The sequence below is a fragment of the Dasypus novemcinctus genome, chromosome 9 (assembly GCF_030445035.2).
Source record: "Dasypus novemcinctus isolate mDasNov1 chromosome 9, mDasNov1.1.hap2, whole genome shotgun sequence".
NCBI lineage: Eukaryota > Metazoa > Chordata > Mammalia > Cingulata > Dasypodidae > Dasypus > Dasypus novemcinctus.
The window spans coordinates 120,028-408,385 of NC_080681.1; the positions used below are offsets into that span (position 1 = coordinate 120,028).

Consider the following 288,358-nt stretch of genomic DNA (forward strand, 5'->3'; position numbering starts at 1 on the left):
TTTTATTATTTAATCCACTTGGTTTTCATTTTGCATATATTGTAGCATATGAATATAACTTAATTTTTTCTCAACATATATACCATGTTTGGTAATATTTACTGAAATATACATATATTCCCACCATGGTATCATGTTATATGTTTTTTAAATTATTATTATTCCTATGAGGTTTCTATTCTGTTGCATTTTTTACTTGTCTATTTTTGCTCTATGCCATAATATGTACTTACTAATATTTTATAGCAAGACTTAATATCTTTATAGAAATCCTTCTAAAGATTTTCTAAGAATTGTTTATGCTGTTTGGGTCTCACATGAATTTTAGGGCAAACTTTTCAATTTGTACAGTATTTTTATTCATCTTTCATTTAGTAAATGTATATAATTGATACATTTTAATTTTGAGTTTAAGTTCCATAAATATGATCTAATAACTAATAGAGTAATTTAATATATTAAGTTTATTTATTATTGGTGGGAATGTAAAATTGTGTAGTCATCATGGAAAATATTGGCATTTTCACAGAAAGTTAAGTATAATATTACCATAAGATCTCACAATCACACTTGTAGGCTTATACTCATAATCATGGAATGCACAGAATTAGTTATTTGCACACCAATATTAATAGTGCCTTTATTCACAATTTTCAAAAATTGAAAGGAGTCAATGTGGAATATAAAGGGATAAAGTATTGATGCATGCTGTTGAATGAATGTAAATTGAAGACATCATGTTTTGTGAAATAAGCCAGAAACAAAAGTATAAATATTGTATAAGCACCCCATTATGAAATAATTAGAATATGAGAACTCAGAAAAGTCAGAAATTAAAATACAGTTTCACAGTGTCAAGGGTGGCTTATGGAATGAGGGATTAATGAATACTTGGTAAAAGTTTTCTGTTTGGGGTGATAGAAAATTTCTTTAATGGATGATGATGAAGGTATTACAACATTGTGAATTTAATTAACACCACTGTAATGTATAGTTGGTAGTGTTTAAAATCAGAAATTTTAGTTAGTATATATATAAAAAGAATAGTTTTTTAAAACTGTAGATCATAAAAGAATGAACCCTAAGTTCAACTATGGACTATTGATCATAATAAAATTAAAATAATATTTTTCATCAATTGTAACAAAGGGACAACAGTAATGCAAAATGTTAATAATAGGGAAAACTGTTGGGGTGTGTTGCAGTTTGATATGGTTATGAATTCCAAAAATAGACATTGGATTATATTTGTAATCTGGTCTGTACCTGGGTGTGATTGAGTTATGATTAAGGCTTTGTGTCACATCATTAGGGCTTTGAGTCCCCATCCACCAAAGATGGGGACTCACAGATAGAAGGCATGGCAAAAGACAGAGTTGAGTGTTTCTGATGTTGGAGTTTTGATGTTGGAGTTTGATGCTGAAGTCTTAAGCTAGAACCCCAGGAAGACAACACACAGAGGAAAGAGAAGCAAGCCCCGGGAAGAGAGGACCTGAGCCAGGAGAACACAGAGGAATAGAGATGGCTCCTTAGACACGGCAGAAACTCCAGCAAGGGAAATGGAGCCATTCACCTGATAGTCTACAGCTGACCTTGTGAAAAGAGGCAAAGTCTGGAGAGCTTCATACTCTACGACTGACCTTGTGGAGAAAACAGAAGAACTGAGCCCAGAGGAACCCAGGAAGCCTGAACCCTCACAGACATTGGCAGCCATCTTGCTCCAACATGTGGAAATAGACTTTGGTGAGGGAAGTAATTTATGCTTTATGTCCTGCTAACTATAATCCCCTACCCCAAATAAATACCCTTTACAAAAGCCAACAGATTTCTGGTATTTTGCATCAGCACCCCTTTGGCTGACTAATACAGGGGGTGTGTTTCTAGGAACTTTGTTCTTTCAACATGAATTTTTTTCTGTTAATCAACAACTGTTTAATGGGTGTTCCATTTTCCACACATTTTACTTCTTTTCTCTAATCTTCCAAACTGCATACTTTTATTTTTGAGTCTTCATTCCCAAGGTTTTCTGGGGAACTTTTTAACCTTTCCCACATTCTGAAACTCTGGATTGATGTCTATTAATAAGAATTTTCAGAAAATGGCATGTGGGCTACAATCCTCAGAACTTCCTTTGAAATGTCTTTGAAAATAAAAAACAACAAACCAAATTAATTTGTGGCTTCCTTCATTAATTTTAAATTGACAATTTAAAAATTTGTTGATAATTTTAATCCTCATTTCAAATTATAAGGCTGTGTAAAGAAAATGACCAAGACTCAGTTCTCCTTCATCTCATTGCACATCATTCCACAGGGTATAATTTGATTTTTCTCAGTTTTTTTAACTTGATTTACAACTCATGTGAGTGAAATAATGAGGTGTGTGGAGGGTGTGGATTTGGAATTAGGATGCTCTTGGGAAGTCAACTGTGTACTTGAGTTGCATAGAGAGAAGGGGGGGGAACAGATCCAAGTTCATGGAAAAGATGTAGATTTCCATTTTGCCAGGACAGTTCGGAATAACAGCCTGGCTAATCTTCTTAAAGATTATTGCAATCACAAATGGTGATGTGAAGTGAATGACAATGATACTCTTCCAGTATACATATTTCTTCCACAAAAGTCAAGTGAATAGGACAATCAGAAATGCCAAGATGAGGTGGGGCAAGATGGCATCTGAGTAAGTACACCATCATCATTTCTCTTACAAAAGACTGGCTGTGTGGTGATGGAGTCCTGCAGGAGCAGGCTCTTTCAGGAACCTGCAGGGTGGGAGGTATCTGGACATCAGTCTGGCAAGACTGCTGCAGAACTGGTGTTTGCTCAAGGTAGAACTGCGGGTTTCTAACACTGAACTTGGAAACCATGAGAAGGTAAATCCCTTTCTCCTAGGGCTAAGAGCCATGGCATTCCCTGAGAAGTGCCAGTTGTGGGGTAGAGTTTCCAAGCCCTGTGTTCCCCAAATGCATGAGTCTCAAGACTGTGTCCCCTGAGCCCTCGTGGCCCATGTTTCACAGACCTACAAACCCCAGGTCCACATTCTCCTGGCCTCTGTTTCCCTAACCCAGCACTCCTGGAAATCCAGCATTGCCCTATCCCTCCAGTAGCGGACTAATTCTGGGAGTGGGAGGGTTTAGGTGGGAGATGCAGAGAGGCCAAGGAGTACAGGTTCAATTTTCTGGTCCCCCCCTTTTATTGAGTTTGGAGGAGCATATTATCTGATGTGGAGAGAGCCTAGGAAGAGAGAAGAGGCGAATCTGGTGAGAGAGCCCAATTTACCTAAACACCCTGGAATAGGAAACTTGGTCTGGGAGAAGATGGAGTCAGAAAATTAACCAGCCCCCTTGTAGCACACCTAAGGGAGAGGGACAGTAGGACGTGCTTTACAGTCTTCCAATAGCATATTTAAGGTTCTTGGCAAGGGGTGGGTATTCTCTCAAGAAATTAAAAGTCATTATTTTCTCAGGTGAGTTGGTTCACCAGGGACCCACTTGAATTTCCTACAGGAGCCCTCATGCAGTCTTCCTGCTGCCTTGGGAGAGAGGGAAGTGAGGAAGGGAGAAAGGGGAAAGGTCAGACTCCTAAGCAGTTTATTCAGTTGCAAAGAGGATTCTTTGCCTGAGGCCTTGTCTGGTCTTTTGTTGCTTTGTTTTCTTGTTTTTTCTTCCTCTTTATCCCCCCCACCACCCTTTTTTCTTTCCCTTTTTTCTCCCTTCTCTTTTTCTTGCTCTGCTTTTTTCTTCTCTCTTTCTTTCTCCTTTTTTCCCCCTTTTTTCTTTTTTATATTAGTGCTGCAGGCAACATTTCTTATTTGCTGTGCTTCTTCATACTCAATTTCCCCTTTTCTATGTGCACTGATTTTGGCTACCAATGCTATCCTCTTTCCTTTACATCATTCTATCCTCCATCATTTATTGTTTCTCTTACATTCCACCTCTCTCTGTTTAGCTCCCAATATTTCTGACTTTTTATCTCTAATACCTCTAATCTGTTTTCTATCATTTATTAACTCTTTATATTATTGTCCTCTCTTTTCTTTTTCCCTCTCTCCTGAACACACTGGCCTTTTAATTAAAGTATATTCCTCCCCATATTCAGTTTAATATCTCATTATAGGCACTCCACTTTTTTTTATAGTTATAACTATACACAGCTTCCATGAGGTCTATATCCATTCTCCTAGATCTCACATGGTTCTTCTGCTAACATTCACTATCAATACTACTATTATATTTTTCTTTTCTTACCCCTTTTGCTTTCTCTATACCTAATATTTTCCTTCAAGGGAACTTAGCCAACAACAAGGAAATAGAATAAGAAAAAAAAAAGTGACAAAGAGAAGACTTAATATGCACACAAAAACAACTAACTAAACCCCAAGACTAGAATAAGAAGATAATCAACAGAATAAACCCAACGAGATAAAATGATGACCAGACAGCAACAAAAAAACTACAGATCATACCAATAATCAGGAAAATATGGCCCAATACAATGAACAAACTAAAAACCAGGAAGAGAACTGGAACATCGAACAAGTAATTAAAGCTCTCAAAACAAGTATCATGGACTAATTCAATAAAGTGAAGGAAGAGATTAAGCATATTAAGAAAACACTTGGAGAGCATACAGAAGAAATTGTGATCATGCACAAAAACATCACAGAGATGATGGGGATCAATAGCACAATCCAAAAAATAAAAAATACATTCTCAGCAAATAACAGCACACTCGAAGAGACAGAGGAAAGAATTAGTGATGTGGAGGACAGTACATCTGATATCAAACAGATAGTAGAATTAATCAATAAAAAGATAGAAAAAATCCAGCAGGGACTTAGGGACCTGAATGACAATGAAAAATGAACAAACATACACATTATAGGCATCCCAGAAGGAGAAGAGAAGGGAAAGGGGACAGAACAGGTGTTGGAGGAAATAATGGTTGAAAACTTCCCAAACCTATTGAGGGAGATGGATGTACATGTCCAGGAAGCACAATGCACCCTGAACAGCATAAATCCCAACAGGCCTACACCAAGACATACACTTGTCAAATTATCCAATGCACAAGACAAAGAGGAAATACTAAATGCAGCAAGAGAAAAGAGAACCATCACAAACAGGGATGCTCCATAAGATTAAGTGCTGATCTCTCATCTGAAACCACGGAGGCAAGAAGGCAGTGGTGTGACATAGTCAAGGTACAAAGAAAAGAATTTCCAACCAGGAATATGCTATCCAGCAAAGCTGGCATTCAAAAATGATGAAGAGTTCAAAATATTCACATAGAAACAGAAACTAAGAGAGTATGCCAACAAGAAACCTGCCCTTCAAGAAATACTAAAGGGAGTTCTGCATGAGGAAAGAAGAAAACAGGAGAGCCAGAGTTGGAGGAGAGTGTAAGAACAGCTAAAACTACAAAAAGAGAAAAAAAAATCAAACAACACAAGACAAACACAAATCCAAAGAAAATATGGCTAATATAAATAATTCCTTGAAAGTAATAACACTAGATGTCAATGGATTAAACTCACCTATTAAGAGACACAGATTGAAGACCAGATAAGGAAATAGGACCCATCTGTTTGTTGTCTACAAGAAACTCATCTTAGACCCATGGATTCAGGGAGATTGAAAGTGAATGGCTGGAAAACAATCTTACAGGCAGACAATAATCAAAAAAGTGCAGGTGTAGCTATATTAATATCAGACAAAATAGATTTTAAATGCAAAACTGTTGTGAGAGACAAAGATGGACACTACATATAGGTGAAAGGGATAATCTTTCAAGAAGAAAGAACAATAATAAATACTTATGCTCCTAACAAGGGCACCTCCAGATACGTGAAGCAAACAAAGAATGTGAACAATATATTAGAGGATCTGGACCTAATAGACATATACAGAGCACACCCAAATACAGCAGGATATATATTTTTCTCAAGTGCACATGGATCATTCTCCAAGATAGGCCATATGCTAGGCCACAAAGAAAGTCTCAAGGAATTCAGAAAGATCAAAATCATACAAAATAATTTCTCTGACCACAGTGGAGTGAAGCTGGAAACCTGCAAGGACCAGAGGCCCAGATTTGGCACCAAGATATGGAAATTAAACAACACACTCTTATAAAAACAGTGGGTCAAGGAAGAAATCTCAACAGAAATCAATAACTACCTTGAAACTAATGAAAATGATAACACCACATATCAAAAATTAAGGGATACAGCAAAAGCTGTACTAAGAGGGAAATTCATAGTCATAAATTTATATTTCAAAAAAGAAAGAACTAAATTTGAAGAATTAACTTCACACATGGAGGAATTTGTTAAAAAACAATAACAAACTAACTCCAAAGAAAGAAGAAAGAAATAACAAAGATCATCACAGAACTAAATGAAATAGAAAATAAGAAAGCACTTGAAAAAAATAAATAAAACCAAGAGGTGGTTCTTTGAGAAGGTCAATAAAATTGACAAACCCTTAGTTAGACTAACAAAGAAAAAAGAGAGAAGATGCAAATACACAAAATAAGAAATGAGAAGTGATTGACAGGGAGTTCTCAGGGTACATAAAAATGTTTGGATATTTTCATGGTGGTTACCATTAAAAATTACAACTGAGGGAGTGCTGAGTTCCTAGCCAGGGGAGCTCTATCACATTCCCTAATGGAACAGCAACAATCCCCCCAAGTGCAATGGCAAAGACCAAAAAAGAAGGAAGTTCTAAAAATGAGCCCTTGATACTTATGACTATGCTTGTGAGTCTGTACACCTAAAGTAAGAACTAGGTCTAGAGCTGCAGGATGCCTAAGAGTTACCTCCTGAGCCTCCATGTTGCTCAAATGTGGCCAATCTCAAAGCCAAACTCAGCATGTAAACGCATTGCCTTGCCCCCCAGCATAGGACATGACTCCTGGGAATGGCCTCCCTGGTGCCAAGGAATTACTACCAAGGACCAGTTGATGATGTAACTAGAAAATGACCTTCAATAAAAGGGTCAACTCAGACCAGCAGAATATCTCAATGTACATATAATATCAGGAGATAAAAATGTTTTTTGACCTTGAATAAAAGGGGGAAATGGAAAGGACAAATAAGTTTATGTGACTATGAGTCTCTAAAAAAGAGCTGGGAGGTTATCAGAGGGGTTGCCCTTATGCACACCTCAGCAGAGTCCCAGAGACAGATAAAGTAGTTACAATCCCAGGTATTGGTACTTCTGAGGGCTACAGAGACCCACAGGTTCTATGGTCATGGCAGATGGAGTTCAGTGCCATGTCAGTTGGCCCTACTTTAGAGTTTGTGCTCCTGCATGAAGGAGTTGGACTCAGATGTGATCTTTGTTCACAAGCCTCTCCTGTTACTTTTACCGGACCTGTGGTTGGTGCTGGGGTTTAGTGTATACTCAGGGGACCTGAATCTCTGGACTGTCCATGTGATAGCCAGGCCCTGAGCCTCAACAGACTTGCAACTCCTACATTCTGGTTTATTGGACTTACCCCACTCAGCTAACATGGAGGTGAAGAAGGTCAACAATAACACCAGGGAGCCAAGAGTGCCTACAATTGAGAGCAGGAGAATTGTATCCATCTTCCATGTGGAGTCTAAGTCCCCTCTTGATATAGATGTGGAGTTGACACAACCATTCCAGGGTTCAGAGGATGGAGAAATAGAGTATGGATTAGAGTGGACTTACTGATATTCTATTCATGAACTATTGTGATTAGTAATCAAGAATATGTAGCTTTGATGTGGAGAAAGTGGCCATGGCAGCTGCTGAGGGTAGGGAGTGGGAAGAAGAGATGTGATGTGGGGACATTTTCAGGACTTGGAGTTGTCCTGGGTGGTACTGCGGGGACAGTTACTGGACATTGTATGTCCTCCCATGGCCCACTAGGTGGACTCGGGGAGAGTGTAAACTATAATGTGGACCACTGACCATGTGGTGCAGCAGTGCTCAGAGATGTATTCACCAAGTGCAATGAATGTCCCGTGATGATGGAGGAGGTTGTTATGGGAGGAGTGGGTTGAGGGGGTGGGGGGTGTATGGGGACCTCATATTTTTTTAATGTAACATTAGAAAATAAAGACAAAAAAGTGAAGGCAATATTGGAATAGAGTGGAATACAGAGATTTGGGATGGAGACATCTGGGATAATGATGACATTGATGGAGACACTGGAACCCTGAATTCTACTGAGACTTTTCCAGATAAGTCCGCCATGTCCTGCTCTGTCCAGGTCACACTTTGTCAACTTTGTATCATCCAGCCCTCCAGCCTTCCCCAGAGAGAGTGAAACTTTCAGCCCTGAGATGGGTAACAGCCAAACTGGAGCCTGCCCTGCCCAGCCTTTGGCCTGCCCCAGCGAGTCCAGACCTCCTCCCAGCCCTGAGGCACCTACCGGCCAAACCCCCACATGCACTGCCAAGCCTCCATTCTGTCCTGAGAAAACTGCCTTCCAACCCATGCCTGAAGAGATTAATTCGGTCTGACAAGAAGAAAATGCAAGGGAATGCCTTGAGGTCAGTAGATTGCAAGGCATTTCTAATCCTTCTCCTTTCCCACTCCCACTACCTCTCTTGTCTTTGAGGCTTATTAGTAGACAAAAATCACAACAATCCCCCAAATGTGAAATACAAAGTGTGACCCATGAGGAAGTAAGGTACACTCTGAAAGAACTGCATGAGTTTTCCAACTTATATCAACAGAAATCAGGGGAATATGTGTGGGAATGGATACTAAAGGTATAAGATATGGTGGAAGGAATATAAAGTTGGGTCAGGCTGAATTTATGGACACAGGCCCACTAAGCAGAAATTCTGGATTCAACACTGTAGCTCAGGGGGTTAGAAAGGGCTCTAACAGTTTGTTTGGGTGGCTGATTGAAACATGGGTTAAAAGATAGTCTAGCATGAGTGAGGTTGAGACAGCTGATTTGCCCTGGTACACAGTAGAAGAGGGAATTCAAAGTTTAAGGAGATTGGAATGCTAGAATGGATTTACCATTAGAGATGCCTACCTATCCCAGGAATGTCCAGAGGACACAACTTTAACCAGGATTTTGAGGAATTAATTTGTATGAGTAACTCCATCTTCCCTGAAGAGCTCTGTGGTTGTTCTTCTCTGTAGTCCAGAAATTACTGTAGGGAGGGTTGTGGTGGAATTAGAATCCATAAACATAGGGATTATTGGATGTCAATCTGGTAAAAGTCAAGTATCAGCAGTTAATCCCCAAAATCAAGGTGGGTGTGGCTACCTCAATGAAAGGAAGATTCAGAAAAGCACTCAAAATAGTCTGAGTCATATAGAGTTATGGCATTGGCTAATACATCATGGGGTTCCTAGCAGTGAAATAGATGGGCAGTCTATTAAATTTCTTCAGGATCTGTATAAATGGAAGAGTTCTGGGTTGAGTGAACAAAACTCTAATTCAAATTACAGATGCAGAGAACCAAGGCCCCTTTATCAGCTCCCAGACTTGAGAAAGTTTACAGACCCAGAGCCCCTTGAATGAGGAGAAGGTCGGGTTTCCTTGGGGAAGGATCCTGTTAAACTGCCCAAAATTTATACTCTTAATCTTCCTCCTACATTTCCCCAAGGAGATCTATAGCCTTTTACCAGAGTAACTGTGCACTAGGGAAAAGGAAATGATCAGACATTTCAGGGATTATTAGACACTGGCTCAGAAGTGACATTAATTCCAGGAGACCCAAAATGTCACTGTGGTCCACCAGTAGAGTAGGGGCTTATGGAGCTCAGGTGATTAATGGAGTTTTAGCTCAAGTCACAGTTGGTCCAGTGGATCCCTGGACCCATTCTGTGGTTATTTCCCCCATTCCAGAATGCACAATTGGAATAGACAAACTCAGTAACTGGCAGAATCCCCCCACTTTGGATCCCTGACTTGTGGAGTGAGGGCTATTATGGTTGGAAAAGCCAAGTGGAAGCCACTAGAACTGCCCCTGCCTGGCAAAATAGTAAACCAAAAGCAATACCAGAATCCTGGAGGGACTGCAGAAATTAGTGCCACCATCAAGGATTTGAAGGATTCAGGGGTGGTGATTCCCACCACATCCCCATTCAATTCTCCTATTTGGCCTGTACAGAAAAAGGTGGATCTTGTAGGATGACAGTAGATTATTGTACACTTAACCAGGTGGTGACTCCAATTGCAGCTACAGTCCCAGATGTAGTATCATTGATTGAGCAAATCAACACATTCCCTGGTACCTGGTATGCAGCTATTGATTTGGCAAATGCTTTTTTTCTCAATTGCTATTAATAAGGACCACCAGAGACAGTTTGCTTTCAACTGGCAAGGCCAGCAGTATACATTCACTGTGCTGCCTCAGGGATATATCAACTCTCCAGCCCTATGTCATAATATTGTCCACAGGGATCTTGATTGTCTCTCCCTCCCACAAGCCATCACATTTGCCCATTATATTGATATCATGTTGATAGGATCTAGTGAGCAAGAAGTAGCAAAGACTCTAGACTTATTAGTAAGGCATTTGCATGAGACAGGATGGGAGATAAATCCAACTAAAATATAAGGTCCTTCCACCTCAGTGAAATTTCTAGGTGTCCAGTGGTGTGGGGCATGTCAAGATAGTCCTTCTAAAGTGAAGGATAAGCTGTTGCATCTGGCTCCCCCTATGACCAAAAAAGAGGCACAACGCTTAGTTGGTCTCTTTGGATTTTGGAGACAACACATTCCTCATTTGGATGTCCTACTCAGACCCATTTACCAGGTGACCAGAAAAGCTGCTACTTTCGATTGGAGACTGGAACAAGAAGAGGCTCTGCGTCAGGTCCAGGCTGCTGTGCAAGCTGCACTACCACTTGTGCCATATGATCCAGCAGATGCAATGGTGCTGGAAGCGTCAGTGATAAATAAGATGCTGTCTGGAGCCTTTGGCCGGTCCCTATAGGAGAATCACAATGAAGACCTTTAGGATTTTGGAGCTAAGCCATGCCATTCTCTGCAGATAACTACTTTCCTTTTGAGAAACAGCTTTTGGTCTGCTACTGGGCCTTAGTAGAGACTGAATGCTTAACCACGGGCCATCAAGTTACCATGAGACCTGAGTTGCCTATCATGAGCTGGGTATTGTGTGATCCACCAAACCATAAAGTTGGGCATGCACAACAGCACTCCAAAATAAAGTGGCTCAAGCAGGTCCTGCAGGCAGTAGTAAGTTACACGAGGAAGTCACCACCCCTGCCATGTTACCTTCTCTTTCCCAGCCCACAGCTTTGGCCTCTTGTGGAGTCTCTTACAATCAGTTGACTGAGGAAGAGAAAACTTAGGCCTGGTTTACAGATGATTCTGCTTGGTATACAGGTACCATCCAAAGTGGACAGCTGCAGCACTGCAGGCCCATTCTGGGACATCCCTGAAGGATAGTGGTGAGGGCAAATCCTCCCAGTGGGCAGAGCTTCAAGCAGTGTACCTGGTTGTTCATTTTGCTTGGAGGAAGAAATGGCCAGAGGTGCATTTGTACACTGATTCATGTACTGTTGCCAACAGTCTGGCTGGATGGTCAGGGATTTGGTAGGAATATGATTGGAAAACGGTGACAAGGAGGTCTGGGGAAGAGGTATGTGGATTGACCTTTTTGAGTGGGCAAAAAACATGAAAATTTTTATGTCCCACATGAATGCTCACCAGAGGGTAAAAACAGCAAAGATTTTAATAAGCGAATAAGGTGACCCACTCTGTAGCTAATGCTCAGCCTCTTTCCCCAGTCACTCCTGTCATTGCTCAGTGGGTTCATGAACAAAGTGGCTGTGGAAGTAGAGATGGGCTCAGCAGCATGGACTTCCCCTTACCAAGGCTGACTTGGCTACAGCCACTGCTGAGTGCTCAATCTGCCAACAGCAGAGACCCACACTCAGCCCCTAATATGGCGCCATTCCTTGAGGTGACCAGCCTGCTACCTGGTGGCAGATTGACTACATTGGACCACTTCCACCATGGAAGGGGCAGAAATTTGTTTTAACTGGAAAAGACACATACTCTGGATATGGGTTTGCATTTCCTGCATGCAATGCTTCTTCCAAAACTACCATCCATGGACTTACCAAATGTCTTATCTATTGCCATGGCATTCCACACAGCATTGCTTCCAATCAAGGAACCCATTTCACAGCAAATAATGTGTGGGAATGGGCACATGCCCATGGAATTCACTGGTCTTATCATATTCCTCATCACCCTGAAGCAGCTGGATTGATAGAATGGTGGAATGGCCTTTTGAAGACTCAATTATGGTGCTAACTAGGTGGCAATACCTTGCAGGGCTGGGGCAATGTTCTCCAGGAGACTGTGTATGCTTTAAATCAGTGTCCACTCCACAGTGTTATTTCTCCCATAACCAGGATCTATGGGCCCAGGAATCAAGGGGTGGAAATGGGAGTGGTACCACTCACTATTACCCCTAGTGACCCACTAGGAAAATTTTTGCTTTCTGTCCCTGCAACCTCAGACTCTGCTGGTCTATGAGTTTTACTCCCAAAAGGAGGAGTGCTGCACCAGAGAACACAACAATGATTCCACTGAACTGGAAGTTAAAATTGCCACCTGACCACTTTGGGCTCCTCTTATCTCTGAATCAACAGTCAAATAAGGGAATTACTGTACTGGCTGGGATGATTGATCCTGACTATCAAGGGGAAATAGGACTGCATCTACATAATGGGGGTAAAGAAGAGTTTGCCTGGAATACAGGAGATCCTCTAGGGCATCTCCTAGTCCTGCCATGTCTATGATTAAAGCCAATGGAAAACTGCAATGACCCAATCCAAGCAGGACTAACAATGGCCCACAATCTTCAGAATGCAAGGTTGGGTCACCCCACGAGGCAAAGAACCACAGCCAGCTGAAGTGCTTGCTGAGGGTAATGGAAACATGGAAGGGGTGGTGAAAGAAGGTAGTGATAAATATGAACTTCAGCCACATGACCGGTTTCAGAAATGAGGACTATAATGGTCATGAATCTTTCTTCCTTGTTTCATTATGATGATAGTGTATGTACACAAAGTGAATTTCTTTGTCTTCTTCCCCAAAATTTCCCCTTATCATATAACAAGTTGTATCCATTTCATTTGAGGATGTCAAGAACTTGCAACCTATTCTGTATGGAGTTAATGCATTTCTGGTTGTACACAGGAGAGTTGAACATTGTTAGGCAGAAATCTATATATAAATATATATATGCATGTCTGTTATTGTTTTTACATAGAGACTAAGTATAGTTTTAAGGTAATGTGTATGGTTGCCGAGTTGACAAGGGGTGGGCTGTGATAGTTAGGCTATTGTGTCAACCTGGCCAGGTAATTGTGCCCAGTTGTTTGGTCAGAGGAGCACGGGGTTGACTGTAGTGCAGGGACATCTGTGAACGTTAGTCACCATTGACTTTACTGCAGTGGTAAATCCTAGATAGCTGGTTATAATTACATCAATAAGGGAGATTGCCATCAGCAGTGTGTGACACTTAACCCAATCAGTTGAATCCCTTAAAAAGAGAAGAGATTCCAGCATTGAGAGAGAATTTCCCAGCTTGTCTTTGGACAGCCAACATCTCCCGGAACTCATCAAGTACCTTCACTGGACTTTCATCAAAGCTCCTGGCTGCAGTCTGCCTGTGGAACCTGGACTTGTGCATCCCCATGGCTGCGTGAGAGACTCTGATAAATTTTGTACTATCAACAGATATCCCTTGCTGATTCTGTTTCCCTAGAGGACCCAGACTCATACAGCTAGTAAATGTATGGAAATAAGCTAATATGACATTTACAATTACAGGTAAAACTGCTATAGTCAGCTGCTAGAATCCTATGGGAAGTAGAGTCCTTTTCCAAGGACACAAGGGAGGGTTCTTAAGAGGGAGTGGGCTGAGTAGGAAAGGTCTCATTGTCTAGTGGTGTATGTGCCATTTTTATAGATATAACTACCAGTCATTTGTTGATGAATGAATCTATCAGTGTTTGATTAACCATTAAGGAATTCCACAATATATATATGTGCTATACTTAGGTAGGTAGATCAATAGAGATAGATAAACATAAATGGAGATGTATATATTGATATTGCATGCAGACAATGCGTTTCTTTTTAATAGATATTATATGCCTTCATTTCTAAATTCCTAGCAATTTAAAGAAAATTATTGATTTACTAAAAGCTTTTTAGTAAAAATATAAATGATATATCTTTACGATACTTTTACCTTTTAAAAACGTAAAAATTTGACAATTCAGTTAGCAGAAGATGAACATTATATTATCATTCTCTAGACAAATAATTAGTACAGTTAGGTGGAATTTTATTCTACTGCAAACAATCTAACCTGGGGTACATTTGTCCTATTGCTGATTTGGCCAGGGAGGGTGTGTGACCTGCTCATTTCTTTAGAGAGCTGTTACAAGTTCTGGTTTTTTGGTTGCCATCTTTTGAAATCAGACCATGAAAACATGCATTTCACTGCTTATTTTATTAAATTCTATTAAATAATAAAAATGGAACATAAAAATTCATTTTTTAAAATTTTCATTACTAAAACATGTTATAATGAATATAAAAAATGTGCAGCAAGTAATAGCAGATATTTTAAAAACACCTGTCTGCCCTAACAATTTAAATACTTCCTAAGATTCTTAATGGTTTTATTAGGTGGGAGGTCTTATTGGACACATAATGCCAAAGACTGTTTCTCCTACTGAATTTTAAAGGTAATTTAAAGAGTAAGATTCAATTCATAGCACACAAACAAATTCCAGTATTGCCTTTGACACCCAATACAGGCAATATTGACAATATTCAAACAAATATGAAGGATCTCAAATCCGTAGAAATTTAGATGATAATGTAATTCAAATTTTATAACTAGTATTAAATCTTATAACTTATTTTCTCCCTTTCTGTAAGATTCCTGATCCATTTGGTAAGAAATAATATTTTCTTCTCTGTGCAAAAAAAAAAAAAAAAACCAAATGTGATTTTATGACATTTATTTCTGATTCCCATATTTGATTTCGTTCCAGGTATCTGAAAGAACTTCAGGAGGTAATAAAACACAAATTTTCAGAGCAGTTTATTAACTGCTCTATCTTTACTAGCATGTTTTAAATGAACTCCCAGTAGGCGCTGTCTTTTTATCTACTCCTTTCACTTCGAAGGGACCACTTTTCCCTAGTGTTACAAAATCTTCACGTAACTTCAAGTATTTGGATAAGCAACTTCACATTTACCGCGCTATGCCAGAGATTTATTCATAGAGATTTTCTGTTCTGTTTTTTTTGCTTTTTGTTTTAATTAACCATTGCTCTGCGGGCCAGAGAGCAGCTGAGCAGCCGCCCGCCAGGGGCGGCGGTAGTGAGGCCGCGCTGCGCTCCAGCCGCTCCTCCCGCCGAGGTTCCTCTGCTCCCGAGGACCGTGGCTCCCGGGACTCTGCCCGCCCGCCGCCGCGCAGGTGCGCGCCCCAGCCGCCTTTGCCAAACTAGGACAGTGACCTCCCAGCGATTTCCAAAGCATCTGGCCATTTTATTAAGTATGAGCCCCAATTTGGGCCTTGTTCTAATGATCTCAATGGAAAGTTGACAAAACACTCCCATCGCCGCCATCGATTTCTTTTTTTATCAGTTGATTAGATCTGGTCAGTTATTTTGATCCTTTATTTTATTTTGGTTCCTTTCTCGAAGTGAGATTCTGTACGTGGCTGTTATATCTCTTTTAAGACCCTTGGAGTGGGGTTACAACGGAATAAATAAAGGATAAAACGTAAAATATTAGCATTGTAGGAGAAACAATAAGCATCAAACTTATTCAAGCTAAAAACGTTCATAAAATTAAAAGTGAAGGATGGAGATGTGCTTCAAGTAGATGGGCACTGGACTCCCACATGGGAGGTCCTGGGTTCCATCCTGGTGCTTCCTAAAAAAAAGAAGGTGAGCAGGCAGAAGAGGGAGCCATGGGGGGGGGGGGGGAATCTGAATGCAGTATCTTTAATGTGATAGGAAGCATCTCCAAAACAAAACAAAAACAACCATTCTATTTCTGGAGGCTGGTATATTACTACAGAACCAACTCTCATTCATATGATCACTATAAACTCTAGAAAATATGAATGCCTAACTGAGGGCAGTGCAGAGCAATGATCAGATAAGTAGATTATTGAAAGCGTGGACGCTTGGAGGGATGAGATATCAATAAAGATTCTCCCAGCTTTCAATCTTGCATTCTGATGGCAGAGTTGAACCTACACCATGTGAAGAAACTGCATTGAAGGTATTGATATCATTTCACATTATTTACCAATATAAGACAAAGTATACACAGGACCTTTCTGTGGATAAGAAGGACTATTTGAAATGTATTCAAACTGTTTGCCTTGATAATAAATTTAAATAATATGTATATAGATATAGATATATGATATATATGATAGAGATAGAGCTATAAATATAGGTATAGATATAGGTATATAGATATAAATAAAACACAAACCAAAACCTGCTGTGGCTATACTGCTGCATTTTAGTTTGCTAAACTGCTCAGGCAGATACCATAAAATGGGGTTGGCCATTAAAAATAGAAATTTATTAGTTCACAAGCTTGCAGTTTTGAGGCTGAGAAAAATGTCCAAATCAAGGTATTGAGAGATATTTTCTCCGGGAAGCCAGGCTGCCTGCAGTCCTAGACACTGTCGTGAACAAGACACATGCTAGCAGCCGCTGGTCTCCCCCTTCTCTTCCAGGTTTAATTCCTTCCAGTTTTTTTTTTTTTATTTTTTTAAAAGATTTATTTATTTAATTTCCCCCCCTCCCCTGGTTGTCTGTTCTTGGTGTCTATTTGCTGCGTCTTGTTTCTTTGTCCGCTTCTGTTGTTGTCAGCGGCAGGGGAAGTGTGGGCGGCGCCATTCCTGGGCAGGCTGCTCTTTCTTTTCACGCTGGGCGGCTTTCCTCACGGGCGCACTCCATGCGCGTGGGGCTCCCCCACGTGGGGGACACCCTTGCGTGGCAGGGCACTCCTTGCACGCATCAGCACTGCACATGGCCAGCTCCACACGGGTCAAGGAGGCCCGGGGTTTGAACCACGGACCTCCCATATGGTATACGGACGCCCTAACCACTGGGCCAAAGTCCGTTTCCCTCCTTCCAGTTTTTTTATTCTGTTGTTTTTCTCCTTTAATTCCATATTCATCCTGTTTATAAAGGTTTCCTTTAAAAGGATTAAGACTCACATTGGACCATGCCCGAACTGAAGCAATCTAATCAAAATATCCTATTTACAGCAGGTTTACACACCGAGGAATGGATTAGCTTTAAGAACATGATTTTCTGGGGTACAGACAATTTGAAAATGTCAAAGGCCACATTCTTTTTAAACAGTGTACACCTGAAGGCAATATGTATGGCTCAATATTAAGGTTATTTTGCATCATGATATACAAACAATGCTAAATTTTTATTCACCTATTGTCATGGCTTCCAAATATATAATGCCTAACATGTTATATCATAAAGTATAACACAATGTAACCAAAATTATACCTGGATATGTAGAAACAATTCAGCCAATGTAATCATCATGAGATAGTCATCAGCAAAGGTATAAAAGTTTTGAACAGTATAGGTGACTAAATCCTAATGGTATAGAAAGTGCATTCAAGTGTGTTGAGTAGTTTGAAATAAAAAAAAGGGTGTGTTATCTAATTACAGTTGAATTAAACTGGAAATCAATAACAGAATGGTACATAGCACCTCTAAGAAACATATTGAGCCTTTTTGCTTTCCTAACACAATAAAAATGAACCACCTATACCATAATTGTGAAGACTGAATAGCTATTGTAGTGCTTCCTAATACGTATGCACTTTGTGCTTGGTACTAGTCCGAATGGTTACACATTCCAGTTAGTCCTACCTTCAAATGGCACATGAGGGTGGACACTGTCGTTAATGTGCTAACCTGTTGAGCTACTGAGTCATCAGAGATAAAGCAACGTGATGAGGATCATCCAGCTCACAGGTCACTGGACTCAGCTTTGGCACCAGGCTCATAGCTTTGGATAATTTCAGAAAGACTGTCATTCCTTACAATACCATGAGTTGTTTTGACTAATGAATATCACTCCATTCCTGAGAGGAAAACCCTCTGGATGAACAGGAAACCTCAGTCCTGGGACTGGGCTGAGGCCAGGGTCTGGGTCTTCTCTGTTCCTTGGTCAATAAGATCCACAGGCATTTCACCCTAAGAGCACTGGGAATATTAGGGGAGCTGTGATTTTCTGATTATCCATTTAATCTACACAATTTTCTATGTTAAATACACTGATATATCTTATAGACAAGCACTGTTCATGGACAGATATTAATTGGGCCCTGTTCCCTAACCATCTAGAGCCAATTATCTCTTTGAAATTACATGTGGGCACTGGCTACTACTGGTGCCAAAGCCTGGGCTCTCGGGGTTTTCTATGATGCCAATGGAGACTCCCATATGGATATAAAACTTAACATGAAAGCTCTTGGTACAATAGAAAGCTTCCAGACAGGACATCGGTCGTCTCTACCAACTATGCCTGCTCATCCTTGCTCCCAGGTAAAGCATCAGTGGACCCTTATCAGAAATCTTGATGTGTCCATCCAGTGTCAGTAATAAAATTAACTTTTGAGACTTTGTTGTTATTAACTTTTTTTCTCTCTTCCTTCCCTTCCTTCCAAGAATCACCTGCACTTCACTGCTTAGTTGATTTTTGAGAGAAACTGTCAAGAGGACTATGACAAAAAAATATATGTATAAATATAAAGGCTCTCAGTCAATGAGACAAATCTCTTCTTTTGCATTCATTGAAATAAACTCAGTTCAAGCAGTTTTAGCAGAATTCAGAGTTGTTCATGGAAGCAAAGAGTGAGCTGGTTGCAGCACCAGATGGAGTAGGGGCAGGAGCAGCTGTGTACACTGACCAGAGTTTCAGTAAGCAGAATGCTAATGTAAATTTATACTTAAACAGATCTAATTCTGATGGGGTGTGTTTTACATAAAAAGACTATAAACAATGGTTTATGTGTATTATTACAAATTAATTAATTTTAATAATTATTTCATATTATTTTCTCTTTACTGAGCACTCTACTAGATGCAGTCAGTAGTATGTAGTGAATAAGTGTCATAAAAATAAATTGAGCAAATGACCCCTTATACTTCAGGTGTAATTCTAGGACTTTCTCATAGCATATCATGAAAATCATATAAGCATTGTTTGTAATTGAGTTCCACAGCTTCCAGACAACTGCTTGCACATAATTCACCCTAAAATATCTTTTAAGTTAGATATTATAAATAAATATTACAAGGATGTCTCAACCAATAGATAAATTAATATAATAATTTTCAAAATATATCTTCAAAGTCTTTAAGACTTTGTAGAAAAGATTAAAAAATCATTTTGTTTTTACAATTTGATATATAGGAACACTTGTACAATAATCCAGTTAGCCCAGAACAGAGTTATCCTCCTGTAACCTGCATACTATTTAAGAAAAGTCTTAGTTAAGAACCTGTATTTACATGTGTATAATCTTTTATGACGTCATACTTCTTTTAAAAGAAAATTGTGTTATCAAATTCAGAGTGCTGCCTTTCCTATACTTCTCTGTTTGCTTCTGAACAAAATAAGAGTAATATGAATTTGAGATGGGAGATATGTAGTGCCCAACCTCCCCCTTTTAACAATTTATTACTTATTGGTTTATTTTTTATTAACATTGCTACCATTATGAGAATATCTAATTACTTCCACAAATATTTAATTCATGAATTAGGTATTTTTACAACTTCTATAGAAAAGGAAATTGAGAGTCAAAAATATATATGAAGCTCTCATACACAGTAAATAAATGGCCAAGTCAAGATACAAAATATATCTTCTCCTGTAGTCTGCAAACATTTGACTCTGCTCTGCTGACACATAAATTCAAGCTAGAAATGTACAACTGATTGGTGACTGTGAAATAATAAAATATGTTCCCTCTGTGTTCCAACTGTGAAATCTTGTTGAATTTTTGCAATACAGTAGAAGAAGCCTAGTAAGTAATTTAGTAAGGAAAAAAATTAAGCAATTATTTTTAAGATCTCAACTTCTATGTGAAGCTGACTTAAATCGGTTAGAACTTCTTATAAATAGTGAAGTTAGCTATTTTTAATCAGAGGCATCATACAATGCTTTCAGTAAGTTTTCAGTAAACTTGGTATAAAGCAAGAACAACTCCTTATTGAAGTAGTATTTTGAAGAATTCTGAAATAAAGATGAGCAGAGACAGAAAGCTTTTATTCTTGAGCTCAGGAGGTCAGTCTGAAAGTGGCAGGTGTGCTGCCTTCTTACAGTGAGCAGAGCTTCTCTAGAAGTAGTTACATTTGTCAGGAGAAAAAGGGTCACAGAGCAGGAAGGTGAAGTGCATTAGCCCTGAGGGTTAGAGAGGCTGGGTAAGCAAGTCTGAAAGGCACATTCTGCGGGTTCAAGGCAGCAAGGAAAGCCATTCCCATTTCAATGGCATGAGTTAAAATATGACTCAAAGCTGAAGGAAACATTCAGCACTTGAGGGTTAAGCAAGGGTTTCACTAAGGGTGATTGTAAAAAGAAAGTTTATGAAGGACTCAGGTGTGAGTGTAACATCCATTAAAGACCTACACATCAAGCAATGTCTCTATATCAGCTATTTCAAGTTCTGAAATATGTTCAGGCTTTATAGGAAAAGATAATAGTATGTGACACAAAACAAGAATAAAAATACTAAATTTAGTGACTCTGATATTATTAATAAATAAATAATTTTCCTTACAGGTAATATCACCTATCGAAAGTAACAAGTGATTATTTTGAACAGAGAACACTAAGTACCTACATACATTCAAGGAATACATGGAGAAGCATGAGAAATGTATGGTGGTATTTAATGGAAGCAGTTTAGTGGTCATGGAATGGATTATAATTGATTATAATGTTTTGATAAGCCCTGAATAAATAGTACCCTTTGATCTCTACTCAGATTCTACAAGGTCATTATATTATCGTAAATATTAACATTCCTGGAACACAACTAATGACAGAGCAATGCATAGAAATTACCTATATTAAATCTTTCAATCTTCCAGGCAAACCTTTAACTTCAAGTGGATCCATTTTATAACTAGAAAGTGATAGAAATATATGTAAACATAGGCACAATTCTTAAATATTATATTTTACTCATACTCCTATTCTGGAAACAAGGACGAAAAGCAGGGAAGCCAAAAGGAGCAAGAGGAAACATTGTTATATCCTATTAACCAAAATGAAATAGAGAAAATAAAAGAGTTTTAATGTGAGGCAATATATGAACTTAGATTAATTCCTTCTACATGGGCTCCTGCATGTTTCTTAGGGATTATTTACTTGACTCTTCATGGCCAAGGGAAATGTTCCTAAGATGCCCAACTCCAGCACAGTGACTGAATTCCTGCTTACAAGGTTTTCTGATGTGTGGGAGCTCAGGGCCGTACATGCCATGCTATTCCTACTGATGTACTTGGCAACTCTGATGGGGAATCTTCTCATTGTCATAATAATCACCTTCAATTGGAAACTTCACACCCCCATGTATTTCTTCATTAGGAATCTGTCTGTCTTAGACATGTGCTACATTTCTGTCACGGTCCCCAAAGCATGTATCATCTTCCTGCTTGACGACAGGACAATCTCCATGGCTGGATGTGCAGCTCAGATCTTCCTCGTGCTTGCATTTGCTACAGTAGAGCTGCTGTTCCTCACCATCATGGCCCGTGACCGCTATGTGGCCATCTGCCGGCCCCTCCACTACACTGTGATCATGAACCCTCAGGTCTGTGTGCAGATGACTCTGGCCTCTGTACTCAGTGGTCTGGTCCACTCTGGATTCCACACTGGCAACACATTCCAACTGCCCTTCTGTCGGTCCAACGTGGTGCATCAGTTCTTCTGTGACGTTCCCTCTCTTCTCAAGCTTTCCTGCTCTGAGACCTTAAACAATGAAATTTTAATTTTCATCTCTGCAGTGGTGATTGCTGGTGGCTGCTTTGTCTTCATCATCATGTCTTATATTCACATATTTTCTACTGTGCTTAAGTTTCCAACCAGGGGTGAGCGTGGAAAGGCCTTTTCCACCTGTGTCCCTCACATCCTCGTGGTGAGCATCTTTCTCAGCTCAGGTGCTGCTGTGAATGTGAAGCCAACCTCCAGCTCACCCACAATTCAGGACATGATCACCTCTGTGTTCTATTCTATAGTCCCTCCTTTCTTGAATCCTATAATCTATAGTCTTAGAAACAAACAGATAAAGGAGGCTATAGAGAGAGTCATGAGGAGAAAGCTTTGTTTAGGGAAAAGATAGCATAGTTGTTTGAAGATGAAATTTTCAATCATGAAAAAATATCAAATTTTGGACTAGTGTTTTAGGGAATTCCTGTTTACCTGTGATTCATTAGTGCTCTCCTTGATCACAAAGAGCGACTTACTTGCAACTGTATTTTGGTCTTGATTAGCTCCTGCACTTACTTTATATTGACTTTGCAAAAGATCTAGGCACTGACCAAGCACAGCAGATTGCGGTTTCCAGGTTCACTCCCAAGTGGCCCCAAAGAGGTGGGGCACCTTTCAGGAAGTTTCCTACCCGTGGTATGTGTTTTAAAATTGGCAGTGCTGTTTAGACAATGTAACACTCTTTGGCTGTGTACAAAAACAAGCTGATTTTAAGAAACCAATGTTTCAGAGAAGAGGGGAGACCTGCTATGGCATCCTCTTCTGGAGAGTTTACTCGAATGTACTGCATATTGGAGAGTGTCTTGATCCAAAGAACACTAATTGCTGTGTGTCCCTTAATGCCCTCCTGTTTTAATTTCATTTTAAAATCTCCATAGCATTGGGCCTTGGACTGATTATTGTTGCTGTTTTTCCAGCAGAATTAACAGTATGTAGGAGAAGAGCAAAATTTCACAGTGGCCTAATATTTTGTGAATCTTGAAGGTATATGATGGTGTGCAGGAGGAAGACAAGAGGAAGACGAGGAAGTCAGGTTTTTGCTTTTAAAAACAATATATACATATTTTTATTAGAGAAGTGGCCTTACAAAACAATCATGCACAATGCCAAGATCTGGGTTCTGCATCTGCATCTGGGTTCTGCAGGCAGTAAATACTGCAGCAGTGACAATGCTTTGTCTCTCAGATACAGGTGACAGTAGGAGACAAGTGTGGAAACACTGAAGCAGAGGGGAGTATTACTAATGACAACAGCTGGCTTGATATTTGGATTCTGTTTATATTTGTTTCTCTACCCGAGTGCCGAGTGATAAAATAGGGAACTTGATCAGGGCATAAAATTATGCCAGGAAGCAAGCAGCTCCCTGTTTATGGACATACCTTAAAATTTCCTGGTTTGTACTTTTTTTTGCCAGTTGTATCAAGGAGCAATGTATAATAAATTCTAAAGGACTTTCTTTAAAAGGACTTTAAGAAGAGTAGATCTTTACCTCCCAGTCGTTGTGCCTTCCTGTTTATCTTTGACCTTTTTCAAAAAACTTTTAAAAAATCAATCTTAATTCTAACCTAATCCAGGTTATACCACTGTTGATGGGAAATCAGAAAAGGACCTAATAGATAATGTGGGTAGTCAGGTAAAGAAAACCATGTGATGTTTTGAAATGGAATCAGTCACTGAAGAACTGTGTGAGCTGTGTGACAACCAGAGGAATAAAAACATGATAGTGGGTGATCTCAGAGACACTTACATTGCCTTGCAAATACATTTCACATCTGTTTTCTGTGTTTGATGTATATTGGGCTTCAGTGTAAGGCTTTTAATATGCATCATTAATCAAAAATATTATCAATGAAATTGAATCATGTGAGAATTGGCAAGTGCATGCAAATCAAGTCTGCTTGGAGTTCAATCTCTTCTTTCTTTCAATGTAACTTTTATATGAAATAGAGTAACCAGTAGACAGTTCTCAAGAAGACCTTTTTTCTTAAGTTTCAAGAATGTTTTGAATGCTATTATTGTAGCTTCATTTTTGTCCACGTATGAAAATATGTTTCTATAATAAATTATTTGATAGAAATTTATAAAGTAGATTTTACATATTTGTAACTACCAACAATTAGCTTTACCAATGTGCTGACAAATTTGTACTCCTGCCAACAGCATTCTATTTACACACCTACTTGCCTGTAAATGAAATGGTCATTTACTAATTCTTATTAAACTTATGGGCAAAACAACTAATTGTTGATGCAATTTGTAGCGCCATTAATCCTAGCGAAGTAGAAAATTAGTTCACAACATATAGAATTAAAATATATGTTGTGACAATATCAGGAGGTAGGAACAAAGCTACAAAGCTGTAATTAAAAAATGATAATGAATGGAAACAGAAATTCACAGGAACCAATGAAGTTAATCAGAAATGTTAAATAAGAAGGTTAATAAAAGAAACACCATATATATATATATATATATATATATATATCTTTTTATGAAACATTGTCTGAAAGAAAGATAGCACAAGTCTGTGATGAAAAGAGAGCCACTGAGCAAACATTTTTGATGGATTATACAAGGCACGGAACTATATAACGCAGTGAATCGTGTAGTCAGTGATAGACTGTGGTTACCAGTACACAATGAGCATTCTTTCCTGAACTACAACAAATGTATAATACTAATACATGGTGCTAAAAATAGGGAAGTTTATGGAAAAAATATTATCCAAAAGTAAGCTCTGGACCATAGTTAGAAGTAATATTTAGATGATGTTCTTTCATAATCTGTAACAAAATTTCTACAACAATGCAGAGTGGAGGTGAAGGGGTGATGTATGGGAGTTCTGCATATTATGCATGATTGTTTTGTAATCTCACAACTTTTTTATTAAAATTTTAAAAAATTCCTACAATTCAACAATAGGACAAAGCATGAGATTAAAATATGGGCAAAGGACTTTAGCAAACTTTTCTCCAAAGAACATATAACAATGGTCAATAAACACAGGAGAATATGTTCAATATAATTAGCCATTTAAGAACTGCAAATCAGAATCACAGTGAGATTCCCCTTTACACCAATGGAGATGACCATTATTAAAAAATTCCAAACAACAAGTTTTGATGAGGATATTGAGAAATTGGAATACTTGTACATTGTTGGTCGTAATGCAAAAATGGTGTTAAGTACTGAGGAAAACACTTCAGCATTTTCTTAACAAGCTAAACAAAGAATTACCTTATGAGTTGACACTTCCACTTCTAGATAAAAACCCCAAAATTTGAAAACAGGAATCATATAGTTGTATTTATTATCAAATTTTATAGAAGCATTATTTGCAATAGCCAAAAGTTAAAAATAACTCATGTCCCTCAACAGAAAATTAGATAAACAAAACATGCTGTAGACATAAAATAGAATATTATTCCTCAGTAAAAAGGAATGAAATTTGATAAATGGTTAATAGGAAGGGATCTTGAAAACATTATGCTAAGCAAAATAATTGAGACAAAAATCACAATTATAGAATTATTCCATTTATATGAAATATGTAAAATAAGATTGTTCATAGAGATAGAAAGTAGATTTGAGATTACCAAAGGGTGGCAGGAGGGGTGGTGATGGGATTTATTGCTTAATGGGAACAGAGGTTTATTTAGAATGATGAAAAATGTTGGTAATATATACTGGTTATGGTAGCACACATTTTATATGCAGTTAATGTCTTAACTGTAATACTTAAAAACGTATAAATGGCAAATAAAATTAAGTTAAAATAATGAAATTGAGAATAAAGTTCCACTTATTTTAGCATTAAAGGGAATTGATAATTCAGAAATAATCATATACATTTATGCACAATTATTATCCACAATGGGCCCAAGGCAAATCAGTTGGTAAAATAATAGTCTTTCAACAAACAGAGCTGGAACACCTGGCTATCTAAAGGCAAGCAAAACAATTTGGTCTTTGTTATCACATCATACAGGAAAATCAACTGAAAATGTATTATATCCATATATATAAGGGATACAACTATAACAATCCTAGAAAAAATTGTAAGCAATACCTCATGACCATATATTAAGCATGAGATTTTTAGATATAACAACATAAGCAGAAGAAACAAAAACAAGATTAGAAATTTTACAGTCCAACAAAAATAAAACTTTCATTTCAAAGGACATTACTAGGAATGTGACAAAACACCTTATCAAATGGTAGAACGTATTGCAAGTCCTATCTAGAATACAGTTCAATCTGAAATACACAGGTATGGAGTTTACAGATATATCAAAATCTCTCACAACTCAATGATTTTTTTTAAACTTAGTTGCTTGTAGGAATTTGGTATTATTTATGAATTCCAAAATTAGATATTGGATTATGTGTGTGAACTGGTCTTTTCCTCGGGGTATATCAGATTATATTAGATTCAGAGGTTTCACTTGTACTTGATTAGATAAATGATTCAGGCTTTGATTGGGCCTCATCAGTAGGACATTGAGTCCCCACCCCCTTGGTGGGCAGGGACTCACAGAAAAACTACTTGTCAGAGAAGGGATGTTGGAGGTTTTGAGCTGGAGTCCAGGAAGTAAACACAAGATATTCAGGTATGGGGAAGGCCCTGGAAAGAGAGATGAGCCATTCACCTGATAATCTTCAGCTTGTCTTGTGGAGAGAGCAGATGAACTGAACCCAGAGAGAAACAAGCCCCTGGAAGAGAGGAATCTAGGAAGCCTGAACCATGGCAGACATTGGCAGCCATCTTGCTCCAATACTTAGCATCAGACTTTGGTGAGGAAGTAAATTATGCTTTATGGCCTGGTAAATGTAAGCTTCTACCCCAAATAAAAACCCTTTAAAAAGCCAACACTGGGGCGGTGGACTTGGCCCAGTGGTTACTGCATCCGTCTACCACATGGGAGGTCCGCGGTTCAAACCCTGGGCCTCCTTGACTCATGTGGAGCTGGCCCATGTGCAGTGCTGATGTGTGCCAGGAGTGCCCTGCCATGCAGGGGTGTCCCCTGTGTAGGGGAGCCCCATGTGCAAGGAGTGCACCCCATAAGGAGAGCCACCCAGGGCGAAAGAAAGTGCAGCCTGCCCAGGAGTGGTGCTGCAGCCTGCCAGGAATGGTGCCTCACAAATGGAGAGCTGACACAACAAGATGATGCAACAAAAAGAAACACAGATTCCCATGCCACTCACAACAACAGAAGCGGACAAAGACGATGCAGCAAATAGACAGAGAACAGACAACTGGGGTTGGGGGAGGAAGGGGAGAGAAATAAATAAATAAATAAATAAATAAATAAATCCTTTTTTTTTAAGTTTAAAAAAAAAGCCAACACCATCAGCACCCCTTTGGCTGACAAATACACTGCTATTCTGTGTCTTATCCATCCCTAGTTTATTTGTATTTGTATCTTGTAAAAACAGCCTTAGGTATGAGGTTTCACTATGTTATATAGTACCAAATTAGATTTTTTAGCTTGCCTTCTAGTAATATATCTGTACTTAGACTTTCACTTTCAACCACTATCATACCCATAGAACAGTTCTGCTAGTTCAAGCAGCATGATGTGCTCTCAACATTTCCATTCATTTCCAAATATTTACAATCTTTGAACCAATTCTGCACAGAATAAGCCCCAGCTTTCCATCTGCTACTCACCTTCTATTTTCTGTTGACCTACATTCTAATTATTAATTCCATGAGCTTACATTATACATTTAGTTCATAATAGCACCCTCATACAGTATTTGTCCTTTTGTGTCTGGCTTGCTTCACTCAACAAACGTCCCCTAGGTTAATACATGTTGTCATATGCCTCACGACTTCATTTCTTCTTACTGGTATATAATATTCCATTACGTGTATATACCACAACTTGCTTATCCATTCATCAATTGATGGAAATTAGGATTATTTCCAACTTCTGACTATAGTAAATAACACTGCTATGAACATTGGTGTGCAGATGTCTATTTGTGTCACTGTTCTCAGTTCTTCTGGTTATATACCTAGCAATGATATATCTGCATCACATGGTAAATCTATATTCAACTTGCTTAGGAATATCAAACAGTGCTCCACAGTAGTTGTATGCTTCTACCTTCCCACAACAGTGAATAAGCATTCCTATCTCTCCACATCCTCTCTAATATTCATACTTTCTTACTTTTTAACAGTGGCCAGTAGCAATGGGTGGAAATGATATCTCATTGTAGTTTTGATTTGCATTTTCCTAATCACAAGTGACAGTAGAACATTTTTTCATGTGTTTCTTCACCATTTGTATTTCCTCCTTGGACAACCATCTTTTCAAGTATTTTGCCCATTTTTTAACCAGGTAGTTTGTCTTTTTATTGTTGAGTTGTATGCTCTCTTTATATATCATGGATTTTAAACACTTATGGAATATGAGATTGGCAAATGTTTTCTCCCATTGAGTCAGCTACCTTTACCCCTCTTGGCAGAGTCCTTTGAGGTAAAAAAAAAAACTTTAATTTTGAAAAGTCCCATTTATCTCTTTTATCTTTTGTTGCTCATGATTTGTGTGTAAATTTTAAGAAACTACTGCTAACCATAAGATTTAAAGAGGTTTGTCTACATTTTTTTCTAGGAGTTTTATTATTGTTGCTTTATATTTAGGTCCTTGATCCATTTTTAGTTAATTTTTGTATAAGGTATGAGATCGGGTTCCTCTTTCTTGATGGATATGGCTATCTGTTTCTATCAGCACCATCTGTTGAATAGACTGTTCTGGCTCCTCTGGGAGGGCTTGAGAGCCTTGTCAAAAATCACTTGGCTGTAGATGTGAGGGTCTGTTTCAGAGTTCTTGATTATCTTGCTTTGGTTAATATGTCTGTCTTTATGCTAGTACTATGATTTTTTTTTTTAACCACTGTAGTTAAGTAATCTGCTTTAAAGTCAGGAAGTGAGAGTCCTCCAACTTCACTCTTCTTTTTTAAGAACTTTTGCCTATTCAGGGCCCCTCAGTCTTTCAAATAAATTTGGTAATTGGTTTTACATTTCTGCAAAAAAGGCTGTTGGGATTTTTATTAGGATTGTGTTGAATCTGTAAGTCAGTGGGTAGAAGTGACATCTTAATTATATTCAGACTTCCAATCCATGAACACAGAATGTCCTTCCATTTATTTAAATCTTCTTTGGTTTCTTTTAGCAATAGTTTGCAGTTTTCTAATGTTCCTTTATGTCTTTGGTTAATTTTTTTCCCAAATATTTGATTTTTTAAGTTGCTATTATAAATGGATTTTTTTTCTGATTTCCTCCTCAGATTGCATACCGGTATTGTATGATATTGTATTGAATAGTGGATATTAATCTTGTATCCCATTACTTTGCAGAACATGTCTACTAGTTCTAACAGCTTTGTTGTGTACATCTCAGGGCTTTCTAGATAAAGGATCATATATTATCAGCAAGTACTGCAAATTTTTCTTCTTCCTTTCCTTTTTGGGTGACTTTTATTTCTTTATCTAGCCTAATTGCTCTAGCTAGAACTTCCTGCACAATATTGAAGAACAGTGATAAATGTGGGCAGCATTTTCTTGTTCCTGATCTCGGCAGGAATGCTTTCATTCTTTGACCATTGAGTATAATTCTAGCTATAGTTTTCTCATGTATACCCTTTACATTATTGAGAAAGCTTCCTTCTACTCCTATATTTTGGAATGTTTTTATCAAGAAAGGATGCTTTATTTTGTCAAATGTCTTTTCTTGGGGCAGAAATGAGGGCATCATTTAATTTTTCTCCTTCAATTTAACAATGTGGTTAATTATACTTATTGATTTTCTTATTTTGACCCACCCTTGTATACCTGTGATAACAAAGTCAAACCTGGTGTATAATTCTTTTAATGTGCTTTGTGATTCAGTTTGCAAGTATTTTGTTGAGGACTTTTGCTTCTATATTCATTAAGGATATTGGCCTGTAATTTTCTGTTTTCATAGTATCTTTATCTGGTTTTGGTATTGGAGTGATATTAGCTTCATAGAATGAGTTTGTTAGCCTTCATTCCTGTTGAGTTTTTTAAAAGAGCTTCAGCTCTGCACTAATGGGGTGCAAATTTTCTTCCATGGCAGAGTACAGAGAGTACCAACAGTAGTTTTTGTCCATGCAATTTCCAGAATGGCCAGCAGATGGTGCTTACTGGTCTACAACAGAGATGTCTCTCTGTTTTCCTGTGTCTGGTCTGGCCAGAGCTGAGATTCAAAGTGGGCTTTACTGGCTGAATTCACTGAAGCAACCCCCCCCCCCCCCCCCCCGATTCACCTTCCTTTTTCCTTTGTCACAGCTGTCAGTGAGGAAGATGCCTGTTCCTTTTTCATGAGCCAGGGGTTTTACCCCAGCTTAATATATTGGGGTTGGGGGAGGGAAGACCTTCTGGGCTGCTTCAGGGGTTTGGTAACTTATATTTGTTGTTTTAGGTTCTTCATTCCTCCCTCTTTTCCTCGCCCTCTGGGAGTTGTTCAGCCCTCTTCTTGTCTGCTGATCCCCAAGGCACGGCCCTCAGCTAGCTTTTGGTTCTTTCTCCATTGTTTTTTGACAGAGTTGAGCTCTGCCTATCTAACCAACTGACATCTTCCCACAATTCCTGATAAAATGTTAATAATCCAAATTAAATTGGGCAAACAATTGAAAATGGAATATTAAAAGAATAAATTACCAACAAGAACATCAAAAATTCTCAGCATCATTATTCATTAGAGAAAGGCAAATCAAATGCACAAGAAGGAATCACTGTGCATCTACTGTGGTGGCTTTAATAAAAAAGAATATCAAGTGGCAGTGAGCATGTTCAGAAATTAGATCTTCACTCACAGATGGTAGTGATAACATGACAGAGCAACTTTTTAAAATAGTTTTGTGTTAACTGTTCTGATATGATCCAGGAATTCATGTCTAGGTACATACCAAAGGCAATAAAGATACAAGTCCACCCAGTAAAAGATGCAGGAATATTCAAAGTAATTTTCATAATAAATAAAAATTAGCAATACTCATATGTCTACTGACTTATGAATGGTGAATATAATTTGAAACATCTACACAATGGCAATAAAAAGCAACAAAATCCTAAAATATATTACAACATGTTGAATCTTGAAAACATTATGTGTAGTAAAAGAAAAGTCTCAAATTAATGCAACATTCAATTTTCTTGAAATATCCTGAGTAGGCAAGGGACAGAAATTAGATTACTGGTAATTAAGGAGGTGAAGTGGTTTCAGTTGGGGGCAGTAGGAGTGACTGCTAACAGAAATGGAGTTTCTTTTTGTAATGAGGAGGAAGTTCTCAATTTGAATACTAATGATGGTTGCAGAAATCTGTGGATAAATAAACACTGTCACACAGTACATTTTAAATGGATGAATTCTATGGTATGGGCATGATATCTTGACAAATATGATAAGAAAAAGCAGAGAATAAAATTGAAGGACACAGAAAACATATACAGAATAAAATGAGAAATATTTGAAACTGCTGCAATCATCTTTTCTCCAAATAGCCATTTGTCCATGTTGTTTATAACACTTTCCTAGACTCTTCCATTTGTTCATACACAGACAGGCATCTGTTGTTTGGGGGAAACTTTATTTGTAGAACAATACAAGCTCTCCTAACAAAGGTGTCTTAATCTTTAATAGTATTTTCTGTGTAGGATTATCACAGCTTTCTGTTCATTTTTTCATGCTACATGTTAATAACGGGAGGTGCTTCAGAGGATCTTCCTAAGATATTCATACACCTGACTCCATTGTCTACCAATACTTCTATTTTCACTTGATTGTTGGAAACAATCATTAAAAAGAGCATATGTTAAAACGTTACTTTGGTTCAGAAGTATGGCACTCAGGCTGAGAAAATGGCATCCTAATTTATACTTCAACTCTACTATAAATATTCTCTTTGTGAAATAATTCCTATAAGTATGAAAGCTCTATTAAAGCAGTATCAAAGGTTACAAATTTGAGAGGCAAAATATACATCTCTGAATTTGCCAAAATGAAAAGCAAAATCAATTACCCACATAAACATGAATTAATGTAAACACCATGGCTAGATGAAAAATAAAGAGATATATACTTTGCCATATACATGGATTTTTCATGGATTAGTGTGGACTACAAACATTGGAAAATGCATAAAATAAGGCAAAATATAACTTAAAGATGTATAATAGGTTGAAGACACTGAGGAAATATTAAGAGAAAAAAGACTAACAAAAATATTGAGGAAAACAATAGTTGCTTTTAAATATAATGCAAAAATCAACAATTTCACACTTAACAAAATCACCAGATTCTTATATATTTTAACTTAACATCAATTAAGGGGGGGAGGGGAGAGGGAGGGAGGGAGAGAAATAAATAAATAAATAAATCTTTTAAAAAATTGCAATGAACTAACAAACTAATGAAAGAAATTGTTAATGTGGAGAAAAGTGGGAGGTGTGGGAGTAGGGCATAGGGGAATCCTTTATATTTTTTAATATGATTTTTATGTGATCTAAGTATCTTTAAAAACACAAAAAATGTATTTAAAAAAAGAAAACAAGGGATAGAAATGTTTAAAGTACCTCAGAAAGAAACTTTTAACCTAGAATAATTTATGGAATATAATTTTCCTTAATACCAGAGGTGATTTTAAAAATTTTGCTTAGACTTTAAAAAACTAAGAAAATCTGTGTCTAGCTCACCTTCAGTACAAGAAATGTTGAAGCTCTTCAGATAGAATGGAAATGACACAAAATGCAGTCAGATCTATTAAAATATGAATATAATGAAATGGTAATTATTTGGAAAATCACTAAGGATTTTTCAATTTGCTTTTTCATTCTTTTAAAACATTTAACTTAAGGAAAAGTTAATATAGTGTTTGATTTATAGCAAGAAAAGTAAAAATGCATGACAATATCAAAATGACTTTGAATGAAAATATAATGCAATATTTTTACATTAAATATAAGATGTCACAATATTACTTTAGGGTAGACAGTGATGTTAGGTAAGCATGTTGTAAAACAGAACAAGCATTTAAAATGAAATAAATAGGTATAGATAAAAAGCCAGTTGTGGAAAAAATGAGATATTAAAAAATTTTCAGTTAGAGAAACTGGTGTAGCTCTGGTTGAGTGTCTGCTTCACACGTACAAGGTCTTGGGTTCATTCCCCAGAGCTGCCTAAAAAATTTTTTTTAATTAATGCAAAAGACAAGAAAGAAGGAAATATTTCAAACCACATTTGAAAACATGTGCACTAGGATATAGGTAAAATACACCTCAATTTGAAAGCATGCCAATATGATCATATTCTTCTTTTGTTCAATAATTCTCCAATAGCTTCTCTTCAACATTAGAAAATTAAAAAATTTTAAAAAAAATAAAGGAATCTCTCCATATCACCCCATGCAGGAATTATCACTGGACTAACACTTCTGGTCTGTTGTTGAATAGTCTGCTTACTCATTTGTGTAAAAATGACAGGAATTTCATAAGTAATTGTAGCAGTTTGATATTGTTTATGAATTCCAAAAATAGATATTGGATTATATTTGTAAAATGATTTGTTCCTCTGGGTGTATTAGATCATATTGGATTCAGATATTTCACTTTTACTTGATTAAATAATGATTGGGGCTTTGGTTGCACCATGTCAGTAGGACTTTGGGTCCCAGGCCACCTGGTGGGTGGGGACTCATGGAGTAACCACACCACAGAGAAGGGAGGTTTGGAGTTTTGATCCTGGATCCTGGGAAGTACATAGAGAAGCACATATGTGAGGAAGGAGAGAAGGCTCAATTGGACACAGCAGAGGCCCTAGGAAGAGGGATGAGCCATTTGGCTGATGCTCTACAGCTGGCCTTGTGAGAGAGGAGAGGTGCTGAGCCCAGAGAAAAATGAGGCTTGGGAAGAGAGGAATCCAAGAACCCTGAACCCTTGCAGACTTAGGCAGCCATCTTGCTCCAACATGCGGCCACAGGCTTCGGTGAGGGAAGTAACCTGTGCTTTATGGCTTGATAACTGTGGGCTTTTATCCCAAATAAATACCTTTTATAAAAGCCAACATATTTCTGGTATTTTTCATCATCACATTGGATTTAGGCAATCTATTAAAAAAAAAACAAGAAACTATATACCCTGGAAAAAAAAAGTCTATGAATCCTTAATTATTATGAGTTATCCTTTCCAGCACAGGAGAACAAAAAAATGGGCAGCATTTAAATTCAGAATTAAGTGGCTGGAATAATCTTCACTGTTTATCAGGCTTCCAGTTAGGTATGGAATGGGGATTAATGTATTAGTCATTGTTTGTTGGAGTTATTTGAATGACAAATTTTCAGGGCACTCAAGGAACATGTATTTTTCAGTGGTGGGTTTGTGTACCAGTCTGGCTTTGCTTCATATGGAATTGTGCGTGGATATGCACCTCTTGCCTCATATGGGATGATGACTGGAAGGGCAAACACTCCCTGGAGTAGGTTTTTTTCCATAAAGGTGTTTGGAAATTACCTAAGAGGCAAATGCAAAACACACACTTCCAGTCTCCCATCTCCAGCTGAGTTTGACAGCCTGTAAAACAGGGGCTCCTAACTACTTTTGTTCCACAGACCCCTCTGCCAGTCAGGAAAAACCATGGACCCCTCCCCAGAATGTAGCAGCACATAGTTTTAAGACACTCAAAACTGACATATCTTTAAATTAAATTTTAGGATTATTCAAAATTACATTTACAACTTTCTAATAATTTTAATAGCTGATAACCTAACATGGTTCAACATCTGTTCAAACAGGTTTTTTTGGCAAACATTTAGAAAATTGAGTTTCCCACCATGTCATAAAACCATCTCCACCACAATCACCAACTTTTTGTAGGCAGTTAATCACTGCACTCAAAACATGGGACATCAAAATAAAAATTATACTAGCTCCACACTATAATGTAAATTATTTAATAAATATGTCACACCTGCACCAATATGTTCCCACAAGAATAATGTTTTTTATTTTTTTAATTTCAATTCAAACTCACGGAACTCCTGAAGTCTTTCCAGGACACCTAGTTAAGAGCCCCTGCTGTAAAACAAGTTCAGGAAGAATTTTAGTTATGGGTAAGGAAGAAATCCTGGTAAGCTGGTATTGGTCTGAATTTTTATTTTTATTTATGACTCCTGGCTCTCTCATGTTTTCTGATAGAAATAACTGAAATGTCCACTGACAAATGATTTCAAAATAAAATGTGGTACATAAACAGAACAGACTATTATTCTGCCACAAGAAACAATGAAATTCTGAGACATGTTGCAACATGGAAGTAATTTGAAAACATTATTCTAGTGAAATAAGTGACACACCTTAAGACAAATAATGTGTGATTACACTTAGATGTCTAGAAATAGCAGCAAAATCTCAGAAACAGAAAGTTAATTAAAGGTCACCAAGAGATGGGGTTGGGGAAAATGGGGAGAGTATGGGGGAAAAATACCAAAGAATATCTTTTGCTGAGTAGTTTAAAGTTACTCTGGGCTGTCTTTACTCACAAAGTGAGCGTAAATTTTATTTAGGTCATTTATAAAATTAATTATTGACTTCCATACAGACAATGTATCACCTTTTTAAAACAAAATATCAAGTATAATAATAAAGTTATTGAAAACCCATAGTTATAAACCAACGGTTAAGAAGGCATGTGCTAGGAAATCCATGTTCCTCAGAATTCAATTTACTGATGAAACCAAGGAACACATATAGTGGTTTGAAACTGTGCTTTGATTATTTTTCTTTAAATTGGAGAAGGGTTTACAGAATATCAGAAGGGTTTACAGAAAAATCATGCATAAAATGATACCCATATATGATTCTATTATTACCATTTTACATTGGTGTGGTTCATTTGCTACAATTGAAAAAGGCACATTTTTATAATTATTATTAAAAACCATCCATGGTTTAAGTTAGGGTTCATTTATATTTTATGCTTTGACTTTTCTATCAGAATAAAAAAGGAAAGGAAGACAGAGCTATTAAGATAAGCAAGTAGATATTATATTTTAAAGGAAAGTTTGGGACCTTAAAGGACAGATGGGATGATGCAAAATACAAAATGAGATCTCCATGAACATGGTAAATATATATAAAAGTTGTAAGGGCAGGTAAGTCTAAAATTTCTCAAAGACATGAGAAAAGGTAGAGGTGAAAACTCAATAATTAGATGTATTGATTAGGTCAACATATCTAAAATGAAGAGTCAATATTGCAAAATATCAACTTTATTACCTTCCCCATGTTTAGAAGTTTGGAGGAGGGAATTGAGAAGCACCTGCTAAGGAAAGCCTGATGGGAACCTCTCTAGAGACTGCAAGCAGAAAGCTGACAGTTTACAGAAAAACAGGCAGTTTTGATTCAGTTTAAAATGTTCAGTGACCAACTGTAGTAATTTCAAGTAGAAGTAGAAATCGTAGTTTGACAAGGTATCACCTGAATGCCAAGAAAATCAACCTAAACTGAATGGATTAATATCTTTTATGAGAAGAACAGGTCATGACACCTAGAAACACATCATCATGGTAAAGCAATAATGTAGAAGAATTTCTCAATTTACTTTCCTTCCTTTAGACACAATCTTTGGTAACTTTATTGTGTATAAAGCATATAAATTTCCCTTTGTCCATAGTCAGTTATGTGTTCTTCATTTGGTGTGTAGGAGACAATGCTGTGGTGGTTTGCGTGACTGGAAATTGTTGTGGTTAACGAGTTATTTAGCAGTACATGTACTGGAGAATTCCTGAAAGAATTGTTGCTATTCCACACAAGAAGCCTCGCAGGCAGTAGAAACTGAGAGCATCCAACAAATTCAAAAGCACAAAAAAATCTGTCACATCAACCATGACACACATTAGATTTCTTTAATGATTACCTGAAGGAGGAGTCTACCCTTGTTCTTAATTCCCCTTCTGAGTAATTGATAAGGAAAACTGACAATGAATCACATCTCTTCTGTGAGTTTCAGTGGAACTTTTTCAAGGCATGTGATCTCATAGAAATATATTATGGTTCATCTGGTTTATGCTGCTGGACAATTTTAAGGAATTCAATGCAATACTGAGTGGACTTTCACCTTTTCATGCACTGAGGCATTGAAGCTAATCTAAGTGGAACACTCTGTTCCATTTGAGTTTCCTCTGGCTTAAATTGACAGGGTTAGGGCATTCTCTTAGAAGGACAGTCAGAAGAGCAGCAGTAATAGAGAGGAGCAGCCACCTGATGGGAGTGTGGGCATGGGGCATTGATCCTGCATTTTCTGTTTCAGTGGGGAGGAATTACCCCTTAATAATAACTTTGGCAATTTGCTTCATGCTGTATTCATTCTCCCCTAAAAAGAGAAGTGCAATGCCTTATAAGGGCTTTATTTTTATGCATCTTAATTAAAAGAGAAAATGTGTAGAATAAAGGAGTGCTATGGATTGATTTATAGGCCCTCAAAAAATATAACATCTTAAACCCAGTATATATAAGGTGTGACTTTGTTTGGAAATAAGGTCTTTGCAGATGTAATCAAGCTAAGACAAAGTCATGATGGATTAGGGATGAACTTAACACAAAGCCCCTTGTCTGGAGCTTTTTTGGGGGCAGAAGGGGTGGCTTTAATACTGATTCAATTTATTTAACCATTATGGTTATGTTGAGATCTATTTCTTCTTAAGTCAGTGAAGGTAATTTGGTGTTCAGACAAATTGTCCATTTCATCTAGGTTCTCTAATTTTTTGGCATACAAGTTCTTATAGAATCATTTCAAGAACATTTTTTATTTCTCTGGAGTCAGCACTGCCCCCCCACCATTCATTTCTTATTTTAGTTATTTGTTCCCTATCTCTTTTTTTTTTCTTTGTCAGCCTAGTGAAAGATTTGTCAATTTTATCAATGATTCAAAGAAGCATCTTCTGCGTTTTTATTCTCCTTGTGAAGGCAGGCTTGTCTGCACACTGCAGAGAGCCACTGGTCCAGGCAATGCAGAGTGCCACCAGCCTACAAGTGCTGCAGAGAGCTGACTCAGCAAGGTGATGCAACAAAAAGGGAGATAAGCAAAAACAGAAGAGTGAGCAGCAAATGGATACAGAGAGCAGACAGCAAGCAAGCTGCAAGGGGGGGATAAAATAAAAATAAATACAGACACAGAAGAACACTCAGTGAATGTACACAGAGAGTAGACAGCAAGCAAAAAAAAAAAAAGCTGCAAGAGGGGATAAGAAAAAGAATCAGCAATCCTTTAAAAAAAAAACCAAAAAAATATATGGGACACTGCAAAGGCAATGCCGAGAAGGGAATTTATAGCTCTCGATGCTTACATTAAAAAAGAAGAAAGAGCTAAAATTCAAGATTGAAATGCACACCTGGAGGAAATAAAAAGAACATCAAAGTAATCCCAAAGGAAAAATTTGTAAAGATCAGAGCAGAAGTAAATGAAATTGAGAACAAAAAATAAAAAACAAAATCAAGAGAATCAACAAAACCAAAAGTTAGTTCTTTGAGAATATCAACAAAATCTACAAACCTTAGCTAAACTTAATAAAGAAAAAAAAGAGAGAAGATGCAAATAAATAAAATCAGAAATTAGAGGGAAATATTACCACTGAACTCATAAAAATAAGAGAGATCATAAAGGGATACTATGAATGACTGTATGCCAAAAAATTAGACAATGTAGAGACAATGGACAAATAGCTAGAAACACACAACCCACTTACATTGACCTTAGAAGAAACAGAACACCTCAACAAACAATTCACAAGTAAAGAGATTGAAACAGTCATCTAAAAGTCCAGGACCAGATGGCTTCACAGGTGAATTCTGCCACTCATTCAAAGACGAACTCATACCAATCTTGCTCAAGCTCTTCCAAAACATTGAACAGAAAAGAATGCTACAAACTTCATTTTATGAAGCCAACACCACCCTAATACCAAAACCAGATAAGGATACTACAAAAAAAGAAAAAAAAAGAAGAAAATTACAGAACTATATCTCTAACAAATATAGATGCAAAAGTCCTTAAAAAATACTTGCAAACAGAATCCAAAAGCACCATAAAAAGAATTACACAATGATAATGTGTTTATCCCAGGTGTCCAAGGGTAGTTCAACACAAGCAAATGAATTACTGCAAAAATTCACATTGATAAGTCAATGGAGAAAAATCACCTGATCTTCTCAATTGATACAGAAAAAGCACTTAACAAAATATAGCACCCTTTCTTGACAAAAATTCACCAAAAGATAGGAATAGAAGGACATTTTCTCAATATGGTAAAGGGCATATATGAAAACCCTGCAGCTAGCATTGTACTCAAAGGTAAAAATCTAAAATTTTTCCCTCTGAGTTCAGAAACAGGACAAGGATGTCCACTCTCAATATTGTTATTCAATATTATGCTATAGGTCGAGCTAGAGCAATTAGGCTAGATAAAGAACTAAAAGACACCCAAATAGGAAAGATAAAACTTTCACTATTCACTGGTGATTTGAATCAGTGGAATCAAATCAACCCCTGGAATCTCCTGAAAACTTCACAACAAAGTCACAAGAACTAATAGTGGAGTTCATCAAAGTGGCAGAATACAAGATTAACACAGATAAATCAATAGCATTTCTATACACTTCTGATGTGCAATCTGAGGAGGAAATCAGGAAAAAATTCCATTTGTAATATCAACTAAAACAATAAAATATTTAGGAATAATTTAAACAAGGATATAAAAGACCTGTATTCAGAACACTACCAAAAAATGCTAAAAGGAACTGGAGACTTGAATAAATGGATGAACATTTTTTGTTCATGGATTGGAAGGCTAAATATTGACATTAAAATGTCAATTCTACCCAAACTGATTGAGATTCAACACAATTCCAGCAATTAATCAAAACAGCCTTTTTTTTTTTTTTTTTAGAAATGGAAAAACCAATTGTCAAATTTATTTGGAAGGTAAGGGACCTCAAATAGCCAAAAATACCTTAAAATAGAAGAATGAAGTTGGTGGACTCTCACTTCTGGACTTTAAGGCATATTACTTAGCTATATGGTATAAACAGCATGGTTACTGGCATAAATACAAATACAATGACCAATGGAACAAACTTGAAAACTCTGAAATAGACCTTCCCGTCTAAGGTCAAGTGATTTTTGATGAGAAGATCAAGTCTTCCCACATGGGCAAGAAAAGTCTACTCAACAAATGGTGCTGGGAGAACTGGATATCCATAACCAAAAGAAAGAAAGAGGACCCCTATCTCACACCTTATACAAGAATTAACTCAAAATAAATCAATGACATAAATATAAAACTAAGAACCAGAAAGTATTTGGCAATCATATTTCTGATAATGGTTTGATATCCATGATAAATAAGGAGATCACACAACTCAATAATAAAAAGATAAACCATCTGATTTAATCAAATGGGCTAGACTTGAAAAGACAGTTGTTCAAAGAAGAAATGCAAATGGTGAAGAAATACATGAAAAAATGTTCAACATTCACTAGTGACTAGGGAAATGCGAATCAAAACTACAATGAGATATCATTTCACACCTATTTGACTGCTATTAAAAAGTAGGAAAACTGTAAATGTTGGGGAGGATGTGGAGAGATAGGAACACTTATTCACTATTGGTGGGAATGTAGAATGGTAAAGCCACTGTGGAGGGCTATTGGCAGCTCCTATGGAAGTTTTTTTTTTTAAGATTTATTTTTTAAATTTATTTCTCTCCCCTTCCCCTGCTCCCCATCCCCCATCCCCAGGTGTCTGTTCTCTATGTCCATTTGCTGTGTGTTCTTTGTCCACTTCTGTTGTCAGCAGCACAGGAATCTTTCTTTTTGTTGCGTCATCTTGCTGCATCACCACTCTGTGTGTGCGGCGCCATTCCTGGGCAGGCTGAACTTTCTTTCACGCTGGGCGGCTTTCCTTGCGGGGTGCACTCCTTGCGCATGAGGCTCCCCTACGCGGGGGACACCCCTGTGTGGCACGGCACTCCTTGCGCGCACAGCTCCACACGGATCAAGGAGGCCCGGGGTTTGAACCATGGACCTCCCATGTGGTAGACGGATGCCCAATCCACTGGGCCAAGTCTGCTTCCCCCTATGGGAGTTGAATATAGATTTGCCATGGGTCCTGGCAATACCATTACTAGGTATATATCCAGAAGCACTGAGTGCAGAACCAAGAACAGACATCTACTAACTGATGTTCATAGTGCTATTACTCACAATTTCCAAAAGTTGGAAAAAACCCAGGTGTCTATCAACTGAGAAAAGGATAAAAAAATTGTGGTGTATATACATGATGGAATATTATGCAGCAGTAAGAAGAATGAAGTTGTGAAGCATATGACAACATGGATGAACTTGGAGGATATTATGTTGAATGAGGCAAGCCAGACACAAAAGGACAAACACTTTATTACTGCACTACTATGAACTAAATATATTGTGTCAATTCATGGAGTTAATACTTAGAATGTAGTTTACCAGAAAATAAAGTGAAGGTAGAAAACAGAAAGCTGAGGGTTAATCTGTGCAGGATTGGTAAAAAGTTTGTTTGTTAATCTTTGAAAATGAATACAAATGGTGAAAGCATATCATGGTGTTTACAACTAGCAGAGCTATTATATGGGCATGACAGTGGTTCAAAGGAAAACTTTAAGGTCAGATATATTACTAAAAGAAAGCTAAAATCTATACATGAGACTGTTTGAGATAGTAAAACTTCATATGAAACATGAATATAGGTGTTATGGGTTCAGAGAGCAATCAAGGTGTTATAAATATGCATATTTTATATAAAATACCAAAATAAACCACGTTCATTGATATCAACAATCCTACCAAACATGCCTTAAATATTCAGAACTCAAGTTAATGTGGAGTAGAGTAGTTTTTCTAAAATTCTATTTTTCTCTTGAAACAGAATTTTTACCACAATCAATGAATTTTGATTATTATTAACAATTTGCACTAATGTATTGTCCATGATTTAATTTTTTTATTAACTATCCATCTTGATGAACTGTCCCTGACTTGCCTGTTCCTTCAGTTTATATTCAGGTAGAGAAATGAAACAGCACCTTTCACAGTATAAGCTGGAGCTCTCTTTCAGGGTTTAGCTCGCCTACCAGGAATGTTGCAAAATGTTGGACTTCTCTCAGTCTTTTCTAACCCTGTGTCCTGTCCTTGAAACGGGATGCTGGCTTTTGGAATTGCCCCATTCACAGGAATATAAATGCTCCCTTTACTACTGATTGAATAAAGTTAATCCCACTCCTTCCTACTCTATTTTGCATCTTGAAATGGTAGTTTTTTGCCTCAAGCCATGTCATGTGTAGATTTCTCTGGGTGTAAGCTGTTTCTGCCTGCAGGGTAATTTCTGAGAACGCAGTTCAGATATAAGTGTCCTGATTGAGACCTTCAAGATGCCAGAAAACAGACTGGCAGCACCATACAAGAAACTCATTGTGCACATCAGGGCTAATTTATTCAGTACTGGGCAAGGCCAGGGATCCACAGTGGGAGCACAGGCCAGCTCCACACCACAAAGGGATGGGGAAAACTGTGAGGTCAGAAATTACGGTAGAACCTTCTCCCATTCTTTTCCATTTTTCAAATTGGAGAATTTGTAGGTATACCAGAAAAATCATGCATATAATGCAGATATCCAATATACCACCTATTATGAAAATGAATTAGTGAGGTACATTCGTTAGAATTAATGAAAAAACAATTTTAGAACTGTGCTATGAACAATAGCCCATTGTATACAATAGGAGTCACTGTGTTGTAGTCATATATTTGATTTTTTCAAAAATTATTTTATAATAGTAATTCAGTGCTGTTAATTACATTCACAATGTTGTACAGCCATCACCACCATACATTACCAAAACATAATCAACCAAAATAGAAACTAATTACAATTTATTATTTACCTCCATTCCTTACCTCCACCTGGGGCCCTGATAAACTAAATTCTAGTTTCTGATTCAATGTATTTTCTTGTAATTATTTCATATCAGTGAGATCATCTCTTTTATGTCTGTCTTATTTCACACAATATGATTTCTTCAAGGTTCATCCATGTTGTTGCATATATCAGAACTTCATACATTGTACAGAGGAAAAATATTCCAATTTGTGTTTATATAATATTGTATTTGCCCATTCATTTGTTCATGGGTATTTGGGTTGTATCCATCTTTAAGCATTTGTGAATAATGTTGCATGAACATTGGTGTAAAAATAACTATTTGAGACCCTGTGTTTTAGTTTACCCAGGGCTGCCAATGCAGTATTACCAGAAATGGTTTGTCTTTTATAAAGAGACTTTATTAGGGGGAAATCTTTTTTTCTTTTTTAAAGATACTTAGATTTTACAAATGTCACATAAAATGTGATTACAATTTTACAATTCCCACATATGGAAATCCCCTATGCCCCACTCCCCACACCTCCCACATTTTCCCACATTAACAACATCTTTCTTTAGTAAGGTACATTCATTGCAATTGATGACTACATTTTGGAGCATTGCCACTAAGCATGGATTATAGTTTACATGGTAGTTTACACTCTCACACTCAATTCTTCAGGTTATGGCAGATATAGAAGGGCCTGTATATGCCATTACAATGTCAATCAGGACAATTCCAAATCCTGAAAATGCTCCCATATTACACCTCTTCTTCCCTCTCCCAGCTGAAACATTTTACATTCCCAGAAGGCAAGGGATGAGTGTCCAAATTTGCTACATCCCATACAACACTTGTAATTTCCTGTTGCTTATTCTTTTAATTAAGTAGCCAATGATATCTCATAGTGGTTTTTGTTTGCATTTCCCAAATAGCTGACGATGTTGATCATCATTTCATGGGCTTTTTGGCCATTTGAAAATCATTTTTGGAGACATGGCTATTCAATATTTTGCCCATTTTTAAAATTGCTTGTTTGTCTTTTTATTATTGAGATGAAGGATTTCTTTACATATTGTGGGTATTAAACTCATATCAGATGTATGTGTGGCTTCCAAATATTTCTCCCATTGAGCAGGTCGTCTTTACACTGTCATGAAAAATATCCTTTGATGCACAAAAGTTTTCATTTTGATGAAGTCTGATTTAACTAGTTTTTCCTTTGTTGTTTATGTATTGACTGTAAAGTTTAAGGAACCATTGCCTAACACAAGGTCATGAAGATGTTGCCCTGTGTTTTCTTTCTAGGAGTTTGATAATTCAAGCTCTAATGTTTAGGTCTTTGATGAATTTAAGTTGATTTTTGTATGTGGTGTGAAATAGGGGTCCCCATTCATGTTTTTCATATGGAGATCCAGTTTTCCCAGATGAATTTGTTGAAGAGACTATTCTTTTCCAATTGAGTGGACCCTTGTCAAACATCAGTTCTTCATAAACATGAGGGTTGATTTTTAACTCTCAATTTTATTTCAGTGGTCTCTGTGGTAGTTTGCAAATATATGTAGGCTAGAGAATCATAATCTTAAATGTAATCATTGACAGTTTCCCTACATATGGCTCTTCTGCCTCGTTTATTTCAACCTATAATTTCCACTATACTTGTTAAATATAAATCTTTGCTCTGTCCATGTGCCAAGTGAGCCCACATCTCAGCAGAGTTGCAACACCTACTCTCACCCAGGATGATTAACAAGGAGTTGATGGACAATGACCTTCCCAAGGAACAGAAACTGTTTGCAAATGCAAGCAAGGTAGTTCCATCCATCTGACTCATGGTATCTAAGCCCCGTCTTAAGTAGAAACAGAGTGGGCATCATTATTCCCAAATCCTCAAGACTGGGAAATGAACAAGGAGCTAAAGGAAACTTAGTATTATTCTATTGTAGACTTATTATTATTCTAGCAATGGAAGAACTTTTATCATTGATATAAAGGCAGTCGCCACCAGTGGATCTGAGAGAAGGGAGAGGGAAGAACAGGTGTAACATGGGGGCATTTTGGGGACATTGTTCCATGACATTGTAATGATGGACTCAGGCTATATTTTGTCATAACCTACAAAATTGCATGGGACAAAGTATAAACTATAATGTAAACTGTAGTCCACAGTTAGTAGCAATGCTTCAATATGAGTTCATCAATTGCAACAAATGTACTACACTAATGAAGGATGTTGCTAATGTGGGAAAGCGGAGTGAGAGGAAGTGGGACATATGGGAATCCCCTATATTTTTTATGTAGCATTTATGTAATCCAAAACTTCTTTAAAAATTAAAATTAAAAAATTTAATGTTGCTTTCTTGTATTTTCATGTAGACATTCATTTTATATTTATAGTGATTATGTATTTTAGCATTGATCCTAGAGTAATATACTCAGACTCCAGAAATAGAGTGCTTGTTTTTTGTTTGCTTGGGTTTAGCTATATGCTTCCTATCAGATTATAGACATTCCCTTCACTTTTTTGGAAGATTCATTAATTTTATTTTTTATTTTTATTTTTTAAGAAGTTTTTATTTATATACCATACAATCCATTGAAGATGTACAATCAATGGCTCTTGGTATAATTACAGAGTTGTGCATTCTTTACCACAGTTAATATATAGATTTTAGGCAAAGTACCACATGAATACAATTCCCCACTGCTGGCTAGATAGCTCACTCATTAGGCAAAATCCCCTTCTCTCCATGTCAAAATATCAGTTTTCCTCAAAATTCAATCTTCTGTGGGTCTGTGAATCTCCTAAAATTGTGTGCAAAATGTAGTGTTTGTGTATTTTTCTAGAGGCAGTTTGTAGTTTTAATTATATGATCTATGTCTTTTTCCAAATTAAAACCCTAGGACGTTCCCATGCTAATTCCATTTTACACTACGTGGTTCTCAGCTATTTAAAAAAAAATTATTTATTTAAAGATACGTAGATCATACAAAATGCTACACTAAAAAATATGAGGATCCCATATACCCCCACTACCCTGACTCCTCCCACATCACCAAACTCTTTCATCAGTGCTGCACATTCATTGCATTTGATGAACACATTTTGGTGCACTGCTACACAGCATGGATTATACTTTACATTGTAGTTTACATTCTTTCTCAGTCCATTCCATGGGTTATGGCAAGATGTGTAATGTTGTGCATCTGGCAAGGCACCAAACTCCAGAGTCATCTGTCATAAGCATAAGACCTGGGTGTCTCTGTAGCCCTCAGGAGCACCACTACTTGGAGTTGTATTTACTTTGGCTGTCTCTGAGATTCTGGTGAGATTTGCATAAGCGTGACCCCTCTGATGACCTCCTGACTCACTTTGAAGTCTCTTAGCCATATGAATTCATTTGTCTTTACTGTTTCTCCTTTTTCAAGTTGCATTGCCAGCTTGTGCTTGGTAGTAATCCCTCAGCTCTAAGGAGGCTCCTCCCCGGGGGGCATGTCCCATGCTGGGGGGAAGGTAATGCATTTATATGCTGCATTTGGCTTAGAGATGGCCACAATTGAGCAACATGGAGGCTCTCAGGATGTAACTCTTAGGCACCCTGCAGCTCTAGGCCTAGTTGAAATTTCAAGCACACAGGCTCATAAGTATCATCGTCAGTATCAAGGACCCATCATTGGACCATCCTTCTTTACTGGTCTTTGCCCTTGCACTTGGGGGATTGTTGCTGCTCCACTGGGGAGTGCAACAGAGTTCCCTCGAATGGGAACTCAGCCCTCGCTTAGGTGTCATGTGAAACTCTACCCACTATGTCAATAACCAATGAACATCTGAACATCTCTATATACTCTTAAAACATGCCCTGGAGAACTCCCTCTCACCCATACATCCCCCATGAATGACACCCCATCACTGCTCCGCTCCTGCCACAGTTGAACCCCTCTGTGATTAAAAACTTCTTCAAAAGTGAAGTCTACTATATTGCCAAATTCAATTAATAAGGAAAATGAAATAGAAATGATAGGTTTAAAGATTAGAAATAGAATACATAATAATTTAGAAAAACTAAAATAAAGTAAAAAATGAATTTATTAAAAAAAGAAAAATACCATAAAAATTTTTTTTGGTGTTTTGTTTTCTATGAGTCTAATAGACGTTGCCCTGTATGTACAGTGGCAAGGGAAACTCTTCCATTTATTCCTCTGTGTCTACATTCTTTTTTTTTTTATGTCTTCAAAAAAGTTTTAGGTTACAGTAAATTCACATTTAGAATATAGGGGACTCTCATAAAACCAACATCAAACCCTTTTCCCCCTTCCCCAGCAATGATCTTTTAAAATGTGGATGTTACATTAGGTGCAATTGATAGACAGATATTTAAACATAGCTACCAACAATGATTCCATTATGGTTTACATTATGGTTTACATTTTAGACTGTACACTTTTATAAAATTTTAGTTACATTATACTTTACATTTTAGAATATACACGTTTATAAATTTTGGGGGAATTTTAACATGGCCTATATCCATCATTGTAGGATCACTTAGAACACCTCAATTGCCCTGCAGTTACCCCCTCTTCCATCTCTTCTATTCGTATCACCCCCTTCCCTCTGGGCCCACAGTGTCAAACATGCTTCACTGCTTAAAGGACAAGATTCCTAGATACTTGCAACAATGCCGAGGGCTTAACACACTAGTGTTTTCTTCCCGCATTGGGAGCCCTCTGAGAACATTAGACCTCCCCAGGATGGGGGTATAATATAACACCTTCCCGCTCACTGTATGGGTCTCCACCCACTGATATAACACACTATGACATGATGAGCATTCACACACTCCCCAGAAGTCTGCCCCATGTACACCCTCTGCCAGATGCCCCCCGTCAAACACCTTAAACCAGTAACCTTTCTTTATTATATTTTCTAAAGAGTTTTCTCAACATTATAGTTTCAACCACATACCCAGTAATCTCCCATTTCACCTGCTTTCCTCAAACCTTCCCTTAATAAATTGCACCATCTGACCCATCCTCCCAAACTTAGCCACCTCAAGCATGCAAAGGATACCAAATAGTATCCTTATGCTCCCATCTTATCCCTTCAGTGCACAACTACTTACCTCCAAATTACCATAAATTTAACCTGTGTGCGCATTACCTCACATCCTTCCTCTTTCCCCCCTCTCCCATTTCCTGTAAGCCTATCTTCCAATCTCTGGCCCTCTGAGAGAGCTTGATTTACCTAATTTACATCAGAGAGGTCATGTAATATTTGTCCTTCAATGCATGGCTTACTTTGCTCCAACATAAGGTCCTCAAGAATCATCTGTGTTATCCCATGTGTTAGTACTGTATTCCTTCTTACAACTGCATAGTATTCCATTGTATACACCACATTTCGTTTATCCATTCATCTGTTGATGGGCATTTAGGTTGATTTTAACTTTTGGCAATAGCAAATAATTCTGCTATAAACATTGGTGTGCATATATCGATTTGTGTCCTTGTTCTCAGTTCTTCTGGGTATATACCCAGCAGTAGATTTACTGGGTCATATGGCAAATCTACAGGTAGTATTTGAGGACCACCAAACTGTCCTCCAGAATGGCTGGATCCTTCTACATTCCCACCAGCAGTGGATGAGGGTTCCCATTCCTCTACATCCATTCCAAAACTTGTAGTCCTCTGTTTTTTTAATAGCCACCAGTTCAATGGGTGTAAAATGGTATTTCATTGTAGTTTTGATTTGCATTTCCCTAAAGGCTAGTGATATTTAGCATCCTTCCATGTGCTTTTTAGCCATTTGTATTTCTTCTTTGGAGAAGCATCTGTTCAAATCTCTTACCCATTTTGGAAATGGGTTGTCTTTTTATTTTTGAGATATAGGATTTCTTTATCTATGCTGAGTATTAGGCTATCAGATATATGTGTACCAAATATTTTCTCCCATTGTATAGGTTGTCTTTTCATTTTCTTGATAAACTCCATTGAGGTGCAAAAGGCTTTAATTTTGAGGTCACATTTATCAATTTTTTCTTTTGCTGCTCATGGTTTGGGTGTGAAGTTCATGAAGCCATTTCCTATTACAAGGTCCTGTAGATGCTTTCCTACATTATCTTCCAAGGTCTTTATGGTCTTGGCCCTTATATTTAGATCTTTGATCCATCTTGAGTTGATTGTTGTATAAGGTGTGTGATGGTAATCTTCTCTTATTCTTTTGCATATGGATATTCAGTTCTTCAAACACCATTTGTTGAAGAGGCCATTCTCTCCAAGTTGTGTGGGGTTGGTGGCCTTGTTGAATATCAGATGACTGCATAAGTGAGGATCTATATTAGAACTTTCAATTCAGTTCCATTGGTTAGTATGTCTATCCTTGTGTCAATACCTTACTGTTTTGACCACTATAGCTTTGTAGTATGTTTTAAAGCCAGGTGGTATGAGTCCTCTGATTTCTTTTTTTTTTTTCAAATATGTCTTTGGCTATTCAGGGCCTCTTTCCCTTCCAAATAAATTTCATAGTTTTTTGACTTCAGTAAAAAATGTTGTGTTGATTTTTATTGGGATTGCATTAAATTTGTAGATCAGTTTGGGTAGGATAGACATCTTAATGATATTTAGTCTTCCTATCCATGTACAGGGAATATTCATCCATTTAGTAAATCTTCTCTGATTTCCTTTAACAACATTGTGTAGATTTCTGTGTATAAGTCTTTTACATCTTTAGTTAAATTTATCCCTAGTTATTTGATTTTTTAACTTACTATTGTAAGTGGTATTTTTTTCTTGATTTCCTCCTTGGATTGCTCATCATTGGTGTACAGAAATGCTACTGATTGTCGCACAAATACCATATAACCTGTGACTTTACTGAAGTCACTCAATATCTAGAAGCTTTGTTGCATATTTCTCAGGGCTTTCTATGTATAGGATCATGTAATCTGCAAACAGTGAAATTTTTATTTCTTCCTTTCTGATTTGGATGCCTTTTATATATTTCTCGCCTCAGTGCTTGAGCAAGTACTTCTAACACAATGTCAAATAGAAGGGGTGATAGCACACATCCTTGTCTTGTTCCTGATCTTAGAGGGAAAGATATTAGGATTTCACCATTGTAAATGACATTAGCTGTGGGTTTTTTCATATATACCCTTGATCATGTTCAGAAAGTTTCCTTCTATTCCCATCTTTTGCAGTGTTTTTATCTAGGAAGGGTGCAGTATTTTGTCAAATGCTTTTTCTGCATCTATAGATACATGATCATGTGATTTCTTTCCTTTGACATCCATCTCCCTCAATAGTTTTGGGAACTTTTCAGCCATTATTTCCTCCAACCTCTTCTGTCCCCTTTTCCTTCTGTTCTCCTTCTTGGATGCCTATAATGTGTATATTTGTGCATTTTGTGATGTCATTCAAATCCTTTTGTAGCTGCTGGATTTTTTTCTATCTTTTTTTTTTTTTTTTTTCCAGTTATTCTTTTTTTTTTTTTTTTTTTAATTTTTTTATTTTTTATTGACTTTGTAATAATATTACATTAAAAATATATATGTGAGGTCCCATTCAACCCCACCCCCCCACCCCCCCTCTCCCCCCCCCCAACAACACTCGTTCCCATCATCATGACACATCCATTGGATTTGGTAAGTACATCTTTGGGCACCTCTGCACCTCATATACATTGGTTCACATCATGGCCCATACTCTCCTCTATTCCATCATGTAGGCCCTGTGAGGATTTACAATGTCCGGTGATTACCTCTGAAGCACCATCCAGGGCAGCTCCATGTCCCGAAGACGCCTCCACCTCTCATCTCTTCCTGCCTTTCCCCATACCCTTTGTCCATTATGTCCACTTTTCCCAATCCAATGCCACCTCTTCTATGTGGACACTGGATTGGTTGTGTCCATTGCACCTTTATGTCAAGAGGAGGCTCAGATTCCACCTGGATGCTGGATGCAATCCTCCCATTTTCAGTTGTAATCACTCTAGGCTCCATGGTGTGGTGGTTGTCCTTCTTCACCTCCATCTTAGCTGAGTGTGGTAAGTCCAATAAATCAGATTGTAGGTGCTGGAGTCTGTTGAGGCTCAGGATCTGGCTATCACATTGTCAGTCCAGAGATTCAAATCCCCTAAATATATCTTAAACCCCAACATTAACTGCACCTCCAGCACATTAGCATGAAAGTCTTATGAAGGGAGATCCCATCTGAGTCCAGATTCATCACACATAAACACCATTTCCAAAGAGGGGCCATCTGCCCTGGTAGTTAACCCCATCGGCCATGACCATAACTCCCATGGGTCTCTTTAGCCCTCAAAGGAACCAATATCTGGGGGTTGTATCTGCTTTATCTGTCTCTCTGACTCTGCTCAGTTGTGCATGAGGGCAAACCTTCTGCCAGCCTCCAGACTCTTTTTTAGAAACTCGTAGCCATATAAACTCATTTCTCCTTTCCATTTCCCCCTTACTTTAGGTCAGACAGCATTTTAAAGTCATGGTATTTTATGTAGACATGGATATTCTGCTGATCCGCATTGAACCTTCCGTATAAGGTCATTTTCCAGTTGCATCATCAGTTGGTAGTTGATAGTGGTCCCTCGTTGCCAGGGAGGCTCATCCCCGGGTGTCATGTCCCACGCTGGGGGGAAGGCATTGCATTTACATGCTGAGTTTGGCTTCGAGACTGGCCACATTTGAGTAACATGAAGGCTGACAGAAGGAAATTCCCAGGCACAAAGTTGCTCTAGGCCTTGTTATTATTTTGGGTTTATCAGCTCACAAGCATAGTCATTAGTATCAGGGGCTCACTGTTGAACCCTCACTCCCTCCCGGTCCCCACCACTGTACCTGGGAGACTGTCGCTGCTCCCCTAGGGACCACGACAGAGCACCACTGGCCAGGAATCCAGTACCCCCCCTACTGTGGTTTTTAATTGTTGCCACTATGAGTATATCCAAACATTACCATGCACCCTGGACATATGTTCTGTACAGCTCCCTGTCAGTCATATATCATGTGTCATTGGTATCCCATACCAGTATCCCTCCATTGCCATTGTTGAAACACTCTGTGATCCAGAACTCCCCGAAATTTGAAGCCCAATATAATGTCATGGTCCCTTACTAGGGAATGGCATATAGCGATGGGTTTAAAGGATAGATAAAGAACTTGGATAAAGTTAGATAAAGAACTTAGATAAAGAATGTTGACTTGAAAAAATTCCACATCCTATTTTTTTCTTTCCCCCCCCCCCCCTAATTATTCAGCTTTTCTTCACAGGAGTCCTAGACCACAGCAATGTATATATATAATATACAGCACTCCCACACATCCACCAGAAAACCTTTTCCCTTCCACAGTGATACTCTTACGCCCTATTCATATCATATTTACTTAAAGTGATGTACAGAGTCTGAGACATTAGCTTTCTAACAAGGTGACATCTGTGTTTACATTATGGTGCATACTTTAGGATACACAGTTCTTTACATTTTTAGTTATCCTATGTTTTACATTATGGTTTACATTATCAGTCTGTCATCTCCTATATGTTATGGTGTAATATTACATGTTTTATATCCATCCTTGTGTACTCTCAAGAAACTCCTCTCTTACCCCCCCCCCATTTACTTTGGTTCCACACATTTAACGTCCATTTTCCCTTCCACCTTGGTGCCCTCAGTGATAGCCAACCTCCGTTTCCTGAGGAGCCACTTCCAGAGATAGATGGAATAGTGTTCAGGGCCTAACTTGCTCAACTGCCCCAATGCCCTGGGAGCCACCCTTTCTCTCGAGGGATACAGTTCCCTCTATTGGATGGCATTAGTCCTCCCCAGGATGTGGGTCCACCCCCACTCTCACTACTTGGGTTTCTACCCCATGGTGTCACCCACTCTGGCAGAATGAGCATTTAGACATTCCCCAGGAGCCCGTCCTGCATCAGACCCTCCCCTCCGAGCATTCTAAACAGGTAACCCTCTTTATTATATTTTGATATGATTTTCTCGGCATTTTACTCTCCACCAACACCTGACCCTCTCCTGGTTCGTATGCTACCCCTCCCTCCCCCCACTTTTGGGCAACGTTACCCACCCGTCCCTCCCCAGCCACCCTCAAACCCGCAAAGCCCCAAGCAAAGGCAACCCCTTGCCCCCCTTTTATCTCTTCTTTGTGTTCATACTTACCACCATCTCGTCTTAAATTCCACCCCTGCAGACATCGGCTCATATCCTTCCTCCACCCTCCGATTTCCTGCAAGCCTATCGTTCAGTCTCTTGCTATCTAGGGCAGCTTGTTTATTTCATATCATTGAGGTCATGTAGTATTTGTCCTTCAATGTCTGGGTTGCTTCACTCAACATAAGGTTCTCAAGATTCATCCATGTTATCACATGTGTTTGTAGTGTGTTTGTTCTTACAGCCGAGTAGTATTCCATTGTGTGTATATACCACATTTTATTGATCCACTCGTCTGTTGATGGGCATTTGGGTTGATTCCAACTTTTGGCAATAGTGAACAATGCTGCTATGAACATTGGTGTACATATATTGGTTTGTGTTCTTGTTTTCAGTTCTGCTGGGTATATTCCCAGCAGTGGTATTGCTGGGTCATATGGCAAATCTATGGCTAGTTTTTTGAGAAACCGCCATACTGTTCTCCAGAATGGTTGGATCCTTCTGCATTCCCACCAGCAGTGGATGAGTGTTCCCCTTCCTTCACATCCTCTCCAGCACTTGTATTCTTCTGTTTTTTTCATAGCTGCCAATCTTATGGGTGTAAGATGGTATCTCATTGTGGTTTTGATTTGCATTTCCCTGATAGCTAGAGATTCGGAACATTTTTTCATGTGCTTTCTTGCCATTTGTATTTCTTCTTCGGAGAAGTGTCTGTTTAAGTCTTTTTCCCATTTTTTAAATGGATTGTTTATCTTTTTATTTTCAAGATGTAGGAGTTCTTTATATATGCAAGTTATAAGTTTCTTATCAGATATATGATTGCCAAATATTTTCTCCCACTGTGTGGGCTCCCTTTTTACTTTCTTGACAAACTCCTTTGAGGTGCAGAAGGCTTTAATTTTGAGGAAGTCCCATTTATCTATTAGTTCTTTTGCTGCTCGTGCTTTTGGTGAGATATTCATAAATCCATTACCTATTACAAGGTCCTGTAGATGTTTCCCTACACTGCTTTCTAAGGTTTTTATGGTCTTGGCTCTTATATTTAGGTCTTTGATCCATCTTGAGTTGATCTTTGTATAAGGTGTGAGATGGTAATCCTCTTTCATTCTTCTACATATGGCTATCCAGTTCTCCAGACACCATTTGTTGAATAGGCCACTCTCTCCCAGTTGAGAGGGTTTGGTGGCTTTATCGAATATTATGTGGTTGTATATGTGAGGTTCTATATCAGAGCTTTCAATTCGATTCCATTGGTCTATATGTCTCTCCTTATGCCAATACCATGCTGTTTTCACCACCGTAGCTTTATAGTATGTTTTGAAGTCAGGTAGTGTGATTCCTCCAATTTCGTTTTTCTTTTTCAGTATGTCTTTGGCTATTCGGGGTCTCTTTCCTTTCCAAATAAATTTCATAGTTAGTTTTTCTAGTTCCTTAAAGAAGGCTGCATTGATTTTTATTGGGATTGCATTGAATGTGTAGATCAATTTTGGTAGGATAGACATCTTAATAATGTTCAGTCTTCCTATCCATGAACAAGGAATAGTCTTCCATTTATTTAGGTCTTCTTTGATTTCCTTGAACAATCTTGTATAGTTCTCAGTGTATAAGTTCTTTACCTCTTTAGTTAAATTTATTCCTAAGTATTTGATTTTTTTATTTACTATTGTGAATGGTATTTGTTTCTTGATTTCCTCCTGATCTTGCTCATTATTGGTGTATAGAAATGCTACTGATTTTTGCGCATTGATCTTATAACCTGCGACTTTACTAAACTCATTTATGAGTTCTAGAATCTTCGTTGTAGATCTCTCAGGGTTTTCTATGTATAGGATCATGTCATCTGCAAATAATGAAATTTTGACTTCTTCCTTTCCAATTTGAATGCCTTTTATTTCTGGTTCTTGCCTCAGTGCTCGAGCAAGTACTTCTAAGACAATGTTAAATAGGAGCGGCGACAGTGGGCATCCTTGTCTTGTTCCTGAGTTTAGAGGGAAGGAGTCTAGGATTTCTCCATTGTAAACAATATTGGCTTTAGGTTTTTCATATATACTCTTTATCATGTTCAAAAAATTTCCTTGTATTCCAATCATTTGGAGTGTTTTTATCAAGAAAGGGTGCTGTATTTTGTCAAATGCTTTTTCTGCATCAATAGATATAATCATGTGATTTTTTTCCTTCAATCTGTTTATATGGTGTATTACGTTGATTGATTTTCTTATGTTGAACCATCCTTGCATACCTGGGATGAATCCCACTTGGTCGTGGTGTATAATTCGTTTAATGTGTTGTTGAATACGATTAGCAAGTATTTTGTTAAGTATTTTTGCGTCTAGGTTCATTAGAGAAATTGGTCTGTAATTTTCCTTTCTTGTGATGTCTTTGTTTGGCTTTGGTACTAGGGTAATGTTGGCATCATAGAAGGAGTTGGGTAATGTTCTTTCTGTTTCGATGGTTTGGAATAGTTTCAGCAGGATTGGTGTCAGTTCTTTCCGGAATGTTTTATAGAATTCACCTGTGAAGCCATCTGGCCCTGGGCTCTTCTTAGTTGGGAGATTTTTAATAACTGATTCTATCTCTCTGCTTGTGATTGGTTTGTTAAGATCATCAATTTCTTCTTTTGTCAATATGGGCTGTTTATGTGTTTCTAGGAATTTGTCCATTTCCTCTAGATTGTCGTTTTTGTTGGAATATAGTTTTTCAAAATATCCTCTTATGATAGTCTTTATTTCTGTGGGGTCAGTGGTGATATCGCCTTTCTCATTTCTTATTTTGTGTATTTGCATCTTCTCTCTTTTTTTCTTTGTTAGTGTTGCTAAAGGTTTGTCAATTTTGTTAATCTTCTCAAAAAACCAGCTCTTGGTCTTGTTTATCTGTTCAAGTGCTTTCTTATTTTCTATTTCATTTAGTTCTGCTCTTATCTTTGTTATTTCCTTCCTTCTTCTTCCTGTTGGGTTACTTTGTTGTTGTTTTTCTAATTCCTTCAAATGTGCAGTTAGTTCTTCAATTTTTGCTCTTTCTGCTTTTTTGATATATGAATTTATGGCTATAAACTTCCCTCTCAGTACTGCTTTTGCTGCATCCCATAAATTTTGGTATGTTGTGTTATCATTATCATTTGTTTCAAGGTAGTCATTGATTTCTTTTGAGATTTCCTCTTTGACCCACTGTTTTTCTAAGAGTGTGTTGTTTAATTTCCAAATCGTGGTGTGAAATCTGGGCTTCTTTCCCTTTTCTATCTTTTTATCAATCAATTCTACACATCTGTTTGATTTCAGATGTACTGTCTTCCACATCACTTTTTCTTCTGTTTCTTCAAATCTGCTATTTGCTAAGAATGTATATTTGATTTCTTGAATTTTGCCATTCATCACCATCATATCCATGATCTTTTTGTGTATGTTTACAATGTCTTCAGTATGCACTCCAAGTGTTTTCTTAATACCCTTAATCTCTTCTTTCACTTCATTAAGTTGATCCATGATTTTTTGGGGAAGATCTTTGATTAGTTTTTCGATGTTCTGCTCCTCTTCCTCATTTTTAATTTGTTCATTGGATTTGCCATGTCTTCTTGTTTATTCATATAGTTTGTAATTTTTTGTTGCTGTCTGGTCATCATTTTATCTTTGTGGGTTTGTTCAGTTGAGTACCTTCTCCCCGTAGTTTCAGGTTTTATTTAGGTGCTGTTTTTGTGTGTCTGTTAAGTTTTCTCTTTGACACTTTGTTCTTCCTATTCTATTTCCTTGTTGTTGTCTAAGTTTCCTTGAAGGAAAAATATTACGGCCAGGAAAGACAAAGAGGTAAGAAAAGAAAAAGTATAAGAGTAGTATTGATAGTAAATGTTAACAGAAGTACCCTGTAAGACCTAGCAGAATTATTAAACTAATGTAAGCAGTGTAGAGTTATAGGAATAAGAAAGTGGAGTGCCTACAATGAAATGGGAAACTGAATATGGAGAATACAGTATGACGAAAGAGGTTGTTGATGTGGGGGGTATATGGGGACCTCTTATATTTTTTTAGTGTAACATTTTAAAAAACAGAGGAAAAACAGGCTAGCATGATCTGGACAGAGAGGGAAAAAGACAAGAAAGGACAATAAGACGAAGAGTTGATAAAAGATACAAAATGAATGGAAGTGTTAGAAATAAAAAGCCGGAAAAATTGGGGGCGAAAGAAAGGGAGGTGGAATGTAAGAGCAACAGCAGAAGGTGGTAGAAAGATTTACAAAGGAAAGGAGATAGCATTGGTAGCCAAAATCAGTACACACAGAAAAGAGGAATTTGAGGACAAGGAATCACAGCAAACAAATAAGCCAGCAGCGCCTAACTGAAAAAAAAGAAAAGAAAAGAAAAAAAAAAAGGGTGGGGGGAAAAGAGGAAGGATATACAAGAAAACAAGAAAAAAAAACCACAAACAAGGCTTCAAGCAAGGAGACAACCAAACAATAAAAAAAAAAAAAAAGACTTCCCTCTTAATATCTTACTTAGGAAAAATAAGAAACGCAAGGGAAGCTAATACAAGGATAATATCTTATGTTTTCCCTGTCTCAAAGTACCAACTAGTATCCCAGTGGGTCACTACTCTAAGAGGAGCTGGGAACTGAAGCAGAGACCTTTCACATTCAAGGCGGAAACTCCTCCACTGAGCTAAACCCTCCTACAGGGCCAAACTGCTTCTCAAAGAGTCCCCTTTCAGGGGCAGGATAGACTCTTTTCAATTGAGTAAAATGATTATCAATCTGTCCTTCCTAACCCTTTCTCCCTTTCTCACTTCTCTCCCTCTCAGGGCAGCAGGAAGCCTGTGTGAGAGCTCCCCTCTGAAATTCAAATGGGACCCTGGTGAACCAAATCACCACAGAAAATAATGACTCTCAATCTCTGAGAGAGAGCACCCACATCTTGCTGGGAACCCTAGATATGCACTTGGAAGCCTACCAAGCACTTCCTACTGTCCCCCTGCCCCCCCTTAGGTGTATTGCACAGGAATAATTAATTGCCTGGCTCTACCTTCTCCCAGAAGTAACCCACAGAGGTTAGGTAAATTGTGCTACCTCAGATTTGCCTCTCCCTTCTTCCTAGTTCTCCTCAAGTGAGCTGGTATGTTTCTCAAAGCTCAAAAAGGGGATCCAGACAATTGAATCCACACTCATAGGACCCCTCTCCATCCTTCACCAGAAACCTCCCACTCTCAGTTTTTCTCCTGCTGCGTGACCAGCATGGTTTGGGGAAAGCCTTGGCTTCTTGTCTTGGTGGAGGGGCAGAAACCTGTGGTTTCACCTCGAGCTATCACACTGCTGGTCACGCTCTCTCCAGATCAATGTCCAGCTGCCTCCTACTTTATGGGTTCTCAAAACAGCTCGCTCAGGCAGGATTCTGTCCCCACTCAGCCGTGATGTGGGTGTACTTACTCTGATGCCATCTTGTCCCAACTATCTCCGTTCACTTTTAATGTGATTAAATTTTAGCTTTAGTAATTTATTTTTTCATTTTAAAAAATATATATATATATTTTTTTAGATTTATTTATTTATTTAATTTCCCCCCCTCCCCTGGTTGTCTGTTCTTGGTGTCTATTTGCTGCGTCTTGTTTCTTTGTCCGCTTCTGTTGTCGTCAGCGGCATGGGAAGTGTGGGCGGCGCCATTCCTGGGCAGGCTGCTCTTTCTTTTCACGCTGGGCGGCTCTCCTCACGGGCGCACTCCTTGCGCGTGGGGCTTCCCCATGCGGGGGACACCCTTGCGTGGCACGGCACTCCTTGCGCGCATCAGCACTGCGCATGGCCAGCTCCACACGGGTCAAGGAGGCCCGGGGTTTGAACCGCGGACCTCCCATATGGTAGACGGACGCCCTAACCACTGGGCCAAAGTCCGTTTCCCCATTTTAAAAAATATTGAGGTATATCATTCATAAATGAACATACATGGATAGATAAATGTATACTAAAAAAAAGGTGTGAACTTACAAAATTAATAGGCATAATGTCTTATAGGGTTCCCATACATCATCCCACCACAAACAATTTGCATTTTTGTGAAGCAGTTGTTATATACTATGAAAGAACATCATCAAAATATTACTACAGCTATACCCAATATCTTACATTTGGTATGTTTTCTCACAACCCACTGTATAATTAAGACCCTGTATTGTTTTATATATTTGTTATAGTTCATGAGAGAATGTTCTCACTTTTGTCCTGTTAACCACAGTCCATCTTCCACCACAGGATTTCACTTTGTTATAGTCATTCTTTGTACAAGCCATTCAAAGTGTACACTCATTGGCTACCATTTTCAACACACAGATGTGCTTCCATAACCTCAGTCAATTTTAGAATGTTTTCATTATTTCCAAAGGAAAATTCCCATACTGCCTTATAACCCCTATTGGTAATGGTTAGAATTTATATATTATCTTCTTTGCCATTGCCACAGAAATACCACAATATTTCAGGTAACTATCATCCACAAGATGAATTAGTTGTAATTTTCCTGTGTATCACCATATTCTTAACACCTTGTAATAAAAGAGCATTCTTATATTTATAATATTAACAACAGTCATCATCTATCACTGAAATCACTATACTATACATTCACATTATCCTGTATCTTCCTTACAATTGACATTTATGTCCCTTGACTACCGCTTTCAGCTACAGTCACATTTACAAATGAGCAGTGTTAGTTATACTCATTATTATGCATTATAATCAACTCTATTATTTCCACATTTTCACAATAAACTTTATCAAAAATTCTGCATACATTAAGCATCATCTCTCTTTCCCAACTAACATTGTCTCTCCTAGTAACCTATACTCCAGAGTTTACCTACATGAGTTTACTCATCATATTTCATTCATATTAGTGAAACCATTCAATATTTGTCCTTTTCTGCCTGGCTTATTTCACTTAAAGTACTTTCATGTTGTCAAAAGCATCCCAATAAAATTTCTTCATAAAGCTGAACAGTATTCAATTGTTTGCACGTACTACATTTTATCCTTTCACCGGTTGATGGATACCTAGGTTGTTTTCTGTATTTTAGCAAATATGAATAATGTTGCTATGAACATGGATGTGCAAATGTCAGTTTGCATCCTTGCTTTCATTTCCTCTAAATATATTCCTAATAAAGGGATTGATGGATTATAAAGAAGTTCTATATTTGCTTCTTGAGATACCAGCAAACTCTCTTCCAGAGGCTGCACTATCCTATATTTCCACCAGCAGTGCAGGAGTGTTACTGTTTCTCCACATCGTCACCTGTACTTGTACTTTTCTGTTTGTTTTTTAAATAATAGCATTCTATAAGGTGTGAAATGATATTTCACTGTAGGTTTGCTCTGCATATTCTTAATTCCTAGAGATGTTGAACATTTTTTCATGTGCTTTTTGGCAATTTGTATTTCCTCTTTGGAAAAATTTCCCTGAAGATTTTTGCCTAATTTTAATTGAGTTGCCTGTCCATTTATAGTTGAATTGTATAATCTCTTTATGTAACATGGATTTAAAAATCCTTTTCAGATATGTGGTTTCTAAATATTTCTCCTCTCTAGTAGGCTGCCTTCTTATTTTTTTTGACAAAATCTTTGGAAGCACAAAAATGTTTAATTTTAAGGAGGTCCTATTTACATATATATTTACTTTTATTTTTCATGCTTTGGGTATAAAGTTTAAGAAACCAGCACCTAAATGCAATATCTTGAAGATATTTCCCAACATTTTCTTCTGGGAGTTTTATGATTGTAGTTTTTATATTTATGTCCTTGATCCATTTTGAGTTAATTTTTGTATAAGGTATGAGATAGGCATGCTCTTTCTTTCTTTTGGACATGGATATACAGTTCTCCCAGTCAGAATCTCCAACCGTGTTCTTTTTATTTATTTATTTTTATGTTTTTTCATGATCAAACTAGATTCATTTATTGAGGGAGATAAGTTACTTAGAGGTGCATTGGCTACAAACAAAGGTAAGGAACATGTTAGAAATTGAGTCTGTTAGTAGGAGAGAGAGATACCACTACTTTTACAGGCAAGTGTAGGGTCCCATATTATTCCACGGTTCAAAAATGGGTCTCACTGTCTAGTCAAAGGATCTCAGAGATCTACTAGGATTTTTCGGCTATCAACCAAGAATCTTTAGGTCTTCCTTCAGGCAAGGCATCCAGTGAAAATATAATTTATTTTTCAGATTCCTCTGGAGAATTAAGTCTCTGTGGCATTGCATCGCCATGCTCCATGCTCTTGGTTCTCTTTGCCAGGTACTCATTCTTTAAGCATTTTCTCATGTCCTGATCAAGATCATTGCAATGACCAAAAAACATGAGAATGCTGTAATTTTTGTGACATTCCTTTAGCAAGTTAATCAAGATGTTGCATTCTTCATTGTGCAAGAGCAGAGATAAGTCAGGATGCATCTTTAGGAAGTGATGAATCACAGCAGAGCAACCCGACTCACGGCCACACTGGGAAGGCTGAAGCGCTAGGCACTTACAGAAACTTGGAACCCCACTCTAGCCATGGGGGAACCCAGAGCCCCGTCGGCTCTGCTTGGGGCAAAGGCTCCTGCAACCTCCACAGCCAGCCCGGACCTGTGTTCTTTTTAAAGGTATTTTTTGGCTATTCAGGCTCCTTACCCTTTCAAAGAAATTTAAATATTGGCTTTTCCAATTCTACAAAGAAGGCTTTTGGAATTTATTGGGATTGCACTGAATCTGTAGATAAACTTGAGTAGGACTGACATCTTAATGATAGTAGTTTTCCAATCCATGAACGTGGAATGTCCTTCCTTTTATTTAGGTCTTCTTTGGTTTCTTTTAGCAATGTTTGTAGTTTTTCAAATACAAATCCTTTATATCATTGGTTAAGTTTATTCCTAAACATTCTATTCTTTTAGTTGCTATTAGAAATTGAATTTTTCCTGACTTCCTCCTCAGACTGCTCATTAGTAGTGTATAGAAGCAATAATGATTTTTGCATAGTAATCTTGTATCCTGTCATTTTATTAAACTTGTGTATTGATTCTAGGAGCTTTTATGTGGATTTTTTAAAAGGATTTTCTAGTTATAGGGTCATATCATCAGAGATTAGTGAAAGTTTTGCTTCTTCCTTTCCTGTTTCAATGCTTTTCGTTTCTTTTTCTCATCTGATCGCTCTAGCTGGAACTTATAAGATGATATTGAATAACAGTGCGGTCCGTGGTTTTCCTTGTCTTTTTCTAGATCCAACAGGAAAGTTTTCAGGCTTTCACCACTGAATAAAATGAGAGCCGTAGATTTTTCATATATGCACTTTACATGTTGAAAAAGTTTCCTTCTATTCCTATCTTTTAGAGTGTTTTTATAAAGGAAGAATGTTGGGTATTGTCAAATGCCTTTTCTGCACCAATTAAGATGATTATCCAATTTTTCCTCCTAGAATTAGTAACACGATTTATTCTTCTGATTGATTTTCTTGTGTTGAAACATCCTTGCATACTGGTATAAAATCCACTTGTATATGTGATGTATGATTCTTTTAATATGTAGTTAGATTCAATCTGCAAGTACTTTGTTAAGGATTTTTAAATCTATATTCATTAGAGAACTTAAGTCTATAATTTTCTTTTTTGTGGTATCTTCATCTGGCTTTGGTATTATTAGTGTGACACTGGCTTCAAAGTGTGAGTTTGGTAGTGTTCCCTCCTGTTCAATTTTTTGGAAGTCTTTGAGCAAGACTGGTATTTATTTTTAATGGAATGACTGGTAGTATTCACCTGTGAAGTCTTCTGGTCCTGGGATTTTAATTTTGTGAGGATTTTTGATGACTGTTTCAATCTCTTGGTTAATTGAAGTCTTCTGTTTCTTCTACGGATATAACAAGTTATTTATGTGTTTCTAGGAATTTGTCCATTTTTATCTCCATTGTCTAATTTGTTGTTGTACAGTTGTTCAAAGTATCCTCTTATGATACTCTTTAATTTTAATGGGTCAGTAGAAATGTCCCCACTCTCATTTCTGATTTTATTTATTTGTATTATCTTTCTGTTTTTCTCTGTCAGTCTAAGGGTTTGTCAATTTTGTTCATTTTCTTAAAGAACCAACTTTTGGTTTTGCTGATTCTATTTTTTTTTCTCAATTTTATTTATTTCTGTTCTGATATTTGCTACTTGTTTCCTTCTACTTATTTTGGGATTATTTGCTGTTCTTTTTCTATTTCCTCCAATTGTTTAGTTTGGTCTTTGATTCTGGCTCTTTCTTATTTTTTAATTTAATCATTTAGGCTATATGTTTTCCTCTCAGCACTGCCTTCATTGCATCTCATAGGTTTTGATATGTTGTGTTCTTGTCATTTGTCTTAAGATATTTACTCCTTTCTCTTGTAACTTCTTCTTTGATCCACTGATTGTAAAAAGGTGTGCTCTTTAACCTCCATATATTTGTGACATTTCCCTTTCTCCACCTGAAGCTGATTTCTGGTTTAATTCCATTATTATCAGAGAAGGTGCTTTGGATGATTCCAATATTTTCAAGTTTATTGAGTCATTCTTGTGACCTAATATGTGCTCTTTCCTGTTGAATGATCCATGAGCACTTGAGAAGAATGTATATCATGCTGTTTGTGTGTGCAATTCTCTACACATGTCTTTTAGGTCTCATTAGATTGAATAAATTTTTATATTTATTACGTTTTTCCTATAGTTAATGTATTATATAAGTTTTCTCCATTGTTTAGTCAGTTGTAACCCCACTCCAAGGCTCTAAAATATGATCTAACAGCCACATACAGAACTTCACTTTAATCACAAAGGGAAACATACAAAATCAAAACAAAAATGTAAAAGGAATCAAAATTACTGACCATGCTTCAGAGGTAATCACCGGACATTGTAAATCCTCACAGGGCCTACATGATGGAATAGAGGAGAGTATGGGCCATGATGTGAACCAATGTATATGAGGTGCAGAGGTGCCCAAAGATGTACTTACCAAATCCAATGGATGTGTCATGATGATGGGAACGAGTGTTGTTGGGGGGGGGGAGAGGGGGGGTGGGGGGGTGGGGTTGAATGGGACCTCACATATATATTTTTAATGTAATATTATTACAAAGTCAATAAAAAATAAAAAAATTAAAAAAAAAAAAAAATTACTGACCATGACTACTCAACTCTTTGACCAGAACATAAATCAATGGTGGTGATGGGAGTGCTTTGGTCATCTTTCCACGGAGAGCACTGGAACAATGCTCAAATGGGTGGACACTGTTAAGTTAAACAGAATGACCAGCTGCTTTGGGCACTGGCTGGAGAAACCACTTCCTGATAAGGGCTTTTCTAGAGACTTAAACAATGAATCTGCAGGGGATTTCAAAGAAAATGGAAAAATTGGAATGCACTCTATAGAACTTAATATAAGTAATTATTGTTGACAAACCAGTTTTGGTTCAGGAGAGACAATTTCTCAGATTGACCCTATATGAGCTTTTTACTCCCTTATTAGAACACTATCATTTTCTGAGGGAAGTGCTGCCAAATTACTGAATTGTTCAATAAACTGTGAGATTCTAAATTTAAACTTGTTGAATTAAACTAAATTAAAATTTCTTTTATTATATTTTTAATGTTTTATTATCTTTTTCAAAGATACATAAATCACATAAAATGTTACAATAAAAAATATGAGGTTCCAATATATCCCACTCCCACAGCCCCCACTACTCCCACATCCACAACTTTCCTCATTAGTGTGGTACATTCATTGCATCTGATGAGTACATTCTGGAGCATTGCCACACAGCATGGATTATAATTTATGTTGTAGTTTACACTCTCTCCTACTCCATTCAGTGGTTTATGACGGGATATATAATGTCCTTCATTTGTCCCTGCAGTATCATTCAAGACAATGCCAAGTCCTGAAAAAGCCCCAATATCACACCTCTTTTTCCCTTATCTTAACACAACATACAAAGAGTACTCTGGTGACTGCTACATTATACTAGACTAAAAGAGCATTGCCTTCTTAAGTGAAGGGACCTGATTTGTGATCTCTTCAAAGTATGAAATTAATTCCACTTGTCCACAAGGATTGTTGCCCAAGGCTCACAGTTACCCTCATTAAAAAAAAAAGATTCTATCAAAAATAAATTTTAATTCTGGTAAGCAAGAACAACCCTATAGTATTCCACTCTTTTGTTCCCTGTAGACACTATGTTTATCAATAACAATGTCAGAAGAGAGGGGGTCCACTCCTATGAGAAGCTCTCTTTCTGCAAGATACCAATGCAATTGGAAATATCTTGGGTTTCCTATTCAAATCTATTGTAATATATATTCTCATCTCAGCACCTCTCAAGCATACAATGCAGTGAGATTAAGCACATTCACAGTAATGTGCTACCCTCACCACCATCCACTGCCAGAATTGTCCTGGACCCACAAATGAACTCAGAAAGGAAGCAGAACATCTGAGAGTGAGACTGAAAAGAGGAGGCCTGGAAGGAGATAAGGTCTGGTTGCCCACAGCTAAGTTCCAGGAGACAGTAGATTTTAGAGGGGAAGGCAGGGACCTCAGAGATCGGTGGCCATCTTGCTTTTCCACATGGCAGGACATCAGGATCACCACTAGCTGACTTTGGTGAGAAAACATGTCTGATGGTGTTTGCTTTTGACATTTAGGGCCTAGGAACTGATAATTTTTGCCCCAAATAAAATTTCAATTATCAAAGCTAACCCATTTCTGTTACTTTGCATAGGCAGCTCTGGGGCAAACTAAGACAACTTCCCACTGCATTTTTGCATAAACAATCTTCCCCTTCAGCATTTTCTAAACTACGTTTCCTGATAATGCTCTTTCTACATATTTTGTTAAAGTTTGCCATTTCCAATCTTTGAGTAAGTAGCGTTATTTATTATCTCTAACAGTATTTTTACCTTTCTCTGAGAGTTTATATTCAAACTCTGAAGTAGACATGTATAAAAACTTACTGATTTTACTGGGGCCTGTATGTATCACATTTATTTGAGCACACAGGTTTTTCTTCAAGAAATACCCATTCATATCTCCAGGCAACTCATTTTGTAGGATATAAATGAGGAAATCCTTTCTCAGCATGCATGTGAATGGAGCCAACTCTTCAGAATCTAACTGAGGCACACAGACCATTTGGAGGGCAGGGAGGCAAGATTTCCTGGATAGAATATTATTCAATATAAGTGACTACTCCTGTTGTCCTATGAACTACACACTCTTAAAAACCTGAGAGATGCTTTCTGGGATTCACCTGATTACTAAGGTGATCCATAACACACAAAAAAATTTGTCTTTCTCATTAGTTTCAGCAAATTAGGTCCTAATACCAAAAGGCCTCCATTGTGTATTATGAGTTAAACATCATTATATATAAAATGGTACTAGTTATGTAGCACTATTTCCATTAATAGAATTGAGAAAATAATAAATCATTTTCTGTGCCTTGTTGAGATGTTCTCACCCAGATGTTCTAAAATTTTATAGATCTTATTTAATCAAGGTGAAGATTATAACCCCATTTTTTCTCAAACTCTTTGCAGTTTGTAAACATGAAGAATTCAAATTGATAAACCAAGAGAGTTATTGGTTAATTAATGTCCATACAATAATTTAGATTCATGAAATTCCACCAAAATAAGCATGTAATTTTGACCTATGGGGTTACACAATATTTAGTTGAAAAAAAGAATTTCATAATGTCTTTCCTTTTCCTCAGTTAAGGGAGGGGAATGTCATGGACAATCTCACTATGTTGATAACTGAATTTGTTCCATTGGATTTTTAGATATCTGGGAGAAATAAGTCCTCCACTATGTGTTCTCACTCATCTACCTGGAAGCTCTGGTTGGCAACCACCTCAGTGTTATCCTTACCACGTTGGACCAGAATCTCCATCACCCCATGTGCATTTCACCAAGGATCCTATCATTATTTGATCTGTTCTTTATCTCCATCACAGTTCCCAATGCCATTATTCATTGACCCAAAATAGTTTCATACCTTTCATGGTGTGTGAGACCCAAGTCTTTTTTGGTTGTTTTGTTTGCTTGTGCATAGCTGGCCTTCCTCACGGTGATACCTCGTGATAGATATGATGCCATTTGTTGCCCCCTCCATTATCAGGTCATCATGAAAAGAGTATCTTGTGAGCAGATGCTGGATGCTTCATTGCTTAGTGAGGTTGTCTTTAGGTTCCTTCTTATTACCATTATATAGGTCATATTTTGTCCATCATTTCTTCTGTTAGGTTCTTCCATCACTCATACTCTCCCACTCAGAGAAGTACCTTGCTGAGATTGGAGCCATAACTGCCACAACATCTTGGTCTTCTCTGCTTGTTTTTAATATATATATTTTATTTTCATAATGTGTTCCTATATCCAAATCTCCATGGGGCTAAGGATCCCATTGGTGGAAGGCAAATCAAAAGCCTTCTATTCATGCATTCTTTACCTTGGTTTTGTCACTGTTTCCCTCATACAGGGTCCATTACCTACCTAAAGCCAACGTCAATGTCCCCTTTTGTTTGAGATCTGCAAGTAACTCTCTTCTAAATTGAGGGGCCAGTCACCCTGAATCCCAACTTCTATAGCCTGAAGTACAAGGAAAAGAAAGTTGCCTTCTGTAAAATTGTAAGGAACACAGTTTAAAGAAAATCAAAGACATTTCATTCAGTTCAGACAAGCAAATATGCAATTCAGTTAACAGAAACAAACTTTCAAATGGTTACATGAGATGAGAAAAATACACTTTTATGCAGCCCTAGAATTCATGATTTTTCAATATTTATCTAAATTAAAAATCAATGTAAAACAGAATTTTCCACCAAAAATTTAGAGAACAGAAAGTATCACTGGGGAATCTGTGACATTCTTTTACGTGTATGCTTTAAATGTATGTGAAAGTTGTTATTGTATAGTTATGTTGCTTAAATTCAGTCATTTTTTAAAAAAAAGATTTATTTATTTATTTACTTCTCTCCCCTTCCCCACCCCCACCCAGGTTGTCTGTTCTCTGTGACTATTTGCTGTGTCTTTGTTCGCTTCTGTTGTTGTCAGCGGCACAGAAATCTGTGTTTCTTTTTGTTGCGTCATCTTGTGTCAGCTCTCTGTGTGTGCGGCGCCATTCCTGGGCAGGCTGCACTTTCTTTTCACGCTGGGCAGCTCTCCTTACAGGGCACACTCCTTGCACGTAGGTCTCCCCTACGCGGGGGACACCCTTGCGTGGCACGGCACTCCTTGCGCGCATCAGCACTGCGCATGGGCCAGCTCCACACGGGTCAGGGAGGCCCGGGGTTTGAACCGCAGACCTCCCGTGTGGTAGCCGGAAGCCCTAACCACTGGGCCAGGTCCTCTGCCTAAATTCAGTCTTTAACTCCACATTATACTGCTGAGAATTATATTTATTTAGTGATTGTGGCAGTTTGAAGCTTTTGCAGACCCCAGAAAATCCTGTTATTGAAGTTAATCAATTTCTGTGCTTGTAAACCCATCCAAGATAAGACCTTTTCATTAAATTACTTCAGCTAAGATCAGATGTTTTGATTGCAAGACCAAGGGTTGATTATAATTCTTTTACTGGAGTCCTTTATAAATGGAGGAGTTAAAAGCTGCATACACAGAAAAAAGCTGCAGAGACAGAGAAGAATCCAGAAGAGAGAAGGTCCTGGGAACCAGAAGCTGGAATCAGTTGCACACAGGGGTGAGAGGACACCACTTTAGCCAGTAGCTGAAAGCAAGTAGGCCCAGAAAAGAGAGGAGAGGCAAGCAGGAACCGTCTTGTGCCAGATCACCCAGAGCTGCAGTCCAGGAAGAAAACATCTTCTGATGATGCCTTTCTGTGTCAGAAGTAAATCCTGATGCTAAAACCGAACCCATTTCTGTGATATTGCTTTGGTAGCCTTTAACAAACTAAAGCAGTGATTAATATCACAATGTTTCCTAGTTTCAGTTTTATAAAATGCAAATTATTGTAATGACTATTCTGATTTTCTCCTTGTGCAAAAAGACAAAAAACAAAAGCAGCTAAATGACACTAGCCATTTTCAATTTTCTAAGATATTCAAATTGCTCTTCAAGGCTAAGGTACTGGGCGGCAGACTTGGCCCAGTGGTTAGGGTGTCCGCCTACCACACGGGAGGTCCATGGTTCAAACCCCGGGCCTCCTTGACCCGTGTGGAGCTGGCCCATGTGCAGTGCTGATGTGCGCAAGGAGTGCCCTGCCACGCAGGGGTGTCCCCCGTGTAGGGAAGCCCCATGCGCAAGGAGTGCGCCCCGTAAGGAGAGCCGCCCAGCGCAAAAGAAAGTGCAGCCTGCCCAGGGGTGGCACTGCACACACGGAGAGCTGACACAACAAGATGATGCAACCAAAAGAAACACAGATTCCCATGCCGCAGATGACAACAGAAGCGGACAAAGAAGATGCAGCAAATAGACACAGAGAACAGACAACTGGGGTGGGGATGGGGGAAGGAGAGATAAAGAAATAAATAAATAAATCTTTTTTTAAAAAAAGGCTGAGGTAGTGTTTTTTTTCCTTAAAAGGAGTGGATAAAAATATATTAATATATTGGGAATATTTTAAATTATGTGTCTTTAAATGGTAAAATGTTTACTTGTAATTTTAATTTATATTTTTCAGATTTCTAATTAAAATAAACCTCTCATCAGTTTTTCACTTTGGTTAGTTTCAATATTGTTTTATATATAGTAAGCATTTATACTTCTTTTTTTTTTTCCTCTTTATTTTTTTAAAATGTTACATTAAAAAAATACAAGCAGTCCCCATATACCCCCACCCCCCTCACCCCACTCCTTCCACATCAACCTCTTTCATCATCTTGGGACATTCATTGCATGTGGTGCACTGCTGCACCACATGGATAATGGTTTACATTGTAGTTTACACTCTCCTCCAGTCCAGTGGGCCGTGGCAGGACATACAACGCCCAGCATCTGTCCCTGCAGCACCACCCAGGACAACTCCAAGTCCTGAAAATGCCCCCACGTCATATCTCTTCTTCCCTCTCCCTACCCTCAGCAGCTACTGTGGCCAGTTTATTCACATCAATGCTACAATTTCTTCCATTACAAGAGTTCCATAGCACAATATCAGTAAATCTACTCTAGTCCATACTCTACTCCTCCATCCTGTTGACCCTGGGATGGTTAGGTCCCCTCCACCTCTATATCAGGAGGGGGCTTAGATTCCATATGGATGCTGGATGCAATTCTCCTGTTTTCAGGTGTAGGCACTCTTGGCTCCCTGGTGTGGTGGTTGATCTTCTTCATCTCCCTGTTGGCTGGCCAGGGTAAGTCCAATAAACCAGAGGGTAAGAGTTGCAAGTCTGCTGAGGCTCAGGGCCTGGCTGTCACATGGACAGTCCAGAGATTCAGGTCTCCTGAGTATACACCAACCCAAACGCCAGTCACAGGTCCGGTAAAACTGACAGAAGAGGCATGTGTAGAAAGATCATATCTGAATCCAACTCCATGACACTCAGGAACACAAATTCCAAAGTAGGGCCAACTGACTTGGCACTGGACTCCAGAGCCATCTGCCATGACCATAGAGCTTGTGGGTCTCTGTAGTCCTCAGGAGAACCAGTCCCTGGGTTCGTATCTACTTTGGCTGTCTCTGGGACCCTGCTGAGGCGTCCATAAGTGCAACCCTTGTGATGACCTCCCAACTCTTTTTGGGGACTCATAGCCATATAAACTCATTTGTCCTTTCCATTTCCTAGTTGATTGGGATTTCATGTAAAGATTTTTCAAAGGTTTTTTTTTTATGGTATATTTTATAAATTCAGGAATATTTAACTTGATCTATTTAAATGTAATCATGTTTCTTTATATGGCTTGTTCACCAAACCATTAAAATAATCTCCAATAAAACCTTTTATCAATGTTGGAATTCTTTTTATATATTGTCCTATTCTTAGAACTTTTCCAAAATTACCTATTATTCTAATTTGACTTAGAACTCTTTACCTTTAAATCTGCAAATCATTTCATGGTAAAGAAAATTATGAATTGTTAATTAAAAAAATAATTTGTAACCCCAGGAAAAAGTGATGCCTTGCAAAGTGAAAGGAGTAGATATAAAAACAGTGTTCTTATTGCAAGTTTATTTGAAGCATAAGTGAGCAAAGATAGACTCAATTTACTAACTGCTTTGAAAATGTGTGCTTTATTACTTCCTGCAGTACTCTCACTAACCTGGAACCAAATCAAATTTGGGAATCAGAAAGTATATTTTATAAATTAGACAATTATTTTCTACAGAGCAGAAAAGTTATTTATTTCTCACCATGTATCTCAAGGAATTTATAGTGGAACTGTAGTAATTATAGAATAGAGAAAATGCAAAATAAACTTGACTTAGCATATCAAATGAAGATATTTGGAAAACATATTGGGAGAAAAGAAAGAATAATATATTAAGTGTTAAAACTCAGTACTGATTATAAACAATTTTGTATTGTATTATTCTCTAACTTTCTACAGATTTTAGATATTTGATATTTTTTAATGTTATCTGTATTGGATCTCAAAGAAAAGACTGGAATATTTTTGTGTACTATGAACTGAATGCTATTTTATTAAATTATCTTCAAAATTCAGAAAGTGAAATGATTATTACCATTTTGTAGCCAATAAGACATCCCTCTTATTAACCTCATTAAGAATCTTAGAAAATATTTAATTTGTTTGGATTTAATAGAAGAAGTTGCTGGGTACCCAGGCATTGATATAATATTCACTATTACTTTGTGCACATTTTTGATGTTTACCATAATATGTTTTAGCAATGCATATTGATTTTTGCATGGAGTGAATTTTTATGTTGCCTTTTATCATTAATAGAATTTGATAAAATAAGTAGTAGAATGCATGTTTTTGTGGTTTGATTTCAAAATAGTCCAGCTACTCAACCAGGACTTGTAGCACCTCCATAAACCAGTACACACTTCAGAAACATACAGGGCTTTCCCACTAACCTGGGTCTATGTTCCTTCTTCACTCCATGAAATCCTACGACACAACTGACTTCATAAGAATATCCTACTTCCAAATCCACCCCCTCATACACTTCATTATTTCACTCAAATCAGTTGTAAGTCAAGTTCAAAGAAATTTAAAAAAATATATTCCCTATGGAATGATGGATAATGGGATGAAGGAGACATGAGTCCTAGTCATGTTCTGGCATAGTTCTACTATTGGAAATGGGGAAACTATAGACGAATTTGAGTTCCATTTTCCCAAACATAAACTGAAACTCAATGACGTGACCTCTGCTGCCCTAACATCTCTGACAGCATTTAAACATCATCTACAGAGAAACCCCCTTAGACTAGCATTGCATTGTGTCTGGACGATCCTGACTCCTGCACAGAGCTACCTCTCCTCCACTCATAGCCGGGAAGGGAGTCCAGTCCTGCCGTCAAAATCCAGGATTTGAATCTCTGGACTGACAATGTGATAGCCAGGTCCTGAGCCTCAACAGACTCCAGCACCTACAATCTGACTTATTGGGCTCACCACACTCAGCTAAGATGGAGTTGAAGAAGGACAACCACCACACCATGGAGCCTAGAGTGATTACAACTGAAAGTGGGAGGATTGCATCCAGCATCCATGTGGAATCTGAGCCTCCTCTTGACATAGAGGTGCAATGGACATAACCAATCCAATGTCCACATAGAAAAGGTGGCATTGGATTGAGAAAAGAGGACATGATGGCTGATGGGTATGGGGAAAGGCAGGAAGAGATGAGAGGTGGAGGCGTCTTTGGGACATGGAGCTGCCCTGGATGGTGCTTCAGGGGCAATCACCAGAGATTGTAAATCCTCACAGGGCCCACTGGATGGAATGGGGGAGAGTGTGGGCCATGGTGTGGACCGTTGACCATGGGGTGCGGGGGTGCCCAGAGATGTACTTGCCAAATGCAATGGATGTGTCATGATGATGGGAGGGAGTGTTGCTGGGGGGGGAGAGGTGGGGTGGGGGTGGTAGGGTTCAATGGGACCTCATATATATATATTTTTAATGTAATATTATTACAAAGTCAATAAAAAAAAATCTCTTCACACACACACACACACACACACACACACACAAAATCCAACATATCAATGAACTGCTTTTTCAATCCCACACTGATCTTAGGCACATCCAAAACTCATTAAAATATTAAAAATCAGTACAAACTGTGCTAGATAATTTTGCTTGCCTGTTTCTCTTTGACAAAATATTTATAAAGAATAGTTACAAATAGAACAATCAAATCTATTTAATCAAATATTTGTGTTGATTTTCTCACAAATACAACCACTGGCTGAAATAACTGGTTACATTAATCTCATGCAAATAAATCCATTTACTGTAGTGTTTAAAAATTTCAGTAATGCAAGAGCAGTAATTAGGATACCTGCCTGTGTTTATCAATAGAGGAAATTACCTATTTAAATGTATAAACACAGTGGAGAGATGATGTACAAAATATCAAGGAAAGAATCTTCTAGACTACTTGCCCATAGAGAGTAGACTCATTGTGTCTAGAGTGGATTGGCTTTCAGAGAAAAGCTCGGAAATGCTTGTCTCATGTGGATCAGAACTTTCTCCATCTCAAATGTCATGATACCTGCTGAAGAGAATCGAGAATGTTGTATGAATGATAATAGGAATCAAAATCCATGGAAAATTGTGAGCATGAGCAATATATAGATTATAATTAAAACAATAAGGAAAAGTTCGCAGTGAACAGGCAAAAAATTCAAAAGATTTGAAAGTTCACATTTCAAAAAACAACCTTTGATAAGCTCCAAACGCCAGATATTTAAGGAGACACAGGAAATAATGATAGCACTATTCATTGCTTTACTTCATGACTAGGAATTTACTAAGCTTAGTTATTTTGCAACCCCAACAAATAGGCCTATATCAAATTTGTTTCACAGTAGTAGCAGCCTATTTTCACACTGAACCAAGCTATCCGAAAACAACAGGCTTAATACAGACAATCGGTATGTTTCATAGCGTCATAACTATCAAAATTATTTGTATGTTACCTCAGAATCCACTTCACTTTGGCCAAGCCTCTTGCCTCAACACTATCCTTTGGCCAGTTAATTAGCAGTTTTCCAGCCCTGAGGTGTAAATTTCCCCAGAAGGCAAAGGCTGCACCTGCAACCTCCAGTCTCACCACCCACGTATCTCACCGTAAACCCAGCTGTTCCACATGATAAGCTCACCACCCCCACCACCTTCAGACCCCAGGCCCTTCACCTTTTCACTAAATGCTTGCTGTAAACTATCCAATCCTTGACTCCTGTGGGAAACCTCCTAACCTCCACCTTGAACCCCAGTAAAGGCACAGACTCAGGGATCCCTCTTGTCCTACATCTAGCTCCCCCCCTGGTGGCTGAGCCACCTGACTCTATCACACTTCCTGTCAACTGCTCCTGCCTCCCTACTCCCTGGGACCTCTGAGTAACAGATCTTTCCTTATGCATTTTGGCCTCAGTTTCCCTTTACATTGTACCTGATTTCCATCCACCAGGAACCCAGTTTAAAATCCATTTTAACCAATTTGTAACAAGTGGTACAGCAAGCATGATATGCTGAAGCAGGAGTCCTTTGGGCTGCACTTGACTTACTAACTGGCTCCCTCAGATGGATAATCTTATCTGGGAAGGGTTCGTGTCTTGCTGTCATACATCTGTGCTGCTTTGTGCCACTGCCTGCTGCCTCTGCTGGATGTTGCCTAAGTTTCTGACACCAAATTTGTGGTCCCATAGATCAGAGACTTCCCCAGGATCCATAGAAGGCCAGCCCTACTATGGCAAGAGGGGAAACCCTGTGGTTTCTGGCATTACCCCAAACAGTCACACTAGTGTCAGGTGAGACAGGCACTGGGCAACAGTGGTTCCATGACAAGTCTTGCAGTTCTCACTGTAGGAATTTGCAAGGTGGGAGACAGGGGTCCAAGCCTGCGCTGTGACTAGAGAGTGAGGCCACTAGGGCTAAACACATGGGTCAAAAGGGTGAGGATAGGCCTCCTGGTACCTGGACCACAGCAGTGGGGAGACTGCTGTGGGAGACCCAAACCCCTGTGTCTGTGGACCTTGCCACCAGGTCTGAAGCCCACCCCTGGGGTGAGGGGCACCCTCCACGGGAAGCACAATGGCACACTGAATATCAATAGTGCTGCAAGGGTCTGCCAACTGCCATCCTTACTTTGCTACTTCTGCTTTCTCTGCTGCTGTCACTGTTCATCCCCCATCCTCATGGGATACAGAGGTTCCAATCTGATGCAAGGCAGCTAAGGAACTACTGGGCAAGAAAAATAAAGGGGACTGAGCACAGTGTGCCAGTACCCCTAAGACACCAGGGCAAGTTTCTAAACTGTTTAAGAAATGTAAAACTCCTGAAGTACTGATGCATGTGACAACATGGATGAGCCTTGAAGACATTATGTTGAGTAAAATAAGCCAGACACAATAGAAAAATATTGTATGGCCTCACTAATATGAACTAAGTATAGTGCAGACCGATGGAGGTATAAAAGGGAAGATAGTTACCAGGAGAGAGAATGTGAGTAGAGAAGGGTGAGCCAATTCTTACTCTGCACTGAATGTATAATTACATTGATTGTAATCATTAAGAAATGGATAAAGGTGATGGCGGAGCAGTTACGTGGTTATAATTTATAGCACTTACGTGTGTGTGTGTAAACAGGGTTGAAAGGGGAGTTTGAGGCCATATGTGTTGCTAGAAGGAAAGTCAGAAGATAAAACAGGAAACTGTATGACACAATAAACTCTGAGGTGGCTGAGGATTGTGGGCAATAATACAAATATAAGAAAGTTCTTTCAGGAGCTACAATAAAGTTGCATCACAAGTATAGGGTATTGATAGTAGGGTGGTTTGGATATTATTTATGACTTGCCAAAAGAACAAGATTGTAAACTGGTCTGTTCTTCTGGGTGTGATACCCTTTGAATGCATTAGGGTCAGCTCACATGTCTTGATTAAATTACCTTTCAAGATTAGGGCTTTGATTTGACCATGTCAGTAGGGTGTGACTCAGGGTTGAGTCCTTGCCACCTTGGGCCTATATAAGTGGACCCCCACTCAAGAAGACATACAGGAAGAGAGAGTGCTCCATAGACATGGAAGAGCGGAGAACTTTGTCCATTGTGATCCTGGAGCCTGGATAGAGATGAGCCGTTTGTCTGATAGTTTGCAGCTGAAGACAACAGAGCAGCTGAGAACCTGGTAAGGCCTGGAAGGAAACAAGCCCTATGCCAGACTGATATAGAAAGCCCGGGAGACAAGCCCTATGCCAGCTGACAGCTGAGATCAGAAAAAGCTGTGACCATGGAACCTTAAGAGGGACAAGGCCCGAGAGATGAGACAGAGATGGCCGCCATCTTGCTTCAACACATGGCAACAGACTTTGGTGAGAAAGCTGCCTTGAGTTGACTCTAGGGCCTTGTAACTGTAAGCTTCTGTCCCAAAAAAATACCGTTTATAAAAGCTAACAGATTTCTGGTACTTTGCATCAGCACCCCTTTGGCTGACTGATAATTGTGGTATATGGGAGAAATGCATCTAAAACATACTTGTATTTGATATAAATGTATTATTGTTACCATTGGTATGTTTTCTGGAGAGATAGAGGAAAGTCCTGGCATTTTCTCCAATAAAATGGCAAAAATCTGGAAAATATAAGCCTTGTCGAATGAAAAAAAAGCAGGCCAATACACCAAGCCCTAGATCTTAATGCTTGCACTTATGATCCTTATTCCTGAAATAATGAAATTAAACCTAATAATAATTAATAAACACTTCCTTGTTACTCATTTGTTGTTTTTCTCTAAGCAAAATCTGCAAATGAAGTCACTACCTTCCCCCAAACATGGGGCATGGTTCCCAGGGATGAGCCTCCCTGTCACGGAGTGAGTATTACCAAGCATTAATCACCGATGCATTTGGGGAAAATACCTTGACCAAAAAGGGGAAATATTAAATAAAACAGTATTTTATGGCTAAAAATTTTCAAAGTGAGTTGGAAAGTCATTACAAAGGTTACACATATGCAGGTCTCAGACAGATTTCACAAACTGCCATAGTAAACAAAGCCTCAAACAAAGGTGATCCTGAGGGCTCTATGGTTCATGCTATCTTAAGGCTATGGATGGGGAGGAGCTATTGGCAAGATATGAGAGCTCTCACATCAGTCACAAATCCTGACGTATCCTACAGGCCACGGACAGCTATGACAAATGGGCTCCTGTGGGATTGTTCTTGCCAGTCAAGGTAATGAACACCACAATATCACCTGAAATAAGGCACTATGGAGATCCTGCCTATAATCCAACAACTCCCCAAAGAGAGAGAATTTATGCCCATATTTCTCCATATAATAGCCCTATTTGGCCAGTCCTTCAAGACTTCACCAATGAAGGGTGATCAGCCATCAATTATGTCAACATTAAGGCAAAAGTTCAGTCCATCAGAGTTTCTATTCTTAACACCATCTGTAGCAGTTTGGTATTTATTTTTGAATTTCAAAAATAGATGTTGGATTATGTTTGTAATCTTGTCTGTTCCACTGGGTGAATTAGATTGTATTAACTTCAGAGTTCTCACTTTTACTTGATTGAATTATAATTAGGGTTTTGGTTTGACCACAACAATAGGACTTTGGGCCCCTGCCCCATTGGTGGGCAACGACTCACAGAGATAACTACAGGGCAGAGAAGGGAATTGGAGTTTTGGATGCTGGAACCCCAGGAAGTAAAGACAAAGGAGACGAACACAGAGGAATAGAGATGGCTCCACAGACATGGCATAGGCCCCAGGAAGAGAGAAAGCCTGACAGTCCACAGCTGACCTTGTGGAGAGACCAGAGCAGCTGAACCCAGAGAAGAATGAACCCCAGGAGAGAGACGAGACTTATCATAGCCTACAGGTAATACTGGAAGAAGCTGGGGCCATGCAGACTCAAGAAGAGGGAAGCTGAACCCTTGCAGATGTAGGTGGCCATCTTGCTCTAATACACGGCAACAGACTTTGGTGAAGGAAGTAATTTACACTTTACTGGCCTGGTTACTATAAGCTTCTACCCCAAATAAATACCCTTTATAAGAGCCAAAAGATTTTTGGTATTTTGCACAGCACCCCTTTGGCTGACTAATACACTTACATTTAAAAGAAGGAAGATCTCAAATAATAGCACTAACATAAAAATTGTAAGATCAAGAAGATTAACAGCAAAATAAACACAATCAAGCAGAAAGAAATGCACCCCAAACAGTATAAATCATAAAAGGTGTGTACCAAGACAAATACTTACCAAATGGTTCATTGTTCAAGATGAAGAGAGGGTACTGAAAGCAGCAAGAGAAAAGAGAACCATCACATACATAGGAAACTCAATAAGATTAAATGTTGATTTCTCATCTGGGGGTAAGAAGGCAGTGGTATGACTTAGTTAAGGTACTAAACGAAAAAAAACTCTCAGCCAAGAATTCTCTACCCAGCAAAGCTGGCAATCAGAAATGAAGGAGAGTAAAAAATATTCACAGAAAAGCAGAAATTAAGGGAGTTTGACAACAATAAACCTACCCTTCAATAATCCTGATGGTTGAAAGTAAAAAAAAAAAAAAAAAAAAGGATAGAGAGGATTGAAGGAGAGTGTAGGAATAGAGATTATTTGTAAGAATAACTAAAAAATAAAAAGAGAAAAAAACACGTGAGATATATATAAACTTAAAGAAAATACGGCTAATATAAATAATGCCTTAAAAGTAGTAACATTGAATGCTAATGTATTAAACTCTCCAACCAAAGAAACAAATTGGCAGAATGGATAAGGATACATGGCCCATCTATATGCTGTCAACAAGAAACTCACCTTAGACTCCGGGAAACAAGGAGCTTGCAAGTGAACGATTGGAGAACAATTTTACAAGTAAACAATAAACAAAAAAGGTTGGGAGTAGTTATACTAGTATCAGAAAAATAGACTTTAAAAGCAAAACTATTGTAAGAGATAAAAATGGACACAATATATTAATAAAGGGGTAATCTATCAAGATGAAAGTACAATCATAAACATTTGTGTGCCAAACCAGAGCACCTCAAAATATATGAGGCAAACATTGTTGAAACCTAAATGGAGAAATATATGCCTCTATAATTACAGTGGAGGACTTTAAGACATCATTATTACAATTACACAGAATATCTTAACAGAGGGACAATAAAGAAACAGAGAGCTTGAATAATACATTAGAGGATCTGGACCTAATACACATATACAGAACATTATACCCTAATAAAGCAGGATATACATTCTTCTCAAGCACACATGGATCATTCTCCAGGATAGACTACATGCTAGGCTACAGAACTATGCTCAACAAATTCAGAAAGATTTAAAGTATACAAAGTAATTTTTCTGACCAAAATGGAAAGAAGCTGGTAATCAGCATGGGCCAGAGAAGCAGATTAGGCACAAAGATATGGAAGTTAAACAACACACTCTTGAACAAACAGTGGGTCAAGGAAGAAATTGCAAAAGAAATGAGCATCTACCTTGAAAGAAATAAAAATAACAGTATAGCATATCAAAAACCTAAGGGGTACTGCAAAAGTAGTGCTGAGAGTAAGATTTATAGCCATAAATGCCTATATTACATAAAAGGGAAGAGCTAAAAACAAAAACCTAAATGCACACCTTGAAGGATTAGAAAAAGAACAACAAACTAATCCCAAAGCAAGTGGAAAGAATGAATTAACAAAGATTAGAGCAGAGCTAAATAAAATTGAAAATAAGAAAGCACTAGAAAAAGCTAATAAAACCAAAAGCCAGTTCTTTGAGAAGATTAATAAAATTGACAAACCTTTGGCTAGACTAAGAAAGAGAGAAAACATGTAAATGCATAAAATAAGAAACAAGCAAGGCAATAGCACAACTGACCCCAGTGAAATAAAGAATATCATAAAAGGATACTTTGAAAAGTTGTGTGCCAATGAGATGGATAACTTAGACCAAATGGACAAATTTCTATAAACACACAAGCAGCCTACACTGACAAAAGAAGAAATTGATGAGCTCAACAGACCAATCACAAGTAATGAGATTGAATCAGTTATCAAAAACCTCCCAACTAAGAAGAGTACAGGACCAGATGGTTTCAAAGGTGAATTTATCCAATCCCTCTGGAAAGAACTAACACCAATCCTCTTAAACTCTTTCAAAAAAACAGAAGTGGAGGGAACACTGCCTAGCCCATTCTATGATGCTAACATCACCCCAATATTAAAGCAACACAGTCACAAGTAATGAAAGCTGTGGACCAATCTCTCTAATGAACTAAGGTGCTAAAATCCTCAAAAAAACATTGGCTCCTTGTATTCAACAATACATCAAACAAATTACATATCATGACAAAGTGGGTTTCATCCATGGTATGCAAGGAGGGTTTACCATAATAAAAATCAATCAATGTACTATACCACATGAGCAGATCAAAAGAAAAAAAACCACATGATCATCTCATCAGGTCCATTGATTCAGAGAAAGCTTTTGATAAAGTACAACATCCTTTCCTGATATAAAAACACTTCAAAAAATAGGAATAGAAGGAAACTTCATCAACATGGTAAAGGTTATATATGGAAAACCAATAGGAAACATTATATTCAATGGTGAAATGCTAAAAGCTTTCCCTCTAAGATCTGGAACAAGACAAGAATGTCCGCTTTCACCATTCTTATGTAACATTGTGTTAGAAATATTTGCTCAAATTCTTAGGGAAGAAAAAGATATAAAAGTCATCCAAGTTGGAAAGGAAGAAGTAAAATTTCACTATTTGCAGATGACCTGACCTGTATGTAGAAAGCCCTAAGAAATCTACAACAAAACTTACAGAGCTGATAAAGGAGTTCAGTAAAGTGGCAGGATATAAGGTCAGCATGCAAAAATAAGTAGCATTTCTGTACACCAATAATGAGCAATCTGAGAAGGATATCAAGAAAAAATTCTATTTATAATAGCAAATAAAAGAATGAAATATATAGGAATAAACTTAACTAAAGATGTAAAGGAATCGTGTGCAGAACACTAATCAACATTGTTAAAGGAAATCTAAAGGCCTAAAAAGTGGAAGACTATTACCTGTTCATGGTTAGGAAGACTAATCATCATTAAGATATTTATTCTACCCAAAGTGATTTAGAAATTTAATGCAATCCCAATAAAAATTACAACATCATTTTTTATTGAATTAGAAAAGCTAACTTTGACATTAATTTGGAAGGGCAAGGGTCCCTGAATATTCAAAGAAAAAGTACAATGAAATTGGAGGAAACACACTACCTGACTTTAAAACATACTGCACAGCTACAATTGTCAAAGCTACATTATATTGGCACAAGGACAGACACACTAACCATTGAAGCAGTAATGAGAGTCTGATATAAGTCCTTGCATAAACCATCAACTGATATTAGACAAGGCCACTAAGTCCACTCAACTATGAAGAAATGGCCTCTTCAACAAATGATGCTTGGAGAACTGGATATCCATTTCCACAAGAATTAGAAGGATCACCATCTCACATGCTATAAAAAAATTAACACAAGATGGATAAAAGATCTAAATATAAGAACCAAGATGAGAAAGCTCCTGGAAGATAATGTGGAGAAGCAGCCATCAGATCTTATAGTAGGAAATGGTTTCATAAAATTTATATCCAGAGCATGAGCAATGAAAGAAAAAAATAGATAAATGGGGCCTCCTCAAAATTAAAAAGTTTTGTGCTTCAAAGGGTTTTGTCAAGAAAGTGGAAAGGCAGCCTACTCAATGGAAGAATATATTCGGGAAAAATCTATCCAATAGGGACCTAATATTCAGCATATATAATAAAATCCTACATCTTGAAAATAAAGACAAATAACCCATTTAAAAATATGCAACAGATTTTAATAGTCACTTCTCCCATAAAATGGCTGAAAAGCACATGAAAAGACGCTCAACATCACTACCATTACGGAAATGCAAATCAAAACCACAATGAGATATCAAGTTACGTCTATTAGACTGGTGGTTATTAAAAAAAACAACAACAGAGGACTACAAGTGTTAGGATGTGGAAAAAAGAGAACAGTTATCCAAGACTGCTGGGATGTAGCAATTGTGGAGAACAGTTTGGTGGTTCCTCAGAAAGCTAAATATAAACCTTCCATTATGATCTTGCAATCCCACTGCTGGGTATATGCCCAGAAGAAATGAAATCAGCAATACAAACAGATCTATGAACACCAATGTTCATAGCAGCATTATTCACTATTGCCAAAAGAATCCAAATGCCTATCAATGGATGAATGGATATGCAAACTGTGGTATGTACAGACAATAAGATATTACTCAGCTGTAAGAAGGAATGAAGTATTAACAGATGGGATAACATGGATGAATTATGAAGACCTTATGTATAGTGAAGCAAGCCAGGCACTGAAGGACAAATATCACCTGCCCTCACTGATATGAATTGAGCAAATTGAGCTGATTCATGGAGCTTAAGTCTGGCAGATAGGTTTGCAGTAGACAGAAAAGGAGTAGAGGTTGGTGAGGAAATGCCCATATGGGCAAATACTATGACAAAGTGGAAAAGTATAGTTGTATAGTGGATGAGCATGACAGTGTTGCAGTGATGTGACTGGGTAAGGAGGTGCTGGACTGTGGGTAAGAGTTTGGGGGGCTGGGTTGTACTATCCATGGAACTGGGGGAAGGAACAGGTGAACTCTGGGGATTTGTAGGTCTGTGGTTAAAACTACAACTTTGGGAATGTTATTTTGGCAAATATGGTGGGAAACGTTTACTGGTGTAGAGTTTAGGATGTGGGGTATATATGGGACAGGGCACACCTGGGCTTCTTTGGAATATATAAGTGTTCATCTTGTCATAATGTGTTTTATCAGTGGGTGGAGACCCACACAACAAACAAGAAATTATTAAACTCCCATCCTGGGGAGTCCTGCTGTGTTCTCAATATAATATACAGGGACAAAAATCCCTTGAGAACATAGACAGTTCCTAATAAAAGAAAGCAGACCAATATGTCAAGCCCTCAATATCATTACCAGTAACCATGAATTTTATTCTTCAAAAAGTGAAACTCTTGAACTGGTTACCACAGGTTCCAAAGAGAAGGGGAGGAGAAAATAGATGAAACATTGGCATTTTTAGGGAATTAGAATTGTTCAGCACGATTTTGCAATTACAGATACAGGCCATGTATTAGTCAGCCAATGGGGTGCTGATGCAAAGTACCAGAAATCTGTTTGCTTTTATAAAGGGTATTTATTTGTGGTAGAAGCATATAGTTAAATGTCCCTAAGGAGTCCAACTCAATACCAATGACCCAAAGTCACTGGCCAAGTACCGCGACCTGTGCGGGTGAACTGAGAACCCGAGGGGAGGTGACAGGAGCTGAAGAAAAAAAAGACACACAGAGACAAAGACAAGATTAGAGAGGGCCAGGTGGGCCAGGGCTAGTTGATGGCAAAGCCAAGGACCCAAGCTGGCACCACAAGCTTATTTAAAGCAGTTAACGACGTCATCATTCTCAGAGCAGGGGCCTTCAGGCATGAAGTTCTTTGATAAGGGTTTTCTTCGAGTTTCTTCTTATCAGGACATCAGCTCCCTTCTGCTTACTTGCAGGTGCAAACATGGCTGACCACACCCTCACCTCTCTGTGCACATTGATCCTCCCCAGCAATGTGGCTTGAGCCCCGCACATTACTTCAGGGACCCCTACACCAAGTGTTGAAGCAAGATGGCAGGCAATGTATGCAAGGTTTCAGCTTTCCTCTTTCCTCTTAAGGTCTCATGGTCCCGGCTCCTTCTGATCTCAGCTGTAGGCTGTAGCACTCATTTCTTTCCAGGCTTTCTTAGCTGCTCGGGGCTCTGGTCACTACAGCTTCAAAAAATCAGGCAAATTGCTCAGCTCTCTCTGGGCCTCCACGATTAATGTTCTCTCCTCTGCCATTTCTATGGAGCTCTCTCTTTCTACTATGTATCTTCTCTTGTCTGCATTGTTGAGTGTGTGTTCAATCCTGCATACCCTAATGATATGGTTGAATCAAAGTCCTAATCTTGATTTAAGCAAGTAAATATAAAACCTTTGGATTTAAGTCAATCAAAGGGTATCATACCCAGAGGAATAGACAAGTTTACAAACATAATATCTCTTTTTGGAATTCATAAATAATATGAAACTGTCACAGGCCACTTCAAATTTTGTCAATACTGATATAAGTGTATGATTCAAAATGTAAACCATAATATAAGTATTGACCATGGTTAGTAGCAATACTTCAATATTAGTACATCAATTGTAACAAATGTACAAAGTGCATGTAAACTTATTAACAGAAGAGAGGGAAAGGGGGAGGGCATTGGGTATATGGGAATCCTCTATATTCCTTATTTGACTTTTCGGTATCTTAAAGCTTCTTTAAAGGTAAAATAAAAAATAACACATGGAGGGAACATATGGAGGAATATGTCATTGTACATATAAGACAGCAAATCTTACAGTGATGAAAGACAAAATGTCTAATTTTATTTCAATTTTTAATTTTTTGTATTTTATTGATTATTTTCTAAATTATTTTTTCATTTTCTTATTACTTTTATTTCGCTATATTGTTGGCTTCTGTTTTGGATTGGTTTTGAATCATGGAAGCATCACAACAGTCATGGGGAGAATGTCTTTAATGGGGGATGCATGGAAAGGGGTTCTCATGAGGCATGTCTCTTAGGCATAAGAATATGTGAATGTGTTCATGGGACATTGTCTCTGTGGGTGGATATTCACACAATACCTGAAAGAATATTGAATTCCTATCCTGGGGAATTCTGCTACATTCTCCAATAAGACACCAAGAATCCCTCAAGTGCAAGGGAAGTGCCTAGTAAAGGAACACAGACCATTAGGCCAGGCCCTGGATATTGAGGAACCTTCTCTTGTGAAACTGAAACTTACCTTAGTATTATATACTGCATAAGTTACCTTCTGAAAACCTCCTTGTTGTTCAAATGTGACCCCTCTATAAACAAAACACAGTATATAAATGCACTACTTTCCCCCAGCATGGGACATGACTCCTTGGATAAGCCTCCCTGGCATTGAGGGATTATTATCAAACACGAACTAACAGTGCATCTGGAAAAAGACCTTGACCAAATGGGAGATGCTGTAATTACAAATGAGATTTTTATGGCTAAGTGATTTCAAAGTAATTCAGTAGGTCATTCCAGAGGTTACATTTATGCACATTTCAGCAGGATATAACTGACTGCCACAGTAACCAGTGCCTCAAATAGCAGGACCCCTGAGGGCTCTAGAGACATATAGAAACTACAGGCAGGGCATATGGCTCTAGAATTTGGCACCCTGTCAGTGGCCCTTACTTTGTTATTTATGCTCCCCAGCATCATGGAGTTTGACTCATTTATAAGTTCTCCACACATGCCTCTTCTGCCCCTTTTATTTGAACCTGTAATTAACACCATACTTGTTAAATAAATGTCTCAAGAGACATAAATCTTTCGTCTGTCCCTCTGCCAGTTGAGCCCTGAATTTCAGCAGAGTTGCAACTGGACTCACTCAGGACAACTAACAAGAAGATAATGATAGATAGCACTCATCCCAAGGATCAGAGAGTATCTGCAACTGGAAGTAAGATAGTTCCATTCATCTGCCCCAAGGGATCTAAGCACTCTCTCAGTTAGAAACTAGTAGACATCACTATCCCAAAATCCTCAAGATTGGGAAATGAACAATGGACTAAAGTAGATTTTTATTACTCTACTATAAATATATTATTATTATGGCAATGGAAGAGCTATTATCATTGATATAAATACAATGCCACCAGAAGTTCTGAGGGATGGCAAAGGGAAGAATAGGTGTAATATGGAGGCATTTTGGGACACTGGAGTTGCCCTGCAAGACATTGCAGTGATGGATACAAATCATTATGTATTTTACTATAACCTACAAAATAGTGCAGGACAGAGTGTAAGGTATAATATAATCTGGTTAGTAGCAATGCTTTAATATGTATTACTCAATTGTAACAAATGTTGATAATGTGGGAAAGTGTATATGGGGGGAAAGTGTGGGGCAAAAGGGAATCCCTCATATTTTTTATGTAGCATTTATATAATCTAAAGCTTCTTTAAAAATAAAAAATATTAATTAAGAGTGTATAATGAACAATTATATGAAAACAAATTAGAACACTTTGTTGAAATTAACAACTTGTAGATGCAAACAAAAGGTCCACTAAAGAAGAAACAGCAATCTCAGAACAAAAATTACTAGTAAAGAGAATAAATTAGAAATAAAAAAACCTCCCAAAACAGAAAAGTTCAGGACAAAATTTTCTTCACAGGAAAATTTTACAAAACATTCCAAGCAGAATTAACACCAGTCCTGCTCAGACACTAGCAAAAAACTGAAGAGAAGGGAACCTTCCCTAATTAATTTTATGAAGCCAATATCCCTCTCATACCAAAGTCAAATAAGGATACCATAGGTAAAGAAAATTGCAGATCAATATTTCTTGTGGACATATATGCAAAGATCCTCAACAAAATGCCAGCAACTGAATCCAATAGCACAGCAAATGAATTACACACAATGTTCAACTGAGATTGATTCCAGGTATGTAAGAGTGGTTCAACATAAGAAAATTAAATAATATAATAGATCACATTAAGAGAAGGAACAAAAAGCAAAAACATGATCATCTCAATTGATGCCAAAGAGGCATTTGAACAAAATCTGGCATCCTTTCATGATAAAAACATTAGACAACTAGGAATAGGACATTTCCTCAACATGAAAAAGAGCATGTATGAAAGTCCCATAGTTATCTTCATATTTACTGGTCAAAGACTGCAAGATTTTTCTCTAAGATCAGGAAAAAGAAAAGGATATCCACTGTGACCACTGCTAATCCACATTATATTGGAGGTTCTACCTACAGCAATTAGGTAAGAGAAAAAAAACACATCTTAATTGGAAAGGAAGAAATAAAATTTTCTCTATTTACAGATGACATGATCCTATAGATCAAAAGTCTTGAATATCCACACCAAAGCATCTAGAATAAATGAATTCAGGAAATTGATGGGATATAAGATCAACATGCAAAATCATTAATATTTCTATACACCTGTAATGAATGATGGAAGAAAAATAAAGAAAAATCCATTTCCAATAGCAACTTAAAGAATTAAACACCTCGAAATAAATCTAACAATGGTTTGAGGGACTTAACACATAGAAAACTACAAAATATTGCTAAGAGAAATAAAGACAAAATAAATGGAAAAACACACCATGTTCATGGATTAAAGTCTAAATTGTGTTAACAAGTTCATTCTACCCAAAATACTTTATCAATGCAACCACCAGAAAAGTTCCAACAGCTTGCTTGCAGAAACAGAAAAACCAATTGTCAAATTTCTATGGAAGGGTCCCCAAATAGTCAAAACCTTTTTGAAAAAGAAATTGCTGGACCCACACTTGCAAATATTAAAACTTATTATAAATTCACAGTAATCAAAACAGTATGGTACTGGCAAAAGGACTGACACACAAACCAATGGAATTAAAATTTTAAATTAAGAAATCAACCCTCACACATATGGATGGCTGATTTTGGCCAAGTTTGCCAAGTTTACTCAATAAGGAAATTTTTAAAATGTTCAGAATACTTGATGTGCACATTGAAAAGGATGGAGGTAGACACATATCACACAACATATGCAAAAATCATCTAAAAATGGATCAAAGACCTAAATGTAAGAAGCAGAAATGTAAAAGTACTGTAAGAAAATAAAAGGAAGCATCTTTTGGACATTGCATTAGGCAATGGTTTCTAGGACTTTACACCCAAAATCCAAGCAACAAAATGAAAAAAAACCTTGTACCTCATCAATAATAAACAATTTTGTGCATCAAGGACTTTGTCATGAAAGTAAAATGAAAACCTAAGCAATGTCAGAAAATATTTGAAAATCACATATCTAATACCGCAAATAGAAAGAAACCCTTCAACTCAACCACAGACTAATAATCCTTTAAAAAAAAATGGGCAAAAGACTTAAATAGACATTTCTCCAAAGAAGATATACAAAAGATAAAAAGAAAAGAAAAACAAAACAAAAAGTCCTTAACATTTGTGGTGGCTTGGAGCTATGTAAAACACCAGTAAAACACCAACTTAATCCAATCCTGTGGCTGTGAACCCTTGTAAATAGGACCTATTGATGAGGTTACTTCTGTTAAGGCATGGACCAGCTGAACTAGGATGGCCTTGTCGGGAATGTGGCAAAGAGAGGGAGAAAGTCAGAGTGAGCAGTCAGAAACTTTAAGTCTGGGAAGCAGACTTGGCGCAGTGTTTAGGGCGTCCGTCTACCACATGGGAGGTCCGCGGTTCAAACCCCGGGCCTCCTTGACCCGTGTGGAGCTGGCCCATGCGCAGTGCTGATGTGCGCAAGGAGTGCCCTGCCACGCAGGGGTGTCCCCCGCGTAAGACGCAGCAAATAAACACAGAGAATAGACAACCGGGGCGGGGAGGGGAGAGAAATAATTAAATAAATCTTTAAAAAAAATAAAAGAAGCTTTAAGTCAATGGAATGAATAAACCAGGAGAGGCTGCCATGGGGATTGTGCAGAAAAGCACAAGGATTTGCTGGCAACCAGCCCCAAAAAGCCACAGTCTTCTGGGATAAACATCACATCGGTGGCACCTTGATTTTGGACTTCTAGCCTCAAAACTATGAACGACTGTGTATGGTAAATGTTTTATTAATTATGAAATTAATATCACAGGAATTCCAAATGACAAGCACAATGATACCATTTCATATCCACTGAATGGCTACTATTAAAAAATGCAATGTTACCAATGTTGAAGAGAATGTGAAATAGGAACCCTCATTCATGGTTGGTAGGGACGTAAAATGGTGCAGACACTCTTCAGAAAGTTAAGTAAGTACCATCTGACTAGCAATTACAATTCTAGGTATATGCAGTGTGGTTGTTGTTGGCTGCTTTGCCTTCATTGCCACGTCATATACTCGCATATTTGCAGTGCTTAAGTTTCCAACCAGGAGATGGCAAGGAACGGTTTTTCCATCTGCGTCCCTCACATCATTTGTGGGAATCCTCTTTGTAAGCTCAGTTGCTTCTGTGTTTACGAAGCCAAACTCCAACTCACCCATAATTCAGGACCTGATCACCTCTGTGCTCTATTCTATAGTCCTTCCATTCTTGAATACTATTATCTATATTTTTAGAAACAAGAAAATAAAACAGGCTGCAAAGAGAATTATGAGCAAAAAGTTTATTCAGGAAAGTGATAGGTTACTTATTAAAAGATATTACCATGTTGATAAGGTGGGTTGCAAAATGTTTAAAATTAACTACATTGCCTATTTTTAATTTGAGGGCACTAACCTGAGTTCTATGTTGTAGTCACTATATTTCATTCTGAGGCTTCCCATCCAAAAAATGCATGTATGATGATTCCTGAAAGATACTGCTAAAGGGTATTTGCTTAAAACTATATTCTAAACAGGTGAACTATTTCTTTGTATGTCTTGTAAACTTTTGCTGATATCTGGTTATTGATTAGGTGAAGCATTGTTTGGGCTTGAGGGACTCTAACTGGAATGTGTGCAGACCACACAGCCATCTCCATGATTCGGTCTGCCTTCAGGGACCCATATTGTATGTGCAGGTCCCCAAACTGCCACCACGGCTCAATCAGGTCTTGGAGACCTGCCTTTAACACACTTGGGCCACGAAACCACTGCTGTATATTCCACAAACTAACTTCTAAAGTTAGTAGAGGGTCTCAGAGGGGTGAATTTTTCCTGACATTCTCAAAACAATTTTAGATTTTTTTTTCTAAATCAGCATCTGTTGAGTTGTTCTCTAAGTTCTATCATCTTCCAGTGTTTTGATAAACTTTATCCTGACTTTTTTTCACTTTTTCTAAGGTGAGACTTTCAGCAGGGCATCTTTCAGGGCAACTTGATGACATCTCCTTCCTATGTATCTTTTTTTAGAAAAGGTATAAGTTTATAGAAAAATCATGCTGAAAATTAAGAGATTTCTTTTATCCCCTTCTGCCCATGCTGTTTTCCCTGTAGTTAACATTTTGCATTACTGTGGTATCTGTGATGTAATTGATGGAATGATATTATTACAAGTGTATCATTAATTACAGTCCAAAGTTTACATTAGAGTTCACTGTTTTCGCTGTCCTGTCCTTTGATTCTTTGTGGGTCTTTGAAATCTCTTTTCCTTTAATCTGTGGTAGTAACATGATGGAGAGATTCCATTAAACAACTGGAGCCAGGGGAAAGAGAAGAGAAAAAGAGCAACATCTTTTCTTTTCAAACTCGTTCTAGGTTGGGGCTGTCCTGAAATTCTTAGCCAAGCTCCTTAAAACTCTGCTGTAGCTATTACTAAAATTTATATAGGAAAACCAATGATCAAAAAATCTACGACAATTTTGAAGAACATAAAGTTAGATATATTACACTGACAGAATTCATGATTTCTGAGCAACAGTAATTAATCCATATGCTATTGGTGAAAAGACTGATAAATAAGCCAATGGAACAGAATAGAGAATGCATACATAGACTGACATATTTACAGCTAAATATGATCCTTTCAATAAAAATTGCTGGAAAATTTTAATACATATATTGAAAAAATAAATTTTTCCACACATCTCAAATTCCTAAATATTAATATGATTTAAAAGGCTGGAGGAGGGGGCAAGATGGCGGCTGAGTGAACATCCCTGTTAGAGTCTTCTGCAGGGAATCGGCTGGGCGGCGTTGGAGACTCTTTGGGACCGGATTGTTTCGGGATTTTTGCTGGTCCGGAGGTGTCTGGACATCGATTTGGAGGGAATGGAGGGAAGTTTTTTTTTTTTGTTTTTTTTGTTTTTTTTTTTTTCGGTTTTCTCTTTCCCTCTTGTCCCTCATCTTCCACTTATTTTTACTTTAATTCAAGTATACAATAGGTGCTACAGGGAACACCTCACATTTGCTGGGTTTTCCCATCCTCCACTGCCTCATTTCTGTGTGAACTGATTTAGGCTACCTACACTATCCCCCTTCCCCTGCATCTTGATATCCACTATCATCTACTGTCTCTCCTATATTCCACCCCCCACCTCCCGTTCTTTGATCCACAAAGTGTCTAACTCTTAATTTCTAATACCTTTGTTCTGTTTTCTGTCTATTATCCACTCTTGAAACTATTACCTTTCTTTTCTTTTTCCCTCTCTCATGAAAACAATAGCTGTGTAGTTCATACCATATTCCTCCCAAATTCAGTCATCAACTTCATAAAAGGTACTCTACCTACAGCTATAACTCTATACAATCTACATGAATCTAACCTCCATCCTTCCAGATCTCATATTCCTGCTATATTAACATACATCACCAATACAACTTTACACTTTTCCCTTGCTTACACAATTGCCTTTCCCCAACACTAATACTTTCCTCTAAAGTGAACTTAACCAACAACAAGTAACTAGAATAAGAAGAAAAAAGTGACAAAGAGAAGATATAACACCTGTGCAAAAATAACAACTAATTAACCTCCAAGAGCAGACAAAGAAGCTAAGGAACTGATTAAATTCGTCAAAATAAAGAGATGACCAGGAAGCAACAAAAATCTACGAACCAAACCAATAATCAGGAAAACATGGCTGAATCCAATCAACAAACCAATAATCACGAAGGGGAGCAAAACTTGGCACAAGCAATGAAAGATCTCAGAACATTTATCACCGACAAATTTGATGCAGTAATGAAAGAGGTTAACAACATGAAGACATCACTTGGAGGGGAAATTGCAGACATACGCAAAAACATAACAGATATGATGGGAATGAACACCACAGTTCAAGAAATCAAAAATACACTTGCAGCAAATATCAGCAGACTAGAAGAGACAGAGCAGAGAATTAGTGATGTGGAAGACAGTACATCAGAAATCAAACAGATAGTAGAAGGGGTCAATAAGAAGATAGAAAAAATCCAATTAGGATTTAGGGACCTGAATGACAATGCAAAACGCTCAAACATACGTATTATAGGCATTCCAGAAGGTGAAGAGAAGGGAAAGGGGTCAGAAAGAGTGTTGCAGGAAATAATGGCTGAAAACTTCCCAAATCTACTGAAAGAGACAGATGTACATATCCAAGAAGCACAGCGCACTCCACAAGTCATAAACCCCAACAGGCCCACCCCAAGACATATACTTGTCAAATTATCCAATGCTCAAGACAAAGAGAAAATCCTAAAAGCAGCAAGAGAAAAGAAAACCATCACATACAAGGGAAGCTCAATTAGATTAAGTGCTGATTTCTCTTCTGAAACCATGGAGGCAAGAAGACAGTGGTATGATATAGTCAAGGTACTAAAGGAAAAAAATTTCCAACCAAGAATACTCTATCCAGCTAAACTAGCATTCAAACATGATGGAGAGTTCAAAATATTCGCAGACAAACAGAAACTGAAAGAGTATACCAACAAGAAACCTCCCCTTCAAGAAATTCTAAAGGGAGTTCTGCAGGAAGAAAGGAAAAAACAGGAAAGGCAAAGTTGGAGGAGAGTATAAGACCAACAACAACAACAAAAAAGACAAAAAAAAATATACAAACAAACTATGACAAACACAAATCCAATCAAAATATGGCTAACACAAATAATTCCTTGATAGTAATAACACTGAATGTCAATGGATTAAACTCACCTATCAAAAGATTCAGACTGGGACACTGGATAAGGAAATATGACCCATCCATATGCTGTCTACAAGAGACACATCTTAGACCCAGAGACGCATGGAGATTGAAAGTGAAAGGCTGGAAAACAATCATACAAGCTAACAATAACCAAAAAAAGGCAGGAGTAGCTATATTAATATCAGACAAAATAGACTTTAAATGTGAAACAATTGTGAGAGACAAAGAAGGATACTACATTTTAGTCAAAGGGAAAATCTGTCAAGAAGATCGAACAATCATAAATATCTATGCCCCTAACAAGGGTGCCTCTAAATACGTCAGGCAAACGCTGGAAAAACTAAGTGAAAGAATAGATACATCTACAATTATAGTGGGGGATTTTAATACACCACTATCAACTCTGGACAGAACATCTCAAAAGAGAATCACCAAAGAAACAAAACATCTGAATAGTATATTAGAGGAGCTCGATCTAATAGACATATATAGATCGCTACACCCAAACACAGCAGGATATACATTTTTCTCAAGCGCACATGGATCATTCTCCAAGATAGATCATATGCTAGGCCACAAAGAAAGGCTGAACGAATTCAGAAAGATTGAAATCATACAAAACATTATCTCTGACCACAGTGGAGTCAAGCTGGAGATTTGCAAGGGAAAGAAGCCCAGATTTCACACCACGATTTGGAAATTAAACAACACACTCTTAGAAAAACAGTGGGTCAAAGAGGAAATCTCAAAAGAAATCAATGACTACCTTGAAACAAATGATAATGATAACACAACATACCAAAATTTATGGGATGCAGCAAAAGCAGTACTGAGAGGGAAGTTTATAGCCATAAATTCATATATCAAAAAAGCAGAAAGAGCAAAAATTGAAGAACTAACTGCACATTTGAAGGAATTAGAAAAACAACAACAAAGTAACCCAACAGGAAGAAGAAGGAAGGAAATAACAAAGATAAGAGCAGAACTAAATGAAATAGAAAATAAGAAAGCACTTGAACAGATAAACAAGACCAAGAGCTGGTTTTTTGAGAAGATTAACAAAATTGACAAACCTTTAGCAACACTAACAAAGAAAAAAAGAGAGAAGATGCAAATACACAAAATAAGAAATGAGAAAGGCGATATCACCACTGACCCCACAGAAATAAAGACTATCATAAGAGGATATTTTGAAAAACTATATTCCAACAAAAACGACAATCTAGAGGAAATGGACAAATTCCTAGAAACACATAAACAGCCCATATTGACAAAAGAAGAAATTGATGATCTTAACAAACCAATCACAAGCAGAGAGATAGAATCAGTTATTAAAAATCTCCCAACTAAGAAGAGCCCAGGGCCAGATGGCTTCACAGGTGAATTCTATAAAACATTCCGGAAAGAACTGACACCAATCCTGCTGAAACTATTCCAAACCATCGAAACAGAAAGAACATTACCCAACTCCTTCTATGATGCCAACATTACCCTAGTACCAAAGCCAAACAAAGACATCACAAGAAAGGAAAATTACAGACCAATTTCTCTAATGAACCTAGACGCAAAAATACTTAACAAAATACTTGCTAATCGTATTCAACAACACATTAAACGAATTATACACCACGACCAAGTGGGATTCATCCCAGGTATGCAAGGATGGTTCAACATAAGAAAATCAATCAACGTAATACACCATATAAACAGATTGAAGGAAAAAAATCACATGATTATATCTATTGATGCAGAAAAAGCATTTGACAAAATACAGCACCCTTTCTTGATAAAAACACTCCAAATGATTGGAATACAAGGAAATTTTTTGAACATGATAAAGAGTATATATGAAAAACCTAAAGCCAATATTGTTTACAATGGAGAAATCCTAGACTCCTTCCCTCTAAACTCAGGAACAAGACAAGGATGCCCACTGTCGCCGCTCCTATTTAACATTGTCTTAGAAGTACTTGCTCGAGCACTGAGGCAAGAACCAGAAATAAAAGGCATTCAAATTGGAAAGGAAGAAGTCAAAATTTCATTATTTGCAGATGACATGATCCTATACATAGAAAACCCTGAGAGATCTACAACGAAGATTCTAGAACTCATAAATGAGTTTAGTAAAGTCGCAGGTTATAAGATCAATGCGCAAAAATCAGTAGCATTTCTATACACCAATAATGAGCAAGATCAGGAGGAAATCAAGAAACAAATACCATTCACAATAGTAAATAAAAAAATCAAATACTTAGGAATAAATTTAACTAAAGAGGTAAAGAACTTATACACTGAGAACTATACAAGATTGTTCAAGGAAATCAAAGAAGACCTAAATAAATGGAAGACTATTCCTTGTTCATGGATAGGAAGACTGAACATTATTAAGATGTCTATCCTACCAAAATTGATCTACACATTCAATGCAATCCCAATAAAAATCAATGCAGCCTTCTTTAAGGAACTAGAAAAACTAACTATGAAATTTATTTGGAAAGGAAAGAGACCCCGAATAGCCAAAGACATACTGAAAAAGAAAAACGAAATTGGAGGAATCACACTACCTGACTTCAAAACATACTATAAAGCTACGGTGGTGAAAACAGCATGGTATTGGCATAAGGAGAGACATATAGACCAATGGAATCGAATTGAAAGCTCTGATATAGAACCTCACATATACAACCACATAATATTCGATAAAGCCACCAAACCCTCTCAACTGGGAGAGAGTGGCCTATTCAACAAATGGTGTCTGGAGAACTGGATAGCCATATGTAGAAGAATGAAAGAGGATTACCATCTCACACCTTATACAAAGATCAACTCAAGATGGATCAAAGACCTAAATATAAGAGCCAAGACCATAAAAACCTTAGAAAGCAGTGTAGGGAAACATCTACAGGACCTTGTAATAGGTAATGGATTTATGAATATCTCACCAAAAGCACGAGCAGCAAAAGAACTAATAGATAAATGGGACTTCCTCAAAATTAAAGCCTTCTGCACCTCAAAGGAGTTTGTCAAGAAAGTAAAAAGGGAGCCCACACAGTGGGAGAAAATATTTGGCAATCATATATCTGATAAGAAACTTATAACTTGCATATATAAAGAACTCCTACATCTTGAAAATAAAAAGATAAACAATCCATTTAAAAAATGGGAAAAAGACTTAAACAGACACTTCTCCGAAGAAGAAATACAAATGGCAAGAAAGCACATGAAAAAATGTTCCGAATCTCTAGCTATCAGGGAAATGCAAATCAAAACCACAATGAGATACCATCTTACACCCATAAGATTGGCAGCTATGAAAAAAACAGAAGAATACAAGTGCTGGAGAGGATGTGAAGGAAGGGGAACACTCATCCACTGCTGGTGGGAATGCAGAAGGATCCAACCATTCTGGAGAACAGTATGGCGGTTTCTCAAAAAACTAGCCATAGATTTGCCATATGACCCAGCAATACCACTGCTGGGAATATACCCAGCAGAACTGAAAACAAGAACACAAACCAATATATGTACACCAATGTTCATAGCAGCATTGTTCACTATTGCCAAAAGTTGGAATCAACCCAAATGCCCATCAACAGACGAGTGGATCAATAAAATGTGGTATATACACACAATGGAATACTACTCGGCTGTAAGAACAAACACACTACAAACACATGTGATAACATGGATGAATCTTGAGAACCTTATGTTGAGTGAAGCAACCCAGACATTGAAGGACAAATACTACATGACCTCAATGATATGAAATAAACAAGCTGCCCTAGATAGCAAGAGACTGAACGATAGGCTTGCAGGAAATCGGAGGGTGGAGGAAGGATATGAGCCGATGTCTGCAGGGGTGGAATTTAAGACGAGATGGTGGTAAGTATGAACACAAAGAAGAGATAAAAGGGGGGCAAGGGGTTGCCTTTGCTTGGGGCTTTGCGGGTTTGAGGGTGGCTGGGGAGGGACGGGTGGGTAACGTTGCCCAAAAGTGGGGGGAGGGAGGGGTAGCATACGAACCAGGAGAGGGTCAGGTGTTGGTGGAGAGTAAAATGCCGAGAAAATCATATCAAAATATAATAAAGAGGGTTACCTGTTTAGAATGCTCGGAGGGGAGGGTCTGATGCAGGACGGGCTCCTGGGGAATGTCTAAATGCTCATTCTGCCAGAGTGGGTGACACCATGGGGTAGAAACCCAAGTAGTGAGAGTGGGGGTGGACCCACATCCTGGGGAGGACTAATGCCATCCAATAGAGGGAACTGTATCCCTCGAGAGAAAGGGTGGCTCCCAGGGCATTGGGGCAGTTGAGCAAGTTAGGCCCTGAACACTATTCCATCTATCTCTGGAAGTGGCTCCTCAGGAAACGGAGGTTGGCTATCACTGAGGGCACCAAGGTGGAAGGGAAAATGGACGTTAAATGTGTGGAACCAAAGTAAATGGGGGGGGGGTAAGAGAGGAGTTTCTTGAGAGTACACAAGGATGGATATAAAACATGTAATATTACACCATAACATATAGGAGATGACAGACTGATAATGTAAACCATAATGTAAAACATAGGATAACTAAAAATGTAAAGAACTGTGTATCCTAAAGTATGCACCATAAAGTAAACACAGATGTCACCTTGTTAGAAAGCTAATGTCTCAGACTCTGTACATCACTTTAAGTAAATATGATATGAATAGGGCGTAAGAGTATCACTGTGGAAGGGAAAAGGTTTTCTGGTGGATGTGTGGGAGTGCTGTATATTATATATATACATTGCTGTGGTCTAGGACTCCTGTGAAGAAAAGCTGAATAATTAGGGGGGGGGGGGAAAAAAAAAAAAAAAAAAAAAAAGAAAAAAATAGGATGTGGAATTTTTTCAAGTCAACATTCTTTATCTAAGTTCTTTATCTAACTTTATCCAAGTTCTTTATCTATCCTTTAAACTCATCGCTATATGCCATTCCCTAGTAAGGGACCATGACATTATATTGGGCTTCAAATTTCGGGGAGTTCTGGATCACAGAGTGTTTCAACAATGGCAATGGAGGGATACTGGTATGGGATACCAATGACACATGATATATGACTGACAGGGAGCTGTACAGAACATATGTCCAGGGTGCATGGTAATATTTGGATATACTCATAGTGGCAACAATTAAAAACCACAGTAGGGGGGGTACTGGGTTCCTGGCCAGTGGTGCTCTGTCGTGGTCCCTAGGGGAGCAGCGACAGTCTCCCAGGTACAGTGGTGGGGACCGGGAGGGAGTGAGGGTTCAACAGTGAGCCCCTGATACTAATGACTATGCTTGTGAGCTGATAAACCCAAAATAATAACAAGGCCTAGAGCAACTTTGTGCCTGGGAATTTCCTTCTGTCAGCCTTCATGTTACTCAAATGTGGCCAGTCTCGAAGCCAAACTCAGCATGTAAATGCAATGCCTTCCCCCCAGCGTGGGACATGACACCCGGGGATGAGCCTCCCTGGCAACGAGGGACCACTATCAACTACCAACTGATGATGCAACTGGAAAATGACCTTATACGGAAGGTTCAATGCGGATCAGCAGAATATCCATGTCTACATAAAATACCATGACTTTAAAATGCTGTTTGACCTAAAGTAAGGGGGAAATGGAAAGGAGAAATGAGTTTATATGGCTACGAGTTTCTAAAAAAGAGTCTGGAGGCTGGCAGAAGGTTTGCCCTCATGCACAACTGAGCAGAGTCAGAGAGACAGATAAAGCAGATACAACCCCCAGATATTGGTTCCTTTGAGGGCTAAAGAGACCCATGGGAGTTATGGTCATGGCCGATGGGGTTAACTACCAGGGCAGATGGCCCCTCTTTGGAAATGGTGTTTATGTGTGATGAATCTGGACTCAGATGGGATCTCCCTTCATAAGACTTTCATGCTAATGTGCTGGAGGTGCAGTTAATGTTGGGGTTTAAGATATATTTAGGGGATTTGAATCTCTGGACTGACAATGTAATAGCCAGATCCTGAGCCTCAACAGACTCCAGCACCTACAATCCGATTTATTGGACTTACCACACTCAGCTAAGATGGAGGTGAAGAAGGACAACCACCACACCATGGAGCCTAGAGTGATTACAACTGAAAATGGGAGGATTGCATCCAGCATCCAGGTGGAATCTGAGCCTCCTATTGACATAAAGGTGCAATGGACACAACCAATCCAGTGTCCACATAGAAGAGGTGGCATTGGATTGGGAAAAGTGGACATAATGGACAAAGGGTATGGGGAAAGGCAGGAAGAGATGAGAGGTGGAGGCGTCTTCGGGACATGGAGCTGCCCTGGATGGTGCTTCAGAGGTAATCACCGGACATTGTAAATCCTCACAGGGCCTACATGATGGAATAGAGGAGAGTATGGGCCATGATGTGAACCAATGTATATGAGGTGCAGAGGTGCCCAAAGATGTACTTACCAAATCCAATGGATGTGTCATGATGATGGGAACGAGTGTTGTTGGGGGGGGGGAGAGGGAGGGTGGGGGGGTGGGGTTGAATGGGACCTCACATATATATTTTTAATGTAATATTATTACAAAGTCAATAAAAAATAAAAAAATTAAAAAAATAAAAAATAAAAAATAAAAGAAAAAAAAAATAAAAGGCTGGAAAGTATATTTAACTATTGAGAAAGCTAATATAACAGGTAACAAGCAAGTAAAAGAAAAACAGATAAAGCTTGAAGTTATATAAATGTTCTGTGTTACAATATAACAAAATAGACTATATGCTGCATGAAAATTCAGCATATGTTAACACTTCTGAATCACTGAGATTCAATTGTCTGAGCACAGTTAAACAGGAAATCAATAACAAAAAATTAAAAGTACTTCTAAGAGCTAGGGAAGGATTCCACTCTTCTAATAGTATCTGACTGGTCCACTAATATTGTTGTTACAACTAATCAACAGATGTTGTACTCTTCTAATATACACTTTTTGCCATGTACTAGTCCAAATGCTTTAACATTCCATTGCATCACATCCTCAACATGTTCATGAGGGTAGACACAATCGATAACATGTTAAGAGAAAAAGAAACTGAGTCACAAGTTATGACATGGTGTGAAGAGCTGAAAAGCAACTCCCAAAGGCCAAAGGCCTCAGTGCTGGTCTTTGACACCAGGCTAGTAAATAACATTCAAAACATTTATGTTTTGACAATATTAAAAGGGCTGTTGTTGTTTTTTCTTTGGAATTGTTCTGCATATTTCAATGATGGACATAAGCTATTATACATTTTGTCAAAACTTACAAAATTATGTGGTGCAAAGTAGAAACCATAATGTAAATTTTAGACCATGGTTAATAGGAATGTTTCAATATGTGTTCATCAATTGTGACAAATGCACCACACTAATGAAAGATGTTGTTAATAGGGGAAAAGTGTGGGAGGGAAAGGGGATGGGGCATATGGGGAATCCCCTATATTTTCTATGTAACATTCATGTTATCTAAAGCTCCTTTAAAAATAAAGAAGAGAGTCTGAGTGAGTGCACCTCACAGTCTCTCCTGCAAAGAGGTGGCCAAGTGGGGTTGGAGTCTTGCCGGAGTGGGCTGTCTTGGGGGCTTGCAGGGCGGAGGGTGTGTAGACATGGATTTGGAGAGAGGGTGGCAGAGGTGGTGCTTGCTAAAGGTAGAATTGCCGGTTACAAGTACAGAGGTGGGAAGCTGTGGACTGGCAGGACCCTTCCCCCTGGGGCTGGCGGCCAGGGTTTCCCTGAGAACTGTGGGTTGTGCGGCGGCATTCCTGGGCCCCATGGTCCCCAGATGCATGGTCTGTCCCCAGGTCCGTGTCCCCTGAGCTCCCGTAGCCCGTGTTCCATGGACCTACATAACCTGTGTCTGCAGGGTCCCAGACTTCCCGTTTCCGAATCCAGTGCTCCCGGAGGTCTGGGATTGCCCTAGACCTCCGGTTTTGGACTGATTCCGTGGGTGGGAGGGATTTGGTGGGGGGCGCAGTAGGGGGGCCTGGCTAATATGGGTTTGATTTTCTGGTGTTCCCCCCGCCCCCTACTTTTTCTTTTCTTTTCTTTTTCTTTTTTTCACGCTTGGAGGAGCATACCAGCTGGCTTGGGGACAGTCTGGAAAGAGAGGAGTGGAGAACCTGCTGAGAAAGCCCAATTCACCTAAATACCCTGGGATAGGAAACTTGGCCTGGGAGAAGTGAAGTCAGAAAATCAACCCTCTTATAGCACACCTAAAGGAGAAGGACTGAAGGAGGTGCTTTCCAAGCTTCTAATAGCATACTTGGGGGTCCTGGTGAGGTGTGGGTGCTCTCTCTCTGGAAATTAAGAGTCATTGTTTTCTGTGTGGAGTTGGTTCAACAAGTACACACTTGAATCTCCTACCGGACCTCTCAAGCAGCTTTCCTGCTGCCTGGGAGAGAGAGAAGTAAGGAAGGGAGAAAGGGGGAACGTCAGATCCCTAAGTGTTTTATTTAACTGCAAAGAGGATCCCTTGCTTGAAACTTTGTCTGGTATTTTGTTGGTTTGTATTCTTGTTTTTCCTTCCTCTTTATGCCCCCAAAGGCATTTTTTTCTTTCTTTTTTCTTTTTCTTGCTTGCTTCCCCCCATTTCATCCCATTTTTTTTCTTTTCTTCCTTTTCTTTCTCTTCTTTTTTATTCTTTTTATATTAGGTGCTGCAGGGAGCACTTCACATTTGCTGCATTTCCTCATCCTCCATTTCCTCTTTTCTGTGTGTATTGATTTTGCCCACCAACACTATCCACTATCCTCTACATCTTTCTGTCCTCCGTCATTGTTTCTCTTACATTACACCTCTTTTTGTTTGCCTCCCTATTTTTCAGACTTTTTATTTCTAATACCTTTGTTCTGTTTTCTGTCTTATATTCACTCTTTATATTATTGTCTTTTATTTTCTCTTTCCCTCTATCCTGAATACACTGGCCTTTTAATTCACACTCTATTCCTCCCCATATTCAGTTTACTGTCTCATTATACATACTCTACTTTTCTTACTGTTATAACTCTACATACCATACGAGTCTAATATCCATTCTTCTAGATCTCACAGGGTTTCTCTGTTAATATTTACTATCAATACTATTACCCATTTTCTTTTCTTTCTCCTTTTGCTTTCTCTAGCCCTAATATTTTCCTTCAAGTGAACTTAGCCAAAAACAAGGAAATAGAATAAGAAGAAAAAAGTGACAAAGACTTAACACGCATGCAAAAAAACTAATTAACCCCCAAACTAGACAAAGAACCTAAGCAGCTGATTAAACCAGTCAATATTAAATGATGACCAGATGGCAACAAAAAACTACAAACCAAACCAATAATCAGGAAAACATGCATCAATCCAATGAACAAACTAAAAACCAGGAAGAGGAGCAGAACAAGTAATTAAAGCTCTCAAAACATATATTAGAAACAAATTTGATGAAGTGAAGGAAGAGATTAAGAATATGAAGAAAACACTTGGAGAGAATACAGAAGAAATTGCAATCATACACAAAAAGGTAACGGATATGATGGTGATGAACAGCACAACTCAAGAAATAAAAAACTCCCAGCAAACAAGAGCAGACTCAAAGAGGCAGAGGAGAGAATTAATGATGTGAAAGAGAGTACATCTGAAATCAAACAGATAGTAGAACTGATGGATAAAAAGATAGAAAAAATCCAGCAGGGATTTAGGGACCTGAATGACAATGCAAAATGCACACACATATGCATTATAGGCGTCCCAGAAGGAGAAGAAAAAAGGAGACAAAAGGGGTGTTGGAGGAAATAATGGTTGAAAACTTCCCAAACCTATTGAAGGAGATGGATGTACATGTCCAGGAAGCACAACACACCCCAAACAGCATAAATCCCATCAGGCCTACCCCAAGACATATACTTGTCAAATTATCCAATGCACAAGACAAAGAGGAAATAACTAAAAGCAGCAAGAGAAAAGAGAACCATCACACACAAAGGAGGCTCCATAAAATTAAGTGCTGATCTGAAACCATGGAGGCAAGAAGGCAGTGGTATGACGTAGCCAAGGTACTAATAGAAAAAAATTCCCAACCAAGAATACTCTATCCAGGAAAGTTAGCATTAAAAAATGATGGAAAGTTCAAAATATTCACAGATAAACATAAATGAAAAGAGTATGCCAACAAGAATCCTGCCCTTCAAGAAATACTAAAGGGAGTTCTGAAGGAAGAAAGAAAAAATAAAGAGAGACAGAGTTGGAGGAGAGTGTAAGAGCAACTAAAAAGACAAAAACAGAAAAAGAAAATCAAACAGAATATGACAAACACAAATCCAAAGAAAATATGGCTAGTGTTAGTAATTCCTTGAAAGTAATAACACTGAATGTCAATGGATTAAACTCACCTGTCAAGAGACTCAGACTGGAAGATTGGATAAGGAAATATGACACATCTGTATGCTGTCTACAAGAAACACATCTTAGACCCAAGGATTCAAGGAGATTGAAAATGAATGACTGGAAAACAATCCTACAAGCAAACAATAACCAGAAAACGGCAGGAGTAGCTATATTAATATCAGACAAAATAGACTTCAAATGCAAAACAATTGTGAGAGACAAAGATGGACACTACATATTAGTAAAAGGGATAATCTTTCATGAAGGAAGAACAATCATAAATGTGGGAATTCCCCCCACTGGAAAGTCCCTAGCGGAAAATGGCACCTAGAGCTATCAAAATTGCGCCTGAGGCAAACGGTGAAAGTAAAGAGCAAGAAAGTAACAAAAGAGCGCCTGGAGCAATGACCCGGCCCCTTTCCAGAAAAGGCAACTGAAACCAAGTGAGCACAGACCCAATAAGGGCAGGCAACCAGCACTAGAGCTCTGATGTGCCTCTCACTTCACTCAGTATCATCCAATCAACTTCTTACACGGTCCTTCAAAAAAGAGTATAAAACAGCCTCCCCCCTTACAATAAACGGACTTGCTTCCTCCCATTAAGCAGTCTCCGGAGTCTCTTTGCTGTGTGGTTGCGGTGTGGTTGCTGTGTGGCATGTGTAATACCTCCACGGTCTGTCCCCTCTCCCAAGAGCCTCCGCCTGGTGAGGTTGGAGTGCCTGGGGGAGCATCCAAGACCAAGTGACTAACCTCGGCGTTCATCGCTGCGGGCAGCGTGGCGTGCTAAGCAGCCACGCGAGTGACAACACATAAACATTTATGCTCCTAACAAGGGTGCCCCCAAATACATGAGGCAAACACTGGAGACCCTAAGTGAAGGAATAAATGCCTCTACAGTTACAGTGGGGAACTTTAATACAGCACTATCAGCTTTGGACAGAACATCTCAAAAGAAAATCAATAAAAAGCAAAGATTTTGAACAAATATATTAGAGGAACTGGAACTAATAGACATAAACAGAACATTACACCCAAATACAGGAGGATATACATTCTTCTCAAGTGCACACGGATCATTCTTCAAGACAGACCATTTGCTAGATCACAGAAAAAGTCCCAATGAATTCAGAAAAACTGAAATCATACAAAATAATTCCTCTGACCACAGTGGAATGAAGCTGGAAATCTGTAAGGGTCAGAGACCCAGATCTGGCACCAATATTTGGAAGTTAAACAACATGCTCTTAGAAAAACAGTGGGTCAAGGAGGAAATCTGAAAAGAAATTAATAACTAGCTTGAAACTAATGAAAATGATAACACAACATATTCAAACTTATGGGATGATTTATAGTCATAAATTCATACATCAAAAAAGAAGAGATGAAATTGAAGAAATAACTGCACACTTGGAGGAATAATAGTAAAAAAAACAACAAACTATCCCCAAAGGAAAAAGAAAGAAAGAAATACCAAATACCAGAACTAAATGAAATAGAAAATAAGAAAGCACTTGAAAAAATAAACAAAACCAAGAGCTGGTTCTTTGAGAAGATCCATAAAATTGGCAAACCCTTAGCTAGACTAACAAAGAAAAAAAAAGAGAAGATGCAAATACACAAAATAAGAAATGAGAAAGGATATTTCACCACTGACCCCACAGAAATAAAGACTATCATAAGAAGATACTTTGAAAAAGCATATTCCAACAAGAAGGACAATTTAGAGGAAATGAACAAATTCCTAGAAACACATAAGCAGCCTACATGGACAAAAGAAGTTGATGATCTCAACAAACCAATCACAAGTAAAGAGATAGAATCAGTCATTACAAACCTCCCAACTAAGAAGAGCCCAGGGCCAGACGGCTTCACAGGTGAATTCTCCCAAACATTCCAGAAAGAACTAACACCAATCCTGCTGAAACTCTTCCAAAAAATTGAAACAGAAGGAACATTGCCTAACTCATTCTACGATACCAACAATACTCTAGTACCAAAGCCAAACAAAGAACCACAAGAAAGAAAAATCACAGACCAATCTCTCTAATGAACCTAGACACAAAAATCCTCATCAAATACTTGCTAATCATATTCAACAACACATTAAACAAATTATACACCATGACCAAGTGGGATTCATTCCTGGTATGTAAGGATGGTTCAACATAAAAACATCAATTAATGTAATACCCTGTATAGAGAAGTGGACTTGGCCCAATGGATAGGGTGTCTGCTTCCCACATGGGAGGTCTGCAGTTCAAACCCTGGGCCTCCCTCCTTGACCCATGTGGAGCTGGCCCATGTGCAGTGCTGAAGCCCACAAGGAGTGCCCTGCCATGCAGGGGTGCACCCTGTAAGAAAAGTCACCCAGCATGAAAGAAAGTGCAGCCTGCCCAAGAATGGCACCACACACACGGAGAGCTGACACAAGATGATGTAACAAAAAGAAACAGATTCCTGGTGCCGCTGATAAGGAAAGAAGCAGTCACAGAAGAACACACAGCGAATGAACACAGAGAGCAGACAACTGGGGTGGGGGGAGGGAAGAGAAATAAATAAAAAATAAATCTTTAAAAACAAAATACACCATATAAGCAGACTGAAGGAAAAAATCACACGATCTATAGATGCAGAAAAAGCATTTGACAAAATACAGCACACTTTCTTGATAAAAACACTCCAAAAGATCAGAATAGAAGGAAAATCTCTGAACATGATAAAGAGTATATATGAAAAACTGACAGCTAACATCACTTACAATTGTGAAATCCTAAAGTCTTTCTAAGATCAGGAACAAGACAAGGATGCCCACTATCACCCCTTCTATTTAACATTGTCTTACAAGTACTTGCTCAAGCACTGAGGCAAGAACCAGACATAAAAGGCATCCAAATTGGAAAGGAAGAAGTCAAAATTTCCTTATTTGCAGATGATATGATTCTATACATAGAAAACCCTGAGAGGTCTACAACAAAGCTTCTAGAACTTATAAATGAATCCAGAAGAGTCGCAGGTTACAAAATCAATGCGCAAAAATCAGTAGCATTTCTATACACCAATAATGAACAATCCCAGGAGAAAATCAGGAATCAAATACCACTGCTGACAGTAAATTAAAAAATTAAATACCTAGGAATAAATTTAACTAAAGATGTAAAAGACTTATATACAGTAAACTACACAATACTTTTCAAGGAAATCAAAGAAGACCTAAATAAATGGAAGAATATTCCCTGTTCATGGATAGGAAGACTAAAGATTATTAAGATGTCTATCTTACCAAAACTCATCTGCAGATTCAATGCAATCCCAATAAAAATCAACACAGCATTCTTTAATGAACTAGAGAAACTCACTATGAAATTTATTTGGAAAGGAAAGAGGCCCCGAATAGCCAAAGACATGTTGAAAAAGAAAAATGAAACTGGAGGAATCACACTACCTAACTTCAAAACATACTATAAAGCTACAATAGTGAAAACAGCATGGTATCAGCTCAAGGATAGACACACTGACCAATGGAACCGAATTGAGAGTTTTTATACAGATCGTCATATATACAGCCATATAGTATTTGACAAAGCCACCAAACTTTCTCAACTGGGAGAGAATGGCCTCTTCAAAAAATGGTGCCTGGAGAACTGGATATCCATATGTAAAAGAATGAAAGAGGATTACCGGGGTCTTGGGACTGCCGCAAATGATGAGAAGGGAAGTGACAGACATGCTGCCTTTCTGCCCTGACTGGAAAAAGGCTGAGGAGGGACAGAACTGCTGCCGCTTCTGCTGCAGTACCTTCCGTGATGGACATCAGCCCAAGATTAGAAAACAGCAGTACAAGACACAATAGAAGAGGTTCTCTTCAACCCCAGGCTCCACTCAACAGACTCCTTCCACGTCAGTGATCTCTTTTATCACTGTGGGGCCTACTCATGGCATGTGGTGGACTGTCTTCTGCACATGAATTGTCTGTTTCCTGTGAGTTCCTTTTTAAATACCTGTGTATTTGATTTTGCAGTCTATCTCCCATATTATAGAATTTCCTCAAATACTTGCTTGTCCACCGTGACAGTTTTATACTATTTATGAATTCCCAAAAGAGATATATGTTATGTTTGTAAACTTGTCTGTTTCTCTGGGAGTGACAATTCTTTTTATTAAATCCAGAGGTTTCACATTCACTTTATGAAATCAAAATTAGCATTTTGATTCAACCATGCCATTAGGGTGTGAAGGTTTGAGTCCCTGCCCCTTTGATAGCTATATAAATGGATGCTCAATCAAGAACAAAGAAGTAGAACACAGAGGAAGAGAGACAGGTCCATAGATATGGCAGAGGCCTTGGGAGGAGAGATGAATCCAATAGCTTGAAGCAGAATAGAATACAGCATCTAAGAAAGCCTGAGAGACAAGCCATATGCCAGCCCTTAGCTGAGATCAGAAGAAGTTGAGACCATGGAGCCTTAAGAAGAAGAACGAAGACTGAGCCCTTGCAGACATCACCCACCATCTTTCTTCAGCATGTGGCAAATGACTTTGAGTGAGAAAGTACCACTTATGGTACCTTATGTTGGACTCTTTAGGGCCTTGTGACTGTAAGCTTCTACCCCAAATAAATACCCTTTATGAAAGAATAAATTTCTGGTACTTTGCATGGCACCCCTTTGGCAAATACAGAATTTGATACCAGGAGTGTGGTGGTGCTTTTGGAATTACCAAAATGCTGGAAAGGTTTTATAAATGGAGAAGGGGTATTTTTTTTTTTTTGAGGAATTGTGAAATGCTTGATGCAAAAAGCCTAGATTTCTTTGAAGAGACTTTTGGTAGGAATATGGATGCTAAAGAGACTTTTTATGAGGCCTTAGAAGTTAATGATGAAACTATTATTGGAAACTGGATGAAAGGTGATCCATGTTTTAAAGCCAAAGAGAACTTAGCAAGATTAACTCCTGATAGTATATTGAAGACAGAATTTGAAATCTACACACTTGGACATTTAGAGAAAGATATTTCCAAATTAAATGTGGAAATACAGCCTGGCTTATCCATGCAGCTTATAACAAAATGTTAGAGGAAAGAGATAAGATGATAGCTGACTTGGACACAAAGAAAATAGGAACTGATTCTAGAAATTTCAAGCCTATGGCAATCAAGCCCCCAGAAGATAGTTCCCTATTTGAAGAATTAACTAAACATGGAACTTTTAAGTCAGGATTGAAAATGCAGCTATCTAGGAAAGACTTGTGGAAAATTTTATTGTCTGATGGCTTGGTCCCCTGCTTCCAGCATGCTAAACCAACAAGCTTATTGAGAAAGCTGTATGAAGAAAAACACTGTCAGCCTGGACTAAAAGGGACATGGAGGGGAAAGATGAAAGGGAAAACAGTTTCAAGAGGAAAACCATGGAAGCTGAGGTCTGGAATTAAGACATCTCCTTGGGCCAAGAGAGGAAACCCACCTATGTGTACAGAAAGAGTGAGTTTTCCTCAACAGCTGAAGAAGGTTGATGTTCCATCCTGTTTAGGGAGAGTTTTGCTGCCCCAGGCTACAGAGAGGGTGGAGAACATTCTGCAGTTCAACACTCCATAGGTCTGAGAAGTGTGGGCATGTCCCCCATAGATGAGGGAAGGTGAGATTGCCAGCCTATTTTTCTAAAAGAGTTGGGCATGTACTTCAGAGTTTAGGGAGACTGTTGCCACCCCCTCACTGTACTAAGGGGTTGAGAATACTCAAGAGATTGGGTAAAGTGTGGCCATCACCCTAACATTCTTGGATGGTGAGTTCTGGAGCCATCACCCAGATGCTCAATGAGTGTGGAACCAGGAAAATGGCCATTTGGCAAGCCTGTGGAAAGGATGGGATCCACGAGATCCCAGGGAAAAGAAAAAACATATTATTGTCCTGAATGATATTGCAATGACAGATACAGACTTCTTGCCAAAACCTACAAAATTGTGTGGGACAGAGTGAAAACTACAATGTAAACTATAATCCATGCTTAGTGGTAATGCTCCAAAATGTGTTAATCAATTGAAGGATGTTGTTAATGTGGAAAAATGTGGGGGATATAGGGAGCAGGGTATATGGAAATCCCCCTTGCTTTTTATATAACATTTATGTAATGTTTTTTAAAAATAAGAAATATATTAAAAAATACACACACACACACACAGAATGACTCTCAGACTTTGAAATATAATGAAGTGTACCCTACAGGGTTTTGGAACTGTAGGGTACCAGTGATACATGTTTCCCTCCCAAATCCTCTGTATGGTAATGAAAATGTTTATCTTTTGCCTGTTCCTTTGTATAATGGAATCAGATAAATTGTTTTGTAAATTTCAGAGGCCGACAGCCAGGTAGAACTTTGCCCCAAGACAAACTGTATTTCTAGAAACTGATTATGATGTGATTTTGTACTTAGCATTATTACTGTTTTAAGGTTTTGGGTTTATTTTTAATATGGTGAAGTCTTTTTGGAATTCAGAGGGTGGAATGTGGCAGTTTGATATTATTTATGCATTCCAAAAAGAGATAGTGTTTGTTAACTGGTCTGTTTCCCTGGGTGTGAGTCCTTCAGAAGTTTCACTTTTGCTTTATTAAATCAAGATTAAAGTTTTGATTCAACCATGTCATTAGGGTGTGCAGGGCTGAGTCCCCACCCCCCTGTGGACTATATAGATGGATGTTCAATCAAGAACAGAGAAGTAGAGACAGAGAAGATGAAGAGGAAGAGAGACAGCAAATACATATGGAAGAAGCCCTGGGAAGAGACGAGCCTGATAATTTGCAGCTGAGGAAAGCAGAGCAGTGGCGAAACCCTGAGAGACAACCTTATGCTAGCCTACAACTGAGGGACCACAGACTCTTAAGAGGAAAAAGGAAGGCTCAACCCCCATGGACATCACCTGCCATCTTGCTTCAACATGTGGCAAATAACTTTGGGTAAGAAAGTACCTTTTATTGTACCTTGATTTGGACTCTTTAAGGCATTGACTGTGAGCTTCAACCCCAAATAAATATCCTTTATAAAAGCCAAAAAAAAAAAAAAAAAAAAAAAAAAAAAAGAAAGAAAGAGGATTACCAACTCACACCTTATACAAAAATCAATTCAAGATGCATCAAAGACCTAAATATAAGAGCCAAGACCATAAAGACCTTGGAAAGCAATGTAGGGAAAAATCTGCAGGACCTTGTAATAGGAAACAGCTTCATGAGCTTCACACCAAAGCACAAGAAGCAAAAGAACAAATAGATAAATGGAACTTTCTCAAAATTAAAGCCTTTTGCACCTCAAAGGAGTTTGTCAGAAAGTGAAAAGGGAGCCTACAAAATAGGAGAAAATATTTGGTAACTAGATATCTGATAGGAGACTTATATCTTGCATATATAAAGAACTCATATATCTCAAAAATAAAAAGACAGCCCATTTAAAAAATGGGGAAAAGATTTGAACAGACACCTCTCTGAAGAAGATATACAAATGGATAAAAAACACATGAACAGTGCTCAAAATCACTAGCTATTAGGGAAATGCAAATCAAAACAACGAGATACCATCTGACTCCCATAAGACTGGCAGCTATCAAAAAATCAGAAGACTATAATTGTTGGAGAGGATGTGGAGGAATGGGAACACTCATCCACTGCTGATGGGAATGCAGAAGGATCCAGCCATTTTGGAGGACAGTTTGGCGGTTTCTCAAAAAACCGGCTATAGATTTGCCATATGACCCAGCAATTCCACTGCTGGGTATATACCCAGGAGAACTGAAAACAAGGACACAAACCAATATATGCACACCAATGTTATAGGAGCACTATTCACTATTGCCAAAAGTTGGAATCAACCCAAATGCCCATCAACAGATGAGTGGATAAATAAAATGTGGTATATACATACAATGGAATACTGCTCAGCTATAAGAACAAATACAGTACAAACACATGTGATAACATGGATGAATCTTGAGAACCTTATGTTGAGTGAAGCAACCCAGGCATTGAAGGACAAATACATGATCTCTGTGATAGCAAATAAGTAAAGCTGTCTGAGAGAGCTAGAAACTGGATCATAAACTTAAAGGAAGGTTGCAAGCTGACGCCTACATGGGTGAAATCTATGATAAGCTGGAGGTAAGTATTTGTACAGGGAAGGGATAAAATTGGGGCATAGGGATACCTTTGGGTGGAGCTTTGTGGGCTTGAAGGGGACTAGGGATGGGAGGATGGGTCAGATGGCCCAAGAAATTGAGGGGAGGGTGGGGGGAATATTTGAACATAGAAGATTGTCAGGTATGTGGTTAAAACGATAATGTTGAGAAAACTCTTTAGAAAATATAATATGGAAGGTTACCTGTTTAAGACGCTTAAGAGGGGACATCTGACACAGGGCAGACTTCTAAGGAGTGTGTGAGTACTCATTTTGTCATTGTGTGTTATATCATTGGGTGGGGTCCCACACAATGAGAGTGAAGGTATACCCACATCCTGGGGAAGACTGATGTTCTCAAACAGAGGGAATTGTATTTCTCAAGAGAATTGGTGGCTCCCAATCAGTTAGGGCAGTCAAGTATATCAAGCCCTCAACATTTCTGCAAGTATCTCTGAATATGGTCCTTCAAGTAATGAAGATTGATTGTCATAGCGGTCCCTGAGGGGATGGGGAAAGAGGTGTTGAATAGATGGAATCAGTGTAACTGTGGGGCAATAGAGGTGTTCCATAAGATCATGCAATGATGGATATAGGACATGTTAAATTACACCAAAAATATATAAAAGTCTATAGGCTAAAATGCAAACCATAATATAAAACATAATATAATTTAAAGTTTTGAAAAGGGTATAGTCGAAAATATAAACCATAATGTAAACTCAAATGGAACAATGTTTGAAAGCTATTGTTTCAATATCTGTACATCAGCTGCAGCAAATATAATATGAACATGTAAAAAGATCATTGCTGGGGAAGGGACAAAGGGTTTGATGTTGGATATGTGGGAGTACCACATATTGTATATGTGAATTACTGTGATCTGAAACCTATGTGAAGACAAACTTAATAATTAGGAAAAAAAAGGATGTAGACACTGAGGAAGAAATGGAAGAAATTGCCTTGCTACTGTACATACAGGGCAACATCTATAGCAGTGATGAAAGGCAAAATGTCAAAAACAAAGCTTTTTCATTTTTTTTATTGACTTTGTAATAATATTACATTAAATATATATATATATATGAGGTCCCATTCAACCCCACCACCCCCACCCCACCTCTCCCCCCCCAGCAACACTCATTCCCATCATCATGACACATCCATTGCATTTGGTAAGTACATCTTTGGGCACCTCTGCACCTCATGGTCAATGGTCCACATCATGGCCCATACTCTCCTCCATTCCATCCAGTGGGCCCTGTGAGGATTTACAATGTCCGGTGATTGCCCCTGAAGCACCATCCAGGGCAGCTCCATGTCCCAAAGACGCCTCCACCTCTCATCTCTTCCTGCCTTTCCCCATACCCATCAGCCACCATGTCCACTTTTCCCAATCCAATGCCACCTTTTCTATGTGGACATTGGATTGGTTGTGTCCATTGCACCTCTATGTCAAGAGGAGGCTCAGATTCCACATGGATGCTGGATGCAATCCTCCCACTTTCAGTTGTAATCACTCTAGGCTCCATGGTGTGGTGGTTGTCCTTCTTCAACTCCATCTTAGCTGAGTGTGGTGAGTCCAATAAATCAGATTGTAGGTGATGGAGTCTGTTGAGGCTCAGGACCTGGCTATCACATTGTCAGTCCAGAGATTCAAATCCCCTAAATATATCTTAAACCCCAACACTAACTGCAACTCCAACACATTAGCATGAAAGTCTTATGAAGAGAGATCCCATCTGAGTCCAGATTCATCACACATAAACACCAGTTCCAAAGAGGGGCCATCTGACCTGGTAGTTAACCCCATCTGCCATGACCATAACTCCCATGGGTCTCTTTAGCCCTCAAAGGAACCAATACCTGGGGGTTGTATCTGCTTTATCTGTCTCTCAGACTCTGCTCAGTTGTGCGTATGGGCAATCCTTCTGACAGCCTCCAGACTCTTTTTTAGAGACTCGTAGCCATATAAACTCATTTCACCTTTCCATTTCTCCCTTACATTAGGTCAAACAGCATTTTAAAGGCTTTTTCATTTTTTGATACCCCAATTTATTTTTCCTTTATTTAATTTTTCTAAATTACTATGTATTCTATATCTAACCTTTAAACCCATCACTATATTCCACTTTACTATTAATGGAACCTGGCACTATATTAGGCTCCTTTTTAAAGAAGTTTGGGACTTCAGAGAGGTTCAATTATAGCAGGGAGGAACACTAGTGTGGGGTGTTAATGATAGGGGGCACACGGTTGGGAGGGAGTTCTCCAGGGCATGTATACAGGGTACATAAAATTGTTTGGATATTTTCATAGTGGTTTCAGTTTAAAATGACTATTGAGAGAGTCCTGAGTTCCGAACCAGGGTAGCTCTATCACATTCCTGATTGGAACAGAAACAATCCTCTAAGTGCAATGGCAAAGACCATTAAAGATGGATGGTCCAATGATGAGCCCTTGATACTGATGGCTCTGATTATAAGCCTGTGTGCCTGAAATATGAACTAGGCCTAGAGCTTCAGGGTGCCTAAGTGTTACCTCCTGAGAGCCTCCATTTTGCTCAAATGTGGCTACTCTCTAAGCCAAACTCAGCATGTAAATGCATTACCTTCCCCCCAGCATGGGACATGACTCCCGGGGATGAGCCTCCCTGGTGTCAAGAGATTACTACAAGTACCAGCTGATGATGTAACTAGAAAAAGACCTTGAATAAAAGGTCAACTCTGACCAGCAGAATATCTCAGCCTACATGTAATACCAGGTGTTAAAAACTGCTTTTTGACCTTCGATAAAAGGGGGAAATGGAAAGGACAAATGCGTTTATATGACTATGAGTCTCCAAAAAAGAGTCAGGCAGTCATCAGAGAGGTAATCCTTATGCATGCCTCAGCAGGGTACCAGAGACAGCCAAAGTTAGATAGAAACCCAGGTCCTGGTTCTCCTGAGGACTATGGAGACCCACAGTTTCTATGGTTATGGCAGTTGGCTCTGGAGTTCAGGGCCATGTCAGTTGGCCCTATTTTGGAATTTGTGTTCCTGAGTGTCATGGAGTTGGATTCAGATATGATCTTTCCACACATGCCTCTTCTGTTACTTTTACCAGACCTGTTGCTGGCATTTGGGTTGGTGTATACTCAGGAGACCTGAATCTCTGGACTGTCCAGGTGACAACCAGGCCCTGAGCCTCAGCAGACTTGCAACTCCTACCCTCTGGTTTATTGGACTTACCCTAACCAGTTAACAGGGAGGTGAAGATCAACCACCACACCAGGGAGTCAAGAGTGCCTACATCTGAAAGCAGGAGATTTGTATCCATCATCCATGTGGAATCTAAGTCCCCTCTTGATATAGAGGGGGACTGGACTTAACCATGCCAGGGTCCACAGTATGGAGGAATAGAGTATAGATTACAGTGGACTTACTCGTGATCTGCTGGGGAACTATTGTGATTAGTAAGGGAAGAAATTGTAATATTGATGTGGAGAAAGTGGCCACAGTAGCTGCTGATGGTAGGGAGAGGGAAGAAGAGATATGATGTGGGCATATTTTCAGGATTTGGAGTTGTCCTGGGTGGTAGTACAGGGACAGATGCTTGACATTGTGTGTCCTACCATGGCCCACTGGGTGGAATAAGGGAGAGTGTAGACTACAATGTAGACCACTGTCCATGTGGTGCAGCTGTGCTCCAAAATGTATTCACCAGGTGCAGTGAATGTGTCACAGTGATGGAAGAGATTGTTGATGTGGGAGAAGTGGGGTAGGGTGAGTGGGGATATATGGGGACCTCATAGTTTTTTTTTTGTTTGTTTTTTTTTTTTTTTTTACTGTCTTTTTTTTTTAAATTTTTTTATTTTTTATTGACTTTGTAATAATATTACATTAAAAATATATATGTGAGGTCCCATTCAACCCCACCCCCCCACCCCCCCCTCTCCCCCCCCCCCAACAACACTCGTTCCCATCATCATGACACATCCATTGGATTTGGTAAGTACATCTTTGGGCACCTCTGCAGTTTTTTTAATGTAACATTTAAAAGAAAATAAAGAAATAAAAATAAAAATAAAGAAGAAAAAATCCATTATAAATATTGAGATTTTGGCCTGGCTAGTGAAAATCATTCCATTTACTGAGAAAATATTTTAGAAATATTAAAATAGAAACACTTGATATCTGGGGCTAGGGTGAAGCCAGTTTCTGTTACTCTTCTTCTCTGCTGTTTTGTCTTTGCAATCCTCAATCATTTCAGCATAGGAATCATCTTAATATTAGGAGATTTGCAGTTTTATTTCTGTATTAATTATTGCCTCAATAAGTTTCACATATCCAATACACAATATTTATTTTTTATATATTTATTTTTACAGAAGTTTTAGGTTACATAATTTTTACATAAAAAGTATAGGGGAAGGAGAACCAGCAAGTTGGCGGTGGAGGAATGAGCTCCTAGAGTCAGCTTCTGCTACAGGGCAGTTAGTAAACACCCAGAGCTCTCTGGAGCTAGCTGAAGCACCTGTTTGGGGGTTCTAGGAGACCAGAAGAGCATCCTGCAATGTCTTGAAGGAGTGCAAGAAGTACCCATCTGCAGAGAAGACTCATAAGTAGATGCTCCATGCCATGGAGGCTGGTGCCCATCCTCCACCGGAGGCACAAGCCACTTCGGGAGCTGTTCTGTGGCTGGAATTGAAAGCTCCACTTCCCCAAAACGGGGGAGGAAGAGATGTTTGGGCACGAATTTCAGCTACTGATGATGAAATCCTCTGGGATAAAATATAGTCCTGACAACAACTAAAGCTTGAGCCTGTCCAAGTCAGAAAGAAGCCGGGAGTCGCCATCCTAACTCCGCACCTGGCATGAGGGGAAGCGGGGCAGACTGAAAATCCCAGTGCTGGTGGGACCGGCTTCTTCCCATCCAGATCATATTGCAGCTCTAGCCTAGGCCCCAGTGCCACCTCCAGCAGGGAGGAAGCTGCAGGGACCTGTGCCAGACTCTCCAGGAAATTACCGGCCAAGCTGCAGGGGTCAGTGACTGTCCTACTCTGGCAAGATGAGCCACCCCAGGAACTGTTCTGTGACAGGAATTGGAAGCTCCATTTCCCAAAAACAGGGAAGGAGAAGACAGTTGGCTGCTGATTTAAGCTACTGATTGGCAGACTTGGCTGGCTAAGAGATAACCTTGGGAACAGTTGTGAGGGGAACAAGCCCAAGTCAGAAAGAGGCCAGTAGCCAACATTCTGACTCGGCCCCCAGCCTGAGGGGAAGACAGGCTGACTGAAACTCTCAGTGTTGGCAGGAACCAGTTTCTGTCACACAAATCAACCTGCAGCCCTAGCCTAGGCTTCAGCCCCTCCTCTGGCAGGGAGGAGGTTCTGCAGGTAACTTTGGCTGGCATAGACTGAAAATCAGAAGTCTACCAGGGCAACTGCAGTCATCTTGGACCCACACTGCATAGATTGCTGCCCACACCTGCAGCTCCATCCCCACCCCAGGCAGGGGAGAAAGGGATGTGAAGCTTCATCAGTTTCTCTGGGCAACTACAGCCTAGGCCTGCACATAGATTATTCCACATACCTGTGACTCTGTCCCTACTCCTGGCAAAGGAGAAAGTTAGAAGCTTCATTGGTCCCTGGTGCAATGAGGGGAGCTTGAGCCTGCACAACTTATAGCACCATCTACCCACTTGGCTCCTACTGCACAACCAGCAAGGGAGAAACGATAGGAAGCTCTAAATTAAAGGGAAAAACTGCACCCAGAAAAAATCCCCTAGTAAGCCAGATGCGAAGACACCAACAGAAAAATTACAATCCACAACAAGAAACAGGAAGCTATGGCCCAGTTAAAGGAACAAAATAAGCCTCCAGAAAACATAAAGGAGTTGAGACAACTAATTATAGATGTTCAAACAAATCTCCTTAATAAATTAAATGAGAAGGCTAAAGAGATTAAGAATATTAAGAAGACATTGGATGAGCACAAAGAAGATTTGAAAGCATACATAAAAAATAGCAGATCTTATGGGAATGAAAGGTGCAATCAATGAAATTAAAAAAAAACATTGGAATCATATAATAGCAGATTTGAGGAGGCAGAAGAAAGGATGGGTGAGCTTGAAGAAATGGCCTCTGAAAGTGAACATACAAAAGAACAAATGAAGAGGGAAAAATTGAACAAGGTCTCAGGCAACTAAACGACAGCAAAAGGATGCAAACATATATGTCATGGGTGTCCCAGAAGGAGAAGAGAAGGGAAAAGGTGAAGAAGGAGTATTTGAAGAAATAATGGTAGAAAATTTCCCAACCCTATTGAAGGATACAGATATCCCTGACCAAGAAATACAAAATACTCCCATCCAAAAAAATCCAAATAGACCAACTCCAAGATACATACTCATCAGCATGTCAAAGGCCAAAGACAAAGAAAATTCTGAGAGCAGTAAGAGAAAAGCAATGCATAACATATAAGGAATATCCAATAAGTTTAAGTGCTGATTTCTCATTAGAAACCATGGAGGCAAGAAGACAGTGGTCTGATATATTTAAGATACTACAAGAGAAAAACTTCCAGCCAATAATCTTATATCCAGCAAGACTGTCTCTCAAAAATGAGGGTGAAATTAGAATATTCACAGGTAAACAGAAACTGAGAGAATTTCTAAGCAAGAGACCAGATTTTCAGGAAATACTAAAGGGTGTGCTAGAGCCTGAAAAGAAAAGACAGGAGAGAAAGAACTGAAAGAGAATCTGGAAATGAAGATTATATCAATAAAAGTAACTAAAATGTCAAAAGGGGGTTGAAAATTAAATATGACAGATAAAACTTAAATAGTCAGGAATAAACTTAACCAATAATGTAAAGCACTTTTATTCAGAAAACCTCAACTCAATGTTAACACAAATAAAAAAGTCCTAAATAACTGGAAGAACATTCCATGCTCATGGATTGGAAGACTAAATATCATCAAGATGTGAATTCTACTCAAATTGATATACAGAATGCAATCCCAATAAAAATTCCACCAGCATTAAAGAAAAAATTGAAAACACGATCATTAAATTTATTTGGAAGGCTCCTGAACAGCCAGAAACATCATAAAAAGAAAAAGTGAACCTTCATCTCCAGACTTTAAATTATAATACCTACCTATAGTGGTAAAAACAGCATGCTACTGGCCTAAAGACAGACACAATAGACCAATGGAACCAAACTTATAGTTCAGAAACAGATCCTCACAGGTATGGTCAAGTGATTTTTCACTAGCCTGTCAAACTCACACAGCTTGGGCAGAACCATCTATTCAACAAATGGTGCTGAAAGAACTGGACATCCATACCTAAAAGAAGGAAAGAGGACCCCTACCTCACACCTTATCCAAAAATTAACTCAAAATGGATAAAAAAAACTAAAAATAAAAGCACCACAAAACTTCTAGAAGAAATTATTGGAAAATATCTTCAAGACCTGGTGGTAGGTGGTGGATTCTTAAAGGAGATAAGAGAAGGACTGAGTGGATTATTGTTGTTTAATGTATGTAGACGTTTTAATTAGCTTTACTGTAAAAATGTGGAAATGTATAGAGTGGATGGTAGCACACACTGAGTAACAACTAGTTTACAAATGGGGATGTGACTGAAAATGGTAGTCTAGTTATGTAAATGCCAACTGACAGAATGCTTGAGAATAACCTAGGAACTGGATAGCACAGAAAACCAAGAGGTGGGTGAGAATTGTGGTTGATGGTACAGATGCAAGAGTGTCCTTTGTTAGCTAGAACAAATGTATATCAATACCACAGGGTGTTGGGAATGTGGAGAAGCATGGGAAAAATACAGCTGGAGTGACCTATGAACTGTGGTTAGTAGTATTAATATAATATTCTTACATCTATGCAAAAGATGTACTGTATTGATTCTGAGGCAGTATGGAAAATGTGAGCCAAGTGTACACTATGGACGTGGTAACAATCAGATGATATTATTTTATCTGTAGCAAATGACACACCATGTTGTGGTGTGTTGATGGAGGGGTGTTGTTTGGGAATTCTGCACATGTACATGATTGTTTTATAAGTTTATAACTTCTGTCATAAAAAAAATATTTAAAAAATAATAATAGGGTGGGTTGGGAGAAAAATACACCAAATGTAAAATAAGGACTACGATTAGCAGTAAGATTTTGACAGTGTTCTTTCATAGTTTGTAACAAACATCTCATGACAATGCAAGGTACTGGTGGAAGGTTGATATATTATGTTATGCATGTTTGCTTTGTAAGTTCACAACTTTTATTATACACTTAATTGTTTATGTATGTTCATATATAAATGATATAGAGATAATAATAATTGGATTGGTTAGGGGAAAAATACTTTGTATAGTAGTAATATTTTGACAATCCTCTTTAATCATTAGTTAAAAAGGTTTAAAAACAATACAAGTTATTAGTGGTAGGGTGAGATGTTATATATGTTTGATGTTATATATGTTTGTTTCTAAGTTTACAACTATTATATGCTTATTGTTTATGTATGTTTATATATGAGTGATATATTTCCATAAAATTTTTAAAAACTAAAAAAAATATATATTTTTTATATACTATATACTATATACTAAAAAATATATATATATAGGGGATTCCCATATACTCCAACCCTTCTCCCTCCCACACTTTCCCACATTTACAACATCCTTAATTAGTGTGGTACATTTGTTACAACTGATTAACACATACTGAAGCACTGCTACTAACCATGGACTATAGTTTACATTATAGTTTGCACTTTGCCACATACAGTTTTAAAGGTTTTAACAAAATGTATAATGGCCTATATCTGTCATTGCAATGTCATTCAGGACAATTCCAATGTCCCCAAATGCCCCCATATTACACCTATTCTTCCCTCTCTCTCTCTCTCTGAAATTTTGGTGGCCACTGCTTTTACATCAATGATACAAGTTTTTCCATTGCTAGAACAATAATGTCTATAATAGAATAATAATGGAATAATAATGAGTCTACTTTAGTCCATTGTGCATTCCCTAATTTTGAGGATTTGGGGATGGTGATGCCCACTCTGTTTCTGACTGAGGGGTGGCTTCGATCCCATGGCGCAGATGGATGGAACTGTCTTTCTTGCAGTTTCAGATACAATATTTCTTGATATACAAAAGTAGTATTCATGCAGTATTTTATTTATGTTCTCTTCTCTCATCTATTGTCAACTGTCATCCACCAATTACCTCTGGGCAATGTCTGTTAGATGGCAAGGACTGTGCTACCATCATTTTCCCTAATGCCTTCTGGAACTCAATAGAGAGGCATTTGTTATAAAGCAGAATTATTCCTGTCAGGACACAGTATTTCAAATAAATCTGCCCACTTGAGTTTACATACAGTAAACAGGATTAGACACTTAACTTAAATCCTGACTCTCCTATCTGGCATAAGAAGACAATATTATCTTGTGAGTGTTTTTATTATTAGTTTTTTCTTTCCTCCTCCTATACCTCACTCTATGAATCACCAACACTTCTTTTCTGCAGTGTTCATTTATTTGTTGAGAGACCATGCTAATAGGTCTAGAATAGAAAATATAGCTAGGGAAGGTATATATATAAAGCAACCAATGTCATCTTCTTTAGTTTTTGCATTAAAATACTTCATTCTAGAACTTTTAGGATAATTGTTAGTTCATCAGGTAGGTGAAGAGTGAACATACACCAACACTGAATGGACCCAATGACAGCAATGCAAGCAGGAGTTGAGGGGACTCCATGTGCTGCTTAGAACTTTTACATGCAGAATGCTAATTTATATTTATGGTTAAATCAATTTATTAATGTGCTTGTGTTTATCCACAAATGGAAATAATGATTTATGCATGGTATTGCTGTTCAATTATTTATTTTATGAATGATTGCCTATAATTTTCTCTTTGCCAATCTATATCAAGAATTTTCCACTTATTCAATTTGAATCAGTTAACATAATCCTTTATTTTGCAGGTTGTAATTCTTGGACTTATTGTAGTACATGATGAAAGAGCACATAAACTTCATTTACGATATATCTTACAGTTCCAAAATCAATGCTTGCATATAACTAACCCAAGAATATTTTGAAAGAACTGGTAAATTATAAATTAAAATTAGATGGATGTGTAAATTAATAAATTAATGATGTACCATTATGAAGAAAATATGTCTTCAGGTGGATGAATTCATCTTCCAAGTATTTGCAGAAAAGGCATTATGTAATTTGCATTTATACTTTGATGGATGAGAGCAGTCATGCAATATTTTATCCACCCCAGCTAAACTTTACTGATTAAAGCAATCCCTGATACCTTCCAGTCTGCATGTAAAGAAATCGTCCTAATTATTCAAAAATCTTTCAAGACTTTTAACATTGATTTTATACTCTCATAATATTTGGGAAAAAAGAGTAATAGTCAATGTCATTTTTCATTTGCTTGGTGAAAACAATAGCACTTAGTATATTTAAGATGGAATAAATGTACATATTTAAGAGGCATTTGCTTAATCATATTGTCAGTGATTTGTATTTCACATTTATTCATTTTTAAACATAGATACCATTCTGAATATATGTTCTTTTAAATGTTTTATAAATGTTAAATTTACAAAGTAGGTAATTTACTGTATGTTACACTACATGGAAATTTAGGTTAGAAGATGTTTGAGAGTCTTCCCTATGCAACGAAGCAAGTAAATGGTAAAACTGGGATACAAAACATATCTTTCCCTGAAGGCCATGACATTTCACCTCTGTGACAGTGTTATGGGGAAATTCTAGGGAGAAATCTAAAATTTATTGGTGAATGTCACATAATAAAAAATATGTATATATATTCACTCCTTTTTCAAACTTTATGTGTTGCATTGAATTGTGTACCGCAGTTTGGATGTGCTCCTGGTCTTGGCTTCATCTGGTGAGTGTAGACCCACTGCAAATAAGATCTCCTCAAGGTGTTACTTAAATTAAGATGTGGTCCCCCAGAATCAGGTTAGGGTTTTATTCGGGATTACTAGAGTCCTTTATGGGCAGAGTAAAAGTCAGATGGAGAGAAAACTCAGAGGGCTCTGCGTGCTTTGACATGTGACACAAAAGCCAAGGGCCAAGAACTTGTAGGTAGGCCAAAAAGTGAATCTTCTGGGGGATCGCACCTCTTTGTTGATGCCCTGAATTTACACTTCTCCTAGCCTCAAAAGGGTGAGCCAATAAATTCCCATTGTTTATGAGAAGCCATTAGATAGTATTTGTATTAGCAGCCAGGAAACTACAATACTGAAAGCCCACTGCATTTCTAAAATATGGTAGTAGTACTCTGATTACAATTTGTATTAGTTACTCATTTTGAATAACTCAGACTATAATGAAACAGCATAGATTAAGATAAAGCTACTCATAAATATTGAAGTTGCCATTTTTAACCAAGACAATCAGTAATTTGGCAATAAACAGTTTTGCATAAAATAACAAGAACAAAAATCTACTAATTGAACCATTTTTGAAGGTCCTGAAATAAATATCACCAGAGTGGAGCAAATGAGTCTTGCTACAGGAGGTTAGTCTAAAAGTAACATTTTCCTGCCTTCTAGAGGTTTGAAGAGGTCTTCTATGTTACAGGTAATTAAATTGGCCCTGATAAAAAAAGGGAGCCAGAAAACAAGAATCAGGCATGTGGGGACATAGCAAGTGCTCAATTAGCAGTCAGAAATTGAGAGTATAATATAAGCACTTCATATGACAAGTATATTCCATGGTTTCAAGTATTCAAGGAAAGTAAAAATGTTAAGTAAGCCCAGGAGAATATGTGGTGTTCTTTAGGAGTCAGTAAGTGCTTAGGGTAGGATGCTACAATTCTTCCTGTGGCAGATGCAAATCACATGCCACTTAGTTACCATCTACAGCAACAGTGAAGACAGGGGAAGTTAGCAAGGAATTAGGTATGAGTACAACATCCATGAACTCAGCTGTCATCTATAATCCATAGATTTTGCAAATGTGAGGTATACATCTCTTTATGTAACAGTTTACTGAAATTCTGAAATATGTTCAGGTTTCTGGTAAACATAGCAGTAATTACACAATACAGAAGACCTAACACACTTCATCTTAGTCACTTGTTGATGTTATTAAATAGTAAGCATTGACTCTTACAAACAATATCTACTTATCTTAATTTCAGAGAAAGATATTAAATCATTATTCCTATTTTCTAGAACTGTGAAGATTGTATAGAGAAGTCAATACATGTATCAATCAATAACTTCATCACATTTTCAGTAAGGTCATATTCTTTGGCAACTTTTTGTTGCTAATATATTTTAATAGTAATGATAAGAAAACTCATAGTTAAAAATTCAAAGAGTACAAATGTAAACAAAAAGTCAGGTAAGACTACACCTACCCCAATAACTGCCCCAAAGCATGTGTTTAAGGATTGTGTTAAGATTTCTAGAGATGTTCTATTTGAAATATTTTACAAATATTAAATTAATGAGGTGGGCATTATTGAGGATATTTATTGGAGAATTTTGTCTGGGATTTTCAATTATGTCATGTACTATATCTAAGGTGATCTTAAGTATTTTATAACAAACAAGGGAATGTTCTAAGAAATATACCCAAATTCCACCAATTTTAAGTTGTATGAAATCATTTTAAAATATTGCAAAGCAAGCACTGATGGATGTCAAGAAATAATTCCTTAGATCTGAGGTCAGAAAAGGTTGTGTGTGTGTATGTGTATATATAAAAAATGTTTTGGATCTTAGTGACTCTCCAGAATCATTTCAGATACTGATGACCCTCACATTAGGTATAAGAGGGAAACATGAGTGAAGGTTCTGAAGAATAAGAGAAGACAGGGAGTCAGAGATAGTAGATTAAATGAGAGCAGAAGGAAGAAATGGAAGAAGGAAGATAGGGAGGAAGAGAAGATAAAAGAGCAGAATCCCAAAGTATGGAAGATGGACGATACTAAGAATGCAATGAAGAACTAACTCCTGAGAAATGATACCTCAGATCTTCAGGCACCTTTAATGGAATGAGTGCTATAATAATACAGAGGATAATCTTGAGAAAGCAGAGATGTGGCCCCAGTGGAGGAAATCCTTGGGGTATTATTTAGTGTTAACAGAGCTTCAAAAAGCTGGAACCTGGGAGCATTTGAAATTCTGATGATGGTATTGGAAGGAGATGATCAGATGCTGGCATGAACCAGATTGTTAAATTTCAAAAAAATAGATTGATGAAAAATACAGTTTGGAAAGGGCAAGTGAATAAAGGTAGAAAAAATTATTAAATTAATGGATCAGCGTTTCAGAAATGAACCTCTTGAACACAGGAACCTGAGTTTATGAAAATTCAGAGAGTGCATGAAGGAGGATGACAAAACTTGGAATTTAATAGGAAACATTGGTATAAATGACCAAGGAGAGAAGGATTATTGGGCATTCAAATTACCCTTAGATATGGATGGTTAGATGTACCCTAAGACTGCAGATAAGATGGGTGAAAATACACAAGAATTATATGATATTGAGATTCTTATCACAGCAAAATCTATTAAGATTTTGAATGGATATAAAAGTATGTAGATATAGTGAAGATGCTGGTGAAACAAATATTTTACATTTCTCTATTGCCTAAAATGCAGATTATAATAGATTGTCCTTAATGGAAGTCATCACATACTGTAGGGCAAGGCTGGAAAATATAAAAATATAGAACAATAAGGATATGGTTTTGAATAATTCCCTCTCTCCAAATAGTACTCAATAAGTAGGAAATAAATGGAGTGATGTTTCAGCTCTGGACCATTGTGATTAAATAAAGGCTCCTACAGTACTTGGAAACTGGGATGTAACCATAAAAAAGAACTGTCAACCTTAGAAAGGGGTGCAACAGTGAAATTCAATAAGATGGCAAATCTTAGAGGAGGCAATGCATCTTGAGGCTCTATTCCATCTGAACAGAAAAATGTGGCCTTTCCACTTACATTGTCCTTGCTTTCTAAGTTTACTTGATCTTCCAGTGACCTAGGTTTTTTTTTTTAATTTTGTGTATACTACTTCCAAATTTGTAATTACAATCAGAATTATAGTATATAGTATGTGATCAAGTAAAGTACATAGGGCATTATAAATAAAGTTTTGTGCTAATTTCACTCATTGGTTGATTATGGTATCTAGGCTAAGGAATGATTAAAATGAAGAAATAATGGACCTAATAAAATTCTAATAAGGAGAGAGAGAGACTGAAGAATCAACTGTGAAAATAAAAATAGTACATGTTAATAATTGCTAGGAAGAGATCTATGTAGCCAGCATAAATGTGATCTCAGAGGAAAATTCTATAATTTGACTTCCAAATGAAATGAGTAGCAAAGGAGATAGTGCCGTATAGTAGAAATAAAAGAATTTTTCTACCTGGAGTTCACATAATGGATTACATCTGCTTATTAATTAAGAAAGAATCTGATACGAGTAGCTTTCTATCACTTTTCAGATTCTGTTAGATCATGAACTAATGATAAGTGTTAATATTTGGAGGATATTTCTGAAAAGTCTAGTATATAGAAATTAGCTATATGGACTCCAAAAATCCTCCAGGCAAAACTTTGAACTCCAGTATACATATTTTACAGCTAAGTGATAGAAATTTGTGTAAATATAAGCACAAGCATTTGAAGATTTCATTTTAACGCTAGCATTCCACTAAAAATAAGGTTTGAGGCAGGGAGACTAATGACGGATAAGGCAATATTTTGTTATGTCTTACTAACAAACAATACAGAGAAGAAATTGGATAAACATGAGCCTATAAATGTACTTAAGCTAATTTCTTTCCTTCTGTTCACTTTCCATATTTTTTAGGGATTATTTGCCTTTGGTTATCCATATCCACAGCAAATTACCCTAAAAATACCAAACTCTACCATGGTGACTGAATTCCTGCTCACATTTTCTGATGTGTGCGAGCTCAGAGCCTTACATGCCCTGCTATTCCTCCTGACGTACTTGGCAGCACTGGTGGGGAACTTTCTCATTATCACAGTAACCGCCCTCAGCCAGTCTTCACAGCCCCATGAACTTCTTCCTTAGGAATCTGTGTTGGGCACATGCTACATTTCTGTCATTGTTTCCAAAGCGTGTCATTTTCCTGCTTGACAAGAGGGCAATCTCCATGGTGGGGTGTGCAGCTCAGATCTTCCCTGTGATTTTCTTTGCTTGTGCTGAATGGCTGTTCCTCACCATCATGGCCTTTGACCGCAATGTGGCCATCTGCCAGCCCCTCCACTACCCTGTGATCATGACCTGTGTGCAAATGACACTGGCCACCCTACTCAGTGTGTGGTCTATGCAGGGTTCTACACTGAAAATGCATTCCAGCTGCCCTTCTGTAAGTCCAACGTGGTCCATCAGTTTTTTTGTGGCGTCCCCTCTCTGCTGAAGCTCTCCTGTTCTGAGATCTTAAGCAATGAAATTTTTTTCAATAACACTTTATTTATGAACACATTTTTAAATTAAAGTTAATAGATCACATAGAACATTACATTAAAAAAAAAGAGGTTCCCATATAACTCATTCCCCACCCTGCCACCCCCATTTCTGTAAATTGTATATTTTTGAAGATACATACATCACAAAAAAGGTTACATTATAAAAAACATAAGAGGTTCCCATATACCTCCCATCTCCCCACCTCATTCCTCCCACACTACAACCTCCCCCATCATTGTGGTACACTCATCTTAATTTTTGTCTCTGCAATGGTGCTTGCTGATAGCTGTTTTGCATTCATCATCAGGCCTTATATTCACATATTTTCTACTGTGCTCAAGTTTCTAACTAATGTAGAACAAGGAAAGATCTTTTCCACTTGTGTCCTGCACATCATTGTGGTGACCATTGTTCTTAGTTCAGGTGCTGCTCTACATATGAAGCCATCCTCCAACTCACCCACAATTCAGGACATGATCACCTCTGTGTTCTCTTCTCTAATCCCTCCTTTCTTTGTTAAAGTAGACAGCAGGGGGTTTACATTTCTTGAATCCTATAATCTATAGTCTTAGAAACAAGCAGATAAAGGAGGCTTGAAGGAGAATTATCGGCAAAAGGATTTATATGGGAAAAAGTTAGGATGATTAATTCAAGAGGTGAATTGACAATGCTTCACTTTAATGAGGTGAATTGACAATGCCTCGAAGTTTAACTTCTTGCTTTTTTCCAAACTGAAGGAACATGACTTGAATATTCAGAGACAGTAATTGTATTATATGTCTTCATAGTAGCAACATAATTATATTTTATTTAGAGATTTCTCCTTCAAAAACTGAACATTCTAGGATACCTAAAACATCACTGCCTGAGTAGTGAGTCTTTTGCCAATTACTTTTGTTTCAATTGATTTTCCTTTAAACTTGTAGTGTTCTAGAAAACATAAACTATACAATAACTTCATGAGAAGTTTTGTGCACTTTTAAGTGAGAGATAATCATGCATTCCTCTTGTGGTTAAAATGATTCTGAATATATATTAACATCTGAAAGCTAGGCATAACATTAAATTAAAGGTTTTGGTCTTAATAAAAGGTAAGCATCTGAAAAATGCCATTGGTGATTATGAACAAAGATACCTCTCTATATTTCATAATGTGGAAGAAATTTTAAATAAAAATTACTTTTGTTCAAAACAATCATGCACATAATTCACCAACACATCACATTGTGGTGGAATATTTGTTACAGATTATAAGATAATATCAATAGACTATTAACATCTGGCATATTTTTCTATAGCCCCCTTATTATCAACACAGTACCTCTTAGGCATTGATGCAAGAATATTGTAGCATTACTGTTAACCAGTCCAAAGGTCACACCGATTGTATTTTCCCATGCTTCTCTACATTCCCACCCTGCCATAGTGATGTACATCCACTCTAGCTCACAGGAGGATACTCTTGCATCTGTATCATCAACCACAGGAAAAAAAAATTACAAAGTTGTAAATCACTGGTATGTTTAGAAAGTTTAGGATCAAAACTAAGAAGACATTTTTATTCTAGAACAGACTTACTAATTACTCTAACAATGGACAAACTGTTATTACTGTTATAAAGGCAGTGGCCACCTGAGCTTCTGAGAGATGGGAGAGGGAAGAATAGGTATAACATAGGGACATTTTCAGGACATTGGTATTGTCCTGCATGACACTGCAGTGATGGATACAGGCCACTGTATATTTTGTCATAACCTACAAAATATATGGGACAGAGTATAAACTATAATGTAAACTGTGGTCCATAGTTAGTAGCAATGCTTCTACATGGGTTCATCAATTGTAACAACTGTACCACACCAATGAAGGGTGTGAGAAAGTGTGGGAGGGAGAGGGAGGGGGCATATGGAAATCCCTTATATTTTTTATTAACATTTATGTAACCTAAACCTTCTTTAAAATAAAGATTTTTTTAATACCTCTTTCTTAGCAGGTTTTAAGTTGTCCATACAAAAAAGACACATGTGAAGTAAATATTTCCTATTTTCACCTTATAACAATTTCAATTCCACCTCTGAACATGTTAGGATGATGAAATGATGAAATGATGTAATTATATTACATATTTTAGATGTGTCTCAGGTATTAGGGCCTATAATCCATATAGTAACCCTTGAGTTCAGAGCAGCACTCTCTAACGGCTGACAAACATTTTGCTATATTGGATGAACAACTTTCCAAAAAGAATGAACGATGGACTAGATTAGACTTGCTGTTATTCTACTATAAACTTATTGTGATTCTAGAAATGGAAGAACTTTTATCATTGATGTGAAGGTAGTAGCCAACAAAGGTTCTGAGGGGAGGAAAAGGGGAAAAAAGCTTTTTGGGGACTTTGGGAATTATGCTGAATAACATTGTAATGATAGATACATGGCATTGTAAGTCTTGTCATAACTTACAGAATTGTGTGGGAAAGAGTGTAAACTACAATGTAAACTATAATCCACACTTAGTGGCAAAAAGGGGTTCATCAATTGTAACAAATGTACCACACTAATGAAGGATGTTGTTAATGTGGGAAAACATGGGAGGGGGAGGGAATGGGGCATAGGGGAATCCCCTATATTTTTTATCTAACTTTTATGTAATCTAAGTATCTTTTTTAAAAATTCAGAAGTATGTTAAAAAAAGATCAACACTCAAAATAGTGTTTCTATATTTCAGTAATTATCAAAAGAAGAAACCAAGAAAAATTCCACACACAATAATAAGTAAATGAATCTAATATCTAGGAATAAACTGAACCAAAAATGTAAATGACTTGTCCACAGAAAATTACAAGACATTGCTACAAAAATCAAGAGAGACCTTGATTTTTTAAATGGAAGGACATTTGGATTAGAAGACTAAACACTGCACTTTGATTTGTATTTCCCTAACGGCTAAAGTTGTTGAGCACCTTTTCATGTGCTATCTGGACACTGGTATATCTTCTTTGGAAAAATGTCTATTCAAATCTTTCAGGATAAAATCCCTTCACTTGAGGAGGTCCCATTTATCTTTTCTTTTTCTTCTATATTTGCTCATGCTTTGAGTATAAAGGTGAATAAACTATTGGCTAACACAAGATCCTGAAGTTGCCTCCCTATGATTTCTTCTAAGAGCTGTATAGTTCTGGTTCTTATACTTAGGTCTTTGTTTCATTTTGAATTTATTGCTGTATATGGTGAAAGGTAGGGAACTGCCTTCCTTCTTTTGGACATGGACATCGTGTTTTCCCAAGATCATTTCTTGGAGAAACTACTATATCCCCACTGATTGAACTTGACACGCTATCAAAAAATCTGTTGACCATGAATGAGGGTTGATATCTGAACACTCAATTCAATTTCACTGGTCTGTATGTCTCTCCTTAGGCCGGTATTATGCTGTTTTGATTACTATGGCCTTGTAACAATTTTTAAGATTGGGGAGTGTGAGTCAAGCAACTTCACTTTTCTTTTTCAGGATGGTTTTGGCTATTGGGGAACCTTACCTTTCCATACAAATTTGATGACTGGCTTCTCCATTTCAGCAAAGAAAATTGTTGAATTTTTATTGGGATTGCACTGAATCTATAAATCACTTTAACAGAAGTGTTTAAATGTTCCAGGGTTGAACGTGATGTCCCACAAGAACTAGCTACTTTTCTTTAATGTAGAAATTATTAAGTGGAATTTTATTTGTTAGCAAAGCCTAGATATTTATCATAACACAAAAGGACAAGTATTAAAACAACATTGGTTATTTTTCAAATTGATCTGATTTAATTGTGTGAAAATTTTCTGGATATATGCACAGAAAATCTGAAGAGATAAAAATGAAAACAATATATTGTCATGCTTAAACTGTAAGGGCTGTGAATACAAATCAGTTCTAAATTACTTGAAATTTTATTCCAGTGTAAACAAAGCTCAGTATTATGGACAAAATATAATAATAATAATAGTAATAATAAGGACATGATTAATATAAACGAGTATATATTATGTAATGTATTTTTTACATTACATGAATAAAAAATCTGAATTCAGCATTTTGTCATTGATTTGGGACAGGTTTTTTGTGTCAGTTTGATTAAAGAACAGGATTCAAAGAAATCTTTCTTTCTAACCAGGGACTTCGCATTTATTTCTGCCTTACAAAGTTGAGCAATGAACTCAAGTACTGAAATATCATTTAATGAGTATAAAATATCTACATGACAGATGACATATTATTTTTGTTAGGCTTTGCTAAGTAAACCTCACAAACATTAGCAAGTTCTTATCAAATTAATCTTACCAGCAACTTACTTTTAGACATGTCCATGATGCTCTCTAGCACTTTACAGAACATAAAACGGAAGTAGGGAGCTGATATATTCTCTCACAAAGACTGTTAGAAACAACAATTACCATTTGACCAAGCAAACCCACTTCTAGGTATAAACAGAAAAGTTAAGAAAGCAAAGACTTGAACTGATATTTGCACACCGATGTTCATAGCAGCATTCTTCACAAGTGCCAAAAGCAATCCATGTCCAACAACTTATGAATGGGTAAAATAACGTGCAGCAATTTCTTTACAAGGGAAATCAGGAAATACTTAGAGATGAATGAAAACCAAGACACAACATACCATAACTTACAGGATGCAGCAAAGGTGATACTTCAATGGAAATTTATAGCTATGAATGCCTATATTAAACAGGGAGAAAGAGATCAAATTAAGAACCTCACTTGACATGCTGAACCAGTAAAAGAAAAGCAAAGTATACCTAAAGTTATCAGAAGAAAGGAAGATTAGAGAAGAGATAAATGAAATAGGGTAGAAAAACAATTGAGAATAAACAATAAAAATATTGGTTATTTAAAAAAAATCATCAATAAGATTAACAAGACTATCTAGACTCACAAAGGAAAAAGGAAAAGACAACTAAAATCAGAAATGAAAATGGTGATGTCACTATTGATCTTACAGAAATAAAAAAGATTATAAGCAAACATTATGAGCAATCGTACACAACAAATTAAAATATCTAAATGAAATGGAAAATTTTCTAGAAATACAAATTACCTAAACTGACTGAAGGAGAAAGAGAAAACCACAGTAAGCTTATAACAAGAGCCGAGATGGAATCAGTAGTCAAAAACCTTCTACCAAAGAAAGCTTAGGACCAGATGGCTTCACTGCTGAATTCTAACAAACATTTAAAGAATTAACACAACCCTTCTCAAACTCTTGCAAAAAAACTATTCTAGAGTAGAGGCGTCCTCTAACTCATTCTGTGGCCAGCTTTACTGATTGTCCAGGCCCCTCTACACCCAGAAGGGCCCTGGCTGTGTGGCCTCCTCTCCTGCCGCGGGCCTCCTGGGCTCAGGGTCCAGAGACCAAGCTGTCCTGAGAGCAAAAGGCCCGCGGGGAGCCCACGAGGCTGGTCACTCACAGCAGACAAGGGGCCTCCAGGGAGAAGCCGCCGCGCTGCCTGTGACCCGCCGCCCACTTGTCTCCACCCAGACCCCCGTGATGTCCCTGCAGGAGGGTTTTCTTGGCTGAGGCTCAGGCCGGGTCCCCACGGCCCTACTGCGCGCAGGCCTCCGTGGCACAGCTCCCAGGTTGGTTTCTGGTTGATTTTAGGGAAGGGGAAGCGGTGGCTGCTGACCCCAGTGTTGACCCTGGTTCTCCAGGAACTCAGCAGGACCCAGGGGGCTAAAGGGGAGTCAGGCACACCAGCGTCTGCCCCTACCCCCGCCGACCCCCTGGACCACCCCCTCAGCACCTCATGCTCCGTGGCTGCCAGACCCAGCGGCAGGCTGCCTGGGCCCAGGCCAAGGACGGCCGCTCGCTGGTCAAGACCCCGCGGGGACGGCGGCAGCAGGAAACCGGGCCAGGGCGCTCCAGGGCTCCCCAAGGTCAAGGGAGGAGTGCGGGAGTAGGAGCTCCCCCTGCCAGGGGGTGGTGAGTCCCCGGGGGAGGGGGGAGGGGGAGGGGACGCGGGAGGGTGAGGAGAGGGGAGGAGGGAAGGGAAGGGAGGGTCCAGGGCGGCCGGGGCCCGGGGCGCTGACTCTCGGCCTAGGGCCCCGCAGGCCGCCAGCGCCTGAGCGCGCCTTGGGCTGCACATGGCACCCTCTGGTGTCACCCACCGCGGACTGGAGCTGCCCTGGCGCCCCTGCCCCACCGCCCCTGCCTCGCTGCCTTTTAGGAACCACCATAGCACACTTACCGCGACCAGGAGCTGCAGGACTACAGTCCCGAGGACCTGCGGGAGAGGCCTAGGAAACAGCTGGACCGCGCTGCGCCTGGTGCCAGCGCCAGGAACACGTGGGAGCGCCGGCACCCCGGGACGCCCCTCCAGTCGGCCCGTGCAGGACTACAACCCTTCGGCGTGCTTCCTTCGCGCAAACCCCCAGGAGGCGAGGCGCTGCAGTCCTGGGTCTCTTGGCCCTACTCCCCTCCGGCTCTGAATCCTGTACAGATCCCCTTTGACGAGGGCACGCTGTAGACTTTTTTCAAATGTAAAAGCACAGTTCCATAAAATCTGGGGTGAGACTCTTCACACACGCAGCTTGTGGCATTGGGCAATTTATTATACACATTTTCTGGAGGCTATGTCTTGTTTCCTGAGCCTGAAAAGTGTTTATTGGGGGAAAAAAAATCAGGTTTGCATATAGTGCCCCAAAAGTGATATGCATTTTGATGGATTTGAATTTTTTAAAGATCTGTGCTCTTTAGATATTTTAAAGAAAAACAAAAAGGTCAAAAAAAGAAAAATAATGTACTAAATACATACAATGGAATAGTTTCAGGTGTAGAAGTGAAATTCTGATACATGCAATTACTGGATGAACCTTAAAGACATCATGATGAGTGAAATAAACCAGACACACAAGGACATGTATTGTATAATTTCACTCTTATTAAATAATTAGAGTAAGTAAACTCATAGGGTCAGAATCTAGACTTGATCACCAGGGGATGGGACGAACATAGGCAATGAGTTAATGCTTAAATTGTACAGAATTTCTAATTGGTTTGATCATAAATTTTTGGTAATGGTGATGGTAGTACAACATGAACATAATCGCACTTAATTGTATATGTCAGTATTGTTAAAAAGGGGAAATTTTACACTTTATGTATGTTACTAGAATAAAAAAAGAAACACAAGTAAGCATAGGCCTATACCATGCAAATGGTGAAAAAACACTTCCATGATTAATGACCTTTCATGAAGTATAAAAGATGTACCAAACTAATGCGAGCTTTTAATAATTAGGGTGGTATATGGTAACTGTTTTCAGCACTCAGTGAGTGACATATTTCCTTCAATGCCAAGAGTTGAAAAAAATACTAAAAAACCTCTTCTATTCTTTGCGAATTGCCTCTGAGATGCAGCACCCCTTCATATAAAGCCTGGCTGCGCCCTACTCTGGCTTGACCTTCACCTCCTTCATGTGTAGATCCTAAAGATCAGCCAGAAGTGCAATCTTAGGGTCATGTTTCCAATACTGGGCATGCACAAGATGTTAGCTCCACAAGGCCTTTACTCCTTTAAGAATCTTAATCCTCAGCCTGTTCTGTCCAGGCTTCCAGGTCTCTCTGCTGCTTGACCATTACGGGTTGCTTACTGCAAGCAGAGTTTGTTTTGAAATGCTTTTATCAATGCCACTTGTAAAGATGCTCTATCTTAAGATGGGTGAAATGAATGCCAATCTTCATCCCAGTCCTGCAAGGAATCCCCAGAAAGGACAAAATTCACAATCACAGTTATTTTTGTGTTTAGTAAAGGTCCATATTTCTTCCAGTGTACATTAAGTGTAAAATATGTTACAGTAAATGGATTTGCAAGAGTATGTCAGGAGAGAGGATTGTTTCATAAAACAGACAATCCATTTGAGAAGTTTTCCACAAATTAGTGAAGACTAATTTAGAGGTATTTGGAGAAATACAGGGCTTTATTTTTAGGATATGTTTAGGTTAGTGATAATGATCATGTAATACTTATGGGCCATAGATGAGTTAGAATAATTCAAGGAGCAAAGTCTTTTAGTTTAAGATCCTGGGAATAGATTGGTTCTAAGTAGAAACAAGGAAGTTCACCTATTTTAGCAAGACATCAGGAGGGAAGACAGAGTCCATGGTACAGATATATTTGTTTGGTATATTCTGTAGTCTGTGGGTATACATATCTATTTTGTAGATTCCACAGTGTAAAATTGTTAGCCTTGTCTTATGTATGCTCTTACTTTGAAATTAAAATAGTATTAGTATTTATAAGCCAAGTGCAATAGAAGGGCTGCTGGAATTTGAGGGGAAAAGAAAACAAGTTTAATAGATCAAGGGGTATTACTGATGGCACACATGTGCTCTTAGATCATAAATTTAAGTTAAATCACTCAGCAATATCATGTCTGATTCTGAAACCATGTTCAGCAGGGAGGATGGGCCCAGAATAGGCAGAGTTTTGGGTTTTGCCTTGAGTAAAGCAGACAGAAAGAGCAAGTATAGTTAATACAGTGTGGAATGGATTGATTATATTGAACAATGATGAGATGACTATATGAGAAATACTGTCAATGATCTTGAAACAATGGTAAGATAAAACCACGAATACATTAAAGGAGTATAAGACATTCGAGATTGAAAATTGATGCTGAAGAAAATATAGGCATCAACATTGAAGTTAGATTTGAGAAGAAATAAGGACTATTAAAATCATGTGTTTATATACATTATTCACCTTAAGAGTTTGATTACTGAAAGGACTCACAGGACTCAAGCAATTTAAACTTAGGGAAGAGCTTTACAAGAGGCAAAGGAGACAACAAAGCAATACTGGGAGAACAATATGCATTGCAAGGGTTCTACAACATCAAGCATGGGCATTTTTGTCCTTCTACTTTAAGTCGCAGATGACACATGCTTACTCCAGGTCTCAAGCTACCAACAAAATATACAAATTGTGAAGTACCAGTAAGCCCCAAATCTGCTGGGGTTTTGGCAACACTTACAGTGAGCTGGTCATGTAGGCACATTCAATCTATGTGACCAGGCTGCACCATCAAATCCCTCTCTCCAAACCAGACTCTACTGAATCAGGCGCAAATCAGAAGTCCTATTGTAACTACAAAACTAAGCAGATAGGGTATTCAGGATGTGGGCCAGCCTGGAAGAGATGGCACGGTGAGAAGGAAAGAGTGAGAGGCCAGCACAGGCAGGCACAGTCTACCTCCCTCTCAGTTTGGAAACAAAATTGGGAAAATTTATAACCACGCCTATTTATCTAGGATTTTACTCTAACCTTTATGACATTTTCATTCATTCAGTAATACATTATAATGCATTAAATCCTTCCATCCATTCTCTTTATCTTCTATAAGTCATTTTGTGCCTTCTCTTTCCCTTTAATAACTTTTGAGACCACTCATTTCATATCATCTTTTAATATTTAATAGCTGTACTATTAGAATAATATCTTGACCCCTTTTTCTGACCTCACAAATAAATCTATTTCCAATGAACAGTTAATTTCTAGGAAATGCCTTCCACCTTATGCCTTCCACCTTAAGATACTAAACCATCCTTTGCTCTCAGTCTGGACAGGTGAAAACTGAACCTCGGAGGCCACTGCTCATGCCCCTCAACTCTCCCATCCCTCTTGCCTAGACCACTTTTTTGAGCCTTTCCAAGAATGTTCTACCTCTAAATCTTTCAAGCTGCTAAGGTTTTTCTTTATTTCTTCTGTGTTTTCAGGATTAAATGGCTTTCTTTTCCATTTTTCACATCAAAACTAGTGCCAATTTTTCAAGGGTTATTTTTACTTTTGCCACATTTTTACATTTTTTTTTTTTAAAGATTTTTATTTTTATTTATTTAATTCCCCTCCCCTCCCCCAGTTGTCTGTTTTCTGTGTCTTTTTGCTGCGTCTTGTTTCTTTGTCCGCTTCTGTTGTCCTCAGCGGCACAGGAAGTGTGGGCGGCGCCATTCCTCGGCAGGCTGCTCCCTCCTTCGCGCTGGGCTGCTCTCCTTATGGGGCGCACTCCTTGCGCATGCGGCTCCCCTACGCGGGAGACACTCCTGCATGGCAGGGCACTCCTTGCGCGCATCAGCACTGCTCATGGGCCAGCTCCACACGGGTCAAGGAGGCCCGGGACTTGAACCGCGGACCTCCCATGTGGTAGACGGACGCCCTAACCACTGGGCCAAAGTCCGTTTCCCCACATTTTTACATTAAATCCACTTTATTTCCCTTAGTACTACTGAGAAGATATTGCCTGTCCTAATTTAGCCAAATAAACATGAACTCATGTGCTTATTATAATTTTAAATAAATAATATATTATAGTACAGCATCATTTTTTTAAAAAATCACTAACATGGAAATGCAGGATCTTTAAAGAAAAGTCAGAATTTGATTTCTAATTGCTAAGAACTACTTTTGATGCTAGAAATCTCCAAAACAGAGTTTAGAGACAGAACAAAAGAAAATAAAAAATAATTTTGGGTGACTCTGACTTTAAGAGATAAAATGGGGAAACGGACTTTGGCCCAGTGGTTAGGGCGTCCGTCTACCATATGGGAGGTCTGTGGTTCAAACCCCGGGCCTCCTTGACCCGTGTGGAGCTGGCCATGCGCAGCGCTGATGGGCGCAAGGAGTGCCCTGCCACGCAGGGGTGTCCCCCGCGTGGGGGAGCCCCACGCGCAAGGAGTGCACCCGTGAGGAAAGCCGCCCAGCGTGAAAAGAAAGTGCAGCCTGCCCAGGAATGGCGCCGCCCACACTTCCCGTGCCGCTGACGACAACAGAAGCGGACAAAGAAACAAGACGCAGCAAATAGACACCAAGAACAGACAACCAGGGGAGGGGGGTGGATAGACACCAAGAACAGACAACCAGGGGAGGGGGGTGGAATTAAATAAATAAATAAATCTTAAAAAAAAAAAAAAAGAGAGATAAAATGAAAAAGCTGCCAGTAAATCAAAGACATTTTATGAATAATTAAATACAGAAAAGGATATTCTAAGGCAGTGGTTTTAAAACTCTAGCATGCATAAGAATCACATGGAGAAATAAACACACACATCTCAATAAGGTCTATCCTATAGTTTCTGTTTCTTTCGCTGTGAGTTAGTGTTCGAATCTGCTTTTCTAAAAAGTTCCCAGATGCTGCTGATGCTGCTGAGCCTTTTAACACACTTTGAGAACCACTGGATCCAGTGATTTTGGGATCAAGTAGAGAGGATCCTAATAAAGAAAAAGTAGTCATTTGTTGTAAATTCCAAGGAGACTTCACAAAGAAGTCTCACATTGACCTTAGATTAAAAAGGTCATTTACAATCTGTATTTTGTTCTGTTTGATGTTTGGCGGGTTCATGATAGAAAGTATCAGAGAGTTTGTGGAAGGATTAGAATAGTAGGAAGGTAGAAGGCATTAAAAACCCTTTCAGAATATATGAATTCTATAGTGGCTGAAATTAGAATGATACACAGGAAACTATAGGTTATATGAAAATGTGTGCTTTTTTGGTGGGTGGGGGTAAGAACTAGGGAAGGTATTGCCCCAAATAAAATAGACTCTGAAAAGCTAAATGCTACTTATTTTCTAAATCTTGCCACTCACTACAGTGCTTTGTATTTTGCTATTTTATGATTATATCCAATGATTTCTAGTTGAATACTAGCTTTCAGTATTTTTTCCATAGAAGCTACACATTTATAAATAATCAACACAAACTTTTTTGCTGGACTTACATGTGATTATATAAAGGTTATTATTCAAAGTGCAGGAAAGAGAGGAAGAAATTGGAAAACAAAATCTCAGATGTAGAAACTGTATCAAGAAGAAGAAAAAATGTTTAGTTTGAAAACAATAATATGTTTCAGGAACAGTGATATATTCATTGAGTGATAAATTAATAAATTAGGATGCTAAATACTGGCAAATCCCATTCCTAATGGGATACTGCATAGACTGTCACACTTAAGAATATGTAAATTAAATGAGTTTTATTAAACAAACTCAACATGTGTTATGAATGTACAATACTGCCCTACACACCGATTTGAGACAATTCATTTTGGATATTTGAGGCAGCTCAAGCCTAAGGTGATAGAGGCTCTGCAGAATCCTGACGCTTCAGTTAGTTATGTGAAATGTAGGAAGCAGCCACTCTTCCTCCGAGACAAAAGGGAAGAAATAGGAAAGACAGTGAGAGGAGAAGTTTGGTGGAGCAATATAGGGGCTGTGTGCTCTTCTCAGCATGTAAGTGATGGGGCAGCCACTGAGTGACAACAGGAAGGTGGTGAAGGCTGAGGGCAGCTGGGAAAGCACCAGCAGAAAAAGGAAATCTGACCAAGCAGCTAAAATTACAGAGAGTTTGTTACTCCAGGTAACTGAGTAGGAGATTAGGCTAAATAGTTGTGATGTACTGCACCAACCCCTAAAGGTCACAGCAGTGAAGTGGATGTGGCTGAAGCAATTGGGCCCCCACCTACCACATGGAATGTCTCTGGTTTAGTTGCTGGTGCCTCCTAAAGAAGACAGCGAGCTGGCACGACGGGCAGGCATGGCAAGCTGATGCAACAAGATGACACAACAAGAGACACAAGAAGAAAAACATGATGAGAGACACAACAAAGCAGGGAAAGGAGGAGACTCAAGTGATTAGATACCTTCCTCACACATCATAGGCCCGGGTTTGGTTCCCAGTGCCTCCTACAGAAACAAGGAAGATGCCAAGAGGCACAGCAAGAACAAACAATGAGGGGGTGGGAAGAAATAAATGATAAAAGTAAAATAAATATTTAAAAAAAGAAAGGTCACAGCAGCAATACTGGAAAACCCACTGAGAAAGTAAAAACTTCTAATGTATTAGAAATGGATGAAAATATTTTGCTGTACAATTCAAATAATTCAGATCTACATTGAAGTGACTACTAAAATTATAATCAGGTTTTATCAAACTAGAACAAAAAGACAAAGAATATATGGTAAATTTCTGTTGTCTATGCCTATAAATACAATACCTAAATGCATTTATATAAGATAGGTCAGGTCCTTTTATAAGATTTGACTCTAAATATGACAGATTACACTATATCAGTTATTAAATGATAATTTTAAAGGATAAAATACAGCTGCAAACAATTTTATTTAACTCATTAATTAATGAGGAAACCAGCAAGATATTAGAATTCATTCAGAAGAGAAGGCAAATTACCACATACATAAAGGCAGGTAAGGAATGACAGAATGAATTTTAAATAGATGTAAACTATATCATGTAGAAAACAATAATCATTTGCATTACACCACACACAATTTTCATTTCCTTGGAAAATAATTACTTGCATTAATAACTGTTTTCTACAACTTCCAGAATTGTAAAATAGCTCAAAAACAATAAAATGAAACATTAACCCAATGCCCTAGACAGGATTTAGATTTTGTTTTTCTAATTTTAAATTTTCACAATTTTTCCACTTACTGGCTTAAGAAAGAAAGATGTATTAAATAGAATAAATGTTATTTGTTGGCTCCTTTTTGTCTAAGAAATATGCTAAACATTTTTATCTACATTATTTAATTGAATCAGAATAATGGTCCAATGAGAAAGCTCACAATGTAAATTAAGTAAAATCATACTTAAATGATTTATCCCCGGTCACAAAGCTTGTGAATGGTTGAGCTGAAATTTGTATTTTGCTCTAAATTCAATGCCTCTTCTCACTACATATTACAAAATTTGATTAATTGAAGAGTGAATTTTGGGCCTTAATTGAAATAGGATCTCAGGGTTGAAGATTTGGCATTGATATCCCTTTACATTTTCCTATCTTATTTGGAAAATTGGAGTTAAATTACCTCAGTGAAAGTTTTGTGCGGTTAGTCTCAGGTAGTCTCTAATTTTCTGATAGATGTATTGGTGACTTGAAGAAATGGGATTTGCACAAATTAGAAAAACAGTAAATAACATCACTGCAGTCTCAAGTTGCTCACTTTATTTTTCAGAGTAATTGATTAAACAGCTAGGGAAATGGACAACTTCACCTCTAAGATCATATTCTTCCTCACGGGGTTTTCTGATGTTCGGGAGACTCAAATTTTAAAGGCTGTGCTGTTTTAGATAATTTCCTAGGCAGCCCTACTAGGGAATCTTCTAGTCTTCACTCTCACCACTGAAGATCATCAGCTACACACCCCCGTGCACTACTTCCTGAGGAACTTGTCCTTTCTGGATCTCTGCCTCATTTCCATCACTGTCCCAAATCCATCGCTAATTCTCTGACTAACCACAACACCATCTCATTCCTGGGGTGCATTTCACAGGTATTTTCTTTTTTGTCTTAGCCTCTACAGAGTAGCTCTCCTCACAGTGATGTCCTACCACCACTATGTTGCCATCGGCCACCTCTCTAACCTGAAATCATCATGAACCACGGGGCCTGTGTGCAGACGGCAGCTTCTTCCTGGGCCAGCGGAGGTCTGGATGCAATTCTGCACCCAGTGTCCACCTTCTCAGTGCCCATGTGTGGGTCTCTTTTTGTTCATCAGTTTTTCTGTGATGTCCCTCACCTCCTTTCCCCTGCCTGTTTCCATAACATTGGAGAATAGTAGTCACTGGGTTCAATTTAGTATTAGATTTTGCCTCTTTCATGTTTATTGCTATTTCTTATATTAACATCTTCTCTACTGTGCTGAGGATTCCATCCAGAAAAGGCAGGTCCAAAGCTTTTTCCACATACATGCCTCATCTCCTTGTTGTGACTCTATCTTCTGCATTTTTTGCCTATATACATCCCCTTCCTAAATCTCCAACAGTCTTTGACTTGCTGGTGTCAGTGTTCTATACATTGATGCCACCCACCATGAATCCCCTCATCTACAGACTTAGAAATACAGATATGAAGGGTGCACTGAGGAAACTGCTAACGAGCAGACATTGTCCTTCAAATTTGAAGAGTCAAATGTCCATGAGTCTGAAGAATTCGATTATACTCTTGCAATAGTATTGGATATTAAAGTAGGATAATCACATAAACTTCGACTGTACCTGGTATACTGGCATTAACTATGCCCAAGTCACGTGGGTGGGCCAAAGAGTAGGGATTCACTTATAATTAGATATAAGCTGGTGTTCTGTGTTTCATCATAATTGGGAAAACTTCATCTATTGAAGATACTTAACTAGACAGGATACTGGGTTATCAGGATAAATCTGGATTCTCTCAGGCAAACTAAATGTATCATTACTCTTAGCAAATGGGTATCTGAAATTCTTTGTTCTGGGCTTATATGGATAATCCAATCTCAAATAAAAGGATTCATAACATAGGGCAAGCTGTTGTCCTCTGTTTTACTATTAACTTTACCAAACCTACTTTATACCATTTTCTGGTATAGGTTTTGTCTTTACAGCACAGTATGAAGAGGTAGGTACATTTCAATTTAAATTTATTATATTTTGGTTCATGTGCTTATAATAAGAAGAGAACAAGATTTTGGGAGCAAAGAGTAAAAGCACCAAACTCAGAGGGATGCTTGGGACAATGTAGGTATTGGCAGGCAATATATCAAGATAATATTTGAAAAAGGTATACACAAGCTTTATTTTAAAGGAAGATAAGGCAGTATCAGAAGCGATTGGGAGGTAAAGTGAAGTCTGAGATGGAGATGGAAACAAAACAAGATAAAAAGGAAATTACTGGGAATACAAGAGAGTAAGGTGCTACAGGGCATGCTCTCCTCCAAAAGCAACTATTGGACAGGCAGCAAGTGCTTGAACAACTGTTCTGGGGCTTCAGAGGACAGGGAAGCACCGTACAGCACCCAGGGACTAGAGGAACAGGGAGACTGAGAAGTTGCAGTCAAAAGCACGAGTGACTCACTCCACAGCACTGGCCAGTGCCCATCTCCCACCCTCAAAATGAGCCACCCTGGGTCCAGACCATGGCTGACTGCTGTGGATGGAGAGGGAAGGGGAGGTCTTCCTCTCTGGGAACTCGGCAGAGCACAGCCAGAGCTGATCACAACTTCTGATCTGTGACTTGGGATCACTGTGTCCTGGCTCAAAACCAACATTTTAGCTGACAAAAGACAGGGACTGCTGAAGCCACTGTTTCAATACCACCCCGGACAGGGGCAGAGCCAGTGGAGAATGAAACACCACACTGCCTCCTGAGGGCTGCAGGGAACAGCTTACCAAAGAGCACAACCTAGTGCCAGGAAGGCCAGGAAAAGCACAGCTTGGGAGAGCTGACAGAAAGGATTCTGACGTCTTCCCTGAGCCTCCCCCCAGGGCCACTCAGACCTGGTAGGCACCCCCATCATGGGTCCCTGGCTCTGATTTGGCTGGGGCATGTTGACTTGAGAAAGTCTTACCTGGGACAACCCTCCTCCCATAACTTTATCTCCAGGAAAAAGCAGCTAAAGGCAAAGAAAGGGGAGAGAGAGAGGGAAACAAAGCTTTATAGCCAAAATAAAAAACAAATACAGGGAAGCAGATTTGGCTCAACTGATAGAGTGTCTGCCTACCATATGGGAGGTGCAGGGCTCAAACTCAGGGCCTCCTGACCTGTGTGGAGCTGGGCCACACACAGTGCTGATGCACTCAAGGAGTGCCCTGCCACACAGGGGTGTCCCCCCCATAGAGGAGTCCCACTGCAAGGAGTGCGCCCTGCAAGGAGAGCGGCCCCACGCGAAAAAAGCACAGCCTGCCCAGGAGTGGTGCTGCACACACAGAGAGCTGACACAACAAGATGATGCAACAAAAAGAGACACAGATTCCCGGTACCATTCACAAGAATGAAAGCGGACACAGAAGAACACACAGTGAACTGACACAGAGAGCAGAAAATGGGGGAGGGGGGGAATAAATAAAAATAAATAAAATCAAAACAAAACAAATACAGATCAAGATAACCAGAAGAACAGGAGTGTTCTCCTGGGGGTGAAGCAATTGAACACACAGAGCAATATGAAAAATCATACTGCAAACCTAGAACAAAAGTCACATGTATAAGTGTTGAATAAATCTGAAACAGTTAAACACGGGAGATTTTAAAGGTCTAAAATAAGTTGAAACAAGTGTCAAAAAAAGCTTTAACACAAAGTCAATCAATAAAGCTAGGCGAGAGAGAGAGTAAAACTGACAATCAGAATAAATTCATCAAGAATATCAGCTGACTAAATATCAGCAAATAATTTACAAGCAATATTAAGAAAGAGGACAATATATCCCAGACAAAGGAGCAAAATAAAATGTCAGTGGAGACGCAGAATTTGGAACAACTAAGCGAGGATGTTCAAATCAATCTCCTAAATCAGTTAAAGGAGATGAAGGAAATGATGGCTGAAGAGATAGAAGATATTATGAAGGAAATGATGTCAAAAGAGATAAAAGATATTATGAAGAAGCATAGAGAAGAATTTGAAAGCAGGAAAAGAAAATAAAAGAAATTATTAGAATAAAAATCACAGAAGAGATTAAAAATACCATAGAGGCATACAACAGCAGATTTAAAACTGGAAGAAGAAAGAATCAACCAACTAGGAGATAAGACACTCAAAATCTTTCAGAGAGAAGAACAGATAGAGAAAAGAATGGAAAAATTGAACAGGGACTCAGGGAATTAAATGACAGCATGAAGCACACAACATGAGCATTCTGGAAGGAAAGGAGAAGGGTAAAAGGGCAGAAAGTGTATTTGGGGAAATAATGGCCAATTTTTCTGAACTCTTATGAAAAACATGAATATACATGTCCAAAAAGCACAACATGCTCTAAACAGAGTAAATCCTCATGGACCTAGATTGAGACACATACTACTCAGAGTGTCAAATGTCAACAACAGAGAATCCTGGAAGCAGCAAGAGAAAATCAATTAATTGCATACAAGAGAATGGCAATAAGATTAAGTGCTGATTCATCATCAGAAACTGCAGGTAAGAATGCAGTGGTATGATAATTGGATACTCAAATAGAAAAAAACATTGATTCTTTATCTTGCAAAACTGTCCTTCAAAAATGTAGGGAGATTTCAAAATATACAAAGATATACAGAAACTGAGAGCATTTATCATCAAAAGACCTGCATTTTAAGAGAGTCTGCAGGTAAAAAGAAAAGACAGAAGAGAGGGTTTGAGAAGATAGGAGAAATGAAGATTATTGGTAAGGGTAACTAAAAAGGTAAAAAGAGAGCTAATACGAAAATAACATATTTTTAAAAGTACAGCGTTCTTGCTGAGTTAAGGAGACAGAAATTGAAGTTCTGGGTCATGGAGAGTGCTGGAACTCATTGGCAAAGAACCAGGGAGGAGGAAGTTAAGTAGTAAAAGAACTTCAGAAATCTGCACAGGGTTCCCTTCAAGCCTATTGGTCAATATATCCCAGGTAAGAATCTATAAGGCTGGGCAAAGGATTATCATACGCTGTAAGCCAAACAATTTCCAGAGCTCAAGAGGACTAGGGAACATTCAAGTTCTGATCAGCCAGACTGGGCATCCGTGCTGAAGACCTAGGGCATGTGGCAGACACCCAGAAGGGTCCTGCCCCACCACGACTAGTGGAGCCTCGCAGAAGTGCTTCCCCACGGGGGGGATTTTGTTCTCCAGGAGACATTTGGCAATTTCTACAGACACTTTGGATTCCACAATTGGGGATGAGATAGTACAGTCATCCGGCTGGTGGAGGCTAGGGATGTTGTTAAACATAACACAGATCACAGGGCTGCTGCTGTGAAACCGCGTTAGAATAAAGCTACTCTAACCCTGCTCCATTTTCGGGACTTGGAGTTGTCCTAAATGATATTGCAGGGACAGGGGCTGAACATTACATAGCCTGCCATAACCCACTGAATCAACTGGGGGAAAGTGTAAACTACAATGTAAACTATAATCCATGCGATACAGCAGTGCTCCAAAATGTATTCACCAAATGCAGTGAATGTGCCACCATGATGAAAGAGGTTGTTGATATGGGAGGAGTGAGGGTGGGTATGTGGGAACCTCTTGTATTTTTTAATGTACATTGTGATCTATGTATCTTCAAAAAAACACAATAAAAAGCTCATGGGATGAAAAAAAAAAGCCTTGAAAGATTGATCTGCAAGTAACCTAACTGCATGTCAAAACAAAGTTTTTAAATGAAGACAACAAAATGAAGCACTCATTGATAAAAAAAAAAAAGTCTCAATATCCATGATCTACATAAAAATGATAGACTTGCAAAACAGGAAAACGTCACCCAGAACTAGCATACAAATTAATCAATAGAAACAAACCCAGAAAACAAAACCGCTACTATAAATATGTTCAAAGGAAAACATGAACAAGATGAGGAGAAAACAAGGGTTATAAAAAAAGAACCAAATGAAACTTTTTAGAGATGAAAACTACAAGGTTGGAAATAAAACTTCACTGGGTGGATTTAACAGCAGATTAGCACATTAGACCCTACAAAAGAAAGGATCAGTGAACCTAAAAACATATACCATTCAAAGGAATGTTGCTTAGCAATAAAAAGTAATAAACTCCTGATGTAATAGTGTGGATGAATCTGTACAGCATTATGTTAAGTAAAAGAGACAGAGCAAAAGAGTATACACTGGGGAAGCAGATGTGCTAAAAGGATTGAGCTCCCACCTACCACATGAGAGGTCCCAGTTCAGCTCCTGGTGCCTCCTGGAGAAGACAAGCAAGACAGTGAACTGACACAACAGGCAGGTGTGGTGAGCTAAAGCTACAAAAGACACAAAGAGGAAAGACAATGAGCACAAAACAAAGCAGGAAGCTGAGGTGCCTCTAGGAACTGAGCATGTCTGTCCCACATGGGAGGTCCCAGGTTCAGTTCCAGGTGTCTTCTACAGAGATGAAAAGGATGGAAAGGAGCAAACACAGGGAGCACACAGCCAATAGACACAGAGCAGACAGCGAGCGCAAACGAGGAGGGATAAATAAAAAATAAATCTTAAAAAAAAAAAAAGAATATAGACTCTGTTATTCCATTTATTTGAAATTCGAGAAGGGTATAACTAATCCATATTGAAGGAGATCATTGGGTGCCTAGGGCCAGGGATATGGAGAGGGGTGGATTGTAAATGGTTGTGAGGAATTTGGGGTTGATGGAGATGATCTATTATCTTGATAGCGATAGTGATTACAAGTATGTTTACATTTATCAAAATTCAAAGTATATACTTAAAATTATATCTCAATAATGTTGTTTAAAATAGAATAGTAATTTATGCATATTTTATATGTATTTTATGTTTTAAAAATAAAGGGAACATTATTCCCCAAAAACGGATAAAACGGTTGAAGATCTGCCTTCACAGTAATAATATTGAATGTTAATGGATTAAACACCATAATCAATAAGATTAGCAAAATTCTTAAAAAGTATGATCCATCTATATGCTATCTACAAGAGAGTCACCTTAGACCAAAGGATACCAATAAGCGGAAAGAGAAAGCCTGGAAAAGAATATTCCTCTTAAACGATAACCAAAAAAGATAGTTATAATATCCGACAAAATAGGCATTACATGAAAACTCTTATAAGAGACAAAGAACCGCCTTCTCGACTTCTCCCCAGCCCAGCGGCTTTTAGAGAGGGGGTCCTCCGGGGCACCTCGGGGTGCAGAGAGCAGGAGCGGTGCCCCCCAAGGGGCAGGGGCTAGGGGGTGCGGCGGCTGCGGGCGGACCAGCTCCCTACTTAGGCCGCGCCGCTCTGAACTGGGGGCCCGCGGCTGCCAAGGGGAACGCACCCCGGTGGAGATCCGCCGAGTCCCGGGTCACGGCCTCGCCACCCTCGGGTCCCGGGCCAGCTGCGTCTTTAAAGTCGCTGGGAAGAGCCGGGCCCGGCAGTCCCCGCGTGGGGGCGCACGTGGGCGGGAGGCACCCTTCCCCGCCCCCCCAGGCCCCTTGGCCGTGGGGCCCGCACAGGCGGGAAGGATTAGCCCCGGGGGCCGAGGCCGGCTGACCCCGCTGGCCGCCCAGCGCAGCAGCAGGACCGCGGGGACCGGCCGCCCTGGCCGAGGGCGCTGCGCCGGGTGGGGACTTGCCGCGGGGAAGCGGGACGCGCGGGGACCAAGCGGGACAGACGCTGCAGGTTAACTCGAAGCATCGAGGGTCCAAGGGCGGGTTCGGGCACGACTGGGGAAACACCACTGCCCTCCGTGCGCCTCACTCCTTCCCTTTTTTCCCCCGATCTTGACGGCGGGCGCAGCAGGCGTCCTTGGGGAGGCCCTCGGGCCAAGGTGAACAAAAGCGGGGCGGACACAGCCACGAGGACAAGGCTGGAAGGTATCTGGCCCGGCCAGGCCACCGGAGGGGCGCTGGTGGGAGGAGGGTCAGACGTGCCCGCGAGCAGGGCGTGTGGACAGAGCGAGATTTGAGCCGCGAGGCCGCGTCTGCGCCTGCGCCTCCACTGCGCTCCCCCGGGCTCAGACAAGCTGGCACCTGGCCCTGCAGTGTCGCAGGCAGGGGCCTCCGTGCCGGGTCAGGACCGGGCATCTTCCGAGCAGGAGTGGGGGGCCGCAGGCCGAGGCGGTTTCTGGTGCAGGCACCTGCTCACCGGAGCGCCCTCTGTGCTCAAGGCTGTATTACTGGGGCCAGAAATACCCACAAAGCGTGGTTTGCTTCCTTTTTTCAGTAACTGCCTGTATTTACATAAATTCCTGGTGGGAATTTCCGGTCTAGACTGGAGGTTGCTGTTTCTGCGTTTCCAGAAGCCTGTGAAATAGGGGAAGGGCGTTTACAAGTTGAAGCGCTTCCCCGTTCCTCGGCAAGGGCGGCTGCCTTTGCCAGCCTTTCTCCTTAAGCAGACTTGGATCTGAGTCTTGGCTAGGAACCCTAGCAGGCAGGCGACCAGATTCCCAGTGGTCGGAGTAGGGATCCTCCACGGGATTGCGGAGGGCATGGGGCACAGCCCTTCTTTTCTGGGGCCCCAGCAGGTGTCCTTATCGAGAAAGTCAGCCACCAAAGAAGCACAGGACTTTTCTGGAGAGAGCACCACTTCCTTCTTTCCTTTCATAGAAAGTTAGGCCCAAATAGCATTTGAGGGGTTTTCCCTTCAATGATAAGCTAGCATGGGACAGACTCTGCTCCAAACGAGAACTATTTATGAGTGCTCGGATCCTAGCCAAAAGTCGATCATTTTCCTATGTTTAAAATATATGTCCCATTTAATCAAACAGGCAATTTAATAGATGTTCCACATTTCCGAAAGACTAAAAGAAGCACAAAAGACAGTGTTTCAAGTGAGTTGAGTTGGATTTTAAATTGGGGTTGGGTGGGGCTCAGGTGGAGCTCAGGTGTGGCGCAATGGGAAAACGAGGCTACAAGGCATGAGAAAAGATCATTAGTGGGAAACGGACTTTGGCCCAGTGGTTAGGGCGTCTGTCTACCATATGGGAGGTCCGCGGTTCAAACCCCGGGCCTCCTTGACCCGTGTGGAGCTGGCCATGCGCAGTGCTGATGTGCGCAAGGAGTGCCCTGCCATGCAGGGGTGTCCCCCGCGTGGGGGAGCCCCACGCGCAAGGAGTGCGCCCATGAGGAAAGCCGCCCAGCGTGAAAAGAAAGTGCAGCCTGCCCAGGAATGGCGCCGCACACACTTCCCGTGCCGCTGACGACAACAGAAGCGGACAAAGAAACAAGACGCAGCAAATAGACACCAAGAACAGACAACCAGGGGAGGGGGGGGAATTAAATAAATAAATAAATAAATCTTTAAAAAAAAAAAAAAGATCATTTGTTACTTACAGGTCCCAGAGATGGGGGGGGGGGGGCACAGGAGCAGAATCAGAGGGACCCCTGGCTGGCACCTTCATGGTGGTCCAAGGGTGGAGGGTAGTTGATTTCCTGCAGGAGTGGGGGGGGGGGGCAGGGTCAAGGATTGATTAGTTTAATGCAAACAGGTGTGAAAAGATAAAAGGGCCTGGGGGCCAAGGTTGGTGGGAAGGGTGAGCTTATTATTTGGGACTTCCTGTGGATTTGGGGGGAGGTGTGTGAGGGGGGTGGGTGGCAACCTGCACTGGTGAACTGAGAACCTGAGGGGAGGTGGCAGGAGCTGTAGAAAGACACATAGAGACAAAGATAAGAGAGGCCAGGTGGGCCAGGGCTAGCTGATGGCAAAGCCAAGGCCCGGAGCTGACATCACAAGCTTTATTTAAAGCAGTTAACTAGGTCACTGTTCTCAGAGCAGGGGCTATGAGGCATGAAGTTCTTTGAGGAGGATTTTCTTAGAGTTTCTTCTTATCCGGACGTCAGTTCCTTTCTGCTGACGTGCAGGTACAGACATGGCTGACCACACCCTCACCTCTCTGCGCACATTGATCCTCCCCAGCAACGTGGCTCAAGCCCACACGTTACTTCCGGGACCCCTACAGGTGGTGGCCATAAACATGGGTTTGGGTTCTGGGGGAGTTTATGCGCCAGGGCTGAAAAGGAAAGCTGCTTATTAATTTGGCCAAGGATCAGCGTTGGGAAAAGGGCTCAGCCAAAGTAGGATGGGTGCCGAGGCAGCACACACACACACACAAAAGACAAAGTAGAGCATCAGATATTAATAAAAAGGGCAATGCACCACATAGAAATAGCAATCATAAGTAAATATGCACCTAACCAGGGTACCCTAAAATACATGAGGCAAAAACTGGCAAAAGCAAAGGAAGATACAGACATCTCTGAAATAAGAGTTAGAGAATTCAATACAAGACTTACAAATAGAACATTTGGAAATAAGATCAATAAGGAAATAGAGAACATGAGAAATTTGATGAATGAACTGGACCTAACATAAATACAGAACATTGCCTGCCAAAACAGCAGGTTATATAGTCTTCTCAAGTGTTCATGGATCATTGTCCAGGAAAGACCATATGATGAGTCAAAAAACCTGTCTCAATAAATTTAAAAGGATTAAAATTATACAAAACACTTTATCTGATAACTGCAATAAGATTAGGTGTGGATTTCTCATCAGGAACCATGTAGGCAAGATGGCAATGGCATGGTATATTTAAGATATAAATGTATCAATGGAATGAAGCTAAAAATCAATAACAGGTGGAGAAATGGAAATTTGACAGATATTTGGAGGTTAATACATTTAATCTGCTACTGGATTTTATCTAGATTCTTGGCTATACTGCAGAAATGAATTTCAACAGCACACCGGATGAGTTAGGGCAGTAATTTATTCAGGTAGGGAAGGAAGAGAAATGGGAGAAAATAACAGAGCAGGGGTTCCAGGTAGAGAGGAAGGGGATGAAAAGCCATAAAAAGGGCTGATTTACAGACTACAATTCCCCATTATAGGTTCTTAATGCCCAGGTTTTACTTGTGTGGCCACATGACAGAGGAAAAGTGGCGAGAGTGGCGCATAGCGGGTAGAAACAGGTCCAGAGGCAAGATAGCAGAGCACGAGAGAGCATTCAGGCCTCCCTTTTGAACCGTTAATTATTCCACCCCTTTGCTAATGGCAGGGGAGGGGATCTAGCTGTTTGTTGTTTTGACTGATTACTCCCCCACCCATCCCCCAGTGAGGACCCAGTGATACAGTCCTTGGGGATATCCAGGCTTCTCCTGGCTTCCAGAGGAAGCTGTTCTGAAGAGCAGACTCTTGGGAGTGGGGGTCTCCCAGCAGCCACCCTGGGGTTACTAATGTTAACATGGGCTCTCTGTCGGGTTCCAGATCTCTCTAGCCTGCTTCAAGTCCATGGATGAAAATAGAAATTGCAGAAAATTTAGTAAATATCTCCGTATTAATGCACATGAGAATGCAATATAAGGAAACGGATGCAGCAAAAGCAGTGACAAGAGGGAAATTTATACCCCTAAATGCCTATGTTAAAAAAGAAGAAAGAATTAAAATCAAAAACCTAAATGCACACCTAGAAGAACTAGATAAACAACAGGAAACTAAACACAAAGCAAGTGAAGGAAATAAAGGAAAGATTAGATCAGAAATAAATGAAATTAAGAATAAGAAAAAGGGGAAACGGACTTTGGCCCAGTGGTTAGGGCGTCCGTCTACCATATGGGAGGTCCGCGGTTCAAACCCCGGGCCTCCTTGACCCGTGTGGAGCTGGCCATGCGCAGCGCTGATGCGCGCAAGGAGTGCCGTGCCACGCAAGGGTGTCCCCCGCGTGGGGGAGCCCCATGCGCAAGGAGTGCGCCCGTGAGGAGAGCCGCCCAGCCTGAAAAGAAAGAGCAGCCTGCCCAGGAATGGCGCCGCCCACACTTCCCGTGCCGCTGACGACAACAGAAGCGGACAAAGAAACAAGACACAGCAAATAGACACCAAGAACAGACAACCAGGGGAGGGGGGGAAATTAAATAAAAAAATAAAATAAATAGTTAAAAAAAAAAAAAAAAAAAGAATAAGAAAAAGAATATAGAGAATTAACAGCACCAAAAGTGAAAGCATTGATTAAACATTGTGCTAGAAGTTATAGCCAGAGTAGTCAGGTCAGATAAAGAAATAAAAGATACAAATTGGAAATGAAGAAGTAAAACTTGCACCATTTACAAATGACATGATCCTATATATAGGAAATGCAAAAAAGAGACTACAAAAAAGCTAATAAAATACATAATTTAAGCAAACAGGCAAGATAAAAGATCAACAAATAAAAGTAGGGGCGGAGGACTTGGCCCAGTGGTTAGGACATCCATCTACCACATGGGAGGTTCACGGTTCAAACCCGGGGCCTCCTTGACCTGTGTGGAGCTGGCCCATGCGCTCCACATGCCTCGCAGGGGTGTCCCTGCATAAGGGAGCCCCACGCACAAGGAGTGTGCCCCATAAGGAGAGCCACCCAGCATAAAAGAAAGTGCAACCTGCCCAGGAATGGCGCCACACACATGGAGAGCTGACACAACAAGATGATGCAACAAAAGAAACACAGATTCCTGTGCCGCTGACAACAGAAGTGGACAAAGAAGAAAACGCAAATAGACAACAGAGAACAGACAACTGGGGGGGGGGGGGCGGGGTAAGGGGAGAGAAATAAATAAAAAAATAAATCTTTAAAAAAAAAAGTCAGTAGGTTTTTTTATACATGAGTAATGAACAATCTGAGGATTCATCGTTCCAAAAGAAAAATGCCATATACCCATTTATGCCCCTATTGTTAGCCCCTCATATTGATATAGTGCCTTCTTTGTCCCTGATGCAAGAATATTAAAATATTACCATAACCTGTATACATAAGTTACATTAGTTGTATATGTTCATGTATCACCATATATTGAACAACTTGTAAGAATGACAGGTGTTTGTTCTAGATCATAAAAGAATATTCTTGTATTTGTACTCTTAACCATAGTCATCATCTGCCACTGAGTTCACTCTGTCGTAAGGCCCTAGGTTATACTACAGCTTTCTTTTAATGGCATTCATGTCCCTAGGCTACCCTCCACGCAAAATTTTATTTATAAATCAGTAATATTAGTTATACTTACTATAATGTGCTACCATCTACTCTATCCATTTGCACAGATTTAAAATGACCTTTTTAAATATTCTACATACATTAAACATCAGTTCCTCAACCCTCATTCTATCGCTCAGCAAACTATATTCTAGATTTTAACTCTACGGGTTTACTCATCATAATTAGTTCATATCTGTGACACTGTACACTATTTGTCCTTTTGTTTCTGGCTTATTTTACTCACCATGAAGTCCTCAAGTTTCATCCATGTTGTCATTTGCTTCATGACTTCATGTCATCTTACAACTGAATAGTTTTCTATCTTATGTATATACCACATTTTGTTTATCCATTCATTGATTGATGGTCGCTTAGGTTTTAAACATCTTTTAGCAGTTGTGAATAATGCTGCTATGAACATCGGTGTGCAAATGTCAGTTCACAGCCTTGCTTTCAGTTCATCTGAATACATTCTTAGTAGTGGGATTGTTGGATCAAACAGAAGTTCTTTGTTGGGGCACACAACATTTTATATTTAGCTTCCTGAGAAACCACCACACTGGATTCCACAAAGACTTTATCATTCTGCATTCCCACCAACACTGAAGGAGTGTTCCTTTTCTCCACATCCCCTCCAGCACTTGCAGTTTTCTGGTTTGTTGTTTTTTTCAGACATGATCAATTTATTCAGAGAATTCACATTTCAATTTGGCAAAGTATTTCCAGGGACAGAGAGTTTGGGATACTCATTTCATGGAGGCAATCACATTTGCTAGAGCTAAGTGGTCATAGGGGAGTATCTGAATGAAAGAAGGCAAAACTCCTTTAAGTGATTTAGTGGGGGCAGTGGGAGATAATCATAATTGAAATATTTGTAGAAGAAACATAGGAAACAACCAGCTTACACAAGTAAGGCCTGAAACATACTAGTGCTAGTAGAGTAGTAACCTTTTAGTCAATTTAATTAAACATCCATTAAGCACCTTATTTGTGCAAGACACTGGGCTACGTGCTGGGGTTGAGGTGGAAACAAAATCAATAAGATGCAATCCCTGTCCTTAAGAAGTTTACATTAGTGACAGCATATATCAAAATGACTGCTATAAGTGAGGTACATACAAACTGCTCCAAAAACAGGGAGGAGGGTTTACTTCCTGGTGGAGGTTAAAATTGGGAACCACTTACATTCATAGTACAGGTGAGAAGCAGGTTAGGAGCTTGAGTAAGCAAAACTGAAGCAGGCTAGTAAGAGAATCAATAGGCAGATCTGGACCCGGCAGAGGGTCCACATGGACATCAGTAACCCCCAAGATGGCTGCTGGAAGACCCTCCCCAAGATTCTGCCTTTCAGAACAAAGACTTCTTCTGGGAGCCAGGAGAAACCCCGGATATTCCCTCAGGACTTTATCACTGGGCCCTCCTGGGGGATTGATGGGTGAGGGAATCAATCAAAACAGCAAACAGCTGGAACCCCTCCCGTGCCATTAACTAAGGGGTGGGATAATTAAAAAGGCCTTCAAAAAGGCAGGCACAGAGCCTAAGCCCAATTACTCTTTCATGCAGTCTCTCACTCATGGACCCATCCTGCCCTCTGCGCACTGCTCTTGCCATTTTCCTCTACCATGTGGCCACACAAGTAAACCTAGGCATTTACAATCTATAATGGGGAATTGTAGCCTGTAAATCAGCCCACTTTATCACTTTTCAACCCCTTTCTCCCTACCTGGGACCCCTGATCTGTTGTTTTTAATATTAGATTTGCCATTAAAACTAAGCTTTTAATGGCAAAAGTTTCCTATTTTCCCCATCTATTAATAATAGGTTTTATTTTCCCGATTTACATATAATGCCCTATTGTTAAGGCACAACTTTTTTTTTTTAGAATTAATATGAATCTGTGGAGGATTAGGTTTATTTTACACAACAGTCACAAGACAGACTTTCTGTAGCTGTAGCCTGAAAATAATTATATACATCTTCAAATTGAACCAGGATCTAAAAGGCAAAAGTCTTCATTCTTATCCAAGACGAATGCAGCACATAGTCAAGGCAGGTAGTTGCAGGTTTTTAATCTGTTAAAGACTTTCTCCAAGGGGGCAGGTTGGCCATGTTCTTTTCTGAGGGACAGGGGTAGCACTCCAGCTTTCTTTGAATCTACTGGGCTATCAGAGATAGTTGTTGCCTTCAAATATGAATGAAATGCAATTTTTGAATTCAACATCTGATCAAGGGCAGAGTTCCAGATCACAGGGGTCAGGGCAGATGTTTCCTCTGCATCCTTTCTCTGCAGTCCTTCCATTGAGCTGCCTCCATCTCCTCTGCCACCCTCCTCTTATCCACCAGATCCCCCCCACTTCTTTGGGCACAATTTGCAAACTATCTGAAGGGTGCACACAGCAAACAGGAAGAAATTGCATAACTGTTACATAAAATGCACAAACCAAAATGTGTATGTTACTTCATTATACAACCAGAAACAACTCATCAAAATATTATTGATTTAAAATAAACAAAAAGCGAAGCAGATATGGCTCAACCGATAGAGCATCCACCTACCATAGGGGAGGTCCAGGGTTCAAACCCAGGGCCTCCTGACCTGTGTGGTGAGCTGGTCCACATGCAATGCTGCCTCGCACAAGGAGCGCCATGCCATGCAGGGGTGTCCCCCATGTAGGGGAGCCCCATGCTCAAGGAGTGCGCCCCACAAGGAGAGCCATCCCTTGTGAAAAAAATGCAGCCTGCCCAGGAGTGGCACTGAGCACACAGAGAGCTGACGCAACAAGATGACGCAACAAAAAGAGACTCAGATTCCTGGAGCTGCTGAGAAGAACACACAGCAAATGAATGGACACAAGAGAGCAAATAATGGGGGTTGGGGGCAGAGAGAAGTAAATCAAATAAATCTTTTTTAAAAAGTAAAATAAACAAAAAAGAAACATTTAAATTTGAAGATGTGACCTTTGGAAAACTTACCAAAGACAAATATGACATGCCTTGTAAATAAATCCTTGTACTCTAACAGGCTTTTTCACTAACAGGCTTATCCACCCAACTCACTTGTATTTTCCACATTTATATTTTGCATGGATAGATTGGAAGATAAACTTCGAAAAGAGAGAAGTACCAGAATAGACCTCACAATTTAAAGCTTTGTGGATTTGAAGGTGATTTTCCTTTTGTTTCTAAAAAGTCTTTGAAAGAAATGGGTACATAGAGAAGTTGGGGGCAAGTGTTGGCAGAAGAATATGCTGGCTAAAAAAGAGGAGCAGAAAAGAGGATAAAAGGAGAAAATTAATAGGCAAGGGAAATAACTAACAGGGCAGAGGCAATAAAGGGGGCAGAAGAAGGGAACAGCTGATGGATACTGAGGTCGCTGGCGTCTCTGCTGCTACTGAATGTGAGCCATGCAACTCAACTGTAAGGGAAAGTTACCCCCTAAATGAGGACAAAGATGAAGGAAAGGGAAGACCAAGAGTTGGGGAGGTGGGGGACACTAATATCAACTGCCTCCTCCGTTATTTTCCACTGTTTTTGAAATAATTCACTTTTGTAATCCTGGGAGACAATTACGCGTCTCAATGAATAATTCAACTTATTTATAATATGCTTTACTGGTATGTTCCTGCACAATAGTGTCTCATAAATAAATATAAAAACTGTTCTTTGGCCTCGTTCTAATTCTGCAATGTATATCGACTTTTAGAAACAAAAAAATTTAAAAAAAGAATGCTCTGTAAAAGCACTTAAAATCAATAGTAACCCGACTATAGTGAACGAATTATGAAAATGCATTTGTCAGTGGGTATCTTAATTTCTGCACACAACACAAACCCATATCAAAATGGTTATCTACATGCAGATTAATGAAATTAAAAATAAAACCAAAGTGATCATACTTGTTAAGCAAACTAGTTTTGTTTCTATGAAATTAGAAAGTATCCCTATAATATTGGGGAGGAAAAACCCTTCCAATTAAATTCGATTTCCTACTATGCCAGTCTAATTTCCCTCAAAGTTTGACATATTACAATTAAAATAACTGCTTGTACCACAGGACTCTGGCAGCTGCAGCCTTTGCCATCTCTCCTGAGAAAAAAGGGTTTCCTCATCTTCCTGCAAAGTAAAAAGATAAGGCCTCTGAGACTCTTTAAAATTCTAAGTCCTGTCTAAAAACCAAGTGTTCTAACCAACCAAAACTTTGCATGAATTTTCACTGAACAAAGGCCTATGGGATGAGGTCACCACCTTATCAGATTTGGGATCTTTTGCGAGAGGTTGGATGGAAACTTGTGTACTGTACCAGACTGAGTTCATTTGGGGGTAATTAAAGGCCTCTGGACAGCATGACATCCAAACTTTTAAGTTCAGACATATTCCACCAGGATCGAATATCCATTTTTAGCCAATTTTGACCTCCAAGATAGGTAAATAGGTGGAAAGTTGCCTCAGAGTAAAAAATTGAAAAAAAGGAAAGAGAGAGAGAGAAGCCCCTTTCCTTATCAGTGAGTGGTGGAACACAAGGACCTCAAAGCCACATGAACTAGTGGTGCTGACTGTTGACACCAAACATCCAGACACCGCCTGAGAGAAGCCAGACATCCCATGAAAGGGAGTCACAAAGCAAGGTTCGTTACAGTGACAAGCAACTACGTCCCAACCTTTCTTCCAAGAAGATTCTCCAGACTGATCAGGAAAAAGAATCATCAAAAAGTTACTTTAACCATCATTGTTTTAATCTGAAGGGAAACGATGGGGCCTCTCAGAAGTTATTATTTTGAGAGTTTGGTTAGATTAGATCCATTTATCAATGGTAAAAGCAACCATAACACATTCTTGATCATGAACTTTCCAGATTTTTTAGAAAGACTAAAACAAAGTTAAAATTTTGTGGTTTTGAAATTAGGAAATGCTAGTTCAGTTCATGTCGTGCCAAACAACTTCAATTATTTTTTAAAAATCATTTCTTAGCTTATATTCCCTAATAGCACATCATCTCTAATAAGAAAAGGTACCGAAATCTGAAGGCCAGCACTGAAACCTTAAACCAAATCTTACCAGTTAAGGATAAACCTTGGCCAAGGGCACCGCCGTGGCAGCAGCTCGCCGGGCCACAGCGCGCCTCCACCCCGCGCGCCCTCCGCTCCCGCCCAGGCCAGAGGCTGCAGCAGCCCGGGGAGCCCCCGGGGACAGGGGAGCCCGCGAGCCCAGGGGCAGAGCAGGCACCCCCCAGGGACAGGCGCGTGCCCGGGGCCAGGGGGGAGGCCTCACCAGCGGTCCCGGCGCCGCCTTCCGCGTCGCGGCGCACCGCGGACCCCCGCGCGGGGCGAGCTCCGGGGCTGCAGCCCTTGGGGCAGCCTGGGCGGGCTCCGCAGCCGCAGCACGGCCCGACCTCCAAGTTCACCCAGGCCGTGAGGGGCAAGCTTAAAAAAACAACGAATGGCCACTCTGTGAGTGAAATGCCGTCCCATTGTAGTTCAAATCTACATTTCCCAAATAGATGATGATTCTGAACATTTTCTCATGTGATTTTTTGGCCATTTGTGTTTTCTCTTTTAAAAATGTCTCCTCAAATGTTTTGCCCATTTTTTAATTGGGTTGCTTGCCTTATTAAGCTATATGATCTCTTTATATATCATGGAAGTCAAAATTATCTTAATTTTGTTTCCTGGCTTGTGCTTTGGGTGTAAGGTTGAAGAAACCACCTCGTATCACGAGCCCTTGAGGATGTTTCCCTACGTTTTCTTCTAAGATTTGTATGTTTCCAAATTTTATGTTTAGGACTTTGATCCATTTTGAGTTCGTTTTTTCTGTAAGGTGTGAAATAGAAGCCCTCTTTCTTCCTTTTGGATATTGATACACAGTTCTCCCACCATTGTTGAATAGATCGTTGTGGCCCACCTGGGAGGGCTTGACAGCCTTGTCAAAAATCACTTCAATATAAATGTGAAGATCTGTTTCTGAATTCTCCGTTCAAGTCCATTGGTGAGCATGTCTCTCCATGCCAGCACCATGCTGTTTTTACCACTGAACTAAGTAATGTGCTTAAATTTAGGACTTAAAAGCCCTCCAACTTCAATTTTCTTTTTTAAAATATTTTTGGCTATTCAGGTCCCTCACCCTTCCAAATAAAGCTGACATTAATGTTTCCATTTCTGCAAAAAAAAAAAAAAAAAAAAAGGCTTTGGGAAGTTTTATTGGGATTGTGTTGACTCTAAAAATCAATTTGTATTGACTCGGCATCCTAATAATATTTAGTCTTCTAGTCCATGAATGCAGAATGTCCTTCCATTTATTTAGATCTTCTTTGGTTTTTCAGCAAAGTTTTGTAGTTTTCTGATAGAAGTCCTTTATGTCCTTGGTTAAGTTTATTCCTATATACTTGGTTTTTTAGTCATTACTGTAAATGAAATTTTTCCTGACTTGCTCCTCAGATTGCTTGTAACTAGTCTACACAAACACTTTTGATTGGACTTTTGAGTTTTAATCTTGTATCCCATCACATTGCAGTACTCATTTATTTGCTCTAGTAGGACTGTTGTGAACTTTTCAGGTTTTTCTAGCTATGGGACATGTCATCAATGAAAAGCAGGTGTTTTACTTGTTCTTTCCCTATCTGGATGCTTTTTATTTCTTTTCTGGCCAAATTTCTCTAACTAGAACTTCAAGCACAGTAATGAATGACAGTGAAGAGAGTGAGCATCTTTGTCTTGTGCCTAACATCAGTGGGAAAGCTTTCAGTCTTTCACCATTGAGTACATTAGCTGTGGGTTTTTCACATAATGCACTTTATCAAGTTGAGAAAGTTTCCTTCTATTCCTATCTTTCAGAGTGTTTTTATCAAGAAAGGATGCTGGATTTTGTCAAATGCCTTTTCTGCATCAATTGAAATGATCATGTGATTTTTCCTCTCAAAATATTAACATGATGATTATTGATTTTCTTATGTTGATCCACCCTTGCGTGCCTGGGATAACAACCTTTTGATAATGATGTATACTTCTTTTAATGTGATGTTTTATTCAATTAGCAAGCGTTTTGTTGAGGATTGTTTCATCTATATTCATTAGAGTAATTGGTGTATAATTTTCGTTTTTGTAGGATTTTTATCTGGATTTTGTATTAGGGTAATTTTGACTACATAGAATGTGTTTATTATCATTCCCTCCTGTTCAATTTTTTTGAAAGGACTGAGGAAGATTGGTATTAAATCTTCTTGGAATGATTGGTACCCTTTGAAGCCAGCTGGTACTGAGGTTTTCATTTTGGGGAGGTTTTTGATGACTATTTCAATTTCATTACTTGTGATTGGTTTGGTGAGGTGTTTATTTCTTGTAGGGTCAGTGTAATGTGTTCAGGAATTTGTGAATTTCACCTATGTCATCTAATTTGGTATGGCTGTTTATATTATTCTTATGATATCTTTTATTCCTATGGGATCAGTTGTAATGAACTTCCTCTCATTTCTGATTTTTTTCATCTGCAGCTTGTCTCTATTTTTATTTTTCTTTGTCAGTCAAGCTAAGGGTTTATCTATTTTGTCGATCTTTTCAAAGAAATATCTTTGGTTTTGTTAATTATCTTTTTTTTTCTTGCTCTCAATTTCATTTATTTCTCTTCTACTCTTTGTTATTTCTTTCTTTCTACTTGCTTTTGGATTAGTTTTCTGTTCTTCTGTTTCCTCCAGGTATTCAGTTAAGTCTTTTATTTGAACCTGTTCTTTTTTAATGTAGGCATTAAGGACAATAAATATTACTCTCAGCACTGCCTTCACAGTATCCCATTGTTTTGATATGTTGTTCCCTTTTTTTCATTCACCTGGAGATGTTTATTGTTTCCTCTTATAATTTCTATCTCACTCACTGATTGTTTAAGCGTGTGTTATTTAACGTCCACATAGTTGTTTGTTTCCCCTTTATCTGCCTATTATTGCTTTCTACCTTCATAGTATTATAACAAAAAAAAGTCCTCTGTATAATTTCAATAATTTAAATTTATTGAGACCTGTTCTGTGACCCAAAATATGGTCTATAATGGAGAAGGAGCCATGAACACTTGAAAATAGTGTATATCTTGCTGTTTGGGGGTGAAATATTATATATATGTCTGTTAGATGTAGCTCATTTATCTTATTATTTAAGCTCTGTTTTGTCCTCTTGATCCCATGTCCAGGTGTTCGAGCCAATGATGAGAGTCATGTATTGAAATTTCCAACTATTAATTGTAGAGACAACTATTTCTCCCTTCGGTTTTGCCAGTGTTTGCCACAGCATTTTGGGGCACACTGGTTAGTTGTATTAATGTTTATTATTGTTATTTCTTCTTGGTAAATTGCCCATATTACTAATATATAAAGTCCTTTTACATCTCTTTTAACTGTTTTGAATTCAAATTATATTTTACCCTATATTTGTCTAGCTACTCTGGTTCTTTTCTGGTTACAGATCTGTGCAATATCTTTTTCCAAACTTTCACTTTCATCCTATGTGTGTCCATGCATCTAAGTTTAGTCTCTTACACAGCACATAGATGGCTTATATATATATACATATATATACATATATATATATATACACATACACACATTCTGCCACTCTGTGTCTTTTGACTGGTGGTTCAGTCCATTAACATTTAATGTTATTACTGTAACAGCATTACTTACTTCATACATTTTATCCTTTAGCTTTCCATTGACATATCTTACTATTTATTATCTGTTTATCCTTTTATTTACCCTTACTAATAAGCATTTCTAATTCTCTCTCCCATCCTTTCCTTTTGGGTTTCAGCACTTCCTTATGTATTTCTTGTAAGTTTTGTCTCTTGGTGCCAGACTCTTTCAGGTTCTGTTTATCTGTGAAGACTTTAACCTCACCTTCACTTTTAAAGAACTGTTTTTGCCTGGTGTAGAATTCTTGTTAGTTTTCAGTAACTTACATGTATCATACCACTGCCTTCTTGTCTCCATGGTTTCTGATGAGAAATCAGGTCTTTGTCTTATGGAGTGTCTCTTGTATGTGATGAACTGCTTTTCTCTTGTTGCTTTCATAATTCTATCTTTGGCACTTAACATATTGAATAATATGTGTCTTGGAGTAGGTTTGTTCTGAATTATTCTGTTAAGAGTATGTTGTCCTTCTTTGATATTGATATTTCTGTCTTTCACATGGGTTGGGGAGTTTTCTGTTATTATTTCCTTAACTATTCTTTCTGCTCCTTTTCTCTTATACTTCCAGGACACCCATAATGCATGATAGTGTGTTATGCAGTCACTCAATTCCCAGAGGACCTGCTCAGTTTTTCTCCCATTGTTTTCTCTCTCTCCTCCTGTCCTTTCAAGTTCAGATGCTCTGTCTTCTACTTCACTTGTTCTTTCCTTGGCTACTTCATATCTGCTGTTATATGACTCTAATATATTTTACTCTCCTCTATTGTGTCTTTTATTCCCATAAGAGCTGTTAGTTTTCTTTAAAATCTTTCAAAATGTTCTTTTTGTTCACCTAGTATCTTCTTAATATCCTTAATGTCTTTAGCCTTTTCATTTAATTTATTGAGGATTTTTTGGGGGATACCTGTAATTATTTGTCTCAGATCCTGTGTTTGGTTAAGGGGTTTAATTTGTTCTTTTGACTGGACCATATTTTCCTGTTTCTTAATATGTCTTGTAATTTTTGTTGGTGTTTCAGCAGCTGATCTTTTTGATGTGTTTGTTCTGTGCTCAGTTTCTTCTTTCAGCCTATCACTTTCTTACTGTTTGGCTTTGCTAAAGGTCTTCCATTGACACTTGGTTCAACTTATATTGCACTTTTGTAAGAGCTCTTGTTGAACAAACCATATTTTTCATCTCTTACTCATCTGATTTTTAGTTTGAAATATGGCACATTTTTTTAGTTTACACTATATGTGGACTTATGTCATCCTCAGAAGCAAGCTTCCTTTCCCCTATTCCTCCTCCAGGAACGTTAAACTGCAATGTTTGTTTTTGTTTCTCCTCTGTTTATTTTTAATTATCCTTTTGTTTTCTCTAGCTGCTATTACCTGAAGGACTTATTTTGGTAGAATTGCCCTGGTGGTGACAATGTTTCCATATCAGATTTCTCAGTCAAATCAGGCCCCGTAATCCATAAAGGTGGTGTAGATTGATTCCAGTATGCTCTGGGGACCAAACCCTAAAGACCCCACCTTTCTCCCTGACATTTCCCAACTCCACATGTCCTAATCTGCCCAGCACCCTTCTCATTGCTGTCCCCTGCTGCCCTGATATTGCTGTGCCTTTAATTCCTAGCTGACACAGCCCCTGATGGGGGTGTGACTGAGTATGAGCCTGTCCACCTTGCGGAGCTGAAACTCTTGCACAGCTCTCAGTCACTGGTTGCAGTTCTAATTAACTGCCATAGCATGTACTGTACCTACCCAATGTGGGCAGGCTAAATATGCCTATTTGAGAGAGAATGTTCCAAGTATGCAGCTCCTCCTCTCCTTCCTGGGGCATAATGGGGCTGGGAGTGCAGCAGCCCTTTAATGTGGGCAGGTAAACCTGCCCTCCCTGCCCCCACAAAGTGCGTAGACTGAGCTCTGCTTCCTCTCCTTCCTGGGATGTCTTGGGCTTAGGTGTACAGCAGCCTTTCAAGTGGACAGAGTGAATCTACCTGCTCTGCCCCAAGAAAGTGATAAAGGTGCATCCAAGTTCCAGTCCTGATGAGTGCGGGGTCCGAAGCCATGACCGCTGCTGACTTTCCAAGCTGGTGCCCTGAATCTGATCCATTCCATCCCGTAAGTCTGGTGTGATTTTCAATCGTGCTTGCTTCCATTTTGCCAAGGGTGGAGATTAAACAAAGGCTGCCAGCTTCTTTGTGTAATAACTTTTAAGATTAGGGAGTGAGAGTTCTCCAACTTCATTCCTTTTTGAGGGGTGGCCTTTCTATTTGGAGCCCCTTGCACTTCTATATAAATTTGATTATTGGCTTTTCCATTTCAGCAAAGAAGGCTGTGGGAATTTTTACAGGGATTGTGTTGAATCTACAAACCACTTTGCGTAGGATTGCCCACTTAAGATTAGTATTTTATTCCATGAACACTGAATGTCCTTCCATTTATGTACATCTTTTATTTCTTTTAGCTATGCTTGGTAGTTTTCCATGTATAAGTTTTTTACTTCATTGTTTAAATATATTCATTAATATTTGATTATTTAGTTCCTATTTTGAATGAGATTTTTTTTCTGGATTTCTTCTTCTGATTTTTCATTGCTTATGTATAGAAACACTACTAATTTTGGGCTATTGACCTTGTATACCACCACTTTGCTGGATTCATTCATAAGCTCTAAAAGCTTTCTTGCATATTTGTTCAGGATTTTCTGTGTATAAGACCATGTCATTTGTAGTTAGGGAAAGTACTACTTCATCATTTCTATTTTAGATATATTTCATTTCTTTATCTAACCTAATCACTCTGAAAAGAATTCCCAGGCCATGTTAAATAACAGTGGTGACAGTAGGCATCCTTGATTTCTTGCAGATCTTAGAAGTGTTTCACCATTAAGTAGGATTTTAACTGTATGTTTTAATAGCCTCCATTTATTGTGGTAAAGAAGTTTCCTTACCTTCCTATTTTTCAAAGTTTTTTTTCTTTAATTTTTTTATCAGGAATGGATGCTGGATTTTGTCAAACTTTTTGTGTGCCAATTAAGATGATCATCTTTTTTTCTTTCACTGCATTAATGGGTTTATTATATTAATTGATATTCTTATGTTGAGCCAACTTTGCATACAAGGGATAAATTCCAAGTGTCAAGGTATATAATTATTTTAATATGCTATTAAATTCTTTTTGCTAGGGTTTTGTTAAAGATTTTTGCATCCTTACTCATAAAAGATATTTGTCTGCAGTTTTATTTTCTTGTGTTATCTTCAACTGATTTTGGTATGAAGGTGATATTGACATCATAGAATGAATTAGAGGATGCTCTCTCCTCTTCAATTTTTGGAAGAGTTTAAGAAGAATGGAGTTATTTCTTCTTGGAATGATTGATAGACTTGCCCTGTGAAACCATCTGGTCCTGGGCTCTTTTTTTTTTTCTTTTGGGAGGTTTTTGATGACTGATTCCATCTCTTACTAGTAATTAGTTTGTTGTGATCTCCCTTTTCTTCTTGAGTCAATGTAACGTGAGTGTTTCTAAGAATTTTTCCATTTCATCTATGTTATTTAATTTATTGGCATAGAGTTCTTCATAGTATCCAGTTAAAGTCCTTTTTATTTCAGCTGGGTCATTAGTAATGACCCCTTTTTCATTTATCATTTTCATTAGTTGGAATGTCTCTCTTTTTTTCTTTTCACTGTAGCTTATTCTTTCCCAAATGTACTAATCTTTTCAATGAACCAACTTTTGCTGATTCTTTTGTGTTTTTTTGTTCTCTATTTCATTTATCTCAGCTCTAATCATTGTTATTTTCTTCCTTCTACTTACTTTGGCTCTAGTTAGCTCTTCTATTTCTACTGTTTCCAGTTTTGAGATGAGTTCTTTCATTCTAAGTGTTATTTTCTTTTTTAATGTGAACTTTTAGAGTTATAAATTTCCTTCCCTGCACTGTCTTCACTGCATTCCATAACTTTTAGTAGGTTGTAATTTCATTTTCATTTGCATCTATATATTTCCTTTTATCCCTTGTAATGTCCACTTTAACCCATTGGTTCTCTAAGAATATGTTGTTTAATTTCCACATAATTATGAATTTTCCCTTTCTCCCATTGTCATTGATTTCAATCTTTATTCCCTTATGGTCTGTTAGGTCTATTTGTTTTCGAGTATTGTTTGAGAGTTCTATTTCCTTATCGACCTTCTGGCTATATGTTTTATCAATTGTTGAAAGTGGTGTACTAACTTTCCTGCTCTTAATATAGAACCATCAATTTCTCCCTTCATATCTCTTGGGGCTCTGCTTTTAGGTTACTATATTTTTATACTTGTTACAGCCTCTTGTTGAATTTCAACTTTATTGAGATATAATAATTGACTTTGTCCCTTTTAACTGTTTTTTTATTCAAAATATTTTTTTCTGTTTTTTGTATACCTACTCCAGTTCTCTTTTTGTTAATACTTGCATTTTATTATTTTTCTTTTCTTTCACTTTCAACCTAATTATATCTTCGAATCTAAGATGAGACTTTTTCAGACATCCTATAGGGTCATGATTTTTCATCCATTCCCCAATCTCTGCCTTTTTACTGGAGAATTTAATCTATTTATATTTAAAGTTACTATTGATAATGTAGGACTGCCTTCTGATTTTTTGCCATTTTACATTTGCATGTCTTATACCTTTTTTGACCCTCTATTCTTCTGTTAATGTCTACTTTTATTTTTATTTAATTTTAATTTTTGTATTATTACATATTGAGTGCCTTCTGTCCTATCTGGATACATTTTTCATCTATTTTCCTTATGATTACTATGGGGTTAAAATTTTACATCCTAAATATATAGCAGTCATATTTATTTTGATACCAACTCAGCTTCAATAGCATGAACATATACTTTTCCCATACCTCTTTGTCCCTCCACTTTTTTTCTACTTGTTTCCACATATATTGTTGTACATTGTATGTCCAAATCTATAAATTTATCATTACCTTTTAGGCATTTGCATTTTAGAACCTGTATGAAGTTAGATTCATATCAAATAATACACTACAATTTTACTGACATTCATAATCACCCAAATTTTCATCTACCAAAAGTCTTTATTTCTTTATGCCACTTCAAAACACTAGTACTCTTTCTTTTTACTCTGAAGAACTACCTTTAACATTGTTTGAAGGATAGGTCTAATGGAGATGAGCTCCCTCAGCTGTTGTTTATCTGTGAATGTCTTAATATTTCCTCATTAATTTTTTTAAAAAAATTTTAATTTGAGAAAGAGGTGTTAGATTACATAAATTTTACATGGAAAATGTAGGGATTCCCATGTATCTTGCCCATCCCCCTCCCTGATATTTCCCCATTAATATCTTTCATTAGTGTGATATATTTGTTACAATTGATGAAAACATATTGAAGCATTGCTGCTAACCATGGTCTACAGTTTACATTCTATTTTATACTTTGCACCACTCAATTTTATGGGTGCTTACCGAATGTATAAGGGCCTGTATCTGTCATTGCTAAGTCATGCAGAACAATTTCAGTGTCCCTACAATGCCCCATGTTGCACAAAGTCTTTCCTTTCCCTCCCCCCTGAACCTCTGATGGCCACAGCCTTTATATCAATGTTACAAGTTCTTCCATTGCTAGAATAATAAATCTGTTGTAGTCCATAGCTGCATTCCCCCCTCATGTTTGTTCATTCCTTGATCTTGAGGATTTTAGGATGCTAATGCCCATCTACTCTGTTTAGATTAAGAGGGACTTATGTTCCATTGGGCAGATGGATGGAAAATTCTTGCTTGCAATTGTAGCCACTCTGTTTTTGGGGATGGTTGTCATCCATCACAATCCTTTATTAGTTGTCCAGGGCAAGTCCAATGAACTGGAAAGTAGGTGATGCAACTCTTCTGAGAGTCAGGGCTCAACCTGCATATGAACAGACCGAAGATTTAAGTCTCTAGAACATACATTTAATGAGTTTTGCCAGATATAGAATTCTTGGTTGGCATTTTAAGTATTTCATTGCACTGCCGTTTTGCCTCCATAGTTTCAGCACTCAATCTAATTGGGACTCCCTTTTTCATAGCATATTACTTTTTTTCTTTTAGTTTTCAGAATTATCTCCTCATTCTTTGCATTGAAAAATGTGATTAATATATGATTGTGTTTATTTTTATTTATATTTAAATGTTTTCTGTGTTTCTAGGATTGTGAATATTCACATATTTTGCAGTTTGTGAAGTTCTCTGTCTTTTTTTTTTTTTAATATTCCCTCGTCTTTTCTCTTTCTTCTCCTTCTAGGATTCACAGTGTGTATATAGGTAAACTTGATGGTGTCTCAGAGGTGTTGGGCTATTTTCACTTTTAATAATTCTTTTTGTCTTTCTGCTACTCAGCCTGACTTACTTCAAGTGTATTATCTTCTAGTTCACTTTACCTCCTGCCAGCTCCAATCTGCTTTTGAAACTATCCTGAGAAATTTTTCATTTCTGCTAAGTTGGTCCTAAACTCTTGTATGGTTCCTTTTAAATATTTCTATGTCTTTATTAAGTTTCTCATACTGCTCTTTGTTTTCCTGGTATCCTGTAGTTCTTTCTTTGGATTTTCCTTCATCACTTGAGTGTTTTTAAGACCACATTTTCTTTTTATGTGGTTTGTTCCTTATGTCCACATTCTGGTCTTCGTCTTGGTATTTTCTGGATTTTTATCCCCTTCATTTTGGATGCACCATCATGTCCTGTTTATTGTTCATTTATTTGTTTGTCTTGTACTTTTTTGTTGCACACTATACATTTTAATATTTTATCTTAACTCTTGGATTTATTCCCTGAGATGTCTGTTTCTTAATTTTGTTACCTGTTGGTGATAAGACGGATTTTCTTTTTTTTAAATGTAAAACATTTAATTTAAAAATGTTGACACTACAATATATAAAATAGCTATTATAAATACACATAGTGTATTCTATAGCTGCCAGGTTTCCTTTTTTTTTTTTTTTTTTAAAGGAAACTGTAAGTTACACTGTGGCTAAGACTTGTATCTTCATCCTTGAAAAAGCCCACATTCTATCACAGTGATGTACGGTCAGACTTAACAGCCCCAGTTGTTAAACACTTGGATCAAGTCATAACCAGTTTTATTGCAAAAGAACCCTGTACACATTTATTAATTCTTGTACCTTAATAGCTACCCAACAAGTCATTAACATACAGAAACATGCATCACGAGAAGCAAGAAATATCACCCATCCCTTCTGCATATTAGCAACTTGTCACTCCTGAGCAACAGCGCTCACATCCCTGAGGTCTGTGGACAGTCACTTCGCATTCATCCTGAGTGAAAGATGGAATGACTTAAGTACAAACGCAACATATTATAAACAATTTCTTACAAAAAAGTCACAAATTAAGCCAAAGTATTTTACAGAATTTACTACAAAACACCGTAAAAACTGCCTTCTCTTAAGCTCTCTCTCCCCGAATCCGGCGAGCCAACTGGATGTCTCTGGGCATGATGGTGACTCTCTTAGCGTGGATGGCACAGAGATCAGTATCTTCAAATAAACCCACCGGGTATGCTTCGCTGGCCTCCTGTTGGGGACAAGAGCCACACTACTAACTCTCTCCGGGGAGAAGAGAGGGCACACACAACCCCTCCTCCCTGCGAAAACGAAAGCTTTGCCCCTTCTTACCTGAAGCGCGCCGATGGCGCTCTGAAACCTCCAGTCAGTTCTGAAGTCCTGGGCGACCTCCCTCGCCAATCTCTGGAAAGGCAGCTTCCGGATCAGGAGCTCGGTGGATTTCCGGTAGCGACGAGTCTCTCGAAGCGCAGCGGTCCCGGGCCTGTAGCGACGGGTAGAGGGGGCGCTTTTCCGGGCAGCCTCAGTGGCCCGCTGTTGGCGGGGAGCTTTCCCACCAGGGGATTCACATGCAGTCTGCTTGGTTCCGGCCATTTTCTCCTACCCAAAGCCGAAATCTTAGGGTGCTGCTCGACCGACCGACCGACGCTTCTGCTACCCCTGAGAAGAGTCGCACCACAAAGCGAAATCCACCAACCCGCTCTGCGCCAAGACAGATTTTCTTGAGCTTCACCCTCCTATAAGGGCGTCTGCCCGAGGCAGACGCGGTACACAGGGCTTTCCCTGTGTGTCTGCGCCTGCCTCTTGTCCTGGGCTTCTGCTAATAGTTGCTTTGGAGTGCTCCCCTTTATGAGAGTTCATTTCTTCCCCTCTGTTTCCCAGGAGACAGACTCCCCTTTCCTTTATGTTTGTATGTTTGAAACCACCAGCCTTTCCCTCTATCAGCTCCAAACTTACTTACTCTCCCTGGTCTCCAGCTGCTATTGCCTGGAGGGCAAATTCAGGGAGGAGGGGCACACTGCAGAGGACTTTGTGAATTCCACCTTTCCCTGCTGAAATGGGACCAGGGACCCAGGAAGGGCTCTAAAGTGCCCTGGGCATGGATCATGAAGGACTCTAAGGGCTACTCCCACAGCTCCCCAAAATTTGTTTTTCTTGTTCTGACCAGCAAATACAGACTCTCAACTGTCCCCAGCAACCCTGAAGGGCCATCTCATCTTTAAGTCTCCTCTCCTGTGACCTTTGTCAGGGTTGGATTAAAGCAATGACCACCCTCAGAATCAGACACCCAGTGATCTGAAGTAGCTAATCAAAAGACTTGAACAGTGCTTGGCCGTGTTCAGTACCGTTCTGGGGGGAAGAGGATTCTTATGGCCCTCTCTGTCATGAGCCATCTAGCCTTGGATGGACCACAAAGTGGCCTGCTGCAAGGGTGGGGATGGGTGCCCCTAACCACTGCATGGGAGAGCAACTTTTGTTCTTTACTGTAATTTATCAGTGCCCCTGCTCTTTCTTGGATGCTGTACAGTGTTTTTCTGGCCTGGGGAGTTTCAAAATATTTGTTTCAGACAGTTTCTGCTTGTCTAATAATTCTGATGGAAGGACTGAGTCCTCTAGCTTTCTATTTGGTCATCTTCTCACAGTCCTAGTTATTTTATTTTTATTTATTTATTTATTTAATCTCCCCTTGTGGCTTTTTGCATGCTGTCTGCTTTCTGTGTCCATTCACTGTGCGTTCTTCTGTCTGTATTTATTTTTATTTGTATCCCCCACACACCTTGCAGCTCCCTTTGCTGTCTTTTCTCTGTCCATTTCCTGCATGCTTTTCTGCATTTTTTCGCTTGTCTCCCTTTTTTTTTTTTTTAAAGATTTATTTATTTATTTAATTCCACCCCCCTCCCCTGGTTGTCTGTTCTTGGTGTCTATTTGCTGCGTCTTGTTTCTTTGTCCGCTTCTGTTGTCGTCAGCGGCACGGGAAGTGTGGGCGGCGCCATTCCTGGGCAGGCTGCTCTTTCTTTTCACGCTGGGCGGCTTTCCTCACGGGCGCACTCCTTGCGCGTGGGGCTCCCCCACGCGGGGGACACCCTTGCGTGGCACGGCACTCCTTGCGCGCATCAGCACTGCGCATGGCCAGCTCCACACGGGTCAAGGAGGCCCGGGGTTTGAACCGCGGACCTCCCATATGGTAGACGGATGCCCTAACCACTGGGCCAAAGTCCGTTTCCCTGTCTCCCTTTTTTTGTTGCATCACCTCATAGAGTCAACTCTTCGCAGTGCTTGCGGGCCTGGCGGCATCTGCGTTGCCCAGGATGATAGTTCTGTGCAGCACGCAGGCGAACCTGCCTTCACAAGAAGGCCCTGGACGCAAACCCAGGACCTCCCATATGGTAGACAGGAGCCCAACTTATTGAGCCACAGTCGCTTCCCCCCTACTTATTTTTATTACATTTATTTTCTAGAGAATGTCTGCCAAAAACTGAAGCATGTTTTGCTTTAGTCTTTCTTTTAGATAGAACTCATATTTCATTAGTGATATTGGTAATTTGTTTCCATTCTCATTTATTCATGATAAATTAAGGCAGCTTTTGATCAGTTTCATTGATTTCAAGGAAAACCATTTGCTTATGTCAATTTTTCCTTTTGTTTCTCTATTTTATATATCACCCATGTGTACTCTTTTCTTTATTTTTTAATTATTTTCTTTTTTATATACTTATTGGAGGTTCACTTGGATCTTTTCCTGGATTGATGAGAGGGAAATGTAAGTCATCATTTATAGACACTTTTCCTTTTCCAGATTAAACACTAAGAGATGTAAACTTCTATGTACTGCTTTATTTTTATTAAATATATAATATAGAAATAAATATGAGTTTATGAACAGAAACATTTTTAATATATAATATATTTTTAAAATTTCCTTCTGGTTTATTCTTGTCTCAGAATTTGAAAAATAAACGTTGCTAAATTTTCAGATATTTGTTTGTTGTTGACATCAAATTTAATTCCATTGTGTTTAGAGAACTTTCTATGTAAAATTAAGTCTTTTGAAAATCTTGGATACTTGTTTAATGGCTTTTATGTATATAGTCTCAAGGAAATTGCTAATGAAGACCACAGTGATATGCTATTATACAACTACAGAATTTCTAGAATAAACAATTCCAGAAACACTAAATGCTCGTGATGATATTGCTAAACTGACCTCTCCTGCATATTAGTAGTATTCAAGAGGCTTTGATAATTCACAAAAATTTAAGGAGTTTCTTATAAAACTAATATTTACCAGCAAGTCAACCTTCGTTATGTGCTCCAGAGAACTGAATGACTGGATCCAAAAGAGATTTGTACATGAATGCTCAGAGCAACTTTGTTCAAATTAACTAAGATGTGGAGATGGTACAGGTGTCATCAAAGAAAATCTTATAAATAATATGTACTGGGAAACGGACTTTGGCCCAGTGGTTAGGGCGTCCGTCTACCACATGGGAGGTCCGCGGTTCAAGCCCCGGGCCTCCTTGACCCGTGTGGAGCTGGCCCAAGCCCAGTGCTGATGCGCGCAAGGAGTGCCGTGCTACACAGGGGTGTCCCCCGCGTAGGGGAGCCCCACGCGCAAGGAGTGCACCCATAAGGAGAGCCGCCCAGCGCGAAGGAGGGAGCAGCCTGCTGAGGAATGGCGCCGCCCACACTTCCCGTGCGGCTGACGACAACAGAAGCGGACAAAGAAACAAGACAACTGGGGGAGGGGAGGGGAATTAAATAAATAAAAAATAAATAAATCTAAAAAATAAATAAATAATATGTACTGCATTTGTTAAATAGAATAGTATAAAAATTTAAAACTGATAGACTCCTAATATACCCCAAAATACAATGTATTTAAAAAACATTGAGGTATTTGAAAGAAGTCATGCACAAAAGAGTGGTTATCACATGAAGCAATTTATGTAAAGTTTTATGGCATAAAATATTAGCCAGTGAGAAACTAAAGAAATAACTGCCTAGTAGCAACTCTGTGTGAATGGAGAATGCTTTTAGGAATAACTAGGATGGAGAGAGAGAAATCACTGGTATGATGGTAATATGCTCTGATAAGCGTTTTGTTTAAATAGTATTTTTTGACAAGTATCAATGAAACAAGAATTTATGATGAATATGTTTAGCTGCAAAATTTTCCTAAAACAAAAAGACCCATACTCAATTAAGTGCCATGTGTAGTAAGGAAGAGTATTGATGTGCACAACTTAATTTGGAAAGCACATTATGTTTTAAAAATCACAAAGAAACAAAGTGGATTGAATGGATAGAAAGAAAGATAAATTGATAAAAAATATATCAAAGTGCTAATTGTATAATATTACCTAAAATGATGGCTAGATAGATGTTTGCTATACAATAACCTACTCTTTACTCTATTACTCTTTTGTCTTTAGGAAATGAAGTGTAGAATTTTAATAATAGAGTTGTTAGTGAATTTTTGAGTGGAAGCAAGCAAAATTCCATAATGTACCCCTTTAAACTATCTAAAATAATAATGCTATGTAACAAAACACATAGATTAAGGCACTTTTTTTTTCAGAAAAAAGTAACAGCTTTAAGTAATCTCTTTTTATTACCTTAAGGGAAAATTATTTATTGTTTTATACTCAATAATATTTTAAATGATAGAAACACATTAAGTTCAAAAGGAATACAGTATGTAATATTGCAATTAATGGAAGATTTTAAAGAACATTTCTTCAAAAAACATGTAATTATCTGCCAAAACTGTCATTTGAGAGTGTTCTATAGTACTGGATAATGTATTAAGATAATTAATACATGAGATAGAATATAGGAAAAGATGAGAAAATAATGCTATTTTTAAAATTTGATGTAAATATTAAATATTCTAAAACATTAGAATTGTTACATATTGATATGCACTTCTTATAATTCTTTTATCCAGATTTCACAAGCCCTAATTGTTTAATAAACTACATAATATTGTAGATATAGAGAAACCATGCACCAACTAAATAAACACAAAATAACAGAAGATATATTTGAAAGAATATTTTTATTTATTGATATAATCATATTGTAGCAGTTTGATATATTTCATGAGTTCCAAAAATAGATATTGGATTATGTTTGTAAACTGGTCTGTTCCTCTGGGCGTATTTGATTGTATTAGATTCTGAAGTTTCACTTGTACTTTATTAAGATAATTAAATTGAATTAAATTAATTCGAGTTGACCATATCAGTAGGATGTTGTGCCCCTGCCCCCTTGGTGGGTGGGGCAGAGAAAATGACACAGCAGAAGAGGGAGTTTGAGTTTTGATAAGGAGCCACAGGAAATAAATACACAGGAGAAAAACACAAAGGAATAGAGACAGCTCTGTAGACACAGCAGAGGCCGTGGGAAGAGATGAGCTTAATGGCCTACAGCTGCAGCTGAGCCCAGAGAGAACTGAGCCCCAGGGAGAGAGACAAGCCTTATCCCAGCCTACAGCAGTGATTGGAAGAAGCCAGGACCATGGAGCCTTTAAAGGAAGAAGGAAAGCTGAACTCTCGCAGACATCACCCACCATCTTATTCCAACATATGGTCAATGACTTTGGGTGAGAAAGTACCTCTTATGGTACCTTGAATTGGACTCGTCAGGGTGTTGTGACTGTAAGCTTCTACCCCAAAAAAATACCCTTTAAAAAAGCTAACAGATTTCTGGTACTTTGCATCAGCATTCCATTAGCTAATACACACATGCATTTGTTAATTGTGAAAGATCTGTTTATCCATTTCTCTGTATCTTTCTAATTATATAGAAACATTTAAAAATGGTTTATTTACATTATCTATGGATTGAGAATTTTATTATTGTTCTACTGTTTTGTTATGTTACATAAAATAATACAGCTACCAGAATTGGGAGTTGCTAAGAACAGAAATCCTTTATAAAAAAATTCCAGGGTCTTCTTGGAAGCTAAAAATGAGGCAAGGTTAGTACAGATCAGAAAGTGGAGCATTTCTGATAAGCTGTGATTTGAGCAACATTGAATTAGATGATGGTCTCCATCTAGTAAGGAGTCTGTGAAACATGGAAAAGTATGCTATGGTAATCAATATATATACCCATTCCTTGCCGTGTAAAGCCATCTAGTGTATTAAAGTAATTAAATATCATCTAATCATTGTAACTTCCCACTTTGAAATGCCCTAATTACCTTTATAATCCACTATTAACCACTCACCATTTTGAGGCTTTCACTTCTGACTTCCCCAGTCTGAGACTTCCTCGCTGGAGTTTTTCTTTTTAATTAAAAATGTAGCTTTGATAATACCAGTTATTTCTTTTGACAAATTTGGCCTTGGTTGTAGAATCCTGAGCAGACCCAGGATGATTTCTGTGCCTGGTGAGTGACCAGGCATGGTACCCATATGACCCATCTGTCCACTACTCTCTCTTCCAGCAGAGAGTTTGGGATAAGTTTCTCACATGTAAAGATCTGTTCTCTGTTCTAGCATTTAGAGTTTGTGAAATGAGTTGTTACATGGTGTTCATGGGAACACCAGCTCAGTCACAACAGAGATTCTCAGCAAATGACCATTTTATTATAGACACAGCCTGAAGGGTCCAAAAAAGTTGGGGAAGAGATCCATTTGGGGCCTGGGGAGACCGACTGCTTGGATCATGTTTGGTAGATGGTGACTCCATATGCCCCTGTTCCTGTCAGAAATGAGGGACCCTGTGCAGCTCAAGTATTGGGTTTTATACACCCCATGGGAGGGGGCCCTTTCACTGCAAAAATGCGTGTATCAAGTAACTTTTGTGCAAATTTTCCAGGATGACAAGCAGCTGGAACTGTTTGTTCATAGTTGGGAGTTCAAAGTATAGCCAGGCCATTATGTTTCTGGGTAGCTTAAGGGCTGCTTTTTTTCACAGTTGAAACTTAATGTTTCCCCTGGGCTACAAAACAGAAACATAGCAAAATATATGCATACATGCAATGAAGAGGGGAAAGAAGATAATAGGCAATGGCTGGGGATGGTTGCAGAGTTTGTTCATGACTTCTCCAGAAGAACTCTGCAAGGTTTGTTTTTGGATTTGTTTTATGTTTGTTCCCAGTGTCTACTTTTTGAGTAGACAAAAAGTCTACTTTGTTGTTGGAGTGGGAAAGACTTGGTGCAGAGATATTGGCACACTTTAAGCAGCTGTTTTTCAGTTTTGGGGGCTTATATATAATTTTCATTTTTGGAGGCTTTGGTTGAATATGGGAACTTCTTAGTCAAAAGCTCTTAATCTCCTCTCCTCAAAAATTATCCAATGCCTGTTTTCTCACTATGGGCCCAGTTCACATTTGTTTCTGAATAAATGAGTGAATCTTACTAAGGATGATTTGAGTTTTCACTTGCTACTTGGGGAGTATTTGAATTAACCAAGGATTACCATTTGAGGTATTCACTTGAAAAAGAATCTCCTGGTCTCCACCAAAGTAGCGGAGTACATTCTTTGGATGGTATTCAGAAGTTCAAAAATCTGTAATAATTCTAAAATAGCTTTTTAAAAGATTCCTTATAGTATGATGCTAGATGTTTATTATAGAAAGTAAGTTTTAATTTAATGAAATTGAGTAATTTCTGACAATTGATTTTAACAGTAATTGAGTTTTGTATAAATTGTCAGCTTAAATATAGAGTCCAAGATCTTTTGATACCTTACATTTTTAGGCTTATATTAAATTGAGCTTGCAGAGTATAGAGGATATGGTTTTGTTGAGAAAGAAAAGAATAGTACTGTCTTAAAAATCATTGGTACTGCAAAATTAAAAAGATAACAATGTGGGAGGAAACCTGAATGAATCAGAAAGTTGTAAATGGTTTGCAAAAAAATAATTTTATTTTTGATGATTGAAACTAGATAAGCTATAATAAGATTTTCTACAGGATGTTTTACAATAGTATATTCATGCAAATTGAAATTTTTCTTTTCTGTTAAAATGACAATATTTTCTGAGATTGTTATCTGCTCCAAGTAAGAGGTTGTAAAAAGTTTTATTAACCTGGGTAAGAAGTTGTGTTAACCTGGCCTAGAAGGCATTTATTCTGTGTATTATCACAATAATTCACCCATGCTCTGGTCACAGCTGTTTAATAGAATTAAGTCATCTCCCTTTTGAAATAACTGTGTTTGTAAATAATCATACTGCCTCCATAACACTGCTTTAATCTTTTTATTGTCACTTTGGTTAAATAGGAGCCAAGTATTGTTCACAATGATCCATGACCATATTTGACATACATAACAAAGCTCCTGAAAAATTTGATATTTTGCATTGCTAAAGTATGCTATAGTATGGCTCCTTGATCACAGATTTCTGTAAAAGTCCTAGAAAATCACTAAGATTTCTTCTTTCCCCTTATAAAAAGAGAAATGTTAAAAGTAGTTAGGTTTATTTGTTATGTTGTGAATTGTATGTGATGTGCTACCAAATTAAAAGGGATTTTCTAACCTTCTGTTGGTTAAATTTGAGTGGTAAATGAAGCAGAAAAAGTAGAGTGTACAGAAAACTGGGCCTATTCCTGCAATCTGAAAGCTGGACATACATCCAGACTCACCCCTGCCTTGGGGTAAACACCCTAACCCCCCATAGCTCGGCTAAAGGCCAATGTTCCACTTTTGTAACTTGATTGCATTTGTAACTTGCTCGATTGTAAACACCCTAACCCCCTATTGCTAACTGCTAATGTTTCATTTCTGTAACTTGCTTGACTTGCTTGCTTGTTCAGCATTAGAAAGCAAAAATTAACCAATAAAATTCCTTCTAAGCATGTGAAAACTACCCCTCCCCTCTGTATAGACCCCTATAAAACCCACATTCCCCTCCTACTTATGGTGGAGGGTGCCTGGCCATAAATACAGGTTCTCTAAATTTCTACCTCCTGAGTGTCTAAGCATCTGACTTATGAAGTGATCTCACTTCAGTAAAAATGTTATTAATAAAAATGTTTCAGAAATTACATGAAGTTCCTAGAGAGTTGTTAATGGCTTTACCATCCATGAACAGTATAGTGTTATTGATTATAATTTCAATTATTCTTTTAATATGCTATATGCCACAAAAACAATCAAGTGTAGGGCTCAGTTACATTGTATTACTCTGATGTTTCCCTGAAAGAGCTTGTAGTCAACTACAGATGAGAGCTTTGACTTAAGGAAAAAAAAAAAAAAGAATGTAATTGCAAAGAAAGGTAGTTATATAAACCTTGCTCCACCTGTCAATTTCACAATCCTTGTGAAACTGAAAGTTCAAAATGAGGTCAGATACTTTGTCAACAGGGCCCTTTAAAAATATTTAAATTTACTTTATACAGTCTCTACTATATCCAGCTTTAAACTTATACCCAATTACAATTAAACTTATCATTGTGTATTTATGAAAATCAAAACAAAGTCCTCACTGGAGACATGGGTGTCAATAGGGACCAATAGCATATTCCAATCTGCAGTTGGATGCAGTGGCTAGGGCCCTCCCAGCTGTACAAAGGCAGTATCTACTGCTGCAAAATTAGTTGAAATATCAGTTGATTCCATCAGGGAGATACTTTGTGGCTAATAGAATACACTGTTTACCAGTTTCTAATCTCAAGAAAAACCCAGTGTATGTCAGCTCACAGGCTGACCTTTCATGAAATTATATTGCTCTCTCCTTATAATATCCAAATTCCATTGTAATATATTAAATCCAGCACTCTGTTACCCCTGTCTGAAGAAGGTGGGCCTCAAAATTTGGAGTTGTTGATTTACAGTTATCACACCCAGGACCAGACTTACAAAATAAAAACCTTGATTAACCTGCTCTTATTTGTAGACATGCCTTACCTTAAATTGAAACATATAAATATGAGGTAGACTATGAACTAACTACTACAGTAGAAGCAGTTAATGGTCAACAAGCCCCTGGCCTCAATATGCCTTAGCAAACAGAGTTTAAACTTTTAATTAGAGGCATTTATACTGACTGTAGATATGCATTTGGAGTAGTTCATGATTTTGGAGTTTTATGAAAACAGATGGGGCTTCCTGAAGTCATTAGGAACCAAATAAAAATGGTAAATAAGTATCTGAACTAATAGATGCATTGTTATTACCGAAGAAAGAGTAAAACATAGAAAAATTGCTGTAATACAAATGAAGGCTCACACTCATGAAAGTGAGAATATATAAAAAATGCCAAACTACCAGCTCAACAAATTGTGGAGACAACAAGATTTTTTTCCTTAAATAACATCCCTCATAAGACCTCTCTGAATGAGTTGGCTAAAAGCAAAATGCTTCTGAACTTTAACTAGAGAAATAGTGTCAACACTATTAATTCTGGGAATGGAATTAAATTTTGGGAATGGAATCTAGGAAGTGCTGAATAGTGTACTGGTTGCCACAGAGTGGCTAAAAGGAGCTACATGTCAGCACTCCATGAAATTACCCATCGTGGCATGCAAAACAATGAAAGAAGACACAGAAGTATATTGGTGGGCGCTCTGTGATAAGGTAGTTCAAAAAATCTATAGTCAAAGTCATACATGTCAGGCTTGTATTACAGTTTATGTATCACCATAAACTTTGCCTCCACAACTGGACTACTTCAACATCAGCTGATGGACTTTACCAACATGTACTTTCAGTGGGTTATAATTACTTAAGGCTCATGGTTTACATGTTTTCAGAATGGGTTAAGGCATGCCCTTGTCAAAATAAGAATACTACAACTGTAGGGGAAAATATTAGAAATCAGTTTTCAAATGTGGAGAGCATCCTTTGAATTCTCAAGCAACCTGGGAACTCACTTCACTGGAAAGGTTATAAAAAGTGTGTCAGGTGTTTCCCATCCAGCAAGACTTTCCATTGCTCATACCATCCTCCATCTCTGGTAAGGTAGAATAAATCCATGAGGTATTAAAATTAAACTTTAAGTACTGACTCACTGCTTCTGACTTGGCCAAAACATCCCCTTTGCTCCTTATGGCTCTAAGATCTACACCATCAGGAAAACACCTTTGACAACACCTCACAATTATAAAGCAGCCCATCTATGTGGGTAAGTTCACTAGAGAGGATCTGTGTCAGTTTGAAGCTGAATGGACCCCAGAGGATCATGTCCTTAGAGCTAATCCATGCTGGGGATGTGAATCTATTATAGGCAGGACACTTGGAGTAGATTACTTCAGTAAGAAATGACCCAGGGTGGGACTTAATCCTCTTACTGGAGTCCTTAATAAAGAGGGCTTATACAGGGAGAAACAGACACAGGTGCTCAGAGAGAAAACCACAAAATCTTACAAAGCCACAGACAGAGAAACTGTAAGCTGAAAGCAATGGAGTTTAGAGAAGGCAGAGACTGACAGATGCTGCCATGTGCCTACCCATGTGACAGAGGATTCTAGGAAATTCTTGCAGCTGTGCTTTGAGGAGAGAGCATCACCAGGTGAGGCCTTGATTTGGTCAGTTTCTAAGCCACAGAACTGTGAGCTTCTAAGACAATAACCCCTCATTGGAAAAACCAACCCATTTTTGGTATATTGCTTTCATCAGCCTTAGCAAACAGAAACAGGATCCAATGATAGTGGCATGAGATTCTTTTTTTAGTACTGTTATAGATTAGCGATATCAACCAGACTCAGATTCTGAATAAAGTTCCAATTGAGAGTTTTAGTAGCCACGTGGTGACTGCCTCATCCTATGCAGAGGGGAGAGCAGCCCTGAGACCCGAGGGGAGTTTGCTTACATAGGCTTTTAGGTTCAGGGTGGGGGGCAATAGCTCAGCAAGCAGGCACATACAGAAGCAGATGTTTGTGGTTAATCAAGTGCTGGGAATTCTATCAGGGGAGATAAGTGGTTGGGGAGTTTTTGTTATTTATAAGGGTCTGAGTCAGGTTGGTCTAGGGGCTGATGACACTTTCTACAGGAGGCCTTGAGATAAGGTTTTACAGTCGAGCAAGCTTGTTACAGAAGCGAGATATATGCAGTTAGGGGGCTGTGGAATTTTCCTCTCAGGTGGGGGTAGTCACAAGCTTCTACTTCTCCACATTCCCTACTTCTCTTTTGGGGAGATTCAAACCCTTGAATTTGAATACTTTCTAGTGTCCTGCATTGGCAAGCTTTGGTATGGGGTATTCAGGATTAAGAGCTTAATGGTTTGCACTCGCTCTCAGATAAATTGAACTAAACGATTGATTATGAGTGGGCTGCAGGTTAACAGCAATAATAGGAGGAGTAAGGGGCCCAAAAGGGCAGTGATAAGGGTTGTATACTATGGGGACTAATTAAATAAACTTTCATACCAATTTTTTGGTGGCTGACTGAGGCTTTTCTTGTTTTTTTAATCATTTCCAGACTAAGTATAAGCTTTCTTTAATGATGCCAGAGTGGTTAGCGTAAAAGTAACAAGTTTTTTTCTAAAGCTAAACAGAGGCCTCCTTGTTTGAGGAATAAGTCCAGTATCCACCAGTTTTGGAGGTCTACCTCGGCTAAGGAATCAAGTGCCTCTTTTAAATGTGAAATTTGATATTCAAGGTTCTTGAGGTCCTGGGTAACTAGGGCGGACAATTGGTTGACATCAGAGTGACTTTTTACGAGAGCTGCTGATCTTATGGCGGTTGACCCAGCAATGCTCAGCCCAATTAGAAGGGGAACTAGGATTGAGGCCCTCTTGTGCCAGTGGTGCTCAAGACTCAATGTTTCAAGATATTCTCTTTTAGTTTTTTCAGAGAGGTAATGTATGGGCCACTATGCCTCAGTTTTTAACATTTCCCCCTTTTTGTTTTAGTCGAGGTGACTGTGCCTGTCTTAGCTTGCCCTCCTTTGAAAGTCTTACCCGTCATTGGCTACCAGCCAAGTTCTTCGACTTGGGGAAGTTACTGAAGTGCTTTTGCCAGCACCAGATCACTTACATGTCCATGGCTGTTACTTTTTGCAATTTTCTCCGAAAACACCATCCAGCACAGGTGAAAATTATGAGTAACAGAATAAACATGATCAGCCCTATTTTCAAAGCTGACAGGAAATGCTGTGATTTCCATTAATTGACTGGGTTAAATCCCGCAATATGTGAAATCATATCTGAGAAAACATTCTTACTATTGGCTACATGAATTTGATTTTGAGACTTTTTAAATATTTTTCTTTGTAATTCCACCATTTCCAGAGAGATTCTACTTTCATGACCAAATAAATGATTCCCAACTCTTTCTATACTATATCTGATGAATTACATGCAGAGTTATACAGAAAATTTCATTCCAATTACACTTCAATTTTTTTAACAAGTTTAAACTATACAATTGATCTTCAATATGCAAAACAGTCGATTCTAATTCATTAACTCAATTATTTAACTGTTTATCAATGTGATTTTGGCTATGCCATAAATCACTAGCATTTTATGCTAATCATGCCATGTATTGTTGAGTCTGTGCTTTAACGTAAAGTTGCCATAGCAGTAGCAGCAGCTGTAATGATTCTAATCAGTCTCAAAATGCTTATAATAAGCAGTCCAATAAAGCGTTTCATCCGTTTTAAGAATTCTTGTACCATATGTAGCAATAACTGACTTTTAGGAGATGACTGCCAAATCTGCATCATTCTCACAGGTATCCAGATGCCTTTTCTTCTTCTGGCTATCACTATTGTTTCTCCATCCTGCAACACACTTTCTGGTAGACATGTGTACAAGGCACCATTTTCATAAAACAATGAGTCATTCTTAACAGTTACTTTACGAGTCATGAAAACACATGGATCTTTAACACAGGCTTTAAAATTATATGTTTAAGGGTTAAATACTGTCCTGTTTTATTTATGTTTCTCAGCCATTCATACAGAGGGGCAATTCCAAGAAATATTTTCCACAAACTCTTTTGCAGGTCATGATTATGAGTGCTGTTAGTTCAAGGGGCCAGTACTTACCTTTCTTTGCAATGTCAACAGTTCCTGCCACAATAGCATAAGGAGAGAGCACACAGGCCCAAAGCCCACAGGCAGACACAAGCTGCAAGGTCACAGTTCCAGAATCTGCAGAGCCGATGTGATGCATGCCAGCAAGTGCCACAGGTTATCTGAGGGCACATCCTTCTCAAGAGCAGGAGGGACTCGACATTAGTTATTGGTGTTGGCGAGTAACAGGCAGCTAGAACTGCCGGGCTAGGCACCACAAGGTTCGGTACTCATGATGCCTGTTTTTTTCAGTGGAGCCACCCTGCCTTTTTCCAGGTTTCAGCAGTAGGGCCCTGGATTTTTATAAAGGCATCTGCTTTAACAGTTTTAAACGGAATGTTAGTGGGGTGGACAGGGACATGATAGACAGTCACTTGTTACTACTAGCAGTCATCCCGGATGTTCCTTCATAGATTTTAAGGTGATTTACAACAGTTTACTATTTCTGTCTTGCTTTCAGTACCTGCAATCTACCCCTGGATGGGGATGGCAGTTTCCAGAGTGACCAGACACTATTGGGTTAAATCTTTCACTTTTAGCAGGACCTCTTATGCTGCACATAATTGCTTTTTTTACATTATACTTTTGGCTTTTTTTCTAGAATTGTGATTAAAACCTAAGGAGTACTTGTTTAGAATTTTCCCTTTGCCACAAACTCCACTCAGACCAAATATTGGTGCTTGCTACATTTAATTTACAGGCTAAGTTAATGTCTGCAATTTACTTTCTTTCTATCATTTAAAGCAGCTTGCTGGAGGTTTTCCCACTTTTATGAAGGATTTTTTTCCCAATTAATACAAACAAGGGCTTCAATATTTGAGCTAAATGAGGGTTGAAAGATTTTTAGTATTTTAATAGCATTACAAATTCGATTAACATGAGAAAACATTGTACTTTATCAATTACAGAAGAAAGTATAGTTTTAATTTACTCAACCAAACAACACTTAAGAATTTGATAGAGCAGCAGGTACTTTGCAGCTTGTTCTAATTGTTTGCATAGTTCAGGCTTTTAAGGTAAGATATTACTGTCTCTGATGTTTCCTTTAATTTTGAAAAAAGGATTACTGGTTAGTAACATTATCAGTAGGGTTTTAGCCACAGATTTTTTCTACACAGCAAGATTATTATTACCATGCCAGGAGAGATGGTTGGGTTATGCACATAGCCCCAAAAAGTACTGCAAATGTTCATTGTTGGGTTTTTCACAGATAGAGGAGTGCAGGCTGGCTTGACCTGTTCAAGAAGACACTAAAGAAAGTTTTAGCAAGTTTTAAAACAAAGTGATAGCAATACAGCTGGACATTAACTTTTTTGCAACAAACTAGCAATATTTGGACCGCTGCATACTACAGTGTTGTTATTTTAATTTATGATAAGAGGTTGTTTCTGTGACACATACTTTTTAATAATAATTAAAACCATAATTAACCACATTGTACTTCTGTTTAATATTTGCTGAAATATTGGTAAATTTATACACTAAGTATTTATTTGAACCTTTTACTCATACAACTTTAACAGAGGGTTAAAGAAAAAACCTGTTAATTTTATAACACTTTTAAACACCTTTCATTCAGCTTATACCATATTAAATGAACTCAACTATTACTTTAATTTTTCTTTTAAGGTAGGAGAACAAATCTCTTGCAATTAGTTTGAAATAAAAAGCTACTTTTCAGGATTTGATTTTGAGAAAGCAGGTTTGAACATTATGTTCCTTTAAAAGAGATAAGACCTTTTCTTCTTCAAACACTGAGGAAATGATGAGGTTAAAGCACAAAATGCTATTTTGATAAAATGGATTTTCTTTGTATTATTCAGAAAACTTTTACTGAAACAGACTAATAACTTGAGAGATTTTGAGAAAGAACAAAATTTCCAACCTTGCATCAGTATACTACTCGATACTATACTCTTCAAAACTCTACGGACAGACCCACCAAATTTCACTCAACCTTAATTACAAAAATTTCCCTTTCACAAACTTTCTACACTTTCAGCATTCACCCAGGCTTTGTCCCACACTTTACTGTTCCCAATAATTAATCATCTCATTTCAGAACAAAATCTCCTCCCGTTTCCCCAACAACAAAAACACATTCCACACATCCCACATACACAAGTTACCAGGCAAACCTCTTATAACATATAATTACCATTTACATTAAACTTTTCTTCACTTTAAACTTAGTAGCATGCAATACCAAAAACATTCTCTCAGAAGCAAGTTGGCAGGGGAAGCTGGCCACCGACAAGCCCTCCTGTTATAAAATTACCTTTTATTATTATTATTAATTCAGTTTTTGTTTAATAGTGACTTTCTGGATTTAGCCATTTAAACACTTTAATTTAAACAATGCTTCATTAAACTTCTTATAATTATTTATAACTATATAGACTGTAATTATACTACTTTTGTTGTAGAATTTGAGAGAGGTTCAATTATTTGCGTACAGAAAGGCCAGGACTCAGGAATGATTTTGAAAAGGAAAAATGGTTTATTGACAGCTGGCCAGACTCTGGTGCTTTTTGTTTCAAACCCGAGCCCTGAACAAGATTTTTAAGTTCTTTTTATACAGGGTGGGGAGTCAAATGGTGCTTTTAATCAAAGAAAACTACTTTCTTTGTTAGTTAAGTCTTTGCCTGAGTACCAGGTAGGTTTTGAGTCAACATATCGCTCACACTTCAGGTGAGCTTGAATCAGCATCTTGCCCACATTCTGTCCGGTTGCAACTTTAAATACACATTCAGTCTTACATCTTTTCTGAACAATTTAAAGCCCATATCACTTAACTGGATTTCTAGAGACTAGGCACACTTGGATGTAGAATTAGATGATTTTGAATTTATGCACAGGCTATATTATATATATTTTTTGAGGCCAAGTCCAAGTTCCCCTAAGTTTTGGCATTACCACCATCAGAGTCTCCCTGGACTGACTGGTATGTATAGAGTTTGCATTGCTAAATGGCCTCCTGGGACTGGAGTCGTTGCCATGGTCACCAAGAGCAGGACTGCAGCCTCTTACCATCCTACTCCCACAAGTCAGGACAGACAGTCCAGGTTAAGGTTATCTCTGAAGAGACAAAGAGCCTCCCACCCATAGCCCACATCACTTTAAGACAAATTTTATTTTCAAGGAACACATTTTCTTACTTAAAATTACCACAATATCTTCTACAACTCACCACATGCATTTAAGTTTCATGAGTTTATAAAAATTAGCCATCCTATTTTAGGGCAAAACACGCCTTTTTGAAAAACTTATTAAATTTCAGTTAGCATTTCCACAAATTTTTAACTTTCTTTAATATTCATTTTTTACGGGAAACGGACTTTGGCCCAGTGGTTAGGGCGTCCGTCTACCACATGGGAGGTCCGCGGTTCAGGCCCCGGGCCTCCTTGACCCGTGTGGAGCTGGCCCATGCGGTAGTGCTGATGCGCGCAGGGAGTGCTGTGCTACGCAGGGGTGTCCCCCACGTAGGGGAGCCCCACGCGCAAGGAGTGCACCCATAAGGAGAGCCGCCCAGCGCGAAGGAGGGAACAGCCTGCCGAGGAATGGCGCCGACCACACTTCCCGTGCTGCTGACGACAACAGAGGCGGACAAAGAAACAAGATGCAGCAAAAAGACACAGAAAACAGACAACCAGGGGAGGGGAATTAAATAAATAAAAAAAATAAATCTTTAAAAAAAAATATTCATTTTTTACATCCTTCATTTTATTCTGTGAGGAAAAATAAACTATTCATTTTAATTTAGGCAAGAACTATTTTTTAATGAAAAGACACAGGAATTTTGTTAAGACTTACAATTTTTATCATTGTAGAATTCCCATTAACATTCAAACTTATGTTTTAATATAAGCTCTTATTTAATATTTGGCCATTTGAATAGAGCTCTTTTTAAAAATCTTTATTAATTTATATCACCATCCGGAGGTATCAAAATACACACTGACATTGAACAAACAGATAAATACAAAACAATTACAACACATTAGTAGAAACATACAGTTTACAATTGACTCATAATTCTTCACAAATTACATAGAATAGAAATAGAAAAAGACAAACAATTAAGAGAGATGAAGACACAAACGAGACAACCTGAACCGGAGTCAAGAGCGACCTCTCACTCTGAACAGTGGGTGGGATCTATTCGCTGCGTCCAGCAGATCCCTTTCCCCAAAACAATCCACAGACTCTGCAGAGGTTTTCCAGAAAACAGACTCACCTAGGTACGTCCTGTTTGCTGATCCTGGGCCCAGGAACTCCTGACGCTCTCTAGATAGAATTTAGGTGGAGACAAGTTCCAGGGCTGGGCGGTGTCTGGGGCAGAGGAACATCTCTCCGAGGCCTTCTCCTAGACCGCCGGTCCACCCCGAGCCTGTACCTGTCTCCCTGAGTCTGAGCAGAGATCAACCCCGCTGGAGTGGGGGATCTTGTCAATCTATCTCGCTGGGGCCTCCAAATATTATAGATTAGCAATATCGACCAGACTCAGACTCTGAATAAAGTTCCAATTGAGAGCTTTATTAGCCGCGCGGCGACTGCCTCGTCCTACGCAGAGGGGAGAGCAGCCCCGAGTGGTGGGGGGAGTTGGCTTATATAGGCTTTTAGGTTCAGGGTGGGGGGGGGGCAATAGCTCAGCAAGCAGGCATGTACAGAAGCAGATGTTTGTGGTTAATCAAGCGCTGGGAATTCTATCAGGGGAGATAAGTGGTTGGGGAGTTTTTGTTATTTATAAGGGTCTGAGTCAGGTTGGTCTAGGGGCTGATGACACTTTCTACAGGAGGCCTTGAGATAAGGTTTTACAGTCGAGCAAGCTTGTTACAGAAGCGAGATATATGCAGTTAGGGGGCTGTGGAATTTTCCTCTCAGGTGGGGGTAGTCACAGGCTCCTACTTCTCCACAGTACTATAGGAAATTAAAGGAATATTCTCAGTGATATTTTCAACAGAAGCTTTTACTGACCCTCTACCACCTAAAGTTAACATTCCACCACCTGTAATCTGATGACTTCATATTCTGAAAAAGAAAACAGCAAAAAATCAGTCTCTAGCTTATCTTGAAATAACCTTATCAGGTTTTAATAACTTCACATATAGCTGTCAATTTAGAAGGGATTGGGCCTTGGGTACATAACTCCCAGCTAAATCCAATGTCACTTCCAAGGTTGTTATGTGAAATGGAATATGATCCAAAATTAAAATTAGCCCAAATAACCCAGAAGAAGTTGACATCATCTGATGTAGACAGGTACCACCAATGTCATGGAGCAAGAATCCATTCAATCAAGTGTTTTGAAGGTTATGGGGAAATTCTTTGGGTGATGAGGTACTAAAAGAGATATCCAGCAATACTGCATGAAATGAGAGGTTTATTAGATCAAAAGGCCTGGTGGGCAGAAGGGAGAATGAGGACAGTGGAGCATATCTAGCTTTCCTAACCTAGACTCCTGTGAGGGTTCATGGAGTGGCAGGGAGGATCACATGTTTGTTCCTGGATCTTGCCTTTATTGTGATCCAGAGAGGAGGGGTAGCATTTTTCCATGGATCCTGGGGCTTGGCAGTGTCAAAATAGATGGTGGAAAAAGCAAATATGACTAAGGCCACTTGGAGAAGATGAGGGCAGCTTCTTATCATCCAAGCCAGATGTAGATAGACGTCTTCAAGTAAATTATGCAGCAAGAAAGAACAGCAGTGGCAAGGGGGCATTTGAGAAGAAGTGGCAGGGGCTTACTATAGAAGTGGAGGTTTGTTATCATCCATACCTATGGAGGTACAGGTGTTGCTAGCTATGGTTATGTCCAGGGAAGGGCTTACTGGGGTGGTTGATCAAAAGGGGAACTTATGACTAAGCCCAACAAAATGAAAATGTGTCAATATAATTTATTTTATTTCATTATACTAACATTCCCTTGTTTAATTGAAAGCCTTGTGCTTTGACCTATTTTAAAATTTTGCACTCTTTTGTTACACTCTTCCAAAGCCTACTTCAATCCTTTCTCTAGTCATCAAGAAAAAATCTTTCATTAAAATAACATTACTGTTAATCATTGTTACTCCTCTAAGCTTAAAACATCCCTTAACTCTGGTCATTCAAAGAGTTGTAGCATTATAAATTCAATTGATTGCTGCGTTTGCCAATATCCAAGGATGGATATAAGACATGTAAAATTACACCAAAAATATATAGGGGCTGATAGGCTAAAATGTAAATCATAATGTAAAAGATAAGACAACTAAAAATTTAGAAAATTATATAGTCTAAAATATAAACCACAATGTAAACACAAATGTTACCTTGTTTGAAAGCTATTTCTCAATATCTGTACATCAGTTCCAGTAAATATAGTATGAATATGTAAAAAGGGGAAACAGACTTGGCCCAATGGTTAGGGCGTCTATCTACCACATGGGAGGTCTGCGTTTCAAACCCCAGGCCTCCTTGACCCATGTGGAGCTGGCGCACACGCAGTGCTGGTGTGCGCAAGGAGTGCCATGCCACGCAGGGGTGTCCCCCTTGTAGGGGAGCCCCACACGCAAGGAGTGCGCCCTGTAAGGAAAGTCGCCCAGCGTGAAAGAAAGTGCAGCCTGCCCAGGAATGGCACCGCCCACACTTCACATGCGGCTGATGACAACAGAAGCGGACAAAGAAACAAGACGCAGCAAATACACACAGAGAAGAGACAACCAGGGGAGGGGGGGAATTAAATAAATAAATAAATCTTTTAAAAAATGTAAAAAGATTATTGCTGTGGAAGGGAAAAGGTTTTATGTTGGATATGTGGAAGTACTGTATATTGTATATATGAATTACTGTGATCTAAAACTTTTGTGAAGATAAGCTTAATAATTAGAAAAAAGAAAAGAAAAAGATAGGACATAGACACCGAGGAAAAGATGGAAGTTGTTGCCTTTCCAATTTGCATACAGTGCAACACTTATTGCAGTGATGGAAGGCAAAACATCAAAAACTAAGCTTTTGCATTTTTAAATTTTTTGATACCCCAATTTATTTTTACCGTAATTTTTCCAAATTAATATGTATTCTATATCTAACCTTTAAACTTATCGCTATATTCCATTTTACTATTAAGGGAACCTGGCAATATATTGGGCTTCACTTTTCAGGAAGTTTTGGATCACAGAGAGGTTCAACAATGGCAGCAGAGGAATATTGGTGTGGGAGGTTATTGACAGGGGACACATGGTTGGTAGGGAGTTCTACAGGGCCTATATCCAGGGTACATAAAAATGTTTGGATATTTTCATAGTGGCTACAATTAAAAACAACAACTGAGGGAGTGCTGAGTTCCTAGCCAGGGGAGCTCTATCATAGTCCCTAAAGAAACAGCAACAATCGCCCAAGTGCAATGGCAAAGACCAATAAAGAAGGAAGGCCCAACAAAGAGCCCTTGATACTAATGATTATGCTTGTGAGTCTGTGCACCAGAAATGATAACAAGGCCTAGAACTGCAGGATGCCTAAGAGTTACCTCCTGAGAGCCTCCATGTTGCTCAAATGTGGCCAGTCTTGAAGCCAAACTCAGCATGTAAATGCGTCGCCTTCCCCCCAGCGTGGGACATGGCTCCTGGGGATGAGCCACCCTGGCACTGAGGGACTACCAAGTACCAGCTGATGATGTAACTGGAAAATGACCTTGAATAAAAGGGTCAACTCGGATCAACAGAATATCTCAGTCTACGTAAAATACCAGGAGTTAAAAATGCTTTTTGACCTGAATCGAGGGGCAAATGGAAAGGACAAATGAGTTTATATGGCTATGAGTCTCCAAAAAGAGCTGGGAGGTTATCAGAAGGGTTGCCCTTATCACACCTCAGCAGATTCCCAGAGACAGATAAAGTAGATACAACCCCAGCTATTGGTTCTTCTGAGGGCTACAGAGACCCACAGGTTCTATGGTCATGGTAGATGGAATTCAGTACCATGTCAGTTGGCCCTTCTTTGGAGTTTGTGTTTCTGTGTGATGGAGCTGGACTCAGATGTGATCTTTTTTTTCACAAGCCTCTCCTGTTACTTTTACCAGAACTGTAGTTGGTGCTGGGATTTAATATATACCAAGAGGATCTGAATCTCTGGACTGACCATATGATAGCCAGGCCCTGAGCCAAAACAGACTTCAGCTCCTACAATCTGGGTTATTGGACTTACCCCACTCAGCTAACATGGAGTTGAAGAAGGTCAACCACCACACCATGGAGCCAAGAGTGCCTGCAACTGAAAGCAGGAGGATTGCATCCAGCATCCATGTGGAATCTAAGCCCCCTCTTGACATAGATGTGGAATGGACACAACCATTCCAAGGTCCACAAGATGGAGGAATAGAATACAGATTAGAGTGGACTTACTGATATTCTATTCATGAACTATTGTGATTAGTACTCGAAGAAAATGTGGCATTGGTGTGGAGAAAGTGGCTATGGTGGCTGCTGGGTGTGAGGAATGGGAGGAAGAGATGAGATGTGGAGGCATTTTTGGGACTTGAAGTTGTCCTGGGTGATGCTGCAGGGACAGTTACCAGGCATTATATGTCCTGCCATGGCCCACTGGGTGGAATGTGGGAGAGTGTGGACTATGATGTGGACCACTGACCATGAGGTGCAGTGGTGCTCAGAGATGTATTCACCAAATGCAATGAATGTCTCATGATGATGGAGAAGATTGTTGTTATGGGGGGAGGAGTGGAGTGAGGGCTCTGGGGATATATGGGGACCTCATATTTTTTTAATGTAATATTAAAAAAATAAATAAAGACAAAAAAGAAGATATCATCTAGGTTATGGTATTGGAAAGGCAAAATTACAAAATGGTCAGGTTTGAACAATTCGTTCAAAAGGATCATGGGTTACTGTGAAATGATATTTGTTTACTGCAGCAGTTTCATATTTATGAATTAAAAAAGAGGTACTGATCATGTCTTTAAACTATTCTGTTTCTCTGAGAATGATACCCTTTGATTTAAATTTGAAGGCTTTACATTTACTTGATTAAATCAAGATTAGGGCTTTGATTCAAACACATCATTAAGATGTGCAGGGTTGAGTGCTGGCCCCTTAGTTGGCCAATAGACCAGACTGTCACACAGAAGTAGATATACAGGAGAAGACACACAGAGGAAGAGAGACACCTCTGTAGACACTGCGGAGACCCTGGGAAGACAAATGAACCATTCACCTGAAAGTTCACAGCTGACCTTGTGAAGAGAACAGAGCAGCTGTGCTTAGAAAGAAAAGAGCTCTGGGAAGAGAGATGAGCCCTATGTCAACCTACAGCTGAGATTGGAAGAAGCTGGATTCATGGAGCCCTAAGAGGGAAGAAAAAGGCTAAACCTTCACAAGGTGGTGAGCCTGCAATTTTGTTTTAACAGAGTTTGTTTCAACAGAGTTTGGCATGGAAGTAACCTTCATTTGGACTCTTTAGGGCTTTGTGACTATAAGCTTTTATCCCAAATAAATACCATTTATAAAAGCCAGCACATTTCTGGTCCTTTGCATCAGCATCCCTTTGGCTGAAAAATATACTTCTCTCTATAAACAAAGTGACAGTAAAAGATTTCAGAATTAAATAGAGAAGTTGTAACATTATTATAAGAAAAAGACTTCATTCTTCTTAAAATATTTTTCATAATTTAAAAAATTATAATAAACTTTATTTTTAGAGAAGTTTTAGATTACAGAAACATTACATCATATTATAAGGGATTCTCATATAACCCCCTCACCCACACACATATTTTCCCCTATTATTGGCATCTTGTGTTAGTGTGAGATATTTGTTACAGTTGATGAACCAATACTGAAGCATTGCTACTAAACAAGGTCTGTAGATTACATTATGGTTTATACTTTATGCTGTACAGTTTTATAGGCTTTGACAAATGTATTGTGTCATATATTTGTCATTACAGCATCATACAGAAAATTGCAATTCCTATAAATGTCCTGTGTTCTAACTATTCATCCATTCCCCTCCCCTCAGAACATCTGATGATCACTGTTTATATCAAGGTTAAAATTTCTTTATTACCACATGATAATAAAACAATAATAATAAATCTTGGTTCTGTGGTTATGTGCCCCCCTTACATTTTTTCACTCCTCAGTCTTGAAGAATTTGGGATTCTGATTTAGATTGAGAGGGGTTTAGTTATTATGGGACAGATGGAAGGAATTGTTTTGTTTGCAGTTGTAGATATACTTTGTTTTTTCAAATGGGACTTGTCCATCATCATTTTCTTAGTTGCTCTGGTACAGTCCAGAGAATGGAGAGTAGGTGTTGGCCACAACTCTGCTTAAACAACACATGAACAGACTGAAAATTTAAGTCACTGAGACAGATCTTTAATGGAGACAGTGATAAATATAGGTTCGGTTAAAAGGTGTAAAGGTATCATGAGTAAGGAAATTATAAATGATTTAAACTTTGTTATATTGTGGAAATAGATTATCATATATTGCAAAATAGGACCTACCAAGAGTTGTTGATTTCATGAGGCTATATGCCTTGCATATAGTGCCTGGACTCACTACCATTTCTCCAATGTGAGACATGACTCCCAGGGATGAGCCTCCCTGGCATCAAGGGAAAGGATTACCAGGAGCCTTCAGTGATGTATCTGGAAAAATACCTTGATGAAAAGTGGAAAACATTAAATACAAAAGAGTTTTATTGCTAAGAGATTTCAAAGCACTTTTCAAAGGTCATTGCAGAGATTATACTTATGTAGGTCTCAGGCAGATCTCACTAACTGCCACAGTAAACAAAGGTTCAAAGACTCAGTTCTTTTAAAAGAGAGAAGGTATATTTTCTAAAATAATTAACTATTATATGGCCAATATAAAACACAGAGTGTTAATCTGTTTAAATTCAGAATATTTGCCTTCTAGGCTGATTACTCAGAAGTTTAAGCTAAACATTTTAAACCTCTTAACAGGCTAACAAACCAAAAAAACTGTTACTTTAACAAAAAGATCAAAGCAAATTCTAATTTTGTATTAGGATACTGTCTTATAAGATCTCTTAAAATTTCACAAACCTATCAAATTTTAATCAGCCTTGACCATGACAAATAAAATTCCTTTTCCATAAACCTTCTACAAGTTTCTATATCTATACAAATTTTGTCCTACACATTGCTGTTTCTCACTCTGCAACAACCAGTCATTTTACTTTAGGACAAAACTTCTCTTTTCCCTTAAAAAAACACATCCTGCATACTTTACATATTTAAATTACCAAAAATATCTAGGAAACTGTCTTTAGATCAATGACAGTTTACAAAACAAAATTACTCAGAAAAAAGTTTTTCAGAATAATAAATATGTGTAAAAATACATTTATATTTTTCATTATCTTAAAGGGCTCATAGATATAATGTTAGCTTCTTTGATCAGTAAACCTACCTAAATTTAAAATATACCCGATTACAAAAAACTTTATGCTTATCTTGTCTATACCATTACAGAAGACATAGCTAATTTTATTTACTGAGCTAATTAGTCCAGTTAGTGAAAGGTTTATCTGAATTATGTTTATTTGATTTGTTTATAAATTTTGGTGTAGTTTTATTCACATTCTTTTTTTCTTTGGAAATTTTAGAAGTTTAGTTTCCTTAATTTCTAAGACTATAAGATTAATTTATATATAAGCATTTATTTATCTTCTAGCAAATTAGAATATAGCTTTTTAAGGGGTTTTATAAGTTAATTTGGCATTACCATACAGAGGAAGGAAAATCTCATATCTCAAACATACAGGCAGATGCAAAAAGAGAGTTTAGAGCTTAAGTTTAAAATTTTCAGCCATGAGTCAGAAATAAAAACACAGAAACAGAGAAAACATAGAAATCTTATGAGCTTTTAATTTCTCATTTACTATTTGTTAGGAATCCTTTTATTTTAGTATGCCAGGCTGCCAATACAAAAACACCAAAAGTCTGTTGGCTTTTATAATGGGGATTTACTAGGGTAAAAGCTTACAGTTACAAAGCTGCTAAAATGTCCAAATCATGGCTTCATCAGAGATGCTTTCTTATCAAGGGCCATTTACTGGTCAATCATCAGCTCCCATCACATGGCAAAGCAAGATTGCAGCTTCTCCTCACTTCAGGCCTGCTCCACTGATTCCAGCCTCTGGCATTTTCTCAGCCTCCAGGGGTTTCTCTTGGCCTCTCTTTCAGCTGTAGCTGGTCCTGGTGTCCTCATTCACAAGATAGTGCAAAAACAACATCCATATTTTTCTGTTTCTGTTTCCAGTTCTCTATTGATGGAAGTCCCTGGCAAGAGGGTGGAGACCCAACCTAGGTCACACCTCACTGAGGTAGTTGAAGCAAAGGCACTAAAGTGATCCAATCAAGTGACCTAACCAAAGGTTCCCATAATGCAATCAAAGCCCCTCACTCTCTAAGCCATCAGCACCATGGAGAAAGTGCCCTCAGTAGGATGTTCTGGGAGACATTTCTTACCCCCAATGGAGGAAGATGTGAGCTGGGGTGCAAGGGAAGCAGAGAAAGAGAGAGCAGCCAGGCACCAGTCCCCTCATCCCACTGTCATCTGCTCTAATTTTACCCAATGGCCATGGGTACTAGTCTGCCTGTGCCACTGCTTCTTGCAACCCAATTACTGAACAACACAGACTTGGCCAAGAGCAGATGCCCAGGGACTGTTGGAAACCATGCTCATAAATTCATGGTCTTTCCAGGTGATCTTATATGTGAGTGTCCAGAAAGCCATTGCTGACAATAAGACCATGGTGGTTTCTGATGTTCGGGAGTAGTGATCGAAAGGGATGCCTGCATCCTGGAGGTACTCAGGGTCTCTACAACAGTCCTAGTGCCATGTCTGAACATGGATGCAAGAGTCATGAGCTCAGGGCACAGAAGAATTGGTACTCCTGGCTCTCTTTTCCTGAGATTTAGACAGCTGTTTGAAATTGCATCATGCTTGTCCTCATCCACTACATGTCTACCCTTGTCTGGACTCCTGGAAAACAGTGAGGCTGGTGGCACTGAGATGAGCTTCCTCCTGGGTGTGTGTGATCTAATATGATCCTCATATAACCAGAATCACTGAATGCCTGCCATGGAATGGTTGCTTTGCCCTCTGTCCCTAATATGATCCTCACACTCCCAGTCCAATCTTCCCCTACCTATATCTCCCTCTATGCCTTTTCTCTCTGGGCCTCAGCTCTGCTCTCTCTGTGTTGTCTGACTTTTTCTGCTTACTCCTAGGTTCTGCTCCCTCATCACTTCAGCTAGCAGGCCGTGTTCATTTGACATGCTCTTCCTTTGCATGCTTAAACATGTTACATTTAAACAATTTTAAAGTGGACATGGTCATTGTTTCTTTCCACACTCCTTGAAAAGTCTGGGGCATCTGTCACTGACCCCACCCCATAGACCACTCCAACACACATACAGCTGCTTTTCCTTCCACCTGCTCATGGAAATTTCATCTCCTAAATTACCTTCCCTCCCTTTCTTGGCCACACAAGGCCCTTCTCCTGGGGTTATTCAGCAAAAAAACAACCATCAACCCCAGGAGGCCTTCGTGGACCCTAGACAATTAGCAGGAAAAGGCTGATGTGCTTTGGCTGAAGAGGAAGCTCTAGGGACATGTGGTCCTACTTTTTCCCAGACAGCCAAGGGGTTGTGATGGAGCTCTGGAAGCCTGGAGGAAAGGAAGAAGCAGAGAAGGAACTGCCTGGTGAGGGGCCTCTCAGGCCCAGGGCAGCCTAAAGACCTGAGTGAGGGAAACTGGTGGGGGGAGGGGAAGATTACAGGTGAGTGTGAGATTTAGAAATGTTAGGGTCTGAGAGTGTTTTTTTCCCTTTGTTTTCCTGCATTCTGAGTGGCTTTTCTCTGCAGTCCACAGCTACAAGGTTAGCTTTGAGGTAGTCAGGATGGGGGAGGCAGGGGGAGGGGCACCTGAGGAGCTAGGTTGGCAGTTTGGTCAAGAGAGAGAACACCAGTCTTGGTTGGAGTCCTAAGGCCCCTGACATGAAGCATGAACACTTTAGGTGTCAGATCATGGGGAGGTCCTGGGGCCCCAAAAAAAAGGCAGGGAGACTAGGGTAGCACTTGAGGGACTCAAGGCCATGGCAATTTACCAGCCAGCACATCAGTGCTTGAGCAGTGTCAGCACCTGCTGATTTCCAAGTTCCCACAAAGGCTGTTTCCTACCTGTGGCAGACTCAGGACATCACACAGCTTGCATAGAAGCTCAGGGTAATGAGAAGACTCTTTCTGAGCTCCCCTCAAAATACATGAAAGGATATGCCATCCCCAGGGGCCAGCCAGGGTTGGGTGGGGGATATGGGTGGATTTGATCATGGGGAAAGACCTGAGCTAGGGACACAGCAACTCACCTGACCACCCCCCAATTCTTCTAGTCTCTGAAAGCCCCTGAGGCTTTCTTAAGATCACCAGTGAATGTGCAGGTGTTTGTCTATTTCACAAGCTGTCTAGGCCCAACTAAAAGCAAACAATATTATGGCCTTCCAGTATCATCTTAACATTTTATTTTTATTGAGTTATAATTAACATGCCATAACTTCAGCCTGTGAAAATGCCATACTCAATGCTTTTTAGTACTCATAAGGCTGTAAAACCATAATCATTATCTAATCCCAGAATATTTTCATCACTTTGAAATGGTCCAGGAGCAGTCACTTCCCCCAACCACCCCAACCCAGCCCCTAGCAACCACTAAACTACCTGCTGTCTGTCTGGATTTGCCTAGTGCAGATCATTCCTATGAATGGAATCCTATAAGTGGTCTCTAGTGTCCAGCTTCTTTCACTTAGCATAATGTTCTTTGGGTCCCTCACCATCTAGCACATATCTATACTTCATTACATTTTATGGCTGATAATATCTTATTGTATGACCAGACTCTATTTTCTTTGTCCTTTCATCATTTGATGGGCATTTGAGTTGCTTGTACTTTTTGGTTACTATGATACCAAACATGTCCCAGATTTGGCCAGAAGGCCTTCCAGTTGGTTCCTGTCATGTTTTGACTCCACCCCTGTGGACTTTGGTGCCTTCCATGCTCTCCAGTACACCATGATCATTAGGTTCCTCTCACGTATTTCCTGGCCAAGACTTGGACTCACACATACCTCCTAGGTGCCCTCTTCCCTTTTCATGGAAAATAGTATTTTGGGTCCAAAATTTGGGTATTAGTGGTGGATGTTGCTACCAGATTTTCCTCACTTATAGACCTGCTCAATAAAGAGAGCTGGAAACTCTGCTATTTACAGAGAAAATGGATTAGTTCAGACATATATTTGCTAATTAAAATGTAAGATTAGTGTTTTACTTTCCTGATAAACCTTCTGAAGTGGCTCCACAGCCCACAGCTAGGGCAGGCAGGAGGCTGGGCCAGGGTCCTTGGGCTGTGTTGTACCAGGGATTAAACCTTTAGTTTCTGAACATTGGGGAAGCTGGGGGAGGGCACAGGGGTAGCTCAGGACAGGGCCTGTAACCACCTAGACAGGAAGCCACTCAGTAATTTAATTTGTGGGGAGGTGTGTCTGTACAGTAGTGTGGTCCTCAGTCTCGGTGACATTCCCTTCCCCCCTCAGGCCCTATCTTTTATCCCCCTCCCCAAAGGAATTGCCCACAGCCCAATGGCATAAGCAAAGTACAAATATTGGACAATGGACACAATCAACCCAGGGGGCTGCAAACTCTAAGGGCTCAGAGCCAAACTCCTCTTGAGGATAATCAGTAGCAACATATCTGAGAGTGCAAACTGGAGATTCCCGAGATGATGGACCTCAAACCACACCATCCAAGACTCCACCATGACCCACAGAAAAGACTGTGTGGTTTCTCTACCTTAGAAGGGATAAGTATTCTTCTCTTGGCATTCAGAGACCATGGGTGATGCCTCAGATTCCAACCAGGCAGGAGAGGCCACCAGTACCTGACACAGAGGCCACAGCCTGCCAGGGATTTTTGGGGTTAAGAAATTGCACAAGGAATGGCAGGGCAGTGGGAAGCACTAGTTCATAGGGAGCAGTAGCATTTATGAAACAAGGCCCAGCTGGAACCTGAAAAACTGCATCCCAATCCCCCCAGTCCCTTCATAAGAAAAAGGAATTCTGTTGTCAGGGATAAGGATCCAGAAGCATGAAATCTAAGGTAAAGAATTGACCATGGGGCAAAGAGGGGACTGAGGATGCTAAGTTCTGCCTGCCCTTGGACCATGTGCTGATAATCTTCTTCTGTCCTTTTGTGTTCCATATTGGAAGCTGTGTTCTAACTTTATTGTAACTAGTGGTGATGTAAATCTGGACTTTTCTTTGAAAACTACAAAGTTCCTACTTGGTGCTCAAACAAAACCTCAGCCAAGAAGCAGGAAATGTCTTCCTCCAAAGTGGTAGAAAGGCAGCCACTGCCCTGTCCAGGGTCAGGAAATGGTCCTGGCAAATGGAAATACCTTCAACATCTAAATCCTGATGTTCCTTATGGGTGGTGTCTACTCCTTCTAGGTGTATTGATACTGAAATGCACATTTGCTCTGTGAAAGGGAATATCTGTGTTTGCTTCAGTAAGCCAGGAATGGGTAGCTGGCTCTTTTCACTTCTCCCTTCTCAAACTGATGACTCTGCATGATTTCTTATTTGAATAAACAGTGTGAGAGGCTGCACCTCATTTCAATTAACACTATAAATGAAAGAACCAATCATCAACTCCAAGGCTGCAGTTGGAAAAAGGCTTTATTAATAAAATATTCACATCTGACATTAACTATTTATAATAGATAAATATTGTCCATCCCTATATATGTATATTCTGAAATGTCACAGATATCATCCAAGGGCTCCAAGTAAGAAGCTCAATGGTCCCCTAAGTGAGTGACTGGTCACAGGAGCCCAGGACAAACTTTCACAGGACAGAGTCTTGAGGGGCAGCAGGGTAGGTTCAGGGGTTTAAGTGGTGTCCTGGGGTGGCCCAAACTGGCTTGTGGGGAGGGAGGTACCTGCCTGGCCTGCCCACTGTGGTGGGGACCAGCAAACCTACTTGGCCAGACAAACCTGAGAAGGGGAGACACTGAGGCTGGTGGGCACCAAGGGCCAGTTAGAATTTCCCCTTTTGGAACTTCAGTCCCTTCTGCTTCTTCCCCAGAAGGGCCGAGGTAGCTCTCTTCCTGAACTTGGAGTCCATGGATGTGGTCTGCTTGGTAAGCATTAAATGATACTTAGGTAAGGGATGCATCACATCATACACTTTTGCACTGCCTGGGATCTGCATCACTGGGGAGTGGGGCAGATGGGTGGTCAGCTGTGCTCTGAGGAACCACAGGACACCCCGACCCTTTGTGCCCCCATGAGAGTAGGCCTCAGCCACAGACCTGGATCCCCAATCCAACTCTAGGAACAAAAATAGCCCTCTGAATGATACCTGTCTGCAGGAAAGACTCTGCAGAGGCATAGCTAAAAATGAAGAACCCTTGTTTTAAAAGTGACTCTGACTCATGACTGCCAACCTCAAGAATGGAGCTGATGAAGGGTCAGGTCATCTATTTCCCCACCCCACATCCTGATGCCTTCACTACTCAGAATCTTGGAGTTGAAATTGAATTTCTGGACCACAGTGCACAGCCCCCAAATCCAGTACTACCCAGGACAAGACCACTGGGGCCCGGTGAAGGGCAGCCCTGCCCAGGCCTCCCAAGTAGGGTTCCTGAAGGTCTCCATTGCGACGGTTTGCTCGGTCGGTAGAGGTGGGGTCTGGCTGCGGACGAGGGGTCGGTCCCGCTTGGGACGAGGGGTCGGTCCCACTTGGGACGAGGGGTCGGTCCGGCAGCAGACGAGGGATCGGTCTCACAAGGGATTGCGCGGTTCGGCTGACAGGGTCGCCCGGCGAAGCCGGCGACGAAGGGGTCGCCCGGAGAAGCCGGCGACGAAGGGGTCGCCCGGCGAAGCCGGCGACGAAGGGGTCGCCTGGAGAAGCAGGCGACGAACTGAGGACAAGGGAGGCCAGGCCCTTGTCGGGGGCTCTCAGGACTGGAGGGCGCACGGCAGAAGAACTACCGCGGAGACAAGGTAAACACGCAAGTCCACTTTACTGAGGAAGAGGCAACAGTTTTATAGGGGCTGGGGAAGGCTGATTGGTCGAAGCCATGCCCTGTTCTGATTGGTTGCCGGCGAAAGGTCAGTGGGCGGTACTGGACGGGGGAGGGAAAAAGGGCGGGCTGGATTTTTCCGCCCACACCTGGCTGTTGCTGCTGTCGGGGGAGGGGAAAAGGGCAGACTGGAATTTTCCGCCCTGCGCCTGCGCAGGGAGAAAGAAGAAGAAGGGTGCTGCCCCACAGGCATCGGGTGGCGCCATCCGGGAGGAGGGGCAGCCGCGGAAGCATGGCTGCCGAGAAGGGGAGACCCGAGGGCACTCTGCGCCCATGCCGAGCCTTCAGGGGTGGCGGTGAGTTCGACCAGCCACCCTATTATGGGGGCAGCGGCTTGGCCTACCGCGGCCGCTCCCCTGCCAGGCCAGCAAACCACGCTTCAGCCCGAGGGGTGACCGCATTTCCCCCTTCTTTTCAAATAAGGACCAGGATGGCAGCAGCAACAAGTAGCTGAGGCCCAAGAGGCAGTAAGCAATGAGGGAAGCGGGGCTGAAGAGAGAGGCGAGTATGCCGGGGATAAATATACAATTTGGGGGGCAGTATCTTGCCGTTGCAAGCAAGGGTGGCCAATGTCCAATTCTTGTTGATCTCGGTGGCTATAAGGTCCATCTGCTTGTTAAAAGTCCAGGATGACAGCGCGTTATAGGTAGTTGATCTCTTCTTGGCGGTGAAGAGCGGTAGAGGCAGACTGTGTGATGGTCTGGAGGATCGCAGCGGTGAGGACAAGTTGCGTCAGGGCACCAGCGACGGTGGTGGCGGCAGCGTCGGGAGTGGTGGAGACGTAGGCGAGGACAATAAGAAGGCCAAAGTCTTCACGGGTGCGAGAGAGGCCGATGTTAATGGGGCGGGCCGACATGGGGCGGCCCAATCTGCAACGCAGTAGGGGTTCAAGCGAAAAAAGGAGGGGGGCGGGGGACGAGAAAGGACGCTTTGGATGGCTGAGAAGAGGAGTGAGGTCGAGACAGGAGGAAGCTCCGCAGAAGTATGGGGAGCTGTTAAAAGCAGAAACGTTATTAGATGCTAGAAAGCAGGCCGCAGGCCGGGGAAAGCAGGTTGCAGGCCGTTTCACGGGGCTGGAGCTGCTTGAGAGCGCTGGCGGCATGGGGGGCCATGGTTACAATCTTCTGGGGTGGTAGTGGCTAGACAGATGGCGGAAAATATTATCAAGAAAGCAAAGGTTATGAGAAAGAAATAGAGTATTAAAGGCTGTGGGGGAAGTGAGAAGATCATTTAGAGGATAGGGTTGAGAATGGTATGTTTAAGACAGAAACTTTGTGGTTTGTAGGAGACTACTTTATAAACGAAGGAGAATGAGGGCAGTAAATATAGTAACGATAGATAGGAAGATGACAGTGAGGAGGAGTCTTTGTTTAAGGTTCCAATCGTCCGGCGCAACAGTGGCTAGGCCGATAGCGAGGGGTGTTGCTAAGTAGACAATGGCTGCAAAGACAAAATCATCCTCTGTTTCCTTAAGAATAACTTTTCTTTAAATACTTAGTAGCATGCAATATTAGAAACCGTTTCCTAAAAGCAAGTTGGCAGGGGAGCTTGGTTGCTGTTAATCTTTCCTGTTATAAAATTACCTTTTATTATTATTATCATCAATTTAGTTTTATATATATATATTTAAGAATGACCTTTTGGAATTAGCCATTTAATACCTTAATGTAAACTATTGAAGATAAATTTTATCTTTACAGATCACATTCCCTTACGTAAAGTTATCACAATACCTTTTACACTTGCCACATGCAAATTAAATTTCAAGAGTTTATGAAAAATTAGCCATCCTACTTTAGGACAAAATACGTCTTTTTGCAAAACTTATTACATTTCAGTTAGCGTTTTTACAAACTTTTAACCTTTTTAATATTCATATAAGTTTTACATTCTTTATATTATCCTGTGAAGAAAAATAAGTTATTCATTTTAATCTAGGCAAGAACAACCCTTTATGAAGACGTACAGTCAATTTTGTTAATTAAGACTTACAATTTTTTTTAATTGTAGATATCTTATTAACATTTAAACTTATGTATTAATATAATAAACTTAAGTATTAATATAAGCGCTTATTTAATTTTTGGCCATTTGAATAGAGCTCTTTTAAAGATTTCTAGTAATTTATATTTACCATCCGGAGGTATCACAATATATGTTGACATTGAACGAACAGACAGACAAACACAGAACAATTACAACACATTAACAGAAATATATAATTTATTTACAGTTGACTCATAATTCTTACTTTCTTGGTATAGCTGCTTTTAAATCCTTTTTTATATAGCATATCATAGATTATACCCTTCAAGATTTCTTCTGGACTTCATGTTGCCTATAATATGCCAGGAGGGAATCTTTTACCTTCCTGCTCCACAGCAAAAGTGACCCTATCTATAAGGCGAGTATAGGTGTCCGGGTCCCAAAGCTGACACGTGGTAAGCCACGGATTAAAGGGGAGAAGAAGGTCCAGATATACTTGAAGCTGTTTGAAAGAGATCTTACACCGGTGAGTGTCTAGGAGACCGGCGAGGGCCCGAACTTGTGGGGCTTGCTTAGCAGATAGGATGTTACCCATTGCTAATGGCCTTTTGGAGCCGATAAGAAAAGGGGCCCTTACCTTGAGAGCGCGGCGATGGGAGCCAAGGTGCGCTGTGAGACGAGGGGTCGGAGCCGGTGGGGCTCGACGGTGGTCACGGGCCAAGAGAAGGCCCTGACGAGGGGAGGGCGGGACGACGAGCAGTGGAGCAAGGCAAAGGGGAGCAAGCGCAGAGGGGAGGAGGCAGAGGTGAAGGCAGGGGTGGAGGTGCTCAGGCACGCGCTCCTGAGAGTTTTATTGGCGCCTCTTAATCATAGCGGGTCGGTATAAGCCCCCGACATGGAAGGAGAAAGCCATCCAGCGATTCTCCCAGACCGCCGTGGATCATATGAGGTCACCAAGGTTCAGGAGCAGCAATGCAGAGCGAAAAGATAGGGGTGAGAAGAGAGGAGAGCGTAGGGCTATGGTAGGGTTACTTCAGACGTGCAAGCGCATGCTCCCGAGAAATCCAAGGCTCCTCTTAATCATAGCGGGTCGGTATAAGCCCCCGACATGGAAGGAGAAAGCCATCCAGCGATTCTCCCAGACCGCCGTGGATCGTATGAGGTAGCCAAGGCTCAGGTAGCAGCAATGTTGCACGAGAGAAGTCCCAAGGTGAGAAGAGAGGAGGGGGGGCTGCCAGGTTATGGAGTGAGGCTGTGGTGGGGTTGCCTTGCCCCACGTTGGGCGCCAGCTGCGACGGTTTGCTCGGTCGGTAGAGGTGGGGTCTGGCTGCGGACGAGGGGTCGGTCCAGCTCTGGACGAGGGGTCGGTCCCGCTTGGGACGAGGGGTCGGTCCCACTTGGGACGAGGGGTCGGTCCGGCAGCAGACGAGGGATCGGTCTCACAAGGGATTGCGCGGTTCGGCTGACGGGGTCGCCCGGCGAAGCCGGCGACGAAGGGGTCGCCCGGAGAAGCCGGTGACGAAGGGGTCGCCCGGCGAAGCCGGCGACGAAGGGGTCGCCTGGAGAAGCAGGCGACGAACTGAGGACAAGGGAGGCCAGGCCCTTGTCGGGGGCTCTCAGGACTGGAGGGCGCACGGCAGAAGAACTACCGCGGAGACAAGGTAAACATGCAAGTCCACTTTACTGAGGGAGAGGCAACAGTTTTATAGGGGCTGGGGAAGGCTGATTGGTCGAAGCCATGCCCTGTTCTGATTGGTTGCCGACGAAAGGTCAGTGGGCGGTACTGGACGGGGGAGGGGAAAAGGGCGGGCTGGATTTTTCCGCCCACACCTGGCTGTTGCTGCTGTCGGGGGAGGGGAAAAGGGCAGACTGGAATTTTCCGCCCTGCGCCTGCGCAGGGAGAAAGAAGAAGAAGGGTGCTGCCCCACAGGCATCGGGTGGCGCCATCCGGGAGGAGGGGCAGCCGCGGAAGCATGGCTGCCGAGAAGGGGAGACCCGAGGGCACTCTGCGCCCATGCCGAGCCTTCAGGGGTGGCGGTGAGTTCGACCAGCCACCCTATTATGGGGGCAGCGGCTTGGCCTACCGCGGCCGCTCCCCCGCCAGGCCAGCAAACCACGCTTCAGCCCAAGGGGTGACCGCATCCATGACCAGGAAGTACCTGACACCCAGCAAGGATTTACACCAATCCCATCTTCCTCCTATCTTCCTGGCCTAGAGCCAAGTAGAAAGGAACACTAGGCTGGAATTCCTTCTCTGGCCTCATTTGGTGTGGCCACTCATCTCCTTTCTCAACCTCTTCAGTCCTTGGTCTTCCTGTTCTGTAGGATGGGTCCTTCTGCCCTATTTCACACCTCACAGCTCCCATTTCCCATTCTAGACAAGAGAGGAGACTAGAGAGGATTTAGAACCAACTTCTAGAAGCGGTGGGAGTAATTTTAATTTGCCTGGGCTAATGGCTGGAGAGGGGTATCAGCTGACTGACAAGAATCCAGTTAACTTTATTGTGCACAGACACACCATGTGCACATACCTTGATTAATTTTCTCTCCCCTTAGGGGATGAGAAGCTGACCCAGATGCTTGAGAAACCTATCTAAGTGTTCAGAGCTCAGGACGCCTGGCTCTGGGTCTGTGCTGTCATTCTGGATTCTTTACCTTCCCCACTTTCTAGAATACTGAGTCAGCTCCCTTGAGCCTCCAAAAGGGATCAAGGAGATTTGGTCTAGTTTTCACTATCATAAAGGCATGGTGTGTAACATGTGCCTGTGTCCACCAGTCGTGGTGCTTTTGGAGGTGTAGTCACCCACTCCTGTCCAGAAAATGCCTTTCTAGTTGAGCCCCTCTGCTTGGCTTTCCTGCTCATGATTCATGGTGAAAAGCCTTTTCTCTGGGTACCTCAATGTTGTTACCTTTGAACTTGGTTTCGCAATGCCTGGGTCATGTCCAAGGCAGGGTACACAAGGGAGAAGGAGCAGGTAGGGAGAAGAGGCTGTGGGCATAGAAGGCTGCTCTGGGCAGCCTGTTTTGTTTACCTGGTCTCAGGTACACTTGGACCAGAGGGCCTCAGACCTTCAGGCTGGGGATATGGTGCTCAGCCTACCCCCTCCACCACTGCCCTCTCCAACTTGACCTCTGACTTACTTCGATCCTATGAAATGATTTGCACCAGTTTGTAGTCCTCTGGCTTGTCCCCCTCCAGGTTGTGTTCTTCCATGGCCTTGCAGATCATAGCTGGAACCATTTCCTGGTTGGATACCTGTAGTAGATCATGGGACAGGCCCTCAGGGCATGGGGTTCTGGGGTTGGCTCCCCCAGAGTACAGCTGCCAGAGACCATATGGAGCCACCTCTGTTCAGGGCTGGGTCTAAAGGGGCCTCACTCTCTTCTTTTGCTCCTCTGGGGAGACCTCCATTGAATAGGGGGGTCTTTCCAAACATTCTGAAACCTGTACCCTGGGTACTTGGCCTTAACAATTGCTATGAACTTTCAGGGCCCTGATGACAAAGGGTGACCAAGCAGCAGAGGGTGGGGGCTGAAGAGTGAAATCTGGGCCTTACTCTGTCACCTCCTGTGCTTGTCCTTAGGGAGTGCCCCTGCCCCAATCCTCCTCCTCCAGGACACCTCCAGGGCAGAGCACACAACATGTAGTCCAAGCCCAGATGTCAGAAGGAGGAGGGGCTGGATGATAACCTATGGCACTCCAGGACTGCCCCAGGCTCCAGGATGCAGCTGTAGTCAGGCGCAGTTGCCTTGACCCTGAGGGCCCAGCTAGAGGCAGGGCTTAGGTCAAGGGTTGAACAAATGACAGTTTAGTTAAACCACACCTGCTCCTTGCCACAAGAGAAGTGCAGCCCGTGGTGGGTGTGTAACATGGCAGCTCAGCCAGCCTCTGTGCAGTGGGGCTGGAATGGCTCCATCTGCACATCCCATCCAGGATCTGGGTCCTGCTCACATCTTGATGTCCACCATCCTGGAGAAGACCCAATGATCCCTTCTGGGTTGTGACATCACCCCTCACTGGCCAAACACTGGCCCAACCTCCACATTGAGGCCAAAGGTCACCTGCTGTCCCTTTTCTTCTCTGACCCTCCAGTGACCCCCATTTCCCCTATGATAAAGTCAAGCTCCATCCAGTAGCTCACAGGGTTGATGTGACCCAGCTCTCAAAACCTTTCTGACTTCAACTCTTCCCCTTGACCCCTGCTCTTTCACCTGGCCTCCATGTTGTTCCTCAGGCCAGCCAAGCACATGCCCCCTCAGGCCTGGCAGGCTGTCCCCTCCCTCCTCCTCTTTGGGGCTGTCTCAGAGAGCCCTTCCCAGGCCTTCCTGACTCAGCATGCTAGCCTCGCTCATATGTCCACTGTCCTGAGCTTTGACCACCGTCGAACTCATGCACTTCCTGCCTCTGGAGGTGGCTCTCTGTCCTTCCCCACTCACTGCAAACTCTGCTCCAGGATGACAAAGAGGGAACATGTCATTCCTTATGTGTCTACTGCCTGACCCAGTGATGGGCCCCAGGGGATGGCTCTACACCCAGCTCACCATGATGCTCTTGTATTGCTGGCTGTTGTCCTCATCCAGGCTGACATGGACAATGTAGTAGTTGGCTACCCGCCATTTATAGCATGGCTGTGAGTTGTGGTGCTTGTGGCTGGACCAACTTGCCCTGGGTTTGATGGAGTAGGAGGAAGAGGATGTTCCTCTGGATGCTGATGTGACAATGGAGGAGTTCCGTGTTGATGCAGAGGTTGACTGCCTCAACTGTGGATAACAGCAATATCAACAGAAGACCTGGAACCTTGGGGCACCCCAGAGTTACTCTAGAACCTCTAGTAGGTTCTAGAAATTCATAGTAGTCAACAATTCTTGAACCCTTTGTGGGCCTGGAGAAGGCTAAGCAGGCACAGAAGAAGGAGGGTGGGGATGAGGGTGAGGGCCCACATGAGAAGAGGTGGGCAGTTACCTTTATTTCATGGCCATCTTGGGACTCTGGGACATTGTTCAGGTGGATTTTCAACTTAGAGTTTGAGAATCTGGCCACATGTATGTGAGGTGAGTCAGCTGCATCCCCACTGCTGAAGTCAGGACCACACTGGAACTGGACACTGGAGTAGGGGTTGCTGCTACCACTGGACCCAGTGTCGGGGGTCTGGCAGTTGAGGTATGGGTCAGCTTACCTTGGGGGCCTCACTTGGAATGCAATCAAACTTCTCCCCTGCTCCCACTGCACCCTGCTAAGTGGTCATTCCATTAATAGTAGCCACTGGGCTCTAACTCACTGAGAGATCATGCAGCATGACCCCATTTTACAGAAGAAGAAAGAGTCCCAGGGATGGGGCAACTCACCCTAGTCACAGGCTTGGCTGGGAGGGGAACTGAGAGCCCCATGCTAAACAGTCAGGCTCCCCAAGCCTACACTTAACCTGAAGTTTCCATGAGCCCTGAGCCAGCCCACACTTGTCCACCCTGGATGGGGAACTCACTCTTCACACCAAGATTTGATGCCTTCTAGGCGGTGTTTGCCCTTGACTTTCTTACCAGCCGACTGGGATTTGGGCTCCAGTTCACAAGACAGGTGGTAGCTGTGTGACAGATTGGCAGCTGTAGGGTCCTAGGAGCCACACCTCAGGTCTCCTGCTCAGTGTCTGCACAGCAGTTGGCATATTGGTACCGAAGCTCTCTTCAGGCAACAGGTCCTATGCTGACCCCAGATCCTCAGTGGTGATCCCACACCTACTGTGGCCTGATGCTGCATTGGCTTCACCTATCTTTCTTGCTGAGCTGCTCCATGTCTCCAAACGAGGTCCCAAATTGTTCATTGGGCATAAGGGAGTCATAGAAGCAGCCTGCCTGGAGCTGCTGGAGCTCAGTGATCTTCTGGTATTCCTGGGGCCAGAGGGAAGGAATAGTCACTGTCAAGGCATGGGTGGTTCGCTGGGTGGGGTGGGGGCCAGTGGCTGGTTTCACTCCTGTGGGTCCCCTGACCCCTCCACTCCCTTCCAGTCTCTACCTGCCCTCAGAGCTGAGTTCACACAGCTCATCCACCATGAGGTTGTCCTTCATCCCAAGTATATCCACTACCCTCTAGAAGGAGGCTTTGGCCCTCTCTTTTCTCCTCAAACTCTCACGATCAAACTAAGAGGAAACCTCATGCAGCCTGGGGGTGTCCTGCCTGGGAGGAACACTGTGTTCCATCCCTACACCCCACCCCAGACCCACTCCAACAGTGATGGCCACAGCTGCTCACTTTCCTCCTTTTGTGAAAATTGACCATCTTTCCCTGGAAGACAGAGTTTGCATCCATCATGAAGGGGCCCCCATCCATTGCCATGCCCATCACCCTTAAGCCCCTCTGGGCTCCAGGTGTGAGGACCAGTAGTGGAGACAGAGAGAACCTTCAATCTCAGCCTCGATGACAATGGAGAGATGGCCCCTGGGACCAGCCTCCTTTCACTCATCTGCAAGAAGGAGGTCATGGAACCCTAGCTTCCAGGGAGGCTCTGGGTTTCAGGACATCCTGTGAGCCCAGTGGTGAGAGCTCAGGGCTTTAGGGAGTGGCCTCTCCTCCCAAGACTCAGGGTCCCTTTCCCACCCTGTCCCTGCCCCCAGGCTCACTTACTACCAGATACTCCTGCATGGCATAGTTCAGCATAAAAAACGGAGTGAGAAATGTTCCCAGACATGAGACTATGCCATGGATGACATCCTGTAGCATTGGGTAGGGTGGCAATGAGCACAGGCTCTCAGGTGCCCCCAAGACCATGCCCTGAACACTCCTCAGTCTCAGACTCCTAGAACCACAGCCTTCCCTGGACAGTGTCAGACCCTTAACCCTCACCCCTTAAGGTCCCTTCCAGACTCCAAGGACCCCAAACTCCATTGTAGTCACCTCACAGCACTGGCTTTTTAAAAGTCACCAAGTTTACCCCCCTCTCACAGTCAATCCACTTTATGTCAGCTCTTCCAGACTCTTACTCTGACTGGCTGCAACTAGTCCCCCAAGATTCCCATAGCTCATGGTCCTAAATGTTCCAGAGGAAGGGACATTGATAGGAGGCTTTCCAGGCTTAGTGGTCCAGAGGGATGGGCCTGAGGAGGGCCCCCATGCTGACTCATGCACACTCACCCTCTCCTGCTGCTGCTCCTTATTCTGGGCTTTTTTGAGCTTCATCTCCAGGGTGGCAAACTTGGAGATCTCCTCTTGTCGGGGTTGAGAACTAGGTTAGTGAGGCCCTCCATCTCTCAACTATTGTCCCTGGGGCCTTGGGCACCTGGATCAAGTGGGCAGGTGGAAATCTGCTGCCAGCACATGCCTGAGGTCCCCTGCCTGACCTTGTGAAAGTCGACCAGCCTCCCTTAGCCTGTTTATCTTTGATATGAGGACAGAGACCTGAACCCTCATCAGGAGTCCAGAGGCCTCAGTGTTGCACGCTAGCAGTGAGGATGCTCTGGCCATTGTGCTCTACCCCTCAGAGTCAAGAGAATGCTCAGTTCACTCATTATTTGATTTAATCCAACATGTAATTTTGGTTATTGAGGCATAAAATCATTAGGAGACATGACTCAGATTTTATGGGCTTTTATTACAAAGTACCATATTTACACAAATAGTTATGTCATATTATTAGTTTTAAATAAGTGCATGATAAAATATTTCAAATTTGAAGTAAATGTTTGTTGATTTAATAGCAATATGGACAGAGGGATTCAAATCATTCCTTCAGTTAACAATATTTATTGAGCAATTGTTATGTCAGACACTCTGCTCAGCACTAGAAATAAGATCATCCAAATATTCTTATTTCCTGCCAGCACAAAATTCAGAATCTAGAGTGGAAGCCAGGCTTTAAAAATTGATATGTAATTTTTTTCAATTGTTTTTACATGGTAGGAAGTAAAATAAGTAGCATCAATAAAAATGGATTTGTTTCCTCCTGGCAGTTTGTGCAAGACAAGACACACAGTGAGAAGAATATTCCAGTGTGAGAAGAGTAGGCTGAAGTGACTCATTATGGGGGAGAAATTGAAATGTGAGGAACAGAAATAAAATACTAAGCAAGACTGGAGTAACTACAACCTAAGAAATAGGCAAAGGGAAATTATTACCACTGAGCATTGTAGTCTGTAGTAGGAACTTTGTTAAAAAATAACAAGAAACCATTACTGGGATTTAAATGAAGATCACTGATGGAAAGTTGTGTGGATGGATACATGGATGGATGGTGGATGGATGAATAGGTTGATGGATGGATAAAGCATGGTGCGCATGTGTTCAATTAAGTTTTGAGAGCGTTTTTGGAATTACTATTGAAAGTTCATAGTCTAAAAAATAATGTATCAAGTGATGAAATTTATGACTTTAGGGATTACAATACATTGTTCTCCTAGGATGCTCTTCTTTGGCCATCTTGTATTAAATAAGAATTTCCTAGTGGAGCCTGACATCCCAAGGCAACAACCCATGAGGTGTCTATAGAGAATGCAAGCATCCATGCTTCAGGGAAACTGACAACTTCATAATAAAACATGTTTATTTTCTAGAGATCAGAGGTAGCAGAACAGCTTTACCTACTACAAAGTTGTGCTTCTCTAAATGCGATTTGTTAAAAATATAGCATTTTTTTTATTGTCACCATTTTTCAGAAATTTGGAGTATTCCAAAATCTGGAAGGATAATACATTTCCAAGGAATCTTGTGGTTGAACTAACATACTAGCTTAAGGGAAATTCCAATTATTTTAGAGTTGGATATAATGAGGGAGTTCATTTGATTGCTATCTAGTTGTGATCATAATTATGTTACCTCAGAGACATGTTTCTAAGGTGACTATAGCAGCTTTATTTCTGAGCCCTGTTTTTGCTTTATTAATAATATACAGTTGACTTTAAAAATGATTTTAATTTTTCCATAAAGCATGTCCAGAAAGCATTTTATTTTTAATTTTCATTTTCCAGGGAAGAAAGCACAAACATGTAAAGATGAAAGCATGAGTTCAAGGACCTGCAATGAGTTGGTGGTGAACCATTTTGGATCAGTGTCAACATGGAGCAGAGTAACTGGTAACTGGGTCATGTGCTTCCAGAGAAAAAGGGTCTGTGGGTACATGAAAGATGACTGCTGAGTGACTTCACATCTTGGCATTGCCTTTGTGTGAATTTGAAGATATGAGGTCCTTTTCTGCAGTATTGTGAGCTCACAACAGTATTCTTTTAATTATAGCTCCTTAATTTTGATGCACACAATACTCAAACACAATGGTTAGTAACTCCACCCTTTCCCATGTGAATGCCTAAATTGTGGCTCTGATAAGATTTACATTTTTGTTCTATTTTCTTCTCTATGCTCTTATTCCACTTTAGGAGAGAGTGAGAACTACTCAACACAAAAAAAGGACATGATTACAGAGATCATTTTATATGACTGTTACAGTAATGATGTTGTATTCCCTTACCAGAGCAAAGTTCAGCTATAGATTTCCAGTGGGAAACTCAGGTAACCAATTACAGGTAAGTCCTTAGATTTTTGTGTATGATTTTATAACTTCCTCTACAAGTTTATCCTATAAGTAGTTAAGTACTTCAAAAAAAAATCAATCCATAACCATACACATTGATTTTTGGAGTAGATATGCTTAGACCTATAGATTTTAGGGTTCCTCATGTTGAAGGATAGAAATATTTTTGGATTACCACACATTTTCCCATTGTCCTATGTAAGCATTTGTGAATCAGAAAATAATATCTGATGGGGTTAACTACCAGGTCAGATGGCCCCTCTTTGGAACTGGTGTTTATGTGTGATGAATCTGGACTCAGATGGGATCTCTCTTCATAAGACTTTCATGCTAATGTGCTGGAGGTGCAGTTAGTGTTGGGGTATAAGATATATTTAGGGGATTTGAATCTCTGGACTGACAATGTGATAACCAGGTCCTGAGCCTCAACAGACTCCAGCACCTACAATCTGATTTATTGGACTTACCACACTCAGCTAAGATGGAGTTGAAGAAGGACAACCACCACACCATGGAGCCTAGAGTGATTACAACTGAAAGTGGGAGGATTGCATCCAGCATCCATGTGGAATCTGAGCCTCCTCTTGACATAGAGGTGCAATGGACACAACCAATCCAATGTCCACATAGAAAAGGTGGCATTGGATTGGGAAAAGTGGACAGGGTGGCTGATGGGTATGGGGAAAGGCAGGAAGAGATGAGAGGTGGAGGCGTCTTTGGGACATGGAGCTGCCCTGGATGGTGCTTCAGGGGCAATCACCAGACATTGTAAATCCTCACAGGGCCCACTGGATGGAATGGGGGAGAGTATGGGCCATGATGTGGACCATTGACCATGAGGTGCAGAGGTGCCCAAAGATGTACTTACCAAATGCAATGGATGTGTCATGATGATGGGAATGAGTGTTGCTGGGGGGGGGGGAGGTGGGGTGGTGGTGGTGGGGTTGAATGGGACCTCATATATATATATTTTTAATGTAATATTATTACAAAGTCAATTAAAAAAAAGAAAATAATATCTGAGATTAAACTTTATATTTTGGCCTCATTCATGCCAAGTTTTTTTCAACTTATATTAGTTATATTAGTTTGAGTAAGCTAATATAAGTCACCAAGCTTATCATATCCACTACTTCACCCACAATTACATATCTTAACTCCTTTTGCCTTTCCTGATGTCATTGGCTGCCCTTAATATTTACCAGAAGACTACCTCCCACTGGTTCTGTCTGCATAATATATTTGTATTCAACATCCCTTCTTCTCTTTATCTGAAATCAGGACATTCATTACACATTTGTGAAATAGGAATTGTTAAAGCACCAAGGTGAACACTGTTTTCTATCTACAGTTTTGTAGTGTTAAGGACTCCTAAAGAGGGAAGCGGACTTGGCCTAGTGGTTAGGGCATCCGCCTACCACATGGGAAGTCTGCTGTTCAAACCCCAGGTCTCCTTGACCCGTGTGGAGCTGGCCCATGTGCAGTGCTGATGTGCGCAAAGAGTGCCACGCCACACAGTGTTGTCCCCCACGTAGGGGAGCCCCACGTGCAAGGAGTGCACCCATAAGGAGAGCAGCCCAGCATGAAAAGAAAGTGCAGCCTGCCCAGGAATGGTGCTGCCCACACTTCCCATGCCACTGACAACAACAGAAGTGGACAAAGAAACAAGACATAGAAAATAGACACAGAGTACAGACAACCAGGGGAGGAGGGGTAATTAAATAAATAAATAAATCTTAAAAAAAAAAAGGACTACTAAAGATATTGGAAGATCAAGAGTTTAATTGCTGAATATTTGAGTATTCTCCAAGGTATCAGCATAGGCTGGAAAGCCTAAAACAAAAACTCAAAATATAGCAATTTATCACTAAACATAGAATTTAGGGAAAAAACAGAGAACTTTGAGAGGTGAGCTCCTGTGATCAAATTCTGTCTCTCCTCTAAAGTCCCCTTGGGTGGGTTACTGCACTAAATAGTCTCCTAGAGGTCAAGATCTCAGAACAGAGCTTGCACCTGGTAAGCTCAATGTAAATGCCTCTTATTATCATCATGGCCACCAGAAACTCAAAGTCATCTGTTGGACTCACAGTTCATGGGTTCTGTTAAATTATCATATTTTACAGCAAATGTGCTTTCAATTCCTCATGACAAGATAAGTTAGATGCATCAAGAAACTGGTATTAGCCCTTGATACTAATGACTATGCATGTGAGCCTGTGCACCTGAAATAAGAACAAGGCCTAGAGTTGCAGGGTGCCTAAGACTTACCTCCTGAGAGCCTCCGTGTTGCTCAAATGTGGCCAGTCTCGAAGCCAACCTCAGCATGTAAATGCATTGCCTTCCCCCCAGCAAGGGACATGACTCCCGGGGATGAGCCTCCCTGGTGCTGAGGGATTAATACCAAGTACCAGCTGATGATGTAACTAGAAAATGACCTTGAATACAAGGGTCAACTTGGACCACCAGAATATCTCAGTCTACATATAATACCAGGAGTTAAAAATGCTTTTTGACCTAAATCAAGGGGGAAATGGAAAGGACAAATGAGTTTATATGGCTATGAGTCTCCAAAAAGAGCTGGAAGGTTATCAAAGGGGTTGCCCTTATGCACACCTCAGCAGAGTCCCAGAGACTGATAAAGTAGGTACAACCCTGGGTATTGGTTCTTCTGAGGGCTACAGAGACCCACAGGTTCTATGATCATAGCAGATAGAGTTCAGTACCATGTCAGTTGGTCCTTCTTTGAAGTTTGTGTTTCTGTGTGATGGAGCTGGACTCAGATGTGATCTTTTTTCACAAGCCTCTCCTGTTACTTTTACCTGAACTGTAGTTGTTGTTGGGGTTTAATATATACCCAGGGGATCTGAATCTCTGGACTTACCACGTGATAGCCAGGCCCTGAGCCTCAACAATCTTCAGCTCCTACACTCTGATCTATTGGACTTACCCCACTCAGCTAACATGGAGTTGAAGAAGGTCAACCACCACACTAGGGAGCCAAGAGTGCCTACAACTGAAAGCAGGAGGATTGCATCCAGCATCCATGCGGAATCTAAGCCCCCTCTTGATATAGATGTGGAGTGGACACAACCATTCCAAGGTCTACAGGTTGGAAGAATAGAATATGGATTAGAGTGGACTTACTGATATTCTATTCATGAACTATATGATTAGTAATCAAAGAAAATGTGGCATTGGTGTGGAGAAAGTGGCCATGGTGGCTGCTGGGTGTGGGGAATGGGAGGAAGAGATGAGATGTGGAAACATTTTTGGGACTTGGTGTTGTCCTGGGTGATGCTTCAGGGACAGTTACCAGACATTGTATGTCCTCCCATGGCCCACTGGGTGGAACGTGGGAGAGTGTGGGCTATGATGTGGACCACTGACCATGAGGTGCAGCGGTACTCAGAGATGTATTCACCAAATACAATGAATGTCTCAAGATGATGGACGAGATTGTTGCTATGGTGGGAGTAGTGGGGTGAGGAGGGTGGGGGTATATGGGGACCTCATATTATTTGAATGTAATATTTAAAAATAAATTAAAAAAAAGAAACTGGTATTAACATCCTCACTTGACATATGGAGAAACTTATTTCTGAGGAAAGGAATCATTTTCCAAGGTGAGTGAGTCAGTGATCACACTAAGCACAGTATCCAGACTTATCACCCCACTCTTGAACCTCTATAAGTAGCTGTCATTCCAAACCTGGCAGTCTCTCAGGAAAAATGCAGCATAAAAAGGCAGGGCAAACTTCTCTTTTCCAAAATAGGTCAGAGTAGACAGAAGCTTTCTGAGCCCAACATCCAGACCAGACAGTGAATTCTGTTGTGCAGAGAGAAGCAGCTCACAATCTTGACAATGTGATAGGTACCACTGGATTTATTTCCAGAGTGCCTGGACCAGAACTGAACATTTAAATATATATATATATATATTTTAGAGAAGTTGTGAGTTTACAAAAATTCATGCATAATGTGCAGAATTCCCATACATCTCCCATCCACCAGCACCTGGCATTGTTTTGGAATATTTGTTACAGATTATAAAGAACATCTTCAAAATATGACCAGTAACTATGGTCTATTGCTTACATTTGGTATAGCTTCCCATTGATCTGGGGCTTCTTTCAGAGGATTATGTTGGTGGACAGTCCCCTGCAGATGCAGAGTAGGGTTTCACTCAGTGTTTAGTGGCTGCTTTTCCAAGCATATTCAATGATGCCCAGTTTGAAGGATTTCCACTGGCTGCCTGCAAGGAGGAAAATGTACCAGGTCACTTGAGATAGACTGCAATGAAACATTGGTTACCCAGCTATTGTAACTGGCAACCTCAACATTATGCATAGCCATTCTTAAATGGCCTGATGGGCTTTATGAAAGTTTTCTCTGAAATTAAGGAGTTATGCTCACTTTCAAACCCATGTTAATTACTCTTTAAATCTCTGCTAAATGCATCATGACTCTCTTCCCTACACTGCTATCTAATGATACTGATTAAATGCTTGTTAGATTTCTATTGTTTGCCTTACCTTTTTTCGTTTTTCCTCACTTTCTTCACCTTTCTTCACATGTCTAGGTACTTATCTGCACATGGTTACTATGAAGAGAGGATTCACAGAGATGGCCTGAAACCATTTCACACCCATCAGCCCTCAGTGCCATAATTAGGTGTGGATGGGAGAATATATGGTTAACCCTTAAACACCTTCTACTTATTTTGGGGCTTGCTTATTTCTTCCTAGTAACCAACAAAGTTCTTGATTGCAATGTATTTTTAATTTTATATTCCTGATATGAAGTGTAGGACCTCAAACACAATATTCACTAAATAAATAAGGATGGATACATTAACTGATTTCATGTCCAAAGACAAATAATTAAGTAATATTATTTCTCTAAGAGGTATAATGTGCTCTTAAAAAGTTGTTTATAAATGAATGGAGTTGAATGTGAAAATTAAGTAGAGTATAAAATATAATCTCAAAAATTAATGATAAGCTCTTCATGTATTCATTCATATGTATAAATATGTCCATTTTTAAAAAAATTTATTGAAGGGTATCTACTCATGCATAAATATACACATATAAACAATGAGAGTATAGTAATAGTTGTGAACTTATAAACATGTACAACATTATACAGGGCTCTTATACTTCATACTACCATAAATACCTCACATTGTTGTGACAGATTTTTAACTAATGACTAAAGCACATCCTCAAAATATTATTACTAGCCAAAGTATTTTACACTTGGTGTATCTTTCCCCCAACATACCCTATTATTATTTTATATCATTTATACATGACCATACATAAAAAATGTATAGTAAAGTTTTGAACTTACAAAGCAAACATACATAACATCATACAGGGGTCCCATCTACCAACCAACCAACACCTTGCTTTGTTGTGAGACATTTGTTACAAATTATTAGAGAATATTGTCAAAATCTTATTACTAACTATAGTCCTTATCTTACATTTGGTATATTTTCCCCTAACCCATTATTTTTATTATTATTTTTAAAATACATTTTTATGATAGAAGTTGTAAATTTACAAAACAATCATGCACATGTGCAGAATTCCCATATGCAACACCCCTCTATCAAGACACCACACTGTGGTGGAACACTTTTTACAGATGAGATAATATCAGATTATTACCAGGCCCATAGTGTACATATGGCACACTTTTTCCATACTCGCCCATTATCAACACAGTACATCTTTGGCATAGATACATGAATATTACATTATTACTGTTAAACACATTACATAGGTCACTCCTGTTGTATTTTTCCCATGTTTCTCCACATTTCCACCACCCAGCAATAGTAATGTACATCTACTCTAGCTCACAAAGGACAGTCTTGAATCTGTGCCATCAACTACAATTCTCATTCACCTCAGGGTTTACTGTAGTATTCAGTCCCTAAATTATTCTCTAGCTTTCTTTCAATTGGCATTTACATCCCTAGATTACCCTTTTCAGCCAATTCCTATTTATAAACCAGCTGTTATCCACTATAAGGTGTTACCATCAACTCTATACATGTTCACACTTTTACAGTACAGTTAATTAAAACCTTCACATATATTAAACATCAGTATCCATCTCAACCCTCCTCTTATCTCCTTTAAGAATCCACCACCTACCACCAGGTCTTAAAGATATTTTCCCACATTTTCTTCTAGAAGCTTTATTGTTCTTGTTTTTTATATTTAGGTTTTTAATCCATTTTGAGCTAGTGTTTATATAAGATGTGAGATAGGAGTCCTCTTTGCTTCTTTTGGTTATGGATATCTCATTCTCTCAACACTATTTTTTTACTGGACTGTTCTCAAGCTGGGTGGGTTTAACAGGCTAGTTAAAAATCATTTGACCCTAGATGTGAATGTCTGTTTCTGAACCATCAATTCTGTTCCTTTGTTCTGTGTGTCTGTCTTTATGCCAGTACCATGCTGTTTTTTACCACTGTAGCTAGGTAATGTGATTTAAAGTCCAGGAGTGAGAGTCCCCCAACTTTGTTTTTCCTTTTTAAGGTGTCTGTGGCTATTCAGGACACCTTAACCTTCCAAATAAATTTGATAATAATGTTTTCCATTTATTTAAAAAGTGCTGGTGGAATTTTTGTCATGATTCCATTCAATCTGTATATCAATTTGAGTAGAACACCTTTTTTTATTTTAGAATTGACATCTTAATGATATTAAGTCTTCTAATCTGTGACATTGGAATGTTCTTCTAATTATTTTGCTTTGTTTTTATTTTTTTAACCAATGAGTTGCTTTACATTGGTTTTATCTGTCATATATTATTTTCATCACTCTCTTGACACTTTTAATTACATTTACTGGTATAATCTTCATTTCTAGATTCTCCTCCAAGTCTCTCTCTCCTGCCTTTTCTTTTCAGGCTATAGCACACCCTGTAGTATTTCCTGCAAAGCTGGTCTCTTGTTTACAAACTCTTTCAGTTTCTCTTTATTTGTGAATATTCTAAACTAGTCCTCATTTTTGAAAAACAGTAATGCTGGATATTAGATTCTTGGCTGGAAGTTTTTCTCGTTATATCTTAAATATATCAGGCCTGTGTCTTCTTACCTCCATGGTTTCTATTGAGAAATCAGCACTTAAACTTACTGAGTACTCCTTATGCTATGCATTGCTTTTCTCTTGCTGTTCTCAGAAGCCCCTCTTTGTCTTTGGTATGTGAAATCCTGATTAGTATGTGTCTCAGAGTTGGTCTATTCAGATTTATTCAGATGGGAGTACATTGTGCTTTTTGGACATGGATACCTATGTCCTTCAATAGGTTTGGGACATTTTCTACCATTATTTCGTCAAATATCCTTCTGCCCCTTTTCCCTTCTCTTCTTCTAGGACACCTATGACAGGGATGTTTTCATGTCTCTTACTGTTGTTTAGTTTCCTGAGAACTTGTTCTATTTTTTCCATTCTTTTCTTTACCTGTTCTTTTGTACATTCACTTTCAGAGGCCATTTCTTCAAGCTCAACAATCCTTCACTTTGCCTCCTCAAATCTGCTATTATATGATTCCAGAGTATTTTAAATTTCATTTAATACCCCTTTCATTCCCATAAGATCTGCTATTTTTCTAGGTAAGCTTTCAAATTTTTCTTTGTGCTCATATAATATCTTCTTAATATCCTTAATCTCTTTAGCCATCCCATTGAATTTATTAAGGAGATTTGTTGGAACATCTATGATTAGTTATATGAACTACTTTATGTCATCTGGAAGCTTATCTTGATCCTTTAACTGAGCCATATTTTCCTGTTTTTTTTGGTGTGAATTGTAATTTTTTGTTGGTGTCTTTGAGTCTGGCTTAATAAATGCATTTATTCTGGGTGCAGTTTCTCTCTTTAGTTTAGGGCTTCTTGCCCTTCCTCCCTTGCTGGTTGTGTAGTAGGTGCCAAGAACATAGTTGGTGGTTAAGCTGTAGAAGCTCAATTCTTCCCTCATTGCTCCAGGGACCAATGAAGCTTCTCCCAACTTTCTCCTTTGCCAGGGGTAGCAACAGAACCACAGCTGTGTGTTGTAATCCAAGTCATGCAGGCCTAGACTATAGTTGCCTGAGAGACTGATGAAGCTTTATGCCCCTTTCTCCCCTGCCTGAGGTGTGGATGAAGCTTCAGGTGTGTGCAGCAATCTATGCTGTGTGGGTCTAAAATCACCACAGTTGACCAGGTAAAAGGTAGACTTCCAACTCTGTCCAGCCAAATATACCTGCAGTTAACAAGAGAGGCTGGCACAGGTCCCCCCAGCTTCCTCCCTGCTGGAGGTGGGGCTGGGGCTTAGGCTAGAGGTGCAATCTGATCTGGATGGAAAGGCTTTCCTTGCACTATGATTTTCAGTGCACCCTTCATGGCAGGGATGGAGTCTGGCCTCTTTCTGACTTGGACATGTTTCAAACTTTACCTTTTCTTAGGGTTATACTTTAGCCTGCCAAATTTACTAATCAGTAGCTGAAGTCGGTGCCCAATTGTCTCTTCCTCCCCTGTTTTTGGGAAGTGGAGCTTCCAATTCTAGCCACAGATTAGCTCCTAAGGCGGCTTGTACTGTCCGTGGAGGATTGTCATCTCCAGGACATGGAGTACTCTGCTCACGAATCTTCTCTGCAGGTGGGTAGTCTCCTCTTTCCATTCTTTCCAGGATATTGGAGGTTGCTCTTCTGGTCTCCTGGAGCTCCCAAACAGGAGCTTCAGATAGCTCTGGGTGATTACTAACTGTCCTGTAGCGTGAGCTGACTCTAACAGCTTCTTACTCTCCTGTCATCTTGCTGGTTGTCTATCCATTTACTTTTTCAACATCTTTTCTGGATTGAAGTGGTTTCTGTTTTAAATTTTACTACACTGTTTAGACACATATTTAAAAAGAAAATTCAAACAAAACCACATCTCTCTTATAAAGACTTTACTTCTCTTTTACTTAATAATATACAAGTAAGGTTTACTGACATTTAAGGTCTTTGAAAGATTGACACAAACTTACCTTCAATTACCATATCCTATTATTTGATTTAGTCGATATATACAATAATGTCCCCCCAAATTTATTTATTTGTGTTTTAAATCTTGTTTACTAGAGAATTTGTGAGTTTACAGAACAACCATGCACAAAATACAGGGTTCCTATACACCACTGTGCAACCAATACCTTACATTGGTGTGGAATTTTTTTGCAATTGATTACAGGATATTTGTACAATTTTACTATTAACTAGAGCCCATTGCTTAACATAGCAGTCACTGTGTAGTATAGTTCCATGGATTTTAAAAAAAATGTTCTGTTACCAGCTATACAATCTAGCATTTCCCCTTTTTAATCACCATCAGATATGTATTTCAGTGGTGTTAATTGCATTCACAATGTTGTGCTACCATCAACACCATCCATTACCAAAACCTTTCCTTCATTCCAAATAGGATTCCTTCAACTTTGTACATTCTAACTTTATAATAACTACAACCTTTTGTTTTGTCTCAAGGTAGTTGGAAAACCTATGGACAATAGACTGTGTTCATGGGATAATCAAAGAAATCGCACACCAGTATTTTCTAGTTTGACCTTTTTCTTCATCTATTTCCAAGGTTTGATTTCTCAGCACTAAATCTTTTTTTTTTTTTACCTATTAAGTTTATTTTATTCATTGAAGAGAGGGGTAGATCTACATTTCCTTTTCTAACTTTATTCCATTGAACATGAATTTAGAACTTTCATCATCTTAAAGATTTAATAAATATAATATTAATTTATTGGTATTCTATAAATGTAGGGAGGTTACATTTAAGCTAAATAAAATTGAAACCACTATATTTTATTCCAGGAATGTTCTTTTTCCTTCTTTTACAGGAGGTTTAAAAGTTCTTTTCTTTAATAAAATTCTAGAACTGTGAATAATCTTAAAAGCATACTGAATGCTAGGTTTTGTAATGTATTACAATTGCTTAATTTATTTTAATTATAATTTAGGAAAGATCTTTCCATACCTTTCAAGGAATTTTCCTTTACTTACTGAAATTTGATAATAGGATTATAACCACTCATATTTTAAGCCAGCACTGAATCTTAATTGTCATGGATTTGTCATAAAATCCCTGAGGTTAATACATAATATGATTTCATCTTTCAGAAGTGAAAGATCAAAGCAAGAGTAATGCAGTGGACCAATGAGAGTGCCTCCTCTGGACTCATTTTGATAGGTTTTTCAGACAAGCCTCAGTTAGAGCTGGTTCTCTTTGGAATCATCTTGTTCCTTTACCTCATGACCTTTCTAGGCAACAGTGCTATCATCTTGGTGTCCATCTTGTACTCTAAACTCCACACTCCTATGTACTTTTTCCTCTCCCATTTCTCCTTCCTGGGCCTCTGCTTCACAAGCAGTATCATTCCCCAGCTTCTAATCAACCCCTAGGGTTCAGATAAGTCCATCACATAAGTAGACTGTGTGATTCAACTCTATGTCTCCCTTGCACTGGTCTACACTGAGGGAATCCTGGCTGTGATGTTCTATGATTGCTATATTGCTGTTTGTCATCCTTTACATTATACTTTTTCATGCATCCTTGGCTCTGCCATGTCTTGGCCTCTATGGCATGGTTCAGTGGGGTGGCCACCACATTGATTCAGTCCACACTCACCCTTCACCTGCCTTTCTGTGGTCATCGCCAGGTGGATCATTTCTTCTGTGACATCCCTGTGCTCATCGGGTTGGCATATGTGGACACCACATTCAACCAGGCTGAGCTCTTCATGGCTAGTAGTATATTATTCCTGGTGGTGCCTTTGTCACTCATCCTAATCTCCAATGAGTACATTGCTCAAGCAGTTTTGAAGATAAAAGTCAGTCATTGGAAGACATAAAGCATTTGGGACCTGCTCTTCCCACCTGATGGTGGTCATCATCTTCTATGGAACCATCGTTTTCATGTACCTGCAGCCAGCCAAGGACCAGGGCAACTTTATTTCCCTCTTCTACATCATGGTAATCCCCATGTTTAACCCACTCATCTATACCCTGAGGAACAAGGAAGTAAAGGCAGCACTGAAAAAAATTGGGGGGAAACTCTATGACTGAATGAGACATGATTATCAAGAAACATTTAGGAGAGACTTACTAAGGGTGAATCATTTAATGAAGGGTGACTAACTAATTTGGTTATGTTCATGACCCTGTCAATGGGATTCAGTAGAAGAGAATAAATTAGAGCTTGAATTTCAGAGTCTGAACAATCTGAGTTTGAGTGCCCATTTCACCACAGAAGAGCTGTGGGATTTGGCCAATTTGCACCACTACCATTATGTTATTTCTAAACTAGGCTGTATAGTAGGACCTGAAATGGAATAGACCCAATTAAAACAGATAACTGTTCAAAGGATTTTATTGTTTTTAAAGCTTGTTTTTATAAAATTTATTCAATAGTCACAGCTATATTTTTAGATGGCTTATAAATTATTATTGAATTATTATAAAGTTTTTATAGTTTTTCTTTCACAAAAATAAAAATATTTTGGCCAGTTGCTCAGAACAGAAAGAAAACACTAAACTTCAGTGATTTTCTTTTATCAACTCTAACTATGTATTCCTAAGCCCCTTAAGTCCCATTTGTAAATCGTTACTCTCTGAGTTCACCACTAGAGCTGCACCCCACACCCAGTGCTGTATTATTATAAGTTTCTGATTTTTGTATTTCTTCCCTCACTGTTTTCTTATCCACCCCCCTTTGTGGCTTGCTTGCTGTCTGCTCTCTGTCCATTTGCTGCACACTTTTCTGCCTTTTCTTTTTTTGCTTGTGTCCCTTTTTTTTTGTTGCATCACCTTGCTGAGTTGGCTTTCCATGGCCTTTGTGGGCTGGCAGCTCTCTGCAGCATGTGGGTGAGCCTGCCTTCACAAGGAGGCTCTGGGATGCAAACCCAGGGCCTCCCATATAGTAGATGGGAGTCCAACCGATTGAGGCATAACTGCTTCCCCCCTCACTAGGTTTTTGAGAACAGCACGTACATTATGATTTAATCACCATTTAAAATAAAACCTTTGCATATGACTTTACAATGACTCCCAGTTTTCTCTTTAAGCCCAGACATCTAATCTTCAAAACCTCATGTTAAATTATATATTTCTCTCTAACAGGCTGTTTCATTCCATTAAAAATTTTATTGAAGTATGTTATACTTACATGAGCAATCATAAACAGCAAGTGTATAGTAAAAGTTGTGAACTTAGAAAATAAACATGCATAACCTCATACAGAGTTCCCATACATCTCCCACCACCAATACCTTGCATTGTTGTGAAATATTTGTAACAAATTATTAAAAAGCATCACAGTAGATGACTATAAATTATAGTATATATCTTACATTTGGTGTATTTCCCCCCAAACTCACCATATTATTGTTTTATTCATAAACCATACAATTTACTAATGTGTACAATCAATGACATTTGATATAATCACAGAGTTGTGCATTCATCATTTTAATCAATATTAGAGCATTTTCATTACTTGAAAAAAGAAAAAATCAACAAAAAACAAACCACTATAATGCTCATATGCTAGTGCAATGAATTATAAATCCTAAAATATTCTTTGACCATTTTCATTCATTTCTAAACATTTAAAAACACATTTTTACCAATTCTGCAAGAATTAAATTTCAGCTTTCCATTCTGTAACAACGTTCTATTTTCTGGTGACATATTCTTGCTATTATTAACTCCATGATTTTGCTCATTATATTTATTAAAAGTTCATAATAGTGAAATCATACAATATTTGTCCTTTTGTGCCTGGCTTGCTTCATTCAACATAAAGTCCTATAGGTTCATCTGTGTTGTCATATGCTTCATGACTTCATTACTTCTTACTGCTGAATAATATTCCATATGATGGAATCCTGAGTTGATGCCATCTTTTGACAATTGTGAATAATGTCACTATGAACATAGGTGTGCAGATTATGTCCATATCACTGCTCTAAGTTCTTCTGGGTTATATGCCTAGTAGTGGTATTGCAGATTCACATGGTAGATCTATACCTAACTTCCTTAGGAACCACTAAAGAGACTCACAATGGGGATTCTACATTCCCACCAACAGTGAATAAGCATTCCTGCCCCTCCACATCCTCTCCAACACCTTCGGTTTTCTGTTTTGTTAATTATGGCCATTCTAGTAGTTGTGAAATTAAATCTCATTGTAGCTTTGATTTATATTTCCCTAATAGTCAGTGATGTTGAACATTTTTTTTCAAGTGTTTCTTCAACATTTGTATTTCTTGTTTTAGAAAAATGCCTATTCAAGTTTTTCAGCCAATTTTTTAATCAGGTCATTTGAGTTTTTATTGTTGAGTTGCAGGATCTCTTTATATATAATGAATATTAGACCCTTGTCAGATATGATTACCAAATATTTTCTTCCATTGAGTAAGCTGCCTTTTTACCTTCTTCACACTGTCCTTTTTGCTGGAGAAGCATTTATTTTTTAGGAGGTCCCATTTATCTGTTTTCCTTAGTCGCTTAAGCTTTGGGTATAAGGTTTTCAAGACTGCCACCTACTGCAAGGGCTTGTAGATATTTCCCTACATTAATCTTCTAGGAGTTTTATGGTCTTGGCTTTTATATTTAGGTCTTTGATCATTTTCAGGTTGATTCTTGTATAGGGGATGATATAGGGCTCATCTTATATTCTTTTTGTTATGGATATCGAGTTGTCTCAGCACCATTTGTTGAAGAGACTGTTCTGGCCCAGAAAATTGGATATGGTAGGCTTATCAAAAATCATTTGACCTTAAAGGTGAGGGTCTATTTCTGAACTCTCAATTTCATTCCATTGATCAATGTACCTATCTTTAAGTCAATACCCTGCTGTTTTGACAACTGTAGCTGTATAATACACTTCAATGTCAGGAGGCATGCATCTTCTGACTTTGCTTTTTTTTTTTTTAGGATGTTTTTGACTATTAAGGAAACTTTCCCTTCCAAATAATATTAATTAGGCGGTTAGAATTTTGATTGGTATAGTGTTGAATCTATAAATTGGTTTGAGTAGAACTGACATCTTCATGATGTTTAATCTTCCAATGCATGAATGCAATGTCCTTCCATTTGTTTAGGTATTCTTTGATTACTTTTAGCAGTTTTTTTGTAGTTTTTGGAATAAAGATCCTTTACACTTTTTATTAAATTAATTTCTACATATTTGAATTTTTGTTGCTATTGTAAATAGAATTTTTCTTGATTTCCTCCTCAATTTGCTCATTACTAGTATTTAGAAACACCACCTTTTTTTTGCATATTGATCTTGTATCCTGCCACTTTGCTGAACTCATTTATTAGCTTAAAAGCTTTGTTGTAGATGTGTCAGAATTTTCTAAATATAAGATCATGTCACCTGTAATAGTGAGAGTTTTATAAATATATATTTTATTTTTTAAAAGATAGATTACACAAAATGTTACACACAAAACTAAGGGATTCCCAAAATTCCCCCATCCCCACAATGTCCAATCTTCCCCACATTATCAAATTTTTTGGAGTGGAACCTTCATTGCAATTGATGAGCCCATTTGAAGCACTGACAAAAGCAACACTGTACTTTACACTCTTTCTCACTCTGTAGGTTATGGCAGGATATATAATGGTCTGTATCTTTCATTGTAAAGTCACTCAGGACAATTCCAAGTCCTAAAAATGCCCCATATTACACCTCATTTTCCCTCTCCCTGCCTTCAGCACCTCCAGTGGCCACTGTCTCCACATCAATGAAATAATTTCTTCCATTACTAGAATCACAATAAGTCTAGAGTAGAATACCAGCAAGCCCACTCTAGTCCATACTTTATTCCCCAATCCTGAGGATTCTGGGATGGTGATCTAATTGAGAAGGGGCCTTGATCCCATTTGGCTGGTGGATGGGACTCTTGCTTGCAGTTGAAGACACTCTCGGTTACTTACTATGATGGTTGTTCATCCTCACCTCTGCGGTCACCCCTCGGGCTGAAGTGTGGTTTGCTGGCCTGGCAGGGGAGCGGCCGCGGTAGGCCTAATTCCGCTGCCCCCGTAATAGGGTGGCTGGTCGGACTCACCGCCACCCCTGAAGGAAGCTCGGCATGGGCGCAGAGTGCCCTCGGGTCTCCCCTTCTCGGCAGCCATGCTTCCACGGCCGCCCCTCCTCCCAGATGGCGCCACCCGATGCCTTGTGGGGCGGCACCCTTCTTCTTCCTTCTCCCTGCGCAGGCACAGGGCAGAAAATTCCAGTCTGCCCTTTTCCCCTCCCCCGACAGCAGCAACAGCCAGGTGTGGGCGGAAAAATCCAGCCCGCCCTTTTCCCCTCCCCCGACAGCAGCAACAGCCAGGTGTGGGCGGAAAAATCCAGCCCGCCCTTTTCCCTTCCCCCGACAGCAGCAACAGCCAGGCGTGGGCGGGAAACTCAAGTCTGCCCTCCACCCCAGCAACAGCAGCCACCAATCCCTAAACCCTGCTCCTTCCCCCAGCAACAGCGACAGCCAATCCCTAACCACCACCCCTCCCCCATCCAGTACCGCCCACTGACCTTTCACCGGCAACCAATCAGAACAGGGCGTGGCTTCGACCAATCAGCCTTCCCCAGCCCCTATAAAACTGTTGCCTCTCCCTCAGTAAAGTGGACTTGCGTGTTTACCTTGTCTCCGCAGTAGTTCTTCTGCCGTGCGCCCTCCAGTCCTGAGAGCCCCCGACAAGGGCCTGGCCTCCCTTGTCCCCAGTTCGTCGCCTGCTTCTCCAGGCGACCCCTTCGTCGCCGGCTTCACCGGGTGACCCCTTCGTCGCCGGCTTCGCCGGGCGACCCCGTCAGCCGAACCGCGCAACCCCTGTGAGACCGATCCCTCGTCTGCTGCCGGACCGACCCCTCGTCCCAAGCGGGACCGACCCCTCGTCCAGAGCTGGACCGACCCCTCGTCCGCAGCCAGACCCCACCTCTACCGACCGAGCAAGCCGCTGCAGTTGGCGCCCAACATGGGGCAAGGCAACCCCACCACAGCACAACGTGGGACAAGGCAACTCCACCACAGCCTCACTCCATAACCTGGCGGCCCCCACCCCCCTCCTCTCTTCTCACCGTGGGACTTCTCTCGTGCAACATTGCTGCTACCTGAGCCTTGGCTACCTCATACGATCCACGGCGGTCTGGGAGAATCGCTGGATGGCTTTCTCCTTCCATGTCGGGGGCTTATACCGACCCGCTATGATTAAGAGGAGCCTTGGATTTCTCGGGAGCACGCGCTTGCACGTCTGAAGTAACCCTACCATAGCCCTACGCTCTCCTCTCTTCTCACCCCTATCTTTTCGCTCTGCATTGCTGCTCCTGAACCTTGGTGACCTCATATGATCCACGGCGGTCTGGGAGAATCGCTGGATGGCTTTCTCCTTCCATGTCGGGGGCTTATACCGACCCGCTATGATTAAGAGGCACCAATAAAACTCTCAGGAGCGCGTGCCTGAGCACCTCCACCCCTGCCTTCACCTCTGCCTCCTCCCCTCTGCGCTTGCTCCCCTTTGCCTTGCTCCACTGCTCGTCATCCTGCCCTCCCCTCGTCGGGGCCTTCTCTTGGCCCGCGACCACCGTCGGAGCCCCACCGGCTCCGACCCCTCGTCTCACTGCGCACCTCGGCTCCCATCGCCGCACTCTCAAGGTAAGGGCCCCTTTTCTTATCGGCTCCAAAAGGCCATTAGCAATGGGTAACATCCTATCTGCTAAGAAAGCCCCACAAGTTCGGGCCCTCGCCGGTCTCCTAGACACTCACCGGTGTAAGATCTCTTTCAAACAGCTTCAAGTATATCTGGACCTTCTTCTCCCCTTTAATCCGTGGCTTACCACGTGTCAGCTTTGGGACCCGGACACCTATACTCGCCTTATAGATAGGGTCACTTTTGCTGTGGAGCAGGAAGGTAAAAGATTCCCTCCTGGCTTATTACAGGCAACATGAAGTCCAGAAGAAATCTTGAAGGGTATAATCTATGATATGCTATATAAAAAAGGATTTAAAAGCAGCTATACCAAGAAAGTAAGAATTATGAGTCAACTGTAAATAAATTATATATTTCTGTTAATGTGTTGTAATTGTTCTGTGTTTGTCTGTCTGTTTGTTCAATGTCAACATATATTGTGATACCTCCGGATGGTAAATATAAATTACTAGAAATCTTTAAAAGAGCTCTATTCAAATGGCCAAAAATTAAATAAGCGCTTATATTAATACTTAAGTTTATTATATTAATACATAAGTTTAAATGTTAATAAGATATCTACAATTTTAAAAAAAAATTGTAAGTCTTAATTAACAAAATTGACTGTACGTCTTCATAAAGGGTTGTTCTTGCCTAGATTAAAATGAATAACTTATTTTTCTTCACAGGATAATATAAAGAATGTAAAACTTATATGAATATTAAAAAGGTTAAAAGTTTGTAAAAATGCTAATGGAAATGTAATAAGTTTTGCAAAAAGACGTATTTTGTCCTAAAGTAAGATGGCTAATTTTTCATAAACTCTTGAAATTTAATTTGCATGCGGCAAGTGTAAAAGGTATTGTGATAACTTTACGTAAGGGAATGTGCTCTGTAGAGATAAAATTTATCTTCAATAGTTTACATTAAGGTATTAAATGGCTAATTCCAAAAGGTCATTCTTAAATATATATATATAAAACTGAATTGATGATAATAATAATAAAAGGTAATTTTATAACAGGAAAGATTAACAGCAACCAAGCTCCCCTGCCAACTTGCTTTTAGGAAACAGTTTCTAATATTGCATGCTACTAAGTATTTAAAGAAAAGTTATTCTTAAGGAAACAGAAGATGATTTTGTCTTTGCAGCCATTGTCTATTTAGCAACACCCCTCGCTATCGGCCTAGCCACTGTTGCGCCGGACGATTGGAACCTTAAACAAAGACTCCTCCTCACTGTCATCTTCCTATCTATCGTTACTATATTTACTGCCCTCATTCTCCTTCGTTTATAAAGCAGTCTCCTACAAACCACAAAGCTTCTGTCTTAAACATACCATTCTCAACCCTATCCTCTAAATGACCTTCTCACTTCCCCCACAGCCTTTAATACTCTATTTCTTTCTCATAACCTTTGCTTTCTTGATAATATTTTCCGCCATCTGTCTAGCTGCTACCACCCCAGAAGATTGTAACCATGGCCCCCCATGCCGCCATCGCTCTCAAGCAGCTCCAGGCCCACAAAACGGCCCGCAACCCACTTTCCCCGGCCCACAGCCTGCTTTCTAGCATCCAATAACGCTTCTGCTCTTGCCTCCCCATACTTCTGCGGAGCTTCCTCCTGTCTCGACCTCAGTCCTCTTCTCAGCCATCCAAAGCGTCCCTTATCATCCCCCGCCCCCCTCCTTTTTTGCTTGAACCCCCATTGCATTGCAGATTGGGCCGCCCCATGTCGGCCCGCCCCGTTAACATCGGCCTCTCTCGGCCCGTGGAGACCTTGGCCTTCTTGTCCTCGCCTACGTCTCCACCACTCCCGACGCTGCTGCCACCACCGTCGCTGGTGCCCTGACGCAACTTGTCCTCACCACTGCGATCCTCCAGACCATCACACAGTCTGCCTCTGCCGCTCTTCACCACCAAGAAGAGATCAACCACCTGTAATGCGCTATCATCCTGGACTTTTAACAACAGATAGACCTTATAGCCACCGAGATCAACAAGAATTGGACATTGGCCACCCTTGCTTGCAATGGCAAGATACTGCCCCCCAAATTGTACATTTGTATCCCCGTCATACTCACTTCCCTCTTCAGCCCCGCTTCTCTCATTGCTTACTGCCTCTTGGGCCTCGGCTACTTGTTGCTGCTGCCATCCTGGCCCTTATTTGAAAAGAAGGGGGAAATGCGGTCACCCCTCGGGCTGAAGTGTGGTTTGCTGGCCTGGCAGGGGAGCGGCCGCGGTAGGCCTAATTCCGCTGCCCCCGTAATAGGGTGGCTGGTCGGACTCACCGCCACCCCTGAAGGAAGCTCGGCATGGGCGCAGAGTGCCCTCGGGTCTCCCCTTCTCGGCAGCCATGCTTCCACGGCCGCCCCTCCTCCCAGATGGCGCCACCCGATGCCTTGTGGGGCGGCACCCTTCTTCTTCCTTCTCCCTGCGCAGGCACAGGGCAGAAAATTCCAGTCTGCCCTTTTCCCCTCCCCCGACAGCAGCAACAGCCAGGTGTGGGCGGAAAAATCCAGCCCGCCCTTTTCCCTTCCCCCGACAGCAGCAACAGCCAGGCGTGGGCGGGAAACTCAAGTCTGCCCTCCACCCCAGCAACAGCAGCCACCAATCCCTAAACCCTGCTCCTTCCCCCAGCAACAGCGACAGCCAATCCCTAACCACCACCCCTCCCCCATCCAGTACCGCCCACTGACCTTTCACCGGCAACCAATCAGAACAGGGCGTGGCTTCGACCAATCAGCCTTCCCCAGCCCCTATAAAACTGTTGCCTCTCCCTCAGTAAAGTGGACTTGCGTGTTTACCTTGTCTCCGCGGTAGTTCTTCTGCCGTGCGCCCTCCAGTCCTGAGAGCCCCCGACAAGGGCCTGGCCTCCCTTGTCCCCAGTTCGTCGCCTGCTTCTCCAGGCGACCCCTTCGTCGCCGGCTTCGCCGGGTGACCCCTTCGTCGCCGGCTTCGCCGGGCGACCCCGTCAGCCGAACCGCGCAACCCCTGTGAGACCGATCCCTCGTCTGCTGCCGGACCGACCCCTCGTCCCAAGCGGGACCGACCCCTCGTCCAGAGCTGGACCGACCCCTCGTCCGCAGCAGACCCCACCTCTACCGACCGAGCAAGCCGCCGCACACCTCCTTGTTTGTTGTCCAACGTGAGTCCAATGAAGTGGAGAGTAGGTATTGCATCTCCACTGAGGCTCAGGACTCAGCTAGCACATGAAAAGCCCAGAGACTCAAGTCTCTTGGATGTACACCTACCAACTCCAGCACCAACTATAGGTACAAATAGAAGGGACGGCAGAGGCATGTGTGGAGAAGTCACATCTAAATCCAACTCTATCACACTAGGGAGCACAAAATCCAAAGTAGGGCCCATTGGAGAGACACCAAACTCTGGAATCTACCTGCCATGACTCTAGGACCTGGGTGTCTCCAGAGACCTCAGGAGCTCCACTATTTGGGGTAAAATCTTCTTTGGCATTCTATGAGATTCTGCTGAGGCCTGCATCAGCATTACCTCTGGGATGACTGCCCAACTAATTTTGAAGACTCTTAGCCATATAAACTCATTTGTCTTTACATTTGCCCCCTTTCATTCAAGGTCTTTTCCAGCTGCATCACTAGCCAGTGCTTGGTAATAATTTCTCAGTGCCAGGGAGGCTCATCCCTGGGAGTCATATTCCACACTGGGGGGATGGTAATGTATTTATATGCTGAGTTTGGCTTAGAGAGAGGCCACATATGAGCAACATGGAGCATCTCAGGAGGTAAATCTTAGGCACCCTGCAACACTGGGCTAAGTTTCAATTTCAAGAGCAAAGGTTTATAAGCATAGTCATAAATATCAGGGGCCCATCAGGGTATCATCCTTCTCTAGTCATTGCCTCCATACTTGGGGAATGTTGATATTCCATTAGAGAATGTGGCAGAGCTTCCCAGGATGGGAATTCAATATTCTTTCAGTTATTGTGTGAATCTCCACCCACTGTGACCTCATGAACATTTGAGCACATGTATATACCTCATATGTATGTCCTGGTGAACTTCCTTCCATGTATCCCACATCACTGACACCTGCACCAATGATCCTCCTCCACCACAGTTGTAGCCCTTCTGTGATTCAAAACTTCTTCAAAATGAAGCCAATAATATCACTAAATGTAATTAATAGGAAAATGAAATAATAATAATAGGTTTAAACATGAGTAATAAAATATGTAAATTTAGAAAAACTAAAGCTAAAATAAAGTTTAAAAATTGGGGTATTCAAATAAATAAAAATATTTTTTAAGAAATGAATAAAAATATTTTTTGACATTTTGCCCTTCATCACTGTAATATCTGTTGTCCTGTATGTACAGTGGCATTTTCTTTCATTTCTTCCTCAGTGTCTTACTTTTTCATTTTGTCTTCAAATAAGTTTTAGGTCACGGTAAAGTAACATGCAGAATATAGAGGATTCCCATATACCCCAAATCCTTCCCCCTTTCCCCCTTCCTTATTAATAACCTTTTTACATGTGGGTGGTACATTTGTTACAACTGATGTAGAAATATTGAAACATAGCTACTGACAATGGTCAATGGTTTACATTACGGTTTACATTTTAGACCATACACTTTTATAAATTTTTGATGAAATTTAACATGGCCTATATCCATCATTGCAAGATCATGCAGAACACTTTCATTGTCCCCTAAATACCCCCTTCCATTTATTCTATTCTTCCCTCCCCTTCCCCATAGGGTCCGTTGCAACCACGAGACTTCACTCCTTGAAGGACAAGATTCATAGATACTTGCAGCAATGCTGAGGGCTTGACACACTAGTCTGTCTTTCCCAATAAGAAACTGCATGCGCTCCCAAGAGGCACCCTCCCCTTCTTTTGAGAACTTATTGGGCCTCCCCAGGATGGGAATCTATTTCCCACTCATTATGTGGATCTCCCCCCAATGATTCAACACACTATGATGAAATGATCACTTGTACTTTCTCAAGAAGACTGTCCCAGGTGCACCCTCTCCCAAATGACCCCACATCCAACACCCTAAATTAGTAACCCTTTTCATATTGCAAAAAGAGCTTTCTCAACATTGTAATTTCAACCACATACCTACCAATCCCCAGTGTTCACCTCCTCCCTCCCTCAACAATCCTCCGAGTTCAATGGAGCATCCAACACACCCTCCCCACCTTACCTGTCAAGCTTGCACTGCCCAACCCAATAGTAACCATTCACCCCTGTCATATTCCTTCATTGCACAACTACTCATTTCCACCTTTTCATAGATTTCACACATATGGGCATTAGCTAACAAACTTCTTCTCCCTTTCTATTTCCTGTAACCCTATTTTCCAGGCTCTTGTTTTCTCAGTCAGCTTGATTTGCTAAATTCATATTAGAGAGGTCATGTAATATTTGTCCTTCAAAGCTTGGCTTCATGCAATGTAATGTCCTCAAGATTCATCAATGTTTTCCCATGTGTTAGTAGTGTATTCTCATGGCTGAGTAATATCTCATTGTATGTATATACCACATTTTATTTATCCATTCATCTCTTGATAGGCATTTGAGTTAATTCCAACTTTTGGTAATAGTGAATAATGCTGCTATGAACATTGGTGTGCATATAACTGTTCCTGTCCTTGCTTTCAATTCTTTTGGTTATATACCCAGCAGTGGAATTGCTAAGTCATATAGAAGATCTATAGGTTTTTGAGGAATTGCCAAAATGTCCTCCACAATGGCTGGACCCTTCTACATTCCCACCAGCAATTGATGAAGTTTCCCATTCCTCCACATTCTCTACAACACTTGTAGTCCTCTGTTTTTTTAATGGCCACCAGTTAAATGGATGTAAGATGGTATCTCATTGTAGTTTTGATTTGCATTTCCCTAATAGCTAGTGATGTTGAGTATCTTTTTCTATGCTTTTTAGTGATTTATATTTCTTCGTTTGAGAAGGGTCTGTTCAAATCACTTGCCCATTTTTAAAATGGGTTGTATGTCTTTTTATTTTTGAGATATAGGATTTCTTTTTATATGCTCCGTATTTGACCCCTATCATATATATGGTTACCAAATACTTTTTCCCATTATGTAGACTGTCTTTTCACTTTCTTGACATACTCCTTTGAGATGCAAATGGTTTTAATTTTGAGGGGATCCCATTTATCTATTTTTTTTCTTTTACAGCTCATGTTTGGGTGTGAAGTTTATGGAGCCATTTCCTATTACAAGATCCTGTAGATGCTTCCTAACATTATCTTCCAAGGTCTTTATGGTCTTGGCTCTTGTATTTAGATCTTTATTCCATCTTGCATTGATTTTGTATAAGGTGTGAGATGGTGGTTCTCTCTCAATCTTTTGGTTATGGGATATCCAGTTCTCTAAGCACCATTTGTTGAAGTGGCTGTTCTCTCCCAGTTGAGTGGGCTTTGCAACCTTGATCAATATCAGAAGACAGAATATGCAAGAATCCATATCAGCACTCTCAGTTAGGTTCCATTGGCAGGTATGTTTATCCTTGTGCCAATGCCATTCAGTTTTGACCACTGCAGATTTGTAGTATGTTTTAAAGTTAAGTAGTGTGATTCTTCCAATTTCATTTTACTTTCTCAATATGTCTTTGGCTATCCAGGGTGTCTTTCCCTTCCAAATTTCCTAGTTAGTTTTTCCATATCAGTAAAAAATGCTGCATTGATTTTTATTGGGATTGCATTAAATCTGTAGATTAGTTTGGGTAGAAGAGATATCTTAATGATATTTAGTCTTCCTATCCATAAACAGGGAATATTTTCCCATTTAAGTCGTGTTTGTTTTCTTTTAACACTGTTGTGTAGTTCTCTGCATATGTTATTTACATCTTTAGGCAAATTTGTTACTAGGTATTTGATTTTTCTTTTTAGTTACTGTTGTGAATGATTTTTTTTCTGCCTTCCTTTTCAGATTGCTTGTTATTGATGTAAAGAAATGCTACTGGTTTTTCACATTGATCTTATAACCTGCAACTTTACTGAACTAATTTATAAGTTCTAGAAGCTCTGCTGTAGATTTTTCAGGGCTTTCTATTTATAAGATCATGTTAACTGCAAATTGTGAAATTTTTACTTCTTCATTTCCAATTTGGATGCCTTTTATATCTTTTTCGTTACTCAGTGCTCAAGCAAGTACTTCTAACACAATGTTTAATAGGAGTAGTGATAGGGGACATCCTTTCTTGTTCCCAGTCTTAGAGGGAAATCTTTTAGGATTTCACCATTGTATATGACGTTCTCTGTGGGTTTTTCATATATACACCTCCTCATGCTCAAAAATTTCCTTCTATTCTTATCTTTTGCAATTTTTTTCAGAAAACAGTACTGTATTTTGTTGAACTATTTTCCTGCATCTTTAGAGATGATCAGGTGATTTTTTTCTTTCAATCTGTTTGTATGATGCATTAAATTATTTGATTTTCTTATGTTGAAACATTCTTGCATATATGGGATGAAACCCACTTGGGCATGGTGTATAATATCCTTGGATGTCTTGTTCAATATGTTTAGCAAGTATTTTGTTGAGGACATTAGCACCTAAGTTCATTAGAGAGATTGGTTTGTAATTTTCCTTTCTTGTGGCATCTCTGTTTTTCTTTTGTATTAGGGTAATGGCATCATAGAATGAGTTAGGCAATGTTCCTTCTACTTCTATTTTTTGGAAGAGTTCAAGCAAGATTGGTGTTAGTTCTTTCCAGAATGTTTGGTAGAATTTGCCTGTGAAAATCATCTATTCCTGGGCTCATCTTAGTTGGGAAGTTTTGGAGGACTGATTCTCTTTACTTGTGAGTGGACTGTTGAGTTCATCGATTTCTTCTTTTGTCATTGTAGACTGCTTGTGTGTTTCTAGGAATTTGTCCATTTCCTCTGAATTGTCCTCCTTGTTGACATATAATTTTTCAAAGTATCCTATTATGATATACATGTAAAAAATGTGTTATGGCACTCTTTATTTCAGTGGGGTCACTGGTGACATCCCCTTCCTCATTTCTTATTTTATTTGCATCTTCACTCTTTTTTTCTTTGTTAGTCTAGCTAACAGTTTGTCAATTTCATTGATCTCCTCGAGGAACCAGCTTTTTATATTTTTTATTTTTTCAAGTGCATTATTTTCTTTTTCACTTATTTATGCTCTAATTTTTGATATTTCCTTCTTTGTAATTCCCTTTGGGGTTAGTTTGTTGTTCTTTTCCTATTTCCTCCACTTGTGCAGCTAGGTGTTTGATTTTAGCTCTTATTTTTTGATATATGCATTTATGAATCATAAATTCATAAAGGCATATTCAATATATAAATTTTATATATGCATTATTTTCCCTTTCAGTGCTGCTTTTTCTGCATCCCATAGGCTCAATATGTTGTGTTGATATTTTCATTCATTTGAAGGTAGTTAATTATTTCTTTTGTGATTCCTCATTGACCCACTGTCTAAGAGTGTGTGTTTAACTTCCATACCTTTGTTCCTAATCTGGTTCTCTGGCCCTTAGTGATTTCCAGCTCCATTCCATTGTGGTCAGAGAAATTTGTATAATTTCAGTCTTTCTGAGTTCATTGAGAATTTTTCTGTGGCCTAGCATTTGGTCTATCTTGGGGGATGATCCATGTGCCCTCAAGAAGAAATTATATCTCACTGCATTTGGGTGTAGTATCTGTATATATCTAAGAGGCCTGGATCCTCTAATGTATTATTCAAAATCTTTGTTTATTTATTGATTCTCTGTTTGGATGTTCTCTCTAATGGTGATAATGATGTATTAAAATTCCCCGCTTTTACTGTAGAGGCATCTATTTCTTCTCTTAGTTTTTCCAGTGTTTGCCTCAAGTATTTTGATGCACCCTTGTTAGGTGCATAAATCTTTATAATTGTTCTTTCTTCTTGAAAGATTACCCCTTTTACTAATATATAGTTTACTAATATATTGTCTCTTACAATAGTTTTGCATTTAAAGTCTATTTTGTCCAATATTAGTATAGCTACACCTGCCCTTTTTTGATTATTGTTTCCTTGTAAGATTGTTTTCCAGCCATTCCCTTTCAGCCTCTTCAATCCCTCGGTCTAAGGTGGGTTTCTTGTAGGCAGCATAAAGATGTGCCATGTTTCCTTATCCATTCTGCCAATCTGTGCCTCTTTGCGGGTGAGTTTAATCCATTAACATTCAGTGTTACTACTCTCAAGAAATTACTTACAACCTATATTTCTGACATTTTAAAGTACTTATATCTCTACTATTTTCTGTACCTATAATTTAAGAGTATGTTAATATTATTAATAAATATTACAATGATTGCTCCTTAAAAAAACCAAACAAGCAAAAAAGAAATTAATTACATTAGACATATTTTCTGGGGGTTTAAGTATGTCACACATTGTTTTCATTTCTCTTTTTGTCTTTTTAGTTGTTCTTACTTTCTCCTTCCACTCTCTCTCTCATTTTTTTCCCCTTTCATCCTTCAGATCTCCCTTTTGTATTCCTTCAAGGGCTGGCTTCTTATTGGCATACTCTCTTAATTTCTGTTTATCTGTGACTATTTTGAACTCTCCATCATATTTGAATGCCAGCTGTATTGAAAGAGAATTCTTGGTTGGAAGTTTTTTTTTTCTTTCAGTACTTTAACTGTGTCATACCATTGCCTTCTTGCCTCTCTGGTTTCAGATGAGAAATCAACATTTATTCTAATTGAGCTTCTCCTGTATGTAATGTTTCTCTTTTCCCTTGCTGCCTTCCGTATTTTCTTTCTGTCTTGAGCATTGGACTGTTTGACAAGTATATGTCTTGGTGTAGACCTGTTGGATTTATACTCTTTGGGGTGCACTGCACTTCCTGAACATGTACATTCATCTTCCTCAATAGGGTTGGGAAGTTTTCAGTCATTATTTCCTCCAACATACCTTCTGTCCCCTTTCCCTTTTCTTCTCACTCTGGGATGCCTATACTGTGTATGTTTGTGTCTTTTGTGTTTTCATTCATATCCCTAAGTCCTGGATGGATTTTTCTTTTTTTCTATCTCTTCTACTACTGTTTGATTTCAGATGTGCTGTCTTACACATCACTATTTCAGATGTACTGTCTTACACATTATTATTTCTTTAATCTGCTGTACAAAGCTGCTGTTATTTACTGAGAAAGTATTTTTTATTTCTTGGATTGTGCCATTCTTCACCATCATATTTTTTTATGTATGTTTACAATTTTTTCAGTATGTTCTCCCAGTATCTTCCTAATATCCTTAATCTCTTCCATCACTTCATTAAGTTGGTACATGACATTTGTTTGAACAGGTTTAATTAGTTGTTTGATGTTCTGTATCTCCTTCTAGTTTTTAGTTTGTTCATTGGACTAGGCCATGTCTTCCTGTTTTGCAGTATGATTTGTAATTTTTGTTGGTGTCTGGTCATCTTTTTATCTTGATGGGTTTATTCAGTTGATTAGGTTCTCTCTCTAGGGATTTATTTAGTTGTTTTCTGTGTCTGAATTAAGTTTTCTCTTTGACACTTTGTTCTTCTATTTCTCTGCTGTTGTCCATGTTCCCTTGAAGGAAAAAGATTAGGGCCAGAGAAAGTAAAAGATGTAAGGAAAGAAAAAGGATAATGGTAATAATAATAGTAAAAGTTAGAACAGGAACTCTATAAGACCTAGGAAAATGAATATTTAACTCATGTAAGCACTGGAGAGAAATTGGAATTAAAAAAGTGGAGTACCTACTATGAAATGGGAAACCAAGTAGAGAAAAATGTATAGAATGAATTAAAAGATGAGAATAATGAGAGAGGAAAAGAGAAAGAAGGGACGAAAAGCAAAAAGTTAATGAAAGAAAACAGAATTGATGAGTTAGAAATAAAAACCAGAAAAACTGAGAGAACTGGAATGCAAGAACAACAGAAAGCAGAAGATAGAATGATGAAGGAAGGAAAAGTTATAGCACTGATAGAAAAAATTTGTGTACACAGAAAGGGGGTTATCAAGGAAGAGAAAACACAGCAAAAAAGAAACAAGCCAGCAGCACCAAATTTTAAAAAAGGGTTGGAAGGAAGAGGAAAGAAAAACAAGCAAACAAAACAACAAACCCATAAGCAGGCAGTCAGAAACTAAGGAAAGGGAAGCAGACTTGGCCCAGTGGTTAGGGCATCTGTCTACCACATGGGAGGTCCACTGTTCAAACCCTGGGCCTCCTTGACCCATGTGGAGCTGGCCCACATGGAGTGCTGATGCGTGCAAGGAGTGCTGTGCCACACAGGGGTGTTCCAGCATAGGGGAGTCCCATGCACAAGGAGTGTGCCCCATAAGGAGAGATGCCCAGTGGAAAAGAAATTTCAGCCTGCCCAGGAATGGTGCTGCACACATGGAGAGCTGACACAATAAGATGATGCAACAAAAAGAAACACAGATTTCCATGCTGCTGACAACAACAGAAGCAGACAAAGAAGAACACTCAGCAAATAGACACAGAGAACAGACAGTGGGAGCTGGAGCGGGGGAAGGGGAGAGAAATAAAAAAAGAAACTAAGGAAAAACAGCCTTCCCTCTTCTGCTCCCATGGAACTTCTCTAGCTGCTGGTGTTCATCAATCAATTACCCTGCAGCTTTCCCGCTATAGGTTTTGAAGCAGGTTTTAGCAAATAAACTAACTTAAAAATTTTTAAGTAATTTTTTTTTAGGAAAAACAAGAGACCCAACAGAAGCTAATACAAAGATAATGTTTATGTTTTCCCTGTCCTAAAGTATCAGCTGGATGTTTGATGTCCTGGTGGATCACTACTCTAAATGGAGCTGGAAATTGAACTAGCAACCTCGTATATTCAAGGCAGAAACTCCTTTACTGAGCTAAACTTTCTTGTTGGGTCAGTTGGCTCTTCAGAAAGCTATCCAGTCACTTGCCCTAGTGCGGTCACCCCTCGGGCTGAAGTGTGGTTTGCTGGCCTGGCGGGGGAGCAGCCGCGGCAGGCCAAGCCACTGCCCCAATAATAGGGTGGCTGGTCGGACTCACCGCCACCCCTGAAGGGAGCTCGGCATGGGCACAGAGTGCCCTCGGGTCTCCCCTTCTCGGCAGCCATGCTTCCGCGGCCGCCCCTCCTCCCAGGTGGTGCCACACGGTGCCTGTGGGGCAGTACCCTTTTTCTTCCTTCTCCCTGCGCAGGCACAGGGCGGAAAATTCCAGTCTGCCCTTTTCCCCTCCCCCGACAGCAGCAACAGCCAGGCGTGGGCGGAAAAATCCAGTCTGCCCTTTACCCCTCCCCTGACAGCAGCAACAGCCAGGCGTGGGTGGGAAACTCAAGTCTGCCCTCCACCCCAGCAACAGCAGCCACCAATCCCTAAACCCTGCCCCTTCCCCCAGCAACAGCGACAGCCAATCCCTAACCACCACCCCTCCCCCATCCAGTACCGCCCACTGACCTTTCGCCGGCAACCAATCAGAACAGGGCGTGGCTTCGACCAATCAGCCTTCTCCAGCCCCTATAAAACTGTTGCCTCTCCCTCAATAAAGTGGACTTGCGTGTTTACCTTGTCTCCGCGGTAGTTCTTCTGCCGTGCGCCCTCCAGTCCTGAGAGCCCCTGACAAGGGCCTGGCCTCCCTTGTCCCCAGTTCGTCGCCTGCTTCTCCGGGTGACCCCTTCGTCGCCTGCTTCTCCGGGTGACCCCTTCATCGCCGGCTTCTCCGGGCGACCCCTTCGTCGCCGGCTTCGCCGGGCGACCCCGTCAGCCGAACCGCGCAACCCCTGTGAGACCGATCCCTCGTCTGCTGCCGGACTGACCCCTCGTCCCAAGTGGGACCGACCCCTCGTCCCAAGCGGGACCGACCCCTCATCCAGAGCTGGACCGACCCCTCATCCGCAGCCAGACCCCACCTCTACCGACCGAGCAAGCCGCCGCACCCTAGGGCAAGTTTGACTCTTTGCAGTTGGATAGATTCCTGCTGATTAGGACTCTATCCATGCCCCTTTCTATTCTTTTTTTTTTTTTTTGCCTCTCTCCCTCCCCAGTTTGTCTGTTCTCTGTGTCTATTTGCTGCATGTTCTTCTTTGTCCACTTCTGTTATTATCAGCGGCATGGGAATCTGTGTTTCTTTTCGTTGTGTCATCTTGTGTCACCTCTCCATGTGTGCAGTGTCATTCCTGGGCAGGCTTAACATTCTTTCATGCTGGACAGCTCTCTTTATGGGGTACAACTCCTCACGCATGGGGCTCCCCTATGTGTGGACACCCCTGTGTGGCACACCACTCCTTGTGTGCATCAGCACTGCACATGAGCCAGCTGCACATGGGTCATGGAGGCCCGGGGTTTGAACTGCAGACCTCCCATGTGGTAGACAGATGCCCTAACCACTGGGCCAAGCCTGCTTCCTGTCCCCTTTCGTTTTTTTTTTTTTTTTAATTTTTTTATTTTTTATTGACTTTGTAATAATATTACATTAAAAATATATATGTGAGGTCCCATTCAACCCCACCCCCCCACCCCCCCTCTCCCCCCCTCCAACAACACTCGTTCCCATCATCATGACACATCCATTGGATTTGGTAAGTACATCTTTGGGCACCTCTGCACCTCATATACATTGGTTCACATCATGGCCCATACTCTCCTCTATTCCATCAAGTGGGCCCTGTGAGGATTTACAATGTCCGGTGATTACCTCTGAAGCACCATCCAGGGCAGCTCCATGTCCCAAAGACGCCTCCACCTCTCATCTCTTCCTGCCTTTTCCCATACCCTTTGTCCATTATGTCCACTTTTCCCAATCCAATGCCACCTCTTCTATGTGGACATTGGATTGGTTGTGTCCATTGCACCTCTATGTCAAGAGGAGGCTCAGATTCCACCTGGATGCTGGATGCAATCCTCCCATTTTCAGTTGTAATCACTCTAGGCTCCATGGTGTGGTGGTTGTCCTTCTTCAACTCCATCTTAGCTGAGTGTGGTAAGTCCAATAAATCAGATTGTAGGTGCTGGAGTCTGTTGAGGCTCAGGATCTGGCTATCACATTGTCAGTCCAGAGATTCAAATCCCCTAAATATATCTTAAACCCCAACATTAACTGCACCTCCAGCACATTAGCATGAAAGTCTTATGAAGGGAGATCCCATCTGAGTCCAGATTCATCACACATAAACACCATTTCCAAAGAGGGGCCATCTGCCCTGGTAGTTAACCCCATCGGCCATGACCATAACTCCCATGGGTCTCTTTAGCCCTCAAAGGAACCAATATCTGGGGGTTGTATCTGCTTTATCTGTCTCTCTGACTCTGCTCAGTTGTGCATGAGGGCAAACCTTCTGCCAGCCTCCAGACTCTTTTTTAGAAACTCGTAGCCATATAAACTCATTTCTGCTTTCCATTTCCCCCTTACTTTAGGTCAAACAGCATTTTAAAGTCATGGTATTTTATGTAGACATGGATATTCTGCTGATCCGCATTGAACCTTCCGTATAAGGTCATTTTCCAGTTGCATCATCAGTTGGTAGTTGATAGTGGTCCCTCGTTGCCAGGGAGGCTCATCCCCGGGTGTCATGTCCCGCGCTGGGGGGAAGGCATTGCATTTACATGCTGAGTTTGGCTTCGAGACTGGCCACATTTGAGTAACATGAAGGCTGACAGAAGGAAATTCCCAGGCACAAAGTTGCTCTAGGCCTTGTTCTTATTTTGGGTTTATCAGCTCACAAGCATAGTCATTAGCATCTGGGGCTCACTATTGAACCCTCACTCCCTCCCGGTCCCCACCACTGTACCTGGGAGACTGTCGCTGTTCCCCTAGGGACCACAACAGAGCACCAATGGCCAGGAACCCAGTACCCCCCCTACTGTGGTTTTTAATTGTTGCCATTATGAGTATATCCAAACATTACCATGCACCCTGGACATATGTTCTGTACAGCTCCCTGTCAGTCATATATCACCTGTCATTGGTATCCCATACCAGTATCCCTCCATTGCCATTGTTGAAACACTCTGTGATCCAGAACTCCCCGAAATTTGAAGCCCAATATAATGTCATGGTCCCTTACTAGGGAATGGCATATAGCGATGAGTTTAAAGGATAGATAAAGAACTTGGATAAAGTTAGATAAAGAACTTAGATAAAGAATGTTGACTTGAAAAAATTCCACATCCTATTTTTTTCTTCCCCCCCCCTAATTATTCAGCTTTTCTTCACAGGAGTCCTAGACCACAGCAATGTATATATGTAATATACAGCACTCCCACACATCCACCAGAAAACCTTTTCCCTTCCACAGTGATACTCTTACGCCCTATTCATATCATATTTACTTAAAGTGATGTACAGAGTCTGAGACATTAGCTTTCTAACAAGGTGACATCTGTGCTTACATTATGGTGCATACTTTAGGATACACAGTTCTTTACATTTTTAGTTATCCTATGTTTTACATTATGGTTTACATTATCAGTCTGTCATCTCCTATATGTTATGGTGTAATATTACATGTTTTATATCCATCTTTGTATACTCTCAAGAAACTCCTCTCTTACCCCCCATTTACTTTGGTTCCACACATTTAACGTCCATTTTCCCTTCCACCTTGGTGCCCTCAGTGATAGCCAACCTCCGTTTCCTGAGGAGCCACTTCCAGAGATAGATGGAATAGTGTTCAGGGCCTAACTTGCTCAACTGCCCCAATGCCCTGGGAGCCACCCTTTCTCTCGAGGGATACAGTTCCCTCTATTGGATGGCATTAGTCTTCCCCAGGATGTGGGTCCACCCCCACTCTCACTACTTGGGTTTCTACCCCATGGTGTCACCCACTCTGGCAGAATGAGCATTTAGACATTCCCCAGGAGCCCGTCCTGCATCAGACCCTCCCCTCCGAGCATTCTAAACAGGTAACCCTCTTTATTATATTTTGATATGATTTTCTCGGCATTTTACTCTCCACCAACACCTGACCCTCTCCTGGTTCGTATGCTACCCCTCCCTCCCCCCACTTTTGGGCAACGTTACCCATCCGTCCCTCCCCAGCCACCCTCAAACCCGCAAAGCCCCAAGCAAAGGCAACCCCTTGCCCCCCTTTTATCTCTTCTTTGTGTTCATACTTACCACCATCTCGTCTTAAATTCCACCCCTGCAGACATCGGCTCATATCCTTCCTCCACCCTCCGATTTCCTGCAAGCCTATCGTTCAGTCTCTTGCTATCTAGGGCAGCTTGTTTATTTCATATCATTGAGGTCATGTAGTATTTGTCCTTCAATGTCTGGGTTGCTTCACTCAACATAAGGTTCTCAAGATTCATCCATGTTATCACATGTGTTTGTAGTGTGTTTGTTCTTACAGCCGAGTAGTATTCCATTGTGTGTATATACCACATTTTATTGATCCACTCGTCTGTTGATGGGCATTTGGGTTGATTCCAACTTTTGGCAATAGTGAACAATGCTGCTATGAACATTGGTGTACATATATTGGTTTGTGTTCTTGTTTTCAGTTCTGCTGGGTATATTCCCAGCAGTGGTATTGCTGGGTCATATGGCAAATCTATGGCTAGTTTTTTGAGAAACCACCATACTGTTCTCCAGAATGGTTGGATCCTTCTGCATTCCCACCAGCAGTGGATGAGTGTTCCCCTTCCTTCACATCCTCTCCAGCACTTGTATTCTTCTGTTTTTTTCATAGCTGCCAATCTATGGGTGTAAGATGGTATCTCATTGTGGTTTTGATTTGCATTTCCCTGATAGCTAGAGATTTGGAACATTTTTTCATGTGCTTTCTTGCCATTTGTATTTCTTCTTCGGAGAAGTGTCTGTTTAAGTCTTTTTCCCATTTTTTAAATGGGTTGTTTATCTTTTTATTTTCAAGATATAGGAGTTCTTTATATATGCAAGTTATAAGTTTCTTATCAGATATATGATTGCCAAATATTTTCTCCCACTGTGTGGGCTCCCTTTTTACTTTCTTGACAAACTCCTTTGAGGTGCAGAAGGCTTTAATTTTGAGGAAGTCCCATTTATCTATTAGTTCTTTTGCTGCTTGTGCTTTTGGTGAGATATTCATAAATCCATTACCTATTACAAGGTCCTGTAGTTGTTTCCCTACACTGCTTTCTAAGGTTTTTATGGTCTTGGCTCTTATATTTAGGTCTTTGATCCATCTTGAGTTAATCTTTGTATAAGGTGTGAGATGGTAATCCTCTTTCATTCTTCTACATATGGCTATCCAGTTCTCCAGACACCATTTGTTGAATAGGCCACTCTCTCCCAGTTGAGAGGGTTTGGTGGCTTTATCAAATATTATGTGGTTGTATATGTGAGGTTCTATATCAGAGCTTTCAATTCGATTCCATTGGTCTATATGTCTCTCCTTATGCCAATACCATGCTGTTTTCACCACCGTAGCTTTATAGTATGTTTTGAAGTCAGGTAGTGTGATTCCTCCAATTTCGTTTTTCTTTTTCAGTATGTCTTTGGCTATTCGGGGTCTCTTTCCTTTCCAAATAAATTTCATTGTTAGTTTTTCTAGTTCCTTAAAGAAGGCTGCATTGATTTTTATTGGGATTGCATTGAATGTGTAGATCAATTTTGGTAGGATAGACATCTTAATAATGTTCAGTCTTCCTATCCATGAACAAGGAATAGTCTTCCATTTATTTAGGTCTTCTTTGATTTCCTTGAACAATCTTGTATAGTTCTCAGTGTATAAGTTCTTTACCTCTTTAGTTAAATTTATTCCTAAGTATTTGATTTTTTTATTTACTATTGTGAATGGTATTTGTTTCTTGATTTCCTCCTGATCTTGCTCATTATTGGTGTACAGAAATGCTACTGATTTTTGCGCATTGATCTTATAACCTGCGACTTTACTAAACTCATTTATGAGTTCTAGAATCTTCGTTGTAGATCTCTCAGGGTTTTCTATGTATAGGATCATGTCATCTGCAAATAATGAAATTTTGACTTCTTCCTTTCCAATTTGAATGCCTTTTATTTCTGGTTCTTGCCTCAGTGCTCGAGCAAGTACTTCTAAGACAATGTTAAATAGGAGCGGTGACAGTGGGCATCCTTGTCTTGTTCCTGAGTTTAGAGGGAAGGAGTCTAGGATTTCTCCATTGTACACAATATTGGCTTTAGGTTTTTCATATATACTCTTTATCATGTTCAAAAAATTTCCTTGTATTCCAATCATTTGGAGTGTTTTTATCAAGAAAGGGTGCTGTATTTTGTCAAATGCTTTTTCTGCATCAATAGATATAATCATGTGATTTTTTTCCTTCAATCTGTTTATATGGTGTATTACGTTGATTGATTTTCTTATGTTGAACCATCCTTGCATACCTGGGATGAATCCCACTTGGTCGTGGTGTATAATTCGTTTAATGTGTTGTTGAATACGATTAGCAAGTATTTTGTTAAGTATTTTTGCGTCTAGGTTCATTAGAGAAATTGGTCTGTAATTTTCCTTTCTTGTGATGTCTTTGTTTGGCTTTGGTACTAGGGTAATGTTGGCATCATAGAAGGAGTTGGGTAATGTTCTTTCTGTTTCGATGGTTTGGAATAGTTTCAGCAGGATTGGTGTCAGTTCTTTCCGGAATGTTTTGTAGAATTCACCTGTGAAGCCATCTGGCCCTGGGCTCTTCTTAGTTGGGAGATTTTTAATAACTGATTCTATCTCTCTGCTTGTGATTGGTTTGTTAAGATCATCAATTTCTTCTTTTGTCAATATGGGCTGTTTATGTGTTTCTAGGAATTTGTCCATTTCCTCTAGATTGTCATTTTTGTTGGAATATAGTTTTTCAAAATATCCTCTTATGATAGTCTTTATTTCTGTGGGGTCAGTGGTGATATCGCCTTTCTCATTTCTTATTTTGTGTATTTGCATCTTCTCTCTTTTTTTCTTTGTTAGTGTTGCTAAAGGTTTGTCAATTTTGTTAATCTTCTTAAAAAACCAGCTCTTGGTCTTGTTTATCTGTTCAAGTGCTTTCTTATTTTCTATTTTGTTTAGTTCTGCTCTTATCTTTGTTATTTCCTTCCTTCTTCTTCCTGTTGGGTTACTTTGTTGTTGTTTTTCTAATTCCTTCAAATGTGCAGTTAGTTCTTCAATTTTTGCTCTTTCTGCTTTTTTGATATATGAATTTATGGCTATAAACTTCCCTCTCAGTACTGCTTTTGCTGCATCCCATAAATTTTGGTATGTTGTGTTATCATTATCATTTGTTTCAAGGTAGTCATTGATTTCTTTTGAGATTTCCTCTTTGACCCACTGTTTTTCTAAGAGTGTGTTGTTTAATTTCCAAATCGTGGTGTGAAATCTGGGCTTCTTTCCCTTGCAAATCTCCAGCTTGACTCCACTGTGGTCAGAGATAATATTTTGTATGATTTCAATCTTTCTGTATTCGTTCAGCCTTTCTTTGTGGCCTAGCATATGATCTATCTTGGAGAATGATCCATGTGCGCTTGAGAAAAATGTATATCCTGCTGTGTTTGGGTGTAGCGATCTATATATGTCTATTAGATCGAGCTCCTCTAATATACTATTCAGATGTTTTGTTTCTTTGGTGATTCTCTTTTGAGATGTTCTGTCCAGAGTTGATAGTGGTGTATTAAAATCCCCCACTATAATTGTAGATGTATCTATTCTTTCACTTAGTTTTTCCAGCGTTTGCCTGACGTATTTAGAGGCACCCTTGTTAGGGGCATAGATATTTATAATTGTTCGATCTTCTTGACAGATTTTCCCTTGGACTAAAATGTAGTATCCTTCTTTGTCTCTCACAATTGTTTCACATTTAAAGTCTATTTTGTCTGATATTAATATAGCTACTCCTGCCTTTTTTTGGTTATTGTTAGCTTGTATGATTGTTTTCCAGCCTTTCACTTTCAATCTCCATGCGTCTCTGGGTCTAAGATGTGTCTCTTGTAGACAGCATATGGATGGGTCATATTTCCTTATCCAATGTCCCAGTCTGAATCTTTTGATAGGTGAGTTTAATCCATTGACATTCAGTGTTATTACTATCAAGGAATTATTTGTGTTAGCCATATTTTGATTGGATTTGTGTTTGTCATATTTTGTTTGTATATTTTTTTTTGTCTTTTTTGTTGTTGTTGTTGGTCTTATACTCTCCTCCAACTTTGCCTTTCCTGTTTTTTCCTTTCTTCCTGCAGCACTCCCTTTAGAATTTCTTGAAGGGGAGGTTTCTTGTTGGTATACTCTTTCAGTTTCTGTTTGTCTGCAAATATTTTGAACTCTCCATCATATTTGAATGCTAGTTTAGCTGGATAAAGTATTCTTGGTTGGAAATTTCTTTCCCTTAGTACCTTGACTATATCATACCACTGTTTTCTTGCCTCCATGGTTTCAGAAGAGAAATCAGCACTTAATCTAATTGAGCTTCCCTTGTATGTGATGGTTTTCTTTTCTCTTGCTGCTTTTAGGATTTTCTCTTTGTCTTGAGCATTGGATAATTTGACAAGTATATGTCTTGGGGTGGGCCTGTTGGGGTTTATGACTTGTGGAGTGCGCTGTGCTTCTTGGATATGTACATCTGTCTCTTTCAGTAGATTTGGGAAGTTTTCAGCCATTATTTCCTGCAACACTCTTTCTGACCCCTTTCCCTTCTCTTCACCTTCTGGAATGCCTATAATACGTATGTTTGAGCGTTTTGCATTGTCATTCAGGTCCCTAAATCCTAATTGGATTTTTTCTATCTTCTTATTGACCCCTTCTACTATCTGTTTGATTTCTGATGTACTGTCTCCTGTCCCCTTTCTATTCTTATTGCTTTCTCTTCCAGGGCAGCAGTACACAATAGCCTGTGTAAGGGCATTTCCCCCTCACTTGTCCTGGTCAGATTGAGTTCCCTTTTGAAATTCACATGGGATCCTGGTGACTGAATTCATTGGAGAAAAATGACTCTCAACCTTCTTCCAGCCCAGCACCTCTTCCCAGGGGACTCTAAATAGGCTCTTAGAAGCTTATTAAATGCTTCCTACTGCCCCCTCCCTTAAGGAAGTTGAAATTTTGGTAGTTTTCAGCACTGGACTAGCTAATTGCCTGCTTTTGCCCTCTCCCAGGCCAAGTTTCTCTATCCCATATCAGCTAGGTAAATCAAGCTGCCTCAGCAGATTTGCCTGTTCCCTCTTCTGGGTGCCACCTTGGGCCAGCTGGTATGCTCCTCAAAGATCACACAGAAAGGAAACTTTTCTCCACCCTTCACCAGAACCCTCCCACTCTTTTTTTACACTTTTTAAATTAAAGTTAATAGATCACAAAGAACATTACATTAAAAAAACATAAAAAATATAAAGGGTTCCATATACTCCTCTCCCCACCACCCCACACTACCATTTTTGTAAATGATATTTTTTAAAGATATATACATCAAACAAAAAAAATTACATTAAAAATATAAGGAGAAACAGCAAGATAGCAGTGGACTAAGGAGCTCCTAGGGTCAACTCCTCCTACAAGGCAGTTAGGAAACACTCAGAGCTCTCTGGAACTACCTGAAGCACAGGTTTGGGGGCTCCAGGAGACCAGAAGAGCATCCTGCAACATTCTTCAAGGAGTGGAAAGAGAAGACTGCCCATTTGTAGAGAAAACTCATACATAGAGGCTCCATGTCCCGGAGGCTGGTGCCCATCCTCCACTGGAGAGACAAGCTGCCTTGGGAGCTGTTCCACTGCTGGAATTGAAAGCTTCACTTCCCGCAAATGGGGGAGGAAGAGATGGTTGGGCACCAATTTCAGCTACTGATGAGGAAATTCAGTGGGCTACAATATGAATCTGAGAACAGCTAAAGTTTGAGCCTGTCCAAGGCAGAAAGAGGCTGGGAGTCACCATCTTAACTCCACACCTGGTACAAGGGAAAGTGGGGCAGACTGAGAATCTCAGTGCTGGTGGGGACTGGCTTCTTTCCATCCAGATCATACTGCATGTCTAGCCTAGGCCCCAGTGCCACCTCCAGCAGGGAGGAAACTGTGGGGATCTGTGCCAGCTTCTTTGGGAGATTACCAGCCAAGCTGTGGAGGCTGGTGATTGTCCTGCTCTGGCAGCACGAGCTGCCCTAGGAGCTGTTCTGTGATGGGAATTGGAAGCTCCATTTCCAAGAAACAAGGGAGGAAGAGATGGTTGGCTGCCAATTTTGGCTACTGATTGGTAGACTTGGCTGGCTAAGAGATCACCCTGGGAACAGCTGGGGTGAGAACAAGCCCAAGTCAGAAAGAGGCCAGTAGCCACCATTTTGACTCCACCCCCAGCCTAAGGGGAAGCCAGGCTGACTAAAACTCTCATTGTTGGAAGGAACCAGTTTCTTTCATGCATATTAACCTGCAGCCCACCTAGGCTTCATCCCTGCCTCTGGCAGGGAAGAGGCTGAGGAGCCCTGCACCAGCCTATACAGGTAACTGCAGGTAACTTTGGCTGGCATAGATTGAAAATCGGAAGTCTACCAGGGCAACTGCAGTCATCTTTGACCCACACTGCATAGACTACTGCCCACACCTGCAGCTCCATCCCTGCTCCAAGAAGTGGAGAAATGGATGTGAAGCTTCATCAGACTCTCTGGACAACTACAGTCTAGGCCTACACATGGATTATTCCACATAGCTGTGACTCTGTCCCTACCTCTGGCAAAGGAGAATGTTGGAAGAATCTTCATTGGCTCCTGGTGCAATGAGGGCAGCTTAAGCCTTCACAACTTGCAGAACCAACTACAAGCTTGGCTCCTATTGCACAACCAGCAAGGGAGAAATGATAGGAAACCCTAAACTAAAGAGAAAAACTGCACCCAGAAAGAATACTCTAGTAAGTCAGATGCAAAAACACCAACAAAAAAATTATAATCCACACCAAGAAACAGGAAGATATGGCCCAGTTAAAGGATCAAGATAAGCTTCCAGATGACATAAAGTAGTTCAGACAACTAATCATAGATGTTCAAACAAATCTCCTTAATAAGTTCAGTGGGATGGCTAAAGAGATTAAGGATATTAAGAAGATACTGTATGAGCACAAAGAAAAATATGAAAGCATACATAGAAAAATAGCAGTTCTTATGGGAATGAAAGGTGCAATCAATGAAATTTTAAAAAACATTGGAACCATATAATAGCAGATTTGAGGAGGCAGAGGAAAAAATTGGTGAGCTTGAAGAAATGGCCTCTGAAAGGGAACATGTGAAAAAAAAACAGATGAAGAAAAGAATGGAAACAATTGAACAAGGTCTCAGGGAACTAAATGACAGAAAATAGTGTCATAAGTATCATGGGTGTCCCAGAAGGAGAAGAGAAGGGAAAAGGGGCACAAGGAATATTGGAAGAAATAATGGTAGAAAATTTCCCAGCCCTATTGAAGGACATAGATATCCGTGTCCAAGAAGCACAATGTACTCCCATCCAAAAAAATCCAAATATACCAACTCCAACTCCAAAACATATACTCATCAGAATGTCAAAGGCCAAAGATAAAGAGAGAATTCTGAGAGCAGCAGGAGAAAAGCAATGCATAACATATAAGGGATATCCAATAAGATTAAGTGCTGATTTCTCACCAGAAATCATGGAACAAGAAGAAAGTGGTCTGATACATTTAAGATACTACAAGAGAAAAATTCCAGCCAAGAATCTTATATCCAGCAAGACTGTCTTTCAAAAATGAGGGTGAAATTAGAATATTCACAGATAAACAGAAACAGAGAGAATTTCTAAGCAAGAGACCAGAATTTCAGGAAATACTAAAAGTTGTGTTAGAGCCTGAAAGTAAAAGACAGGAGAGAGTGGCCTGGAAGAAGTCTAAAAATGAAGATTATATCAATAAAAGTAACTAAGTGTCAAAAAACTGGTGAAAATAAAATATGACAGATAAAACTGAAATAGTCAGGAATAAACTTAACCAATAATGTTAAACACTTGTATTCAGAAAATGGCAACTCAATTTTTAAAAAAATTTAAAAAGCCCCAAATAACTGGAAGAACATTCCAAGCTCACAGATTGGAAGACTAAATATCATTAAGATGTTAATTCTACTCAAATTGATATACAGATTTGATGCAATCCCAATAAAAATTCCAATAAATATCCCAATAAAGATTAATTGAAAACATGAGCATTAAATTTATTTGGAAAGGTAAGGAGTCCTGAATAGCCAGAAACATCATAAAAAGGGAAAGTGAACCCTCATCTCCAGACTTTAAATCATAATACCTACCTATATTGGTAAAAACAGCATGGAACTGGCCTAAAGACAGACACAATAGACCAATGGAACCAAATTTATGGTTCTGAAACAGACTCTCACAGGTATGGTCAAGTGATTTTTGAATAGCCTGTCAAACTCACACAGCTCGGGCAGAACAATCCATTCAACAAATAGTGCTGAAAAAATAGGACATCCATAGCTGAAAGAAGGAAAGAGGACCACTATCTCACACCTTATCCAAAAATTAACTCAAAATGGATCAAAAATCTAAAAATAAAAGCGAGAACCATAAAACTTCTAGAAGAAATTATTGGAATACATCTTCAGGATAGGTGGTAGGTGGTGGATTCTTAATGGAGATAAGAGAAGGACTGAGTGGACTACTGATGTTTAATGTATGCAGAAATTTTAATTAACTTTACTATAAAATTGTGGAAATGTATAGAGTGGATGGTAACACACAGTAACAGCTAGTTTAAAAATGGGGATGTGACTGAAAATGGTAGTCTAGGTGTGTAAATTCCAATTGACAGAATGCTTGAGAATAATCTAGGAACTGGATAGCACAGTAAACCAAAAGGTGGTGAGAATTGTGGTTGATGGTACAGATGCAAGAGTGTCCTTTGCTAGCTAGAACAAATGTATATCCCTACTGCAGGGTGTCAGGAATCTTGAGAAGTATGGGAAAATACAGCTGGAGTGACTTATGGACTGTGGTTAGTAGTAATAATATAATATTCTTGCATCTATTCAAAAAATGTACCGTGTCAATACTGAGGCAGTATGGAAAATATGAGCCAAATGTACACTATGGACATGGTAGCAATCAGATGATATTATTTTATCTGTAGCAAATGATATACCACATTCTGGTGTATTGATGGAGGGGTGTTGTTTGGGTATTCTGCACATGTGCATGATTGTTTTATAAGTTTACAACTTCTGTCATAAAAATATATTTAAATAATAATAATGGGGGTTGGGGGAAAACACAGCAAATGTAAGATTAGGACTATGATTAGAAGTAAGATTTTGACAGTGTTCTTTCACAGTTTGTAACCAATGAGTCATGAAAATGCAAGGTGTTGGTGGAGGGTTGATATGTGGGACCCCTGTATGATGTTAGGCATGTTTGCTTTGTAAGTTCACAACTTTTACTACATACTTAATGGTTTGTGTATGTTCTTATATAAATGATATAAACATAATAATAATCAGGTTGGTTAGAGGAAAAATACTTTGTTTAGTAGTAATATTTTGACAATGCTCTTTAATCATTAGTTAAAAAGGTTTAAAAACAATGCAAGTTATTGGTGGTAGGGTAAGATGTTATATATGTTTGTTTGATGTTATATATATATTTGTTTTATAAGTTCACAACTATTATACATTTATTATGTATAAGTATAAGTGATATATTTCAATACATTTTTTAAAAATTAAAAAATATGTAAGAGGTTCCCATATACACCCCATCCACCACCACCCCCCTCCCACATCAACACCTCCTCCATCATTGTGGCACACTCATCACACTTGGTGAACACATTTCAGAGCACTGCTGCACCACATAGATACTAATTTACCCTGTAGTTCACACTCTCCACCAATACATTCAGTGGGTTATGGCAGGATATATAAAGTCCAGCATCTGACCATGAAATATCATTTAGGACAACTCAAAGTCCCAAAAATGCCCCCACATCATATCTCGTCTTCCATCTCCCTGCCCTCAGTAACTACTGTGGTCACTTTCTCCACCTTAATGCTAAAATTTCTTTTATTACTAGTGACAATAGTTTTATAGTAGAATACCAGCAAGTCCACTCTAATCCATATTTCATTCTTCTGTCCTGTGGACCCTGGGATGGTGATGTCCACTCCACCTCTATATTGAGAAGGGGCTTAGATCTCACATGGATGATGGATGCAATTCTTCTGCTTGCAGTTGTAGGCACTCTTGGTTCCCTGTTATGGTTGTTGACCATCCTCACCTCCTTGTTAGCTGACCTGGGTAAGTCCAATGAACAAGAGAGTAGGTGTTGCAACTCTGCGAGGCTCAGTGCCCAGCTGCTGCATGTACAGTACAGAGATTCAGGTCTCCTGAGTATACATCAACACTAGCACCTACCACAGGTTCAGTAAAAGTGAAAGAAGAGGCATATGTAGAAAGGTCACATCTGAGTCCAGCTCCATCACACTCAGGAGCACAAATTCCAAAGTAGGGCCCTCTGACATGGCACAGAACTCCAAATCCATCTGCCATGACCATATACCCTGTGGATCTCTGTAACCTTCAAGAAAACCAGCACCTAAGGTTGTGTCTACTTTGGTCTCTTTGGGGTCTTTCTGAAGTGTGAATAAGGATGACCCCTCTGATGACTTCTGGACTCTTTTTGGAAGACACTTAGCCATATAAAATTATTTGTCTTTGCCATTTCTCCCTTTTATTCTAGGTCAAAAAGCAGTTTTTAACACTTGATTCAACATGTAGGTTGCGATATTCTGCTGGTCAGAGTTGACCCTTTAATTCAAGGTCACTTTCCAGTTGCATCACCAGTTACTGATTGGTAATAATCCCTCAGGACCAGGGAGGCTCATCCTCAGGAGTCATTTCCCATGCTGGGGGAAGGTAGTGCATTTACATGCAGAGATTGGCTTAGAGAGTGGTCACATTTGAGCAACATGGATGCTCTCAGGACATAACACTTAGGCACCCTGCAGCTCTAGGCCCAGTTTATATTTCAGGCACACAGCTTCATACGCATAATCATCAGTATCAAGGGTTCATTATTGGACCATCCTTCCTTGTTGGTCTTTGCCATTGCATTTGGGGGATTGTTGTTGTTCCATTGGGGAATGTGGCAGAGCTCCCCTGGGTAGGAACTCAGCACTCCCTCAGTTGATGTTTGTAACTGTAAATACTATAAAAATACCCACTATATCCAAACATTTTTATGTACCCTATATACATGTCCTGGAGAACTGCCCCCCACTCATGTGCACCCCTATCAATAACACCCCACACCAGTGGTCCTCCCCTGCCATAGTTGAACCTCTCTGTGTTCAAAACTTTTTCAACAATGAAGCCTAATATATTGCCAAATTCAATTAATAGGAAATTGAAATATAGTGATGGGTTTAAAGTTTAGAAATAGAGTACATAATAATTTTAAAATACTAAAATTAAGTAAAAATAAATTGGTGTATTAATAAAATGAAAACTATTATAAAGCTTTGTTTCAAACATTTTGCCTTTCATCACTGTAATAGGTGTTGCCCTGTATGTACAGTGGCAAGGCACTTTCTTTCATTTCGTCCTCAGTTTGTACACCCTTTTTTCCTAATTTTTAAATTTTGTCTTCAAAAATTTTTAGATCACAGTAATTCACATACACAATATAGGGGACTCCCATATATCCAACATCAAACTCTTTCCCCCCTTTCCCCAGCAATGATTTTTTTACATGTTCATGTTATATTTGCTGCAACTGAGGAACAGGTTTTGAAACATAGCTATCAAACATGGGTCCATTTTGGTTTACATATGGTTTATATTTTAGACTGCACAAATTTCTAAATTTTTAGCTTCTTTATGTTTTACATTAGGGTTTATATTTTAGCTTACAGCTCTTACACATTTTTGGTGTAAGTTAACATGTCCTATGTCCATCATCGTATGATCTTGTGGAGCACTTCCATTGCCCCTCTTGCCCTGCTTCCATCTATTCTATACCTTTCCCCCCCTCCCCTCAGGGCCCACAGTGACAATCAATCTTCACTACTTGAGGGACCAGATTTATAGATACTGTAACAATGCTGAGGGTTTGATATACTAGACTGTCCTAACTAATTGGGAGCCACCAATTCTCTGGAGAGACACAATTCCCTCTATTTGGGAACATCAGGTCTCCCCAGGTTGTAGGTACACCTTTACACTCATTGTATGGATCTCCACCCAATGATATAACACACTATGACAAAATGAACACTCACACACTCCCTAGAAGCTTGTTTCTGTACCAGATGCTCCCCTTAAGCACCTTAACCGTATAATCCTTCCTTATATTTTCTAAAGAGTTGTCAACATTATAGCTTCAAACGTATACCTGACATTCTCCCATATTCAACTGTTCCCCCATCCCTCTCCCCAATTCCTTGGACCATCTGACCCATCCTCCCAACCCTAGCCCTCTCAAGCCCACAAAGCCCCATCCAAATATATCTTTATGCCCCATCTTATTCCTCTCCTGTACAAATACTTAACTGCAACTTACCATAGACTTCACCCATGTAGGCATCAGCTTGCAACCTTCCTCTCCTCCATAAATTCCTTTAAGTCTATCTTCCAGTCTCTAGCTCTCTGAGACAGCTCGATTTGCTTGTTTCATATGAGAGAGGTCGTGTAGTATTTGTCCTTCAATGTCTGCCTTGCTTCACTCAAAATAAGGTCCTCAAGATTCATCCATGTTATCACATGCACTTGTACTCTATTCCTTCTTATAGCTGAGTAGTATTCCATTGTATGTATATTCCACATTTTATTTATCCATTCATTGGTTGATGGGCATTTGGGTTGATTCCAACTTTTGGCGATAGTGAAAAATGCTGCTATGAATATTGGTGTGCATATATTGTTTTGTGTCCTTATCTTCAGTTTTTCTGAGTATATACCCAGCATTGGAATTGCTGGAATATATGGCAAATTTATAGCTAGCTTTTTGAGAAACTGCCAAACTGTCCTTCAGAATGGTTGGGTCCTTCTGCTTTCCCACCAGCAGTGGAAGAGTGTTCCCATTCCTCCACATCCTCCAGCACTTGGAGTCTTCTGTTTTTTTGATAACTGCCAATCTTATGGAAGTAAGATGGTATCTCATTGTAGTTTTGATTTGCATTTCCCTAATAGCTAGAGATTTTGAGCATTTTTTCCTGTGCTTTTTAGCCATTTGTACATCTTTTTTGGAGAAGCATCTGTTCAGATCCTTTCCTCTTTTTTAAATGGGTTGTTTGTCTTTTTTTTTTTTCGAGATATAGGAGATTTTATATATGCAGGATAAAAGTCTCCTATCAGATATATGGTTACCAAATATTTTACCCCATTGTGTAGGCTCTCTTTTCATTTTCTTGACAAACTCCTTTGATGTGCAGAAGGATTTAATTTTGAGGAAGTTCCATTTATCTATTTGTTCTTTTGTTGCTCCTGCTTTTGATGTGAAGTTCATGAAGCCATTTCCTATTACAAGGTCCTGTTGATGTTTCCCTACATTGTTTTCCAAGGTCTTTATGGTCTTGGGTCTTACATTTAGGTCTTTGATCCATCTTGAGTTGATTTTTTTTAAGGTGTGAAATGGTAAGCCTTTTTTTTCCTTTTGCATGTGGATATCTACTTCTCTAGGCACCTTTTGTTGAAGAGGCCATTCTCTCCCAGTTGAGTGGGCTTGGTGGCCTTATTGAATATCATATGAGTGTATATATGAGGATCTATATCAGAACTCTCAATTCGGTTCCATTGGTCAGTGTTGAATAACACTTCTGTCAGGAGTCTGGGCTCACCAAAGCTTTTTGCCTTGAGGGTGAGGCTTAGCCTTCCCACGGTTTTCAGCCTCAAGTGCAAGAAACTCATGGGTTTACCTTGAGCAACTTATCCCTGTCTAGCTCTTTCCAGACCAGTGCCCTGAGGCCTCTTGCTCTTTGAGTTCCCAAAACAGCTCACTCTGCCATTTTTTTGTGAGAAAGATAGTGAATGTGCACTTAAATGCTGCCAACTGGGATACAACATGATTTTAACATACTTTCACACTCTTCCAGAGCAGTGAGATAGAGGAATTGTCATCTTTCCAGATATACTGGCATCCAATTTTGCTGGAAATTAATAACTGGAATCTGAAACAACCAGATTGCTTCTCTTTTTCAGAATTTTATATTTGTTGCCTACTTTGCTCCTTCTCCAGTAACTCCTGTGACACTGGAGCCCTGACATAGGAATGTTGATTTATTTCCTTTAAGAACACAAGCAGTTGGAGATGCCATGACACAGAAGTAACTCCTGAGACCAGATGCACTTTACTGGTTGGAAGTTAAGTATGCAAAAAAGAGTGATCAGTGGCATAGTCAGGATGGTCAGGTTGGATGCTTCATTACACATGGAGCAACTATGAAGCTGAAGCTGCTAAAGAGAATCCAGAGGGTGGATTTCAAATTATCCTTTCACATTGTTTCAGAGTATTTCAGAATGTTTTCTCTCATAAAATTGTTTTCTTTTTTTGATATCCCACATAACTTCTGTGAAAGGTCACCAAAGTATGGGTTTAAATTGAACATAACTGAGATTTTACATTCTTCAGATAGGAAAAAATATCCTCTGACCCTAAGCTTTCTTCATGGGATGTGCATTCATGAATCATCTTGCCAACATCTAGAGACAATTGTGTTAATATAAAAAAGAATGAAACCAGGATATATATTATCTGCTCAATTAATCCAGTCTTACCTTTTGACTATAAAAATTCCTAGGAATTGAGTTCCTAAAGGATTAAATTATGGCACTCATCTCAACCTACCATATCCTTTGCTCCCTTATGTAATTGCAGCCTTGATCTCCTGAGGAGGTCATGGTTAGGCACACTGATAAAGACAATTAAAATGATCATCATTTTTCTTTTGTTTGTTCTCATGCTACATCCCCTAATATTTGGGCTTAATTTTTAAAATTATTCTAAATGCAATTTCTTTTTTTATTTTTTATAGTTCTAGATTACATAAATGTTACTTTGAAAATATGGGGGATTCCAATATACTTCACCCCAATCCCTCCCACACTTTTCCCCATTAACATTCTCCATTAACATTCATTAGTGTGGTATGTTACAATTGATGAATGCATACTGAAGCATTGCTACTAACCATGGTCTACATAGTTCACATTATGGTTTACACTTTGCACCACACAATTTTATAGGTTTTCAGCAAATTTATAATGGCCTGTATCCATCACTGCAATGTCATGCTGAATAATTCCAATGTCTCCAAAATGTGCCATGTTATACCTATTCTTCCCTCTCCCTCCTGTCAGAAGCTCTGGTGACTACTTCCTTTATAGCAATGTTACAAGTTCTTCCATTACTAGAATAATAATAAATCTACTTTAGTCCATAGTTGAAAATACCATTTTTGTTGTTTTGATATTGGACATCAAAAACAAACAAACCAAGAGAAACAGAAACAAATGCAGTATTTCTATTTTATAAGAGAAAACATTCTGTCATAATCTAAGACAGCATGGAAGAACTAATTTGAAATCCACCATCTGTATTCTCTTTGGTAGCTTTAACATCAAATTTTCTCTATATGCAATAAAATATAAAAGGCATAATTAGGTGACAAGATGTGTGGGCTCCTGACCTAGAGTTAACTCTATTTTGTTTGGGTAAAAATTCATGTTGAAGATGAAAATAAAAGCTTAAATTTATGTATTGTTGTTGGTTTGGGGAAATAAAAGAAGAGTCTAGCAGAATAGACTAGGTGGATGAATGTTTCATTGCAACATTTTTATACTAAAAAAGTACTTTAAGGAGAATAATAATTTATTATTATTCAGTACTTGCAGCCCATGAGCTGCAACCATGTGGTGAAAAAATGATATACTATTTTCAAAGTAAAAAATATTCAGTGCTACAGGACTTCACATTATAGGGGTGAAATAATTTGCTGATTCATGTGAGATTTCTGATGGAGACAACCAAGAGGAACTATGGAAGTGGTGCTAGAGACAGACTTTCACAAATTAGCAAAGTTTGACTAATTCCACACAAAAAGAGCACAAGGAAGATGTGCAGAGTTACAAGAGAGGTTCAATACAAGGGAAAATGTGGCTTTTATCAGTGCTATTGATACACTCAGATAGGACACTTAGCTGTGAAAAGAGCTAGAAGTTTGCAAATACTTTGAGGTACATATTTGAGGACAGAATACATGCAACACTCAGTTTATTATGAGCAGCTCATTCTCTGAGTGTGGAATGATTCAGTTTCCTTAAAAGTGATATGTGACTGTGGGGCACAGAAAGTAGTATTGCTGAGAATTTAGAAAACCCTAACCTATGGGATGCTTCATGGTCCCTGTGGATTGGTTCTGGGAAAAACTAGGGAGTCTTTTCAGCTGCCTAGTCCAACAGATTGGGTTATGCCATGGTTCAGGGCCCATGCCCTAGTATGAATGGGAATCAAAGAAAGCATAGATTCACTGAAAGAAGAAAAATACATATAAGGCATTTGAGAAGACCTGGGTGAGTAGGATATGTTGGCCCCTTGAAGAGGCTTCTTAAGTATTATTAATGGAAGGGGCAATTATTGGCATGATTCATTGGGTCTCAATTAGACAGCAGAATTCTTTCTAAGATGCATATTTATAATTAGGGAAATCAATCAATCTACAAAAAATCTTATAGTGTAACTTAAAGTTTTAATGATCATGTTTTGCAGTACAGATATTTTACAGCTTCTTGATTACAAAAGAAAATTGATTATATTATAATGCATTAATTACTTGTCTTCTATGGAAATCTCTTTATGAGATAAACTCTATTAAAATATTTCCAAAATTTACTCCTTAGTTTTCTATTATTATATTTAAAATACTTTTGGATTTTTTATTTTATTGCTATATCTTTTTTCATTTTCTTCCTTTCTTTTTTTTTAGGTACCAGGGACCAGGGAATGAACCCAAGACCTTGTAAATGGGAAGCCATTACTCAACTGTTGAGCCTCATAAGTGCCTCTGTTTTTTGTATGTTTGGCTTTTTTGCTTTTTTTTTTTTAAGGAGTCCCCAGGAAATAAATACAGGACCTCCCATGTGGGAAGCAGATGCTCAACTGTTTGAACCTCATCTGCTTCCTGTAGCTTTTATATATGAATTTTTTTCAATATTCACAATTGCTTTTGTTTATTTTTAATTAAAATTGAAATTGCTTTATAATCATTGTGCTTCCATAAGATTTATTTTGTGGTGTTTTTCTAACGTCTTTAAATTACTTATTTCCTTATTTTATGTCATTTAATGAGAAGTTTAGATCTGAGAATATTCTTATGTTTTGATATTCAGGTTTCTTTTGAATGATACATTCTAATGCTTTCTAATTGAAAATTTGGCATATACTAACTTTTTGTTATTGATTTCAGTTTTACTAGTTATGAGTTAGAATAAATAAAGATAAAAAATTCTACTCTACATGTAATCAATGTTTTCATTAAAACCTGGCCAATGATACTAACCTTATAATACCCACATGCTTGTTTTAAATCATATTTTATGCATGAAAACTTATCAGTTAAGTCTTCACTGTGAACTGTGTAATAAATGAGGTTGCCAGGTCTGAGTCTAAACTAAACCCTGGTGGCCCACACCCCAGAGACTAACACCTCCTGAGTCTGCATTATCACAGACTTTCCATCCCTGAATCGATCACACCCTGAGGTCCATCAGAGGTCCTTGAATGTCCTAGCCCTCAACATTTGTCCTTTTTCTTTTTTGTTTTGTTTTGTTTTGTTTTTACTTTATTTTTTATTGTCCTGATTGCTAACATTGAATTATCTCCTAGTCTTTTCTCCCATCGTATCCCCCAAAGTCCTTTTCTTTTTTTCTCTCTGGTCCTTCATTTTCTTCTTATTTTATTTTATCTTAATTATACAATACATGCTGCAGGGAACACCTTACATTTGCTAGGTTTCCTCATCCTCCATTGCCTCATTTCTGTGTGAATTGATTTTGGCTACCTAGACTATCCCCTTTCCCCCATATCTTGATATCCTCCATCGTATACTGTCTCTCCTATATTCCACCTCGCTTTCTTTGATCCCCAAAGTGTCTCACTCTTAAATTCTAATACCTTTGTTTTGTTTTCTGTCTTTTATCCACTCTTGAAAGTATTGCCTTTCTTTTCTCTTTCCCTCTCTCATGAAAACACTAGCTTTTAAATTCATATCATATTTCTCCCATATTCAGTCAACTATCTCATTATAGGTACTCTACCTACTGCTATAACTCTACACAACTTACATGAATTTAATATCAATCCTCCCAGATCTCATATTGTTGCTCTGTTAACATTTATTACCAATACTACTTTAAACATTTTCCTTTCTTACACAATTGCCTTTCCCTGGCCCTAATACTTTCCTTCAAAGTGAACTCAGCCAGCAATAAGAAATTAGAATAAGAAGAACAAAGTGACAAAGAGAAGATATAACACTTATGCAAAAACAAGAGCTAATTAATCCTCAAGACTAGACAAATAAGCTAAGGAACTGATTAAATCTGTCAAGATAAAATGATGACCAGACAGCAACAAAAATCTACAAACCAAACTAGTAATCAGGAAAACATGGCTAAATCCAAAGAACAAACTAAAAAGCAGGAGGGGGAGCAGAACTTTGCACAAGTAATTAAAGATCTCAGAACATATATCACAAATTTAATGAAGTAAAGGAAGAGTTTAACAATATGAAGACAACACTTGGAGGGGAAATTGCAGACATATGCAAAAAGATAACAGATATGATGGGAATGAACACCACAGTTCAAGAAATCAAAAATACACTCACAGCAAATAGCAGCAGATTAGAAGAGGCAGAGCAGAGAATTAGTGATGTGGAAAACAGTACATCGGAAATCAAACAGATAGTAGAACTGATTGATAAAAAGATAGAAAAATCCAGCTAGGACTTAGGGACCTGAATGACAATGCAAAATGCACAAACATATGTATTATAGGAATCTCAGAAGGAGAAGAGAAGGGAAAGGGGTCAGAGGGAGTGATGCAGGAAATAATGGCTGAAAACTTCCCAAATCTACTGAGAGAGACAGATGTACATATCCAAGAAGCACAGTGCACCCCAATCATCATAAACTCCAACAGGCCCACCCCAAGGCATATACTTGTCAAATTATCCAACGCTCAAGATAAAGAGAAAATTCTAAAAGCAGCAAGAGAAAAGAAAACCATCACATACAAGGGAAGCTCCATAAGATAAAGTGCTGATGGATGCAAGAAGGCAGTGGTATGATATAGTCAAGGTAATAAAAGAAAAAAATTTCCAACCAAGAATACTCTATCCAGCTAAACTAGCATTCAAAACAGGACAGGCAGAGTTGGAGGAGAGTGTAAGAGCAAGAAAAAAGACAAAAAGAGAAGAAAAAACATACAAACAAAATATGACAAACACAAGTCCAATCAAAATATGTTTAACACAAATAATTCCTTAAAAGTAATAACACTGAATGTCAATGGATTAATCTCACCTATCAAAAGATTCAGACTGGGACATTGGATAAGAAAATATGACCCATCTATATGCTGTCTACAAGAGACACATCTTAGACCTAGAGATTCATGGAGGCTGAAAATGAATGCTTGGAAAACAATCTTACAAGCAAACAATAACCAAAAAAAGGCAGGAGTAGCTATATTAATATCAGACAAAATAGACTTTGAATGTGAAACAATTGTGAGAGACAAAGAAGGATACTATATATTAGCAAAAGGGGCAATCTGTCAAGAAGAACGAAAATCATAAATATTTATGCTCCTAACAAGGGTGCCTCTAAATACATGAGACAAACACTGTAAAAACTAAGTGAAAGAATAGATGTATCTACCATTACAGTTGGGGATTTTAATACACCACTATCCACTCTGGACAGAACATCTCAAAAGAGAATCACTAAAGAAACAAAATATTTGAACTGTATATTAGAGGAGCTGGATCTAATAGACATATACAGATCATTACACCCAAACACAGCAGGATATACATTTTTCTCAAGTGCACATGGATTATTCTCCAAGATAGACCATATGCAAGGTCACAAAGAAAGGCTTAATGAATTCAGAAAGATCGAAATCATACAAAATAATATCACTGACCACAGTGGAGTGAAGCTGCAAATCTGCAAGGGCCAGAGGCCCAGATTTCACACAAAGATATGGAAATTAAACAGCACACTCTTAGAAAAACAATGGGCCAAAGAGGAAATCTCAAAAGAAATCAATGACTACCTTGAAACAAATGATAATGATAACACAACATACCAAAATTTATGGGATGCAGCAAAAGCAGTACTGAGAAGGAAATTTATAGCCATAAATTCATACATCAAAAAAGAAGAAAGAGCAAAAATTGAAGAACTAACTGCACATTTGGAGGAATTAGAAAAAAAACAACAAAGTAATTCCACAGGAAGAAGAAGGAAGGAAATAACAAAGATAAGAGCAGAACTAAATGAAATAGAAAATAAGAAAGCACTTGAAAAGATAAACAAGACCAAGAGCTGGTTTTTTGAGATCAATAAAATTGACAAACCTTTAGCGAGACTTACAAAGAAAAAAAGAGAGAAGAAGCAAATACACAAAATAAGAAATGAGAAAGGAGATATTACCACTGACCCTACAGAAATAAAGACTATCATAAGAGGATACTTTGAAAACCTATATTCCAACAAAAATGACAATTCAGAGGAAATGGGCAAATTCCTAGAAAGACATAAGCAGCTTATATTGATGAAAGAAGAAATTGATGAGCTCAACAAACCAATCACAAGTAAAGAGATAGAATCAGTCATTAAAAACCTCCCAATTAAGAAGATCCCAGGGCCAGACAGCTTCACAGGTGAATTCTACAAAACATTCCAGAAAGAACTAACACCAATCCTGCTGAAACTCTTCCAAAAAATTGAAACAGAAGGAACATTGCCTAACTCGTTCTATGATGCCAAAGCCAAACAAAGACAACACAAGAAAGGAAAATTACAGACCAATTTCTCTAATGAACCTAGATACAAAAATACTTAACAAAATACTTGCTAATCATATTCAACAACACATTAAATGAATTATACACCACAACCAAGTGGGATTCATTCCAGGTATGCAAGGATGGTTCAACATAAGAAAATCAGTCAATGTAATACATCATATAAACAGATTGAAGGAAAAAAAAACACATTATATCTATAGATGCAGAGAAAGCATTTGAAAAAATACAGCACCCTTTCTTGATAAAAACACTCCAAAAGATCGGAATACAAGGAAATTTTTTGAACATGATAAAGAGTATATATGAAAAACCTACAGCCAACATTGTTTACAATGGAGAAATCCTAAAATCCTTCCCACTAAAGTCAGGAACAAGACAAGGATGCCCACTGTCTCCCCTTCTATTGAACATTGTCTTAGAAGTACTTGCTCGAGCACTGAGGCAAGAACCAGATATAAAAGGCATTCAAATTGGAAAGGAAGAAGTCAAAATTTCATTATTTGCAGATGACATGATCCTATACATAGAAAACCCTGAGAGGTCTACCACAAAGCTTCTAGAGCTCATAAATGAGTTTAGAAAAGTCGCAGGTTATAAGATCAATGCGTGAAAATCTGTAGCATTTCTGTACACCAATAATGAGCAAGATCAGGAGGAAATCAAGAAACAAATACCATTCACAATAGTAAATAAAAAAATCAAATATTTAGTAATAAATTTAACTAAAGATGTAAAAAACTTATAACCGAGAACTATACAAGACTGTTCAAGCAAATCAAAGAAGACCTAAATCAATGGAAGAATATTCCCTGTTCATGGATAGGAAGACTAAATAGTATTAAGATGTCTATCCTACCAACGCTGATCTACAATTCAATGCAATCCCAATAAAAATCAACACAGCCTTCTTTAAGGAACTAGAAAAACTAACTATGAAATTTATTTGGGAAGGAAAGAGGCCCTGAATAGGCAAAGACATATTTAAAAAGAAAAACAAAATTGGAGGAATCACACTACCTGACTTCAAAACATACTACAAAGCTACAGTAGTGAAAACAGCATGGTATTGGCATAAGGAGAGACACACAGACCAATGGAATTGAATTGAAAGTTCTGATATAGGACCTCATATATATAGCCATATCATATTCAGTAAAGCCACCAAACCCTCTCAACTGGGAGAGAATGGTCTATTCAACAAATGGTGCCCAGAGAACTGGATATCCATATGTAGAAGAATGAAAGAGGATTACCATTTCATACCTTATACAAAAATCAACTCAAGATGGATCAAAGACCTAAATATAAGAGCCAAGACCATAAAGACCTTGGGAAGAAGTGTAGGGAAACATCTACAAGACCTTGTAATAGGAAATGGCTTCATGAACTTCACATCAAAAGCACGAGCAGCAAAAAAACAAATACATAAATGGGACTTCCTGAAAATTAAAGCCTTCTGCACCTCAAAGGAGTTTGTCAAGAAAGTAAAAAGGGAACCTACACAATGGGAGAAAATATTTGGCAACCATATATCCGATAAGAGACTTATAACTTGCATATATAAAGAACTCCTATACCTTGAAAATAAAAAAATAAACAACGCATTTTAAAAATGGGGAAAAGATTTAAACAGACTCTTCTCCAAAGAAGAAATACAAATGGCTGAAAGCACATGAAAAAATGCTCCAAATCTTTAGCTGTCAGGGAAATGCAAATCAAAACTACAATGAGATACCATCTTACACCCATAAGATTGGCAGCTATGAAAAGAACAGAAGAATACAAATGCTGGAGAGGATGTGAAGAAAGGGGAACACTCATCCACTGCTGGTAGGAATGCAGAAGGATCCAACCATTCTGGAGGACAGTTTGGCGGTTTCTCAAAAAACTAACCATAGATTTGCCATATGACCTAGCAATATCACTGCTGGGTATATACCCAGCAGAACTGAAGACAAGGACACAAACCGATATATGCACACCAATGTTCATAGCAGCATTGCTCATTATCACCAAAAGTTGGAATCAACCCAAATGCCCATCAACAGATAAGTGGATCAATAAAATGTGGTATGTACATACAGTGGAATACTACTCGGCTTTAAGAACAAATACACTACAAACACATGTGATAACGTGGATGAATCTTGAGAAACTTATGTTGAGTGAAGCAACCCAGGCAGTGAAGGACAAATACTTCATGACCTCAATGATATGAAATAAGCAAGCTGCCTCAGAGAGCTAGACACTGGAGGATTGGCTTACAGGAAATAGAGGGTAGAGGAAGAATATAAGCTGATATCTACATGGGCAACATGTATGATAAGCTGGTGGTAAGTATATGCACAAGGAAGAGATAAAATGGGGGCATAGGGTTACCTTTGGGTGGGGCTATGTGGGTTTGAGGGGGGCTAGGTATGGGCGGATGGGTAATATTGCCCAAGAAATTGGGGGGAGGGAGGGGCAACATACAAACATAGTAGATTGTCAGGTATTGGTTGAAAGTAAAATGCTGAGAAAACCTTTTCAAAATATAATTAGGAAAGTTACCAGTTTAAGATACTCAAAGGGGATAATCTGACGCAGGACAGACTCCTAGGTAATATCTGAATGCTCATTTTGCCAGAGTGGGTTATACCATTGGGTAGAGACCCATATAATGAGAGTGAAGGTAGACCCACATCCTGGGGAGGACTAATGCCATCAAATAGAGGGAACTGTATCTCTCAAGAGAAATGGTGGCTCCCAGGGCATTAGGGCAGTTGAGCAAGTCAAGCCCTCAACACTGTTGCAAGTATCGCTGAACATGGCTCCTCAAGAAATGAAAGATTGACTGTCACTGTGGGCCCCAAGAGGAGGGGGAAATAGGTATTGAATAGATGGAACCAAAGTAAATGTGAGGGCAAGTGAAGTGTTTCACAAGAGTACACAAGGATGGATATAAAACATGTAATATTACACTAAAAACATATAGGGGATGACAGACTAATAATGTAAACCATAATGTAAAACATAGGATAACTAAAAATTTAGAAAATTGTATATCCTAAAGTATGAAACACAATGTAAACACAAATGTTACCTTGTTTGAAAGCTATTATCTCAATATCTGCACATCAGTTTCAGTAAATATGATATGAATAAGTTAAAAGATTATCGCTGTGGAAAGGAAAAGGTTTTATAATGGATATGTGGGAGTACTGTATTTTGTATAGATGAATTACTGTGATCTAAGGCTCTTGTGAAGAGAAGCTCAATAATTAGGAAAAAAGAAAAGAAAAAGATAGGATGTAGAATTTTTCCAAATCAATATTTATTCTATATCTAACCTTTAAACTCATCGCTATATTCCATTTTACTAGTAAGGGAACCTGACCTTATATTTGGCTTCACTTTTCAGGAAGTTTTGGGTCACAGAGTGGTTCAACAATGGCAGCAGAGGAATACTGGTATGGGATTTTATTGACAGGTGATATATGGTTGACAGGGAGTTATACAGGGCATGTGTCCAGGGTGCATGGAAATGTTTGGATATACTCATAGTGGAAATGTAAAAACAACAGCTGGGGGGGGTGCTGGGTTCCTGGCTGGGTGGGGGCTCTGTCATGGTCTCTAGGGGAGCAGCAGTAGTCCCCCAGGTGCAACGGTAAGGACCAGGAAGGAATGAGGGTCCAAAAGTGAGCCCCTGATACTAATGACTATGCTTGTAAGCCTTTACACCTGAAATAAGTACAAGTCCTAGAGCAGCACTGTGCCTAAGAGTTCCCTCCTGACAGCCTCCATGTTACTCAAATGTGGCCAGTCTGGAAGCCAAACTCTGCATATAAATGCAATGCCTTCCCCCCAGCGTGGGACATGACACCCGGGGATGAGCCTCCCTGGCACCGAGGGATCACTACCAAGTACCAGCTTATGACATAACTAGAAAATGACTTTTAATAAAAGGTTCAACGTGGACCAGCAGAATATCCCTGTCTACATATAATAACAGGAGTTAAAAATGCTGTTTGACCTAAAGTAAGAGGGAAATGGAAAGGACAAATGAGTTTATATGGCTATGAGTCTCTAAAAAAGAGTCTGCAGGTTGTCAGAAGGATTGCCCTTATGCACACCTGAACAGAGTCTCAGAGACAGATAAAGTAGATACAACCCCAGATATTGGTCCTTTTGAGGGCTAAAAGGACCCACAGGTTCTATGGTCATGGCAGATGGGGTTCACTGCCATGTCAGTTGGCCCTTCTTTGGAGCTGGTGTTTCTGCATGATGGAGCTGGACTCAGAAGGGATCTCTTTTGACAAGCCTTTCATGCTACTTTACTGGAATTATAGTTGTTGCTGGGGTTTAAGATATATGTAGGGGATTTGAATCTCTGGACTGACAATATGAGAGCCAGGCCCTGAGCCCCAACAGACTTCAGCTCCTACAATCTGATTTATTGGACTCACCTCACTCAGCTAAGATAGAGTTGAAGAAGGACAACCACCACACCATGGAGTCTAGAGGGCCTACAACTGAAAGCAAGAGGATTGCATCCAGTATCCATGTGCAATCTGAGCCTCCTCTTGACATACAGGTGCAACGGACACAACCAATCCAAAGTCCACAGAGAAAAGGTGGCATTGGACTGGGAAAAGTGGACATAGTGGCTGATGGGTATGGGGAATGGCAGGAAGAGATGAGAGGTGGATGCGCCTTTGGGACTTAGAGTTGCCCTGGATGGTGCTTCAGGGGCAATCACCGGACATTGTAAATCCTCCCAGGGCCCACTGGATGGAATGGGGGAGAGTGTGGGCCATGATGTGGACCATTGACCATGGGGTGCAGAGATTCCCAGAGATGTACTTACCAGGTGCAATGGATGTGTCATGGTGATGGGAGTGAGGGTTGCTGGGGGCAGAGTGGTGGGGGTGGTGGTGGTAGGGTTGAATGGGACCTCATATTTTTTTAATGTAATATTTTTAAAAAATCAATAAAAAAAAGAGATATGTGTAGGGAATTTGACTCTCTGGACTGACAATATGATAGCCAGGCCCTGAGCCTCAACAGACTTCAGCTCCTACAGTCTGGTTTACTGGACTTACCCCACTCAGCCAACATGGAGTTGAAGAATGACAACCACCACACCATGGAGCCTAGAGTGCCTGCAACTGAAAGCAGGAGGATTGCATCCAGTATCCATGTGGAATCTAAACCCCCTCTTGACATAGATGTGGAATGGACACAACCAAGCCAAGGTCCACAGGAAGGAGGAATACAGTAAGGATCACAGTGGACTTAATGATATTGTATTCATGAACTATTGTGGTTAATAATCGAGAAAATGTGGCGTTGGTGTGGAAAAAGTGGCCCTGGTGGATGCTGGGTACGGGGAATGGGAGGAAGAGGTGAGATGTGGAGGCATTTTCGGGACTTGGAGTTGTCCTGGGTGGTACTCCAGGGACAATTGCCGGACATTCTATGTCCTCCCATGGCCCACTGGATGGAACGTGGGAGAGTGTAGGCTATGGTGTGGACCACAGGACATGGGGTGCAGCAATGCCCACAGATGTACTCAACAGATGCAATGGATGTGTCATGATGATGGGGGAGAGTGTTACTGTGGGGGGAGTGGTGGGTTTGGGGTGGTGGGGGTGAATGGGGACCTCATATTTTTTGAATGTAATATTTTTAAAAAAATGAATAAATTGAGTAGAATTTGGAAAAAAGAAAAAAGAAAAAAAGGAATAAATATGGGGAATTATTTTTGTAAAAAAAAAAAAAAACTTTTACCAAGGCTTGATACTTGCTATTCGGACCTCCCTCAAAGTCCGATGGAACTTGTATGCTTCGAATTACATCGATTAGGATTTTGTTCATTCTGCTGAGTGTTTTATTGTTATCCTACACAAAGCATATTGAGGTCAGTAATGATTACTCATTAGTTTTACTTCTATTTTTAAAATGTAATCCAAGATAGAGGTGACATTTTTACCTTAAATTTATTTGCTTTATCTGAGAGAGTTTTATTTCATTTGTTGACTTATTCAACGTAATTCTTTACTTCAGTGATCTACAAAAAAATGTGATAAGGGATATAAATTACAGTGGTATTCAAACCTAGACCCAAGTGGGTAAGCCCCAACAAAACTAAAGAGCATATACACATATGACACTGGCTTCAGATTTAGGCTGTTTATAGAAAATTGTGGTCTAGGACACTCTAATGAAAGAAATTATTCAATAATAATGGAATCAGAAGATGCATGGAAAGAATTCAAGATGAAACCTGGAAAAATTAAAAATACTTTATACCTTCTCTTTATAATCTGACACATTTTTGTGAGTATTTTGTTTTCTTCCATGCAGTACTTCAAAGTCTCAGATATTTTGTCTTCTCGACATGGACCTGCCCATAAGAAAATTAGGAGAAATGAATAAAATGGAACTACCCTAATTATTAGGAGCAAAGGCACATGATCTGGTATCTAGGACAGGACAGGATTTCAGACTTCCCTGACTGGCTCTGAATTCTCTCATCTGACCCTGAAACATAATGTACTGAGGCCATGGATTTCAAGAAACACTATTTCTTGAAGAAACAACACTATTTCTTGAAGAAATACATACGATGCATGTATGGAGCTCGTTATCCCCATTTTGCATCATGCTTATTTCTACTCATTCTCCTCTGGAATTAATGGTTCCTTCACCTTAACCTTCACAACATCTGGCTTAAATGCCTATTAGAGACTTAATTTGCCCAGCAATATTTGGAGTCTTCTCTGAGCCTTATGTTTCTAGATACACACCTACAGTGTCTCATTTTTACATTGTCTGTAAAGCCAGGTTGTGCCAGAAATCACTGACCCCAAACCTCAGATGATCACCAATGCTACCTAAGAATTTCTGCACTAAATCAAACTCCTCTTCTCCCAAATCCCACAGTCTGTTGCTCCTCTCAGTCTCCTTTCTCTGTTGATGGTATTGCTATCTCCTCCTTCATTCAGGCCAACAAGCTAGTAATTCTAAATTTTTCCAAGTTATCAAGACACCAGGCATCAGAAATCACTGAATCTTCTTCTAAGAGAATTAGAACCCACATCAAGTATAGAGAAAACACTGCATTGACAATGCAAGATAAAATCTTACCTGCTTAAAATCTATGTTCTACCTAAAAGAAAGTAAACAAAATTAAATTTAATGTCAAAACATTTTATTGATAAAAATCTTCTAAATCTTGATAAGACTTCAAAATCATAGCCAAGAGAAATTTTAATATTGGATTGTTTAGAATAATGAATCCTGTATTACTCAGGGTTCTCTAAGGAAACAGAACTGACAGGAGTTATCTGTGAAAAAATAGAAAAGCTTTTTAAAAAACAACTTCTCATTTAAGTGATAAGCAATACTTCAAAATCAGTTTCTGTACAAGCACTAAGGCAAATACCTTACTTTTGAATTAAAGTCTGTCTACACCTTTCTTAAACATGTACAAAGCTATTTGTTTTTAATATCAGGAATGACAGACATTTTTAGAATAAATATGATACGGTATCATTAGCCTCAATTCACTTATTTGTCAACTCCTAAATGGAAACACAAGTTTCAGAATCAGGAAATGTTTTAAAAGCCCATGAGCAAACAAAAGTAGAGGCAAAATCTTTGGACTGAGAAACACCTCTTTCAATGACCAGAAAGCATCTTAGATAACTTACTAAGAGTTGGATATTTGTTTGAATTGACAATTTCAATAAGCCAGATCATATGATTGTTCCAGACAAATTCAGAAATGGTCAAACCAGGAGAAGAGTGGGGACTGTTGGACAAAATGCACAAGTAACAACAGAAATGTGAGCTGATGCCTGCTGTAGAGGGCAGAATGTTCTTTCAAAAGCCCCATCATTTCCAAACAACATCACTGAAATCATAGTATAATAAAATCTAGGCAGGAACCCATTGAAACACCAGGTGAAGTAGCAGCCCTTTTCCACCTAGAACATATTTCCCTTTTCAAATATTAGAAGTGATAATTAGCTGCTAAGGCCAGCCTGAAAAACTTGTGAAATAATGGAATCATATTGTAGCATGGAAACACTAGAATGTTAGTGAAAAATGCATCTAGAAAGGTCCAACTTGGAAAATCATGGAATTCTTCATCTGAAGGAAATACCCAGGGGAAGCAAGTGGGAAATTAGGGAATGTACAAAAAGCACATGTAAATAAGAGACTTCTTTGACCTAGAGTCAGAAATCACTTTAGTACCTAAGAGTGAACTATGAATATCAATTAAATGTGCCTTAGGGCTGATCTCAGATGAAGCAGAACTTCAGGTTTCATCCTGTTGTATTTGTAAAATAATGCTACAAATGTTTTCACATGTAAAATGAATTCTTACTTCTTCTATGGATCAAGAAAACAGATCCTTTTATATGACTAGAGGGATACATTTATGACTATCTATCTCAGGATTTATAAGAACTTTCAAAACTACAATTAAAACAAAGAAAAAAAGTAAATTTCATACTGAATAAAAAAATATAAATTTTTTAAGGCATTGCATTATATAATATGAAATTTCTTTCTAGGATGGTTATGAGAATTCAGAGTTCTATTAACAGTAAATGAAAGTGCCTCCCTACTACTAAATATTTCACTTTAAATAGAAATTTTTTTAATTGAAGTGTTCACTTTGAGATTACACAGTTGCCTTGTTCACTGAGTTGTTTACCTCAAAATTTAAACTATATAACCAGGCTAGCTTCAAATTCAAGCATTAGTTTGCATTCATATTAGTAATCTAAAATGAAACAAAAGTCCTGTGACTAAAAAAGTCTAGGTTTTTCATGACTCACATTATACCTACAAGTTAATATACTCACATGTAGAATATTCATCCATAAGAATATAGCAATGAAAATAATTCCCAAGAAGACAGCAATGTTGACAGGCTTCCATGGAAATCTGTAAAAACCAGATCTAGATAGAAAATTGCCTGGTAGGATGTCAACTAGCTGAAATAGCAATACTTGACATAATGAGAACCTCAAAGATTGTACAATGAAGGAGGCACAAAAAACATTCATTGGAATTTTAATCAGCATCTAAGTGATAACCATGCCCCTCAAAAACCTCCAGTGATTCTACTGTTTCAGGGAAGATGGGAAATTGGTTGCTTCATGTTTTTTGCTTGGCTGGTTTTCTTGTTGGAAATTGTGAATTTGGCACCATTAAGTAGAACACTCTCTTTCCATGCCTTTTACGAGTGAATGTATTAAGATTGTGTTATATCCATAAATGGAATAAAACTCAGCAATGAAAGTAACAAACTATCAGTACACACAACATCATGGATAGATTTAAAAATGATTGTGCGTATAAGAGCCCAGACAAACAAAACAAAATAGTATCTACTCCATATTCCATTTATATGAAATTCTACAAAATGAATTTTAATCTGTAATGGCAGATTGCAGATTGAAGGTGGTCCAGGATCTGGCAGGGAAGGTGTGGTGGATGGCAGGATGGACTATTAAGGGTCTGAAGGAAAAACTGGGGGATGTTTGGTAAGGTTACTATTTTAGTTTTAGAAAGGTTTTTATGGATTTAGTAACATAAAACCAAACAAATCACACAGGTGCCTTTTAATATACATCACTTATACATCAATAAAGTAATAGAAAAACAGTTATAAAAAATGTAAGAGTTTTTCATTTCTTAACAAAAAAATTCAAAGGCTTCCAAAAAAATTGAATTAGACTTAAGCTATGAACCCATTTATAATTAGAAATATAAAAAGAAATCAAGAATGTACATTAGTCAAGAAGGCTAGTTTTTCATTGATAAATTCATAAACTGCTTGAAGTAAATCTGTTGGAAAAGCTCTAAAAATATACACGATCTGTTTAAAGGAATGGGCAAAAATGGGCAATTAAAATTCTGTACAGGGAAGTGGATGTGGTTCAAGTGATTGGGATACCATCTACCACATGGGAGGCCCTGGGTCCGTTTCCTGGGGCCTCTTTGTGAAGGCAGACTCACCCATACTTGCAGAGAGCTGATGACCTGTGCCCACAGAGAGCTGATGGCCCACATGATGGCTCACACCCATGGAGAGCTGGCTCAGCAAGATGATGCAATGAAGGGAGACAAGCAGATACAGAATAACGCTCAGTGAATGGACACAGAGAGCAGACAGCAAGCATGAAGCAAGAAGGGATAAATAAATTTAAAAAAATAAATCTTTTTAAAAATTCTGTACAACAGAAAAATGAGAAAATTTTTAGAGGTGAGGAAATGCATATATAAATATGTTGCATCATTGTGATATGATATACCAATTATATCAATAAATGTATAGATACAGTTGATACACCTGATAAATGTATTAATATAACTAGGATGATTACTATTATAATTGTTATTCCAATGAAAATGAAATGCAGACTGTTGTTAGGCCAACATTTCTTTAAAAGCTGATGTTTTCTTTCAGAATTCAGCTTCATTCTGAACTCAAGACATATAATGTCTGAATTATTAAGTAGATAGAATATCTGAAAAACATTGAATTATTGTATAGAAGATTATAGTACATTATAAAGTTTGAAGTTAGGAGAATCAAAGCTGGTTAGAAACCCAATTCCAAATAACCACAGGAAAGAATTTGCCTTCCTGTTTCACTGTAATATAAGCCTGCACTTAATAGATACTCTTAAGCCAATAAACAGCAACTCTGAACATAGATAAAATAATAGGAAATTTCTGGAACGTATAGGTACCACAACAAAAGGGAAACATATTGATTATTCAAAAAGTGAACAGTACAAGAATCTTAGGAGAAAACACATCTACGGTGTAATTCACACTCACACACCAAGTCTGTTTCATGCAAATTAAAACCTCTGCTGAAAATGAATAAAAACTGTGAAAGCACATCATAGTGTTTGTAACTAGCAGTGCTAATAGATGGGTCTAAGAGTGGTTAAAGGGGAAAGTTTAAGAACATGTATATTACTAGAGGGAAAACTTAAAAATGTAACATGGGACTATATAACAGTGAAACCTCATGTGAAATATGAACATGGGTAATATTGCATATATAAGACTTTTTACAAAATACATATAGAAACAACTAGAGAGACAGAAACAATAACAGCTGTGTACAGCAGGGGAAGCACAGAAAGATTGAAAAGTAAGATTTTTGGTCTTTTTTTTGTTTATTATTATTACTGGAATAGTGGAAATGCTCTGATAATGACAAGGATTGAAATGATGAATGCACAACTACATGACTACCAAATACCACTGACTGTACACTTTGGGTGGATTGTACGCTTTATAAATATGTATCAATAAAACTGATTTGTGTTAAAAATTGCAAAAAGCCTACCTCTCATGAGAGAAAAAAAAACAAATCTCTGAAATCTATGACTTTCATCTGGGGTCCTCTCAGCTGGGATGTGTAAATTGTGCTGTCTGAGTTGTCACTGTCACATGTCGCAGTGTGGGCTCGCCCGGAGGGTCACTGCAGGGGCGGTGTGGGCTCAGGCGGAGGGCTGCAACACATGGAGGGGCCTTCCGAGAAGGCGCTCCGGGGCCGGCAAGGTGCGGAGGACGCGTGGTAGGAAGAAGACTACCGAGGAGACCAGGATCTGTGTGCAAGTCTGATTTATTCAGGAAGTACAGCGGTTAATATAGGGTGAAGATGGGGGAGGGGCAGGGGGCGTGGCCAGGGGGCAGCAGACGGCTGATAGGTTCGTGCAGGGGTGCATCACTGGTTGCGGGCAGAAGACGGGGCAGCCAGGCTTCTCGGCGTCAGCGAGGCGGGGCTGTCATGGCGTGGCAGTGGCCCTCGGGGGAGAGGCGGGGTTAGGCCACCGAGGGGGAAGTGGGTGCAGCTGGGCAGAGGGGCGGGCAGTATGCCTGAACCCCAAGCAGAGGGCCTTAATGCCCGTTCCCGCCACCCGGGTCCAACTCGCACCGGCGCCTGGAGACGAGCCGACCCTTGCTGTCGCTGCGCTCCCACACGGTGCCACCCTACATTTCCCCCTTTTCTTTTATTAAGCGCCGAAGAAGGTGGAAGAGGAAGGGCCAGTGCTCATTTTGTTGGGGGGGGGCCTCGCCAGGCAGCGCGTTCGAGAAGCCTGTCTTGGGGGGGGTGAAGGTGGGTGGTGGCGGCCGCCGGGCCCTTTCAGCTTGGGCTAGGTGGAGTAGCTGCAGAACTTGTTGGCGGAGAGGGTCGGGTTCGGCATTCAGGGTCATCATGGCCATCCGAGGGGTGAGGTGTCGCTGGTGACGTTTCTCTCTCTGGGTCAGGTGGTTCGGCAGTGGCGGGCCGGATGAGGCGTCCTGGGATCCAGATGGGCTGGGCGGCATCATCTGGAAAGACACAAGCAAAACCCCTTCCCTGGGCAAGGAGGGGGGCAGGCCCTGACCAGATGTTAGTCTTGGGGTCTTTCCACTGAACAAGGGGGGCATGTGTGGGCTGGTAGGATGGGCCCCAATGAGCATGTACTGGGGAAAGGCCATCCTCATCAAAGCAGAGGAGGTTGTGGTGGATTAAGGCAGAGGTGACAATTTCTCCAGGTGTGTGGCGGGGATGGTTGCTCCTTTCCTTTTGAATAAGATGCTTGAGGAAGAGATGAGTGCATTCAACCATGCCTTGACCTTGGGGGTTGAATGGAATTCCAAAGTGATGAGTGATGTTGTATAGCCTCATGAACGCAGGAAGGAAGCGCTGTGATATGCTGGTCCATTGTCGGTTTTCAGGTCCCATGGGACTCCCATGAAGAGGATGGCTTGTCTGAGGGCCTGAATGCAGTGCTTGGCTGTTTCTCCTGGGAGGGGAACAGCATAGCACAGGTGGGAGAAGGTGTCGATGGCCACATGGAGATACTTGAGCCTGCCGAACTGGGGCACGTGGGTGATGTCCATTTGCCATCGGGCATTGGGGCGTAGCCCGTGCGGATTAACTCCTTGCAGCTGTAGCGGCCCAAGGGGCAGAAGGGGTGCACAGGTTCAGCAGCATCTGACCATGTGCTTGCAGGCCTGGATGGAAAGTTCCGGGAACAACTTGTGAAGGCTCCTGGCAGAGAAGTGAAATCGAGAGTGGAGTAGCTTGGCTTGGTTGAGGAGGTCGCCAGGTGGAGGGGCGGGCGGTCGGCCTCCCGAGCGCTCTACTGAGGCTGGGAGGGCTTGGACAGCTTGATCGGCGAGGTTATTGCCGGCGGCGATAGGCCCAGGAAGGCCAGAATGGCTCCTCACATGGGTGATGTACCAGGGCGCCGTGTGGTTTTCCAAGAGACTCTGGAGAGTTAGGAGTGCTTGGTCGATAGGCCTTTTGGCAGGAAAAAACATGGCGAAAGCCAAGATTTGGCAGACTTGCAAGGTGTACAGGCTGTCGGTGAAGATGTTGAGGGGTCTGTCAGGACAGGCGCGGAGAGCTAGGATGACAGCTTGGAGCTCTCCTACCTGGACAGAGTTCACGTTGATGTGGATGAGTATTTGCGGCTCTGACGTACCAGGCAAGTAGATGACAGCTGCGAACTTGTGCTTGGAGGCGTCAGTGAAGGCGGTGGTGGCATGTGGGTAGGGGCGGCAAGATGGGAAGGGGTGGTGCGGCGGAGGGATGAAGGATAACTGGGAGATGCCCTGAAGCAGCCGATGGCTGGGGTAGTGGTTGTCAAATTTGCCATGGAAGAGTTCCACAAGGACTTGCATGTCTGGACTGGACAGAAGCAGCGCGGTGGTTTTCTTGGCATCAAGCGGCCACACAATGGTGTCAGGGGGAGTACCATATGTGTGGGTGCATTGCCGGACGAGGTCAATGGCCAAGGAGATCCAGAGGGTGACTTGCGGGCTGATTTTTCTGAGCTTGCTTTTGGCGGTATGGAGCCAGAGAAGGGGCCCCTTCTGCCAGAGGAGCCCGGTGGGCATACCCGTGGTAGGCAGGATCAGTGCCAAGATGGCTCGGTTGGGGTCATGACGCTGCAGTTGGCATTCTCGCAGGGCATCATTGACAGCTCTGATGGCCTCCTGCACAGCCGAGGTAATAGCAATTTTCTTTGTTACAGCCTGCGGAGGGTCTTGGTCGGTTTGCAGGAGGGCGAAGAGGGGTTGTAGTTGAGCGGTGGTGATCGGGAGAGCCGAACGGAGCCAATTGGTGTGCCCACAGATTTGCTGTAGCTCTGTCAGAGATAGCTTCTGTGGAATGGCCAGTTGGGGGGCCGCAGGCGTGATGGTGTTGTGGATGTTGAAGCCTAGAAAGGTGAAGGGGAGCTCCATGCGTACCTTATCTTGTTGGACTTGTAGGCCAAGGTCGTTGAGATGGCGCAGTAATGCCGTGACGATGGCTTGGAGGCCTCTGGGGGTTTCATGCGCCAGGAGAAGGTCGTCCATGTAATGAACAATGTATGCAAAGTTCTTTAATGGCTGAATTGCCTTATTGACATAAAGCTGGCAGATGGCCGGGCTGTTTCGCATCCCTTGCGGGAGGACTCGCCATTGGTAATGCTCAGCTACTTCTTGGTGATTGGTGCACGGGAGCGTGAAGGCGAATTTTGGATGGTCTTTTGGGTGCAGTGGAATGGAGAAAAAACAGTCCTTGATGTCGATGGTGGCGGCGCACCAGTGTCTAGGTATAGCCGTGGGGTGGGGGCACCCCGTTTGGGGGGAGCCCATTGGGCGGATGTGCTTGTTGATCTCACGCAGGTCGTGGAGGAGCCGGTACTTGCCTGACTTCTTCTGAATGATGAAGACGGGTGAGTTGTATGGACTGGTGGATGGCTCAATGTGTCCTGCGTCGAGCTGGTCATAGACAAGAGCTCGGAGAACTAACAGTTTCTGGGATGAGATGGGCCACTGCTCCACCCAAATGGGCTCCTCAGTATCCCATTCAAGAGGAGTGGGTGCTGGAGGTGTAATGTGAGCAGTGGCGTATATCATTGGGGGGGAGCCGTGGATAGAATGGCTCCGCAGTTTGAGAGGACATCCCGGCCCCAGAGGATATTGTTGATGCCGGGCAGGACAAGGGGGTGGAAGGTGCCTTGGCGGCCTTCCTTGTCCTTCCAAATAAGATCTTGGCTGGTTTGGAATGAGGGAGCTGTTCCAGTGGCTCCAATGACGCGGGGGCCGGGGAGCACACCCCAGTTGTGTGCGGCTGTTTCTGGGAAACAGGATATTTCTGCCCCGGTGTCAAGGATTCCCTCGAACCATTGGCCTTCAACCTCTAACTCCATTATTGGTTTCTTGGGTCCTAGTGGAACGGTCCACATTACGGCAGAGGGTGGTGGCGTGGGTGAGTGGCCTCTTGCTGGCAGGGCTGAGGCCTGCCTCCTCTCGCGTTTAAAGACTGCTGTTGGCTGTTGACGGTGTGGCAGTCACGGGCCCAATGGTATCCTTTGCTGCAGCGGGGACATGGGGTGGGAGGCGCGCGTGGTCTGGCTCCTCCAGTGTCTCGAGGCGTGTTCGTGGATGGTCATGGTCGGGTGGCATGAGGGCATTTGCGGGCAAAATGTCCGGTTTCTCCGCATTTGAAGCAGTCGGAGGAGAGGGACATGGCCGTGGCTATGGCCTGAGCCAGCGCGGTGGCCTGTGGGTCTATGTGGGAGCAGGCCAGGATCCAGTCGTGTACTCCCCTTTCCTTCATTGGTAGGATGGCTTGTTGGCAAGCATTGGTGGCCCCTTCCAGAATGAGTTCCCAGGCGAGGGCTTGTTGCGCACGCTCGCCAGGGACCTTGCGCTTGCAGGCCTCCTGAACCCGGGATACGAAGTCGGCGAAGTCTTCGTCTTTTTGTTGGACTAGCTTGGCAAGTGGCTCAGGTCTGGTGGCGGAGCAGCTGCGGAAAGCGCATAAAGCCAGCTCGCGAAGTTGGAGCCAGAACTCGGGGGGGGCGTTGTGATATTGGGCTGGATTGGCGAATTGGCCCGTGCCTGTGTAAGCGTCCGGGGGATGGTGAGCCCCGACATGGGCATTGTGTGCCACTTGCTTTTCTGCCTCTGATGTAAAGTGAGCATGCCAGTCGATGAATTGGCCGGGGGTTAGAATGGCCCGAGTGAGGGAAACCCAGTCATACGGAACCGCGAGCTGAGTGCTAAGCTCCTCAAGCAAATGTTGGGCGTACGGGCTACCGAGGCCGTCCTCTTTAACAGCCTTGCGGAGGTTTTTTATTTCGTCGGCTGTAAAGGGGTACCAATCCTGCGGACGGTGCCGCGAGGGGGCGGCATTCAGCGGGTATAAGAGCGGCGTCTGATGCGTGGGGGCCTCTGCCCACGGGGGCCAAGTACCCATGGGCCCTCTGGCGGATGAGGCATCCGCGGCGGGGGATGCCCAGGGGGTGGGGCGAGAACGTGGCTGGTCCCAAGATGGTGGCGCATCACAAGATGGCGGACTGCCCCAAGGGGTAGGCGGCTTGTAAGATGGCGGCCGCTCCTCTTCCAGCGGGGGCCAAGATGGCGCCGTGGCCAGAGGGGGCGGGTATAGGGGGAGGGACTTCCCTTTATCCTCCCAAGAAGAAGGCGGAAGTTCGCCATCTTGGGGCAAGGTAGGTGCGTCCGGTTTGGGCGGGCAGGAGTCCAGGGCATTGTTGAGGTGGCTGGACAAGGACTCGGTGTTGGAATCACTGTCTGACTGAGACCCCTCTCCCTTGCTCTTACCGCAGGTGCAGTCCCGATTGACGGGGGTGCCCTGGAGGCACGAGCGAATGGCGATGAGCGTGGGGAGAAGGCTGGGGGGAAAACGCTTGTTCTCATACTCCATAGCCGCCGTGACGCAGTCAATGAGGTTAGTGTACGTGTCCGGGTCCCACAGCTGGCAAGTGGAGAGCCAGGGATTGAAAGGCAGCAAAAGGTCCCAGTACGTTTGGAGCTGCTTTACTGAGACATTCATATGATTGGTGTCTAAAAGGCCAGCAAGGGCCCTAACCTGAGGTGCCTGGTGGGAGGAAAGACGGCCGCCCATGGCGCCGACGGCGGGGCCTAGCGAAGACAGGGGTCCTTACCTTGTGGGTGAGGCGGGTGGGGGTTCGGCCGAGAAGTTGTTGCCCCCACGTTGGACGCCAAAATGTCGCAGTGTGGGCTCGCCGGGAGGGCCGCTGCAGGGGCGGTGTGGGCTCGGGCAGAGGGCTGCAACACACGGAGGGGCCTTCCGAGAAGGCACTCCAGGGCCGGCAAGGTGCAGAGGACGCGCGGTAGGAAGAAGACTACCGAGGAGACCAGGATCTGTGTGCAAGTCTGATTTATCCAGGAAGTACAGCGGTTAATATAGGGCAAAGATGGGGGAGGGGCAGGGGGTGTGGCCGGGGGGCGGCAGATGGCTGATAGGTTCGTGCAGGGGTGCATCACTGGTTGCGGGCAGAAGACGGGGTATCCAGGGTTCTCGGCGGCAGCGAGGCGGGGCTGTCATGGCGCGGCAGTGGCCCTCGGGGGAGAGGCAGGGTTAGGCCACCAAGGGGGAAGCGGGTGCAGCTGGGCAGAGGGGTGGGCAGTACGCCCGAACCCCAAGCGGAGGGCCTTAACGCCCGTTCCCGCCACCCGGGTCCGACTCGCACCAGCGCCTGGAGACGAGCTGACCCTTGCTGTCGCTGCGCTCCCACACGGTGCCACCCTACAGTCACAGATGTTCCTGTGACAACTGACAGCTCTCTGGGCTCCAGAATCAGCCTTCCCAAAAGGGCCCTCTGAAGCTGTGCTTCCAGGAATGCCTCAGCCTCCAAGAAATAAGAAAATACTATACAGTGAAAGCAAAAACACAGAAAGAAGAACCATTTTAAAAGCTAAGGAAGATGAATTTGATTTATTGAAGTGTGTGGTAACATGAGAGGGGCCATGGGGAAATTTTAATGAATCTGGAAAGAGGAGAAAAAATCAGAGCAATATGAAGACAGAAGAGATATACATCTTTGCTTCATCTTTGCCAATGAAACCATGGGCCATAGTCAACTTCACATTTATGAACAGGGTGGCATCACAATTCTTAAGATCTCACACATAATCTCATAGAACTCGAGGCCAACAGTGATGGTTATTATCTTTGTGGCCAGCCACCATGGGATGCTTGGGTTTACCTCTGCAGACAATCCTTGCCAAGGAATTATTCATTTAAATTGAAAAATCAAGTAGAATATTGTTTCAAAAGGACAAATTCTGCATAAATGATTCTCAGGATACCTATAAATAAGTGTATTTGCCCTGTAAGAAATACCCCAGAGACAGGACAATGGACAAGTACCTTCCTTTACAGAGCCTGTGACCTTTTCCAGGAGGGAAGCTGGGTAATCAAGTTCCCTGCAGTAGAGCAGCAAAATCAAATGCCTCCTGGAAACACACACACACCAAGGAAGGTTTTGCACACAGCTGAAGATGCCTTCTGCATGGTCCTGAAGGCCAGGCTTCCCCAAGTGGTTAGGATGGCTGTCAGGATCTGTGCAGGTGAACATAGTTGTCAGCAAGGGTGGAGGTGGGAAACGCACGAGATGCTCAAGGATGCGGGAGAGAGCATCTGCTCTAAGAAAAGGGCAGCCTACAGGCAAGGAAGTCTCTATCTTCATTGATTTGGTTGACTGCAGAAACAGTAAGTTCTTTGAGTGGGGTGACTCAGGCCATTCTGCCCAACTGCACTGCTGTCCCCGACCAGTGGGACTATCCAGATCCCTCCACTGGAATCTGGGGCATGAAGATCCAAAGGGCCCTGCTTCTCCTTATGGGTGTTTCTCCTGTTCCCTATTTGCTTGACAGTTTTGTTGGGGAGGGTGGAGGATGCTGGCTTTTAGTAAGAGTGAAGACTTGCAGAGCTGGGACTGAGTGTCTCTATGTTTGGGCAATCCTGAGGACTCTCTGCTTTGGGTAAATCAACAGTCTGTCCATGATGCTTTTGACAGAGGGAAGACAGTAACTCATCTGCCTCCTGGTCAGAACTCACCTGAGCAGGCTGCTGATGTGCTTCACAAGCTCCCATCAAGCCAACGTACATGGAGCCCCTAGGTGCATCTCTAGGAGAGTTGGTTTCCAAACTAGATGTTCTAGAAGCCAGTAAATAAACCAGAAAGTAGAGTTCACAAGGCCCCTGGACCTTTTAACAGAATTGAAGTAACAGCACTTAATAGACACTCTGGGGCCACAGCCACCAAGCTTTCAGAGCCTTGAACAACCCACTCGTGGAAACATGAAGCACACTCAGGGCCAACTCTAAGCTGGCAGAGCCTGATGCCCAACTGGCACAGAGCTCACGGCAGCAAGCCCAGCTCCATGACTCCCACGAGGCTAGACTTCCTTGTTCCTGATGCCATCAAGTGACCTTACCTATGTGTGAAACCTGCAGGTTTAGGACCCAGCACTCAGCCTGATAGCAGTGGGCATGATGTCGGTCATTTCAAACCCTTGCCAACTCATGGCAAGGAAGAAGGCGTGGGGGAGCGGTGTTCACTCACACTCGTGTGTGGAGTATCCAGCACCGACCAGGACTGAAGAGGAGCAGCCAGAGGAGCAGCCTATGTGGGCCCATGGTGCCCTCGGAGGAGGGGGAAGGGGTGAGGAAGGGGGAGGGGAGGGAGGGGAGTGGGGAAGGGAGGGCAGAGGGTTGGGGAAGACTGGCATTTGGAAAGGGGGCGACGAGGTGGCTGGGAGGGGCTGGGGAGGTTTCGGGTGATATACAGAGAGCAGAGGTGGAGGGCACCCAGCGCTGGTGAGCAGGTCAGCAGGCTGGCGGGGCAGCAGCAGGTGAGCAAGGCCTTGCAGGGGCAGGCGCAAGGGGTCCAGCACCCTCGCAGGCCGCTCCCTTGGGGGCTGCCTTGGTGACCCCGCGTCTTATAAGGCCCCCCTCGCCCAATCAGCAGCTCCCCTCCAAGTTCATCACAGAGACCCCGCGCACACCTGGGTTCTTAGAGCGCCCCTCCCCCATTTCCTCTCCTACCGTCCTGATGGCAGTTACCCTCTGGAACCCTAATGGCCCTTCTGGTTTCTTGTCCCTCTCCCCAGCCCTCTAGAGCTCATGCAAATTCTCATATGCAGAATATTTAAAGGAAAGGCTCAACAGTTCAATAGAAAGATAGACAAAATAATTGGGGAAACACAAATGCTCAAGTTCATAAAAAGCCATTCAACCTCCTGAGTGATGGTGGAATCAGGAATTAAAGCGATCGTGACATATCTCCACATGCCCAACTGGCTAAAATTGAGAATACCAAGTTTTGGTTAAGATTTGACCAATGGGGAGACCCCTGCACTCCGGGTAAGAGTATAAATGGGTGAGACTACATTAAAACAGCTTGTCGTCACGTAAACTTGAACTCAGAAAGTTCAGTACTCAGGTGTATTAACTCCTTCAGAAATGGGTGCTTATGAGCTTGGAAGACATGGGTCAGAATGTTTATTGCAAACTTGTTGGCAGTGATCAAAAACAGAAAAGGCAAATGTCCATCAATAGAAGACTCTATACAAAAAGTGTGGTGTATTTGTATAGCAGAAGAGTATATGAAAGACAATAAAATACAGCAACTGGCAACAACTCAGATAGAACTAAAGTTAAATTCCAAAATAAGCAAAACTACATTGCACAGTGCTGTATATTTTAGTTATTTTAAAAGTCAATATAGTGACTATTGATATGAGGAGGGAGAGGGATTATTAGACCCAAGGGCCATTTCATGTGGGGGTGGGAGCTCTCCTTGCAAAGTCCCTGTTTCTTACGTGGGATTTGGTTGTCATTGCCTCCCAATAATTAACTAAACTGGACATTTGTTTTATGTGCTTTTCATAAAAGAGGAAAAAGACTAAACAGTGCTATAATAAATGATTTATCTTCAATAAGAAAGATAAAACATGAGCGTTTATGTTTAAGAAAACTGTACTATATGCTTATTGAAAATGGTTTGATGTATGGTTTAGAAGGACTCATTAATTGTGAAAAAGGAACTTTCAAGTTTCTCTTTTATATGGTGTACAATGTTGCATTGAATGTTCCATTAGGATTTTCCTCTTTTTTTATTCTTCTAAGTACTAGTTGGCCAAGAGTTATTTTCTTTCTTTGAGCACAGCCAGTTGAGACTCATGGATTTCTATGAAATGAAAAGATAAAGTATTTAGGAGGGAGCCGATGTGTTTCAAGCAGTTGAGTACCTGCCTCCCATTTGTTCCCTGTGCCTCCTAAAGAAGAACAATGAATAGACACTGAGCAAAAATAAATGAGCAGGAGTGAATGTGGCTCAAGGAGTTGAGTGCCCCCCTCCCACATGGGAGGTCCCAGGTTCAGTTCCTAGTGCTTCCTAAAGATAAAACAGTGAGCAGACAATAAGCAAAAAACAAAACAAAACAAGCAAGCCATAAGGGAGCTATCTGGGGTGTGGGGCCAAGGAAAACATATGGGAAATTGAA

At 39.9% G+C, this 288,358-nt stretch overlaps 2 protein-coding genes across 2 annotated transcripts; one reads left to right on the forward strand and one right to left on the reverse strand.

The window, feature by feature from the left end:
- Nucleotides 1–21,477: 21,477 nt before the first annotated feature.
- LOC131279659 (olfactory receptor 14C36-like) lies at nt 21,478–22,416 on the forward strand. The gene has a single exon (XM_058302943.1). The coding sequence runs from the start codon at nt 21,478–21,480 to the stop codon at nt 22,414–22,416; it is 939 nt and encodes a 312-aa protein (XP_058158926.1).
- Nucleotides 22,417–169,752: 147,336 nt separating this feature from the next.
- On the reverse strand, nt 169,753–170,243 carry LOC101420962 (histone H3.3-like). The gene is made up of 2 exons (XM_058302944.1): nt 169,983–170,243; nt 169,753–169,881 (listed from the first exon to the last, which is right to left on the reverse strand). The coding sequence occupies exons 1-2, from the start codon at nt 170,241–170,243 to the stop codon at nt 169,753–169,755; spliced, it is 390 nt and encodes a 129-aa protein (XP_058158927.1).
- Nucleotides 170,244–288,358: the final 118,115 nt, after the last annotated feature.

What these genes read in the sequence shown, in the direction of transcription:
- LOC131279659 (XM_058302943.1), top strand. Translation starts at nt 21,478, where the DNA reads ATGCCCAACTCCAGCACAGTGACTGAATTCCTGCTTACAAGGTTTTCT.
- LOC101420962 (XM_058302944.1), bottom strand. Translation starts at nt 170,243, where the DNA reads ATGGCCGGAACCAAGCAGACTGCATGTGAATCCCCTGGTGGGAAAGCT. An exon ending in GCGCCATCGGCGCGCTTCAG is followed by an intron (nt 169,882 to 169,982) that starts GTAAGAAGGGGC and finishes TGTCCCCAACAG; the next exon opens with GAGGCCAGCGAAGCATACCC.